Source organism: Chaetodon trifascialis, chromosome 22 (genome assembly GCF_039877785.1).
Source record: "Chaetodon trifascialis isolate fChaTrf1 chromosome 22, fChaTrf1.hap1, whole genome shotgun sequence".
NCBI lineage: Eukaryota > Metazoa > Chordata > Actinopteri > Chaetodontiformes > Chaetodontidae > Chaetodon > Chaetodon trifascialis.
Genome location: NC_092077.1, coordinates 1,436,562 through 1,724,919, shown reverse-complemented (window position 1 = coordinate 1,724,919; position 288,358 = coordinate 1,436,562). Strand labels below are relative to the sequence as shown.

Genomic DNA, 288,358 nt, shown 5'->3' with positions numbered 1-288,358 from the left:
ACTCTGACCTTACGATTGACACTTCACAATTAACATCTTCCATCTCATCTCTACAGCCAACAATAGCCAACGAGAGTCCACGTTGAAAAGAAGGGCCTCGGTCTCTTCTTTCGTATGAAGATCGAAGCACCAATCATCTGCACAATCGATTGCAACTGGCTCGTATAGCCAATGAAATTCCGAAAATAAGGTTATGTCGCTTCAGTGGGTAATTTACAACCAAGTCATAGAATTCAGTGCGATTCTGGATGATAGAAAGATATATAGCCTAAATATGAGTATATATATCCAAAATATAAATATGGATGCAATATTGATTGAATATTTATCTAGTCAAGTATAATAGGGTAGGTTTCATGCTGTGATCCCATTGTGTTTTCCAGCTAATAAGGCCCAGGTACAGTCATCTGCAGGCATTTTTTGTTAAAAAAAAATATTTATATATATTTTTTTAGGCAGAAATAAAAACCTTCTACTTCATTCTGTTCAAACTTCTATTAGATTCTGCCTGCTGGGGCCCATCAAAAGATACTAAAAACCATGCATGTACAAACAGTTAAAGAACATTTTATTTAGTTTACTTTGAATATGCCTTGAATAGGCATTTTAGGTTAATTTTATAGGAGTGGAAAAACACCAAGACACACAGAAATGGCCAATTGGCAAATTTAGCATGAGCTCAATACCATTTAGTCAGCACGTTACCACTCTGCAATATTATTTGAAATCAACATCAATTTACATAATTATGCAGATTATACACAACTGTATATCTCCCTGTAAACTCAAAATAATATTTTAATAATTTGATTGCATGCATCTCTGACTATGGATGACTCAGAACTTCTTAAATCTAAATCAAGACAAAACTGAGATCCTAGTTCTTTGAACAAAAGCTGAGAGAGAAAATCACTCAATGGCTTTGCCCTCTCTTATCTGTCTGACATGATGAAGACATACAGTATGCGCCTGTTACTTCCCACTGCTCTCGATTGTTTCTGAGGTCAGGCTTCAAAAACTCTTGTCTTTAGGACCAAGACTTGTTTGTTGACACTTTCAAAAGAAATCTTTTTTCTCATAAGTGTTTTTTACCTGATGGATGTTATCCTGCTCTTAAAATTCATTTTTACTCTATTTTATTTTCCTTGTTTTTGTTGGTTTATCATAAATGTTACGGTAATGCTTATTACATATGGTGCCTCGTAAAGATGCTGCTAAAGGTACAGTATGAGGAAGTAAGTGAAATTTCCTTTTGAGTAGGCAATTGGCATTCAGCCCATAGACTTTCATTATAGCATTATTTGAAAAAAAATATATATATATATCAAAAGTAATGAAAAGAGATAAAAACTTGAATAAAAGCACACCATTCATTATGAATTGAACAAAGCATCTGGACCAAATGATGGAATGCATCTGGTTTACTGGTCTGTATATTACAATAGAACTATCTGAGCATGACAATAATAGACCCTGATAACTGCTGTTACGGCTGTCTGTGATCCAGGTGATCCACTGGAATTCTCCAAAGAAACTGCGAGTTAAGAACAAGCATGTGGAGTTTTTCCGGAATCTCTATCTAACCTTTCTGGAGTACGATGGCAACCTGCTGCGGCGTGAACTATTTGGCTGTCCCAGCGAGGCCGACCACAACAGTGAGAACGTAAGTGGAACTGCATTTGTAATTCTGCCAGTGGTTTCTATTTAGTGCTAAAGATATGAAAAGTGGTAGTAAATTAGTGTTAAGTCAGCTGTAGTAGGTCAGAAAACCTTTCACTCAGTGGACATTTTAGCAATCCCAGAAGAATGACGCCCATCCCATCTCATTTCAGTGTGGTGGAGTTTTATTTTGTGTTTTTTTTAAGTAAGTTGTTTGTTAAGGCAATGGAATGATTTTGATTTGAGATTCTTTTCAGATTACTCTTAGATAGAGATGGAGCATACAAGAAACTTTATCTTTTGTTGTCATTTATTTTATTGTACATGTACTTGTGCAAAAAAATAAGTCAGTTCAAATGTACTCTGAGTACACTTTTATCATGTTACATTTGCATTCAGTGTCAATCCAACAATACTAGTGGAACAGCGTCACATCATGTCACCGAGCCCTGATGTCAACAGTTAGCTTAATGAGGAAGGATGAAGTCCCTTAGCTTTGTAGCAAATGTAGAAGTCACTGCTGGAGAATCCACCGTGAGCATTTTAGCATTTAGCGAAACCCAGCGTGCATCTAATAAAACATCTTCGGTGCATTTGATTGTCACGTAGCATGCTTGCCAGATGGTGCATTAAATTTTTTAACTATGCCTGGCATTTTGTCCTGAATTTTTTTTTTTTAGATAACATTGTTTATTAATTGTAGAATGGAATATATATACATGTGTGTGTGTGTGTGTGTGTGTGTGTGTGTGTGTGTGTGTGTGTGTGTGTGTGTATTTATATCTATCTAGATAGATAGATAGATAGATAGATAGATAGATAGATAGATAGATAGATAGATAGATAGATAGATAGATAGACCTACCTTCTCCTGTTGCCTTTTCATTTGTTGACTGGGATGGGACTTCTTCCTGCCGTGACCCAGTCCAATGATGAACGGTAAAACTGACTTCCATCCTGCAGGAATCCCAAATGAATCCTGTAATCCACGGGATGTATTTGAAATTTCTTTAATAATTAGATTCCCCTTTTTTTCAATAAACACTTTATAAATAGCTCATAATTTCTTGAATACACTTAAAGGAAACTTCTAAATGGTTTCTGTTTACCTTCTGCTGATCATGCCAGCCTCACAGTTGAAGCCTCACACCTCTTCACCTTCTAACCTGCTGAAGGTCACCATGGTCAGGATTTCTTTTTATAGGACCAGTCACTATGGGGCTGTAGAATTATTTAAGTGTCAGCTGTGTGGTCAGTTAATCACATTAGAATTTTCCATCATGGTGTGCCAGAGCCTTTTTTGCCAGCACTCAATTCTAATGTGTCCTTAACTCAGGAAATTGTTTGCTTACTCAGTTTTTTTCGTGTTTGAAGAGCAATTTAAATGCCATTAAAATGATGATTAGTCTAATGAAGTAACTGAGGGATTGGCTCCAGCAGCACATGGCAGACCAGGCCCTGGTAGGGCCACAGGGCATCAGTGACACTGCAGCCCAGTCACTCAATGGAACTCCATTAATAGTGTTGTTCAAAGAAGAACAACACCACACTAAGTCCTGTGGTAACAAATAACTGTGTGGACATATACCTGAAGTTAGAATACTGATATTCATTCATACTGGTTGATATTCTCTATAAAGACATCAATTTTACAGTATGTACACATTGTACAGAAGTCTCCAGCTTTGTTCTCAGCAAATCCTGTTTTACTGTTTGTTTGTCATGTCTCATCAGAATGTTGACAAAAGCTAATCAGGGAGAATTAATTGGAAAACTGTATTTTATTTGTCTTAAGTTAAAACAGCTTGGTGCAAAGTTGGCAAATGTAAGATTGCTTCTTTTTCTTTAAACCATAACTACAAAGGGTCCTTTACCCCTAATTGTCACCAGGTTAAATAAGGTTGGGCACATGTATGACAGAGCTGATCCTGCCATTCTAGTCAATGTGTTCATTTCCACTGGGTGCATAGCGTTTCCATTTCAGAAGCGTCCCAGATCTACGCTCAATCTGCGGAGAATGCACACAGAGGCAGATTGAGCCAGACAGGAAGTCAGACACAGGAACAATGTAGAGAATCCGGTAAATTTTCAAAATAAAACACCTTTTGCAGACTCCTGATCATACATTAACAATAAACATAATTAAAGCAGACAAAAAAGAAACAAGGCCTAGTTACCCATGGTAGAAGCACAAAAATCAAGGGAAAATGACCAAACAAATCCGCAACCGATACAAATCATGGGCAAACTTAATTCAATTCAATTTTTTCAATTCAATTCTATTTGTATAGCGCCAAATCACAACAAAAGTTGTCTCAGGACACTTTCCATATAGAGCTGGTACAGGCCAAGCTCTTTTATCTACAGAGACCCAACAGTTCCCTCATGAGCAAGTACTTGTCGACAGTGGCGAGGAAAAACTTCCTTTTAACAAGCAGAAACCTCGGGCAGAACCAGGCTCTGGGCGGGCAGCCATCTGCCTCGACCGGTTGTGTCAGAGGGAGAGCAAGAGAGAGAGAGTGAGACAGACAGAGAGAGACAGACAGAAATGCAGTCAGAGAGACAGACAGACAGACAGACAGACAGACAGACAGACAGACAGACAGACAGACAGACAGACAGAAATGCAGTCAGAGAGAGAGTGAGGGAGTGAGAGAGACAGAGAGAGAGAGAGAGAGAGAGACAGACAGACAGACAGACAGACAGACAGACAGACAGACAGAGTAACAATGACAGTGGATCTAATAACAGTAGTAGCAGTTGCAGTGGATGTCAGGCAGGGCCATGGCAGGAGACGTAGCTGTAATCCACAATCCAGATTCAGCCACTGTCTGTGGGAACCTGCGAGACGACAAAGCACAGAGACTCCGGGGAAGGAGCTAAGTTAGTAACACGCCGTGGTAGGACATGAAAGCGTGCAGATGGAGAGGGAGCGAAAGACAGAGGAGCTTGGTGTATCTTTGGAGGTCCCCTGACAGTCTAATCCTATAGCAGCGTAACTAGGGGCTGGTCCAGGACAAGCCTGAGCCAGCCCTAACTATAAGCTTTATCAAAACGGTAGCTTCTAACCCAAACCACAATTGTTTCCTAACCTTTCCAAGTAGTTACTTTAATGTCTTTAAATGTAATTTCATCTCATACACAAACTTTTCTTCCTCTGTGGCAGCTTCTGCAGTGAACAGATTGAAGGCTTAAAACACTCACAATGTAACAAACAACCAGTGAATGCAGCTTCATATAGACAAATATAATAAGCACCTTCCCTGGAAGGAAGGTTCTGCAGGTAGAGTTGGTCATCCATTAAACGCATGGTCTGTGGTCCAATACCTGTCCCCTCCTGACCACATGTGAGCAAGACACTGAACTTGCATGGTAGCTTGCTCTCGGCTGTGTTTGAGTCTGTATGTGAATCGGTAAATGAGACGCAGTTTGTAAAATGGTTTGTATGAAAGCACTGTGTAAATGCAGTTTTCTTTATGTGAAATGATTCACAATCTGTTCGTCTTAGCCCTATTTTGATCATGGTGCAGAAGCATATTTTGCTGACAGAAAGTCACTGGAGCTCCACAGACTCTGAAGCAGCAAACAAAGCTGACAGCATCAAATTCAGTGGTTATCTTTCTAGTCCATAAAATACCTCACTGTTGGTGTCCTTCTACTGTCCACCTGCAGCTCCAGAAGACTCTATCAGAGTTGGATGAAGATGATCCTTGCTATGAGTTTCGTCGAGAGCGATTCACTGTCCACCGAACACACCTCTACTTTCTCCACTATGAGTATGAACCCAACTCTGACAACACTGACGTCACTCTAGTCGCCCAGCTGTCTATGGACAGGTACTGTTCTTCAACCACAGTAAAAAAAAATTCAGCCAAAAAGGTTATCTGTTGTAAAAGTGTATCAGTACTCACCTGCATGTAATTGGGAAGCTGTCTGAAAAACCTTTGTTTTGCACCTGTTACACAGGTGTAGTTAAGTGTGAAAGTGGGCAGGGCTTCAGGTGCTTTGTACATTCTGTACAGTAGTAAAGTGGAAAGGGTTATTTAGAGCTAACCCAAGGTTCCAAAAGAAAACTTCCACACACTTTCTACACAGATAATTTTACATGAAAGAAACTTAGAGCACATCCAAAGCTTATATGAACATGAAACTTAGGCAGAGAGCTCGCTTTTGGAAAGAAACATCAAATCACAGAGCTTAAAACTATGCTGTTTTATCTGCCAACAAACACTACTCTGTTTTGTGTTGTTACTTTCATCGTGTACAAGAGGTTTCATGTAATATGGCAACCCTACATTACACAGGATGTGCATTCAAAAGGCTTTTTACTATTGGACTGTTTATGCGCAGATGTTGGTTAGGGCTTGGTGTTCATTACCTTTATAATGCAGACCACAGTGTGCCTGTAGTATAGTGTATCTAAAATTGTCAGGTAACTAAAATTGGCATGGAATATAAGTTATTATCACATTCCCACAATCATTATCTTGTTTGCACAAGTTAATATCCTTTGTTCATATTACATGTGGATAGGCTGGGGTGTATGGTTTGTCATGTCTTGTTGAGACAAGTTAATATGTAGTAGTTATCTTGGTCAGACAAGTAGTTATCTTTTGCATGCCTCTTCTGGCTCTCAACGAAGGCAGACGCTTTTTCTCTTTCTCCCTCCCTGCCCTTATCTGCCCTGCTGCTGCTCTTTGTCTTGTGCTGTCTGTGTCTGATCTATTGGAGCCTCTCTCTGCATTCTCTCCGAAAACCCAAAATCATGGATTTGATTAGCTGGTCTCTCAATGCAATCGACCAAATTTTCTTAACAAAGAGACTGGGTCAAGGTGAGCCCTCCTGCCCTGATGGAACGTTTGCAGCCGGATACACGATGGACTCCTGGGAGAGGTGGAGGATCGTGTGCCTGTCGATCCTTTGCATTGAGGATGTTGAAGATGTCTACACATTTGGATTTATGATAACAGGCTTTCTGCTGTCTGGAGTTAGCAGCTTCCTGATTTATCGCAAAGTTCGGAAGTTGATGGCAGGACACTTGGCTACCGAGAGGCTGCCCATCATGGTTGAGGGAATGTGCTGGGCTGTCAACACTCAGACTCAAGCAATAAGTGAGATCGGTCGCAAACTGGATGCGATTCTTGATCAAAATTGCAAGCTGGATGCGAATTCTGAACTCCTTCACAGGGTGGATTCCAACTTGGAGAAGTTGTTAGCTCGGCTTGGATCAAATTGACCACCGAGTTTGGATATATTTGAATTACAGCCACCGGGAGACTCAGAAAGACTCAAGGCAGACGAATATTGCAGTGTTGGCCTAACCTAAACAAATTGTTATCTTCATTGGCTCCCCAAGATAACCGGCCTTCTCAAGGTCGGTATCTCTCCACTCTCCTGGATGTTATGCAGAGAGGATGCTCTGGCCCTATCTCCTCCCCCAAACATCCTCTACTCCCGTGAACTTTGTTTCTGGATCAGAACTCTCCGAGGTCGTCTCCATGGCTACGGCTGTGTCTTCGTCATCAGTCATCAGACGGAAGAGACAATGGGTTGGCACTGAGCAGAGATGATGTACATGGGCTTACACATACACACACACAAAGACACATATAACACACACACACCCCTCAAACTCAACGCCTTCGTGGCTCCCTCCCCCCTCCTTTCCTTGTCGTAGTATAGCACGGAGGGTTGCTGCGAGGCGTCGTAATGTGGCTGAATGCATGCCCCCTCTGTGTCTGTGCTGCGAAACCTACCCCCCCCAAAAACCCTCACCCGCTCCCGCATGTGCAAGTCTTTGAGTTTGGTTGTAATGTCTTATTATGTTGCTTGTGTGCTTGCTTGTGTGGGATTTGCTTTTTTTGCCTCTTCCTCCCTCTTGTTCTCCTTTTTCTTATCTAAGTAAACGGGGCGTCGATCGCTGGATTGTGCAGACCCACAGTTCTCCTGTTCCTGTACTCCCCATGTTATGTGTCATTGCTCTTTTCATGTTTCTTGGACGGGATGTAACTGAAATGAAATTTCCCCTCCAGGGGACTAATAAAGGCTTTCGTGATTTCACCACCCCTGTGTCCTGCCCTCTGCAGGCTCCAGATGTTGGAGGCCATCTGTAAGCACTGGGAAGGTCCCATCAGCCTAGCCTTGTACCTCTCTGATGCTGAGGCCCAGCAGTTCCTGCGCTACGCTCAGGGCTCAGAGGTGCTGATGAGCCGTGGGAATGTTGGTTACCACATCGTCTACAAAGAGGGACAGTTCTACCCAGTCAACCTGCTGCGGAATGTGGCCATGCGGCAGGTCAACACACCCTACATGTTCCTATCAGACATTGACTTCCTGCCCATGTATGGCCTCTATGAGTACCTCAGGTAATAGGAGAAAGAGAAATCATATGGAAACCTGCTAAGTTGGCAGTGTTACTGACACCTCTGCATTTTAAATGAGCTATCACATATATATTGTAGTAACATACGTTATGTTATTCAATCTAATTTGTGTGTTTTGTAGGAAGTCAGTTGTGCAGCTGGACATGGCCAACAGCAAGAAAGCTCTGGTGGTTCCAGCTTTTGAGACACTGCGATATCGTCTGTCTTACCCAAAGTCCAAGGCTGAGCTGCTCTCTCAGCTGGACATGGGCACACTCTTCACTTTCAGGTTATTCACTGTTTCTATAGGCAGTAATGCTTAAGAGTCTTAAGGTTTTCATTCAACAAAACACGACAGCAGCTCTTTTCAGTTTCCTGTCTGTGGTTGAGTTTGTGTACACCGATAATATTGATCCATCTGGGTTTTTTTTTTGTTTTTTGTTTTTTTTTCCCATTCATTAACTCAGATCTTTGCTTAATCCTCTGGAGCACACTGAAGAGAGGCGCCTGTATTAAGCAGACAATAGATCAAACACAAAAATCAAAGAAAATAGAGAAAAGATAAGAAGCAGTTAAAATGATGGACAGCTACATTGGAATATACCGTAAAATCGTTGACTTTTTTTTTTTTTTACAAAACAGATTTTACAAATATAGATAACATAGCGCTTAATGATATAGCACTTTCTTATCACATACCTTTTAAGTCATTATCAATCAACAACAGCCCTTAGGTCCTCTGATGCTGATATTTGCTGTTCCTAAAATAAAGGAGCACAAAATGAATCCTGTTCACGAGTGAAGGAAGGATGGAGCGTGAGATTGACATGCGGATTGGTGCAGCGGCTACAGTAATGCGGTCCCTGTACTGGTCTGTCATGGTGAAGAAGGAGCTGAGCCGAAAGGCAAAGCTCTCGATTTACCGGTCAATCTACGTTCCTACCCTCACCTATGGTCATGAACTTTGGGTCATGACAGAAAGAACGAGGTCCCGGATACAAGCAGCTGAAATGAGTTTCCTCCGCAGGGTGGCGGGGCGCTCCCTTAGAGATAGGGTGAGGAGCTCTGTCACCCGGGAGGAGCTCAGAGTAGAGTCGCTGCTCCTCCACATTGAGAGGAGTCAGCTGAGGTGGCTCAGGCATCTCTATTGGATGCCCCCTGGACGCCTCCCTAGGGAGGTGCTCCAGGCATGTCCCACCGGGAGGAGGCCCTGAGGAAGACCCAGGACACGTTGGAGTGACTATGTCACTCGGCTGGCCTGGGAATGCCTCGGGATCCCCCCGGAAGAGCTAGGGGAAGTGGCTGGGGAGAGGGAAATTTGGGCATCCCTGTTCAGACTGCTCCCCCCGTGACCCAGCCCCGGATCATGCGGGAGAAAATGGGATGGGATGGGACAAAATGAATGGGGAAATTGCCTTTAGCTATTAGAGTGTTCCAAGAATGTGGAACACCCAGTTAGCATTAGATATGTAATCACCTGAAGATCTACTTATTAAGGCATTCATACCTGTCAGTTTCTCCATCCCACTGACATTCATCCTCTTTTTTCTTCTTCTTAATGGCTTCTTACTTCTTACCCTACTATTCAATATACTGCCACCTGCGCTACTAGAGGACCCACGGTTAGGCCTCCTGTCAATGTTACAGATAACCTGTTTTTTCTGTTTAGAAAGATTAAAAATACAGGATATTTAAGAGAAAATATTTAGATGAGAGGACAGTAGGAGAGAAGGGTGGAATACAGGAGAAGGGTTGACAGGTCTGAGTTAATGCAGTACGTTTTTATCTCTTTCTACAACCACTTTGACTACTGTTATTCCTCTGTCTTTTTACTGGATCTTTTATTATATTTTCATGAACTCATCTATTTTTTTGTATTTTTTCTATTGTGTTTTTGTTTTTAATGCCACGCTAAATAACACTTAAATGAATGGTGATGTAAAAATAAAAGTTATTATTATTATTAGTAGTAGTAGTAGTAGTAGTAGTGTTAGTAGTAGTAGTATCAAAAAATCACCATGGCACACATTATAAAGAGTAAACGACAAACTTAAGTGCTCCATCCCCTATTCCAGCCACATTGTGTTTACAATAATAACTAATAAATGATCTGTTTGTTTTCTAAACAGGTTACACATTCATGTAGGCACACAATGCACACATGCTGCCAACTATAATACACATCATTTATCAATTTGCGTAACACTTATGAGACTTACACTTGGTGTTCAAGTGACAGCTCTGAGCAAAAAGACCACACGGAGAAGGGAGAGGAACTGTGTCTGTGCTTTGCTCCAACTTTTTCATTTCATCAGTTATACACAGCTAGGATCAGGATTTAATACAAAAATTTGCATCCATAATTAACAGTAAAGATTCTGGTTTTTCTGAAAACATTCCAAGCTTCAACTCTGAAAGGTCGCCTATTTTTGGTTTCTTTTTCTTTTTTCCCCTTTAATATCAATTTTACTGTAGTGTGTTTTTTTATTGCCATTATTATCACAATAACAGTGAACACAGACAGACCCTCTCACACCACGTGCTGTGGAAAGGCAGCAACATGACAGGAAGATTTCTGTGTTTGTTGGAGAATAGGGGTGTTTATTTTTTCTCCTGTGTGCAGCCCTTAGAGGAGGTCACACCTCCTTCAGTCAAGCTCACTGGGCTTCACCCATCTGGAATTTGCAGTCGGTAAATACCTCTGTTATCTTGGCCATTGACAGCACAACTTTTTCCATCAAAAATGATTCGGTCTACAGTGTGAGTTATACAAACACATAAAAAGAAAGTCTAGACTTTTAAGACCTTCTACGATACAGACAGACAGAGGTTTCTAATCAAAATGCCAATATTTTTGACACTATTAATCTTACTTCCACTCAGGAAGACTAGATGTAGGAGCATAGTTCACACTCTGAGAAACCCTTTTCTTTCTTTTACTGCCAGGTACCATGTGTGGACTAAAGGCCACGCACCAACTAACTTTGCCAAATGGCGGACAGCCACTACACCCTATAGGGTGCAGTGGGAAGCCGACTTTGAACCCTATGTCATGGTGAGGAGGGACAGTCCTGAGTATGACCGTCGCTTTGTGGGGTTTGGCTGGAACAAGGTGGCTCACATCATGGAATTGGATGCACAGGTAACTTATCTCCATTTCCTCTAGTTGTATACCACCAAACTATCAGCATACTTCTTTTCCATACTTTATGGTGTCTGTAGTTCATGAGAAAAGCATCCTTGAATACCACTATAATCTATAGTGTTTTTAAGTTATGAAATCAATTCTGTGCAATGCACATTCATTACTGTTGTACAGCTGTACAGCAAATACCCATATAGACACACCACCATGCATCTAATCATGATTTCACTCTATTATCAATACTTAATTAAGTTGTCTTAGGTCAGGTTTGGTTGAAGTACTCAGTATATGTCTTTGCACTGACCTATTCAGTGAAATGTGTGATTGCTTGAAGTATTGGTTCCCAATTTCTGCAGGTTACACAATTAAGTTAACTTATAATAATAAATCAGCTGTAATCTTATCACTAAAGCTGCACCAAATAATATTTTATTATCTTAACAAAGGATCCCATTTGTATAATATTGTTATATGAAAGGTGGCATTCATAGAGATGAACCCCACAGAAAACATTGTTTTGGTTTTCTATCCACAAACTTGCAGCAGCAGGCTAATATTTCCTGTGAAAATCTCATATAAGCACACTGTACACTACCTGCCCAGAGCCATGATGCTGCAATGTGTAAAATCAGGTTTTGCCATATAAGTTAGTTACAATGTAGAATTAAGATATAACTTTAAATTCATTCATTCAACGATTTATTACAAACTGTTGTCATGGTAGAATGCAGACAAACTAGAGATATAGCCAGATATAGCGAGGCTCCACATGGTCTCTGACAGAAGACATGGACACAATGATGACTCCTAATGAATGATAATGTTGCTCTGTATTTGCTGGATGGGCAGATAATATATCAGATGTTGAGTTCACGGGTTGAAGTGATGTAATAAAGACGTGAGGTTGCAGTCCTAAGCCGTCCAGACTGAAAGTTCTTCCTGTCCTCTCTCTACAGGAGTACGAGTTTGTGGTTCTGCCCAATGCCTACATGATCCACATGCCTCATGCACCCAGCTTCGACATCACCAAGTTTCGCTCCAACAAGCAGTACCGTGTCTGCCTCAAGACCCTGAAGGAGGAGTTCCAGCAGAACATGTCACGACGCTATGGCTTTGCCGCCCTAAAATACATGACAGCTGAGAATAACAGCTAGCCACCACTGCAGACCCTCACACCCCCTGTCCTGTACTATTGACACACTCCGTTGGCTGGGGAGGAGGGGGCACAGGAAATGGACAGCCCATGTAGGGCCATCAGGATACTTTTAGACTTGAGTCCTTAAGATTTTGAACGTTAAACCCTCAGTGTGGGACTGCAAGAGTCTTTATATCCATTCTCTGTCCTCTGCTGTGGATGGAAGGGATAATCCAGTTGGAGATCTCTTTTGCCAAGATGTCAAAGTTCGTCTTTTACAGCATGAGTGACTGCTACGTCTTGGTCCTGGCTGTGTGGGCCCTGAAATCTGATGGACAGCAGGCAAAGGAAAGCAGACATTCAATGCCTTGCCATATTTGTAAGACCAGTGACAGAACTGTTGGCTGTAACATAGTTACATAGTTAGTGTGTGTATGCGTGCGTGCGTGCGTGTCTGTCTGTCTGTCTGTCTGTCTGTCTGTCTGTCTGTCTGTCTGTCTGTCTGTGTGTACATGCAGGTAGATGAAAAGGGGGACTGCGTGTGCTCCTCCAGGACAGTGCTTAACAAAAGGCTTAAGGAGAGCAGAAGATGTGAAACATTGTGGGCTTAAATTCTGTTTGCACACCTTCCAAGTGCCAACTAAGAGCAGCGGCAGTTTGACTGACAGCCCACCCCAACTCAAATGCAAATTGTCACCAGGCCGAAAGAAATGACAGAGCAGTAAACATGTCCACACAGATTTTGAAAATCTCATTGTGACGACTAACACACTCAGATATTGAGGTGAGCAGCCAGCCAGCAGCCATCCGACCATCTGCTGCTGCTTAATTTGTTTAATAAGTGATACAGACCAGAATAAATCCTGCTCCTCATATGACAAGGGAAGTTGAGTGCAAGGACGGCTGGAGGTCGTCTATGCAGTTGATATTCAGGGTATCTCCACATCAGCCTAAATGTGCTGCTAGAGAATGTTTCCAGTGTTTTCTTACAACCACAGTATAGTACCAGCAGCTGGTTCAGTGTGCTTTTTTGTTCATTTTAAATTTATGCGAGTGTGGTCTACACACACACCTGTCGAAGTCCAGACGGTTTGTGAAGCTGCCAACCCATCACATTAAGCAGCACATTGAGGTGAAGCACCACTTACTGAGCTTACCGTTTACCTTTCCTTCCAACAACCACTTTTATTTATCCGTGTGTTTATTGTCCAGACAGGGGAAGCAGGGAGAGCTGGTGTCTCCCCCACACACCGTCAGGAGGGCCTGAAGAGGACTGGAAAGAGAAACTCTGTAAAAATCAACCACTTGCCGTCAGCAGTGTCACAGACACTGTTTCTTCCTCTCACTTTTTCTGTCTTTCTTTCTTACTCTGGCCTCTAGTTTGACAACTTTACAGTGGCATTCAGCAACACTGCTGTAGCGTGTGTCCTCCTGTTTGTATTACCACAAATGTGTGTGTGTGTGTGTGTGTGTGTGTGTGTGTGTGTGTGTGTGTGTGTGTGTGTGTGTGTGTGTGAGTATTCTGCCTAGTTTGTTTAGCTGCCTTTCTATGCCCACTTATCAAGTTTAGACAGGACACACAGACTGATAGTCACTATATTATACTGAAGCCATATGATAAAAAAAACATCCAAATCTCGCTGTTGAGTATCTGCATGACATCAAATTAAAACTAAAGTTGGATCAAAATCATTAATGGAAAATGGACAAAAACAGCAGAAGAACTTCGACATGTTAGTGGTTCAGTTACAACAGTAAATTTTAGTTAGCTAACAACAATTCTTAATCAATATAAACTCATTGATGAATTGCATTTATGGACAAGCAAAAAAAAAGTTTTATAATTTTTATGGGCTGTCTCACTCATGCCACATCATCCACATATCAGGGATCAGGTAACCATTACAGCAACACAACAGCTGACGCCACCATTTTTATGATCATTTGTGTTGAAATTGCTGGAGTTGCTTTCTTCCTGTTACTTTAATGGGCTGGAAGGAAATATAGAAAGTTGAGTGTTTCTTCAGCTGCTGTTATCCCAGGTGAGAGACCCTGGAGAGTGCACTTCCACAGATTGCTTGCTGAGTTAGTTGGGGGGGAAAAGAAAGAGAGAGAGAGACAGGTGCATTTGCACCTTTTCAAAATATGACTAGAATGCATCTAATAAAGTGTTTTGAACAATCAGATTTCAGTTCACTTCAGTCACACAACTCTTGACACTTGGCATGAAGTTCAAGACACATAATCAATAAACTAGAGACCATCTAGCAAAGGGATCACACTGGCTACAGCACCTGTCAACACGTTGGCGTTCTAACCAATGAGTACTCAGTGCTCATTACAACGTTATTATATGAGTACTCAGTAGTCAGACCTCATCTATCTTCGAACGCTGCCTTCATCTTTGATCTCAACTGCTCGCCTGTAAAGTTTCTTGACTGCGTCTTGCACAGTTGTGACAGTATTGCGTTGACAAAATCTGCAACGACATATATTCATGTTATTGCCAGACAACTGACAATTTATCTCTTCGCAATAATGATGCATTCTGCATTCATGACTGACCATGTTTAATGTTATGCATTCCTTGACTTAAAAAAGAATATTTCGGCAACATTTTACTGAATGTCTTAGAATGGACGGGAATTAAACTGACACACAGTGATCTATTACTGAAAAGAATGTTGTGGCTGGTGAAAAAAAAACAGTTTAGGAATTTTTGAGTACACCAGTTGAGAACTAATTTCAAAGTATAGGGGGCATTTTTATTATTTTTAAGTTTCTCCTCAGATTTCTGTCCAGGCCCAAAGATACAGTAGATACAGTTTGTGTGGAGGCTGGTCATCTCAGTAAAGGTCTGTTAAACTGTGATGAGGTTCATGATAGCTGAAATTTCATTCTGGTTGTATCTCTCTCTGTTGCGCTCTCTCTGTCTTTCTCTCTGTCTCTCTCTCTCTGCAGTCATGCTTGTGATTGTGTGTGCACATGTGTGTGTGCATACACTGTGTGTCTGATTGTACATGTATGTTCAGTATGCTGAAGTGTGTGTGGATGCCTTTTTGTCCCCTATTGGGGACCTTTTACAGCATAAACACTGACCTTGTTGGGACCAGTAGTCCTCATGAGGAAAGCACAGTCCAAATGAGGCAAAAGGTCATTTCTACGTACCTTGTTAAGGTTATCAGTAAGGTGTCACTTGAGGTTAGGTTAATGGTAGACTAGGGTTAGGGTTTGGGTTTGGCTGTCTGCAATGAATGGAAGTAAATGCAATGTCCTAATGAGGATAGCTGTGCAGAAGAACACCTGTGTGTGTGTGTGTGTGTGTGTGTGTGTGTGTGTGTGTGTGTGTGTGTGTGTGTGTGTGTGTGTGTGTGTGTGTGTGTGCGCGCGCGCGCATATGTGTGCATGCGCATGTTTCTATGCGTGCGTATGCATTTATGTTGTGCGCGCACGTTTACGTGTATGACTGCATGCGTGTGTTCATATGTGTGAAATTTGAATCTGTTCTGAGTGTGTGTGGCTTTGCAGAGTTGGGAGGCGTTGCAGTGAGTAAGTAGGACAGTGCTGAGTGATGCTGCTACCTGAATAAAAGCAAAGAGTCAAACACTGCTGTCACTTTGTTTTTTCGTTGCTGTTTTCATGAATATCAGTTTAGCCTTGTGAACCCAAAGTTAAAAGAGAGCACTCACTGTTACACCGCACACATACATAGGACAGTATTTCACCTTTGTGTATTCCCAAGAGTTTAAAGTTTATTCATCAAAGAGAGTACTACTCAGGAAATAAAAAGCAGTTGTTTCGCTGGCTGTCTGAGAAATTAACCCTGATTATGTCATGATATAGTCAGTGATATAGTCATTATCTAGCACTGGCTCCAGAAACAGAAACCCTGTGTTTCAAACTGGGGGAGTAGACTTTGAAAGAGAAGAAAGTCCTTAAAATTTAGAATACATTATATGAAGGACTCCTTTGAAAAAGCAGGACAAAAGCATTTCAATCAGGAGAAACAAGTGACTGAAGTTAAGATAATTGTTTATTATGACAGATGACATGATTTAGTCTCTCTTCGGAGATAAGAGTGTCTTATTAGACACTCTTATCTCTGAAGACTGGACGGTAATGGGGAGGGAAGAACTAAGACAGAGAGGTAATCATATTTTTAACAGCAGCGAGATGATAGGCTCACAATGAAGATGTGTCACTGTGCTATGGGATAGATGTAACCACCTGATGAGAACAGCTGATATCTCAATTGACAGCCCCAGACAATGACGACAAAGAAATTATGAGTGAGTATGTGTGAGAGCACTGAATGCAGGATCATATGCAATATAAGCTACAAGCTTAAGCATGGAAAAGAATAGTTTTCCTGACTGAACTTTCAAAAAAGTGTCATCTGTCAAATGAATAAATGTAATTGGAGTAAAGTGATGCCAGGTAAGAGGAGAGGGACTTAAAAGAAAACTTAACTGTTTTAAATGTATTCTTCTCATGGTGGTCACTATAAGTGAACCTTTGTGCTACTTTTTGATGATTTTTTTTATTTACCATTTTACTTTCTCTGCCAAGTTTATACAGTATGATCTTTATCCTGTAGTCCTGCTGTTGGGATATTTGAGGCTGAAGAGGCTGTGGCTTGGCCCAACTGTAAATGAAATGAGGACAGAGAGAGCAGAACACCCAGTTTATCAGCTCCCTGGAGTCTGGCTGTCCCCGGTAGAGCCATCCCTTACCTCCCTTTAATGAAGGTCCCACAACACCATTTGTCTTATCAGATAGGCTATTAAAAGTTTTAGTGGAGCCGCTCATTAATTCAATTTAAAATTGAATACATGAATTTCAACTGATTTCAGATAATAAATTCAGAGGATTGGTGGATGTTAACCTTGCAGTGATGTACTGAGGCTTTTGATACCAAAAGGGCAGACTTTAAGGCTGCGCCTACAGCTCTGTTTGTTTGGTAAAACAACACATTGACAAGCTAACTGGAGCTTTAAAAGGAAACCTACATACTGGCAAGTTGTCATTCTGACAGTGGGAAACCTCTTGTGAAATGTGGCCTGCGAAGCAATTTATTGCCACAAAAAGAAATATAAAAAAAATATCTAGACAGCAATTACTTTTTTCCGCAATAAAAGAAAATAACATGGAATAGTCAACTGACATGTCCTTCTGGGTGGTCCCTGAATGTAACAAGCACACAGAGAGGTTACATATCATGGCATGCATCATGGCAACTGTCAAAAAAAGCACATGCAGAATGTCACACCTTCCATCATATTTATTTATTTATTTATTTTCTTTCTCAAGTAAAAGGCAAGTTAATCTGCCTGAGTTGTGGGGACATGCTGACAGTGATAAAAAGGGCCAACCTGGAGCATCATTACATAATTGATTTGCAAGGACAAATGCACTTGAATTAAGTCAATGCTCTTCAGCAGAATTTGGATGCCCAACAATCAACTTTCACCAGACTACATTCTGACAGAGACGGTAGCCATGTTTTTATTTATTGTCAAGCTAATTTTAAGTGCAATTTTGTAATTTTGCAAAGAAGGAAAAACAAGGAAAATGTGAATCATCATCGGTTTATGAAAATAAACTGGTTTGAGTGAATAATACTGAATAGTGAATAAACTAGGCTATTTAAAGTGTACTTTGCGATATGAGCTATGTTACGCATGGCTGTATTAAAGACAGAAGAGGACGACTGTTGAAAACCGAAAACAATACTAGTCACCTTAGCCACATCAGAGAAAAATGGAGAGAGTTCTGCAGGAATTTGTTTCATTTGGGCAAGTTGTATTTGTTCTTTCATGTCAGCTAGCATTGGCCATGTGTTCATGTACCTGTTGTTGGTAATGCCAGCCATGTTATGGAAATATATAGGAAGATGATGACAGAGGAAACAGCTTTTTCTTCTTTGGATTTTCTAGCAGAAACGGCTGATCAGTCATGCAAGTTATGTTCACTATGTCAGAACTTATTCAGCAAAGGTGTTTCCATCTCCCACATAGCACATTAACACCACCTCAAGCAAGCATAAAAGCTTTTTCTTTTTTCTTTTTTTTTTGCAAAATTAAGGAAGTTTTTCAGAATTTTGCTGTTTCATCAAGCTTTTCAAATGAGATATATAGAAGTGTGCATAGAAACACCTTGATGGAAACATGGCTAGTGTTATGCAAGTTTTGTGGTAAGTGAGTTTAGGTTCACAAGAGTAGTTTTGTTACTACAACTCAAGAATGACAGACCACAGACCAAAGGGGAAGTTGAACTACCAACTTATTTATGTAGAAATCCAGCAGTAGACAGATAAACATAAACTGGTAACACATTGCACACATCACAAACATGCAAAGGAGTTGTGTATTCAGTACCTTGAAATCCTTCAAGATAAAACCCAAATCTGAAAAAAAGCATAAGCATTCTCCCCTATTTTATCTCAACCTAGGTGTTCTGGGTTGACTCAATTCGGAGTTCTCTTATATAGACATTGGTCTTGGTTGGTCTTGCAGAAGCAGACGCCTATCTAACGTGACTTCTCCTCTGGGTGGCTCACCAAGTTTATTCTCCACTTTTTGTCTATGCAAACAAGTGAAAGACCTGTAAAACCTGGCCTGGTGTACAACAGTGGACCGGACCCCCAAAATACAAGTAAATTGTTGGTTTAATCTGAACCATACCTGATAATGGTGACACCATCCACCTCGCTTTGCTAACAAGGTTAAACTTTTCTCAATTTGCTTTACACAAAAAAACCACAAAGCATATCATAACATAAAGCTTATTCACACTGTCTGAGCTTAGCTACTTGCTATTTAAGCTGCACATTCATCTTGAAAAACAAAGAAATTGCATGCTAATTGACACAAAAATGTAAAAGATAGTTGTCAATCACCAAATCCTTTTTCGAAACAAAACAAAATCCAACAACGTAATCAAAAGGTGATCACAAAATCCTTTTTTCTTCGTTTTCTTCATCTTTACCTGTTAAAGGTCATTAACATCCATAAAGCACTATAAATTTGTGTATATATGTTTGAGCCTACATTTTCAAAAGAATTTCTGGCAAACTGAGTGAAGCATAAGCTAGCTGCTGCAGGAGTTGTTATGGCTCCACTGTAGAGTCCATCATCGTTGCTATTTAAGCAAGTCACTGTTACTTACTCTTTTAATAAAACAGTTACCAATAATGGCAATATGAAAGAGGAATACAAAAAATAGTCGCACCTCTCCATAAGTTAGCTCTGCATGTCATCTATTCCTCACCTTTTTTTCAGGAGAAAGTCACTGCTCAATCAACTCTACCATTGTTAATCCTATCTGGAGGTGAAAGTTAACCTTAAACATGTGGATTCAACTAATTTAGTCTATTTGTTAACGTTGTCAAAACACCGCAGCAACTTTTTGCTACCTGCTGTTTGGATACATTGTTGCTTCTCTGACAATTAGCCCTGTAACATAAACATGCGAGGCCCCCCCCGCAGTTAACTATGAGTGAGTGGTCCAGAAGAATCCACTCAAAACCTCAATGAATGAGAGTTTTTTTAATAGTTTTAGCTTTGAGTGATCACTGACTTTATTAAGCCGATTATATGTGACATCGCGGCAGGCACCTGGAGACGCAGCAGCGGCATCTGAATATCATGACTTTAAAAGCACCAAATACTTGCCTTAACAAATTTCGTTAGTAAATAATGTGAAGAATTCTAAAATGTCATTTCCATGAGTTCGTTCAGACAGTGACAGATCACCCTATAGAGCCCTAAGTGTCATAGTCGCTGTCAAGGTGCTGATCCTGTGACTTTTAATCTTAAATTTTAAACTGGCTACTTTTTGCTGCGTACTGTAACAGTTGGTTGTCATGGAAACATTGTTGCTTCCCTAAAGCGGAGTGATATGCTGTGATAAGGCTTTTTAGAATAGTAGCTGTGGTATACGCTCATTATAGTTAACAGCCAATCAGATTGTCGGATTTCACCTTTCCGTTTTATAAATTGCTATATTTGTGCTGTAAGGTCGAAATGCTTATTTTATAACTGTAAATTGAAAAGAGTATCTCATAATTGAGATTCCACATGATAACTACAGACGAAAGAAGGTGAGAGCTGTGTGTTGTTTTCATCATCCTTTTGTCATCCAAGAATTCCTGCAGTTAAAGGGCACAACACTTACACCCCTACTTATAAACAAAATGCTCCTGTAAAACAGCACAAATCAGGTAGAATTACACTTAAATCATGAGGAAAGATAAAAAAAAACTAAAGGGATGTGACATATTTGATATGGTGGTCTCACTGGTGGCAGCAGGTCCCTCAGCAGATGCTCAGCTTGCTTCAGCCTCAGGCCAGCTGTAGTCTGAAGGACGACTGCATCAGGGACACACACAGCTCTCGAGAGCCGACAAACTACTGTGGCTTTACGAAGCAGCTGATCAACAGCAGGATGTTTCTCACCCAAACACTCTCAGGAGGGACCAAATCTCATCAACATTTATTCACAGGACTCAAACACAGAAAGCAATTCATTCAAGACAAAACATTCAATTTTGATCATTTTACCAACTCAATAAAGGAAGGAAGCACTGGAAGTCAATGTTTGCTTTCCTGCTTTCTTCCAACACACTGTAAGCTTTACGGTCTACAGACAAGAACAAAGTCATTGTATACTCGAAAGTGTTCGAAAGTCATATACCCCAAATAGTTTGATTGATATTATGCTTTACATGCTGCAATTAATGTTATTCCAATCTTGAATGTGAAAATGGCAGTCTGTCTTTATGTTTTCTGGTTGTTTGGTCTCGTGTCGAATCATGATTTCATGCTGACAACTAGTGGTTATCTTTTGGGCCTCTTCTTTCAGCATATGAATTTACTGTGTGAACCATAGTTCTGATGCATTGCTGATGACATTTTAAAAATACAAATAAAATCCAAAAACTTTGCAAAACAGCAAAAACTTGCTGTGCTCAAAACTTTTCATACAAAGTCAACCAAAGCACATCATGTCTAAAAGGAAAATGCTGCATCAAAAAATTGAACTCCCTAAAGTATCATCAATGAGCAAAAGTTTGCCCAGATTCACATCAGAGACCAAAGACCATCACTGAACAGACATCATTTCAAATCATATATGACCATCCAGTCTCATTGTATGAAAATTGTATACTGAGATCGTGTGATGACAACTGTCCACTGACAAATGTGAGGCCTTCTGTGGTAAGGCGCACAAAAGTCTCAGGGTTGGACAACGCAGAGGCCTCAGACAGAGACACATTGACATAACATTTGGAGGCCATTCTAGCAGACAGTAGATAGGAAGTCTCTCCTCGTGAGGTAGCCAAGGTCTTACAGATAAACTGTATAGACTGATATCGGACCAATTCAAGGAGGAATGTTGGAAGAGACATTTTAGGGGGATGGATGTCAGGGCATACGTAAGTATGGTATGAGCTATTGTTTGGGCTTTGACTATCCAATAGAGTACCAGAAATGTGGAAGGGGGGTACAGAATATCCATAATAGGGAAATAGTTCAAGGAGTAGAAGGGAAAACATGTGACATTGGGGGTATTAATACACCGCATTAGAACTGACATCTTCAGAATTTGGTGTGGCACTACCTTGGTTCACTTGTGGACATTATGTTGCTCATCAACTTCTCCTTGATGCATCAAGCCTGCAATAAATACCTCTGCATAACACATCTGAAGTCTCCTGGTGAATTCTCTCCTTCAGCTCACAATAAAGACTGTGAGATATTGTCCAAGGTTCCAAAGTTAGTAAGTGGACCTTACATAAAGGTTGTGTGACAAAAATTATTCTAACAGAGCTTTCACATAATAGCTTTTTCCTGACCTTTCAACCACATCTGAAGGTCTCCCGCAGATGATATAATTGTCATGGAGATTATGTTACATACTTAGCTGACCTGGTGCTTTTTTGTCAAACTGTTTACAAAAATAAAAAGTTACGTTATGATTATTTTGTAGAAGACCTAAGTTATAATACAAAATTTATCTTGAAGCATTGGGGCATATCTTGAAACTAGTATGAGATACAGATTCTATATGAGGATCTAGATCATAACTACAAGACACAGACATAGTAATTATGAGAAAACATGTCAGTTTTTAGTGAAGCAGTGTTCTTCCTAGTCTGGTAAGACTATGGCAATAAAATCAGTTTGAGGAAAGGGGGACATTAGCATGTTAAAGTAAAATTAAATTTAGATTCTGTTTCTAGAGTTTCCTGTAGAGAAAGAAAGATCTACTGAAGAAAGACAGCAGACAACCAGCAGCACTGCAGCTGAGCTTTCAGCCCGACCGGGCGTCACCACCATCCTCCCTGCCTCTTACTTGGTGAATGTTTAGAGATGGTCTTGATAGAGGTAGGTAGAGCGACAGCGGCATTACGCTGGGTGCTGTCTCCCAAGTGAGGGCCAAGTCTCCTCACATAGAATCATAGTGGAGATTGTCTGGAGTGGATCAATTAAGGCAATCAATCACCTCCTGCAGGTCTTCCCTCATGGACAGCACAGCTAACAGCAACATGCACACAGTTTATTACCGAAGACAAACTACTCCTCCTACAACACATCCCATAGGAGTACAGGTTCACCACTTCCTCCTAATTCACTGATTTGTAATAACTGAGACAGTGTAATTTTAATCCCATATGGGTTTTTAAAATTGGTAAAGTTACTCCCACAGACCAAACACATGCTCATTAGGTTGATTGGTGACTCTAAATTGCCCCTAGGTGTGAGTGTGAGTGTGAATGGTTGTGTGTATGTGCCCTGCGATCGGCTGGCGACTGGTTGACAGCCGAGATAGGCTCCGGCCCCCCCGCGACCCCGAAAGGGATAAGCGTCATAGAAAATGGATGGATGGATGGATGGATGGATAGTATCTGAGAGATTGCTTTGACATTTTATGACATTTATTGTATGCATGAATACATTTCAGTATACAGTATATACAGCCTGCTTAAGTTTGGTAGCTTACAAAGACGATTTACAAGTTTTCCAAAAATAGTGTTTATTTAAACTATAACACATAGAAATGCAGGATTGGACCCAAATATAGACAATGCAGGCAGAGCGGCAGAGTTCAGTGATTTGTTGTCAAAACCAGGAAGGCAGTTAGACAAGTATAGGCAAACAGGTAGCCAGATGCAGTTACAGGTAAAGGGGCAGATTAAGGTTTTGGTTCTAGTTCAGGGAGCTCAAAAGCAAAAAGCACATGGCAACTTTGACAATCAAGCAAGCAGCGAGTAGAAAGCAGAAGTTTGTACTGTGGAAAGTAACTGTGTTTGTTTGTTTGTTTGTTTGTTTGTTTTTGTTTTTTTCCATACAGTGCTCACACCTGCCAGAGGGGAGAAATCCTGACTCCTGATATAGAAGTCCCAAATGGAAAGAGTGGCATGATTGATTTTCTCTGCAATCCTGACTCCATTGTAGTCCATTCCTGTCCAGTTTGGTGTAAGATCCACCAGTGCTGGATGTGCAGAGACCAGACTGGATGATTGCAGTGTAGAACTGGATCAGCAGCTGCTAAGGCAGGCTGAACTTCCTGAGCTGGTGTAGGAAGTATATTTTCTGCTGGGCCTTTTTGATGATTGTGTATGTTGGCTGCCCACTTTAGGTCTTGGGAGATTGTGGATCTCAGAAACCTGAAGCCACTCCCTTCTACTTCCCTCCAGTCCAAGTCATCTGACCTTCCACAACCACCTGCCCATCTGTGTCTATTTTCCCTTGCTATTCACTCTTTCCCCGGCCTTATCTGCTAGCTCTTGACTGTCAGGAAAGATTATGATCCACTTTTGAAGGCTGTCCCTGTGAGCTGGATGAGCATAGAGCACATGTCTCATGGGGAGCAGAGGTGTTGCAGAATGTAGTGCAGTTCCATGTTGACTCATTACCTGGTGGGGAAACTGCATGGGGCCTGTGATGTCCTTCAGATGGGTTGACACCAGTATCTTGAAGGATTTCACGATCACAGACATCAGGGCAACAGATCTATGGTGACTGATTCCTGTATTGGGGACTGGGAGGTTTGTGTAGCATTTGAAGCAGAAGGAGACTTCCCACAGCTGAGTAATTTGTTAAGATAAGATGAGATAAGATATACCTTTATTAGTTCCACAGTGGAGAAATTTCAGGTATTACAGCAGCAAAGTGGATAGCAAGAATATAGGGCATCAGTTAAAAAAAAAAAAGACAATAAATATCAAACAAGCAATATAAACAATATAAACAAGGAATATAAAAATATGAACAACAGGTACTGATTGGATGATAGTACTCCTGACTGGAGTATTGATATTACATATAGGAGTAATAATGCACCTGATTGAATTGAATTGCTATTCAATGATTGAAAGATTGACATATTGCACCTTAAGTTGAGATTCACCTGAGCAAATAAAATAATTTCACAGTTTAAGTGAACACAGTTGATGTGTATTATAGTGCAGTCAAATTGAAAGTCTTGGTGAGTGTGTGGTCTACTGGGAGCACTGCTGGTTGTAAATTCTGACTGCTGCAGGAAGGAAGGACCTGCGATAGCGTTCCTTCACACACTTTGGGTGAAGCAGTCTCTTGCCGAACGAGCTCTCCAGTCCTGTTAAAGTGTGCCGCAGGCGGTGGGAGTTCTCGATCATGGATGACAGCTTTGCCATCATCCTCCTCTCTCCTACCACCTCCACTGAGTCGAGGGGGCATCCCAGGACAGAGCTGGCCTTCTCTCAGCTTGTGTCTTCCTGTCAATTGTCGAGATGCTGCTCCCCCAGCAGACCACTCCATAGAAGATGGCTGATGCCACCACAGTGTCATAAAAAGTCTTCAGGAGTGCCCCCTGCATTCCAAACGACCTCAGTCTCCTGAGCAGATGAAGTCTGCTCTGGCCTTTCTTGTAAAATGCGGTTGTGTTGTGAGTCCAGTCCAGTTTGTTGTTCAGGTGAACACCCAGGTACTTATAAGATGTCACCATCTCAACGTCCGTTCCCTGGATGTTCACCGGTGTCAGGGGGCAGAGTGTTTGTCTGCGGAAATCCACCACCAGTTCTTTGGTTTTCCCTGCGTTGATCTGGAGACAGTTCCACTGGCATTACTCCACGAAGTCCTACATCAGTTCTCTGTACTCTGTGTCATCTCCATCTGTGATGAGGCCGATAATTGCAGAGTCATCAGAGAACTTCTGTAGGTGACAGGTGGGTGTGTTGTATGAGAGGTCTGCAGTGTAGAGGGTGAAGAGGAACGGAGCCAGGACCGTTCCCTGCAGGGCCCCCGTGCTGCAGACGACCGTGTCGGACACACAGTCCCGGGTCCTCACATACTGTGGACGGTTGGTGAGATAGTCCAGAATCCAGTGTGTGAGGTGATGGTTCACCCCGGTGTGCTTCAGCTTGTCCCTCAGAAGCACTGGAGCACTGGAGAAATCAAAAAACATGATTCTCACAGTACTCCCAGGTTTCTCCAGGTGAGAGAGAGCTTGGTGTTGGAGGAAGATGACGGCGTTGTCCACCCTGATGCTAGGCTGGTAGGCAAACTGAAGTGGAAAGGGGGGGGCTGCAGCATGGAGGACTGGGCCAGGGGAGGGGCAGATGACTGATCAAATCTATTGAAGAATAAGTTCAGGTCATTCACCCACTTTTGGTCCCCTGCAGCTTGACAGTCAGGTTCCTTGTGGCCAGAGATGGTTTTTAGGCCTCTCCAGACTCCACTGATATTTTTTTCCTGCAGCTGATCCTCCATCTTCCGCCTGTAGGGGTGCTTTTCATTACATAAATTGGTCTCCTCGTCTCCTCCACTCGCTTCCTCTCCTCGCGTCTTAGCTCCGCCCAGCGAGGACATGAAAGAGGGATGCGAGGAAGGGACGTGAGGACGGAGGAAACGAAACTCCGAAATGAAAAATCCTCGCTCCACAGCGTCAGTCCGAAGCGACATCAATTACTGATGACGTTTGCACAGCTGTAAAAGCTGTAAAACGTGATATTATGGTCAGATTTACAGTCAGACTGTTCTACTCCTGATTGCTATTGATGGGGTTTCAATTATATGCCGTTAGAGGCATAACAGAGGACGGGTGTGTGGTAGATTAAACCAACAGCCTTGTAGCCTTGCTTTAAAATAAATATATACCAAGAATTTTCATTAATTTATTGGTGACAGATACAATTGTTAAAAGGACACAGTTGAAACAAGAATCAAGATTACATTTGTGAAGACCCGCTCCCGCCATGATTCAAACGTGTGCCACATACGACACGCCCCTTAAATAATAAAAGACTTCCGCGTAGGCCAACACCGGTGTATCCTCACTCTGATCTCCTTCAGAAGCCTCCTCTCTCCTCGCTCCTCGTCTCCTTCAGGTGCATTTAAGCAATTGGAAGATCCTTCATCATGGCGGAGGGGAAACAACTTCCGGGTCGACGAAGGAGAGAGGAGACAAGGAGGCACAATTAAATGTAATGAAAAGCACCCTAGGTGTTTTTCCCCTCTCTGATCTTCCTTCTCAGCTTCCTCTGCACAGCCTTCAGCTCGTTCTTATTTCCTGACTTAAAGGCCCTCTTCTTCTCCTTAAGGAGAGGCTTTATGTTTGGATTTGTCTTTTCCCAGTGTTTTCTCCTTCCCCTTTTCCCTAGTGTTATTTGTCTGTTTGTCTGTCTCCCCTGTCTGTCTGAGACTGGGTGGTCCTTTCCCCGTACACCGTGGCTCTGCCTAATCACGTGCACACCTGAGGTATGTTAGAGCTGAGTGCTGGCAGTATTTAGGAGAGGTTCTCTGGACATGTGGTTGCCAGTTCATCCTGATCTCGACCGTGTGATCGTCCTGTCTCCTGTGTGAGTAATTCCTAGAAAGCCTTTGTCTGTTCAGCCCTTGTGAATTGTCCTGGAACTTTTTCCAGTGGATTTTTGGACTTATCTGGTCTGCCGTGGAGGAAGGACTGACCATGGATGGGTCAATAAGCGGGAAAGAATTTCACATATGCATGGCGTATACAGTTTCCTCCTCAATTCTGCACGTTGTGTGTAAAAAAATGTGACGAATAAAGCAATTCTTCTTATGCTTTTGTTCTACTCTTTCTTTCAGTGTTCTCAGTCCTGCTCAGTGTGCCTATCAGCCTCAGTCTCCAGCATAGTTTTTGGTTATTTCCACTCAGTTTGAGTGCGCCTTTTGTTCCTCCTTTTGTAAATAAATTGAGTTTGTGTTTTGTTTTTTGTTTTTTTTGACATTGTCTGTTTTTGTTCTGCACATTTGAGTCCTGAAAAATTAACCTTTTGAGGAAAACCTCAAGCGTCCAGGCTTAATGGGTTGCACAAAGACCAAGCCAGGATGCGCAGTGAAATTGTGTAAATGTAACTCCATCAGACTGTATAACTCCTTGTTATACCATGGTCTGGATGAATACTCGATTTTGATTGGCTGCAGGGTGTCCGTTAAAAACACCTAAAAAAAAAAAAAGTTCCGGTCAAATAGCCTGATTGTTCTAAATTATTGCGCTGGCTCAAACGCTAGTTGGTAACAGAAACTGTCTTGCTTACCTTACTTACTTACTTACTTACTCGCTCGATACAGAGTGAATGGAAAAACGATTTAGATAGACTTGATACACATTTAATGATCAGAGTGAATGGTGGATAATAATTCTTGCAATAAAAACGATTTAGGAAACTATCTGTGGACTTAGATTCTTTGAAACAAAATTTCGCATCATCCTCTGGACACACACAAGCAGTAAGAGGTGCACTTGCCCTCTGAAATGATACTTTGTATCACGTAACATAACGTTAAGCAATCATCTCACTTCCCTCCACTGATTAGGCCTAATATAACAGCTGCAGCCGACCGAGCTGTAGGTTCTGTGGCCAGAGCCGGTTACCTTGGCAACGCGTCACAACGAGAGACATTAAAAAGTCCACTTCTTGTGGAAGTTAAAACTTACGATTTTAACGGTAGAAAGCAACGTTAAGGTATTAATAATTGATTATTATTTTAATTATTGTAATAATATTTATTTATTATTTCTTTCATAAGTGGCATAAGCGGAGCTTCGCGTTGGACGGTTCATGCCTCTGCGTTGTCCATTCATTTCTGATAATGGACACCTTCGTCGGGCATTATCTCTTACATAATTTCCCTTTGGAATAAATAAAGTTGATCTGATCAAGTTAGATTGATTTGGCCTCTTATGTTTGTGCTGTACACAAGCTTGCAGGCTCCTGCATCCATTCATTTGTCTTTTGTTGTGTACGGATTTGTCCTGCATTTCGGTGTGCAGACGTGGGGTGTATATACAGATGTTGGATGTGTATTATGACAGTGAAATAAAGACAGTGGATCTAGTTGAATGTGATAACAATGTGTAGTGGTCAGTGGAATAACTATTGGTTTCCATTTGTGATGACTGCTGACTGAGATAAGGGATGAGATTAAATAGATCCTGGAATTTAGCCTGGTCTGGAGCAGGCTAGCTCCACAGAATAAATGTCCATGGTAACTTATCCCATAACGTGCACTTTCCGCTATCCTGCTTTTGTGCAACCGGATCACGGATAAGTTGAGCCAGGATCACCAACATATCCCGACTTAATCCCTTATCCTAGTTTTGTGCAACAGGCCCCTGGTGGGTATGGTGTTCCACACAGAAGTTAATATAGTGAGTTATGCAGTGTGTAAGACTCTCAATGCCCTCTCCATGAGAATCACAGAATTCCTCCCACACAGTTGTCTCGAAACCTCGTCCAGAGCCTCGTCGGACCTTCTCTTCACTGTGCGGGACACAGCTGGTTGCCTGTGCATAAGAGGTTTGTACACAGGCAGGAGATGAACCAGGTTGTGATCGGATCTTCCCAGGGGAGGGAGGGGTGATGAAGTGTATGCCTCCTTGGTGTTGGCATAATACAAGTCCAGTATCTTATTGTCTCTAGTGCAACATGTAACATACTGGGTGAAGGTGGTCAGAGTGGAGGATGGAGAGACATGATTAAAGTCCCCAGAGATAAGAGGGAGGGTCTGTGGGAGCTCTGTCTGCAGCCTGCTTGTGACAGAGTGGAGAACGTCACAGGCTGCATCAGCATTAGCAGAGGGGGGGATGTACGCAGCTATTGCGATAACATACGAGAATTGCCGCGGCAGGTAATATGGCCTCATGCTATTGGCTAGCAGTTCAATGTCCTTGCAGCAGAGTTGTTCTTTAATAGTGATGTATGGGGTGCCGAATGTAAAAATTCAGTCGCACTTTTCTAGCTGATATATTTTGAATATTTAACTCACTTTTCTCACATTTAGCTCACTTTTCTCACATTTAGCTCATTTTGAGGTAGAAATTAAATGGGGAATCAAAATAGTAAATCTAAATCTAAACGGTAAATCTAAATCTAAATCTAAATGCTAAATCTAAATGTTAAATCTAAATCTAAATGTTAAATCTAAATCTAAATGCTAAATCTAAATGTTAAATCTAAATCTAAATGCTAAATCTAAATGTTAAATCTAAATCTAAATGCTAAATCTAAATCTAAATCTGAATGTTAAATCTAAATGGTAAATCTAAATGTTAAATCCAAATCTAAATGCTAAATCTAAATCTAAATGTTAAATCTAAATCTAAATGCTAAATCTAAATCTAAATCTAAATGCTAAATCTAAATCTAAATCTAAATCTAAATCTAAATGTGTCGCCAAGTGTAAAGCTAAATATTTAGAAAATATGCAAATAGCCCACGCCTCTCAGCATGCACAGACCCACCCACACCTCTAACCACCCCTGCTGCGGAGGCGAAGTGAGGGGAAACACAACATGGCTGGTTCTCTCCAATTAGGAGAGATTGAGCGGGCGGTTATGGCACGTGCGCGTGCTGCACTCCAAGGTGCACTTCCACCGGTACCGTCCACACCATTAGCGGTAAGTTACTTAGTTAAAACTTAAACTTTTCACTGTGTTCGTTGGGGATCTACTGCTAGCTAACGGACCTGACACGCTAACGTTTGCCAGTGTGACTCGGCTGCCAGCTAAGGTTTTGTGATTCACTGAAAGGAGTTTCAGCAACTGTTATTCGGAAAGGTAATATAAATTACCCATAACTTAGCTAGTGATTACCGGTAAGAAAGCTGACCACGCTGCACAAAGCTTAAGCTGTGGTAGCTAGGTCATTTTCACACCTGACCAAGCGGACTCGGTTCGATTGGGGAGCTGAAAGTCGCAACATTGTTGCATTTATCACTTGTTTCGGTTCTGCTCTCACACTGTGATTTCTAAAGCGCACCGAACTTTCTGAGCAGTATCACGTAGTGCCTTGGTTTTATCAAGGCTTCAGCTAGAGTGGTTTGGAGGACGTGCTGAGGTAAGCATATCATCTCACTTCCTGTTTCTGGTTGCTGAGTTAGTGGTAGCGTGCGTTTATCGCTCTGTCTGCTCCGAGTGTAATTTGCTGTGTTTTGTTACAGCGGCCTATTATCCGCGCTCTAAAGTAACATCAGTTCTGCTCAAGCACCCATAAGTCTGTTTATTTAGCGACCGTTAATTTTATTTGTCTACGCGCTTGTCTGCTCTGCTAGCTACACCAGCTTAGCCTAGCAGCTAGCGATGGCTTCTCTCTGTTCCGTCTCCAGCTCTCTCCTGCTTGGTGTGTCACATGTTTAGCTACTCCTCTGCCTCCTTCACTGATAATGGTACGTGTAATAAATGTAGTTTATTTGGCGAGTTGGAGGCGAGGCTTAGTGAATTGGAAGCTCGGTTCCGCACCATGGAAACCAAACCATTAGCTGTAGTTAGCCAGGCCCCCGTAGCCGGTGCGGACCGACCAAATGCAGCTCCGGCTAGCCGTCCCTCGACAGCTCCCGAGCAGCCGGGAAATCAGGGAGGCTGGGTGACTGTTTGAAATAATTCAATTCAATTCAATTCAATTCAATTTTATTTGTGTAGCGCCAAATCACAACAGAAGTTGTCTCAGGACACTTTCCATATAGAGCTGGTACAGACCAAGCTCTTTTATCTACAAAGAAACCAACAGTTCCCCCATGAGCAAGCACTTGGCGACAGTGGCGAGGAAAAACTTCCTTTTAACAGGCAGAAACCTCGAGCAGAACCAGACTCTGGGTGGGCGGCCATCTGCCTCGACCGGTTGGGTGAGAGAGGAAGAGCAAGAGAGGGAGAGTGAGACAGACAGACAGACAGACAGACAGACAGACAGACAGACAGACAGACAGACAGACAGAAAAGCAGTCAGAGAGAGAGACAGAGACAGAGACAGAGACAGAGACAGAGAGACAGACACGCAGTCACAGTAACAGTGACAGTGGATGTAATAATAGTAGTAGCAGTTGCAGTGGATGTCAGGCAGGGCCAAGGCAGGAGATGCAGCTGAAATCCACAATCCAGATTCAGCCACTGTCCATGGGAACCTGCAAGACGACAAAGCACAGAGACTCCGGGGAAGGAGCTAAGTTAGTAACACGCCGTGGTAGGACATGAGAGCGTGCGGATGGACTTTCTGGGGAAGACCTGGTCTGATTAGGAGAGATGGCATCCATCCCACTTTGGAGGGAGCAGCTCTCATCTCTAGAAATCTGACCGATTTTATTTATGAACCTAACCCCTGACAACTCAGAGTTGAGACCAGGAGGCAGAGCTGCAGTCCTACACGCTTCTCTGCGCCTCCATTAGAGCAGTTACCCACCCAACACTCCATAGAGACTGTGTCTGCCCCCCGACCACGTAAACTAAGTAAACCAAAAGTACAGAGAAGAGGAGTTAAACATAAGAATCTAATTAAAATTAGAACAACCTCTGCAATAGTACAACAAGATAGGAGAATTAAATGTGGACTCCTTAACATCAGATCTTTGTCCTCTAAAGCTGTTCTAGTAAATGAGTTAATATCAGACCATAATGTTGATTTATTTTGTCTGACTGAAACCTGGCTGTGTCCTGAAGAGTATGTGAGCCTAAATGAAGCTACTCCTCCGAGCCATATTAATACTCACATTCCTCGAGGCAGCGGCAGAGGAGGTGGAGTTGCAGGCATTTTTGACTCAAGCCTTTTGATCAACCCTAAACCTAAACTCGACTACAACTCATTTGAAAGCCTTGTTCTCACTCTTTCTCATGAGAAATGGAAAACAGTGCAGCCACTTTTATTTGTTGTAGTATACCGCTCTCCTGGTCCTTACTCCGAATTTATAGCTGAGTTCTCGGAGTTTCTATCAAGCTTAGTTCTTGAAGCAGATAAAGTAATTATTGTAGGTGACTTTAATGTACATGTTGACGTTGACAATGACAGCCTTAGCACTGCGTTTATCTCAGTATTAGACTCAGTTGGCTTCCGCCAGAATGTACATGAACCGACTCACTGTTTTAACCACACCCTCTACCTTGTTCTGACATATGGCATTGAAATCGAAGACTTAATAGTCTCCTCACAGAATCCTCTTTTATCAGACCATCATTTAATAACTTTCGAATTCATATTACCAGACTACCAGCCAGTAGGCAAAAATTCTTATACCAGACTCCTGTCTGATAGTGCTGTAGCTAAATTTAAGGATATGATCCCATCAGTATTTAATTCAATGCCATGTCTCAATACAACAGAGGAGTCTTATGCTAACGTTAGTCCCTCCCAGATTGACTTCCTGGTTGATAGTGCTACAGGATCGTTGCGTATGACACTTGACTCTGTTTCTCCCCTAAAAAAGAAGAAAATTAAACATAGGAGGTTAGCTCCATGGTATACTCCTCAAACCCGCAAATTAAAGCAAACTTCACGGAAAATAGAAAGGAAATGGCGTTCTACCAAATTGGAAGAATTTCGGTCCGCCTGGCAAGACAGTCTTAAAATATACAGGAAAGCCCTCCGCAGTGCCAGGGCAGCCTATTACTCTGCACTAATAGAGGAAAATAAGAACAATCCCAGGTTTCTCTTCAGCACTGTAGCCAGGCTGACAGAGAGCCATAATTCTTGTGAACCATGTATTCCTTTAGCTCTGAACAGTAATGACTTCATGAGCTTCTTTAATGATAAAATTCTAACTATTAGAGACAGAATTCATCGACTCCTGCCGTTAACAGGTACTGTTTTGTCTTCAAACGCAGAAATCGTAGAAACTGTTACTCAGTCTGTCGCAGTTTTAGACTGTTTTACTCCTGTTGACCTTCACCAACTAATTTCAATAATTTCATCATCAAAATCATCTACCTGTATTTTAGATCCTATCCCGACTAAGCTGTTTAAAGAAGTATTACCTCTAATTGACTCTTCAGTTTTAGACATGATCAATCTCTCTTTATCAACAGGCTACGTACCACAGTCCTTTAAAGTAGCTGTGATAAAACCGCTACTGAAAAAGCCTACTCTTGATCCAGGGGTTTTAGCCAACTATAGACCGATATCCAACCTTCCCTTTCTCTCAAAAACTCTTGAGAAAGCAGTTGCCAATCAGCTGTGCGACTTTCTAAACAATAATAGTTTATTCGAGGATTTCCAGTCAGGATTTAGAGTGCATCATAGCACAGAGACAGCACTGGTTAAAGTTACAAATGACCTTCTAATTGCATCTGATAAAGGATTTGTCTCTGTACTAGTCTTACTGGATCTTAGTGCTGCATTTGACACCATTGACCATGGCATCCTATTGCAGACACTGGAACATTTCATTGGCATTAAGGGAACTGCGCTAAGCTGGTTTAAATCCTACTTGTCAGATCGCTCTCAGTTTGTACGCGTTAATGACGACTCCTCTGTGCTCACTAAAGTCAGCTATGGAGTTCCGCAGGGTTCTGTGCTTGGACCAATTCTATTCACCTTATATATATTTCCTTTAGGTAAGATTATCAGGAAGCACTCAATAAATTTTCATTGCTATGCAGATGATACCCAGCTATATTTATCAATGAAACCGGAAGAAACCAGTCAGTTAACTAGACTACAAGCATGTCTTCATGACATAAAGACCTGGATGACCTGCAATTTTCTGATGCTAAACTCGGACAAAACTGAAGTTATAGTAGTAGGCCCTAAACATCTTAGAAGGTCACTTTCTGATGACATAGCAGTTATGGATGGCATTGCGCTGGCCTCCAGCACCACTGTAAAGAATCTGGGAGTTATCTTTGACCAAGACATGTCCTTTCACTCCCATGTAAAACAAATTTCAAGGACTGCCTTTTTTCACCTACGTAATATCGCAAAAATCAGGCATATTTTGTCTCAAAATGATGCAGAAAAACTAGTCCATGCATTCGTAACTTCCAGGCTGGATTATTGCAATTCTTTACTATCAGGCTGCCCAAATTCGCTGCTGAATATTCTCCAGTTGCTCCAGAACGCTGCAGCACGTGTTCTGACAAAAACCAGGAAGCGAGATCATATTTCTCCAATACTCGCCACTTTGCACTGGCTCCCTGTAAAGTTTAGAATAGAGTTTAAAATTCTCCTCCTTACTTACAAAGCCATAAGTGGCCAGGCACCTTCTTATCTTAAAGAGCTCATAGTACCTTATTGCCCTACTCGAACACTGCGTTCCCAGAATGCAGGTCTACTTATGGTTCCTAAAGTCTCAAAAAGCAGAACAGGAGTCAGAGCATTTAGCTATCAAGCTCCTCTCCTGTGGAACCATCTTCCAGTCTTTGTCCGGGAGGCAGACACTGTCTCTACATTTAAGAGTAGGCTTAAAACTTTCCTTTTTGATAAAGCTTATAGTTAGGGCTGGCTCAGGCTTGTCCTGGACCAGCCCCTAGTTATGCTGCTATAGGATTAGACTGTTGGGGGACATCCAAAGATACACCGAGCTCCTCCGTCCTTCTGTCCCTCTCCATCCGCACGCTCTCATGTCCTACCACGGCGTGTTACTAACTTAGCTCCTTCCCCGGAGTCTCTGTGCTTTGTCGTCTTGCAGGTTCCCTTGGACAGTGGCTGAATCTGGATTGTGGATTTCAGCTGCGTCTCCTGCCTTGGCCCTGCCTGACATCCACTGCAACTGCTACTGCTGTTATTACATCCACTGTCACTGTTACTGTGACTGCATGTCTGTCTCTCTGTCTCTGTCTCTCTCTCTCTCTCTCTGACTGCTTTTCTTTCTGTCTGTCTGTCTGTCTGTCTGTCTGTCTGTCTGTCTCACTCTCTCTCTCTTGCTCTTCCTCTCTCACCCAACCGGTCGAGGCAGATGGCCGCCCACCCAGAGTCTGGTTCTGCTCGAGGTTTCTGCCTGTTAAAAGGAAGTTTTTCCTCGCCACTGTCGCCAAGTGCTTGCTCATGGGGGAATTGTTGGTTTCTTTGTAGATAAAAGAGCTTGGTCTGTACCAGCTCTATATGGAAAGTGTCCTGAGACAACTTCTGTTGTGATTTGGCGCTATACAAATAAAATTGAATTGAATTGAATTGAAAATTGAATGGAGAGGGACAGAAGGACGGAGGAGCTCGGTGTATCTTTGGATGTCCCCCAACAGTCTAATCCTATAGCAGCATAACTAGGGGCTGGTCCAGGACAAGCCTGAGCCAGCCCTAACTATAAGCTTTATCAAAAAGGAAAGTTTTAAGCCTACTCTTAAATGTAGAGACAGTGTCTGCCTCCCGGACAAAGACTGGAAGAAGCATAGTCCCAAGCTGAAGCCCACGGGTCACCACCAACCACTTCATGTTTCTAACAGGTTCTCCCCACTCAGTGACACACCCGCTGGAAACCAACTCTGATTAGTGGCAGCTCCATTTTGAGAAACGTGAAGTTAGCGACACCAGCGACCATAGTCAAATGCCTGCCGGGGGCCAGAGCGGGCGACGTCAAATCAAATTTGAAACTGCTGGCTAAGGATAAGCGTAAATACCGTAAGACTGTTATTCACGTCGGCGGTAATGACACCCGGTTACGCCAATCGGAGGTCACTAAAATTAATGTGGAATCGGTGTGTACATATGCTAAAACGATGTCGGACTCCGTAGTTTTCTCTGGACCCCTGCCAAATCTGACCAGTGATGACATGTTTAGCCGCATGTCATCATTCAATCGCTGGCTGTCGAGGTGGTGTCTGGCAAACGGTGTGGGCTTCATTGATAATTGGCAGACTTTCTGGGGAAGACCTGGACTGATTAGGAGAGACGGCATCCATCCCACTTTGGAGGGAGCAGCTCTCATCTCTAGAAATCTGACCAATTTTATTTATGAAGCTAACCCCTGACAACTCAGAGTTGAGACCAGGAGGCAGAGCTGCAGTCCTACACGCTTCTCTGCGCCTCCATTAGAGGAGTCACCCACCCAACACTCCATAGAGACTGTGTCTGCCCCCCGACCACATAAACTAAGTAAACCAAAAGTACAAAAGCTCTCACACAACCTCAAAAACTGAGTGGAAAGCTCCTTACACGTTACAAATGAACCAACAACCAATGCATACAACGATTAGCATACAACAATTAGCAGTCCCATTCATACCTAACGTCAGCAATAGCACTCATTAGCATACATACACATTACAATAGGGCTAACAATAGGGCAATTAAGCTAGCGAAAACAGGACTATCACTAACAACAACAATTCTGCATTTAGCATGTCACAAAGCTGCAGACACATTTCACACAGGTGATCAGACTCAGTTATTCACAGTTTTTATGCACGCACGACACGTTTGGAAACTTCCAACACTCTTGGTCTGTCTGACTGTATCTCCGTAAGCGAAAAGAGAGAGATGGCAGCGATGGTGGGCGGGGACAGCCAGCTAGAAGTGTGACGTGATTGGTTGACTGTGATAGCTGACTGACAGCTGAATTAACAAATAGGGAATTGCTAACCAGAAAGAAATAGAAAATAAATGAGGTAGATTGTAGTCCATCTTGATGTATCTCCTTCCATTATATACATCATGTTGTGGGTTGGCAATTCAGGATGTCTTGGCAATTTGAAGCAAGTCTGGATTTTCCTCATTAAAGAAACAATTATAGAACATTGGTCATAGTTTCTGTAAATTTTAATGTGAAATGCATTAACTTGGCTTGCATGTAACGATCACATCCTATGGCAAAATGATATGAGTGGCTCCACAACAAAAAATGTCACACTAGATGCTGGTATGCAGTTGTCTACCACTTCACTGTTTCACAGGCTCAATATCTGCTCCAATAAGAAAAATATCTCTGCCATCCATCCCATCCATCCATCGATGTAATGGGGCTCGATCAGGATACTTAAACCAAAGGCATGTCAAAACATACACAAAGGAAGTTGTATGTTTGCCTCTCTCACCAGAGGCATTGGTGTTCGTTATACCCAGAGGGGAAACCCGGACCAGGTTGGCTCAGGCTGGCCTTGTTGGAAAAATGTCATTTTCCACAGAGTGGTCTGAAGACCAACTGAGAGCTGAAATAGCAGCTATCTTCCGAGGAGCATTTGGGTTATCAGAGCACCAGCCATTCCCATTTCAGTTTTTGAGCACCATCAAGGGGTGTAAAAAACTGATGAAACCCAGGGTCACCTCCACCTTCCTCTGGGGTGGTAAAGAAGTTGCCTCGGTCTGTTCTAGCAGTTGTCTGTACATCATGGCAGGAATGGAAGTTCCAGCACAGGTGAGCATAGTATTGCAGTGGCTCGGGAAAGAGATTCAGCAGATTGTTGGCAGTAAACAGATGCCTTTTAACTGCATGTGATGTCCACTCAGTGCATTTTATTGACAATTTCAACTTTTTCTGGGACCGCAGACATTTTTTCAAAGGAGACGGACTTTCCCTAAACAAGTCAGGAGTAAAACTTTTTGCAGAGCAAAAAAGCAGATGCCTCATGTCCTCCACCAGAGGCCACTGCTCGTAAGGATTCACTGACTCCAACCACTAAAACTCCACCTAGGCCACCATCTCCAACTGATCAAACTCCATCCAACTCATCATCTTCAAAGGGTATCCCATCACCCTCCTCCCCGCTACTGGAGTTTACTGACCAAATGAACAAACTTGTCAGTGCTGGTATCAGGCTTACTCCTCGCCCATCTGGGATCCTGTCCCCCCAAATTCCACCCTGCCCCCTACAACCACCCTGTGCCCCTCCACCACCACAGCGCCGACGGGCACCACCTCCATCCCCTCCACCGCTTGATCTGAACCTACTCCAGTCCCCTAGTAAGAGCCCAACACAGTCACCTATTTGTGTTGGTAACTGATGTGTTCTGGGTCCAGCTTTTAAGGCAAATGTTATGCCTGACTTTCCCAAGGAAAAGCCATGGCCCATTGTGCTGGAAGCTTCATTGATTCATGTCTCAATAGGTAGGAGGAGAAGATCGGTCCATCTCTTCAGAAACATCACATCATCGAATTTAACATGTGTTCCATGTCAGCCACAGTATGTTCTAAAACATGGGGATGTTAGATTTTTTAGCACATTTAAGTTAGCTCTTTTAAATGTTAGGTCTTTGGCAGGCAAATCATTCTTAATCAATGACTTTATCATCAAGCACAAGCTTGATTTTATGTTTTTAACTGAAACTTGGTTCGGACAAGATAACAGCACAGCAGTTCTCAATGAGTCAGCCACTCCGAATTTCAGTTTCATAACGACGGATGTTGCTCTTTCTGATCACTACTGTGTGTCATTTAAAATGGCCACACCTGCTATTCGTAACAAAAGTGGAACAGAGGTTATCAAAAAGCGTTATATTAATGATAATACCTGTGCAGTCTTCACTCAGTCTTTTACACCATCACCGACACTGCCCTCAGCTTCAACTAATGACCTTCTAAATAACTTCAGTTCCAAAATTATGACTATTATTGACTCCATCGCCCCAATTAAGACCAAAGTTCTGTCAGGAAGGAAAAAGGCACCTTGGAGAAACACCACACTGGTCAAAGTCCAGAAAAGAGTCTGCAGATAGGCAGAGCGCAGGTGGCGAAAAACCAAACTCCAGGTTAACTATGAAATTTACAAAAACAGTCTCCACACCTATAACCATGAACTAAAGAAGGCAAGGCAAGCATTCTTCTTAGAGATTATCAACAGAAGCTGTAGTAATGCCCGCACTTTGTTTTCTGTTGTGGATAGGCTGACAAACCCCACAGCATCAGTCCCTCCTGAGCTGCTATCCAACAAGTCATGCAATGATTTTGCAGCCTTTTTTACAGATAAAATTTCAAGGATAAGACAAACAGTGTGCAGCTCCAACTCAGGCAAAATGATAAGTCCATCTGTGCCTTCTTGTTCTCCAGTTAATCTAGCACATTTTAACCTTCTAGATCATACAAGGCTGACAGAAACTGTATCACAGTTAAAATCCACAACATGCTGCCTTGATACTCTGCCAACAAAGTTTTTTAAAAATGTTTTTAACTGCATAGCTCCAGATGTGTTGCAGATAATAAATATTTCTCTTCAGTCTGGTCAGTTTCCCCAGGCCTTGAAAACTGCACTAATAAAACCTCTCCTAAAAAAGACTAATCTGGATGCTTCAGTAATTAGTAACTACAGGCCAATATCAAATCTTCCCTTTCTAGGAAAAATTATTGAAAGGGTTGTTTTTCAACAAACACATGCATTCATGATGCAGAACAATCTCTTTAATGGATTTCAGTCTGGATTTCGTCCACACCACAGCACTGAGACTGTACTCAAAGTTTTCAGATCAAAGTTTTAAATGACATACATCTGAATAATGATGCTTCCAAAACCTCAGTCTTAGTATTATTAGATCTTACTGCTGCCTTTGACACGCTTGATCATGACATACTTCTTGACAGACTGGAAAAGTGGGTGGGACTTACTGGCACTGTACTACACTGGTTCAAATCCTATTTACAAGATAGAGACTACTTTGTGTCAATTGGTGAGCATGTGTCTGAACGAAAAAAGATGATGTGTGGGGTGCCACAAGGGTCCATTCTCAGACCACTTCTTTTCAATATTTACATGTTGCCCCTAAATCAGATTATGGAGCATCATAATATTTCTTATCATACTTACGCAGATGATACACAACTTTATATTTCTGTGTCATCACATGACTACAGTCCCTTACTTTCACTGAGTGAGTGTATTCATCAAATCAATGAGTGGATGTGCCAGAATTTTCTTCAGCTTAATGCAGATAAGACAGAAGTGATTGTTTTTGGCCCCAAAAATGAAGGGTCAAAGATCAGAGCTCAACTTAACTCCATGTCATTGAGTTAATTATTGATTTGGACCTGAATTTTAACAAACATTTAAAGCTGATTACCAAATCAGCCTACTACCACCTGAAAAATATAACCAGAATCAAGGGATGTCTGTCCAAGGAAGACATGGAAAAACTGGTTCATGCATTCATTTTCAGTAGGTTGGACTATTGCAATGGAGTCTTTACTGGCCTAAACAAAAAATCAATTAGGCAACTACAGCTGATCCAAAATGCGGCTGCATGAGTCCTTACAAACACCAGAAAAATGGACCATATCACACCAGTCCTCAGATTGGCTTCCTGTGAGTCAAAGAATAGACTTTAAAATCTTACTGTTGGTCTACAAAGCATTAAATGGTCTAGGACCAAAATATATTCTAGATTTATTAACTCCATATGAGGTATCCAGACCCTTCAGGTCATCAGGGACAGGTCTATTGTGTGTTCCCAGAATGAGAACCAAAGGGAAGCAGCTTTCAGTTATTATGCTCCTCACCTGTGGAACATTCTCCCTGCACACCTCAGGTCTGCACCAAGTGTCAGCTCATTTAAATCAGGGTTGAAAACATTATTATTTGCCACAGCTTTTACTTAAAGTAAATGTATTTGCTCATTGGTTTTAATCATTCTAAATGCTAAATTATTGTCTTTTACTGGCTTCTGTTTTTAATTTTCCTTTAATTGTATTTTATTTTTATTTTTCTATTCTCTTCTACTCTCTTTCTTTCTTTGAAATGTATGATTTTAATGTATTTTTATGTTTCTGTAAAGTACTTTGAATTGCCTAGTGTATGAATTGTGCTATACAAATAAATTTGCCTTGTCTTGCCTTACTGTATAGTGGCACAGGAGGAATATTTGCACTGCTGGCTGCACTGGTTGTTTAATTTAGAATAGATATTGTTTTGGTCTGTGTTAGTTTAATATGTCAATATTGAAAAAAAAAAAAAAAAAAAAAAAGATTAAATATTAGCCATATATCCTAAATGTCTTTACATCCACCTCGAATCCATGTGTTGCACACTCAGACAGGAAGAGGCTCCAAGCGTGCATGGGTTTCAACAAGTTTCTTTAATGTGTCTCCTTCCTTCAGATACAGGTGCAGATCAACACAGACACGTCGTATGCCGTATCACCGACGTATGCGCGCCTGTACATCGTAACCCCAAAAGGACCCCCTTTAGCTGTCGTCCGTGCCTGTCTGAACTTCTCTATATTTATAGCATTAACCATCACAGTCGAGAAGTAAAGCTGTAGCTTCTTGCTGCAATATACTGAAGTGATTTCTGCATAAGAACATATATGTCAACGTTAAAGTACACAGAATGATAATTATATAAAAAAAATAATATTAAATGAAAATAGGGGGGGGGTGTCCATCATTCTGCACAACATTACTGCTGGTCCCACACTCTCCCCCTCCAAAAGGAATGTCGTCTCAACATTATGCAGTCCCAAGAGTCCTCATGTTTGCAACTGAGTTATAACAGCAGGTTACACAGGAGACAGTCTTCAGAGATACTTTCTGGACAACAACAGTCTTTCCTATGACATATATCTCCTCTTTCATGTCATATGTCAGCAACAGATTTCACTGGCCAGGTGATATCTTGTATGCTACTCCGCTACATCTGCGGGTTATGTATCTCAGACTGAAAGGTTTTGTAGCAGAATTGGCCTCTAACTGACCTTCTCTTACCCTGTCTGCAATACTCCAGAGAAATGGAGTTGTAAACCAGTCTAACTGGTTGAGTTATAGACCACCTGGTTTGCTTACAAGGAAGGTGTTAATTTCAGAGACAAGATGCCTGGCCAAGAGGAATCTCCTCCATGTTTTCTTTTCGGGGAAGTCAGAGACACAGACACCTCAACATCAAAGGTTGCCTTCTCCTCACCTTCTCCTTACTATGTTTCTCATGGCAACGCTAATTCTCTCCTGATAGCCCCATGAGAGATCGGGACAATAAAACTGTCTGAATGAATGGTGCCAGGCTCCAGAGGAACCTCCAAAAATCAGATAATGCTGATGGGTTGTAAATTGGAGATTCCTGAAGCAACTTGTGGTGTATGCTTGTGTGCTTTTTCCTAATACTCCAGGATAACCAAACTTCTATGTTGAACTTTTGATGTTTTCACCTTACAGGACTCCCAATATGTATAATATTGATGTTTTTCCAGTTTCTCTAATTGAATGACATGTTGAAGAATGACAAAGTTATGATTTTAACTGTTTTATAAAGTTTGTCTGAATTTTTATCATGGAACCATACTGCCATCTAGAGGTTCGTAACGGTCAGGTTGAATACGTTTGACGTGATGCGTTTAATAAGTAACCATAATAGTGCTAATCATTTTGGGCAAATATAGTCTGCCTTTCTTTATTTCTTTATTTTGTGTTAGTTATACCTTGAGTCATCATTCATATTAGGATGAGTATTATAAATTGTTACCATGATTATCGTTTAATGTTGTCATCCAATCATAGGAATTGCCTAACGCATGTTGTGAACAATGTTGAAATGTCATTGAAAATCGTCCATTCAAAATATAGGTGATTGACCATAGTGAGAAGCAGATGAGCCCCTCGTATGAATCATTAATTAATTCCAGCTCCATGAGGCAAGATTACATCGTGCGCCACAAACCGTCCTATGTGAGTGACGGCCTACCCATTAGACACGCCCTGGAGCGAGATTTAAATGTCTGCAGCCGCAGCATGAATTCGGTGTGCATTACTCAGTCTTGTCTTAAGTTATGTTACGTTATGTTTTAGTTTTGTTTGTTACTTCTTAGTTGTCTTAGTCTTGTACAGTCGTTTTGCTCTTTAAGTTTTTCCTGTCTTCGAGCTACTCAAAAGCCATACCAAGTAGCGTGATTTATTTTTCAGAAGACGTGTTTCCACAGTTTTGCCGTAAACTTTCATTTTTCTAAGTCACACGTTTTTGTTTTAGTATCTGTAAATTTTAGTCAAATAATAATAATTTTGTAGACCCTTTTTGACCGGCCATCGAGGAGACTATCAATTTTGTTACTATTAGTCTAAAATAATCCTTCACGGACTCAACCGAACCAAAACCCTGCAGCCAGCTGTCGATCCTTGGTCTGGGTTAACAACCATCCAGAGTCGTCCCTTATCTGTAACCGACACCGTAGAACCCAGTTCGAGACATCACCGTCCACCATCAGCTCTTCACCTTGGTGTGCCTGGGCCTTCCACCGGACCACCGAGCAGATCGAGCCACGGACGAGCACCTGGGCATCTTCGAATTAGTTCAGAGGAGAATTTACCGGGACGTCATCAACCAAGTAGGCATGCTAAGCGGGTTTGAATAAGAGTTGGTCCGTGAAGTTAAGATACTGCTAATTTATCCAAATTCTCTCAACTGCTCGTTTTCGTCCCTTAACTCTACGTTCGCGTCCCTATTATCCCCTTTACAACTACTTCTCACTATCGCCAAACTTGTTTGTCATTGCGTTGCCATAAGTTTCTTTTGTGTTATGTCACATCACCTCATATCTTCTGTCGTACTATTCATGATACATTATTCATTATCCACAATTCTGCTTAATAAATGAGATTTTGATTTAAGTCCTGGTTAAACGGTGTCCTTTTGAGCTGAATATATACGATCCCTGTATCCAGAGTTTACACTTCAGGTTATCAGACTGGTTTACTGTTAGTTCATTCGTTAGTATTTTATCAGCGTTATAGCAGTTAATTTCTGCAGTCCTTCTTAGCTGAGGAAGGTGGTGCCCCGTCATTTTATCAACGAACGCAACATCAAATTAAGGTAGTTCCCCTACAGTTTTTATCCCAATGTCTACTCCATAACCCAGCGCACAGACCAAGATGTACTACTGTATGCCTCACATATATTCCAGTGTCTTATGTATCAATGGTCTGGCCTCTGGTGCTCCATCTATGAACTCAAATTACTTCAGATAAACTTAAATGCTGTACTGCATGGATTATCAACTTTTAACCACATTTACAATACATTTTCAGGAACTTGTCTATCAAATAAGCTAGTATCTCATTAAACTCAACATGTGGCTATGAACTTGTCTCTCATTTTATTCAGTTTTGAACCTTACATATGTCTATGTGAGACTGATGGCTGACCTAACGTGTCATATGTGAGTGTCTTAGGTGGATTTCTCTGTCGAAAAGGATACTTTCTTGAAGAAGAAGACTGCAGCACTGGGACACCCTCGTCTGCTTCATCAGATGAGGTGTCATGTTCTGCCCCTGCTGACTGTTCCTCCTCCGCCTCAGCCTCCATCCTCAATTCATCACCACCACCTGCACATGGCTCGTTCTCACCACCTTGGGTCACTCCTCCTTCAGCTGCTTGTGGCCGAAATTCTTCTGCTTCTGCCCTCAGTTGGCTCTTGACCTTGTCAACTGGCTTTGTTTGTCGTGTGGTGATGAACCTCTAGTTACTTTCATCCTCTGAACTACTGTCAGTGTCCCTCTCCCAGCCTTTGGTCTGATGTTTCCTCCTCTTGTCTGTGTTTAACTTTCTCCTTTTTGCTTTCTTATCCTCAAGATGCTCTCCATCCACAGGTATGAAGTCGCAGGGCAGTAACAAGTTCCAGTGGAGAACAGGCCGTACAGTGTAGACAGGGCTGTCTGTATGTTTTCTCTCAATCACCACGTGGACTTCCTCTTCCCAATAAGACCTGAGTTTTCCGGGTCCTCCTCTGTCCCTGAAGTTTTTCACCAACACTCTACACCCTGGCTGTAGTTCAACACCGTACAGTACGTCTTGCAGTCATAATGTTTTTTTGCCCGATATTGCTCCTTCTGAGCAGTCTTGGATGCCAAACTGTATGCCTCCTGCATTCTCCTTCTCCACTTGCTGGCATAGTCACTGTGAGTAGAAGCTTGAATGCAAGAGCCTTTCTTCTCTGTTCCCTGGTCATGTAGCACCAGTTTCAAAACTATTTGCATCTTTGTATTGCAGAGACAGCTCAGTTTTATGACAAGCCCATCTTTCCAGCAGTAGAATGCACCTTCAATTATTAGTGTTTTAACTCTATTGATTTCTAACAAACGTCTCAGTAGTGTTAAAGTAAAAAGTGTTAGCAAAGTTTGTATGCTCTCTCAGATTTATGACTCTTCAGGCCTAGTAGTTCAGAAGACTATGATTATTAGTTTGTTTCTATTCCAAAAAAATTCTGTTAATGGTATTCAGACTGTAACTAAGGTATCTTGAATGATAATTTTTTTTTTACCATGATGGCAAAATGTCCTGGAGACACCTACTGTATGGGAACTACAGGTGTGTAGATGAGATCAAAATAAAGTGAGTTTGAAAATGAGTGTGGTGTCAGTGCTCAGTAGTCATGGGTCAGAAAGTCAACATGTTGGTTGTTGCAGCTGGTGTGACTCCCATCATAAGAGGGTCTCTAGTTTTCTTTTGTTTGTTTGTTTTGTCCTTTTCTCCTAGAGTCCAAATGGCTTCATTCCAAGAATGAACATTTCTCATGTGCAGAATGGAGTGTACCGCAGTATTGGACAGATGATATCTACCATCATAGTCCAGGGTGGAGAATCTCCAGCCCTCCTGTCTTCTCTTGTAGTGGACTACCTTATGACAGAACACACCTCTCAGGTGAACGTCGCTCTGAATGACGTAGCTGACACAGAACTGTGAAGGGTCCTCAAGAAGGTATGATATGGATGTGATTTTTAAAAAACAAATGGCTTCAACCCCAGTTTTGGAGGCATCCTCATCCTTATGTTTTCATTATGCATTCTGAGGTTGATCAAGCAGCAACCAAGGATGAGCTGGAGCAAGCAGTGGAATGCTGTGACTCATGGAGATACCAAATTGAAGGTCTTCCAAACCCAGTCAGCATGGAGAACAAAGTTGCATTTGTGGAGAATTCAATACTTTCCCATGTCATCATTCAATGACAGAGCTGCTATGATCAGTTAGTTGAGGATTTGAAGCACTACGAGGTAAGTTTAGACTTAGGCTTACTTGTAATTGCAATCTAATGTATAACAAATAGTGAATTGCTTGTGCATGATTTTATAACATATTGGAAGATTGTTGAGGTTGCATTGAATGAACTGAATTATCTACAGATTGCACTTAAGGAGTTTTTGGAGTGTAATAGAGGCCAGAAGGTTTGTAAATTCTGCAAATGTGAAAAGCCAGCTATGCCTAAGAAAATCCCACACCTTTAATCCCTTAATTCAGGGGGTCTTCAACATTTTTCAGGCCCCTTGGCTGATAGAGAGCTATACACAGGATTTACATTTTTGAAAAAATAATAATTTGTTGGACCCCCTATTGAAGACCTAGGCTTTAATTCACACCTCACCCTGCTTCTTCTTTCTTTCTTCTTCAGACCCCTGGTGTTACTCAGACTTATTTGTTTTTAATAAATTTACAAATTCAAAATGTGAAAATTATTTTTAAATATTTTAATGTTTTTTGTTTTTGTTTTTTTTTAATCCAAAGGTCTTATAACCCCATGTTAGTAGAGACATTTTTAAGAGAAAAGGTCTAGCTGCCAGAAGTTTGCCATCCTGAGGAAGATGTGGGGAAAAACATGCATGGTGGGAATTGATGACAGGATGTTGAGTCCTACCTGTGTGGCCTTGAGCAAGACACTTAACCCCAAACTGATCTCCCCTGCAAATAAAAGATTTCTTTTATTTCAATTTGTGGCTCAATCTGTGTTAGATACTGAGACCCTAGGTATGTAGGAAAGAAGCCCATGCATTTAAGGGTTTAAGCTTTTGATGGCATTGTTGTTGATGTCCTCACAGGTTCTGCCACTCCTGAAAGAACATCCTTGCCTTAGCGTCCTTCTTGAGAAGCCTGAAGAACCCAGTGATATTACAGCAGCTGTTGTGGCTGCTCTCCTGAAACCCAACTACTCTGTTCTGGGAAGCAACAGAAGACCAAGAGAGGAGTTAATGGTGGTTAAGTTGAGAGAGTTTCTCCAGTGTGTACAAGGTAAATGGAAATGTTTATGAAGTTTGGCTGAAAAATATGTTTTTCCTTGATAAGCTTGCTTAAAAAAAAAAAACAAAAAAAAAACAAACTTCACACTGCTACATATTACAGTTTTTCTCCATTGGTTTGGGTCATTTCTTGAAACAGAAATTACATTCTCAAAACTCTAAGATCATTTGGCAAAACAGTCTTACAGTTTAGCACAGCACCATAGCTCACTTGCAAAAGCTCATATCTCATATGCTTCAAAACTAAATTCCTTTCCCATATAAATAATCAGTGCCACCAAAATGCAAAGATCCTTCTTAATTGCTTTGGCTCATTTCTTGAAACAGACCGGACATTCTCAATACTCTTGGTGCTTTTGCCAGAATAACTTGTATGGTTCAGCACAACACCATGGTTCACCTGCAAAAGCTCATATCTCTCCCAAAACAGTTAATTCATGTCAAAACTAAATTCCTTTCAAATATAAATAGTCAGTGCCCCCAAAATGCATCGTCCCTTTGGCATTGTGTAAGCACTGCAAATCAAAATATTTAAATGTTTTGTCACTATGGCAGAGGACCATTGAAATATCCCTCATGTCCACCTCTCATTCTTAGCCCAGTCCGTCATTGATAATGGTTACCGTACTAGTTTTTTTGTCTTGCTAACAGAATACAATTGTGTATTAAACTGGAAAAAATAGGATTTTACTGTAAGAGTAGCCTCCTAGGTTTGACATCACACATTGCACTCATACTGCCATGGATATTGTAACCATTATTATTCACACACATCAAGTAACTTCTATACATCAGAGTAAAAAGAAAATGTGTTGTGAATTCCCTGCTGTGAGGAGCCCACGTCACAACAAGCTGCCCCATGCAGAGACTATGGACTGTTCTGCGCACGCGCAGTGTGTGTTCGATAACTTTCTGTGTCGTTCACTCGTGAGTAACTCCTCGCCGATTGGCAGCACTCTCCTTCATTCCCTTTGTACAGTACGACAGTGTGCGTCGGTAATGATGTAAGTTATATGACGAGCGGATGTTGTTTATATTTCGTATGTAACGAGAGTCGTTAATGTTACCACGTTAATAAGTTCCATGTATAGCGTACCATGTAGCATGTTTACAGAGCCTCGTGAAACGTGAACGGCCCGGCATGTAACATAGCTAATTACCGTGCATTTATTTGTTTCTGTCATTGTTTGTAGCTGTTGTTCATTGAGGCTGCTATTATACTGTATGCTAGTGTAATAGATTGACCGGATCGGTAATTAGCGGGGCTGTCTCAGTTTAGTTTGGTCACGTGACCTGACTGCTGCGCCAGGCTTTTGTGTTATTCATGATCCTACACTGCCACCTACTGGTGATTTTCAGTATGACACGTTACATCTGTCAATTGAAATTCAGGTTATTCTAACACTACTGTCACTGAAGTTGTTGTTGTCTTTGCAGACATCACAAACCACACCCACACACAAATTCACAAGTGCTACAGTGTCCTGTTTATTTGGAAACAAGTCAATAAAGCCATCAAAAGGAGAGAAGTTGCTGCGTCTTCCCTGACCGGAGGATTAGGCCAGCTTAGGCACAGCCAGCGTATCATCACTGAAGCTGTCTCTTACAAAATGTATACAGCATAATATACTGTTATATAAACACAAAAACAAAAACAAGGAAAATTATATGTAGCCTACAGTGCTGTAAATAAAGGTGGAGTTTCACAACTAACACTCCATCACTGGTCACTGTCCTCATCCTTCCTCTCCTGGCCACTGTCCTCGCCCCCCTGGCCGTCCTCCTCACCTTCCTGGCCATGCTGCTGTCTGTCTGGCCACAGATTCTCAGCCACATCACAGCATATATTCTCCCTTGCAATGCAACGAGGGAAGAAACGGTGTGCATGTCGCAACCATCCCCTACACTGATTGAAGGGGATTGTACTGGTCCTGGTCAAGCTCTATATATACATGTTTGGCAGCATTCACAACCATGGACAGCACCTGTCAGGTAACTAAATATACTGTTTGATTGGTCATCTGAGATGTGTGAAACTTCATTAGTCAAGTTCTAGTTTCACCTGACTGTCAAGTCCTGTAATCAATTCACCAAATGTTCCAAGAGATTCATATATGGTATTCATGTTCTTGACTAATTTTGACAATTGAACAGACTATTTTGCATGTCATGACTTATACAATGAAATGATTCTGACATGTTTTGGAGAGAACAACCATTAGACTGAGAATCAACAATCAGTTTAGATCAACAAGATCTCTTCATTTGGAAATTGTACTAAATGTAGGCTAACTGAGCTAACTGTAGGCACCTGTACTCAATCATTTGCAAAGATATACTGAGACATTGAGACATGTACTACGACATTTGCAATTTGATGAAATGAATGAGAAGTTCAATTCTGTTGTGAACAATTGCCAAGTAGTTTGGACGTTTGTCCATGTTATTTTGAGAATGTAATTTCTGTTTCAAGAAATGAGCCAAACCAATGGAGAAAAACTAATAAGCTGGGCCGGCATGTAAAATGTTTTTAGAATTTTCTTACTCAGTGGAACAAGTCAGCATATTGTGGTTTGGACACTGCCCATTTCTTAGCGACACAATCAGTCCAGCTTTTTTTATTTATTTATTTAGCTCCACCTAGTCCATACAGTTTCAAAAGCACACTGTAAAATCACACACTTCAAATGTTTTGACATGGAATAAACACACACAAAGGATTTCCTGATTCACAGCCTTCATGAATCCAGAAATCACTCCATATTACTGTCCTGTAACGCTGTGTACAGGGCAGATGCTACATTCAAGTAGAGGATATTGCTGTCTATGTCAGTGTAAAACTTGTGCACTACCCTACTACAGTTATAAGTGCTACAAAATGCATGTTTTGTTAAGTGTTTGTTACGCCTTTTTTTTTTACATTTTCCTACCTATGCTGAAGACATTTACAATCATTTCACATTTTTCTTTACAATTAACACTTGAAATGACAAAGGCACTTGAAAATAACAAGGTAGTACAAAATCTAAACCATACCTTGGTGTTTCATTTTTACATTTTTATAATCTGTGACAGATATACTTTGAAGATATGGAGAGATAATTTGGTTTTGTAAATATATTTGTAATGTCTATATTTGCTGTGTTTTGTATCTTTTTCACCCTTATAGAGAAAGAAGCTGGTGAACGTCTTCATGCCAGGACCCTCACTGAGGAAGAGCAGGCATTTATCCTGACACTGACACATCCTAGCCTTTGCAACAGGAAGCAGAAGAGTTCCTGCAATTGGATTTCATCCGAGTCCAAAACTAACATTCGTTCATGATGACACAAAACACATTCCAGTTGCTCACACATGCTCAAATGAGCTCCAGATCTTTGTTAACAGAAAGAATCTGGCAGATGATGATGAATTTGATTATCATTTTCTGGTGGCTCTCATGAATGGCGCCATTTTCAGTGCAGTGTAGCCAGTGTATTCTGATAGTATTTACAGTACAGCATTTGTTAAATCTACGCCACTACTGATTGACATGTTAATGTTACATTCTTTCGTTCAGTGCCTTCATTAGTATGGGCTCAAGAGTTACAGTTAGACATTTACAATTTTGTGGTATACGAATTCCTGTACTCTGCGATATAATGTTTTTCGCTTGTTACCATCATTTTCAAAAGGGTTTATTGCAACAGTCAATTCTTGCAACTCCTGCTGGTTAAGTGGGCAAAATGAATAAAGTGCATGAGGTGTTGAGACTGAGTCCACTGTTCTTTCCTTAGTTGCAGCTTCAGGATAGTTTAGTAACAGAAGATATCTGTCTAGTGTGAATAGCTGAAGTGGGGTTCTGTTTCCTCCAGAGGAAATTGAATGATTGTTAAATGCAGCTTTAAACTCGCCTAATTGATTGATCTTTCGGAATGTACACAAAATGAAGACAAAATAAATCTGATTCATTGTCAACATCCAAGGTCTCCATTGACTCTTGCTCATAGAAAACAGGTGCAAACACATCACGACAGTTTCTGTTCAAGTCCCGATGGAATCGTTCGATTCTCTGATTATGTACAGAACTTCCAGTCAACACAGAATTTTCACCTCTGCGCGCTCTCATGTCCTCCCAAATCTGGACATTTTCCCCTCCATGATCAGTTCTGATAGGATCTGAATCGGCCGGCCAAGTTCACTGATGGCCGTACTAAAGAGATCCATGACAGTCTCAGCCCTGTTGTTGCTGGCACACTGGAATGTCAGCATTCTGCTGTAACCATCCATTGCACTATGTACAACTAATTTCCATCTAATCAGTTTGTGATTGCCATCAATGTGCCATAGTTAGGACAAGGCACAGTGTATACTCGTCTTTTTATTGTTGTTGTACTCCTGGACATGACACCAGCACCATCAACCCTTTTTACAGAGTCTCTGGAACGATGTCTCTGCACCACAATGTTTCTGGCACGCAAATGTCAATTAAGCATAACTTCCCCTAAATGAGGATGTTCTGCTTTTATCTCTCTTATGGTTGCATCCAATTCCTCATCAGAAATGGTACAGAATTTTGTGCGTTGTATTCCCGCATCAGCTTGTATAATGTGGGTCTGGAGATCTTCAGGACTGAAGCCGCTTCAGAAAGCATTGTTCCTAGCAGCAGCAAACTGCGGTATGGTCATCCTACCAAACAGGAAAAAACAGACATCCTGAATTGAACTGAACTAATTAACCTGTTTTCATTTCCAACTTATGTCCTATGTTGACTGTACTGTCAAACCCCTTGCCGTCACTATACACAGGGCTGAGTAGTAAATAATTACATGTAATTTGGATTACATAATCAGATTACAAAAAATAAGTACCTATAATCAGCCCAGATTGCATTTGAAAATGTGTAATTAGATTATAGTTACATTGTCAAGGATTACTTGTTACATTTTTGTTTTCTCCATTACTTGATTATTATCTTAAAAAGTCATCATTTGCATATTTGGTTTTGAGGTAATACAAAAGCAAAGCAATGAAGTTACATTACTTTAATACTGTGATGCTTAGATTAGGTTACTGACTACATATTTTAACAGGCAATTAGTAATTGTATCGGAATACATTTTAACCCTTCCAACCCTGACTATTCATTACATTACAGAGACATTAAGAGCCAACATGGGACAACCTGGGAATGACAAGGGAGGTCTAATATAGTCACACAACTAACCCACAACATGATGTATATGATGGAAGGAGATACATCAAGATGGACAACAGCAGAACAATAACTTAAGCTCTAAAATATGCCTTCTGAATTAGCTAAAAAACTGGATGGGTTTTCTTTTGAGAGCTAATGTTTCTCAGTTAACTTAAGGTAACAAAATCATTGTAATGCCATATCACAACTTCACTTACTGATCTCAGTGATGTGACAGTGGTAGCAAAGGTGGCAGTGCCTGAGGACACAGCTGGAGGTGCCTGTGGGTTAAGCTGTGGTGTGGAGACCTGAAACAAGAGCCAACATTTTAACCTGTTAAAAATTCACGTTTAAGTGTAAAATGACCATAGAATCTGATGTCAACCACTATTAACTGAGAAACATACTAACAGGACACATCGTTGGAAAGCTTGGATTCTTGTGATTGGATTGATCGTGCTCAAAAACTGAAATGGGAATGGCTGGTGCTCTGATACCCCAAATGCTCCTCTGAAGATAGCTGCTATTTCAGCTCTCAGTTGGTCTTCAGACCACTCTGTGGAAAATGACATTTTTCCAACAAGGCCAGCCTGAGCCAACCTGGTCCGAGTTTCTCCTCTGGGTATAACGAACACCAATGCCTCTGGTGAGAGAGGCAAACATACAACTTCCTTTGTGTATGTTTTGACATGCCTTTGGTTTAAGTATCCTGATCGAGCCCCATTACGTTGATGGATGAATGGGATGGATGGCAGAGGAGCCTACAGAAAACAAGCAGGCTGAGATATTTTTCTTATTGGAGCAAATATTGAGCCTGTGAAACAGTGAAGTGGTAGACAACTGCATACCGGCATCTAGTGTGACATTTTTTGTTGTGGAGCCACTCATATCATTTTGCCATAGGATGTGATCGTTACATGCAAGCCAAGTTAATGCATTTCACATTATAATTTACAGAAACTATGACCAATGTTCTATAATTGTTTCTTTAATGAGGAAAATCCAGACTTGCTTCAAATTGCCAAGACATCCTGAATTGCCAACCCACAACAAGATGTGTATAATGGAAGGAGATACATCAAGATGGACTACAGCAGAACAATAACTTTAGCTCTAAAATATGCCTTCTGAATTAGCTGAAAAACTGGATGGGTTTTCTTTTGTGAGCTAATGTTTCTCAGTTAACTTAAGGTAACAAAATCATTGTAATGCCATATCACAACTTCACTTACTGATCTCAGTGATGTGACAGTGGTAGCAAAGGTGGCAGTGCCTGAGGACACAGCTGGAGGTGCCTGGGGGTTAAGCTGTGGTGTGGAGACCTGAAACAAGAGCCAACATTTTAACATTTTAAAATCCACGTTTAAGTGTAAAATGACCATAGAATCTGATGTCCACCACTATTAACTGAGAAACATACTAACAGGACACATCGTTGGAAAGCTTGGATTCGTGTGATTGGATTGATGCAAACGAAATGTAACGCCTGAGCCGACTGCAGCCCATTCTTAGGGATGACTGACACATGTATAGCCAATGAAGATAGGATTACATGGTATGGCTTGAAATAACTGAATGGCCTAAACTTGATACAGTTCACATAATTGTGAGCATTAATGTGTACAAAATATGACTCTCTCTCTCTCTCTCTCTCTCTCTCTCTCTCTCTCTCTCTCTCTCTCTCTATATATATATATATATATATATATATATATATATATATATATATATATATACACACACACACACATACATATATACATATGTGTGTGTGTGTGTGTGTGTGTGTGTGTGTGTGTGTGTGTGTGTGTGTATATATATATATATATCAACTGTCACCTACATAAGTAATTGGCCTTTTTTTTTTTTTTTGAAATGATGTGTTGAAATTGGACTGTGTTTTCCAGCTAAGTCCGAGATATTAGTCTGATATTAGTCTGCAGCTCAAAAGAGACCAACACATGCCTCTACTGGAAATGGTTTAAAGACAGCTTTCAATGTATGCCACATGTAGGGAGAGATCGTGCTAACATTAGCTATCTGGGAAAGTTAGCCTCATAGCGTAACTTAGCTACCACAGCTTAAGCTTCATGCAGCGCGGTCAGCTTTCTTACCGGTAATCACTCGCTAAGTTATGGGTAATTTATATTTCCTTTCTGAATGACAGTCGCTGAAACTCCTTTCAGTGAATCACAAAACACAGGGAAAAGTTTGAGTTTTAACTAGGTAACTTACCGCTAACTGTGTGGACGGTGACGGTGGAAGTGCACCTTGGAGTGCAGCACGCACACGTGCCATAACCGCCCGCTCAATCGCTCCTAATTGGAGAGAACCGGCCATGTTGTGTTTCCCCTCACTTCGCCTGCGCATCCAGAGCAGAGGTGTGGGCGGGTCTGTGCACGCTGAGAGGCGTGGGCTATTTGCATATTTTCTAAATACACTTTACACTTGGCGACACATTTAGATTTAGATTTAGCATTTAGATTTAACATTTAGATTTAGCATTTAGATTTAGATTTAACATTTAGATTTAGCATCTAGATTTAGGTTAAGGGCTGCATGGTGGTGCAGCAGGTAGTGTGCATGCCTCACAGCAAGAAGGTCACTGGTTTGATTCTCAGGTTGGGAGGCCTCTAAAAATTAAAACTTAATTTTTTCTACTTTGAAACATAGCTAAAGTACAACCATTTTTAAACACAAAAGATGCTGAAAAACTGATTTATGCCTTTTCTCAGCCCAACTTGATTACATTAACGCATTATTTACTGGCCTTCCCATTCATGTTCTTAAATATCATTTCAACTTTCAACTGTTCACTTGCAAACTGCTAAAATCATTTATCTTTCTAAGGAGAAACAATCTCTGCAAGGCATACTGGCAACACAGTCAGTATGCTGTGAAGAGAAAGTAGTTGTTTCTGCATCATTATGCAGACAGATATGCAATAACATATTTCATACTAATTTCTGTGTGAACTCACAGCAGAGAGTGGTAAGATGCCCATAGATCTGTTTTGCATAAGAGAAAAATATTTAAAAATTAGGATTCATCCTCTGGAGACCGTGAATATCAACAATCAATTTCATTATATGTCTTTGTTTTTGTTTTGGACCAGTGTTAAACTGACAGATGTCACCATCCACAAAATCAGGTTCAATGATGGAAATATCACTGCAGACCTTTTTTTTCCAGACATAAAATGAATTCATGGCATGAATTATTCATTTATCAGTACTTTCATAATTACCCTATTCTATTACCAAGGCGCAAGACCACTCAACAATAAGGCAAACCGAGCTACACGCTGAATGCATCAAGTCCATCTTCCAGTTTGCAGGGGGTTTTTTGTTTGTCTGTTTTTTTCTTTTTTGTGTCCCAAGTGAAAAAAGAATGTAAGTAAGCATATTTTAAGTATATTCAAATATTGCAAACTATGTTTCCAGTAGGCGGCACGGTGGAGCAGCAGGTAGTGCGCGTGCCTCACAGCAAGAAGGTCGGCGGTTCGATCAGGCAGGGCATCCCGTGCATGTGTGGGATCTCTCTAGGCACTCTGGCTTCCTCCCACAGACCAAAAACATGCTCATTAGGTTAATTGGTGACTCTAAAATTGTCCTTAGGTGTGAGTGTGAACGTGAATGGTTGTTCGTCTGTATATGTTGCCCTGCGATCGGCTGGTTCAGGGTGTACCCCGCCCCTTGCCTGTTGACAGCTGGGATAGGCTCCAGCTCCCCCCGCAACCCCAGAAAGTGGATAGTCGGGTATAGACAATGGATGGATGGATGGATGGATGGATGGATGTTTCCCGTATATTTATATTTTTAGTAAAATGTAAGTTCAATATTTAAAAGTGCACTTTTGAGGTAATTGCTGTCAAGTATTTTGAAGTACATTTGTGTGTGTGTTTTTACTCTGTATATATCCATTTGCCATTCAGCGTTACATATACAGATACACCAAAGCATGTCCACACAAGGCCAATCATTCCAGACTTCTAGCCTACAATAAAAATCAGATGCAGACCTTTGAGTACGTAGTATGCAAACCCCTGGTTGAAGAGAACAAACACCAAGGACAGAGAGTAGCATTGCATCACTGATTGCTTCACACATTCTCACACACACAGACTCCGAGTCTGTGTGTTGCTGAGTTTGTGTGATTATTATGAACACAATGAGTGATTTACTGCAGCATTGTCAAGCATGACAATTACATGGCATAGTTGTAAATTGTTGTTTACAAAGTAAAAATGGTACCATACTTGCACAAGGGGCTAATGGTATACCCCAGTGCGTAAAGGTTTTTCATTTTTGTTTTTTGTTTTTTAATTTTTAATAACGGTTTGTAAGAAGAGAAAACAAAATGAACACATAACAACAGTAAACTTCCCTTTCCCCTTGAATGGAGTAACAGTTTACAACAAACCCCACTTAAGTAGACAGAATCTAAGGTTGTCCTTAGATTGGCATTTACCCAACTAGGCTAACTCACATACGATGCTTTTTTAAAGTAAATAGACCTGACACACCTTTTAACCTCTATGTATCAAAATACCTTTTAAGTTTTTTAATCACTATCAATCAGCAGATTGTAATAATTTCTCCCTTTTTGTGCTCTTGTCAGTGCAGTGAATAGAATGCAGTCTATAAAATGTGTCCTTCAGTGTGTTGGCAGAAATCAGTCCTCCCTTACAAAAATAAGTTTATTTAAGTATACAATTAGTATACTTCTTTTAAACTAAAAATAAGAGAGTATACTTTCAGTTTACTTTTGATGTACTTATCAGAGATATACCAAGTTATACTTAAGTATACTTGGCTTATACTAAAAAGTATACAGAAAAGTGTAAGTATATTTGGCTTATACTTGTACTTGAACTTTTGATCGAGATATACTTGGGAAAAGTATAATAATGTTCAAGTATATTTGGATTGCAGTTGCTTGCTTATTGCTTATTCTTTTGATAGTAGCCTATTAAAATATTCTTCCCATACATATTGGCTTCTTTGAAGTACACTGCAGCATGCTGCTATAGTAGTCTAGCAGTACATTTTTAAGTGTGAAAATAATATAGAAATAGTAAACAGTGTCAATAATAGTAAGTATGATTTTAAATTCTCTTAAAGAAAACTTTACTTGCAGTGTAAAAACTATTAAACTATTAGTATACTGAAATTTTACTCAAGCTCAAATACACAGTGGGCCAAGATAAAAAAAAAAAAATGTTCCAAGTCGAGGGCCAGGCTGGTTCAATGTTTATTGAAAACTGATTAAAATGACCTTATCGTACATATTGAACCTGGAACTAACAAAGCCTATAAGTTACTGCCCATAAAACAACATTAATCATTAAATAAATGAAAAATCAGTTGTATTCATTTTTAATGGCTTTATCTGCAGCTTTCCATAGTAATTTCAAATGAAAATATTTTCCCACAGGCCAACAACAGCCAAAAAAGAAAAACCAGACATTCCCAAAGAGAGTCAACATATATTAATCCTGAGTTTGCAGCTCTCTGATACACACTAGTCTAAGCCAGATACTTGAACCGGGAACTAACACAGTTTATAAGAGCTATAAACAAATACAAGAAAAATCAGTTGCATTCATTGTATATATACGCGGCTTTTCCAAAGTCATTTACCTGTCATGGTGTTTCATTTCATAGTGTCTTCTTACGTTATATTCTTTCATTACATTCTTTCATTACAGCCACATTGTCTCCACACAGAAGACAAACAGTTTTGCCCTTCACATCCGCAAACATTTTTCAGGGAGAGGGTAGTTGAAAGTTGACCACAGGTAACTAGCTCCATCAGGCTGCTGATGACTGAGTGGGGCAGGGACTCACTCGTTCATGGGCCTTTGATTGATGTGCAAACGCACTGGCAGTGCATTGTGGGACTTGTAGTACAAGTGGTGCGTGCAATATACCCGCGGGCCAGCTCTAATAATAATTAGATATTATCATCCGGGCCAAAGATAATTCCATTGTGGACCAGATTTGGCCTGCGGGCCTTGAATTTGACATATATGAATTAGTTGCTCAAACCAGTAATCTACTTTTGCTCTTTAATTTTCACTACCACTGTGCTTGCAAAATACTACAAGTGGGGTGTTACTTTACGTTGCACTGATATGTATACATCAAAAAAGTCTGCTTTTTCATTGATTACATTGATGATCTGACCCTCCTCTCCTTTATGCATTAAATGAACACCATTTTGCTGAACTGATTCATGCACCGATCCCAGGACAAGACAGAAAGTTAAGATGGTTGATGTTAGCTCAAACCTTTTTCCACAGGATGAAGAAATCCTTCACAAGTTAAATACTCAGTCATGCTACAGCATGGTGTGAGACTTTGGTTTAGGCATGCAAAGAGGACATCATAAACCAGATCCAGAAACAATGTCACCTTCTCTGGTCTCTGGAGGGTTAGGGTCTTTTTTAAAATCAAGGACAACATTTCCTCCCGGCTTAAGAGAAGAGGGACCATTCATCTTATTATCAATGCACAGTTCAAAAACCAGCATCTGTGATGGTATGGGGTTGCATTAGTACACATGGCATGTCTAACCTGCACATTTGTGAAGGCCCCATTAATGCTGAGCAATATATAGAGGTTTTGAAGCAACGTATGCTGCCAAACTGTTGAATAACTCAACACATGACTATAAATGGTTCTGCTGTGGAGAGGGTGAGTGGCACCAAATTTCTGGGGGTGCACATCACTGAGGACCTCTCCTGCACAATAAATACTAATTCACAGGCCAAGAAAGCCCAGCAGTGCCTCTACGTCCTCTGCAAATTAAAGCCAGCAGCCACTACACCCATCATGTGCTCTTTCTACCATTGGCACTGCCTACAACCACAAGACTGTGCAGTACATAGTGAATACCACTGGAAAAATCATTGGTGCCTCACTCCCCTCCCTCCTGAACATCTACAACACCCACCTTATGCCGAGATCAGACTGCACAAATCTATATGTCTACAGCCATGTGATGCAACATGCTAAATGACCTGTAATGCATGGCTATCATGCCAGAATTTTTTTGTTTTGACATGCGTAGTGTGACATCTCCCACAACATGTTCCTGAACAGCTCCCATACCAATCAGGTGCTCACTCTAGAGCTCTGTCAGGTAACCATGGTGAAGAGGAGAAGGAGGGATGTTCAAATTGCTGCTATAAGGTGGGACAACAAAAGTTTGTTGAGCTGTGTCAACAGTACCCCTGCCTATTCACTGTTTCCTGGTAGGAATACAATGACTGGGTCAAAAAATACAAATGTTGGTGAGAAATAGTGGAATCACTTCATCAGCCAGGCGAGTAGCTGGCTATGTGTTCATAACATTATCCCCAGCCCTAATGCAGGAATATGCTTATCTTCATTCCAATAGATATGGTTAGCTAGGTTCTAATTCCACATCTATAGGCCTAAGTTTACATTGCCTCTTGCATTTGCTTTACTGTACACAAGCCATCATCACACACAGCGTGTCTGTCAGTTTCATTGACAATTGCTTCACCCACCTCACTGATGACAGAATTCATGCGTGATCATGAAGAAAGACATGCTATGATTGGTCAGGGTCATACATGTTGTCTTGCCACTCACACGACCAAGACACATTGAGAGTGAGATTGTTAGATATGAGATGGTGACCATCGTCAAAAACAAAAAAAATCATGCAGTCTGATCTCTCTCCCACTTCTCTCCTCTGTACCCAAATAGACTGGACTGTAATACAGTGCATTCAGAAAGTATTCACACCCCTTCACTTTCCCAATATTTTGTTAAGTTAAAGCATTTTTCCAAATTAAATTGGATTAAATTACTTTTTTGCCTCTTCAGTCTACACACAATACCTCATAATTACAAAGTGAAAAGGTTCTTTTTAGAAATTTTTGCAAATTTATTAGAAATAAAAATTGAGCTCAGGCAGAACTGGGAGACTAGTCAAGACAGAGGGAAAGATGAATGGAGCAAAGTACAGAGAGCTCCTCTATGAAAATCTGCTCCAGAGTGCTCAGGACCTCAGACTGGAGCAAAGGTTTACCTTCCAACAGGACAATGACCCTAAGCACACAGCCAAGACAACGAAAGAGTGGCTTCAGGACAACTCTGTGAATGTCCTTGGGTGGCCCAGCCAGAGCCCAGACTTGAACCTGATTGAACATCTCTGGAAAGACCTGAGAACAGCTGTGCAGTAATGCTCCCCATTTAACCTGGCAGAGCTTGATAGGATCTACAGAGAAGAATGGGAGAAACACCCCAAATATAGGTGTGCCAAGCTTGTATCCCCATACCCAAGAAGACTAGAGGCTGTAATCACTGCCAAGGGTGCCTTAACAAAGTACTGAGTAAATGGTGTGAATGCCATATTTTAGTTTTTTATTTTTAATAAATTTGCAAAAATTTCTAAAAACCTTTTTCACTTTGTCATTATGAGGTATTGTGTGTACAGTGATCCTGATACAAGAATTTAATTCGTTTTGGAAAAAGGCTGTTAAATAACTAAATGTGGGGAAAGTAAAGGGGTGTGAATACTTTCCAAATGCACTGTATATAACACACTAACGCTGATGTTTTTTTTTTTATTTTATTTTAAATCTATGGATAAAACAGGTGAAAAAGAAAAAGGAATCTCCAGTAACAGTTTATTTCTGATTCGAAAGGCAAGCTTTTAGGGGGCAGATGTCTGAAACAAACTTACTGCAACAATATTGCTTACAATAATGCTCATACAGTAAAGAACAGTAACATCCTGATGCTACAGCACAGTCTAAGAAATCACAGAAATAAGAAATTTTTTTTGTGAAGGGTTGCAGTATTCAGGCTCCATCTGTAGCAACAGAGACAAAGTGGTACACCTAACGCAGGAAAACTTGCAAGATGTGACATGTTCATATTTCAGTATTGCACAGGATGATAAAGTCATGAAGTGAGTAAATCTCCTTTTTATGTCTGTTCTCGTCAGAAATCCACTCATCATCATCATTATGCCACCTTAATTTAATGATACAATCACTCGTCGTTTTCAAATGATATGCCTTATTTTTCGTCCCCAGATTCCAGCTCATACAGAGTTGGGTCCTGTTGGCTTAAGCTTTTGGTATTTGAGTGAGTGCTGCAAGTGACTCAGCATTTGTGGACTGATAACAAAGTCCTATTTCCCTGTGAAAGAGCACAGAGGAGCCTGACTGTTTCCATGCTGTGTGAAGTTACCTCCAAGCACTGCCAACTAAACAAAGGGGAAATATTGTACATTGATGTAGGCCTGCTGTCAGCTTTTTGCAGCTATTGATATGAGCATCAGTCACACATAACTTGTTATTGGAATGCATTGCTTCAGTTTGTGCTTATCCTATATTGGGTTTGTCATGTGTAGGAACAATGCATGTAGAGCAGATAAAATATGAAAAAAGCAGTGCAATGATTTACACAAGGATGGAAAAACAAACAATAATGTTTCAAACTGCAAAAGCTAAAATCTATACAGCTGCACATGCTTTATGAAATATAGACAATGGTTAACATACTTGTATGGTGCCATACTGTTGTTGTGATATGCTGAAATACACATATTCTGACTCTTCAACCAAATATTTATGCATACACACACAATAGCCACTGTGGATGACACAAAAAGAGAATTTGATTAATTAGATTTTGATGATTCAAAACATCCAATTTGAATGGATGAAGAGGTACTGCAGTTCTGGCAATGGCTGTGTTACTAGGGTCATGTGGCTCTGCTGGCAGTAGCAAGTGTCACAGTAGAATTTTTGCTTCTTCAAAGCAATGTAAGTGTGAGCCAGGCACTCACTGTAGAGGCATTGTGGGCCTATTTTCCAGTGGTTGAGTTCCTGTGGACAAAATGTTGGGTGAGTCTTCTGGGTCAACAATGCCAGAGGGCAGGAGTTGTGTTCCACAGGGATGGAGGACCCAGAGGGCACTGAGTAACCCAGACGGGAGGCACTCATGGTGAGCTGTTGAGCGATCCAAGAGGGTTGACACACTGTTGTTGAGAACAAGACAGGAAGGAGCACAGATCATGGTTGAGCTACAATGTGAAACATGTGTCCATTAGTGTTGTATAAACCATATGTACAATTATAAGCAGACATCATGTTCCTTTGAAGTAATTACCTTAGAGGCCCACAAACTCTTTCAATACAGCTATATACCATGGGTACAATGTTCATGTAATGTGCTGTGCATAGTAAAGTTACACCCACTTGTCACCCATGTTTGCCTAATCATTAGCTTGCTTATTTGTAGCAGGCATTGAGGATGGTTGCATACAGAATAACGGGTGAGCAACACTAATAGTCTACAGTCATGCTAACAGTTCTTTCAGGCTGTACTTAGTCACAGCTGAGCTTTGAGCTATGTGCTAACATCAGCATGCTAACACACTAACAAATGATGTTAATGATAAGGAGGTCTGTTTAACATGTTCAACATCTTTGTTTAGCGCATCAGCATGAGTACATTTACTGTTGGGAATTTACAGCAGGGAAAATAAGTATTGAATGCGTCAACATTTTGGGCTGTAAATATATTTCTAATAATCCACAAATACAAACAAATCAAAACAATAAGTCCATTAATTATGTAATGTGAAATAAATGAAATGACGAAGGCAAGGAATATTGAACACATGAAGAAGAGGAGGTACAAAAAGGCATGGAAAGCCAAGAAACCAGCTGAATTCTGTCAGTATTTAGAATGCAATCCCGCCCCCTATCAGTGCAAATGAATATCAGCAGTTTCAGTCCTAATTGACGGCCTGTAAAAAGGTTTGTCATTACCAAGGTGTCACACAAGAAACATCTCATGATGGGTAAAAGCAAAGAGCTCTCACAAGATCTTTGCAACCTCTTTGTTGCAAAACATAGTGATGGCATTGGTTACAGATGAATTTCTAAACTTCTGAACGTTCCAATGAGCACTGTTGGAACCATTATCCAGAAGTGGAAGGAACATTATTTCACCTTAAACCCACCACAACCAGGTGCTCCTCATAAGAGGAGTCAAAAGAATAATCCAAAGAGTTGTCAAAAAGCCAAGGACCACTCATGGAGAGCTTCAGAAAAACCTGGAATCAGCAGATATACTTGTTTCAAAGACCACAATAAGTAATGCACTCAAATGCCATGGCCTCTATGCACACTCACCACGCAAGACTCCACTAATGAAGAAAAAACATGTTGAAGCTTGTTTGAAGTTTGCTGCACAACATTTGGACAAGCCAATGAAATACTGGGAGAATATAGTCTGGTCAGATGAGACCATAATTGAACATTTTGGATGTCACAGCACACACCATGTTTGGAGAAGAAATGACACTACAAATCACCCCAAAAACACCATACCAACAGTGAAGTTTGGAGATGGGAACATCATGGTGTGGGGTTGTTTTCCAGCACATGGTACTGGCAGACTTCATATAATTGAAGGAAGAACAGAGAAATGTACAGAGACATTCTTGATAATAATCTGCTACCATCCACTCGATGCTGAAGCTGAAGCTAAAGTGTACATTTCAGAAAGACAACGATCCCAAACAAACAGCCAAGGAAACTCTCAACTGGTTTCAGAGAAAGAAAATAAAGCTGCTAGAGCGGCCCAGTCAATCACCCGACTTAAATCCAATTTAAAATCTATGGAACGAACTGAAGATCAGAGTTCATAGAAGAGACCACCGGAACCTTCAAGATTTGATGAGAGTTTGTGTGGAAGAATGTGCCAAAATTACTCCTGAGCAATGCATGTGACTAGTTTCTTCATACAGGAGGCGTCTTGACGCTGTCATTACCAACAAAGGCTTTCCTACCAAGTATTAAATCATTTTCAGGTAGTGTGTTCAATTCTTTTTGCTTGTGTCATTCCACTTTATTTCACATTACTTAATTTATGGACTTATTTGTTTTGAGTTCTTTGTATTTGTGGATTACTTGGGTTGTTACTGACATATGGACTTAATCTTGCAAGTGACGAGCAGCCAGCTCCTGTATAGGATTTGGTTGCATTTGTGTAAGTATATGGAGATCTTATTTATGTTATTTATGTCACGTTGTTGGTCCTCCTAAATTTGTGAATTTGCTCAGCTAAGTTACACTAAAATCAAATATTTAGGTCTAAAATATTAAACACTCATTGTCTACTGTTTTGTTATGATAGAAACAAACACAGGAGTATGTCATTTAGCCTACTTGATTTTCTTGTCAACTGCATCGCTTACTTCTCCAATTTTCTCCATGTACTGTCTGTTTCCATCTTCTATCTATGTATTTCTTTCATGTGTGTGTCCACAGGAAATTGTAGGTGCCAGTTCACTTGTGCATCAGCCTGTACGCTACTTGAGGGCCACCCCCCAGAAGACCTGCCTTGGGCCAACATCCAAGTGAACAAACAGACTTTATCTGCAAAGTTGAATAAGCAATAAAAACAAATTTCTTTTTGAAAGTCAGTATCATGTCCTAGTATTTAAATACATCACTTAATGATCTGCTGTTACCCACCGCCTAATTTACCTGACAACAGTCGAATAAGGGGAGTACTGGCACTTATTTTTTTCCACTTAAAGCACTGAATAGCCCCTTTAGAAATATCTTTACTGACAAAAATGTTGAAGCATTTAATACTTATTTTCCCCACTGTTCATGTCTCTGGTGATAAAACAAGTACTAGACTAATTGAAATTTTCTTCTACTGATGACACTAGATTAAATGTTTGAAGATCACAAACGGTATTTCAGTTCTTCCTGAGAGGATCTTCAGTGTCTGTACCAAATTTCACAGAAATAGATTCAATAGTTGTTGAGGCATTTCAATCAAAACAACCACTGTGAATGTCATGGTGGTGCCATGGTCAGTGGGACGCATCCTCTGGGGAACTTGAATGTCTCCACAAAATTTCATTGCAAGCCATCCCATAGCTGTTAAGGCATTTCTGTCTAAAGTGGTAGTGTGGTAGAGTGACAGACAGACAGACAGACAGACAGACAGACAGACAGACAGACAGACAGACAGTATATAGCAGCAAGCTGTTGTCTAATATCACAGTAATATAATATGAAATGATATCATATATAATATGATTCCTTCCTCATTATTCCATTTTCCATTAAAAAAGGAAATTGTCCTTGCAAGAAATATGAGATTTGGATTTTTGTATTTTAAAGGAGCATTCAACTGGTCTTCAGACTGACAAGACAGTGTTTTCAAATCTGGGTGAATGTGTTCCACAATCGGAGAAAAATGGGACAACTTGTGGTGTAAGAGGGGAGATGTGGCAGTGAAAATGTGTCCCTAGAGTCTACTGGTAGTGTGATTGTGATGTTGCTTTTACCCATGAAAGGAGCTGAGGAGGCCAAAACTCTCAGCTGTGGGGAGGGTACGAGGAACGGCACTGTGGCAAGAGGCTACTGACGATCTGCAAGAGACTGACACTGTTAGACACAGCACAGATATACACTGTAAATATTTCAGTAAACATGAAAGACAATAAAGCCTTCCCCAAAAGAAAGAAAGCAAGCACTCAACACTTACCTATGCATCAGTAAGCTTAAGGTTGGGTTGGATGTTTTTTTATTGTGATGGAAAGTTTGACCTCTTTTTTCAGTTTTGTTGTGTTGAAGGGCTATATTGCTAGGTATACTGTACAAACTTAAACTTATGTCTACATAAGAGATATTATGGAAATAAACATTCCTAGTGTGGAATAATGGAAGAGAATAATGATCAACCAACCATTCATGAAATATGACACACAAGGTAGAAATTCATGGATATTTAGCGTATATATTAACATAACACTGTACAGTTAAAGCTTTAAAATACTTGGTATGTACACGTGCATTTAAAGTGGTAAGACAGCAAAGAGGCATCAGACACATTTAGTGGTATGACATTTAACAGTCTGGATGCTTGCACAGCAGGGCATTAGCTCAAAGGTGCTGCTTACAGTATAGGACAGAACTCCCAACGAGAAAGGTTTGATCACATTACAACAAACCATGATTCTATAGTATTGTGTGATATGGTCAGGATTGTAAGGAGATAATGTTAGAAAAGACTGGAGTTTTAGCTTGACAGACATTTCATTTTTTTTTTTTTTTTTTTTAAATCCAGTAGGTATAGCCACAAAGCCATTTTGTCTGGCAAAGCAAGATTAGACTGAAGACCAAGAAGGATGCAAGGAAAAAAAGGAAGAAAAATACAGTACATGCAATGTTAGCCCTACAGAAAAACCCAAATTCATTTACTTTCCAGAGGTAGGTGGGGCTCCTTACCATTGGTCCATTATGGTCCAACAGTCATGTCATTATGGATGTATTTCACAATTCCAGTCCAAACAAGGCAATTTGTTCCAATCAAAGCTAAAGTGGAACCCATCTTTGAATTGTGATAGTTTACAGTTGGTGTTATGCTAACCCTGTTCCTGTTGCTCACTAATGCTGGTAATTTGCAAAAGAGCTTAAGTCCTGATGTCATCTAATTCACATTGTAACACAATACAATCTTTTGCTAACTGTATGCTAACTATATGCCAGGATATGCCATCCTGTTAGGCTTTCCCTTATCCATGATACCAACCCAAACTCTATCCTTTTTGACCAATCTTGGTATTTACTTATTTTCTTCCTTTCTTTTCACTCCATTGTATTTACAAGTTGGATTCAGCAATATGTGGCACTTTTTGAGCAATGACAGCTTCAGTTTCTTCCATTCCAGAGGACCCAAATAGATAAAGTATTTGGTTCCTTCTATGGCTACTACAATCTTGACAAAGCTTTGTTGGTTATCAAGTTAGTGAGCCTAAAGCTCTTCCAAGATATTTAACTGCCACAGTCACAAAATAAGGAAAAGGAATTTGCTATATGTTTTCATTAGACCTGAACTTATAGCGTTGACTTTCACCACTTGCTTTCGTTCTGAAAAAGTTGAGCTTTGATTTGATCCATTACAGTCAAACCCAATAATAAAATAATTTCTGACACGACCAGTTGTTTTGATTTCATGGAATGTCTGTATGGGAAAACTCCTTACATTTGAACATGACAAAGTCAGTGTCTTCAAGAACACCCAATAAATGGGCTGTTTGCTTCAAAAGCAAAAATGGAACATTTTTGGAAAAACAATCATATAAGCTGTGGATGGTGGATGAAATGAATACTAGGGATAGTACTTCAATATCAAACTGAACAAATTCCTTTAACTCTAATATTTCCAACCCTACTTGATTATATTTATTTGCCATATCATTCACCCCAAGGATTACTGCCAATACCAGAACACCATTAAGCACATGAAACTGCACATCTAGTATTTCTGTAGGTATACCATGGGGCAGAAAACAACATTTGACAGACCTCAGGTTTCTCTTCATTGGTAAAATTGGCTCCTAATCAAAATTTAGGATAAGTTGATATGTTGGCAGAGAACATGGAAATGTGTGTGAGTTGTATATATCTGTTTGGACAGAGCAAGGGTATCACAGAGAGGAGATCACACTGGTTTCCTTCTTTTACCTTAGCCAAAATACATGTTACACTCACGCAATATGTTCCTATTCCTTCTATTTAAGTTCAAACAGTATAGTCACTAGTCAGTTATAATCCTGTAGTATTGCTGACTAGCAGAGACAATGACAGCAGACACTAAGATTTACCAAAAGCATTTCAACCAGATCGAGAACCATCTCAAAATTTACATCATATGCATCAGATCTTTGTTTTTTTGGGGGGGTTTTTTGTTTTTTTAAAGCTCATCACCATTTCTGCTGACAAATTTCAAAATCTCACAATTCCTTTTTTTTTTTTGCTACTGAGTTTAAATCAACTTGGAGTTATTTGCATCATCACCCAGCCACAATGCAACTGACAAGAAATAAATGCTGTTATTCCACATCACTAGCTGCTGGAACATGATCATTTCTGCCACTAAGAAGCTTATAGTGTTTGTAACTGGAGGTATAAAAATATAAACTCACCACATGGCATTCTATGGCCTATACAGCAGGAAAAAAAACTATGCCATGGGAGTGCAAACTCATAAAAAAAAAAAAACTCGATTTACTGACAAACATGATACTATATATACAGTATATATCAAATCTTCCCTTTCTTGGAAAAATTATTGAAAGTTGTTTTTCAACAAACGCATGCTTTCATGATGCAGAACAATCGTTTTAATGCATTTCAGTCTGGATTTCGTCCACACCACAGCACTGAGACTGTACTAATCAAAGATTTAAATGACATACATCTGAATAATGATGCTTCCAAAACCTCAGTCTTAGTATTATTAGATCTCAGTGCTGCCTTTGATACGGTTGATCATGACATACTTCTTGACAGACTGGAAAAGTGGGTGGGACTTACTGGCACTGCACTACACTGGCTCAAATCCTATTTACAAGATAGAGACTACTTTGTGTCAATTGGTGAGCATGTGTCTGAACGAAAAAAGATAATGATTGGGGTGCCACAAGGGTCCATTCTCAGACCACTTCTTTTCAATATCTACATGTTGCCCCTAGCTCAGATTATGGAGCATCATAATATTGCTTATCATACTTACGCAGATGATACACAACTTTATATTTCTGTGTCATCACATGACTACAGTCCCTTACTTTCACTGAGTGAGTGTATTCATCAAATCAATGAGTGGATGTGCCAGAATTTTCTTCAGCTTAATGCAGATAAGACAGAAGTGATTGTTTTTGGCCCCAAAAATGAAAGGTCAAAGATCAGTGCTCAACTTAACTCCATGTCACTGACAACAACAGATAAAGCCAGAAATCTTGGTGTAATTATTGATTCGGACCTGAATTTTAACAAACATTTAAAGCTGATTACCAAATCAGCCTACTACCACCTGAAAAATATAACCAGAATCAAGGGTTGTCTGTCCAAAGAAGACATGGAAAAACTTGTTCATGCATTCATTTTCAGTAGGTTGGACTATTGCAATGGAGTCTTTACTGGCCTAAACAAAAAATCAATTAGGCAACTACAACTGATCCAAAATGCGGCTGCATGAGTCCTTACAAACACCAGAAAAATGGACCATATCACACCAGTCCTCAGATCACTACATTGGCCTCCTGTGAGTCAAAGAATAGACTTTAAAATCTTACTGTTGGTCTATAAAGCATTAAATGGTCTAGGACCAAAATATATTCTAGATTTATTGACTCCATATGAAGTATCCAGACCTCTCAAGTCATCAGGGACAGGTCTATTGTGTGTTCCCAGAATCAGAACCAAACGAAGTGAAGCAGCTTTCAGTTATTATGCTCCTCACCTGTGGAACATTCTCCCTGCACACCTGAGGTCTGCACCAAGTGTCAGCTCATTTAAATCCGGGTTGAAAACATTATTATTTGCTACAGCTTTTACTTAAAGTAAATGTATTTGCTCAATGGTTTTAATCATTTTTAATTGCTAAATTATTGTCTTTTACTGGTGTCTGTTTTTAATTTTCCTTTAATTGTATTTTATTTTTATTTTTTTGTTCTCTTCTAATCAAAATGTATGATTTTTATGCTTCTGTAAAGCACTTTAAATTGCCTAGTGTATGATTTGTGCTATACAAATAAATTTGCCTTGCCTTGCCTTGCCTATACAGTAGGGAGAGGACAAAATATTGATGCAGGAATATATTGTATAACTTCCTCTTGCAATACATTATCAATGGTGCCAAATATCGATATTTGTATTAAAATGCAGCAGCAGGAATGGATTCCCCTGCCAATTACACCAGAGCTGGATGTGGAAAAGTTGCAATCAGTGTGTATGTGTGTGTATGTGTTAAAGGGGCACTGAACTAAGATGGTGGGGCAGTAAGCCAGTCAGTGCTGTGCTTTGCGTAGATCACATGATGAATTACAGGAATGATGCTGTCTCCTTCGCCTCTGAGGTAAGAATTTGAATGGCAGAAGCAGAAAAACGCATGATTACAAGTTCTGAAATGTAATGGACAGAAATACCCTCCATCTGTTTTCTCTCCATTTTGTGATCGATTAATGTTGCCACTTGCCAGATCCCTGATGAAGTGATTTTAAAGCTAACGCTTGGTAAAGCTAATGCCCCTGATAAAGCTATTGTAAAGGTAATGCTTGATAAAGCTAAGACCCCTGATAAAGCTTGAGACAACTGTTGAATGATGTTAAATGAACCTGTAATGTGCGTTTGTCAGTCAAAATGGACACAAACCTGACGAAGATGTCATATGTAGTATGGCAGTTCAAGATTTCTATATCTGCACAATGATTTTAAGCATTCTAAACGCTAAATTATTGTCTTACTGGCTTCTGTTTTTAATTTTCCTTTAAATGTATTTTATTTTACTTTTATTTTTCTATTCTAACTTTTTTCTTTCTTTCTCTCTTTCTTTGAAATGTATGATTTTAATGTATTTTTATGCTTCTGTAAAGCACTTTGAATTGCCTGGTGTATGAATTGTGCTATACAAATAAATTTGCCTTGCCTTGCCTAGATCAGGACCTGCAAGTTTCAAGAAACTGCTTGTTTTGTTTTTTATTTTTTTAGGACTTTTTAGCCTTAATGATAGAAACAGCTGACAGTACGACAGGAAAAGGGGCAGAGAGAGAGGGGACGACATGCAGCAAATGAGCTGCAAGTGGGAGTCGAACCTGCAGCCACTGCAGAGGACTGACAGCCTTAATACATGGGGTGCACACCCTATCACCTGAACTATGGGGGTGCCCCAAGTAACTGCTTGTTAATTTTAATGAAGTGCAAAATAGAAATCAGTAGTTGAGAGGAAGGAAAAATACACAAATCTGAAACTATAGAGCATTTTTTAGAAAATGTGCATAATTTGGATTAAATTGTGCAAACAAAGACTACCTGTGTCGTCACATAAGGGAAGTTTATGTACATTTCCAACTAACTAGGCTATCTGATTCAAATTACACATCAAGGTGAGGCTTCAAAGAAATTGATCATTCGAGTGTGAGTGCAGTTAAGATCGGTCCCCCCCTGTCTTGGGGACCACAACTGCCCCTGTAGAGTGAGCCATTCATTTTTCTGAAACATTTTGTGATCATACTTTCTTTCAAACTTTTTTTCTAATTCCACAATGGTACCATAGCCCACGGGACGTCACCTCCATGTTCACGACTACTATATTTAAGTTTGTGCTCATGCCATACATGATTGGAAAGCTAAGATTTTTGTGATTCGATTGATGCAAACCATTTAAAGATACAATCACAACAGCAGGTACAATCAATGCCAACAACACACAATCAATTATAAAATTGCAGCAACTCACCAATGTCTCACAGTAACCCACTGATTGATAACACACAACAAAAAGTTTTGTTGCATTGGCAAAGGTAAAGATAATCCAATCCAGTAAAATATTTAGCCCAAAACAAGATGATAATCCATGAAAAGCTGTTTTATCATGTCAAATTTGCTGGCAGATGTGCTAAACCTCCACGTTGTCTCTGTTTTAACTTCAGTAAGTGTGTAAACAAAGATGATATGTTGGTTTCAAATGTACACTTCACTTTGACCTTTTTACAGATACCTCACTGAAACAATTAGGATCTGTTCCTCATTATCTGTTTTCATGTAAAGACTAGCTAATTGCAAATGAAGATGACTGCCGCTTATACAGCTCATGAAATTGGTAAAAAATATATGTAAAATGTCAATCTTCTGTATCATCTATATTGATAGCAATTTTCATTGAACTTGGACTAGGGTAAGGTTACTGTACTGTGGTCCCATTGTGTTTTCCAGCTAATAAGGCCCAGATCATCTGCAGGCATCAATGAGCAAAACAAAATTCAGACAGAAATAAAAACCTTATACTGCAGTTACGTCTCTTACTCAATGCCAGTAGCATCTTCTGACTGCTGGGGATAAAACTTTAGCATGTGACATTTCAGAAATGACCAAATCATACATGTACTCCAAATGGTTCAAGAACAGCTTTCAATTTACTTTGGGTTTGCCTTGGTAGGTGTTTTAGGCTAATTTTACAGGAATTTATCAGAATGGAAAGTGGTTCGAAATCACTGATCAAGCCGTAGCATACACAAAATATGAAGAAGACTCCTCATCAAATGCCATATGCCCCTAAAAATCAGATTGCAGACACAGAGCTTCAATGATTTACAGTAAAAAATAAAAAAAAAATAAAAAAAAAAAGGAGCCAAGCAGAAATCTGGAAAAGAAAAATACTGTCAAATGAGTTTTTGCCCCACGTTGCATATTGAAAAACCTGTGTGGTGTAGTCAAAATGGTGCAGTCATTTACAGTGTTAGACAAAAGTCAATAGTCAACAGACAACAGTAATAGATACAGAAATAAAGACAAAATGTGGTGATTAAAGGTTCCAGTGATACCATTGGGGAGAAAAGGAATGTGGACATTGGAGAAAAGTTGAAGGGGACATGGGCAAGTATTTGCCAAGTCTGTATTCTGGACAGCACCCAGACAAAGAAATATCGACAGTTACAAGTAGTTTTTGACTTTGCTGAGTCATTCTCCACCCCACTGGAAGCAATCAGTAGGGTGTAAGCCAAAAAAACAAGTACAAAGAAAACCAGCATTTTTAGATTGAGGTGCAGGTGCGGAAATAAAAAATAAAGTAAGCACATTAAAAAAAGGATTTCTTTCCAGACAGGCATTTGCTCTTAGGCTACACTGTGTATGTAATGTATAATAGGCTTTGTAAGGCATACACATACACAGGGAATACGGTATCATGTGTGCTGAACTCAGATATAATGTTAGCTAACAGTTAAAAGTCCACCCCAAAGCATTTTAAGAAATGCGACTGCTGTCAACTCAGGTCAAATGAGAAGATCAGCATCAATTGTATATTTCTCATCAAGTATATTTCTTCACATTTCAGAATTCCTTTAACTTGACTAGAATTTAATTCTAATTCTCAAACCTAATTTGAGAGATCTGTACTTCCAGTCAAAATGTTACCATATCTTATAGTCATTCTAGTTTGATTGTTGACTAATTCAAGGTTGGATGAGGTGTACCACGTTCCCTGAGTTTCGTGCAGTGCCGCAAACAAGCCTTCATATAACTTAATACATCCCCTCTGTGTTACCAGACAAACCTCTGCTGATGACCTCAGATGCAGAAGAGGGTGCTACATTTTGAGTTTAGAGTCTAAAGTCAGCCATGATGGTGAGTCAGAATAGTCTTGAATCACTTCCTCTTCCTGTCAGTGTGTGGATTTATAGATCCAAAATCACGTGGTTACACTTTCTTGAATCACCTGTTTGTTGAGTTAATTCCCTAATTTCATGGTGGGGTGGGGTGTGGGGGGGTGGGCTGAAAGTTGATGTACTTAAAAGAAGTTCAATTAAGAAATGAGGAGTAAGCTACTTCAGACTGCTGAGACAAATTGCAGAGCTAACTCCAAGTCATATTATATATTTGTACATTGACTAGACTGAGATTGAGGGACACACTAGTCATATGCCATGTTTGAATGCCCTCCACCTACCTTCCTCTTGCCACAGCCTTCCAGTCCGCACCTCTAACAAATCAATTTTTCATATGGAAGGAGAATGTAGTATTAGAGCATCCAAACATGGACATGCATAACTGTGTGCATGGCTATATAAGAACAAAGCACTAGATGGTGCTAGAGATGAAATTACAGAAATTGCAAAAGGGTGAGCTGATGGAGGCAACAACCCTGGACAAGAAGTTAAGGTGCCCCATCCTCATCTACAGCTGTCTCATCAGCATGTGTGTGAAATCAAAGCTGAAACACTAAAGGAGTCAGTATACTTCAAACAAAGTTGTTGTTGGAAGGCCAATCAGCCTCTCACAACCCTCACCTAAAACCCTAGCAACAGTGGAATTTGGGGGGCTGCATCCAGCATTTTTTGTAACTTTTCAAAACTGACAAACCAACAAGCATGCCAACTTGGCATGACTGCAGCGATTAGCCAGGTGTGCATAGCTCATTTTTTGTAATCCTTCACACAACTACCACCACAGATTACAATGCCACGAATTCTTTCGAGGTGAGACTATCATGTCTCACCCTTCTCTACAACAGATATCTCACCCCACCTTTGTGTGTGGCCACCCCAAACAGCTATAAACACTTTTGCTTTAAGACATGTTTGGACAACACTTTGTAGATCCTAATTTGTTTGAAGCATCTGAACCCCAAAGCATCCAAGTGCCTCATCAACGAAGGAGAATGCTTGCACTAAAAGACATGTGGTACAGTGTTTGTGTATACAGTATATGAGACTCACTACATTTCAAACAGAGTGGATTTTACATTGAATATAGAGGACAGTATTTAATGTGTCATGGCCCTCATTTGAACCAATGAAAGTATCCAAGTATTCAGTCAATATCTGAATGTCTCTGTGTTTGAATCAATTCATGCATATGTGGTCTCAACCTGAAGAATCTAAACGCTAAAAACTCTCATTAAAAAGCTTCTATTAATGTCCTTCTGTAGACCAATCAGCAGCCTCAGAATAAAAGGAAGGTGGGACTGCTTGTGCTCCATTTGTCAAATCCCTGAGCAAAGTCACTGAACATTCAGAACCCATTGGCCAAAGCTTAGGCACAGGAAAACAGGAACTGGGAAACAGGAAATCACTCTGTCCTCCTCTCTGTGAGCCCACACTCTCAGGTGATAAAAAGAGAAGGATGATGAGAGTTGTAGTTTTAGCGTCAATAAGGAGCCTGGTGGAAAAGCCTTCAAAAAGGCTTACAGTAAAGGACTTACAGTAGAGCGTCAGTACCGGGGCTGGTAAGAGCTGTAGTATCTGGGGTAGAGGGGTATGTAGTGGTTGGAATGGTTGTACGAGGTGGAGGTACCTGAGGTGAGGTAGGAATTGGAGGGGGTAAAAGCAGGAGAGGAACTGTAGTAGGCATGGGAATAGCTGTGGGAGGAAGAAGGGGAGTGGGGGGAGGAGTACTGGGGCGATGAGGAAGGAGTGTGGAGGACAGAAGAGCGTGTCAGGCTGGACAAGGGTCGAGTTCGGGGTGAGGGACTCCACAGGGAGCGCCTGAGCCCCAGTATTGGGGACCGGTAGGGAGAGGCAGGAGCAGATCCTGGTTGGGTGAGCCTGGTGTTGGTGGTGGATGGAGGAGAGGTATGAGATTCTGGGGTGTAGTGCCTGGAAGGGCCAGAGCTACGGGGTAGAGTGGGGGATAGGTTGACACTGAAACTGTGGGAGTCAACCACAAATGTCCGCACCCCCAGGGTCCACTGTGAGTGAGACAGCCTCAGAGGGGTTGAGGGCGGGGTATGTGCTGACGGAGAGGAGGGGGCCTCCAGAGATGGGGGACTCTCTGTCACTGAAGGGCCAGCCAATGAGGCAACCACTGGTGATGATGGACTGCGAGGGGGTATGTGTGACGTAGGCGAGGCCAGAGCTGAGGCCAGAGCTGCAGCAGCTGCACTGACCACAGATGTGCTAAGGGGCACAGTGGAATCATCGGGAAGAACTGATGTAGGACTAGTAAGGCCTGAAGAGGGGAGACTGACTGGGGCCAAAGTTGAAGTGGAGCCTTGGGCTAGGCTGGAGGCCGAAGCAGAGGCTGGAGGACTTACTTTGGGGGTGCTGGTCTTTCTGCGGGTCAGCCTGCTCCCACGGGTACGATGGGTCTGCTCTTGATCGAAGGCCAAATCCTCCAGGCGCTGGGTGAGGGCCAGTTTCTGCTGGATGGCCATCCGCAGGAGGGAGTTCAGAGTCTTCTTCTCATCCTCTGCTGCAGCCAACTGCCTCTGCATCTCATCCAGCTGGGTCACATACTCATCACACCTGAAAAGAGCAAGGTTTCAACAGTTTGACAGAGAAACAAAATGAAAGAGGGGTAAAAAAAAAAAGAGCAGGTACAAATGTGGAAATGACCACAAGAAAGGTAAAAACAGGCCATCAATTTTAAGTCAAGTAATTTAACATTATTGACTTATTTGCTGTATAGTTGGATTAGAAGATTGATATTATTTTCTTGAACAACCGCTGTAATGTCCTGAGGACCTCTTTAAAACATTTCATTTTTTATATATTAGAACAGACAGAGGCAGTCTAGTCTTCGTGCTAAGCTTAACTAGGCAGTTTCAGGCAAAAGCTTGTCTTCCCACCAAACTCTCTGCTACAAAAGCAAACAAGCTGATGTCCCAAAATGTCAACCCTAAACTTTAAGATTGAAAGTTTCTTGATTTTTGGGATTGAGAGAAAATGTTCACATACTGATACACTGATAAATGATATGAGCAGTACTGTACAACTGTGTTTTCCTGATTATAACAGTAGATGCCTTGTTATTACAAATTTAAAGGTACAATGTGTAATAATTGGCCACTTGTCAAAGGTTGCTCGAAACAAATAGAGGACAGTATATCACCAGAGTAACCTTTAAGTATTGCTCACTATACTCTTTGCTGTAGACTTCTTTGGCTGTAGCTAGAACCTGCTACTAGCTAAGAGGTTTAGTTAGTGCAGCTAGTCACCCTATTAGCTGATTGGAGCTACGTAAAAAGCCCACTCTTGATCCAGGGGTTTTAACCAACTATAGACCAATATCTAACCTCTCCTTTCTCTTAAAAATTCTTGAGAAAGCAGTTGCTAATCAGCTGTGTGACTTTCTACACAACAATAGGTTATTTGAGATTTCGATTTAGAGAGCATCATAGCATAAGTTGATACTGAAACGTGTCAGTAGATGCTGATATTATGCCACTGTGGATACCCTAGGCACAGTTGTATAACTGCTCTGCTCATGCACAGCTCAGAATTAAATGAGCAAGGCTGGAGCAAGACGCAAACTCGTCCTCTCTCTCATTAATCCACAGGTATGTTTAAACTTGCTTTTCCAAGATAAGCTCTGTTTGATAACTAATGTAAGGTTATTACAAGTAGTTTTATGTCATTTAGAAATGATGTTAAGAGCGAATAGTGTGTGAGTGCATAGTGAACGGGCAGCACCGAGACCCGCCATTTTGAGCATTTACTTGCGATAGTACTCTACTCTGGACATCTCATTTATACTCATTACAACACTTTACATTTCTGTAAATTTACACTTGCTTTCTGTTGCATTGCACATTTTTACTTTTGTTTCCTTCCTGTTTAAGGAATGTTACAGAGTTCAAGTCAGTCAATTAAAAGTAAATATTATAGAGAGAAACAGCATATTCAAACTAGTTCAGTTGTTTGTGAAGCATACTTGCGCCATAAATGCCAGACAGTTATGTGCAAAGCTAAAGCAGTGTTATGGTCAATGTTGTAGGGATTATGTGTATGTTATGTGAGTGTAGGAGTAGAAGTGTGTAAGCATGTATATGTGTTAGAAAATGAGTGAATGTAGATGTAAAAATGAGGATGTGATTTAGGGAGTATAATTTTTGTAAGGCAATCTCAGTGTATGTGGAATAGAATTTAAGTTATTGTCGATTTGCTTGTATTTATTTTTGGTAAAACAGATTTTATATTGTTTATTTTGGTTTTGTAGATTTATTTATTTGTGTTATATATGTTTTGGTGTGAATGTTGAATGTGAATAATGACTGTCATATGAAGTAAGGATGATTTAATTGAAAATGGAATAGATCTATGAAGTTATTCAGAATTAAATGAGCAACGGCTGGAGCAAGATGCAAACTTGTGTCCTTTCTCTCATTAATCCACAGTGCACCCTCGCCTGTGGACCTAGCGTTGCCAGGCAAGTTTGACTTCACCAATACAAAAGAATGGCAGAAATGGATGCTGAAGATATCCTGAACGTATTGCCACTGACGGAGGTGTAGAAACAGTCATACCAAGCATTAACGGGGGCTTTCACTGCACACTGTCTAAGTAAGAGTAACGTCATCTTTGAAAGAGCATGCTTCAACAGGAGGAACCAAGAGCCCAGTGAGAGTGTTGAATCTTTCATAACTGCTGTGCACACACTGGCTGAACATTGTGAATTTGGAGCCCTGAGAGAGCAGCTCATAAGGGACAGATTTGTGGTCGGCATACAAGATGCTAAATTGTCAGAAAGCTTACAGTTGGACGCAGATCTGACATTAGAAAAAGCTATGACAAGAGTGAGACAGAGTGCAGCAGTGAAAAAACAACAGCCAGTGCTACGTACATGGGACAGAACAGACTGCAGGACATGTTGAGACAATACACAAAAAGACCACTAAGGAGCAAAAGACAGTGAAAGAGAAAACAAACACACACAGTCATCCGGATGCAGCAGGTGTGGACAGGTGAGGAGACATTAGTGGAAGGACTGCCCAGCTCATGAGGCTGAGTGCAGAAAGTGCCATAAAAAGGGACACTTCACAAAGAAATGCAGGTCTACAGGTGGGGTCCATGACATTTCCATGGCACAAAAAGAGAGTCAAGAGGAGGAGGACTTTGCTTTTTTGGGAGAAATGTCCTCAGAGGAAAGTGATGTGTGGGAAGAAAAGCTGCAGTTGAATGGAGAAGAGACTGTTTTCAAACTGGACTGCGGCGCAACTGTTACAGCAATCCCAAGCAGCATGTTCTCCATTAAAAAACATGGGATTTTGCAGCTACCAGACTAAGTGCTGTATGGACCAGGAAATCACAGACTGGAGGTAAAAGGGTGATTTAAAAGGTAGCTGAGCTTTGAAAAGAGAGCAACTGAGCAACACATTTATGTTGTTGAGGAACTGTGCAAGGCACTGCTAGGTCTCCCTGCATTAAAAGCTCTCTCTCTCATTCTGCAGGTCTATGCAATGCAAGCCCAGCAGGAGGACTTTAAAGCTCAGTACCCCACAGTATTTTCCAGCTTAGGGAAATTAAAGGAGCCCTACAAATCGAGTTGGAACCCGGAGCCATTCCATATGCCCTGTCATCCCCGCGGCGAGTGCCCCTGCCAATGCGGGAAAAAGTCTGAGCGGAGCTGAAACGCATGGAGGACATGGGGGTGATTTCCAAAGTGACCCAACCCACACCTTGGTGCGCTGGCTTGGTCGTGGCACCCAAGGCACAGCCAGAGAAGATTTGGCTGTGTGTGGACTTAACACATCTAAACAAGTGGGTGCGGAGAGAGAGACAAATCCTCCCAGCAGTAGAACACACCCTGGGGCTAAAGTGTGCCACCTCCGGCTTCTGGCAAATCCCGTTGTCAGAGGAGAGCTCACTTCTCACAACTTTCATTAGCCCATTCGGACGATATGCATTCAATCGTCCACAGTCAGGATTTCCTCAGCTCCAGAGCATTTCCAGCGTCGCATGTCCCAGATGCAGGAGGGCTGTGAGGGGGTCGTGTGTGCTGATGACATAGTCGTGTATGGAGAGGACATGCAGCAACACGAGAGACTGCATCGGGTCCTGAACAGGCTGAGAGAAGAGGAGCTGACGCTGAATGAGAAATGTAAGTTTGCCAAAGACATCTTCATGTTTGTGGGGCACCGGGTCACAGCAGACGGTGTGACACCGGATCCAGGCAAGGTCAAAGCGGTCATGGAAATGCCTGAACCAACTGGAGTTGAAGGGGTGAGGAGAGTGATCGGAATGGCCGACTACTTGGGGAAGTTTTTACCCCACTTTGCTTCATACACCCGCCCGATAAAAGTGCTGGGAAGCACCACAGAAAGAGGCATTTCAGAGACTGAAAGCTGAACTGAACTCACCAAGAGTGCTGGCCCCATACTCACCAACAGCTGAGACATGCGTATCGGCTGATGCCTCATCTTGTGGCCTAGGAGGAGTCATGAGTCAACAACAGACAGATGGAAAATGGAGGCCGATAGTGTTCATCTCCAGAGGTATGTCAGAGGCGGAAAAACATTATACACAGATTGAGAAAGAGGCGTTGGCTGCTACGTGGGCTTGTGAACGCCTGCCACCATATTTGCTGGGACTGAAGTTCAAGTTAGAGACTGATCACAAGCCTCTGGTGCCACTGCTGAGCACGAAAGCACTGGATGAGATCCCTCTGAGTACTAAGGTTCCGGTTAAGGCTGATGAAGATCACATTCGACATTGTGCATGTGCCCGGGAAACAACTGATAACGGCGGACACATTGTCAAGAGCCCCTGTGAAACACACGTTTACACAGGAGGAAAGAGGCAATGAGGCAGAGGTCAAAGTGTTTGTGGATGCAGTCATTCAAAGCCTCCCTGCCACGGAAGCGAGATCGAAAGTGATTCAAGAAAAGCAAAAAGCCAACCCTGTCTGTGCAAAGCTCATGAAATACTGCCAGCCTCAGCGGCCGGAGAGACATGCACTGCCTCCAGACCTGGCCCCCATACTGGCCAGAAAGAGAAACCCTGACTGTGGCAGGTAGGCTGCTTCTCAGAGGCCAGAGAATCGTGATTCCCCACTGCATGAGACAAGAAATCCTACACAACCTCCACAATGGGCACCAGGGTATTGTTAAATGCAGAGCAAGGGCACACCAGTCTGTACAGCTGTGAACTCTTCAAAGACTTTGCCACAGAGTATGGGTTCACACATATGACCAGCAGCCCAAGATACCCGCAGGCGAACAGAGAAGCCGAGCGTGCAGTGGCTACAGTAAAAGGACTGTGGAAAGGGGGTGGTGAGAAACTTAAGGCTCTCATGACATATCGAGCCACACCACTGAAAAATTTTTTCAGTTTCTCCCCTGCACTCCTCATGGGGAGACAGCTGTGGACAACCATACACAGCTCCCAACAACCTTTATTCCCCAATGGCTGAATATCAGAAGATTCAGGAAGTCTAAAAAGAGGGCTAAAGAGAACCAACAACAGAAATACAACCTGAGACACAGAGCCCGCCCCTTACCACCACTGCAGCCCGGTCAAAATGTGTGGCTGCCAAGAGAGGAGAAACAAGGGACTGTCATTCAGCAGGCCACAACACACAGGTCCTACCTTATACACACTGATGAAGGACAATTAAGGAGAAACCGCACACACATGCGCACACTACACCAGCCACAACCTCAGACAAATCCAGAGGTACCTGTAGCAACCTCAGAACCAGGTCACATTGAAACACATACTCACATCACCAGAGAGACAAATGCCCAAAAACATGCTGACACAAGCAGCACGCCATATGTGACCACATCAGGCAGAGTGTCACACCCTCCACAGCATCTGAATTTGTAAAATTGTACTATTCGGAGAAGAATAGAAAACTAACTAACTAATCTAATCTAATCTAATCTAGAGAGGGGATCTGCTCTCTGGTGTCATCACTGCAAGCAACATGATTCACATTGTCATTGTTAATCTGAAAAAATATTTAGTTGACTTTAATGTCTCATGTTTCATCTCTGACCTGGTGGCAAACATGGCCCGCAGAGAGGAGAAAGTGGCGGCATCCTCCTTAAGGGCCTTCAGCTCGTTCCTCAGCTTCATCATGGTGTCAGTTACCATGGACTTCTCTGCCTCATACTTACTCTTCAGGTTGGCCAGGGCACCCTCTGCCGTCTGAATAAAACACACACACACACAAATCATAAATTCCTCACTTCAGTTTCTGTTTCCCACCATCCCATTTAATCATATTCAGGCTATGAAGGCACATATCTGCTACTACAAAAACCAATGCTTACAGTGAAGCTGGTACTTACAACCGCTCTTCAAGTGAGTATTTAGTACTCTGTACAGGAAGTGACTCACAAGTCCTGTGCAGGCTGACTGATTGTGGCAGTATAATTGTCCTTTCCAAGACTATACTTTGCACTAAGTGTAAATCCAAATCAGAGTTCCATTTCATGAAATGACTCAGTCGATGATGTTAGCTTTAGTCTCTGCTTTGGGAAAGCTTTGGGACTGCTGAGTAAGTCCTTCAATCAATGTAATGGTGTGTTTCAGGGAATAAGGATGTGAGATGTGCTGTTCATGGCAGTGCTGACGTGCTGAGGTAAGCGTATCGTCTCACATATCGTCTCACTTCCTGTTTCTGGTTGCTGCCTTAGGAGTAGCGTGCGTTTGTCGCTCTTGTTCCTCTGAGTGTAATTTGCTCTGTGTTTTGTTACAGCGGCCTTTTATCCGCACTCTAAAGTAACATTAGTTCTGCTCAAGCACCCATAAGTCTGTTTATTTAGCGACCGTCAATTTTATTTGTCTATGCGCTTGTCTGCTCTGCTAGCTACACCAGCTTAGCCTAGCAGCTAGCAATGGCTTCTCTCTGTCCCTCTCCAGCTCTTTCCTGCTTGGTGTGTCACATGTTTAGCTACTCCTCTGCCTCCTTTAGTGATACTGGTACATGTAATAAATGTAGTTTATTTGGTGAGTTGGAGGCGAGGCTTAGTGAATTGGAAGCTCGGCTCCGCACCATGGAAACCAAACCATTAGTTGTAGTTAGCCAGGCCCCCGTAGCCGGTGCGGACCAACCAAGTGCAGCTCCGGCTAGCTGTCCCTTGACAGCTCCCGAGCAGCTGGGAAATCAGGGAGGCTGGGTGACTGTTCGAAGGAAGCATAGTCCCAAGCTGAAGCCCACGGGTCACCACCAACCGCTTCATGTTTCTAACAGGTTCTCCCCACTCGACGACACACCCGCTGAGAAACCAACTCTGATTAGTGGCAGCTCCATTTTGAGAAACGTGAAGTTAGCGACACCAGCGACCATAGTCAAATGCCTGCCGGGGGCCAGAGCGGGCGACGGCGAATCAAATTTGAAACTGCTGGCTAAGGATAAGCGTAAATACAGTAAGATTGTTATTCACGTCGGCGGTAATGACACCCGGTTACGCCAGTCGGCAGTCACTAAAATTTATGTGGAATCGGTGTGTACATATGCTAAAACGATGTCGGACTCAGTTTTCTCTGGACCCCTGCCAAATCTGACCAGCGATGACATGTTTAGCCGCATGTCATCATTCAATCGCTGACTGTCGAGGTGGTGTCCAGCAAACAGTGTGGGCTTCATTGATAATTGGCAGACTTTCTGGGGAAGACCTGGTCCCATTAGGAGAGACGGCATCCATCCCACTTTGGAGGGAGCAGCTCTCATCTCTAGAAATCTGACCGATTTTATTTATGAACCTAACCCTTGACAACTCAGAGTTGAGACCAGGAGGCAGAGCTGCAGTCCTACATGCTTCTCTGCGCCTCCATTAGAGCAGTTACCCACCCAACACTCCATAGAGACTGTGTCTGCCCCCCGACCACATAAACTAAGTAAACCAAAAGTACAGAGAAGAGGAGTTAAACATAAAAACTTAATTAAAATTAAAACAACCACTGCAATAGTACAACAAGATAGGAAAATTAAATGTGGACTCCTTAACATCAGATCTCTGTCCTCTAAAGCTGTTCTAGTAAATGAGTTAATATCAGACCATAATATTGATTTATTTTGTCTGACTGAAACCTGGCTGTGTCCTGAAGAGTATGTGAACCTAAATGTGGCATAAAAAGGGTCACTTTTTATGGCACTTAAAAAGTGTCCCTACTCCTCCAAGCCATATTAATACTCACATTTCTCAAGGCAGCGGCAGAGGAGGTGGAGTTGCAGCCATTTCTGACTCAAGCCTTTTGATCAACTCTAAACCTAAACTCGACTATAACTCATTTGAAAGCCTTGTTCTCACTCTTTCTCATGAAAAATGGAAAACAGTGCAGCCAGTTTTATATTTTATAGTATACTGCTCTCCTGGTCCTTACTCTGAATTTATAGCTGAGTTTTCAGAGTTTCTATCAGGTTTAGTCCTTAAAGCAGATAAAGTAATTATTGTAGGTGACTTTAATGCACATGTCGACGTTGATAATGACAGCCTTAGCACTGCATTTATCTCAGTATTAGACTCAGTTGGCTTCCATCAGAATGTACATGAACCAACTCACTGTTTTAACCACACCCTCGACCTTGTTCTGACATATGGCATTGAAATTGAAGACTTAATAGTCTCCTCACAGAATCCTCTTTTATCGGACCATCATTTAATAACTTTTGAATTCACATTACCAGACTACCAGCCAGTAGGCAAAAATTCTTATACCAGACTCCTGTCTGATAGTGCTGTAGCTAAATTTAAGGATATGATCCCATCAGTATTTAATTCAATGCTATGTCTCAATACAACAAAGGATTCCTATGCTAACGTTAGTCCCTCCCAGATTGACTACCTGGTCGATCGTGCTACAGGTTCATTGCGTATGACACTTGACTCTGTTGCTCCCCTAAAAAAGAAGAAAATTAGGTTGGATGTTAGCTCCATGGTATACTCCTCAAACCTGCAAATGAAAGCAAACTTCACGGAAAATAGAAAGGAAATGGCGTTATACAAATTTGGAAGAATTTTGGTTCGCATGGCAAGACAGTCTTAAAATATACAGGAAAGCCCTCCGCAGTGCCTATTACTCTGCACTAATAGAGGAAAATAAGAACAATCCCAGGTTTCTCTTCAGCACTGTAGCCAGGCTGACAGAGAGCCATAATTCTGTTGAACCATGCATTCCTTTAGCTCTGAACAGTAATGACTTCATGAGCTTCTTTAATGATAAAATTCTAACTATTAGAGACAGAATTCATCGGCTCCTGCCGTCAACAGGTACTGTTTTGTCTTCAAACACAGAAACCGTAGAAACTGTTACTCAGTCTGTCGCAGTTTTAGACTGTTTTACTCCTGTCGACCTTCACCAACTAATTTCAATAATTTCATCATCAAAATCATCAACCTGTATTTTAGATCCTATCCCGACTAAGCTGTTTAAAGAAGTATTACCTCTAATTGACTCTTCAGTATTAGACATGATCAATCTGCCTTTATCAACAGGCTACGTACCACAGTCCTTTAAAGTAGCTGTGATAAAACCGCTACTTAAAAAGCCTACTCTTGATCCAGGGGTTCTAGCCAACTATAGACCGATATCCAACCTTCCCTTTCTCTCAAAAACTCTTGAGAAAGCAGTTGCCAATCAGCTGTGCGACTTTCTAAACAATAATAGTTGATTTGAGGATTTCCAGTCAGGATTTAGAGTACATCATAGCACAGAGACAGCACTAGTTAAAGTTACAAATGACCTTATAATTGCATCTGATAAAGGATTTGTCTCTGTACTAGTCTTATTGGATCTTAGTGCTGCATTTGACACCAATGACCATGCCATCCTATTGCAGAGACTGAAACACTTCATTGGCATTAAGGGAACTGCGCTAAGCTGGCTTAAATCCTACTTGTCAGATCACTCTCAGTTTGTACGCGTTAATGACGACTCCTCTGTGCTCACTAAAGTCAGCTATGGAGTTCCGCAAGGTCCTGTGCTTGGACCAATTCTATTCACCTTATATATGCTTCCTTTAGGTAAGATTATCAGGAAGCACTCAATAAATTTTCATTGCTATGCAGATGATACCCAGCTATATTTATCAATGAAGCCAGGAGAAACCAGTCAGTTAACTAGACTACAGGCATGTCTTCATGACATAAAGACCTGGATGACCTGCAATTTTCTGATGCTAAAGTCGGACAAAACTGAAGTTATAGTAGTAGGCCCTAAACATCTTAGAAAGTCACTTTCTGATAACATAGCAGTTATGGATGGCATTGCGCTGGCCTCCAGCACCACTGTAAAGAATCTGGGAGTCATCTTTGACCAAGACATGTCTTTTCACTCCCATGTAAAACAAATTTCAAGGACTGCCTTTTTTCACCTACGTAATATCGCAAAAATCAGGCATATTTTGTCTCAAAATGATGCAGAAAAACTAGTCCATGCATTCGTAACTTCCAGACTGGATTATTGCAATTCCTTACTATCAGGCTGCCCAAATTCGTTGCTGAATATTCTCCAGTTGCTCCAGAACGCTGCAGCACGTGTTCTGACAAAAACCAGGAAGAGAGATCATATTTCTCCAATACTAGCCACTTTGCACTGGCTCCCTGTAAAGTTTAGAATAGAATTTAAAATTCTCCCCCTTACTTACAAAGCCATAAATGGCCAGACACCTTCTTATCTTAAAGAGCTCATAGTACCTTATTGCCCCACTCGAACACTGTGTTCCCAGAATGCAGGTCTACTTATGGTTCCTAAAGTCTCAAAAAGCAGAACAGGAGTCAGAGCATTTAGCTATCAAGCTCCTCTCCTGTGGAACCATCTTCCAGTCTTTGTCCGGGAGGCAGACACTGTCTCTACATTTAAGAGTAGGCTTAAAACTTTCCTTTTTGATAAAGCTTATAGTTAGGGCTGGCTCAGGCTTGTCCTGGACCAGCCCCTAGTTATGCTGCTATAGGATTAGACTGTCGGGGGACCTCCAAAGATACACCGAGTTCCTCTGTCCTTCTGTCCCTCTCCATCTGCACGCTGTGTTCATGTCCTACCACGGCATGTTAATAACTTAGCTCCTTCCCCGGAGTCTCTGTGCTTGGTCGTCTTGCACGTTCCACAGTGGCTGAATCTGGATTGTGGATTGCAGCGGCTTCTCCTGCCTTGGCCCTGCCTGACATCCACTGCAACTGCTACTACTGTTATTACATCCACTGTCACTGTTACTGTGACTGCATGTCTGTCTCTCTCTGTCTCTCTCTCTCTCTGACTGCATTTCTGTCTGTCTGTCTGTCTGTCTGTCTGTCTGTCTGTCTGTCTGTCTGTCTGTCTGTCTGTCTCCTCTCTTGCTCTCCCTCTCTCACCCAACTGGTCGAGGCAGATGGCCGCCCACCCAGAGCCTGGTTCTGCCCGAGGTTTCTGCCTGTTAAAAGGAAGTTTTTCCTCGCCACTGTCACCAAGTGCTTGCTCATGGGGGAATTGTTTTTTCTCTGTAGACAAAAGAGCTTGGTCTGTACCAGCTTTATATGGAAAGTGTCCTGAGACAACTTCTGTTGTGATTTGGCGCTGTACAAATAAAATTGAATTGAATTGAATTGAATTGAATTGAATTGAATTGAATTGAATTGAATTGAATTGAATTGAATTGAGATAGCTTTTTAAATCATAAAAATATCAATGATTTGTCTTTTTGCCATATTGATTACAAATATAACCATGACCATTAATCATTTTCTTTCTTTGCAATTTACCATACCCACAATGTGTTCCAGGAACAAAGGTAAGGGTGTGCCTGAACACTTCCTGTATTTATACACTGAGTGACATCTCAGTGATGTCACTGGGATAGACCAATTATTCCAGGGGGAGTAAATTAGGTTAAGTATGTGTTATTTATGTTGATTGTAATCTATGTATGTATGGTTGCAATTGTTTGGTAAAGGGTAAACTACATCAAGCCGTTTGATGTCAGTGAGAATGAATAACTTCATCACTGTAGTCACCTGCATCATGCATGGCTCCTAATGATGGAAGGGGCTATTTAAGTACTTGCATTATGGCTGTTGGGGGGGGGGGGGTTGGATGTCAGAGTGTAGCTGTGGACAAAAGACGTTAAATTAAGTTGCAATTGTATCAACCTGCCTCTGTTAAAATGTTGGACAAGCAACCATACCCAAAACATTGGCACATTATTCACCTGACACGGTCCAAAAACATGGAACACTTGTTACTATCGTTCAGCTACACTCACAAAATGAACACCTCACATATCTCACCTGCTTGTTAGCCTTCAGCACCAGTCTGAGGGTTGCTATCTGCTCTCTCTTGGTGCTGAGCAGAGACTTGAGCTTCAGGATCTCCTCCACACAACTTTCCTTGTCCTTGTCGAGAAGAGGGCCCACCTCCCTGGCTGCAACTCTCTGTCTTGACAACTGCAGAGACCTGTCTACTGCACGCTGGAGGTGCTTAACCTGGGGGCGGAGACAAGAGAGACAGAGGAGTGAGGACAAGAGTGGATAAGAGGATGGAAGACATCCACTTCATTTTGCTGGTCTTCAAAAGGAAATGTGAGAGGTGAAAAGAAGTTCTTAAGGGATTGAGAGTGGAAAAGAGAAATTATGAGAAGGCTAAAAGGATGTATTTCATCTGAGGGGGAAGACAGGAGAGGAGAGATCAACAGAAAGAAGGGAGGGGAATTATAATACACAGCTTTAGAAAAAATAAAGCACACCATAGTTTCCTAATGTGCCATCTCTTAGGCAAGGACTCAAGAGAGGTGAGAGTGGAGAGGAAGGAAAGGGAGAAAATATAAGAGAAAGGAAAGGAAAGGAAAGGAAAGGAAAGGAAAGGAAAGGAAAGGAAAGGAAAGGAAAGGAAAGGAGGGTAGGTTGACAGACAAGTTTAAGAAATGCAAGGAAAGAAAGGAGAAAGGGAATTCCATCGACACTAAACAGAGAATTGTGTTCTACCTGGTCTCTGATGATTGCGTTGAGGTTGTAGACGTTCATAGGCTCCCTGCGCAGCTCACCAGCTGGTTCCAGGGCAGGTGATGATGATGATGATGATGATGATGAAGAGGCACTGATGCTGGGTGAGCATGTAGGAGGTGTGCAGGGTGGCAGGCTTTGTTCAGATGGCACCTGGAGGCCCTCCCTGTCCCCCTCCTTTTCCTTTCTCCCACCCTCCCTAGATAAGGGATCCTTGGATGGAGACTCTGAGGGGCTCCGCGACTCCCCAGGAGTTGAGGCTGTTGAAGCAACAGTGGCCAGACGCCTGGCAAGGCGTGGTGTGAGAAGAACTTTGCTGTTGTCTGAAGACAGGGCTTTCAGATTAGCACTGAGGCCCCTGAGCCCTCTGCCTTGTCTAGAAGAAAAACAAAGTGAATTAGGTTTCTTAACCAGTAGAACCATTAACATGTTGGTGGATATCTGCAGCAGATATTCACTGACTCTGGACATTGAGCCTACCTCTTCCTGTTGAAAGACAGACTCTGTACTCATTCCACCACCCTTTTGCCAGTTTCATGAGTTGCTTTACTTTGGAGTTATCAAAATGAGGTCTGTCAGCCAGTAGTATATTTGAATCAATAAAGCACTGTGCCTTTAAAATATTTTCCTTCCCTGTACCTCCTAGGCAAATTGGTCTCAAAGAAGTGGCCATCCAGGTCACAAAGTAGTATCCTTTAGTGCATTAGAAATATAATTTAAGTATAGATAAGTCATTACAAGTACATTTTTGCTTTTTGTGCTTAATTTAAAAGTTTGACACTTTACATACATAAAAGTGTACTTTTAAATAGATGTTATAACTTCTACTTAAATGTATTAAAAGTGATATTTCAAAGTACTTCTACTTTGTTGTAACTGTAGTATAAATTATACTTAAATGTGATTTTAAAGGTGTACTAAATTCCAAATGCTTTTAATAGTAATAATGTATACTCATGAAAAATATTTATTTTCAAGTCCTTTGTTATACACTATTAGCACGCAAAATTAAAGTGTCCTTTAATACTTGAAGGCAACAAAAAGTAGCACAAATTGTGTTTAGTATGTTCTTCAAAAAGCAGAATATTTTTTCACCTGGGCAGACTAAGGCCAGTTTCACACCAAACAACAGCAATGCACTTAACAACGGTCTCTTCATTAAGTCCATTGTTTAGTAGCATTATTAATGGTACCAGAGAGGACCGAAGTTGATCCCAGATCTATGAATCAGCTTCAAAGGAAAAAAGTGGCCATAAGTGGTTTCAAGGCCCTACAAGAACAGTTTCAGGAGCTTACTAGGTGCCTGACTTACCAACATGAAACTTCTACCATATGGAGACACAGTGCATAAGGACAAGTGTTGGCATTCAGTGCATAACCAGATAGGAACCAGGTGAAGGTGGTGCCTTGGCAGATAGACCACTGGTTTTAGGAACTGTTTGAGACATGAAATGTCTGATCTCTGGTGGGGAAGAAGTTACCAGACAAACCTGAGTTAACCCAAAAATGTGCAGTTCCTTGTCTGTAAGATCTTCAAGTCCCACCACTGTGGTAGGTTTGGGACATGGAATTCAACTAGGTGTTGCTTAGAGCTGTGGCAAGAAGGTTGCTAGTGCCCACAATTTTCTGGTGGACACAATTACTGGACACCAATCACGGGAACTTTGAAAAATCTTGTTCCACCTTTAGATGTTGCATGAGTCCGACTAATAAATAGTCAAACCTGTAGTAGTCTAGCATGACGAGGTTAGGCATCTCATTGTTGCACAGACAGACATGGTGGTACAGCTGGGCAAGCTCCTCGCTCAGAGTCACCAACTCATCCTGAGCTGCGTTCAATGCCCCATGGCTCTCATTGGCTGCTGACTTTGCTACCTGTAACTCCAACTCCAGACTGGAAACCTGAGATAGGAAAAGAGGGCATTCTTTATCTCTGTAACTGTCTCTGAATCTATTCAGACACAGTCTGTATGATGTGCTTACCTTCTCCCGTCCCTCCCGGCAGTTCTTCTCCAGTGATGAGACCTGCATTTCCAGCTTCTGGAGCTGACCGTTTCCCCTTGGCTTCTCCTCTGCTGCTCCCTCCACAAACTGAGCCAGTCTGTCCTGGAGAGACTTCACTTCTGCCTTGAGTTCAACCACCTCCGTCACAGCCACACGGTACTTGCACTGCAGAATCTCCAGACCTGGTGTCTGGTATGAAAATACTTGACTTTTGTTCAGTGTTTCACTTTTATCTTCCCCAGCTCTTTCTTCTTCTTCTTCAGACTCCTCATCATCCCTGTCCAGCTCCATTAGGGCCTCATGGCTGAGCTGAGAGGCTTCCTGGTTGAGGTGGGCCCTTCGATGCAGGCGGCGGAGGGCAATGACTTTCTGACTGAGGCGGAGGGCCTTCTCATGCTGCTTGGTTAGGGCCCCCTGAGTGTGTTGGAGCTGAATCTGGGAGTCTTGGAGGCTGGTCATCAGTGCTGCTTTCTCATATTCAACCTACAGGGGGCACCAGCAAGATTCAAATAGATCAAATTTAGACTTGGGGCTCTATTTTCGACTCCGCCGCTGGCACGGCGCAGGCGCAGCGCAAGGTCAGGTCCGCTTCACTGATGGGGCGTGGCAGCGCACACTTTAGTATTTTCGTGCACTGCACCGCCGGTGCATCTCCTCCCCCTTCTCATCTCAGTCCCACCCAGTGGCGCAACTCAGAAGGAGGGAGGGGAGAAGGCGTGGAGTGGGTTTGACACAGCCGAGGCAAATCTTCACCAATCACACCAGCTCCTCGCCTCACCTTTAACAACGCTGCTGGTGAGGCGCATGGCAAGTTTCGAGGATGACTGAGCCAGAAAGTGTCCGACACCCAAACTTCTCCCAGGAGGAGACTGACGTCACTCATGTCTAAATATGAGGTCCTTAAATGGTAAATCCTTGGCCTCCTCCTCATCCTCCTCATCCTCCTCAAAACAATGATGTACTCTATCTTTGTAGATAACGTTAAGCATTACAATGATAACATTTGTATTTCGAATGAAATGACGATCATCACTTACATTTTTTCCACCTGTCTGTCTATCTCTGTCTCTTGAGTGCTCTGAGATAGATGCAGTATATGTGCTCTGTAGGATGCCACGGCTGTTTCTGGTTGGCATAGCGGCGTTAATTGATTAGTTCGCATCCCTGTTTCACCTGTGTATATTCGGTCAGGGTGAGTGACCATTACGCGTGCCGAACGCGCTTGCGAAGTGGTCAGATGACATACTGATCAAAAATAGGTCTGACTGTATGTGCTGACTCAGACAGTTGCATTGAATCGTGGCTGTTGCTAATTATTGATCACAGTGTGTGTTCGATGACTGACCAAGCACTGCTGAAAACACCGTTAAAACCACGCTGCCATCTTGTTGAAGGTTTGATATATGGCATCATCAACCACGTTTTCAGTGGATAGCCGTTATTACCTAGCAGCCACCCATCCAGAGGGGTGTCCACCTGAAAGACTGTAGGGATGCTAGAATTCGCCAGGATGAATGAGTCATGTGCTGACCCGGGGAAAGTGGCATACACGTTTGTCACCAGGCAATTTGAGTCACAGATCACCAGACATCCCTGTTTCACCTGTGTACATTCGGTCAGGTTGAGTGACCATTACATGTGCCAAATGCGCTTGCGATGTGGTCAGATGAGATACTGATCAAAATGACTGTATATGCTGACTCAGATTGTTGCATTGAATCGTGGCTGTTGCTAATTATTGATCGCAGTGAAATGCCAGACACTGTGGAAACCTGCCTGTGAGGTATTGGTGACGTGAGCGAACGACTCCAGTTTCCGAAAAACCACTTGCCTGGCGAGTTGACAAGGTCTGGGGTGGCGAGCTTTCAGCGCACTTTTGCGCCGCGTGCGCAGACCGAAATGGATGAAAATCCAAATGCGCCGGCTCATTATGCCGACACCTCCCTCTACTGCACCGCAACGCCCATCCTGGCGCACCTCTGTACGCCTTGGTTTACCAAAATACAAAGTGCGCCATGCGCCTGCCTGCGCTGCACGAAAATACTACTGCACCGGGTGCGCAGCCTGCGCCGCGCCGGGGGCGGAGTCAAAAATAGAGCCCTTGGTCTTAAATTGGCATCCCTCATTGAACGGCCAAAAATTGGGGGACCAAGTCAAATTCTGCAGCTTCATCTTCATCAGATTCAATGACTATTTTTACAAAGACAAGTTTGCACTCACTTCCCAACTGACTGTCCCTGATTCACCTATCAAAATAATCAAGGAGAAAATGTGGAGAAATCTGGTCCTGGTCCTGGGACTGGGTCCGTATCAATTATCCTCTGATGTGAGCTACACACAAATCAACTTGGGCCCTCCTAACCTGCCGCAAGAGTCACCAGGTGTGCCTAAATCACTTTTGAAACCTTTTATTTTTGACAATAACTGAGTGAGCCTGCAACAGGCAGTAAGAGGAGACCAGAATTGACCAGGAGAATGAAAGGACAAGACCATGGACCATGGTGACCACAAAAATGATCAGTCCTACATGTCTGTTAAACAGCTGAGGCTGACAAGTCTCACGATATGTCATAATATACCAGCAAAGAGAGGTGATCAGATCAGGTCAGAGAAATTGGAGGGGAACAGTTGCATTCACATCAAAGAGTGGACATGTCAATCAAATATGATGTTCCTCAATTTCATGGCACACCTCTGATAAATAGTTAACAGCATTAATGTGGCAAGAGATGTGATAAAAAATAGCAGGAAAAGATTACTAGCTGTGGAATAAATGGATGTAAACTAGGACGGTTTTAAATAATTAAAATAAAATTGGCTTTTGCTAATGTTTTATGAGGAAAGAAGCGGAGTTAGCATGTCTGGTAGGCCTCATGGATACACACATTTTTTTGGTGACGTAAAAACAAATGTGTTTGTATACAAGAAAACTCCACAGGGTGCCTTTAATAATAATGTACAAAGCTTAAAGTGGTTTGTGGTGGTGTGGTGTGATTATTTTCATATTGGAGTAGTTGTAGTAGAAGTATGTGTCCGTACCTTAAGACCTACATTAGCGTTATGTCCAAAAAAATAGTTTCTTCATTTCACAGAACCCCTTTGCAGGAATCCAAATGTGCAGGGCTCCAGCAAAGAGTCCAAGTTTGTCTGGAACATGAGTTAACCCACCCCATGTCTCTCATCAGCCTGTACTATTGTCCATAAAGACTAAAATGTCAAAAACGTGATGTTAAAAAAAAAGACGAGAGAAAGACAACGCCCAGCGTGATATGTTTGATTGTTATCACTGGTGTAGAAACATCCAAACATGTCAGAGACACACTCTTAACAAAAACTCAACACAAAAACATATCTTTTTCAACCTTCAGAAACAGAGCACAACCACAACCAGGCCTGAAATTAAAACAATTTAAACCCATATAAAACAGAAGATATCCTCAAAAAACTAGCCCATACACAGTAGCTGTGATGGGACTTTTTCTCATTAAAGTACAAATGTGAATACTTCCAATGGGTGTAAAGAAACAATGCTGTAGCACAAAACTGGATAATTTAACATTAAAAACAGCAGCCTGGGCAGCAATGAAACGCACCTAGAGAGTGGTCGATAGGGGAATGTGTCAGCTAAGATATAAATAACCTCTTTCTGCAGCCTGGCAGAGAGACTACAGGGAGCAGGAAGGGATGGGATTAGACCTAGCTGATGCACACACACATGCATGTATGTATACACACAATATAAGCTTTGTGGTGATCTAAGCATGATCTGATCCACTAAGTAATTGGTTGTAAGGTTTGACTACTGTGTGTGAGAGGAAGAGACAAAGGCAGAAAATGAGAGACAGGGTGCTTTATGCAATGGGGATACTATATGACAGCATGGTTTTACAATAAATTATTCAAAAGGCTTGGCTTTTGAAAAGGATTCTGCTACTGGATAATGCAGGCACTGAAAATAAATAATAAAACTGTAACATTTTCCATAATTTGTCACAAATTATTATTATTGTTTTTGTTGTTGTTGTTGTTGTTGTCGTCGTTATTATCATTAGTAGTAGTAGTATTGTTATTATTATTATAACTTTTCGCACTTTTCAGGGCAATAAAAGCAGAAACAATGAACAAAAGTAAGTATTAACATTTTAAAATCAGTTCAGACCTTAGATGTAGAGGAACCCAGAGCAATGTTGACATCTATAATGTGCTCACTTCTGTTAATGTCCATTAAAACCCTGGCAGTACAATTCTTAACCAGTTGTGAAAGATGTTTCTCGCTGAGGCAGGGATACGAACAGTTGCAATAGTCAAGTCTATAAAAAATAAAAGCATGTACCTTCTCTATATCATACAAGGACACGAACACTTATATTTTGGAGGAAACAAAACAATGTAGGAAACAAACAATGCTTCCTCTAACTGTAAATGGGAAATGGACTGTATTTGTATAGCGCTCTTCTAGTCTGACGACCACTCAAAGCGCTTTTACAAGTGAAGTCTGCATTCACCCGTTCACACACACATTCATACAGTAGCTAAGCCACCTACTCATTAGCATTATCCATTCACACAAGTAACCTTACACAATTGGACCCAGAGTGTTAAGTTAGGTCATATGAGTCACTGGTGCTTACTTAAGTGGAGCAAAAAATGTCAATTGAGTTTCCTCCATGGTCCCAAAAGAATCAAGTATAAGCATATTATCTTTTCCCATCTTAATTTCCTTCTTTAGATTCCCACAATAGCCTGGTCGTAGCATCTGTCACCTCAGCCAATCATTTCTGAAGGTATGTTTATTTTGATCCATTGTGAGTTTACTTCTTATCACCATCTTTGTCAGTTACTGGGGCGTGAAAACCCTTTTTTGGATAAAACAGAAAAAATAATGTGCATGGTGAGATTAACCTGCCAGGGGGCCCCAACGCAAAAATCAAGCCCTTCTTCCTCTCATTGTCTGTGGATCTCAAAAAAATCATACATGCTTTAATATCATTGGACTATTGCAGTTCACTATATTTTGAGTTAAGCTATAAAACAATGTCATGCCTTGAGGCTCAGCTTTCAACAAATTGAGACAAGATCATATCATACCATAACAGGCCCTAAGTCTCTAGCTAGACTCCTTTCTTCTGTAGTTCCCCAGTGTTGGAACGAGTTACCAAACTCCATTCAATCCCTGAGAGTCCCTCTCAATCTTTAGAAAAAGACTAAAGACCAAGCTCTTTGCTGAACACCTTCTTTCTTAAAATAAAAATCCATCCATCCATTCATTTTCTATGCCGCTTATCCCTTTCGGGGTCGCGGGGGGGCCGGAGCCTATCTCGGCTATCAACGGGCGAGAGGCGGGGTACACCCTGGACCGGTCGCCAGCCGATCGCAGGGCACATACACACAACCATTCACACTCACACTCACACCTAGGGGCAATTTAGAGTCACCAATCAACCTAATGAGCATGTTTTTGGTCTGTGGGAGGAAGCCGGAGTGCCCGGAGAGAACCCATGCATGCACGGAAAGAACATGCAAACTTCACACAGAAAGGCCCGACCCGGGAATTGAACCTGCGACCTTCTTGCTGTGAGGCACACGCACTACCTGCTGCGCCACTGTGCAGCTTAAAATAAAAATAAAAACAAAAATTAAAAAAACCCTCTCCATTCACTCTATGCATTCTATGCATTACTTCATTGCACTGCCTCGTAGCACCTATACTAGCGGTCAAAAGTTTCAGAACATCCCAATTTTTCCAGTTAATTTATTGAAAATTATTCAGTTTAATGTCTCATTGCACAATGAACACATAGTACAAATAAGCAATTGGATTAAAAAAGAAATCATGGAATCAAAATCAAAATGTATTCTAAACTTTTGATTCATCAAAGTAGCCACCTTTGGCAGATATAACAGCTGAACACACGTGGCATTCTTTCTATAAAAGAAATCAAATATTCTTCAGAAAGTGGTTATGATGGTGTTATGATGTTATGATGCTCTGTCTCTCTTCCATTGTTAATTACCTTTTTCTTGCTATTTTTGTAGCAACACACTACTTTCTGCAGTTAAATACTGTTCAACTGATGCTCAGAAGGGTATGGTGTCACAATGTGTTCCAACACTGCTTTTATGCAGATGGAGAACACCTGTAGGAATTAGTAGCACCAGCTTTCAAGGCTTGATCAACCTTCATTGCTGCAGAAAAGTTTCCAATTGTTAACCCATTTCGAGTTTCCCGAAAAAGGCCTCTTGTAAAATTCTGAAATGTGCATTATTTTTCAGTTTTGGGTAACCTAACTTTTTTTTTTTTTTTAACTCTGGCAGTTCAGCACTTACCTTTGTACCATTTCAAGCTATTCATTGGACTTCTACAACTTGAATTGTAATAAATAACTGGTAAATTGGGGTGTTCTAAAACTTTTGACTGGTAGTGTATGTCCAATTGGACCAGATTTGTGTTAGGGCACTTGCTCTTGTTCTCTCCTGTCCAGAACCTTGCTTGTGATGTATGAAAATCTCATATGTACGTCGCTTTGGATAAAAGCATCTGCCAAATGACAAATTGTAATTGTAATTGCAATACCTGCTCTGGTCTCTATTCACTGGTCAGTTTTAGAGGGGATTTTAAGATTTTACCAATTACCTTTAAAAGAACTTCATGTTTTGGCTCCCGTATTGCTCAATTGCTGCTTCCCTGTGAGCCAGAGCTTCAGACAGGGCCATTCTGGCTCAAAGATCTGGCTCAAAACTGAAATGACCAGGCTTTTGCAGTCAGGGCCCCATACCTTTGGGACTTGCATTGTACTGTTTTTATCCTATTCCATTATATTCCAAGTATTCTGTTTCATTTACTTTATTTTATTTGCTAGATTATACTTAATCATGTTGTGGATTTGCTTTTGTTAAGCTCTTTGTCACGTTGTTATCCTGACCCTGTACTTCACACAAAGACATAAGATTGAACCTTAACCCCAACCAAATCTTAACCATAGAGGTAACAGATAACATAATAATGGCATGAATTGTATTTTGTAACTGTCATACAAAGCAGTCTTGAAAGGCACTGACCAGTAATGTTGTTGTGATGACAGATATCAGATCAGAAAATGTTCATGTGAATTATGTGGAAGGCAATGAGAAACTTTTTTTTTTTTTTTTTTTCCATTTGAGGGCCTACCTCCCAGAGGAACACTGCATGTCCATGTCCCTAATGCTGGCTAATTCCTTCTTCAAATAAATTATGTGTACATGGTCGATCACAGAGCAGACTCACTGTCATCAGCTGCTGTTTGACCTTCTGGATCTCTGTCAGGTTCATCTCACTGAGCAGATCTGTTGTCACCATCCCCTCAGCTTTCCGACCTGATGCTTGGTACTCTCCATTAGCCCGAGGTACCAACCCTGGAGCTGTGCCTGCTCCAGACCCTCCCTGGAGCTGGCCGTTACACCTAACAGATCAGAGTACAGTACAGCAGCTTTAAAATCTAGGATATCCACTTTGCTTCCCACATGGCAAGTATAGCAAATTAGAGACTAGCACAATAAACAGAGTAAAAGAGTGCAGAACAATTATTACACAAACTACCACAAGACCATAACCAAAGAATATGGCTTCAGATCAGTTCCATAGTCAGCTGGCCTTGTCAATCACCATTCAAAATTGGACTGCAAATCCGCTTTTTACAATATATGGGGTTTCTCTCCCCCCAAAATTCACTCTATGTAGTCATTGTTTTTCTATTCTTGGATACTCTCTGTCATCTAATGTGTAAAGAAAGCAATTACACATTTTCAGATACAAAAGGAAACACGATTTCAAGCCTCATAAAAATGGCTTTCAACGGCAACTGAAGCAAATATGTTTTGCAGGAAATGTAATGCATGTAATATTAACTGCCAAGACAAAATATTCATACAGAACACATCTGCGAAATGTAAACTGTCAGCTGATAATAACTACGGTGACTACTAGTCCTCCAAAGCATGTTTGGCAAAGTAGATCAGTGGCATATAAAGTCTTCGAAGGAGACACGGTTAACTATTTTCAAGTAAAGCTCTTGTGATCACTAACAATGTAAACTACATTTTCATTCCACATTGGTTTCATGTGTGCAATATCCACCTCAATGGCTCTTCTGCATTTGGGGAGAGCAGAGTTGTTGGGGTGGCATTGCCACTGGGTGGAGCGGAGGTGAATGTCAGGTGGGCACTGCCAGTGTAGGCCACATCACACATGCTGAGATGATGGACCAGCTCCCTACGCAGGTGGTTCTTCTGCTCACGCTCACTCTTCACAGACTCCAGAGCTTCCTCCAGCTGGGTATCTGAGATGTCCTTCAAACGCAGTGCATCCTTTAACTGGCTGTTGAGGAGCTCTGTTTCCTCCTCCAGCACCTTGATCTCATGTTTCAGCCCTTCATACTCCACCTAAACCAGTAGTGGAGCAAAAGATAGCTTTACAACAAATCAAAGGAATAGAGACCATAACTAAAAGTTAGCATACAGTTGTCACACATTGTAAAATTCTACATACACTGTACATACATCCTGGCTATGTCCCCAAAGTTTCCCTGTTGTTTAATGACGAGTAGATGACAGGAGAGCATTACTGTGCGGAGAAACTTGAAAAGCTCTAAAGGTTGAATTTTTCAGAAATATGTCACTTTGCTGAGTAACTTCATTCCAAATATGTCATTCATTCATATTGTCAATTAGTTCTCTCTTCAGAAAGAATTTCTAGTTTCTGCTTTTCATTATTAAGGAAAGAAAAAAATAAATCTTAAATAAGTCTACTGCAAATGCTCGTTTACTCACTGAACCTCTTAGTGGGCTAGCCATTGTACATGTTTTACTTGACAACTGTGCCAGCATGGGAACTGAGACATGTAGACAAGCCAAGCAGCAACCTCCAGGGTTGAAAAATGTAGCCAGTGCGGAAATACTAAAAACTGCAGCTCCTTGAATGTCCACTTGAGGCTCAAATCCACATTCAAATGGCTAACTTTAAAGCATATAATAAGAAAAACATATTTACAGCCAAAAAATGGTTTTGCTCTCTATAGCTAATTTCCCCGCTCATGACAACTGTATGGCAGGTGAATTTTTACATGACTCACTCACTTAAATTATACAAAGGCTTAAAGTTATGCATAATTAAAGGAATAGTCATTTTGAGTGACAGCTGGCTGCTAGGTTTCAGCAACCAGGCTTCATTCGGCATGCCTAAGTTCCATCCATGCTCTACCTCTTTGCCCATTTTTGAATTAGCTGGGAGTTTGGGGAGTCAGGCATTGCCAAGATGGCAAAAGCCAGAACCACTGTCACTGAGTTTCACAGTGACTATGAGTGACATCACAGAGACTATATCCATGTTTTTATACATTATATGAGGCAAACTTGCCCCTGTAACTGCATCTTATAAGCCACAGAGTGACAGTGTTCCTTTAACAGTGGTACTGAGGAGTCAGGACCACATACTTTATATCTGAACTGACCACATGTTGATATATGCTGGTAATATTTTTAACTGTTTGATGTGCTGCAGCCTAGCAGCTAATTATCTAGTCTGTGAACTTTTTAGCAGTACACTTGTACCCGGGGAATGTTTGTTTGGAGCCTCGTTCAACAAGCTAAGATGCAGGGCAAGACTTGTGTTCATGTTTGCAAGTTAGATAAGAAGGAAGCTTTTGTGGAAAGCTAATGTGGGTTGTTGTTCAAAGTGTGTGGCTCTTGTGTTGCATAGTGTAGCAGGCTGCTGTCTGACTCAGTGTGACCATCTGCTTTGCCGATAATAGAATGCTGATGTTACTTTAAGTAAATAAGTATAAATTGAAATTATATTATTGGCTGTACACAAAGAATTTCTTTGCTGCCTAGATACATTTGGGGGCACCATCATGAGACCAAAAAATATTGTGTAATAATATAATTTCTACCTTTTGGGTTCTGATTTTTTCTCAACAGTGAACATACAAAGGACATAGTATGTGTGGCAGAAACAAAAACATGCAACTTAAATTCAGTTGGACTTGTATGAATATGTATCTTACATACAGTAAGTAGAATAATGTGCTTGTGACCAAAGCAAATAAAGGATGATTGTAAAATTTGACTCATTCTCTATTGTGAGTCTGTCATATGGATGTGTGTGAATCATTTGTACCTGATTCTGTTTGAGTGTTGACACCAGTTTCTGCAGAGAGATGTTCTCCTCTTCAAGCTCAGTATAGTCCTGGAGCAGCCGTGACTCTCGAAACTTGTACTCCCTGATCTCCTCCCGCATTCGGCTGCGCTGCAACTCCAACATCTCATTACTCTGCTGAGACAGTTCAGGGAAACAGAGCTGGAGGTGCATATGGTTTAAAATGTAGATAAGCCAAGAAAATAACTCTGTTTTTTACATGGATTTCATAGTTGAGAGTGAAGATGGAAAGACTTGTAACAATGTATTTCCACAGGAAACCATGTGGTCAGCCAAAGCATCTTTCCTATTAAATATGACAAAATCATCTTTCAAGAAATGTTGTCTTGTTCTCTTGAAATTCAAATTGTCAGGCCTGCTGTACATGAAGATACCCTGCCTTATAAGAGCACCAAGCTGGCACTGAAATGCTATGATATGATATGATATGATATGATATGATATGATATGATATGATATGATATGATATGATATGATATGATATGATATGATATGATATGATATGATATGATGATACGATAGCCCTAACCACTGTACTGTACCTCCCTTAGCTCCTGCAGCAGTGTGCTCAGGTGTTCCTTGTCAATCTGAGCATTGGAAGCGGTGGCTCGGCTGTGCTTCAGCTCTGATTGGAGCTCCAGAAGGCGGCCCATGTAGTAGGCTTCCTTGGTGGCAGACTCCTGCAGCAGCGTCTCTTCATTGGTCTCCCCATCTACGGCTACCTTACGCTGGGTGGAGTACACCTGGCCAAATGCCTGGAACAGGGCAGAAAAGGAAGGAGAAAGTCATCAGGACATGATGAGGACATGAGTTGTCTAATATTTCTGTTAAAATAAATAGTCTCTATTAGAAGGGAATCATCCAAAAAAAGTTACATATCTTTGTTGTAAAGAATATACTCTATTTAATCCATGAGTTAAATTCTTTAAAAATAAACAAATGTCCACCTTTTAACACAACATAAACAGACCTGTAAGTAAAGGTTAAACGTTGTAAAGCTTAATAGAACTATCAACCCATGAGCAACTGTGACAAGAACTAAAGTTCCATTCACCTTCTGTGAATGGGTATGTGCCTAATTTTGGAATTTTCCATTTAAAAGTTTTCTGTCGTGTTGTTTGATGTTGATCACCCACGACACTCAGAATTCTGGATCCTCCTTAAAGGTATTTGTTTTAACATATATAGGATTAAAACAAATAAACACAAGCACTCATTTTTTCCAACAGCTAGCTTGTTAAATAGACAGGCATTCACATTGCTACAGTAATTCTTCACTGTCAAGCACTTTACCTTTCCCTTGAACACAACCTACTATGTGTTTGACTATTTCTTTTTACCTTTTGTATAGTCCTTTGTGCTGTCTACTGCTGTGCTGCTCTTTGCCCACAAAGTAATTACCATGAATTTCAACAAACATGTTGTAGCTTAGGATTTAAAAATGATTCTTAATGTCACTCGTCAGATACACAGATAAAATGTAGAGAGGTTCTTAAAGTAAGTGTAAAGGAGCAATGCTATTATTGGCATTGGTTTCAAAGCATCTTTACCATGGTACAAAAGACCAGAATTATTGTCCAAACTGTACTTGAAAATACTTCAAAATGTGCAAAGTTCATTATTAGTGACAGCCAAAGATGTAGCTCCATAACAATGACAAGTAACACTGAGGTCCAACATATAAAGAGAGGTGAGTCAGCTTCAGTGGCCTCATGATCACTGAGCTGTTCCACACAAGCAGTTCACCCCCTGCTCCACTGAACACTGAGGAGAGAAATACATTGAACTAAAAATCAATGAGATGGCTCATGCTAGGCAAGAGAGCAAGGGATAGAATGTGTGGGAAACTCTTCTTTAAATCCTTCACTCTTATGTGTTATCTCTGAGAAAAGTCCAGTCAATGTGCGATTTTGCTTATTGGCATGACTGTGCATGGGCTAAACTGTACACTGGGCATTTTCCCACAGGAGCAGAGTGGAAGTAAGTACAGTTTAACATAGTCAGCTGGGACCCACACACCCAAGGCTGTTCTCTGCCCTTCTGCTCACCGAACCAATCTTGTGTTTAAGACTGCACGCATGATTAATGAGACTCCACTGAAAATAAAACTAACAACACTGTGTGGTTTTTACACATACAAACATACTGTAGTCTCCTACATTATTACATTTTGTTCATATGCAACCAGGATTTTTTTGGGTTAAAGTTCAGAAAGAAGGTTGATGGTCTGGAGGTGAATGGGTGTGTAACCCCAAAAGTTGTCTTGAATGAAAAAATGACTGAAAAACCCTACCAGTGAACATTCTGATGGTACTGTGGGGGGATGTAAAGTCAACTCAATATTTTTTCCATTAACCATATTTCCAAAGTTGCTATTCATATGAACTTATGAAATGCAAGATGGCGCTGTGTTAGGTGACAGCCTGTTGCAGTAGCTCCTTCGTTTTCGTTCATCTGTTTTTCATTTAGTGTGTTTTTCTACGTTTCCTTTAATTTCTATTTTCTTACCACATTTTTGTTAACTGTGTCGCGATGTTTGTGCACAGTTTTACAACCCACGCTGCTGCCCGGAGAGAGGATTGTAGTCCCGGACGAGCTGAAAAGATGACGTCAGGGCTTCAGAGCCGGAGCCAAACAGAGATACTTTTCAAGAAGTGGTATAATTCTGGACATGTAACCGTTAAGGAACGTTTCTCTAGCCTGGACATTGAGCTGCAAGCCGTGGGGATGTGGCTGATGCGCATGCGCCGACCGTGCATGCACCCTGTTGCAGTTGCTCCCGTTTCTTTTCTTGGTTTTACAAATTCTTTTGCGCTATTCTTTATTATTACCACCTGCAATTTTATGATCATCTTGAAACTGTGCCCTCTCCAATCATGTTGGCTGAGAGGGTTCTGGTTTGTTTTCTCACTTTGGAATTGTTACTCTCGCTGGGACACAGCACCGACGTGCAGTGCATTGTTTACTCCAGAAATCAACTGTCGTGCTGAGGCTGGCTGGTTTGTCGGCCAAAATATCAGAGATCCCCGCTGAAATCTGGAGGAAAACACACAGAGGATGCAGGGGAGGACAGAAACAGCAGAGGAAAAGAGCTGGGTCGAGACAATAGAGACTTATTGAGAAGAGGAGATATAAGCCGTGTCTCCCCTCTCTCATCCTGGGCAACGTGAGGTCGCTGGCAAATAAGGCGGATGAGCTAACAGCACTCGCCACTGGGACTGGGAGTGCAGTCTGATTTGTTTTTCTGAGACATGGTTCCATCAGGATATACCCGACGACAATGTCTCCATCAGTGGCTTTCACACTGTTCAGGCCGACCGAGATTGCACTGAGAACGGTAAGCATAAAGGAGGGGGGCTCACCGTTCTAGTCAACAACCGATGGTGTATTCCTGGTCACATTACCATCAAGGAACGTATCTGTTGCCCGGACATTGAACTGTTGGCTGTTGGGCTCAGGCATTATTTGCCCAGGGAGTTTTCACATGTAGTAGCTGTTTACATCCCCCCCTCTGCCAACCTGACGTTGGCATGTGATGTCATTCACTCCGCCATGGCCCATCTGCAAACTCAACACCCGAGTGCATTCATCGCTATCTCAAGTGACTTCAACCATGTCACCATGGCAACAACACTGCCCAATTTCACTCAGTATGTGAGCTGTCCTACAAGAGAGGAGAGAACCCTGGACTTGCTGTATGCTAACGCCAAGGATGCATACAGCTGCTCCCCCCTCCTCCATCTGGGCAGGTCAGACCACAACCTTGTGCACCTTACTCCCTGTTATGTGCCTCTGGTGAAGAACCAGCCTACGACCACAAGGACAGTGAGGAGATGGTCAGAGGAGACATATGAGACACTGCAGGGCTGTTTTGAGGTGACAGACTGGCAGGCACTCTATGAGCCGCATGGGGACAACATTGATGGGCTCACAGAGTGGATCACAGACTATATCACTTTCTGTGTGGACTCCACTGTCCCAGCCAGGACTGTCCATTGTTATCCAAATAACAAGCCGTGGGTGACAAAGGACATCGAAGTCATCCTCAATGAGAAGAAGAGGGCTTTCAGAGCTGGTAACAGGGAGGAGGTGAAAACAATACAGAGGGAACTGAAGGTGAAAATCAAGGAGGCTACGGAGAAATACAGGAGGAACCTGGAGTGTAAACTCCAGCAGAACAACTTGAGAGAGGTCTAGAGTGGTATGAGGACCATCACTGGCTTCAGGACAAACAGCAGAGGAGTTGAAGGCAGCGTTGACAGGGCCAATGAACTGGATCTGTTTTGTAATAGATTTGACACTTGAGGCCTGGCTCATTCCCCCTCTGACTCCTGCTGTCTGTCCTGGACGACCACTATCAACCACTCCCCACTCCCCCCCTCCTTCTCCTTCTTCTCCTTTTTACACCCCCAATCCTCCTGTGTGAGCCCTCTTCAGACCTCCTCAGACTGCCAGACTGACTTTACTCTCCACCCCTCCCCCACCTGTCACCTGCACAGTGTGCTTCACTGCTGACCAGGTGAGAAGACAGCTGATGAGACTCCACTCAAACAAGGCTCCAGGCCCTGATGGTGTCAGCCCCAGGGTGCTCAAAGCCTGTGCCCCCCAAGGGAGTTATTCACCATGTCTTCAATATGAGCCTGTCTCCAGAGGTTCCCCATGCTGTGGAAGACGTCGTGCCTCATTCCTGTGCCAAAGATATCACGGCCCAGAGCCTCAAAGGACTACAGACCTGTGGTACTGACCTGCCACATTATGAAGACCCTGGAGAGACTCATCCTGGAGCAGCTCCGGCCCATGGTCAAGCCACTCTTGGATCCCCTTCAGTTCGCCTATCAGCCCTGACTTGGAGTTGAGGACGCCATCATCTACCTGCTCAACCGTGTCTACGCCAATGTGGACAAGCCAGCAAGCACTGTGAGGGTTATGTTTTTTGACATCTGTAGTGCATTTCACTCCATTCGTCCAGCTCTACTGGGTGACAAATTGACAGCTATGCAGGTGGACACCCCCCTAGTGTCCTGGATTGTGGACTACCTGACTGGCAGACCACAGTATGTGCGCCTGCAACACTGTGAGTCAGACAGAGTGGTGAGCAACACCGGAGCCTCACAGGGGACTGTCCTCTCTCCCTTCCTCTTCACCCTCTATACCACGGACTTCAACTATTGCACAGAGACCTGCCACCTTCAGAAGTTTTCTGATGACTCTGCGATGGTTGCATGTATCAGTAAGGCTGATGAGGATGAGTACAGGGCTGCTGTGGACAACTTTCTCACTTGGTGTGAGCAGAACCATCTGCAACTAAATGTGGCAAAGACTAAGGAACTGGTAGTGGACCTGAGGAGAACCAAGGCACCGGTGACCCCTGTTTTCATTCAGGGGGTCAGTGTGGACACTGTGGAGGATTACAAGTACCTGGGGCTACATATTGACAATAAACTGGACTGGGCAAAGAACACTGATGCTCTCTACAGGAAGGGCCAGAGTCGTCTCTATTTTCTGAGGCGACTGAGGTCCTTCAACATCTGCCGGACTATGCTCAGGATTTTCTATGAGTCTGTGGTGGCTAGTGCTATTCCCTACGCTGTTGCATGCTGGGGCAGCAGGCTGAGGATGGCGGACGCCAACAGACTCAACAAACTGATCCATAAGGCCAGTGATGTTGTGGGGATGAAGTGTGACCCTCTGACGGTGGTGTCAGAGAGGAGGATCTGACTAAGTTACGGACTATCTTGGACAACGTCTCACACCCACTTCATGATGTGCTGGTCAGGCACAAGAGTACTTTCAGTGAGAGACTCAACCCACCAAAATGCAAGACTGAATGCCACAGGAAATCATTCCTGCCGGTGCCAATCAAACTGTATAATTCCTCCCTCTGAATGGCACTTGGACTTTTTCCACTGCCTGTTAGATCACACATATTTATACTGATATTGTACTGATACATATTTGACCAAATTCAATGTACAAAGCACATCCTTCTGTATATACTGTTTATTTTTTCTCAGTATATATATTTTGTTGTATATTTTGTTTTGTGTGTGTGTGTGTGTGTGTGTGTGTGTGTGTGTGTGTGTGTGTGTGTGTGTGTGTGTGTGTGTGTGCGCGCGTGTGCGTGTGTGTGTGTGCGCGTGTGCGTGTGCGTGTGTATGTGTGTGTATACACACACCTTCTCATTCAATGTGTTTTCTTTACTTTCATGACTATTTACATTGTAGATTCTCACTGAAGGCATCAAAACTATGAATGAACACATGTGGAGTTATATACTTAACAAAAAAAAAGGTGAAATAACTGAAAACATGTTTTATATTCTAGTTTCTTCAAAATAGCCACCCTTTGTTCTGATTACTGCTTTGCATACTCTTGGCATTCTCTCGATGAGCTTCAAGAGGTAGTCACCTGAAATGGTTTTCCAACAGTCTTGAAGGAGTTCCCAGAGGTGTTTAGCACTTGTTGGCCCCTTTGCCTCCACTCTGCGGTCCAGCTCACCCCAAACCATCTCGATTGGGTTCAGGTCCGTTGACTGTGGAGGCCAGGTCATCTGCCGCAGCACTCCATCACTCTCCTTCTTGGTCAAATAGCCCTTACACAGCCTGGAGGTGTGTTTGGGGTCATTGTCCTGTTGAAAAATAAATGATCGTCCAACTAAATGCAAACTGGATGGAAAGGCATGTCGCTGCAGGATGCTGTGGTAGCCATGCTGGTTCAGTGTGCCTCCAATTTTGAATAAATCCTCAACAGTGTCACCAGCAAAACACCCCCACACCATCACACCTCCTCCTCCATGCTTCACAGTGGAAACCTGGCATGTGGAATCCATCTGTTCACCTTTTCTGCATCTCACAAAGACACGGCGGTTGGAACCAAAGATCTCAAATTTGGACTCATCAGACCAAAGCACAGATTTCCACTGGTCTCTGATCTGAGCTGCTGTTAACTTGCGATTTCTGAGGCTGGTGACTCGGATGAACTTATCCTCAGAAGCAGAGGTGACTCTTGGTCTTCCTTTCCTGGGTCGGTCCTCATGTGTGCCAGTTTCATTGTGGCGCTTGATGGTTTTTGCAACTCCACTTGGGGACACATTTAAAGTTTTTGCAATTTTCTGGACTGACTGACCTTCATTTCTTGAAGTAATGATGGCCACTCATTTTTCTTTAGTTAGCTGATTGGTTCTTGCCATAATATGAATTTTAACAGTTGTCCAATAGGGCTGTCGGCTGTGTATTAACCTTACTTCTGCATAACACAACTGATGGTCCCAACCCCATTGATAAAGCAAGAAATTCCACTAATTAACCCTGATAAGGCACACCTGTGAAGTGAAAACCATTTCAGGTGACTACCTCTTTAAGCTCATCGAGAGGATGCCAAGAGTGTGCAAAGCAGTAATCAGAGCAAAGGGTGGTTATTTTGAAGAAACTAGAATATAAAACATGTTTTCAGTTATTTCACCTTTTTTTGTTAAGTACATAACTCCACATGTGTTCATTCATAGTTTTGATGCCTTCAGTGAGAATCTACAATGTAAATAGTCATGAAAGTAAAGAAAACACATTGAATGAGAAGGTGTGTGTATGCACACACATACACACGCACACGCGCGCACACACACACACACGCACACGCGCGCACACACACACACACACACACACACAAACACAATAAAATATAATAAATATAATAATATTATATAAAATAATAGAATAATAAAATATTATAATAATTTTTTTTTTTTTCATATTTAGTTTTTTTTTTTCTTTTCTTTTCTTTTCTAATTTTATTCTAATTCTATTCTTGCAAGGAGCACCTGCAACAAAAACAATTTCCCCTCGGGGATCAATAAAGGAATTCTGATTCTGATTCTGATTATTATTTGGCTCAGGAGTTCATATCCACCATTGTGATCACTGTTTACATCTCTCCGAAGGTGGACGGGGAAGCGTTGCATGACGTCATCCACTCCACCGTAGCAGAGCTACAAACGCAGCAACCAAATGCGTTTGTCGTCATTACTGGAGACTTTAACCACAATACTTTGGACAAAACTCTGCCAATTTTCAACCAGTTTATCAACAGACAACGCCAAACTGGACTTACTGTATGCTAATACAAATGATGCATACAGTGCCACTTTTACCAGTCTGTTGTTGACTCGTTGACTGGAGCTGACATGGAGCTAGCAGGCCGGTGACCCTACTGACTCATGGGCGGGAACTGGCAGGGAGCTAGCAGGCCGGTGGCTAGGCCACCCAGAGGCTGGAACTGGCAGAGAGCTAGCTGATTGGTGGCTAGCCCACTCAGAGACTAGAACTGTCAGGCTGCTAACAGGCCGGTGGTTAGCCGACCCGTGGGCGGGAACCAGAAGGGAACTAACTGGCCTGTGGCTAGCCGACTCATGAACTGGGGCTGACAGGGAGCTAGCAGGCTGGTGACTAGCTGACTCATGGACGGGAACTGGCAGGGAGCTAGCAGGCCGGAGACTAGCTGATTCATGGATGGGAACTGGCAGGGAGCTAGCAGGCCGATGGCTAGCCGACTCAGGAATGGGAGTGAGTGGGAGGCTAGCAGGCTGGGGGTCTGATGGCTTTGGAGCCGAGACTGCTGACTTGCAGACTAACTCTTCCAGCATGTATTTAAGGGAGTCTATCCCGTGCCACAGCCTCGGCATGGCAGGATGACTCAACATCTCAAAGGAGATTAGAGCAACCAACGCATCCTGTGGGTCCAAGGAGTCATCCCAAACATAAAGGACCAAAAATTCAAAAACAGACTCCACATCTCTTGTCTCCTCCAAACGAGGAAAAAAGTCTGCTGGGTACAGTTCTGGTGGGATCATTCTGTTAAGATTTGGTGGTCGTCGAGCAAGGAAAACAAGAGTGTGAACCCAAAAGTGCAGACTGACAAAAGAAGAGGTTGAGCAAAAACAGTCCAAGAGATTTATAAAACAATAGGTAAGGCCAACAAAATCAACTCTGGACAGAAATTCAAAAAACACAGATGGTAAGGCCAGAAAAACCAACAATCCATAAACAAAACTAGGAAAACAAGGGCTAGGCCAAGATACTCACTTTAGAATGGGGAACAGGAACCACATGCAATGGAATGATCCCCCACAAACAAAGGAAAGACACAGACTTAAATAGACCAGGGGAACTAAGCAGACACAGGTGGACACAATCAAGATCACAAAGGAGGGAAACATACGGGAAGTAAAGAAAACTAAGAAACACAAGAGAATGTTACCAAAATAAAACAGGAACTAAGGATACCAACATAAAACAGGATCCATTTAGTTTTACTGTTAAATATTTATTTTTATTTTTATTCCTGTTTATATTTTTTGTTACTTTTTTTAAATAATTGTATATACATCCTTATAATTTCCCAAATTGGGATCAATATAGAAACCGTCTAAGTCTAAGTCTAACTTAAGACCAGACATTCCCAATAACTCAATAAAACTATACAGAAAGATATTGTAACATTCTAATCCATAAAAAAAGTTACATGCAATAAGGTTAAATGACACAGGAAAAAGCACTGAATACACTAACTGAAAATTATTTTAATACTTGGCCAAGAACCCTTTATTTGCAATGACTGTTATGATCCGCCACCTATCTTGTCCTAGTGTTTTCTTTTCCCCTTTTGCCTATTGTTATCTGGTTGTCTGTCTGTTCCCCTGTCTGTAAAAGCTGGGTGTTTCCCTACACTCAGCTCTGCCTTGTCAGCAGCGCATCTAATTAATTAGAGCACAGGATAAAAGGGAGACTCCCCCTGCTACCTTTTGCCAGATTGTCCTGATCTCTCCGGCGTTCTTCCATGTGTTCCCCGGTTGTCTGCCAGTGCCATCTGCGCTTTGTGTTTGCCTGCCCATTCCTCTGTGCCCATTTGTTTTGAGTGTGCCTCTTGTTTCTCTTGATTGTTTAAATAAATCATTATTGTTAATTTATCTCGGTCTCTGGTCTGCATATTTGAGTCCTAAAAATTTTCCAAGCACAAAGCTTAACAATGACAGCTTCAGGGTGCTTCATGGATGTAGAAACTAGTCTCCCACAGTCTTCAGGTGGGATTTAGGCTCATTCTTCAACAACAACAAATCTTTTCGGGGAACCCGCTGGTGAATAATTATCCTCAACCTTCCACAAATGATCTGTTGGGTTTAAGTGTGGTTATTGACAAGGCCATTCCAGCACCTCTTATTTTCTTCTTCAGTTAACAGCCTCATTTGCAGTATGTATTGGATCCCTGTTCTGCTATAAGGTGTCTGATCCTTATTGTCCTGTTAAATGGCTCCATTCATCTTCCCTTAGGTTATCTGGATTCTACCAGCACAATGAGAAGAGGTTTCAGAGGTTTTTAACCCTTTTCAAAGAGTGGAACTAGTAACTAGATGATCAGTGGTCTTACCAGTAATTTTAATAAACTGGGTAGTTTATTAAAATTACTGATAAGACCTCTGATCATCAGTTGGTTTAGTGCTTTTTTGTGTTGTGTTCAATGCATTTTTCCTGTTCCACTTCATTTCACATGATTTTTTTATTGATTGGAATGCAAAGTTTTATTTATCTCTGTCGTTTCATTGAGTCAATACCAATGTCTGGTCTCAGTTTCATGTGAATAGCTGTATTGGAAATATGTTTAAAGGAATTAAATGATGACATGTTGAAGACTGATTTCCCTAATTATATGTACAATATTAATATTAGGTTTGAAACATAATTCAGGTGACATTACTTTTCCCTCATATAGGATTGCACTAATTCATAATTGTTAGATAGGGATGTCATGTGTATGACACAAGGATAAAATTGTAAGCGTTTCTTTTCTAACATTAGAGATGGTTCTAAATGGAACTCCAAAATTGTAAGAAAGCCATCCATGTGGTATGATCAAAGTAGAACACAAGTCAGATGGACTTCATGATGCCATGATGACACTACTCAATATCAGCTAGTCTGGTACGACAAATGGGGAGTGTTGGGAATGCCAGGAACAACAATTGCTAGTTTTGTTCATGTAGTGCATCAGAGTGGAAAACAGCGAAAAAACTGAGACACATCATCACATAGACTGTATGAATATTCTTGCCCATTGCCAGACATCTATGCACAAATATGGCAAAGGATGTGGCAAAGTGAAAGGAGAACAGTGGAATGCTGTTGGTGCTGCCATGAAAGACAGCAAATCTGATTGGTCATACCCAAACATGAACACACTCAGCCAAGTCATGGCTGTATGACTCTGTGATCACCTAATCTGACACAGTGACTATCTCAAAAGATAAAAATATTGGGGCACACACACCACGTGCTATCAATATATCCCGGCCATCCAGGGCATGCGAAAAAAAAAACACACGGGCCATAAAAGGTGATGCAATCCTGAGAACCACTACTCACTCAGAAAAACCTCAGCCACTCCCTCTGCTTTTTCCTTTGTTCTATGGAATAGCCAGTCTGCTGTAAACAAAATGGAATTTATCCAAGCACTTGTAAAGCTACATCAAATTCAGGTACTAACCCTAGCCGAAACTTGGATCCGTCCAGAAAACACAGTCACACCAGCTGGGCTTTCAGCTGACTCTACTTTCTCCCGCACACCTCGTCCTGAAGGACGTGGAGGTGGCACAGATTTCCGAAAACTGGAAAGTCACCAAGTTTACTCCTCTAAGCCAGTGGTTCCCAACTGGGGGGCACCAGAGATCATAGGGGGTGCGCACAATTTTATCTGTGCTGAGGTTGGGAGGTTACCAAAAATTATATTTGTGCATATTAAATTGCTAAAATCCCAATAACACACCCAATTGGATAAGAACAAAAACAAAAATAAACCACAGTTGTAGCTGTTTATTTTTGCAAATAAAGTTTGTAATTAATCACTTTATTTTTTTAGTGCGTGTATGCAAGAAGGAATTGGGGTTGGGGGCTTGGCTTGTTTTGGACACAGGCAAGGGGGGCTTTGAGGAAAAAAGGTTGGGAACCACTGCTCTAAGCAACAATTCCTCCTTTAAATATCATGCAATCATGGTTACTGCTTCCACCAAGCTGTATATATTGGTCGTATATGGCCCGCCTGGGCTACTGGAGAAAATCTTTGTATAGACTTATAGTTGAACTGGACATGCTAATCTCATCCATTCTTGAAGATGGCACCCCACTGATTGTCATGGGTGACATGAAAATTTATCTTAAACGCCATGCGGTCAACTTCCTTTCATTGCTGTCCTCCTTTGACCTCAAACAGGTCTCCACCGCTCCCACACACAAAGCGGGCAATACTCCCGATTTAATTGCAATTCGATACTGCTGCACGGCCAAGCTGACTGTTACCCCCTTACATGTATCAGACCACTTCTTTGTTCAGTTCTCCATATCCTTACCAGAGCATCCTCAAGCTCCACCACAAATGGTCTCCTTCAGACAAAAACTCTGGTCCCTCACACCGGCTCAACACTCCGACACTCCTTTTCTCTGTGCTCCCTGTGAATGAGGCAACAGACACACTCTGCTTCTTGCTTCCGCCTCTCTCAGCAATCTATGCCCACTCTCATCCAAACTTGCTATTAAAACCCCCACCAGCCCATGGCTCATCTGTGTCATCACAGAGCAACAGCCAATGCTCAGAGCAGCCAAGAGAAAATGGAGCAAAAACCAGAGATCCCTCTGACCTCAGAGATCAGACTCTCCTGTCTGCATTCAATTCAATTCAATTCAATTCAATTCAATTCAATTCAATTCAATTCAATTCAATTCAATTCAATTCAGTTCAATTCAATTTTATTTGTATCGCGCCAAATCACAACAAACGTTGTCTCAGGACATTTTCCATACAGAGCTGGATCAGCATTCTCCTCCCATCTGAAAAGAGCCAAGTCCACTTATTATCAGGAGAAAATCAGCCAAAGATGCTTGGAAACTATTGTCTGCTTTTAACTCACTACTCAACCCCCCACCACCTCCACCCTCAACTTTGCTCACAGCCGATCACTTTGCTTCCTTCTTCAATGATAAGGTTTGGACCACCGGCAACCAGTTCTCTGAGCCTAACTAACTCAGTAGGATACCACAAGCTAACAGAGCCTCACTCTTCATTTTCTAATGTAACAGAGGAGCAAGTCTCCAACCTTCTGCTCAATTCTCGCCACACTACCTGTCCACTGGACCCCATACCCTCCAACCTCCTGCAGGCCATCTCACCCACACTTATCCCTGCTTTCCCCCACATGATCAACTCCTCACTTACAACGGGTGTGTTACCCACTGCTTTTAAACAAGCCTGAGTTACCCCACCTACACTCAAGAAACCTACACTCGGCCCAGCTCAGGTTGAAACTTACAGGCCAGTTTCACTCCTCACTTTCCTTTCCAAGACTCTTGAGTGCATGGTCTTTAATCAGGTCTCTAAATTCCTTTCTGATAACAACCTGCATGATCCCAGCCAATTGGTTTCAAACGCAGACACTCTACAGAGACTATGCTCCAATCTGTTGTGAAAACACTACAATCAGCTAGGGATACTGGCCAGTCCTCTGTTCTACTATTACTCGACCGATCAACTAAGACTGAACTCCTTGTCATATCGGCTGGTCCTTCTAACAGATCAGTATCCAACTTGACTCAGGTCTGCTCACTCAAAATCTGCCTGAAACTAACTTTCAAAGAGCATGTGGCCTATGTTGCTCGGTCATGCCGATTTGTCCAGTACAACATCAAGAAGATCAGACCCTATCTGTCTGAGCATGCAACACAACCCCTAGTACAAGCGCTGGTACTATCACGCCTCGACTATTATAATTCCTGACTGGCAGGGCTCCCAGCATGCTCATTAAAACCACTGCAGATGATCCAGAATGCGGTGGCTCGCCTGGTCTTCAACCAGCCCAAACAAGCGCATGGCACTCCGCTGTTCATATCCCTCCACTGGCTCCCAGTTGCTGCCCATATCAAGTATAATGCTTGACGGTGGCCTAGGAAATTGCCACCAATACTGCTCCAACCTACCTGAACTCCCTCATTCAGGTTTATGCTCCCTCCTGCTCACTATGCTGTGCCCAGAAATGGCACCTGGTGTTGCCAACTCAAAAAGGCCATAAGTCTCTGGCTAGACTCTTTTCTTCTCTGTTTCCCTAGTGGTGGAGGGAGTTACTGAACTCCATTCATTCTGCAGAAGTCCCTCTCGAAAAAAAAAAGAAAAAAAAAACTCTCTGTTCACTCTTTGCCTTCTATGCATTACTTTGTAGCACTGCCTTGTAGCACCTATGTCAAGCTGGACCAGAAAGTTGTGTCTCTCTGGTCTAAAATCTTGCTTGTGATGTATGAAAATCTCATATGTACGTCACGTTGGATAAAAGCATCTGCCAAATGACAAATTGTAAATTGTAACTGCAATTGCACCCTGGTAGCTCACCTGCTAGCGTGTATACAATGTCATAAGGCTGAGTCCTTACTGCAGCAGCCTGCATTTGAATCCAGCCTGAGGCCCTTCACTGCATGTTATTACTTCTCTCTATTTATAGCTGTCACTATCCCAACTAAAGCGAATAATGCAAAAAATTGTCTTTAAAAAACATAAAAAATGGTAAATGATTATTTGTTTTCTTTGTCGTTGCAATGCTGAGAAACAGCAGAAGTGTAAGGTGACAAAGACTCCACACCTACTGTACTGTACTGTTCTGTGAAGCATCTTTTATTAGCTGTTTTCAGTGAAAAAGCTCTGATAAACTAATCGCACACAACCTGCTCAGCACCAAACCGCAGAGAGATAAAAGAGACTAGCTAGTGCTAAGAAGTAAATATTGGACTGACATTCATCATGAGGCATAAACACAACTCCCAATGAATGATCATGTTGCTGACTGCTGGATGTGTAAATAGATTACTGTTGGCTATGTTCACCATACTGTTATATAGAATATCTTATTCAACACTCAGGCGAAAACATCTTGTCACCCTGACTCTTAGCCTAGAGTCATGAATACCAGGTCCCCAAAGACAATCAGGGCTGATACCAAGATGCTTATGGAGCCTCTCCTCCTTATTTATGCATGCCTGAAGACAACACAGACACATATCACCTGTTTAGAATAAGGATAGGTAATGCTCAGTACTTGGAAATGTTTATCTGATTAATGTAAGGGGTTGGTCAAAACCAACTTTATAAGTATGAACTATTGTCTGACAATTGTGCTCACTCTGGCTGAGATCCTGAGGGAACTCTGACACTATGAGTCCGGCGCTGCATTGCTTTACCTGTGACCTCCAATAAATACTTTGACTGTGAACTGAAGATTTCTCCGGACTGTTCTTGAGCTTCCAATAAAGAACTGAGCTTCAAAGCTAACAATATCAACGTTAAAAGGTAACAATATGTCAATTTCTACAGCTTGTGCTGCCCACAAGGGACAAAAAAGAACAATTCATGCAGGTTCAAGGTCCCTATGACAGGCAGTTTCAACGATTCAGACTTTGCTGACCTCATTGGTAGTACCAAAAAAGACACTGTGACAAACAGTTATACACACTAATTACTCATTTTAACAACTATTGTCTACCTGTCCTAAAAAACAAAACCTTCAGAATCATTAGTAATATGTTGTAACTACATAAAGTATACACATAGTGGCTTTAAATACGTGGAATATGGATGCTCTTAGTTGCACAAGCACAAAGCTTTTTGTGTTTAAAAAATGTGTGTCAAATGTGATGCAATTACAAGCTGCAGATTCAAAAATTACAACAAGGAGCACAGTAACTTTGTAGGCAATAATTGAATGAAGCTGTTTCATTTCTTTCTGTCTTGCTGTCCTTCAAGCTGTCATGGCCAAGGCTCTGCCATAATGACATCTATTCAATAGGCTAGGCAGTAACTCCAGGTTGGAAAATGACACAATGCATGAAAAGTAGCATTTTCGTCAATTATCATCACTGTATATTGCCGTGGAAGTTCTCTCACAGCCCCTGTGACTGTGAGGTGTTAAAATGCAAATGTAAATGCTGCAAGCTACACAAATGCAAATTAGAATTTTGTGTGTGTGTGTGTGTGTGTGTGTGTGTGTGTGTGTGTGTGTGTGTGTGTTTTCTGTGTCTACAGAATACAAAGATTTTTTTTTTTTCATGATGATTTAAAAGTGTATTTAAATAATTTTATTGGTTACATACAGGATAAGTGTCCTGACTCTCAAAAGCCTTTAATTTTTCACTTAAATCCACTAAATCAAATTGTGAAAATTAAAGCATCTACAGTTTCGCATTTTGCCACCACACCACCAGATGAAAAATGGTTGTGTGATTAGCTTGCAAAATTCCAGCAGGGTAAGTCCACTGATGATTCTGAACACACCAAAGTAACTTTTTCAATGTTCCATGATGTCAGTTTTAAGAAGTTACATGTTTTATAAAAAATGCAGGTACAAAACTAGAAAATCAAAATACCTAGCAAAATCACAGCATGTTTTTCTTTCTACACAACAAAAATTGTCTCGCAAGAAATTCCGAGAGCGTGACCTCGCATATGATTGGACGCCTCCTCTGACGCAATGACGTAGGCAGAAAACGACCTCGGCGCGTCTGTGAACGTGATTGGAGTTTGGATCAGAAAAGTTACGTTTCGGGTCCTGCTAAACTGTAACTCTGTTCATACAATGGCCAGACGTCGTCTTCAGTTCACCCAGAAAGCACTCCTCTGCGACGAGTGGACGGCCTGGCTGCGGAGCGACAATATCCAGAAAGTCCAAACAATTTAGAGAAGAAACTGCTGAGCACCTTCAGTGGATTGACTCGGCTGGTAACGCAGCTGATCGCGCAGTTGGCGAGGAGAATGGCGAGATAAAAGCCAGACTGCTAGCTCTGGAGGAGCAGCCCCGACCGAACTGCAGCTGTGGAAATGAAGAGACAGGTGCATAAGTTGCAGTAAGTAACATTAGCATTTAATACTACATTGTGCAGTTTTTGGGCTGCCAAACCTTTATTTTTCTTATTGCGCTACGTTCCAAACGTTTGGTAACTGTTCACGTTACATTTAACATTACAATGTATTTTGTATTTTAAAGGAAAAGGTGTGGCGTCTGCACAATAGTAATGGAAACGACAGGCGATATGAACCTGAGCAGGGGTAAGTTAATAAAATACACAGAAATACACAGGAAATATTCTGCAGAATGTAAGTAAATGTAAACGTTGCATGACCTTGTTAGTACTTTGTGTTTTACAGATTGAATTCGTCCCACAATGAAGCGGTAACGTCACACTTGGCTTGTAAGTTTTTTGGGTTTTTTTTTAAATCCCTTTCTGTTGTTTCTTGTTGTTGTTGTTTTTACTGAAGCCTGTCTTAATTATTTCAAACGAATATATATTTTCTTCCAGCGGCCTGTAAGACATATTACGAGACGATGCAGAGGAGCTTCAGGTATGCCCAGCCAGCTCTTTCAGTTCAGGCAGCAGCTGTGAAGATTTCAGCTCACAGCAGACAGAGAAGGAAGCGGGTAAGAGTTACATGAATGCCGCTTTATTTTCACAACAATGTAAAAATGGGCTGAATTTTATTTATTAGCTGCATTGTTTTTGACAAACATGGTCACATATGTTATCACGTGTTATTGTTTCTTAGCAGTACTAATATTATTTTAATACCTGTATTTACAGCTGCTGGAGGCAAGAAGGAGTGTCCTAGTGTAGCTGAGTCAATATGTTATTTTTATATTTTCTTATTTTTGTGAACATTCTCAAAACCTGTGTATAATATCCTCTGCCATAAAAAAGATCAGTCAAAGTATGTATTGTAACCTAATTTTTAATTTTGTATTACCTTCACGTTGAATTAATAGTTTAAATGTTTTTATAGTTCCGTGTTACCTGTTGTAGCGGGGGGGCTTTAATTAGCGACGCACAACACAGTCTTTGGCAGTGTAGCGGCAAATTCCAGGCAAAGCAATGGATAACTTTTGCAGTGGTAAGATGTGTTGCGATCCTCTCCCTCATTTGTTTAAGCTAGCATGTTTAAAAGCAAATTTATCGGCTTAAACTGCATGAAAATGTCATGATAAGTCATTGTTAATATGTTCCTGGGTTTCTTTCATTGGTTTTGTAAGATAAAAAAACGTGTTTTACTTCTGTTAATTCCGTCTGAGTTTTTTTCTCATTTGCATATTGTCTGACTCGCTGCAGAGGACTGAGAGAGAGCCTGCCACTGTGTGTGTATTGACTGTGCCCCATGCTGCTCTTTATAGGTGCGTGACGATGTTAAAGAGTTGGTTGTAATGTTCTTTTGTGTAGTTTAAGGAAGGACTGCATTAGATGAGTAGCCTAACAACATGAAAATGATCTAATTATCTCATGTATATTTTTATTTTATTTTTATTTTTTTTCCTTGAGAGATACCAATTTGAAGTATATTTGTAACCCCTGTAAGGGCATGCATTTTTCACTGTGGACATATGTATATTGTAAAAAAAAGCAATGGATAACTTTTGCAGTGAGGACTGAGGGAGAGTCTGCCACTGTGTGTGTACTGACTGTGCCCCATGCTGCTCTTTATAGTGAATAAATGTGCAGATCCTGATCCCTGGTGTGAGAGCTGTCCTTCCATTCATGAGCAACCATTCTGCAGCTGCTACACTAGCTCTCCAAACTCTGCCAGACACTGCAAGAGCGGCTGGAGAGTGACCCAAAGTATGTGGCGACACACCGCAAGAGGCTGCACATCGAGTCCCCTTCAAAGTGACAGGCCCAACCCAGAGACTCTTATCAGTGAACCCCTCTGCACATTTCCTTGTTTTTTTCCCCCCCAGTAGTCACTGATCTTATTTGGTTGATCCTTTTTTTTTTTTTTTTGTGGTGCACAGGTGACCAATAACGGCAGAGTTGCCATCCAATAGCATGATCATGGTTTCCTTTTAAAATGCCTGTGGAATCATCCAATGGTTGTTTGTGAAACCAGCAGGCCAGCCTGAGTAGATCAACGTCAGTAGCATTTATGTGCTAATTAGAGCTGTTCGCACCTTCGCGGAGGCGCGAATAACCACGCCCCCTGCCAACAGAGGGTCCGTTTCCGACGATATTTGGAGCAGGCGAACTTCCCTGTAAACTGGCCGTAAATTGCCGATAATCAATGAACTTCGCGGGGGTTTACTGGTCGTAAATGTGATTTCTCATGCAGTCACATATTCAACTGCCATACATCAGTGTGGAATTTTATCCTGGTATCACAGCAGCATTTTCCTCAACTTTATTGAGGAAAAAATAAAGTAAATGAAAAAAATAATACAAAATATTACGGGCCCTGGTGTTAGTGACAGCTCCTCAGTCATTTTCCCCGCATGGAGAGAAGAAGAAGTGGAAGAAGAAGAAACGTACTTTATTAATCACTTCACACAGTGTTAGTTGCACACTACACGCCATGCTTTTCGTGAAATTCTTTTTTTTTTTCTCTGCATTTATCCCATCCACGGTCTGTCAGTGGGCTGCCAGCTGCCAGCCGACGCCAGCGCCCACAGCTGTGAGCTGTGAGCTCTAGCTGTGAGGCGACAGTGTTACCACTTGTGCCACCATGCTATGCAAAAGAAGAGAGAGAAGAAACAGAGAAAGCCGTTCTCCTCACGCCACTGGAGACAGAGTAGAAACAGGTACGGTGGTACAGTGGCAACACTGTCACCTCACAGTTAGAAGGTCCGGGTTTGGTTCCCGTCTGGGGCGCTGGGGGCATGTCTTCCACCATGCCTTCGGTGCCTGCTGCCCTGTATCACGAGGAAAAAGGGCCTTTCTGTGTGGAGTTTGCATGTTCTCCCCTTGTTCACCTAAGGTATCCTCCATAAAAACCCACTGAAAACATGCAAGAAGATCACCACCTGACCAATGGTGACAAAAAGAATTGGGTCCCCGGGCACTGCTGTCGGCTGGCAGCCCACCGCTCCTGGTCCACCACGGAGGAAGGACTGACCAAGGATGGGTCAAATAGAGAAATAATTTCACAAGAAGCATGGCGTGTGCATGTAGTGTGCACTGTGATGTGATGTGATGTGATGTGATGTGATGTGATGTGATGTGATGTGATAAATAAAGTACATCTCTTCTTCTTCTATACACAGGTTACACACACACACACACACACACACACACACACACACACACACACACACACACACACACACACACACACACACACTCACACACACGTGTTTTTATCACTTGTGGGAACATTACATAGACTTACATTCATTTCCTGGCGCCTTACCCTAAACCTAACCATACCTTACCTTACCTAACCCGTAAACCTATCCTCAGTCTTCACCCTAAAATTTAATGCATTTTGTCCCCATAAGGCAGGTGAGTCCCCACAATGTGACTGTGTAAACAGATTTTTTCCCCACAATGTGATAAATACCTGGTCTCACACACACACACACACACACACACACACACCACCACCACCACCACCACCACCACACCACAGATCACACCAACACATACACATACAGAACATAAAATTACCCTTTACTATGTAACTCAAACTCATTTGCTCAGTAAAGAATGTTCTCCTTTAGCTTTAGATTAACAATGAAAACAAGTAAATACCATGTAGACTTAGTGACCAAAACAGAATAAGAATCTAAATTCATAAGCACATATCCCTACAAATCTTTTTTTACATCATTCTATTCAAATATCCTGAGTATGATCCTGCTCAGACAGAGCCTCAGAGAAAATCACTGAACGTTTGATTAAAGAATTCACACAAAATATAATTTCCTCCTACAGATAAAGGCAGCACTTCATTGGCTTGAGTGAGTCAGCACTATTTTTGGAAAGAAGAATTTCAGAATTACAGATGAGCCACAAAACTGTCCACAGTCTAATTTCAATGTGAGGTCTCTCAGCATATTAGACTCTGCAAGGCATCCAATGAGCAGAGGAATATCACTCAGTTCAGTCTTTCAGGTGGATTCAAAGTCTCTTGAAATGTTTGGTGAAGCAAACGCCAAACAATCACAGGTAGACAAAGAACCAGGAAATGCAGGATAAAACTTAGTTAGAGACAGAAGGCTGATGTATTGGGAACAGGATTACAGATGTAGTCAAAGGAAAGCAGGCTGGACAACAAGAGATCAGGCCAATGTTGAAAGCTGGAGAGTCTTGCATAGAAACAAAGAACAATCTGACAATGACTGAGTGTGGCAGAGCAGCTGAAATACTGGGCTGATTGGGAATGAGTGGTCAGGTGGGCGTGGCTGGCAAGGAGAGTGTGAATAGAAAAGTACTGGCTAAGCAGGTGAACGGATGAATGGAAATGGCAGCAGGTGAGAGGCTGAAAGCACTGTGACACATTTTAGCGCCAATTGGATGGACAATCATGGAACTTAGTTCTGAGAATGACGCTGAGAATGTGCTTACATGGTACATATTTTAAAATAATGTCTTTAAAATACCAAAAATGAACTGACACCATATAACCTATAGCACAGCTGTTTTCCAACACAACAGCACTAGCTGGTTTATTGGGGGCTGTAAGAAAGGGACATATTTGCCCCAGGACCCCCAAGTAGTTAACACTGGATCTGCATCTAGGAGTGAGATAAGCATATTTATCTCAGTTGTTAAAAAGTTGGAGGTGATTTCTAAGAGGTTTGAACATCCCAGTAGGGATATGTATGTGATGTGCAGCTTGCTTCAACTGCTGCTTTGAGACCAGTGTCCTACTTAGCTGACACAGTGCCTTACTGCCAACTCTGACTTCATCCTGTCTCAGTCTGAAAGACAGGATAGAGAGGAAGAATGGTGTCCTACTAGCCCACTGTGAAAGGACACACTGGCCTCATAGGAGAAAAATGAGCAATGACAGTAATAAAAGGGATTTATCTTATTCATTCATTCATTCATTCATTCATTCATTCATTCATTGGAACTGTGTGAGAGCACCCACCAAGACACAATTAATTTTTTGGTCACCCAAACCTTTGTCTATTTCTCCTTCCTCTTTCACTCCATCTATAATTCTCCTTTCTCTGTCTGCCTGCCCTGTGTCTTCAGTTGGCTGCTCTGTCAGCATACTAATGCACCCAGACTGAAGATTTTTTTTCCATAAAACTGTAGACATCAGAGCGGGTCTATGGTCCTCCACAACTGGGTGTTTACGTTTTAAAATGTAATGTTCACCATGTCTGAAATGGTCTGTGTTTTTACTTTAGTTTTCTGGTTATGTTGTTATTGTTTTTCTTATGGCTCTCTCTCTCTCCTTGCCTGCAGTGGAGGTGTGGCCTGGCGGTGCTGCCACTCATTGTTGCACTGGAGGCTGATCTCCAATGATTGCCTGACCATCTTAAGCAGCGTGGCAGCATGGGCACGGATTGTCAAAGCTTTCATGCCACGACTTTCCAGCCATTCCTTGCTCTTGTTTTCGTACCACAGTCTTGTTCTGCGTAGTCTTGTTTCCTTGTTTCCTAGTATTGTCTTGCATTGTATTTTTGTATTCAGGTTCTAGTTTTGTCTTCACTAGTTCTGGTTTAGTCTTTCTACCCACTCACCATGATGTAGTGATTCTTTTGTTTCATAGGGCTGATTTTGTGTTTGTGCTTCCCCGAGGGTTTTTGGTAGTGACAGTCTTAGTTTGTCTTTGTTTATTTCTTAGTCTATGGTTATTGCTTCCTACCCGCTCGCCACGGTGTAGTGATCTTTTGTTTTATTGGGCTGATTTTGTGTTCCTGTAATTTTTGGGTCAGTAATAAACCGTTGTTTTGTTTAACGGCTCCTTGTCCCCCGCTGATTGTCCACACCTCCTGCCAAGCAATCGCTTTAATTCTCCGGAATCATAACACCTGCAATTTATTTGATTTTGCTAAATCTGTTTAAGTATTTAGATTCCATACTCATTCATCTATCTATTTAGACATAATACAATGCTTAGGAAGAAGAACATGAAATCATTCCTTGATGATGTTGTTTTATATGTTTAGTTCACATAAATTTCATTCACCCAAACATTTGACATAGTGTGACCAAGTAGCAGACCGTCCTGTGAATTTAATCTGTGCAACATGCGTCAGCACTGACACAGTCTGACCGAGTCAGACAAAGTTCATGTCATATTCTCATCCAGAGTTACTTTAAATGAGTAAGCAGAAAATTGTGACTGCAAATGGACAGTGAACCAGTCTTGGTGAGTCGTAACTTTGTGAGGTATGACGAAAATAGCTATATAGGGACTGACTTTTGTTGATTTCCCACATATGCACATCTGAAAAAGTGTACAAAATTAGCTCCCAAAATCTGTTTAAAGATTGAAAGACTTGGCTTTAGGGTGGATTTTTGCTTTTGACAAATACACTTCTTGTGCATGATGTGCAAAAATATGGAAGTGAAAATTCCTTGATGTATCCCGCATTGTGGCAACTGTTGAGAAATGACAAAACTGAAGCCTGTGTGATGTGATTTCTCTGTGAGCCCCAGACAGAAATAAGCAGAACTACTGCCTTAATTTGTAGGATAGGATCTTTCTCTTACTCTGCCTCCACATTACTTATTATGTATGTCAACAGCTTGAAAATGCATCAATATAAACCTTGCAGCCATGGGAGAACAGTGTCCTCTTTATTGTTGGACCAAGAGGTGAAGGCAGCAACAGCAGCGAATTAAAAAAGCCGGGGAGGGGACGACGACGACGACGACGAAGAAGAAGAAGAGAATGATGGCGAAGATGAAAAAGACAACAACGAAGAAGAGGATGAAAACGAATGAACATGAAGTAATGAATGTGAATATGAGGATGGAGTGCCAAAAACGTATGTCCAAGTAACAGGAGGTTTATGTCAGTCAAAGTCATGCCTTCTAAAATATGTTACACTGATTTCTGTTTATCACATGGAGGGAAAATTGATGTGAGCCAGAATGACAAATCTGCCAGGCTTAAGCTAGCACATAAACATGCTCTACCAATGACTGTATTTATACTATCTCTGCCATCCATTTTCTTAATCACCCTCTCTTACCAATTGTCTCTCAAAATGACAATGGAAGCATAATGTGTAGCTGATGTGTACATATCCTTCAAGAAATACATATGTAAAGTGCTGAATTTCTATGCCTTTTTGTGTTTACAAATCTATGCCAATGACATTTTGTCATTTTGTAGTCCAATGAAAAAGCAACTTTCTCACTACGCTGAGAAAACAAGACAGCGGTCAAATGCCAGATGGCATGAGCACCGGGGTTAATTTTTGAGTTAACAGTCATTTTTCCATTTCTGACATCCATATCTTACTCTAAAACCCTGTGCTACTTCAACAGCCTCCACTCTTCTGGTTTCAGGCTGTCCATCTCTGCTGGGATTTGCTCTCTTTCAGCCAAGAGCATTAGGGTGGTCGAACACTGATTTTGGCTGATACATTCTGGCTCTCATTGTTCCACATGATCCAAAAGGTGTTAGATGTGCACTATTGCCTATCATATCATAAGGTTTCATATTATTTACATGATTGTGATTTCACTTAACTGGAACCAAGGGACCAAGGTCATGAGTGGGTCTCATTTCAGCCTGGGAGTAGTGTTTCCCACCTCAATCAAGAAAAGGTCATCTCCTGCCGTCTAGATTATTGTAATCTTCAGGGCATTCAATCGATCGCAACTGGACTTTGTCAGTTTGTCTTGGAAGACGTTTCACCTCTCATCCAAGCAGGCTTCATCAGTTCATGAAACAACAAAGCCATTCACACATGGCTCAAGGAGCCTCCCAATGACAAGAATGGGACACTAACGAGGCAGACGACTGTCGTTGACACCCAAGGGTCGCACCCTACCCCGCCTTAATGGGGGATCGTTTGCCTCACAATAGAGTGATACTATCCTTGGTTTTGGGGGTTGGCCTCACTCAGAGGATAAATACTTGAACCTAACACCATTTCATTGGACTAGAGCTGTCCTATCTAGTCCGGTGCGCATGAACTGATGAAGCCTGCTCGGATGAGAGGCGAAACGTCTTCCAAGACAAACTGGCAAAGTCCAGTTGCGATCGATTGAATGCCCTGAAGCTTACAATGACCTGGATGAATGAGAATATTCACAGGCATTATTGTAATGCCCTGCTCTCTGGTCTTCCCAAAAAGACTATCTATAACTTACAATTACACCAGAACTCAGCCGCACGTGTGCTGACGAGGACCAGAGGGCGGGAGAACATTACACCGGTTTTAGAATCACTGCATTGGCTCCCTGTGTGCTTCAGGATCGATTTTAAGGTGCTTTTATTAGTTTTTAAGTGTCTTAACGGTCTTGGGCCATCTTATTTATCTGACCTGTTCTTATCATATCAGCCCTTGCAGATCCTGAGGTCCTCTGGCACGGGCCTTTTGATTGTTCCAAGGGTTCGGACCAAAGCCCACAGGGAGGCGGCATTCAGCCATTATGGTCCGAAGCTTTGGAACAGCCTGCCAGAGTGCATCAGGACCGCAGAGACCGTTGATGTTTTTTAAAGGAGACTCAAGACTTTCTTATACTCTTTTAATTCAGACATGTTTTACCCTAGCCCATTGTCTTTTATTTTTTAGGTCCTTTTATTTTATTCAATTTTAGGTTTTAGGTCTTTTATTCTATTGTCTTTTAGGTTTTAGCTACAGTGTTTCCTCATGGGGGGCCTCCACGCTGGGAGGGGTGTCTGGTCTGCCCGCCGGGGCGTCGTCCTGGGGACCCTTCGGACCCTTCGGACTGGGGGGCTCTGCCCTGCGTGTGGAGTCCACCCCGGTCTGCCCAGGTTGGGGGACCGGGGGGCTCTGCACTATGTATGGGGTCTACCCCGGTTTTTCTGGGTCGGGGGTCTCTGTTGCTGCGGCACTCCCTGTGGCCATGGGCTGTGGTCCTTCGCAGCGTTCATGAGCTCCCCATAGGTGGTTTTCTTTTTTCTCTCATGATTCCTCAGTGCCCTTCCATGTTATTACACTGACAGTTTCGTTGGGGTGGGCGTGTGTGTGTGGGTGTGTGCGTGCGTGTGCATGATGTAGGTCTGCGGGTGTGATGGGAGGGTTTGCTATGTTATTGCTATTTTATGTTTTTATCTTTTGTCAAGCATCTTGTGTTGCATTTTTATGTATGAACGGTGCTATGCAAATAAAGATTGATTGATTGATTGATTGATTGATTGATATGCTCCACTCCAAGATTACACCAAACAGTAACCTTGTAGTCATAAAAACTGTATCTTTAGTCATGTCTCTTCTAAAATATCTTGTTATGTCTTGAGGTTGTATTTTCAGCAGCACAGGTGCTACAGAATGATCATCGTAATATTACAGGAATATTATAGGAATACTACAGGCAGTATTGCTATAATCTTTTTATCATACATATCTACATCTCTATATGATCCTCTTGCTCTTCTGCAACTACACATTGCTACTTGTCACTTTGATCATGAAGGTGACGCTGTGGACTACAGTATAGTACAGAATTGAGTATTTATAATATATAATTTTGAGACTATTATAACAAGCAGACCGGACTGAAATAAAAGGCACAATTACAAATCTGTCTGTTACTTCTGTTACTCCATGGCTACTGATATTTCAGAGCCATGGTAGCAAATTTTTTGCAAGGCGTGATAATATGCAGTCAATGCAAAGATGTGTATTCACATTACTTGATTCTTACTGGCATCAGGCAACAAGAATATGTGAAATTTGCATCATTCATGTAGTCATGGAAGTTGAAAATATTCAACTTGAGTCAAAAATCTTGTGTTGTGTGGAGAGCACTGGGCTGAGGACAGGGGCAGATAGCTGCTGCACAAGGTAGTTCTGGAGGAGGGAGCTGTGGGCAGAGCGAGAGCTTCGGGAGGACTAAACACCTTGACTCAGACCAAATTCTGCTCCGATCTGGAGCCATGTACCGGCAGGAGGAGAGCTTTGACTTTATTTTTTGAACTTTTGTGGTCACAAAGTGTAGTTATTTTCACCCTTGCTTCTCCATCTTTCTGCAGAGGCAAGCCACAGAGTGCATATGCTTGAATGTAGAGAAAGCCTGAAAGTGTGAGTGCACCTGTCTGTGCACCCAGTCCTCCCTCTTTTTTTGCACCTTGTAGCGATGGAAGTGGCTGAGGCAGTTCAACCCACTAATTAGAAGTGGCATCCATAATTTTTTTATATCTCTGGAGTACTTGTATGTATGAAAGCCAGAAATGGCACTTTTTTCATTCAATTTTCATTTTTCCTCCACTACTTCATCTTACTTAATCAGATAGATGAACCTAGTGGTCTGAAGGGGCTTTTTTGGAGAACAGAAAAAGATGTAGATGATATGAAAATGTCAAAAAGCTTAGGTACATATGAAGAATGAAGAAGTAAAAGCTTGCAGCTAAACAATCTGTCTTTGGTAAATGTGCCGTATAGTGCAGATTCTGTGACATGAAAACCATCAGCACACTTCATAACAATTTCCATAAATCAGAAATTCACAACAATAATCTGTACAGTTGAGGGGGGCGCTATGGAGCACTGAGATGAGTAGACGTGTCCCCTGACTGCTCCGAGAGAATGTGGCCTTAAAATAGATTTTACACTGTACAAGCTGCACCTTACTAGTCCGAGACAATTCATAATGAACTTTGAAAACTGTCTGACTCAATTAGTCAGCTTTTGACTGAGCACGATGTCAAACACTCATCCCAAACAAGAGTCTGTGAGAGGAGGCCGCAAAGCACTGCCTCTCCCTGAGTCGGCTACACTAACAACAGGGGAGGCTAATGCTACTAGCGCTCCTGATGCTACAATGCTGCAGTCTATGATGGACTTGTTGAAAAGTGATATATTCAGGAAGACTGATGCCCTGTCCACGTGCCTGTGCTCTGAAATAACCTCCGTGAGACTGAAGAGCTGAAAAACTCCATTGAACCACTTCAACAAACAGTGGAAGCTCATGGGGTGACGGTACAGAAACTTGAGCACACGGCCACTGATCAAAGTTCCCGTATAAATGAGTTGGAAACTACTGTTAGCATGCTAACTACACAAGTGAAGCACTTGGATGACAGATGTGAGGACCTGGAAGGCAGGAGGAATAACATACGCGTGTTGGGTGTACCAAAGGGACTGGTGGGACCATGTGCCACTGATTTTATTGCCAAACTACTTCAGGATCTGCTTGGACTGAATGAGAAGCCCCTTCTCGAGAAGAAGAAGGGGAAGAAGAGAAGAAGAGAAACCTAAGGATGGGGACCCACCTTGGCCATTCATCGCAAGGGTACACTTCTTCCATGTCTGGATCCAGATCTTACAGCAGGTGGGGGTGGTGCCTTCTTTACAAAGGCAAGAGGATCTCTATATTCCCTGACTATACGTCCTCCGTGGCCGAGAAGCGAGCCGCGTTTGGTACAATCAAGCGCAACCTCTGCTCCTACCCAGACATAAAGTTTGTTCTCCTCTACCCGCTACACTCAAAATCACTATGCCAGATGAGATATCTCACAGGTTTGAAGATCCTGCTAAGGCCACTGACTTTGTGAACAAGAATTGTAAGTAGATTGTCCCTCTTACAATGTAAGATGAGTGCACAAGAACTTGTTTCAACCAGACTGTTTACATTAATGTTGACTACATTTCCCAGGTGCCTTGCTCAGTCCACATGATCGTGGAACTCTTCCAACCCCAAAAATGGAAACTACCAATTCAGTTTGATTTACTTATTTTTTTGTTTTCGCCTATTTTCATTTATTTATTTGACATTTTAACATTTATTTTTATTTTCAATAGTTTTTTTATTCATTTATTTATTTTTATTTTTTCTCTTTTCTTTTTTATCTCAACTCTGATAAATTGTGCTGGTCACTGTTTCAATTATACTGTTCCAACTATGCTGCTTCAATTATAGGCCTTAGTTGTTTGTATTATGTATGCTTGTTTATTTTCAACAAGTCACAATTCATCTCAGGTAGCAATACTGAGTTTCTGTTGATATACCATGGAGCGTTTTGGATTGCTTGTGTTCAAGGAGTTCGTGGCACGCATCTCAGTTGGGGAGATGCTAGTGCTTGGGTGGGCAAGCGGGGTGGGCTTTGTGTGTCTTTTATTTTTTTCCACATATTTTCAAACTTTTCGTTGGTTGTAATGTCAGTCACTGCAACTTCTCAATCAATTGCAAGGTCAGTCTATCTGCTAAATGCTAAATTATTGTCTTTTACTGACTTCTGTTTTTAATTTTCCTTTAATTGTATTTTATTTTTGTTTTTCTATTCTCTTCTAATCTCTCTTTCTTTCTTTCTTTGAAATGTATGATTTTAATGTATTTTTATGCTTCTGTAAAGCATTTTGAATTGCCAAGTGAATGAATTGTGCTATACAAATAAATTTGCCTTGCCTTGCCTAATGTCACTGTTGTCTTTCTCATTCCTTATTGGTTCCAAATGGTCCGGCCCAACTTATTAGCTGGAACTGCAAGGGACTGAATTCCACAGTAAAGCGCAATAGGTTATGCACCATCTTCGGCACTTGGGGGCTCAGGTAATTTATCTACAGGAAACACACTTGAAACCATCTGTTCATTCAAGAATTAAAAGTGGGTGGATTGGCCACGCCTATTACTCTTCATGCCACACCAAGTCTAGAGGGGTTGCAATTTTGTTGCACAAATCAATCCCTTTTACATGTTCTAATGTGGTATCTGATCCAAATGGCAGATACTTGAGTATTACTGGCAGGATATATGATACCCCGGTTTTATTAGTGAATGTTTATGCCCCCAATTGGGATAATGCAGACGTTTTTAAGCGGCTCTTTTCTAAGTTTCCAGACATGTCCTCACACTTTCTCATTTTAGGAAGTGACTTGAATTGTTGGCTCAGTCTAGAGCGGGATCGCTCTTCCACAAAGATCACCTCATCCTCAAAATCTGCTAGGACAATTAAAGCCTTCATGAAGGAGTTTTCTATCTCAGACCCTTGGCTTTTTTTTAACCCTACCGGTAAAATGTACTCCTTCTCACATGTACACCATACATTTACTCGAATAGACTACTTCTTGGTAGATAACAGAATCCTCCCTTCTGTTAGCTCATCCTCATGTGGAGCTACAGTAATTTCTGACCACTTTGAGTATTCGATTTAGAGGTTCCGTCCAACCACGAACCCCATGGCGTTTGTTAGCAGATGAAAAATTTGTAGATATGATTTCCAACCAAATTGATTTGTTTTTAAGTATAAATAAGACCCCTGAAATATCTGCATCTGTATTGTGGGAAACTTTAAAAGCTTAAATTAGAGGGCATATAATCTCATTTGCCATGAGAAAAAACAAAAACAGGAAAAATTATCTGAACTAACAAACCGTATTGCTCAACTGGATAGCCTGTACGCGACGTCACCAACCCCAGATGTGTATAAAGAACGCCTTTCCCTACAATCACGGTTCAATACATTGACTGCAGATCATGCTGCTGAATTGATCCTTAAGTCTAGGAGTAATTACTATGAACAAGGAGACAAGGCTGGTAGATTGCTTGCTCATCAACTATGTCAGGCTGCTTCTTCCCATCAGATCTCCCAAATCCGAACGTCCTCAGATATCACAATTGACCCTGAAATAATTAATGAAGAATTTAAAAAGTATTACGCTTCACAAAGACACAGAGGACTTTGACAGCTTTTTTGCCACACTTGAAATCTCTCAGGTACAACCTGACATGATGTTACTGAACTTTCTACTGCTATTACATCTATGCAAGGTGGCAAATGCCCAGGGCCAGATGGCTATCCAGTAGAGTTTTTTAAGAAATTTCATCATAAATTGGTCCCTCTTTTAATAGATATGTACAATGAATGAATGAATGAATGAATGCCAAAATGAACACCCTCCCGAAATTTTTATATTTATTCCAGTGTGTACCCATTTTCCTTCCCCAGATCTTTTTTCACAGAAACAACACCATTATCTCAGAATTCATATGGAGTAAAAAAAAAATCACAAGGATACGCAAAGCAATTCCTTCAGAGACCAAAGGCATTAGGCGGAATGGCTCTGCTAAACTTGAGATTTTACTACGGGGCTGCCCATCTTAGAATAATACAATCCTGGCTACAATCTGACTCACACCACTCTATGCCTGTCCGGCTCAAATTGGAAGCTGTCTGTTGTCATCCAGTGTCCCTAGTAGCATTAGTTCACTCTCCCATGGAATCCCATGGATGGGTCGAGAAGCGGGAAAGAATTGTGCAGTTTCCCCCTCAACTCTGCATGTTGTGTGTAAAAGAATTGTGACGAATAAAGGAATTCTTCTTCTTCTTCATTTTCTTCTTCTTCTTCTTCTTCTTCTATTTACGAATAAATCATCTATCTGTGCAAAACATGGACTGATCCAGTGTAAAGTTGTGCATCGCACCCACCTTACAAAGGTTAGGCTCTCTCAAATTGGGAGAAAATCTTCAGATCTATGTCCAAGGTTGCTGGGAAACTGATTAAACCTAATGCAATTTTTTTTCCTTCATGTACGTTTAGGTGCTGGAGGTTTTGTTGTGTTAGTTTGTTGTTTTAGTTTGGGTTGGAGACTACTGGTAGTTCAGTTATTCATCTTTTGGTTTAGGTTCTGTTGGCTTCTTGTGTTTTTTTGTAGGTAGTTTAGGGGGAGACGCTGGGGGCGACGGCCCATTGCGGGGCTGGTCGTGCATCTCTCCTTCTTTTGTTCATTTTGGCCAGGGTTTCCAGCCCCTTTAGTTTTTTTTCCTTTTGTTTGAGTTTTTGTTTCCCTTTATTAGTGTTTCTCATTGTTATCATTATCACCACTGGTTCATCCACATCTTTCTTTGCCAGAGTGTCATCCATTTTTGGTTATATGTTGCGGCCTCATGCCCTGAGCCTTGGTACCTACATGGTGAAGCTGTAACATATTTGGGGGCTCGTCCGGGATCCTTCTCAGTGATTCCCGATGTGATGTGATTTGTTTTTGCAGGCTGCATATGGTTGAAAGCTAATAGCTTTCGGTTTGTAATTGTCGCAGACACCATTGTGGTAAGTCTGTGATTTGTTAAGCGTGGCTGTAGCATTGTGCCAACACCTGTATCATTGTAACTTTTTTTTTCTCTCCTCCCTCCTTTTTTTTTTCGTGTTAATTGATGCGTAGCTTGACACGAAAAGGGGGAGGAGTGGTGGTGTTACTTTGATATTTTGTATCACGCTGTTGGTTTGTAATGCCTATATCTTTGTGTGCTGTTTATGGGTTTTGTGCACACTTTTTCGGATGACACTTAGTGTGTGGCTGCCAGTGCGATTTTTGTGTGTCATGTAAATTATTGTACTTCTTGGTTCTGATTAAATGGTGGTCAGTTTTGGTGTGCTTAGCCCTTGCGATGGAGTTTATTCTGGATGATTTTGTGGCTGAGCCAAGCATAGAAAGATTGCACCTTTGTACAAAAGAGCAGTCGTTCAGTATTGCCGATCATTTTGGAATCGCTATGTCTTGGCAGGCTAAAAAGCAGGTGCTAATCTCTGAGCTGTCCACTGCCCTGTCGGAAAAGGGGGTTTTGTCTTCTGACCCAAGTGTTTCGGCCAAGCTTTTGACTACTGGTCAGCAAGGCTCGGCGGAACAGCTCCGGTTGAAGGAGCTGGAAGTTGAGATGCGCCGCTTAGCTTTAAGGGAAAAGGAGCTTGAAAAGGAGGTGGAGTTGCATAGGATGGAAGTTGAGAGACAGCTGCGCTTGAAGGAGCTTGAGTTGAAGCATACTTCCCCTTGTGAGTCTCACTTTCAATCAGGAGAGTTTGACGTTAGTAAATGCATTCGTCTGATCCCTCTGTTTGATGAGAAGGAGGTCGATAAATACTTAATATTGTTTGAGTGTGTTGCACCCTGAAGTGGCCCAGGGATGTGTGGCCCCTGCTTTTACAGTGCGTGTTTATCCGTAAAGCCCAAGAGGCGAAAGAGAAAGAAGTATTGTTCGACTGTTGGTGTCCATCTCAACATGTTGATGGGTTTGAGAAACTACGCGATCTGGTGTTACTAGAAGAATTTAAGAATTGTCTACCAGACAAAATTGCTACTCACATTAACGAGCGGAAGGTCTCCACGGTGTCGGATGCAGCGGTTTTGGCGGACGAATATGTCCTAACACACAAAGACTCCTTTGATAAATATCGCTTGCCCACTGAGTGTGGTGCTTCTATAGCCAAGCCTGTTGTTCCTCTAGTAAAAGCAAATTTCTCTGGTGAGATGAAGTCCGTTGGCAGGGAATGCGTAGACGTGAAGGAAAAGCCAGTTTGTTTTTACTGCAGGAAGCGTGGTCACACCATAAATAACTGTTTGGCTTTAAATAAACGAAATCAAACCCCAAAAGCTATAAACCTATTAAAGGCTGATCCTCTGCCCAATCAACAGTCTCTCTCTGGGCCGACTGCTCTGGTTAAGCCACCCCCTGATGTGTATGCTCTGTTTATCATGAAGGGTTTTGTGTCCTTGTGTGAGGGGGAACCAAAAATCCCTCTAACTATCCTGAGGGACAGCGCCGCTTCACAGTCGGTCATCCTGGAAGGGGTGCTGCCGCTGTCAGAGAAAACCTCTATTAATGCTGACGCTTTGGTCCGGGGGTTTGGTATGCAGTTTGTGGGGGTCCTGTTGCATGTTATTCACCTTGACAGTGAATTAGTCAAGGGGCGTGTGGTTGTGGGTGTTAGTCCACAGTTTCCAATAGAGGGAGTTTCTTTTATTTTGGGAAATGATCTGGCTGGGGGCAAGGTGCTACTGAATCCTGAGGTAACTGCTGTTCCCCTGTCTGAACATCCAGATGATCTGGAGTTGAAGTACCTAGAGGTTTTTTCAGTTTGCGCAATGACCCATTCCATGTCAAAGCGGCAGGTGTCGCCTGATGAGGTGAGCGTGGTTGAGTTGGCTGATACTTTCATGGCTACTCCTGACTGTCAGGTCTCCCTGCCAGCAGGACCCCCCCCCCATGCTCAGCTTTACCCATCTGGGGACAATCCCACTGCTTCAGCTGTGGTTCCTTCCCTTGTGGAGGGCCCTGGGTCTAAAGTCTGCACGTCCCGAGATCAGTTTTTGGTTGCGCAAAAGCAGGATGTGTCGCTGACTCCTTGCTTTGATGAGGTTTTTCCATTAGATGAAGTTGAGAATATGGCCACTGGGTTTTTTTTTTGAAGGACGGAGTGCTCGTGTGCAAATGGACGCCACCGCAGCTGTCTGCGCAGGATGACTGGGGTGTGGTGACACAAATCGTTGTCCCAAAAACATATCAGCACGAAATCCTTAAGTTAGCCCACAATAATCCGCTTGCTGGTCACTTAGGCGTTATTAAAACTTACAACAGAATTTTGCGAATTTTTCTGGCTGGGTTTAAAACAGAATGTGCAGGACTACTGTAAAACCTGTCACGTATGTCAAGTTTCCAGAAAGCCAAATCAGACACCCCCACCCTCTTTATCCGATCCCTATGGTTGCTGAGCCATTTGAGCGTGTCATTGTTGATTGTGTTGGCTGCGTACAAACACCGGTAACAAATTCCTTTTGACCATCATGTGCCCAGCAACCCATTTTCCTGAAGCTATCCCCCTGCGTAAAATCATGGCGCCTGCTGTTGTGAAAGCTTTAGTGAAATTTTTTTCACTAGTTGGGCAGCCAAAGGTGGTACAAACAGATCAGGGGACTAATTTCATGTCGAAAGTCTTTGCACAAGTGGTTAAACAGCTTGACATCACCCATTGTTACTCCAGAGAGTCAAGGGGCCATAGAGCGTTTTCATCAGACCTTGAAGTCTATGCTCCGCTCTTACTGCCTGGAGTTCAGCAAAGACTGGGATGAGGGGGTTCATCTCCTTCTTTTTGCTGCTCGTGAGGTAGTACAGGAGTCCCTGGGTTTTAGTCCGGTATGTTTGCGCATACGGTGCACAGTCCTCTTAAGCTTTTGCAGGAGAAATGGCTGGGGGATGGTGAACCGAAAAATTTATTAGATTAGGTCAGTAATTTTCATTTTAAGCTTCATCGCGCCTGTGAACTAGCAAGGCAAAACATGTCGGCTGTTCAAACAAAGATGAAAAAATGGTTTGATAAAAATGCAGAAACTAGATCTTTTGGCCAAGGTGATAAGGTGCTGGTGCTGTTGCCCATTCCCGGCTCAGCTTTGCAAGAAAGGTATAGCGGTCCCTATGTGGTCCAGGAGAAAGTGAGTGATAGGGACTACGTAGTTGCTACTCCGGACCACCGCCGACGTAGTCGGTTGTGCCATGTTAATATGCTGAAGCCGTATTGGAGCAGGGAGTCTGTTTCTTCATTTTCAGGGGGTGGAGATGGCAAGACTGTTTTGGCGCTGTCCGGTGCTGAAGGGGGTAACGAAACTCAGGTGGCTGTGGCGCTGTCCAGTGCTGAACTGACCAGAACACTGGTGACCTCAGCTCTGGCTGGGACTGAGGATGTTGACAGTCCCTCCAGTGCCGTTGTCCAAGGGCGGTTACAGAATTCCGAGATATTAATCAAGCTGGACGAGTGTTTTCCACATTTAACTCAGCCTCAGCATGAAGATGTGGTTGGCTTAATAAAGTCTCACAGTTCTCTGTTTTCAGACGTGCCAACTTGGACACAAGTGCTGCAGCATGACATCGACGTGGGGGATTCCCCGCCGATCAACAGCACGCGTACAGTGAGTGACTGATCAGGTAGCTTACCTGCAGTATTTGCGAAATAATGAGCAGCAGACTGACCAACTATAAGATTGTCTTATTATTATTTATTTATTTTACTATTATTTATCTTTTTTTAATCAATTTTATTTATTTCATTATTATCATTTTAGTATTGCTTAGTTCTTGACCTGTCTTGGATTTGCGTGGTTTTATTTTGGTCTTTACCTGCACTTTTGCTTTTTAATGACTTTCTTTATTGGAAGCAATTTCACAGGTAGCAACATGACAGTACAATGTGACGGAGAAGACTTCCATTCAATAATTTTTTTCCCAGTCTTTTTATCCCTCCCACAATCCCACCCCACCAAACGGAGAACATTTCTGTAAATCCAGCATCGAATGTAAACGCTACAGAATACAAACAACAAATATAGAAATAAAGCAACATAATAAAGTAAATAAGTAAATGAAGTTAAGGGGGGGGGGGGGGGGGGGGGGGCTCAGTCGTCACAATCTGACAGAGATGTCAAAGATTCAATATAATTTAAGAGAGGTCTCCAAGTCTCTTCAAATGAGTTGAGAGAGCCATTGAGGGAAAATCTAAGCCTTTCAAGTTTAATGGTACGTAACACCTCTTTCACCCACCTGTTGTGTTGCTGTGCTAAGAGTTTCAAAGATTTCAGACCAGAATGTGGCAAGCTTGGGACAGAACCAAAACATATGGGAATGGTCTGCTGGGGATTGTTTGCACCTATTACATGCGTCAGTTACATTGGGATATATCCGAGACAGCCTCAAATTGGTGTAATGAACTTTGTGTACAACTTTACACTGTAGAGGAGGCCATGCCTCGCACAGATTGAGGAGGAGTGAACCAACCGTAAAAGTTGTTGCCAATAATCATCAGGCAGTGTGGCTACAAGCTCTTGCTCCCAGGAGTCCTTGGGACCTGACGCTGGCGTGTCGATAGTAGAATTGATAAGGCTATAGATGCTAGAAATTAGCTGCTTTTGTTCAGGATCCAGAGCCAACAATGAGTCAACCAAGGTCTCCGGGAGGCAACTAGGGAATTTGGGGTTCTGTTTCTGAATAAAATGCCTTGTCTGAAAAAAAAAGAAAGAGGAGGGATTTAGGCAGGTCAAATTTCGTTGAAAGTTCAGAAAAGGACATAAAAGTCCCTTGGTTATAAAGGTCTTTAAATTTAGTTATCCCTTTGTCAAACCAAGTCCGAAAGGTCAAATCTGTGCAAGAGGGCAGAAATACGTGGTTTTTTACAATGGGGGAGAGGTCAGCGGCCCTATGGAGGCCTAGGCTTTTCCTTATTTGAATCCGGATTCTAATAGAATTAGTTTCCGCTGGGTTTGAGGTAAAGTTGGAGGCAGTCAAAGGAAGTTGGGAGCAAACCAGGGAGTGAAGAGAGAGTTTAGAGGATGCTAGTTCCATAACCACCCATGCAGGGCGCTCTTCGTTTGCTACTAGGGATAGTGGGAGACCAGACGATCTGTCAAAGTCTAATTTACACCTCTCAAGGAGAGTAGAGAAATTTTTGGAGAAAAACTGATTAATTTAATTTGTAATATGCACCCCCAAATATTTAAATCCGTCTATAACATATTTGAAAGGAAAAAAAGATGAGGGTATATTATTGGCAGATAGTTGATTGGAAGGAGTTCACTCTTATGGAGGTTAAGTTTACAGCCTGAATAGGACCCAAATTTGTCAAAGATACTTAGAACTACGGGGAGAGAGGCAGCTGGATAAGACGTGTATAAAAGGAGGTCATCAGCACATAACGAAAATTTATTAACTTTACCATCCCTGGTGATGCCCTCCAACCCACCATCCTGACACAGCCAGATGGCTAGAGGTTCAATCGCTATGGCAAATAGGAGGGGGGAAAGAGGGCAGCCCTGTGTGGTTCCACGATAAAGGGGAAATGGAACAGACTGAAGTCAATTTGTGTGGACTGAGGCAACTGGGCTGGTATAAAGCAATTTGATCCAAGATATAAATTCTGGATTGAAACCGACTTTCTGTAAAACAAAAAAAGGAAGCTCCATTCCACCCTGTTGAAGGCCTTCTCTGCATCTAGTGAGATGATCACTTCTGGAATATATGAACTGGGAGCACTGTTCTGCATGCACGTCCTCTGGAGTCTCAAAAGTGAATGTTTCATCCTCGTATCAAACTTGCAGGCGAGCAGGGAAGAAATACCTAAACTTCACTCCTTTTTGGTAGAGCGCTTGCTTGATTTTGTTGAAAGCGGCTCGTTTCTTTGCAGTAATGACGCTGACGTCTGGGTACACTCGCAGCATTGTTTCGCGGTGCTTAAGCTCCGCCCAACAAAGCATCTCCCTCTCCTGAAAACGATGAAAGCATATCACAAAAGGCCTGGGTCTACCCCCCGGTCCAGGTTTAGGGGCTAGGGAGCGATATGCTCTCTCTAGCTTCGGAAGCTTAGAGAGGATGTCAGGACCAAGGTTTTCCATCAACAGATCAGATATAAACTCGGTTGAGTCCTGTCCCTTCTCACTGCCCTCAGGAATTATTCAGAGGTTGACTCTGCGTGACCTGTTCTAAAGATCTTCGAGGCGGTCTTGAAGAGACTTGTTCTGGGTTTTCAGCACCTCCACTGTCTTTTCCGTGCTTGTTATGCGCTCGAAGTTGTCCCCGGCCAGGGTCTCTGCAGCAGCAAGGCGTCCATTAAAGTGATTCACCGTTTCACGGAGTGCGCCCACCGAGGACTGTAATGGTTTAACAGACTCCTGAATTAACGCTGACAGCAGCAAGGCTCGTTGCCTCTCGCTTTAGTTTTAGTCATTTCACGACCGAGTTAAAGTTGAAACTGTAATCCCTCACTTTCCCGAATCAATTGTGGTGTTTACAGGGATAAATTAACAGTTCAATCGGGAGGCCTCTCTTCCAAGCGACTTTCTCCTACATCATCACCACCGGAAGTCACATGCACTTTTGCTTTATCACTATTATACTGTCCAACGGCTACTGTATCGTTTTCTGTATTGTTGTCATTTATTTGTTTAACTCTGAAAATATTAATAAACATATTGTGAAAAAACATAAAATAATAATCTGTACAGTTCAGTTTATACTGAACAAACAGAACATAATGAACATTTGGATACATGTCCAGTGCCATGTAGTGGAGAAGAAAGGAAATATACTATTCCTCACTGGCTTCCTTCAATTCACTCTGCACCTTTGTTCTCAAGTCGACACAGAGATGAGGTGTGTGTGTGTGTGTGTGTGTGTGTGTGTGTGTGCGTGTGTCTGAGTTCAGGAATCATCATGAAATCATTGTGACCTCATAGCTAATGAATAATTCACTGTGTCCTCTTTGCTCTGTATATGTGTGTGTGTGTGTGTGTGTGTGTGTGTGTGTGTGTGTGTGTGTGTGTGTGTGTGTGTGTGCAGACATGCAACTTTTAGGCATCCAGCCTGCTCTTAAGTGCTTCTATGAATGTGGCTATGTCAACTAACAGACAGTGGAGAGCGGAGACCAGAGAACAGACTACAGGAAACAGACAAAACATCTGGACAACTTAGACAACACAATCCAACACAACACAACTAAAAACTAAAGCATCCCTCAACCCCGCTGTGGCACAATATCAACTATCTTCTTAATCACAACTAAACTTCTACTTGACACTGAATTCCTTTCCAGTGTCCTGTTTTTGCTGTCATTTTTTTTTCTTCCCCAGTATCTGCAGCAGGATCCATGAACCCACTACATCAATGAGGAATGTAGAAAGCTGACTGGGAGTCTGTCTGGTCACAACAGTGTGCTGTGTGACATCACAAAAGTAACTGAATGTCCCCACGCCCCTTCTGTTTTTAGCCTCAATGGCAGCTGATGCACTCACTGCATTTTTCATCACCGCTCCACTCATCACATCCACAAATGCATTCTCAAAGCTCTTTGCACAGTTTCTTCATATCTTGTGATTTGGTACACTATAATGGGTAGTAGTGCTGGGCAGTATGACCAAAAATGCATATCATGGTATTTTTCAGAAGTATAACAGTTTTACAGTATATGACGGTTTTGTTTTGTTTTGTTTTTTTTCATCTGGAAGACAGATGTTTTAACACAGGTATGTCCAGGCACTCATTTGGGCAGAGTACCATTACCTCGACCAAGCATACAGAGAAACTCCTCTGTTGAAAACACTTTTTCATCCTTTTTTTCTGCTTGTTATTGTTCTTATCTCTCATAAAAGGACACAATGCAAATAAAACAGTAAAATAACACGTCAGGCTGGTCAGCAGTGTCCTCTGTTGGCGCTCTGCTCATTCACGTGTATGTGAGACGGAGCGGTGCAACTCACTGTGCAGTCGACCAGTCAATAGCTCAGCAACCAATTTGTCAATTTTGATGATCGACATCTCTATTGACCAGTCAGAATCAAGAGATTCAAGGGGCACTGTCCAAATTCACCATAGTAACACCAATGACAATCCAAAAGGAAGTAAGCCCAGAGATTATCACATGAAGAGCACTCCCTCCACTATAGAAACCCCCTCCTCTTTATGTAAACAACCAGGACCTTCATGATTGATCTCAAACTAACACAGAGTCATGGGAGGGGACATTTTTTCAAGCTGGACTATAACTTTTGACCCCAAAACAGCAAAGGTAAGACATACTGTATTATTTAGCAAAGTTTTTTTTTTGCTACTTTTTGGCTGCTAGCTCACAGAGTTTTCATCGCACAGTGAGGAGGCAAATATCTTTGTAATCATCAGACGGCTCTCTGCTTTCATATGATAGGCTTGTGTGGTTTGCATGAAGTAGTGAAATCAGCAGACGATCTAGAGTGGACATATGCTATTTTAGTCTTTTTGTTACATGCACATGTAATTTATTTCTGTATGAATTATGTTTCGTTTTGGGTGGCAATGCTTGGTAGAGGCTTTTAGCTGAGATTCTCCCCGTCATTCTGATATGCTACACGTTAGGATTGGTGCTTCCTAGCGTGAGCATTGACCATCTGAACTGGAGCAAATTCTTGTGTGTCATCGTGTTCTACTAGTTCTGCACCTTCGATTTCGGAACCTCAATGTCTGTCCCATCCATCTTCACCGTAACGTAACACCAGAGCACTACAGTTTTCCCTCACCACGCCCCGCACCATGATTGTTTAGACATTGAAAACGGCCCCGTCTGAAAATGTCGCGCAGCACAGCATTCCGGACGTTGTGTAATCTCATTCACCGGTGTGGTGGTATATTAAAAATTTATATCACAAGAAAAATATACACTGGTATTCGGTGTGACCGGTATACCGCCCAGCCCTAATGGGTACCCATGTCTTCATTCATGATTCACACCATCATTTGTACATCGCACTTCCATTTCTTTACTACTTTCAACCTTATTTTGTCCTATTGTATTTCAATATATCAACATATTGTTTTATATTTACAATGAAACAAAAATATAAACACAACACTTTTGTTTTTGCTCACATTTTTCACAACAGATTGTTGCAGCAGCTGTCCAGGTGGCTGGTCTCAGATGATCTTGGAGGTGAACATGGTGGATGTGGAGGTCCTGGGCTGGTGTGGTTACACGTGGTCTGCGGTTGTGAGGCCAGTTGGATGTACTACCAAATTTTCTGAAACGCCTTTAGAGATGGCTTATGATAGAGAAATGAACATTCAATTCACAGGCAACAGCTCTAGTGGACATTCCTGCAGTCAGCATGCCAATTGCACGCTCCCTCAAAACTTGCGATATCTGTGGTATTGTGCTATGTGATAAAACTGAACATTTCAGAGTGGCTTTTTATTGTGGTCAGCCTAAGGCACACCCGTGTAGTAGTCATGCTGTCTAATCAGCATCCTGATATGCCACACCTGTGAGGTGGGATGGATTAGCTCGGCAACGGAGAAGTGCTCACTAACGCAGATTTAGACAGATTTGGGAACAATATTTGAGAGAAATGGATCTTTTGTGTATATAGAAAATGTTTTAGATCTTTGAGTTCAGCTCATGAAAAATGGGAGCACAAACAGAAGTTTTGCATTTATATTTTTGTTCAGTGTATGCATTTATTTAACAAGGCATACTGAATATCCATCCATCCATTTTCTATACCGCCTATCCCTTTCGGGGTTGCGGGGGGGCTGGAGCCTATCCCACCTGTCAACAGGCGAGAGGCGGGGTACAGCCTGGACCGGTCGCCAGTCGATCACAGGGCAACATATACAGACAAACAACCATTCACACTCCCACTCACACCTATGGGCAATTTTAGTCACCAATTAACATAATGAGCATGTTTTTGGTCTGTGGGAGGAAGCTGGAGTACCCGGAGAGAACCCACGCATGCACGGGAAGAACATGCAAACCCGGAGATCAACGCGCACTACCTGCTGCGCCACCGTGCTGCCCCATACTGAATATCTTGTGTGTATATATTTGTGAAGAATAGAGCTTTATCTAATGTAATTCTCTGCTGTTCAGCTCAAGAACAGACTGGTTTAAATTTAATTATATATAATATTATATATATAACATACTTAATACAACTGTGCTGGAGCACTATATATACACCACGTGAATTCTTTTTAGGGGTGGACCTTTTTGAAGCCCAACCCCAGCTCCAAAAATGAATAAATAAATACATAAGAAATCTCCCAAATCCATAAATCCATTGTAAAGCTTGACTGAACCATTAAACTATCTCTTTAAAGAAATGATGACTAGCAGGTTTTAGGGATAACTAAGATAACATGGGATAATGCAGGGGCGCACACGCATGCAGCGACCAGCAGCAGTGGGAAGCGTGTCCGTTTTGTTTGTTTGAGTTTGTTGGAGTTTGTAAGTCTTAAGTTTGTTAATTAGCTAGTTTTGTTCAGTTTAATTTAGTTTTGTATCAATCTCAACTCCACGCCTACTTGTGAAACGTGTTTTGGTCCAGTGACAATGGATTTTGCCGTGATTTATTTCCTAGCGGTGTTGGCGTCTGCATGGCGCCTGCTGCTCACGGCACCTGCACCTAACAAGATAACCCAATTCTCCAGAAATTACCTGCTCAACTTCAACAACCACGCGAACAGCGGTCCACCAGCTGACCTGGTTTTCCCTGACTTGGAGGAAATTTTCACTGCCACCGGAAAGGTGACTACTACAGAGCTCCGCTGCGTAAACCGAGGAAGCGCGGCAGGAGAGGCGGGGTGCGGGAGCGCATGAGACGGCAACACCTGTCTTGCATCCCCCTGCCTTCAATTATCCTGTCTAATGCCCGGTCCCTCCGCAATAAGACAAAGGAACTTCAAGCTCTTGCGCTACCACCATGAGTTCAAAGAAGCTTGTATCCTGGCCTTTACAGAGACTTGGTTCGGGGAGAAGGACGCTGATGGTGACTTGGCTATTGATGGGTTCGGGGTCCCGTTTCGCACCGACAGAGCATCTGTGATAACAGGGAAGTCATGCGGAGGAGGGGTTTGTCTGTACATAAACGAAACTATGTACAATGGATGTTGAGCTGCTTTCTTTGTCCATGCGCCCTGTGTATCTCCCACGTGAATTTCCACAGATTTTTGTGACTGTTGTTTACATACATCCAAAGGCTAATGAGACAAACGCCACTGATCTCATTTTTCAAACAGTGCAAAAACTACACTCCATTTCCCCAGATGCTCCTAATTTTATTTTGGGTGATTTTAACCATTGTTCATTGGATAATACTCTCAGGAACTTTTATCAGTACGTTCTTTGTCCCACCAGGAAAGACAGGATCCTAGACAAGTGTTATGGGTCCATTAAAAAGGCCTATAAATCAATACCACTCCCTCCGCTGGGTTCAGCTGACCACAACTGTGTGCACCTTATTCCATCTTACCGCACATGTCTTCAGAGAGGGAAAGTAACAACCAAAAAGATCAAAGTGTGGTCAGAAGAGGCCAAAATGACTCTTCAGGGCTGTCTGGACAGTACAGCTTGGGAGGACTTCATTGAATCCTCCAGTGACATTAACGAACTCACCGATGTGGTCAGCTCCTGAATAACCTACTGCGAGGACACTGTTATTCCTGTAAAGACTGTTAAATCCTACCCAAATAGCAAACCATGGGTGAGCAGACATCTTAAAGTGTTGTTAAATAAAAAGAAACAGGCTTTTAAACTGGGGGACCTTTCTGAACTTATTTCTGTTCAAAAAGAAATTAAACAGGAAATTAGGAGAGCTAAATTGTGTTACAAACAAAAAGTTGAAGACAAGCTGAGCAATAACAACTTGGGCTCTGTCAAGACTTTAGTTATTTGATCTTGATTTGTGAACCTATCTAATTTATTTTAAGAGTTTGCACTCCCGCTTTTATTTTGAAAGGCTTCGTATGATTTCCGGTGTGACGGCAGTTGTGTCGGTTATTTGACAGAAGTACACGGCCCATTGGTTTATGACCTGTGTTGCCTGTGACAACTATGTCGCCTGAGGTCCCTTTGTTATAATGTTATAAAATAAAAGAAGACAAAGGATAACACGAGTTATGCCCACTGTGTGCTTCCTGTCAAGCCTTTTCGGAGGGCTAAGAAGTTAAAAGTCCGAACAGTCATAAACCACGGCTCCAGCTCTACAGAAAATATAGGCTAAAAAACCTTGAAGCCACAACCAAGCTCAAAGACTGTCTAACCACTCTGTAAGCTAACAGCCCATCATCCATAACACTGTCTGCTCATGTGCTAATGTGTGAGCCAAGGAATAAGAAGCTGAATCCAGAGGAAGGGGGAGCGTCTTAAGTCCAGCAGAGTCAAAGACTATTAAACCCAGGTGGCATTAAAAGCTTCAACTTTGGTCAAGACAAGAAAGCAACATGGCAACATCAAAGGAGGAGCTTGAGAGGCTTAAGCAGAGGCGTTCAGCAGCTCAGACCGCTTTCACCAAAAGAGCCAACCATCTCACCTCTAGAGCCAACGCATTGGAAGAAAGTGAAATGATTGGCGAGTGGAGGAGCCTTAAATCAGAGCACTCAAGAGTCAATGATGCTGGGTTTGAATATGCGACAGCTCTAAGAGAAGCAGATGATGAACATGCTGAAGAGATGGCACTGCAAGTTGAAGCGAAAACAGCTGAGTGTGACCGTAAGTTTGATGAAACTGAACAGATCGTCCAAAAGAGCTTCTGGACCAGGTTAGCTGAGGAGGCCATCACTACCCTTGCCACTGAAGCTGAATCAGCCATGGACCAGGCTGAGGGAACCAATTACCAACAGATGACCATAAGACAGCGTGACCTAATGAATAAAAACCTGGAACAGGAAATTTCCGAACTTGAAAGAGAGGTAAATGATTGGATAAGTATGATTCCTAGACCCAACGTAACAGAGTCAAAAGAATGTATAAGAAAGCTAAAGAAACGTCGCAAGAAACTATGGGATGAGTGGACATGGCAAGACTATAATCAAGGCTGGGCCCTGTCTGGAGCCGAAGAGGAGGAACCAGTTAAAGCGGTAAAGCCAAACCAAGATGGTCACAGGAGCAGGCCCAAGGAGGAGGCAGCGCCTCTTGGTGCTCAACCCAAGCCAGACCTGTTCGACCCTGGGAACACTCAACTTCTTGTTGGAGGCATCCAGCCTCGCTTGCCCAACCAACCCCCACATCTCAGCAACAGCGTATTTCCAGACGCAGCAAGCACGCCACACAGACCCTTCAATGCACAGCAAAGTGGTTTTGGCATGAACTCCGGGACCTACGATGTCAAGCCCCTGATAAGTTGGGAGCGAGCACGGCTACCTGTATTTTCCGGTGACATGCAAGATTACTACCGTTGGAAAGCTGAGTGGGAAGACTTGCAGCGGCTGGGGAACCCACACGGATTGGAGAATGTGAAGAAATTCCATCTTCTAGGAAATCTAGACGATAGAGTCAAGAGAGACCTTGTGTTATCCAGCTGTGGATCTGCTGACGACGTGTTCAGGATTCTGGACAATAAGTATGGAAACAAGCCAAAAATAGTGCTACTAATCTCGAAAGAAGTTCAAGAACTTCGCCCCATAAAGGGAAACCAACCCAGAAAGACTATCAAATTGATTCAGGCCGTGGAGAGAGCACTTCACGATCTCCAAGTCCCTGGGGAGGAAGATGCTGTAAAGAATCAAGTAGTAGCACAGTCAATTGAAAGTAAGTTACCTGACTCCCTAAAGGAAAAGTGGCTAACTCACAAGAACGATCCTGCGAGTGGCTTTTCATCACGCAACCACTTTGACTGTTTACTGCAGTACCTGAAAAAGCAGGAAGACATTCTGGAGGTGTTAGATCAACTGCAAATACAACCCAGCCCAGTGAATAAACTTGAGGGGTCAAGGGAAAAGAAAGCATTCACTAAGGCTACATCAGGGAACACTCAAAACTCTCCATCAACTTCATGCATTGTGTGTGGAGACGAGGTGCATGCAGGCAAGCTGTTTGCCTGTAAAGTCTTCAAAAAGCTCAATCTGCCTAGTAAAAAGACTCATCTAAAGAAAGCAGGAGCATGCTTCAAATGCTTGCGCCACCATGGCGTAGATGGCGGTTGCAGCCTTAAGTATCTCTGCACAAAGGATGACTGTCAAAAAGGAGGGTCCTCGGATCACAACTACCCTCTCTGTCCAAAGCCACCGACAAAAAAGAGGGATAAGACGAACGGAGTGCAAAGTGATTCAAAAGCAGAGAAAAGAGGACTTGGACTGACTGACAAACAGGAGGAGCTCCTTGCCAAGCTCTCTCCAGAACTGAAGGCAGAGTTCAAGGAAGCTTTCTCAAACAAGGTCACAACAACAGTATGTGCCACCAATAGCAGTAAGCTGAAAGAGTACCCAGTCATAATGATGCTACTGGAAGTGACTACAAACTCCGGCCAGCTTATCGGCACCTTGATTGATCTTGCATCGGACACAAATTACATTTCGACTGAGGCCGCGGAACGTCTCAAGTTGAATGGTGAAAGCATCAAGATGATTGTCCAAGGAGTTGGAGGAATGGAAAAGACAGTTACTACCAGAAGGTACACCTTGAGGCTAAGAATAAAAAACCCCAAGGGTACCATAACTGAACACAAACTCAGCTGCTACAGCTTGGAGAGCATCGCAAAGGTGAACCAAGCAGTCACACCAGAGCAACTACAAAGGTTCTTCCCTGACGTCGCAACCAACGACTTAATCCGCCCCGAGAAGATTGACCTCCTAATAAGCCGCAGGGAAGGTCGCTTGGTCCCTAAGCCAATCAAAGTAGAGGGAGACCTCGTCCTCGGGGACGGGCCTCTGGGTAAAACTGTCGGTGGAACTCACCCTGAACTTTTTGAAGAAGTAGACCTCGCAGTCCATAGGTCTGACACGCACTATGCAAGATCAATGAGGACTGCGTCGAAGGCATACAGAGAGGTCCTTGTGGACCTGGCTAGACCTTGCAAAGCCCAAGTGGAAAATGGAGAGACAATCTCAAGGAGTACTGCAACGACCAACAAAGAGATCTTAGAGTGGTTCAAATGGGACAGCATTGGCGCGGTTTGTGATCCTCAATGTGGTAGCTGCAAATGTGGTAGGTGTCCCCCTGGAGGCAAAGAAATGACCCTAGGAGAGGAGAGGGACCTGGAGAAAATCAAAGAGTCCCTCACCTACGTGCAAGCGGACAAGCATTGTGGAACCCCTCACTGGGACGCAGCTTACCCATGGAAAGGAGACCTTGCAACGCTCCCTGATAACCGACGTGCAGTTGAGGCAACCTTCTTAAATGCAGAAAAGCGTCTCGAGAAGGAGCCTGAATGGAAGGTGGCGTACAGAGAACAAATCCACGAAATGATCTCAAGAGGAGCTGCTACTAAACTCAGTAAAGATGAAATCGACAGTTGGAAGGGGCCTAAGTGGTACATCAGTCATCTGGTCGCGCCTAATCCTCATTCAATTACTACTCCTGTAAGGATTGTTTGGAACAGTAGCCAAGAGTTCTATGGAGTAAGTTTGAAAAATCTCCTGCACAAAGGACCGGACGTCCTGAATCAAATCAGAGGTGTCCTTCTGAGGTTCAGGAGTGGATTGTATGCGGCCTTGGGCGACGTGCGAAAGATGTACAACTCCGTTTGGCTAAAGGATAAAGAAGTACACCTCCACCGCTTCCTCTGGAGGGACAACCCAGATGATGACATTGAGGTCTTCGCCATCGTCAGGGTTAACATTGGTGACAAGCCTGCGGGCTGCATAGCTCAAGTTGCTCTGAGAGAAACAGCAAGCCTGCCCAGTTCGCTGCTATGGTTGAAGAGCGCCGGGTTCTGGTCAAAGACACCTACGTAGACGACATTTTGACATCACACAATAGCACCAAGGCACTGGAAAAGATCACCAAAGGAGTGGAAGAGATCTTAAAAGCTGGTGGCTTATCCCTCAAACCGTGGATCTTCTCAGGTCAAAGTGGGAGGTCAGGAGCTACAGCCAACTCCAGTAACGGTGAAAGTGTCATATCTCCTCCCAAAACTTTGGTGTTGCCCAACCAAATGCAAGATGAAGAAAGCAAAGCTCTGGGAGTCGGCTACAAACCGGAGACAGACAAACTTCGTTCGCAATTTCTCAAAGAAACGAGGTAAAATGAGGATGGGACTCGACTTACCTGAAAATGAAATCCGAGGTAACACACCAAATCCCTTATCGCGTCGAGTGCTGTTAAGTCAGATTGCTGCATTCTATGACCCCATTGGCCTAGCAACACCCGCCAAGCAGAAAGGGGTGATGCTTGTAAGGGAATCCTACCAAGAAGCAGGAAGGGACAACCCAATCAAGGATACTTGGGACGATCCTCTTTCGCCAAAACTCCGGGAGGCGTCCATAAGACTCTTTGAGGAGTACGTGAGGCTGGGTCATGTCAGGTTCGAGAGAAGCCTCACGCCACCAGGAGCCATAGGCCGCCCAGTGGGACTCACGTTTTCGGATGGAAGTGAGGCCTCCTACGGAGCTGTGCTCTCCCTTCGGTGGGAAACACAGAACGGAGTCATCGTAAGATTGGTTGAGTCAAAAGCCAAACTTACTCCCCTCAACCAAAAGGGGGATGTGATTAAGGCAGAGTTATGTGGCGCTGTCTTTGCAACCCGTCTTAAAAGGTACTTTAAAAAGCACTGCCGCATTGAGGTCGCACATTGGATCCACTTCGTCGACAGCCAGACAATTCTAGGAGCGATCCAAAGGGACAGTTATGGGTTTCAGACTTTCTTTGCGAATCGCATCGGGGAAATCCAGAAAGCTGGGCCAGTTGAAGATTGGAGATGGGTTGAAGGAAACCTCAACATTGCGGACATCATTACAAGGGGAGCATCTCCTGAGGAGCTCGATGAAGAGTTGGAGTGGCAAAGGGGACCTAAGTTCCTGAAGTGGCCAGAAGCTGAGTGGCCAGTGAAAACGGCCAGTGAGATAGTGGCTACTGTTGCTGACGACGTTAAGAGACTCAAGAGAAAAGCCTTCTCAGCAGCGGTCACCAGGGCTCAGTCACAGAAAATATCTGACCCCAGTAAAGGCGACTCACAGGGTAAAGATGAACACCTCATGCTGCAGGCATCAAAGGGCCGAGGTCCAACTCTAAAAGCTGAGAGGCCGAAGAGGAAATTCAGCAGTGTAGATCTTGTGCGCCTTGTTGAGCCCAAGCGGTTTAGTACCTTGTCAAAGTTGTGCGGGACCATTGCCTGGACTCGACGAGCTGTAGAATCCTGGTGGAACAAAGAACGGCAAGCCTCGGATCCAGCAAAGTGGGAGGCAAGAGATTCCAGGCTATCTGCAGCAGAGAGAACAACTGCGTTCCAAGACCTGGTCCTTGCGGCTCAGGATGGCGTGGAGTTTCACGACACGACTCTAAACCACCTGGTTGTGTTCAAGGATGAAAATACAGGACTGTTGCTGTGTGGTGGTAGAGTCCAGTCTTGGAAGGAAGACGGAACAGCTGTACCATTAATCCCCTTGTGGCCTCTTTGGATCTTTGATCAGTCGGCCAAGTGGGAGGTGTCAAGACTTTAGTTATTTGATCTTGATTTGTGAACCTATCTAATTTATTTTAAGAGTTTGCACTCCCGCTTTTATTTTGAAAGGGTTCGTATGATTTTCGGTGTTACAGCAGTTGTGTCGGTTATTTGACAGAAGTACATGGCCCATTGGTTTATGACCTGTGTTGCCTGTGACAACTATGTCACCTGAGGTCCCTTTGTTATAAAAATAAAAGAAGACAAAGGATAACACAAGTTATGCCCACTGTGTGCTTCCTGTCAAGCCTTTTCGGAGGGCTAAGAAGTTAAAAGTCCGAACAGGCTCAGCGTGGGACAGTATTAAGACCATGGTTGGGCTGAATGATAATGTGAAGAAAAAGGTCTCTTTAGATGGGTTCACCTCTGATCTGGTTCTGGCACAGGAGCTAAACAAATTTTATTCAAGATTTGATGTGGATGATTTTAGCAATGAAATAACTACATTGAAAAACACTGTTATGGAACCCAATCAACTGGCTGCTTTTCCTTTTGATGTGCATAGGGTTGTTAAAACCTTCAAACACTGTAAAACCAGAACAAGTGCTGGCCCTGATAACATTAGTGGTAGAATGCTCTCAATCTGTGCTGAACAACTAGGACCGATTTTCAATTATATTTTCAATCTGTCATTCTCTCAGCAGAAGGTTCCTATCTTGTGGAAACAGGTCACTATAGTTCCTGCTGCCAAAATTAAACATCCTACATCCTTAAATGATTTCAGGCCCATAGCCCTGACCTCCCTAGTTATGAAATCATTTGAAAAATTGGTTAAAGCTGAACTTTTGACTAGGACTGAACACTTGCTTGATCCACTGCAGTTTGCCTATAGGACCGGGAGGGGGGTTCAGGATGCCACCTTAACTCTGCTAGATTATATTTACAAGCACCTGGAGAGCCCTAACAATCATGCTAGATTGCTGTTTGTTGACTTTTCCTCCGCCTTTAATAAAATACAGCCTCATCTGCTAATCCAGAGATTAATTGACAGTTTTAGTCTGGACGGTAGTATTGTCGGCTGGATTCTGGATTTTTTGACATGCAGAACACAGAGAGTGAGAGTAAATGAATAATTTTCCGATCTATCTGTAACATCTACTGGCTCACCTCAAGGTTGTGTCCTCTCTCCTCTGTTGTACATACTGTACACTAACAACTGCTGTAGTACATTTGAAAACCATCATATACTGAAATTTGCGGATGATACGGCCATTTTGAGCCTGCTGAACAGTACTGCAACCTCTCATGATCCTGTGGTTGATAATTTTTTAAAGTGGTGCCAGGATTCGTTTTTATCTCTGAATGTATTGAAGACAAAGGACATGTGCATTGATTTTAGACGCTCGCATCCCTCTCCCGACAGCACAGTCATTGATGGACAGGATGTAGAAGTTGTAGAGTCCTACAAGTACTTAGGGACCATAATAGACAATAAACTGACATTTGAGAGTAACACTAACACGATCTACAAGAAAAGTCAGCAGCGTCTATTTTGTCTCAGGAAACTCTCAAAATTCCAGGTTGATTCATCCCTGATGACCATGTTTTACCGCTCTTTTATTGAGTCTGTGATTACCTTTTCTTTCACTTGTTGGTTTTCATCACTTAGGGTAAAGCAGAAAAATGTTCTTAATAAGGTGGTCAAAGTCTGTAGTAAGATTACCAGCATTGCTCAAGAAACTCTGCATGATCTGTACAACAAACAGCTGCATAAGAAAGCAGAATCTATCTTGTCTGATTGTTCACATCCTTTACATCATCAGTTCCAGTTTCTTCCATCTGGTTCACTGCTCAGACTTCCACTAGCCAAAACAAACAGATATAAACATTCCTTTGTTCCTTCTGCCATCTCCCTCCTCAACTCCAGGAGGAAAAGGTAGCTTGCCTGTAGTGTTAGGATTGATTTTATTTATTTATTTATTTTGAAATGTATTCTACTTATTGTTTTAACTTCTCTCTCTCTCTCTCTCTATATATATATATATATTATTGCTTTTATAGGATTATTTGCTAGTGTACATGTATTTTATGTTTGCTCCCTGTGCTGTACAACCAGTTGCCCCACTGGGGACAAATAAAGCGATTGATTGATTGATTGATTGATTGATTGATTGATTGATTGATTGATTGATTGATTGATTGAGCTTATTTTATTTTTGGAATTTGTGATCTTGGAACTGGAATTATTTTAAAGAACCTTTACCTTTCTGCAGAACAAAGGATCAAATTGATAATGTGTGCAAGTTTTACCAATGACTGTATTTCTACATTAAATAATTCTATTCTTAACTAGTTTTACAAGCCCACGTCAGTCTGCCTGAGGTGGGGTGTAACATCGTACATTTACTCACGTCCTGTAGTTAAGTGTCCTTCACTTGAGTTTATCCATTTTATTCAACTTTATACTTCTACTCTGCTACATCTACAAAAGGCAAAAATTGTACCTTCTACTCCACTATATTTGTCTGACACATTACAGTTACAGTTACAATTAAAATTCCAATTTGTCATTTGGTAGATGCTTTTTCAAAGCGACATACATTTTCATACATCAAAAGCAAGGTTCTGGACAGGCGAGAACAACAAGAGTAAGCACCATAACCTAATTTCAGGTCCAATCGGACATAGGTGCGATTGACGAGGTCATGCATAAAATGCATAGAGTGAATACAGGGCTTTTTTTAAAGGAAGAAGGTGTTCAGTAAAGAGCTTGGTCTTCAGCCTTTTCCTAAAGATCGAGAGGGACTGTGCAGAACAAATGGAGTTTGGTAAATTGCTCCACCACCAGGAAAGCACAGAAGAAAAGAGTCTAGTTAGAGGTTGAGGGCCTTTTTGAATTGACAACACCAGGTGCTGGTCCTGGGCAGAGCGTAGTGAGCAGGAAGGAGCATAAACCTGAATGAGGGAGTTGATCTGTTGTTGTATAGAGATGACAAGGAGCTCAGTCTTTGACAGGTTAAGCTGAAGGTGGCATTCCTTCATCCATGCGGAGATAACGGCAAGGCATGCCGATATCCATGCCGAGACTGTGGGTCATCTGGAGGAGCTGGGTGTCGTCCACATATGAATGGTATGAGAAGCCATGTGAGCGGATGACTGCACCAAGTGCGGTGGTACATATTAAAAAGAGAAGGGGTCCAAGCACTGACCCTTGAGGTACCCCTTTGGACAAGCAGTGGGATTTAGCAAGTCCCTGCAAGTCACTGAGAGGTGGCGGAGAGCAGATTCTGAGAAGCCAAGCTCAGCGAGTGTGGAGAGGAAGATTTGGTGGTTAACTGTGTCAAAGGCAGTTGATAGGTCGAGCAATAGTAGAACAGAGGACTGGCCAGTAGCTCTAGTTGATCATAGTGTTTCCACGACAGGTAAGAGTGCAGCCTCCGTAGAGTGTCTGTGTTTGAAACCGGATTGGCTGGGATCATGCAGGTTGTTCTGAGAAAAGAATTTAGAGACCTGATTAAAGACCATGCACTCAAGAAATCTTGGAAACGAAAGCGAGGAGTGAAACCCGTCTGTAATTTTCAACCTGGAGGAATGTTGTTCATTCCTCTCAAAACATAATAAATTAACCAATCTCAGTTTCCTATATCGTACCTATTTAACACCAAAGCAACACTTCATGATTAAGTTATCGTCTTTTCCAAATTGTAATCTATGTGACTTAAATCAAATAGGGACTTTTTGCATATCATGTGGGAGTGTCCATCTGCTCAAAATTTCTGGCAACAAATAGTAAACCTTCGCTCTGATGTGCTCAGCTTCGAGATTGACCGCTCTCCAAAATGTATGCTTTTAAATGATGATTCCGGGCAAAACTTTAACCATATGTAAAGGTTTCTGTGGCTATCTTCATGTACAGTAGCTAAAAAGATGTTGGCGGTCAGGTGGCAACCACCACATTGTTGCTAAGATAAATGGAGCAGGCCAGTGTGTGCTCAAAGCAAGGAAGGAGGCACTTGATGTAGCTCAAGCTATGATTTAACTCTTATTATTTTTTTTTTATTTTTATGTAAAATTTGCAATATCCAGCATGTTGTGAAATTTAGAGAAAGATCTGTGGGATGGGGTTGGTTAGGGTTAGGGGACTATAAAACTTGCAGGTGTTCTGTGTTACTTTTCTTTTGTCTTTGGTTGTTTTAGTCATGACTCATGTCTGCCAATTGTACACAGTAATGAGGGGAATTTGTCATGTTTGTATTTCTTGTCTGCAGTGACAGACATGTTGATCTGCACCTGCTTCCCTATTGATTAATAAAATAATTATATATATATATAAATATAAATATAAATATAAATATAAATATATATATAAAGAGGACATCAGTGAAAGGAAGTCAACTGCATGGGGTTTGTTAGGATAGACATTCATGTCCCCCATGACAATCAGTGGGTTGCTATCTTCAGGAATGGCTGAGAGTAGCATGCCCAGTTCAGCTATAAAGTTCCCCAGTAGCCCAGGTGGGTGATATAAGAAAAATGTATACAGCTTAGTGGGAGCAGTGATAGCATCATATTCAAAGGAAGAGTTATTGATTAGAGGAGTATTGGTGAATGTCCAGTCTTCGGAAATGAGTGCGCCCAGGCCACCTCCATGTCAAATGCCACAGCTGTGCCCCATCACAGCTCGTTACCAGGGCTGAAACTGCCCCTTTCAGATTTCCACCGGAAAGCAACAAATAGAGGGCGTGACCTGTGTCAGCTGACCCACCTACCGAAACTTAGAGAGTGAGAATGAGAAGTGCTCAGTGGCAACAAAAGCTTGTAATAGCCTACTTCCAAAATTAAGCCAGAAATAAAGGATGAAAACACTTACTGACCGATTGCCAACTCCTATTTTCCACAGCCAAGCTTGCTCTGTCTAGTAGCTAAGCTTAGTCTCTCTTAGAGTTTAGTGAAAATCCCCTCCCTTTCAGATTTCCACAGCAAAGAAACAGATAAAAGGCGTGACTTGCGTCAGCTGACCCACCTATCAAAACTCAGAGAGGGGGAATGAGAACTAGCAAATTAAGCAACTAGTTACATTTAAGACCAAAAAAAATCATATTCTTCCTGTCCACCGAAATCAATTTATCTCCACCTTTGGTGATTTTGAGAGTAAATATTTGCTAGAAACTGAAGGATTAAGTGTTCCTATAGGGGTTGAGAAAATACTCCTATTTCTTCAGCTAAATAATAACAATTACAATTAATCATTTGGCAGACGCTTTTATCCAATGTGACGTACATATGAATTCACACACCAATGGCACAGCATTGGGGGAAGTTTTTTGGGGTTCAGTATCTTGCCCAAGGATACTTCAGCTTGTGGACTGCCGAGGCCAGGGATCGAACCACCAACCTCCTGATTGGTGCTTTTGGGTTAGTTGGAAATGCAATGACTCAAAGCTGAAAATAGGTCTGTTTTTCAGAGCTCATGACAAGTTGGCTTTTTAGAGATAAATGGTTCTCATGGGACAGCAATGCTACAAATGATCTTGTACAATTGCATTTATGAAATTACTCAACATTGTGTTAATTAGTTAAAATTAAATGCATCTTAAGCAGTTAATGCAAAATACATAAAAATGATTTGTGTACTGACATCATGATCATCATGTCATGATCTTTGTTTGACAAAAGTGACTGTCTGTTAGTAAAGGTTTACTCTGTAAAAGGTATTTTGTTGTGTAAAGTGAGCTTCACTTACAAATAGTGTAGATGAATGGATATGTATTGGCCATTTATTATATTATCATACTGTTCTGTACAGATGAGCTGTGTGTGTGTGTGTGTGTGTGTGTGTGTGTGTGTGTGTGTGTGTGTGTGTGTGTGTGTGTGTGTGTGTGTGTGTGTGTGTGTGTGTTTCAAGTCAGGGGGTTGAGAAGTCAACCCCTCCTAGTGCTGTCTTAGTGGTACAACTGTAGTTAAAAGAGCCTTACCAAGGACGCACCAATAATCCAGTTTGAGCCTCCTCCCAACAATTTTTGTGCCACCTTACTCAAAAAGGGGTTTCACAGAAATTTCCTGATGTCATGTCTGTCAAGTTTCTGTATTATTTTGCACATTTCATGTCTTTCCTGTTTTATTTTGAAATCACTAACCGGTTGTCTCTGTTTTAGGTTCACTTCCTGCACGCCCTTCCCCCGTCTCCTCACACCTGCTCCCTGATTGCTCTTCTCACCTGCTTCCCATCTCCCCTCATTACCTCTTGTATTTTACCTTGTGTGTCTCACAGTCTCGTTGCCAGTACATTGTACTTCACGGTCCTCATCCCAGCATTCTCTTAGTCATGTCATAGTCTGTTTTGTGTACAACCTCGTTTTCTGCCTTCGACCTTACCTTTTGCCTCTCGTCTCTGGGATACCTTTGCTTGTTTGACTGATCACCTGTGTACTGAATCCTGCCTGGTCATAAACCTGTCTTATTGCTCTAACCAGATCTGTGTTGTGCAATTGCGTCCGCCTGTTCTGTGTTCTGGGGAGTTCGTGACACATAAGCCCTCTTTAATGCGGTGGAAACAATATTATGCCAGTCAAACAAGGATCTGAAACTCCAGGCCTGTTACCTTGATGTCCATGTCTCCTGTTGAGATCTAGTAAGAGTAGGTTTGGTTATTAGCAGATATTAAAGATGTTCAGTAAGTACACACTCACACTATACACAACCTATTTACCTATTTTCTATTTACTCAACAAATGAGAACTGGTACAAGACAGGACTGCGGCCTCTCTCCGAGCCTGTTCATTCTTTCCCTCAAACGGTTTACACAGCACCTTAAGCAAAATTTCGTCATGTCCCCTATCCGAATCAGACAGACATTAGCAACACTCAATAATGCTTCAATTAATAAATATCTACTATATATACATATGTGTGTGTGTGTGTGTGTGTGTGTGTGTGTGTGTGTGTGTGTGTGTGTGTGTGTGTGTTAGTGCTGTCAAAAATATTGCGTTATTAACGCGTCAAATCAATTTTAACGGCATCATTTTTTTTATTGTGAGATTAACACTCTTTGTGACCTAGTGAACTTGTGGTTTTTTATAAGCTGTGGCCACTGCTAGTAACATAAGAAAAACTACAGGATCCGGTTGTAAACCGGAAACAAAACAATAGGCATGCCCCACACATGTGTTTGGACTTGTCTGCTCACTAGCTGCAAAGGAGTAGGCTACCAGTTTGTGTGGCTGTCAAGTGCAAAACGCAGAATTGGACGCGAACAAGATTCTGAATGAAAAGTTCAGTTTCAAAACATTGCCAGATGGGTCGACTGACAAGACCAAAGTTACTGTGTGTATTGTTTAATTATCACCATAGCACATCCAGTCTGAAATACCACTTGATGGCCAAACACACAGTGAATGCGAATTCTCCGCCGCCTCCTTGTCAAAACCAGGTGACAATGGATGCCTTTCAACAGAGGAATATGGATGCTATTATGTTCAAAGGAAACTTAAGAAAGGAAAGTTTAAGCCATGCACTATAGCCCGAGTCCTAGAGTCCCTAGTCCAATGATGTGCACTTTGTAACTTTATTTTGGATCACCCTGTTTTGATCCCTTAGATACGGTTGTTGAGGGGCTTTTTCGTAACCAAGTATTTGTTGTTTATTGACAGTGTTAAGTTGTGTGAGATTTAATTCATTCAAATGTGAATGACTGCTCAGAGTGAGAATGTTAGAGTCAGGGAGATGGAAAGTCACTCAAAAGTGAAGCAGAGGGGATCCTAATTGGCATGGAAAGCCAAAGTAACTCAGCGAACTCAGCTCGGAGTTCATCAGCTGTGGCACTAGACTTTTAGCTGATAATGATATCGGTAAGCATCATAACACTAACATGAATCACACAATCAATATAATGTGATACACACACAGAAACAAGCAACAAGCACAATGATTAAGGTATCTCAAACAGCAACAACGGGACATCATCGGGACAGACATCGGGTCTGTTAATTTCACAGCAATGCGGAAAAGCTTATACAACAATGAAATTTATTGTAATACACATTAACCGTTCTCTTTCCAAACAAAAGCCTTTTACTTGAGATTGTTTCAGGAGTGATTAACATGTTTCAGTTCGTCCAGTGCATCGGCCATTTCATTGAGCTGACAGTGACGAGTGTGTGTTTTATTGCTTGCGGTCTAACAGCAGGCTGGTCCTCGTAGGCAGCAGAGGAAACAGTGAAGAGTAAGCTTAATCCAAGAAACAGAAAAGTCTGAAACTTCCTTCTTTAGGCAAAGTGAGATTGCTGGCATCACAAAGCTTTGTTTGTGATTGTTTGGGTATCCAAACATGTTTGAACAACTTCAAGGACTTCAAGATCTGGGCATAGGTTTACTAATCTCTGCCTATCCCTCTTCCCCAAAACACCTATGTGTGCTATGTCCTCAAGACCAAAAACATTGAACCCCTGGCTCTGGGTTCACCCAGAAATGGCCAGTTGATGAAGTTTCAGATTCAAATACTGGCACTTTACCAACGATCTTGTGGTTCCCAAAAGAATATCTGGCACAAAAAGAGAGTTTAGCGAGTTGAAGACTCCAAAACCTGCAGATGAATACTATACACAGGTAGTTCACATCATCAGACTCAGGAGTACCCACATTGGTGGTGTCGTATTGGCATTTTGTGCCAACAAAAATGCCAATAGCCAAGAGCTGTCCATAAAAACATCCGCTCTGAACTGAAAAACATGAAATCATGACAACCAATTCATGGAGCCTGCCAGGTAACCAATGAACATCACATGTTGGTACCTGCCAACAACACAAGAATGTGCCAATACATATGAACATGCAACACCTTAATCATTCACAGGTACTCCACTTTTCTTTGACCTAGGCCTTTCCATGGAACCTATTTCCCTAATGGAGAAGCGCTCTCAGTTTATCCACGTAGTTGTGCAGAACAATACTGTAGAGGACATACTGATTCCCAAGTCGACAACATTGGGTTGGTTTATCAATTCATCCTTTTGAGATAGGGATCCAGTAGTAGGATGCATTCCTCCTCCATTACTCTCAAACCACCCAAATACACAGGCAGTCAACACTAAACCAACCAAGGCCATTGCTATCTCACTGACAACAACCAAATGGTCTTTCAGGTAGTCAATGTCCTGTCACCTCCACACCAGTTTCAACTTCCATACCATCTAAGCAGGACAGCAAAGGCAAAGCAAAAGACAGCGCTTGAACCAAGGACTAAGCTATACCCAGACTTTGCAGCCCATACAAGATTCCTCTGGGGTCTTATGAACTGATAAAGGAAATCATAGACAAACTGTTGGAAAGGGGAAACATCCAACCCCGTAACAGTACATACTCAGCACTAGTCCAGTACTGAAGCCAAATGGCAAATGGCGGCTGACCATTGACTACTGCAGGCTGAAGCAGTAGTCAATGGTGGCCTTTACCCAAACTCAAACAAGAGCTCCCTAAAATCAGGGATGCCAAATACATTTCTACCCTTGATGTAGCATCAGGGTTCTGGACAATCCCCATACACAGGGCAGACCAGCATAAATTACCATTCATCTTCAAACTATTGGTACATCTTCACCAGGTGCTATGCTCACTCACCTGCTGAATTCAACATCTTCCGATTGGGGCACCCCTATCAATGACATCCTGATATGAAGTCCCACTCTGGACTCATGTCTGTAAGAAACAAATAATGGGCTGAGCCAACAGCTGCCGGAACAAAGATCTGACTTCTGAAAATGCCAATGGTGAACTTGGTAAGAACAAGGATAACTATGTGGCCCTCCTTGTGGGTGCAGTGCAGGTAAAACCACAAGTAAGTCATGCCCAGGGTGTTATCAACAAAAAAGTACCAACAAAGAACTCTGCAGCTTCTTGGAAGTATGCAACTATCATCAATTCATTGAGAATTTCACTGATTCGAACAAACCACTGGCAAGCCTACTCCAAAGGGACATGCCCTGTCTTTGGGACAAACCATCGGTGCAAGCTATGGAAGCTCTGAAACACAAGCTTTTCATGGCTCTATGCTTGGCATATCTGGATGGCAACAGATTCTCGGATCATCGCTTGAGCGCAGGTCTATACCAAATGTTTAACCTGGACAGGCTGTGGTTTATGCCTGCAAAACACTGTCACACACTGAACCTAAACATACTGACAGTATATATACTGATAGGACACTATTGGCCACAATATGGGCAGTCAAACACTTCTATGTTAGTGGTCAGAAGATGATCGCTGAAACTCATCACCAACCAGTGACCATCTTCAACATTCAGTGCATCAGGGGAGGCATGGTTACTCATTCTTGAAAATGGTAAATGGACCGTATTTATATCGTACTTATGAGCATTTTTATAACATGAGCCATCATTCACCCATTCACACACACATTCATACGCTGGCGCTACCTGCTCATCATGAACTATAGCCATTCACATGCACAATCACACACCAATGGCATATAATCAGGAGCAGCTTGTGTGGCCTCTTGGTTAATGATCCTGCAAAGTTTTGATATGGAAGTGTGTGTTATGTTAAGGACTGGAAAACTGGCAGGACTGACAGCCTGTCAGTGATGTTCTGAGGATATTCCTGCCACAACCAATCAAGCCTGTGACCGGCTATGAATTAAACCTTTATGCCACCACTAGTGTGACCAGAGCATCTGCAAAGACATGGTCACTGCATATGTGGACAGCTGCTCCTTCACCATGGCACCCATGTCTGTGCGTGTGTCAGTGTAGTGTGGCTCCACGACACACCATACAAACCACAAATGCTGTCAATATAGCTCATCAAATATATCACTACAAGTGGAGACTCCTGGAATCTAAGAACAAACAGAAAAGCAGTGGGCTCAGTTACAGAACATAGGACAATACAGACCTTTATTGTTAATCTACTAACAGTGACTAATAGAGGAAAGTAAGAATAACCCCAGGTTTCTCTTCAGCACTGTAGCCAGGCTGACAGAGAGCCATAATTCTGTTGAACCATGTATTCCTTTAGCTCTGAACAGTAATTACTTCATGAGCTTCTTTAATGATAAAATCCTAACTATTAGAGATAGAATTCATCGGCTCCCGCCGTCAACAGGTACTGTTTTGTCTTCAAACACAGAAACCGTAGAAACTGTTACTCAGCCTGTCGCAGTTTTAGACTGCTTTACTCGTCGACCTTCGACAACTAATTTCAATAATTTCATCATCAAAATCATCAACCTGTATTTTAGATCCCATCCCGACTAAGCTGTTTAAAGACGTATTACCTTTAATTGACTCTTCAGTATTAGACATGATCAATCTGTCTTTATCAACAGGCTGCATACCACAGTCCTTAAAAGTAGCTGTGATAAAACCGCTACTTAAAAAGCCTACTCTTGATCCAGGGTTTTTAGCCAACTATAGACCGATATCCAACTTTCCCTTTCTCTCAAAAACTCTTGAGAAAGCAGTTGCCAATCAGCTGTGCGACTTTCTAAACAATAATAGTTTATTTGAGGATTTCCAGTCAGGATTTAGAGTGAATCATAGCAGACAGCACTGATTAAAGTTACAAATGACCTTCTAATTGCATCTGATAAAGGATTTGTCTCTGTACTAGTCTTATTGGATCTTAGTGCTGCATTTGACACCATTGACCATGGTATCCTATTGCAGAGACTGAAACACTTCATTGGCATTAAGGGAACTGCGTTAAGCTGGTTTAAATCCTACTTGTCAGATCGCTCTCAGCTTGTACACGTTAATGACGACTCCTCTGTGCTCGCTAAAAGTCAGCTTTGGAGTTCCACAGGGTTCTGTGCTTGGACCAATTCTATTCACCTTATATATGCTTCCTTTAGGTAAGATTACCAGGAAGCACTCAATAAATTTTCATTGCTATGCAGATGATACCCAGCTATATTTATCAATGAAGCCAGAAGAAACCAGTCAGTTAACTAGACTACAAGCATGTCTTCAGGACATAAAGATCTGGATGACCTGCAATTTTCTGTTGCTAAACTCAGACAAAACTGAAGTTATAGTAGTAGACCCTAAACATCTTACAAAGTCACTTTCTGATGACATAGCAGTTATGGATGGCATTGCGCTGGCCTCCAGCACCACTGTAAAGAATCTGGGAGTTATCTTTGACTAGGACATGTCCTTTCAATCCCATGTGAAACAAATTTCAAGGACTGCCTTTTTTCACCTACGTAATATTGCAAAAATCAGGCATATTTTGTCTCAAAATGATGCAGAAAAACTAGTCCATGCATTCGTAACTTCCAGTTGCTCCAGAACACTGCAGCACGTGTTCTGACAAAAACCAGGAAGAGAGATCATATTTCTCTAATACTCGCCACTCTGCACTGGCTCAGGCTTGTCCTGGACCAGCCCCTAGTTATGCTGCTATAGGATTAGACTGTCGGGGGACCTCCAAAGATACACCGAGCTCCTCTGTCTTTCTCTCCCTCTCCATCTGCACGCTTTCATGTCCTACCACGGCGCGTTACTAACTTAGCTCCTTCCCCGGAGTCTCTGTGCTTTGTCGTCTCGCAGGTTCCCATGGACAGTGGCTTAATCTGGATTGCGGATTGCAGCTGCGTCTCCTGCCATGGCCCTGCGTGACATCCACTGCAACTGCTACTACTGTTATTACATCCACTGTCACTGTTACTGTGACTGCATGTCTGTCTGTCTGTCTGTCTGTCTGTCTCTCTCTCTCTCTCTCTCTCTCTCTGTCTCTCTCTCTCTCTCTCTCTCTGACTGCATTTCTGTCTATCTCTTTCTGTCTGTTTCACTCTCTCTCTCTTGCTCTCCCTCTCTAACCCAACCAGTCGAGGCAGATGGCCGCCCACCCAGAGCCTGATTCTGCCTGAGGTTTCTGCCTGTTAAAAGGAAGTTTTTCCTCGCCACTTTCGCCAAGTGCTTGCTCATGAGGGAATTGTTGGGTCTCTGTAAATAAAAGAGCTTGGTCTGTACCAGCTCTGTATGGAAAGCGTCCTGAGACAACTTTTGTTGTGATTTGGCGCTATACAAATTGAATTGAATTGAAGTGAATTGAATTGAATTGAATTGAATTGAATTGAATTGAATTGAATTGAATTGAATTGAATTGAATTGAACCCCAAAAACATCTAGAGATTGAAAGAAGTGGTTTTGGGTCTTGGCAGGGTGAGACACACGTTAGTGCACACACGGATGTATCTCTTTCCAGCTGGGGAGCAATGTGCAATTCTCTGATTGTCAGAAGAAAATGAGAGAATCCCCCATTCCTTACACAAACTATCCAGCTGTCAAGAAGAGATCTTCAGTAGTGTAATTGCTAAAGCATTTTGCATTGCTACTGACAGTCCCTTCCACAATGATGGACCTGATTCTGCACCTCTTAACACCTCACATTCAGGAAGAGAATCTAGTGGTCATTTTGGTGGCATGAGCACATCTTGATTCCCAACCATGGTGCAACTGCTAGCAGAGAAACAGTGGTTTCCTCCTCCTCCCTGTGATAGGGAAATGGCTGTGGACCTGGAAATATTGGAACCGCTCCCTGCAGTGGTGCGCACTATACAGGAAATGAGAACCCCTTCTACTTAAGCATGTTACACAGGCAGATGGTACACTTCTCAGCACTGTTGTGTGAAGAGAAGCTAAGATCCAATGCCGTGTCCTCTGCCACTCATGTTAACCTACCTCCAGACATTGCTACATAACGATTTAGCTCTGTCTACAATTAACTCATATTCTATGAGTACAGGTGCTGGTCATAAAATTAGAATATCATGAAAAAGTTGATTTTTTTCAGTAATTCCATTCAAAAAGTGAAACTTGTATAATGTATACATTCATTTCACACAGACCGACATATTTCAAGTATTTACTTCTTTTAATATTGATGATTATACCTGACAACTAATGAAAACCCCCAATTGAGTATCTCAGAAAATTAGAATATTGTGGAAAAGGTCAATATTGAAGATATCTGGTGCCACACTCTAATCAGCTAATTAACTCAAAACACCTGCAAAGGCCTTTAAATGGTCTCTGAGTCTAGTTCTGTAAGCTACACAATCATGGGGAAGACTGCTGACCTGACAGTTGTCCAAAAGACGATCATTGACACCTTGAACAAGGAGGGCAAGTCCCAAAAGGTCATTGCTAAAGAGGCTGGATGTTCACAGAGCTCTGTGTCCAAGCACATTAGTAGAAAGGCAAAGGAAAGGAAAAGATGTGGTAGAAAAAAGTGTACAAGCAATAGGGATAACCGCACCCTGGAGAGGATAGTGAGACAAAACCCATTCAAAACTGCGGGGGAGATTCACAAAGAGTGGACTGCAGCTGGAGTCAGTGCTTCAAGAACCACCACTCACAGACGTATGCAAGACATGGGTTTCAGCTGTCGCATTCCTTGTGTCAAGCCACTCTTGAACAAGAGACAACGTCAGAAGCGTCTCACCTGGGCTAAAGACAAAAAGGACTGGACTGCTGCTGAGTGGTCCAAAGTCATGTTCTCAGATGAAAGTAAATTTTGCATGTCCTTTGGTAATCAAGGTCCCAGAGTCTGGAGGAAGAGAGGAGAGGCACAGAATCCACATTGCCTGAGGTCGAGTGTCAAGTTTCCACAGTCAGTGATGGTTTGGGGTGCCATGTCATCTGCTGGTGTTGGTCCGCTGTGTTTCCTTAGATCCAAGGTCAATGCAGCTGTCTATCAGGAAGTTTTGGAGCACTTCATGCTTCCTGCTGCTGACCAACTTTATGGAGATGCAGATTTCATTTTTCAACAGGACTTGGCACCTGCTCACAGTGCCAAAGCTACCAATACCTGGTTTAAGGACCATGGTATCCCTGTTCTTGATTGGCCAGCAAACTCCCCTGACCTTAACCCCATAGAAAATCTATGGGGTATTATGAAGAGGAAGATGCGAGATGCCAGACTCAACAACGCAGAAGAGCTGAAGGCCACCATCAAAGCAACCTGGGCTCTCATAACACCTGAGCAGTGCCACAGCCTGATCGACTCCATGCCACGCCGCTTTGCTGCAGTAATTCAGGCAAAAGGAGCCCCAACTAAGTATTGAGTGCTGTATATGCTCTTACTTTTCGAGTTTATACTTTTCAGTTGGACAACATTTTTAGAAATCCTTTTTTTGTATCAGTCTTAAGTGATATTCTAGTTTTCTGAGATACTGAAATTTGGATTTTCATTAGTTGTTAGTTTAAAATCATCAAAATTAAAGAACTAAACATTTGAAATATATCAGTCTGTGTGTAATGAATGAATATAATATACAAGTTTAACTTTTTGAATGGAATTACTGAAATAAATCAACTTTTCCATGATATTCTAATTTTATGACCAGCACCTGTATAGGCATATCTTTTCAAGACCTAGACTCCCTGCCTAACCGGCATTAGCCAAAGGAAATACTGGAGTTTTTGGGAGCAAGTCCTGACAGTGTTATGTACTGTAGACAAAGACCTGAAAGAGGCAGCTGTACAGTGTGCAGTGGGGAGAAAGGGTGCTCTTGCGTGCAGGGATAAACCCAATACCCACAGCTCGTACCTTTGTTGATCCCTTGACTTTTCCTCAAGCACAATCGTGAGGTTGACAGTTAGTATTAGCCAGCATCTCCCCTTTAACTACTGACTGGACAACATTTTATTTCTGTTGAACTGCATTTTCACTAACTAAGTTGAGTTAGCTAGCTTAGTCAATCACATTTAAAGTTCATTTGCAATCTAATCAAATGTCTGAGGTAAGATGTGATCCTCCATTCAGGACAGCTGTAAGATCTACATAAGGGACTAGGCTCTATTTTACCGTTTGTTGTTGAGCTATTTCAAGTTTCGTATTGTGTCAAGTTGCTGTTCTCCCCATCTGGGGTAGGGAAACTTGTAATCAATTTTTGTCTCTCATAACAATATAATAGTTTATAAATGATTTAAATAATGATGAAACACAGAAGCCATTATCAATCAATCAATCTTATCAATCTTAACTGATCATACCAAATATATGCTTTCTCTGCTATTACACATTCAGGCGCTTTATTGGTATCCCCAAAATAGGAACAAAGGCCAGTGAGGGGATGGTGGTGTCCAAGAGGCAAGTGATGATCTACATGTTATTACCCTTTATGCAGTTCCAGGCTTGTTCTTTCATTTGCTTCTTAATGCACATGATCATAATTCATGAAAGATGGATACTAAAGCCAAGCTGCATTAAGGATATGTAAGTTGTATACAAATTGTTGATAACCTGTTTGACATGGTTAATTGTGTTTTACAATAATTTTATTATTTGAAGTACATTAGCTACTGAACGTGTTTGATGCAGAGGATTTAATAAATGTAATGTTACATATGCATCTCATGTCATTGTTCAAGAAAAAAAGAAACTGAAATCAGGGTACATGGCTTAGGACAAGACTAGGAATGGTGTTTTTATGGGTCATGTTACAAGTATTCTACAAAAATGAAATTATTTTAAATTTGTCAGTTACTGAATGTGTTGGATACTGCTTTGTTGCAATTGTTCACATTTTGCAAGCCAAACTATAAACCGATTTATCCAAAAAACAATAAATAGATTGATCACTACCAAAAATATTATTTGTAGCCATAAACAAGCCAACTGCTCAGCCAGATTATCTAAAACACTTTATTTAGAGCTGTCCTATTGATAGGGGTGTTGTCCTCCTGGAAGAGATCACTCCCATCAGGATAGAAATGTTCCATCATAGGATAACAGTGATCACTCATAATTTTGCAGTTTTACAAAGACCCTTCCCTCTAAGAGTGGCAATTGGACCCAAACCATCCCAGCAAAATGTCCCCCACAGCATAACAAAGCTACCAAATCTCCTCACTGTAGGGGTCAAGCATTCAGGCCTGTACTGTTCTTTTGGTGTATGCCACACATGCACTCACCCACTTGTCAAGAATATGGAAAGATGATCATCTGACCATGTCATTTTCTTCCAAATCTTTGTGGAATCATATTCATTTTCAACATTGAACTCTGTCTCCATTCGTCTTTGTAATGAGGACAGGGCCATATATGTGCCCACAAAGACAGTAAAATGAATAGCTGTGGATGTAAGGAGGGGCCAACAGAGAAACCCTATATACAGTGTCCAGATTTTGTGCTACACTCCTAATGATGTGTTTATTCGTTGCAACTAATAATAATATCCCTCTCTTTGTAACAGTCTACAGACTGAGACAGTGTGATCATTGACATTCTCAGTCACCTGAGGAAGAGTTTTTCTTGTTTTTTCCTTATATATTGCACTAATATATGCCACTAGGGTGGCACAATGGAACAAGTGGTAACACTGCACACCCTACCTACAAGGGGGCCTTTCTGTGTGGAGTTTGCATGTTCTCCCCGTGTTCACCCGGGGTATCCTCCTTAAATAACCCCCACTAAAAACATGCGAGAAGATCACCACCTGACCACTGGTGACGAACAGAGTTGGGTCCCTGGGCGCTGCTGTCGGCTGGCAGCCCACTGCTCCTGGTCTGACGCGGAGGTAGGACGAACCAAGGATGGGTTAAAGGCAGAGAAAATAATTTCACAGAAGCATGGTGTGTGTGCATGTAGTGTACTATGTGTGTGATGAAGTACATTTCTTCTTCTTCTTCTTCTTCTTCTTCTTCTTCTTCTTCTTCTAATGTACAAGCTGTCCACCACAGTTTTCCCATAGATCTAAATACAGATGTCACTTTGCTCGCTGTACCTATTTGTTACTCAAGATCCAGAAACCTCTTTCAAAGTCACTTACATCTTTTCCTCTTGCCATCCTGATACTAAACCAATCACAAATCAACTGGGCCTGCTCAGCATCTCTATATGTGCCATGCAGTGTGAAAAAATCTGCATTCTTATGTTTCTCCACTCTTTTATTGAGATTTTTCCTTTCATATGTCACCCTTCTGTATACGTATTAATATTAACACATTCACATCAATCATTTAACGTTAACTTATTTGTGAAGTGGTAACATCTCCTGCCCTGGAACAGTAAATGTAACGGCAGACTATAATTAGTAGCGAACAGTTACTCCAAGCGCGTCAGTACTAACATTAGGCCACCTTTTAACTAACATTGCTTTACTTTTCGAGTTACAAGCAATACCCCTACTGAGCCCACCTCCTGCAGCTGCTCCAGCTCCAGCCTCAGCGCCTCCTGCTCGGCCTCCAGGTCGGCGTACTGCTGCTTCAGGGTCTGATTCTCCTCCAGAATCACCAGTCCGCACTCCGCCGCCCGGATCTTCTCGCGGTTCGCCTCCGCGAGCTCCCGACTCAAGCGCTCCACCTCCACACGACACTGCTCCACCGTTTCCCCGCATCCTGATCCACCAGCAGCCATCGTCCTCTCTCCCTTCCTCTGCCCTTTCCTCCCAGCGGATGAGCAGAGAGCCCCGCCGGAGGGAGAAACAGCTGAGGTAGACAACAAAACTCCACCGCCTCCCTCCAAGGTGTCACACCGCAGCTTCAAATCTCATGTAAAATATATAATAAAAGAAATAGAAATACAGTAATCATCCATAAAAATTGACAAAGGTATTTCATCATCGCCAGAGAAAGTCATCTTCTGCCATGTGATGCTCTAAATGATGCAGCTTCTCATCTTCCGCTGCCCGCATCACTTTCCCCTCCCTCCACTCTGTTTTTCTGCTTATTCACCGGCATTAGGACGCCATCTCTGCCTGCAGCCGTGAAGCAAGGCACACTCCCCGCTCTCTGTCATGTTGCTGTCTGCGTTCACTGTTTGGGTGGTCAGTGAGAGGAACACACCTCTGCTTCGCAGCATGAACCAGAGAATATCGAGAGCTACATGCGCCCTCTACAGATCAGACTGAACATTATAGACAAGTCTGAGAATAATACCACATTTCAAGAGTTGACTTAAGTAAAGTTTGGTGATACATTTGTAAAGGGGAAATGTGCATGAAATGACGTCCTTTTCGGTGTCTGGCAGGAAGAAGTGAAGAATATCCACAACACTAATTACTGAAGCACTACATTCAATTTTAAGAAATCAATTAAATATATCCACGCAATATATTAAATTCAGGCCTATATAGTTACATACGTACATAGAATTTCTAGGCTATAGTTTATGGGTTACTCTTTTTGTTATAAGGAAAAATAATTGTACACTGTATGTGAAGTTCTCTTACATTAAAAATGTTAGAATTTAATAAAAACACAATGAGTATTTGCATGATGATTAATTGCAACTTCAAACGAGTTAGTGGTCCAACTAGTACAAAGGAGAAGTGTTTATTCTTGATAATGTAATTATGATTCCTGAAAATGGTGTCCATTGAGTGCATTCGTTTTAATGTCAATTATATCTTCTATCAGTGGTAGGTTAGACATTTGAATTTGTACATTGAGATGCATTTTGTGAAATTTGTGGTACCCTTCAAAACATTTTTTTATAACAGGATTACTGTAGCCTGTAATCTGTCCTTACAAAAAAGTATCTGAAGAATATGTTGAAAGAAATGTTGGATATGATATGCGATAAATTAGTGTATGCAAATAACTGTGCTGTTTAGATGAAATACAGGAGCAGAAGACAAATGTAGCTTAAGATGAATACTGTTATTGTGTTGGTGTGATTTATGTGAGAGGAACGATACTTCCTGCAGGGAAACTGTTTGCACGAGGTCTTAACATGTATCATTGCTGCTCACACAGTCACAACTGCACAGCTCTAAGTACAGATGCAAATGCACCCAAGGTGGGTTGAGGATTGAGATCCAATTGCTCAGATCACATTTGTGGGTGGTTTCTTTATGTAGCAACATTTGTCTAGCAATGTGTATGTGAATGTGTCCTGGAACTAAGTGTATACCTACTGTGACATTATCCTTTGGTTCATGGACTACCATTTTGAAACCTCAAGTCTGGCATAATGGCTGTCACCATGTGATCATATTTGACAAGATGGTGGAGCTGAGGAGGATACACATTGCTACACCTCTATCCTGATTGGATCTCACTGAGAATATGTGGACATGCTGTGGTTGCGATTTGTCAATCATGAGATAGCCATGCCCTAAAGCATACCCTGCTTTCTCAGCTATTTTACTCTGAATGGGTTGACAGGGATGGGATGATTTACAAAAATGGACATTATGCTACATTGAAGAAGACTTGAAATGAAAGATTGAGATCATATACTAGTTTGGAAACTGCTCACTTTAGTAATAAATCAAGTGAAGAGCTAAGGTCATTTTTTCATAAGCTTACTTACAATCTGACTCCTTGACAGCATTAGAAAGGAAGAAGAAGGTATGTCATTGGCTTCACTTTTCTTTTTATTCTGGTTCCTGTGCACAGCAATGGTTGGCAGCGATGGTATTGTGACTGAGGAGTGAGGCTGTGGATCAAACCCAAGTGCGTTGACAGCAGCAGATGAATCTTTGGATGAAGGGCCGTGAGACCTCCATTTTCAGTGCAGTACAGAGTGGGGGCTGAAATCTGTAGGCACAGTGGAAGGGAGACAGGCTGGTTAGGGTGTTGTGTCCGTACTCAACTCATAAGATCTGTTGTGACCAGTAGGAGGGGTTTTGTGATGCCATGCAGCTCCATCTGTCCATTGGACTGGACTGAGGGTGGAATCTGGATGATAAGATGGCAGTGGCAGTATCAGTTTTTGACAATCATGTCATTCAAACCCCAATGGTCAATACATGGCCTCAGAATCCCATCTTTCTTTCCCAAGAAGAACACTGCCCCTGCTGGTGAGGATGATGGCCAGATGATGCCTGCCACCAGAGAGTCTTTGATGCAGCTCTCTCGCCATTGACTCCTTTTCCAGTGTGGATAACAAGCACAGACATCCCTTGGGTGGAGACGTGCTGGGCTGCAGGTCTATGGCACAGTTGTACGGATGGTGGGAGTCGGGGGGGCAGGGACATGGCTTTGGCCTTGCTTAACACTTCCTGATAGTCATGATACTCGCATAGACAGATCGGGGCAGAGCTGGGTGCGGAACACTGTGGGACGGTTACCTGTCTAAGGCAGGCCTGGTGGCAGGAGGTGCTCCCCCCCAGGATGGCTCTGGTGGTCCAATTGTTGTGAGGGTTATGTCATCAGAGCCAGGGGTAACCCAGGATGAGAGGAATGTGATGTGATTTTAGGACATGGAAGAGTGGGTGTTTAGGAAGAGTGGAGGATTGAGTGGAGCTGTTGCTCACCAATATCTCCCTGACTACTGGTGAGCTATGTGTTTGCTGGGCAGTGGGAGACAAAATGGCCAGGCTGGCCACAGTACAGATTGGAAACAGAACAACATTAAAAACCCATCCCTCCCACCCTTCGTATGTACTAACACACACCCCGAACTACACACACACACACACACACACACACACACACACACACACACACACACACACACACACACACACACACACACACTCTCCTACAAACAGTAGTAAGAGTAACGAGACATGGCAGGACACAGGATTAAGGATAATGGCCATCCCAGCCTGACAATGCCCAATCTCAGAAGCTAAGTGTCGTGGAATTTGAAGGCCGGGTGTGCAATCCACAACAGTCCAGAAATAGTCAAATTCAGCTGTCTGAGAAAAAGTGCTCAAAAGGATCTGCAGGAGTCAGGGTCCGAGATGCAAACACTTTATTGCCGCGGCAGCAAAGGGAGAGAAATCCAGAAACACACAGGGTGTACATCTGAAGAAGTCTCTGACCTGCAATGGTCAGTGCTCTATCTTTTATACAGTTCTGCTGAAGGTATTCCCCGCCCTTGGGGCATCTTTTCTTTTTTTCTAGGCTCTTCTATTTTTTTACACCATTAGGTACTTTTTGGCTGCTATCTCCTCTTTTCTCCTCTCTATTCCTCTAATTATACACCATTAGTTTTTGATTGTCATGGGCTCTGTTTTTTTAAAAATAACATCAAATTACATTTTATTATCATGTTTGCATGTAAGCATAAGGACACATCACATAGAAAATGCTTTAAAAATTAAATCATCCCAAACCATTATTCGTTAACACACAGTAAATCATAGTTGTGATTATAAGACCATTTAATTCTTTCATGATTATAACAAATGTTAAACATGGATTAAATACAGTAAGGTTATGTAAGGACACGCAGGGTTATATTAGGTCACAATCATCCTGGTCTGAAACTGGTCAGAACCGGCTAAAACACCTGCAAGGCCATGGAAAGCACCAAAGATTTATGGTCCAGGTGTCCTACCCTCACAATGTTGGCTGCATGGTGTCATTGCAGCTCATTATCATCACTGCACAGCAACCTCCCTTCTTATCTTTGCACTGGCATCTTGACCTTTCATGTGCTCTTCCTTCACTTAAGCAAACAGCAATTAATTTCTACTATCATATCAGGCTTGCACAGAGCTACTCTTATCATATCAAACTTCATAGAGCTGCTACTATTGTTTACCATTAGCTTACAGTGTTACACTTGATTCTTCACATATCGATTCTTCACATATTAATTCTTCACGTATCAAATAGAAAAATTATACTACATAAGCAGGGACAGGCTTGGTTAGTATTTGGCTGGGAGACTGTCTGGGAATACCAGGTGCTGTAAGCCTTTTTGGGTAGCACGGTGGCACAAGTGTTAACACTGTTGCCTCACAGCTAGAAGGTCCCCGGTTCGAATGTGTGCGCTACATAGCACTGTGGGCGCTGTGTGGCGTGCCCTCCACCATGCCTTTGGTGCCTCCTGCTCGAGGAAAGGGGCCTTTCTGTGTGGAGTTTGCATGTTCTCCCAGGGTTTCCTCCTCAAATAACCCCCACTAAAAACATGCAAGAAGATGGTGACGTCAATGGTGACAAAAAAAAAGCATGGGTCCCCAGGCGCCTCTGTTGGTTGGCATCAGGCAGGCCACGGAGGATCGACCGGCCCGAGGATGGGAATTAATTTCACAAAAGCATGGCATGTGCATGTTATGTGTGTGGTGCATGTATATGTAATGCTGTGATAATAAAAAGTATGTTCATCTTCTTCTAGACTTTGTGGACCTCTGCTGCAAACTCTGCTGCACCTGCAGGCAGGTGTGGCTCTCTCCCATTCAGCTGTCCCACACAGGCAAGCCTTTCCCCACAGGTGGTTGATGGCGAAGGCTAGCTTGGCTTGTTCAGAGGCGAATGTGTGTGGTTGTAGGGCGAATGGGATGGAGCAGTTTGTCAGGAGGGGCATTGTCTCTGGGTCTCCATTATAATGTGTGCCCATCCAGGGTTCACTGATGGGAGGAGGTGGAATGACGAATGTTGACAGGACATGTAGCGGACCTAGAAACTCTGGCTGGAGACAGCTGTTGGCCATCTGCTGGATCTGGTTGGCTAGCACCACTAGTCCCTGTTGCTGAGCAGCTGCAGCTTGATGGACTGTTGCTACTCTGGCCACCATTATGGCATTGTTCTGCTGAAGGACCTCCTTGATTCTTTTGAAGCATTTCTGTGAGGAAGGGGAGCACCCCTGGGTCTGTGACTGGCCAGATTGTATTGTAACAGGCTAGTTTAGGACCCAAGAGCAGCACTATCTGAATCCGGAAATCTCTGAGAGTCAACTAAGGCACACTTGGTGCTCTGCTGATCCAAGAAATGTTTGGCGAACCAAACAGCAAATAGTTCTACTGAATCTTGTTCATTTTGTGCTAGTGACCATTGACTATTCTTTCTTGGCTTATATTGAGTGGTTGCTGGCATTTATTAGTATTCACTTGCTGTGCATGCTTATGTGAATGTCTTAACATTAGGATGTGAGTAGTTATGATTATAGAAGCATTCGAAAAATATTACTGCATACATACTGTAAAATCAGTGGTGGAAGAAGTACTCCGACCTTTCACTTAATAAAAGTAACAAAGTGTAGAAATACTCTATTACAAGTAAAAGTCCAGCATTGAAACTTTTTTTTACGTTTACTTAAGTAAAAGTTCAAACGTATTTGCATCAAAATATACTTAGAGTACAAAATGTAAAAACACTCAATATGTAGAAATGGTCCATTTCTGAATAATATAGAGGCAGAGAAATTTATAAGTACACACAGCTGGGTGGCCTGTGAATTTCACTCTGGGTATAATCTTATCAATAATACTGCATCATAATTTATTTGTTAATTCTCTTTTGAAATTAATCTGAATCTGCAGAGTAACTTAAATTATAAATGTAGTGGATGTAGCAGAACCGGCCTTTAACTGACCCCTTCTTTCCCTCCTTTTCTGGTGATACTCAAGGGAAATGGAGGTGTAAACCCGCCATCTGATTTCGAAGAGAGACAAGATGTCTGGACAAGAGACATCTCCTCCATGTTTTCTTTTCAGAGAAGCCAGAGACACAGACACCTCAACATCAAAGGTGGCCTTCTCCTCATCTTCTCCTCACTATGTTTCTCATGGCAATGCTAATTCTCTCCTGATAGCCCCAAGAGAGATCAAGACAATAAAACCGTCTGGAGAGACAAATGCCAGGCTCCAGAGGAACATCCACAAACATCAGCAAATGCTGATGGGTCGTAAACCGGACATCCATTGAGGCAACTTGTGTATGCTTGTGTGATTTTCCTCAACACTCCAAGATAACCAGACTTTTATGTTAAACTTAACTTTTCATGTTTTCAACTTGCAGGACTCGGGGTACGCATAATATTGATGTTTTTCCCGTATCTCTGACCTGAAGTATGACCAAGTTTTGATTTTAACGGTTTTATAAAAGTTTGTATGAATTGTCACCACAAAACCATACTGCCATCTAGAGTTTCCTAACCGTCAGATTGAATATGCTTGACTTGGCACATTTATCGATAAGTAACCATAATCGTGATAATCATTTTGACAAATATAATCTGCCTCTCTTTATTCCTACCTTTATTTTTGTATTAGTTATTCATTGAGTTATTATACCTGTTGGGATAAAACTGTACCATGATTATCATTTAATGTTTTCAACCAACCATAGAAAGTGTCTAATGCATGCTGTGAACAATGTTGAAATGCCATTGAAAATTGGTCATTGAAATTATATGTGATTGACCATAGTGAGAAGCAGATGAGCCCCTCGTATGAATCATTGATTAGTTCAGCTCCGTGAGGCGATCGCGCGTCACAGACCGTCTCACGTGATTCGATGGCCTGCCCTTTCGACACGCCCCGGAGCGACCTTTAAAAACAGCGTGTAGTGCGCGTTACTGAGTCCCGTCTAAGTTTGTGTTAGTTAGTTAGTTAGTTAGTTTTGTTTTGTAGTTCTTTTGTTTTCTTTTTCACGTCTAGTTACCCTCAGCTGAGTTCTTTTCTTTACTTTTGTCTTAAGTTTTGCACAGTCGTTTGCTCCTTAAGTTTTCGTCTTCGAGCTACTCCAAGCCATTCCGAGTAGCGTAAATTATCTTCAGAAGACGTATTCTTATAATTTGCCGTAAGCTTTAAAGTTAACTCTCTCTTTAGCCAAACGTTTTGTTTTTAACATCAGTAAATTTAGGCAAGTAATACTAATTTTGTAGCCTTCTTCGACCGGCCATCGAAGAGACTCTTAATTTGTACTATCAGTCTAAAATAATCCGTCACGGACTCAACCGAACCAAACCCTGCGGCCAGCTGTTGATCCTTGGTCCGGTTCACAACCATCCGGAGCCGTCCCGCATCTGTAACCGACACTGCAGAACTAGTTCCAGAGACGCCCCGTTTAGCACCAGCTCGTCATCTTGGTACCTGGGCCTTCCACCAGAACGCCAAGCAGATCGAGCCACGGACGAACATCTGGAACGTCTTCGAGTCAGTTCGGAGCAGAGCACAACGGGACGCCAGCAACCAAGTAGGCACGCTAAGCGGGTTTGAATAAGAGTTGGTCCGTGAGGTTAAGAGTAGGTCAATTTGTCCAAATTCTCTCCATTAATCGTTCTTTCCCTTAACTCTGCTTTCGCGTCCCCATTATTCCCTTTCGACTGCCTCTCACTATCGCCAAATTATTTACCATTGTTTTGCCATAGGTTTCTTGTGTGTTCTGTCATATCACCTCCCATCTTCTGTCTTATTATTCATGGTACATTATCCATTATCCACAATTCTGCTTAATAAATGATATTTTGATTTAAGTCCTGGTTAGACGGTGTCCTTTTGAACTGAATATCTACGATCCCTGTATCCAGAATTTACACTTCAGGTTATCAGACTGGTTTACTGTTAGTTCATTCGTTAGTATTTATCAGCGTTATAGCAGTTAATTTCTGCAGTCCTTCTTAGCTAAGGAAGGTGGTGCCCCGACATTTTATCAACGAATGCAACATCAAATTAAGGTAGTACACACTACATGGAATAAAAATGACAATATTTGCCTATGTAGTGGAGTAGAAGTAGAAAGTAGCAGAAAGTAGAAATAGTCAAGTAAAGTACATGTAACTCGAGAATGTACTTACCCAGCCAGCACACTCATGTGGGGCCCAGATGGATTCCACCAGGGCTGATAAGTGGGGCCCAGATTGGCTGCCCAACTGGGGCCCAGCTAATTTTGTCCTCAGTTTCCATGGAGGCCCCACATGTGTTAACCCTAATGGGTTGATGATGGGCCTCTGTTGGGCTTCATACAAGTCCGACATGGGCAGAGCAGGTTTTCCCCACTAGGGGCCCACAGAAGTTCAACCAGGTCCCAAATCAGCAAAACCAGCATCTCCCATGTGGGGCCTATGGAGTTCATGGGTTGATGATGAAACCCAACTAGGTAGTGCTCCTGTGGGCCACAGCAGATGCATATGGGCTAAATTAAATTACATTATACCTAATTAAATACATTTAGCTCACTAAAGAAGGGCGTATAAAAATAAACTAAAATGTAATTTATGTATTTAATGAACAGAGAGTGTTGACACTTCCTTCAATATAGCAGCACTGGTATTGAATATGATACATCACAAAATCTAACTGAAGAGTAAAAGAATGAGATTAGAAGAATATGAAGCTAAACATGTAGAATTTATTTTCATCCACAGACTGAGTCATGATTACACCATCAAATTTGTTTTAAAGTTTCAGGCGAGAAGCTAACCAGTTTCAAGTGAGAAGCCAAAATCAATCGCCAACCTTCATGCAACTCGATACGTAAAAGTCACATTGAAATTTAGGTCTGAACATTTCACAAACACACAACCATTACAAACTCAAAGTTTCTCCAAAAAAGATAATGGTTATTGAACAAAGATTGACTATTGAAACATGGAATATTACATCAATATATGAGACTTGTGTTTACTTTTTAAAGTTGAAATAGAGTCTCTAGATTAATGTATGCCAGAGCAAATGTTATAATGGCACACTGATCACGGTGAGGACACACGTTTTGATATATTCAGTAATTCCACCAAGTCCTCTCAAGCTATAGGAGTAACGAATCGAAATTTGGGTGGAAAAATGAACAATAGAAACACACAGCATAACAATAGTGCCACGGGGCAACGCCACAAGGCATTTTCCTCAACAGCTACTAATAATAAAGATGCTGTTTTGAACCAGCAAAACAAACATTTCACAGCTCTTGAAATAAAAAGTATTTAAAGTGCAGTGTCCATAGTCAGATCATCCTATCGTCATCCAGTGACATCACCAATGCCCGATGCTATTGTCCGGGGGTGGGGATGGAGGGGGGGATCTGAGTGTGGTCAATAGAGAGCAGCTGTCCTATGTTCTATTTATTAGTGATTTGAGATTGCTGATTATTGATTGATACCTCAAGCGCTCTCCAAATTAAATGTAAGACTTTTATAGACCTGTTAATACCGCTTTCAATGAAATGTACTGCCAAGATATACTGTCAAAAATATTAAGATGTATTGTAAATCAGTATAAATTTTAAGCCTCAGAAAACAATTATTTCCTAAATATTATTACTCATTCATATTGCCTGGGATAATCTTAACTCAAACTCTGAGACTGAAATCTGAAATTAAAAAACAACAGCAACAACGCCCCAGCTAAATTCAAGCCATATGAATCAATCACAGCTAAATTGTCATGAAATTAAAATCCAAAATGGCAACAATTAAGTGCAAAAACAACGTACTTTTCAAAATTAGGCTATTAAAAAATTTCATAAATTAGGTGCGCCCACTGTAGCTCACCCGGTGGCACATGCTGTGCATGGCGCTGGGGCGGAGTCCTTACTGCAATGGCCAGGGCCCTCTGCTGCATGTCACCTCCCCTCTCTCCGCCCTGCCTATCCTGTTTGTCTCCACTGCGACTATCAGAAATTAAGCGAAATTAATATGATTCTCATCTTTCGGATATCATTCTTTTAACAAACATCATTTCTAATCAGAAATATAAAAATTCCTTATTTGTTAATATATTTTTAACCCTTTAAATGCCAGGTATTTGTCTTAATGCCAAAATTCATGCCATGATCATAAACACAGCAAAAACTATCAAAAAATAAAAAGTGAAGAGTGCAGAAAAAGCACCTAACCATGCTAATGTTGTGGCTGAATAGTGTCTAAACATTTTGTAAATTGTACTGTCATGTAAGACAGTATGCATATCTTCAGACTTACGTTTGCTCTCCACCACATGCTCTCATGGCACGGTTTCCCCCCCTGTCCCTGGCACCAATGAACCATTTGGACGCAGCCTTTTCAGTATCCTTCCTTGTGATTTCCTTAGTGAGGGAATTTTTTAAACTGCCTGTAAGTAACATCTAGAAAGAGCATAAGAGTGAGATACAATTCCTTTTATTCAAAGAAGTTGCAGTATCTCCATTTAAACATTTTTTCAGAAAATAGATTTCATTTAAGAGGTTCATAAAACAAACAAGTAGTGACAAACATATAATGACACAAAAATAGAGCCCTAAGACACTGATGAATATCATCGCTCTCCAGTCTCACATTACACAAGCATGATCCTATTGCATTGGTGGTTCAGGACATAACATAAAAATGACATGACATTGAACACTGCATACATCATCTGTTGACAATGACAAAAACTGTTGGTTGCAGCCCTAATCCCACGGAAAGTAAACATACCGTACACAACTTCAAACAATTGAAGCTTTCGGAATTCTAGTTTCCTGTGGCGGCCAATAAAGTTGCATTTTCTGTCTAAGGCATTCTCTATCAGGAAGCCCATCATTCTCCTCATTGCCTCATCAACAGTTCTGCAAAATAAACTCTTAACAGACAATGAGAGCAGGCTGTCAAAGAGTCTCTGTTGAAAACAAGCATTGAGACCCAGGGAGACGTGAGAGCAGCTGCTCGCTAACAGAGCAGAGAACAGGAGACAGACGCTGGTCATTTCTATTGAATTAATAAATACATTTTATTAATTAATTTTATTAATTTCATTCATTAACTCTTTTGTGGTAAAATACGAATAAGATGTAAAAAATGGAATTCCAAAAAATTAAAATGGAATTTGGGAAAAAATTGAACAGAACAACTGCTTCGGTTACTACTGAAACCTAACCAGATACATTCATTATTATTGGACTACAATGCACTGTAATTCACAGCTCCATCACAGCCCAGTCAGATGAGAGAGGAGCAGGTGAGAGGGAGGAGCAGGTGAGAGGGAGGAGCAGGTGAGACGGTGGAGCAGGTGACCAACAGGGCAGCTGATTCCAGGCCAGCTGACAGTCTTGTCTGGGCCCGGGACAAGATAATGTTAGATGGGTCCTCCCCTCCACCACCGCCGGGTTTTTTTGTCACTAAACATCACCAGTTATGTTTGATATACTGTGATAATGCAATAAATAAGGTATTTTATACAAGGGGAAAATCTTAGCTCTCCATGGCAGCTGAGATTTTTGTTAAATATGACATTTATATACTTGTCACAAAGGACCTGCTAATATTATTGAGAGTTATGCATACACATTTTCTAATTCTTATACATGCAGGAAAAATAGACCAGGGAAGAATAAATTAGGCATTTTAGTTTGAAGAATTTTCTCTTTGTCAACTGATAATACAGTAAATATGCATGTATATCAAACTTTAAATGAAAACTTTATCAGTTCAACATCATGCTAGAATTGTCAGTTCTGTAACTTCAAAACCAAATGAACATCTCATAACTGACATTAGTTCCTCTCTTCTCCTGTCTTCCTCTCCTGTCTTCATCTCCTCACCTCTGCTCCTTCTCACCTCTCTCTCTTATCTTCCTCTCTTCTCATCTGCTCTTCCTCTCCTGTCTTCATCTCCTCACCTCTGCTGTCTTCCTCTCTTCTCTTCTCATCTGCTCTTCCTCTCCTCTCCTCTCTTCTCTTCTCATCTGCTCTTCCTCTCCTCTCCTCTCCTCTCCTCTCCTCTCCTAATAATCGGGGATCAGAAATAATCATTTTCTGATCCCTGCTCAGCGGACAGCTCCCGCTCTCTCTCTCTGTCTTCTCTGTCACCTGCAGCCTGACTCTGCTCCTCCGCTCCACCGTGACACTAACACACCCCCCCTCTCTCTTCTCCGTCACCGGCAGCCTCATTCTGCCCCTCGGCTCCACCGTGACACAACCCCCCTCTCTCTTCTCCGCCACCCGTAGCCTGACTCCTGACTGCTGCTCGCGCTCCCTCCTCTCTGTTTCTGTCAAAGATAACGTGTTTTGTCAGGCTTTGTACAAGCTAGGCTAATGGCCGTTAACATTAGAGCTAGTCAGTTAGGCTGCGTTACAAGGTTGGCTGCACTACTTACCTTGCTCTATTCCACTCGTCCCAGCTTCACTGTCGGGACATTTTTTTAAATATTTGTTTAGAACATTTCTCAACCCTTTGTTGTCCTCTTCTCTTTTTCTCTTTTCTTTCCTTTTCTGGGCACCGGACTTGTGCTTACCAGACATTTTGATCATAGACCCGCGCGCCTTCTCAACTTCAAATTAATAACAACATCAAAGTTTGATCTAGCCCAAACCATTTTTGTGTTTGGGGTGGGAGGGTTCATGATCACTATTTCTCAAGGACAACTAGGAGAATACAAATAAAAAACTGTAATGTGATTGAAATAATTGTTTTCCACACATAGGACTATTCTGACATTTTTTTAATTCCACAATTTAATGAGGGCCCAGTTGTGGGCCCCCCTCTCCCTGGGCCTGGGACAGCAGACCCATTTGTCCCCCCCTATCGGCGGGCCTGGCTGATTCTCAATGAGCAGGTGTGATCAAGGTTAATAGTTTCTGGTTTAGGAAGAATATACTGTATTATTTGGACATTTCTCATCTAATAGAGAATATATGGCATTGCTTAATACATCTTTAAATATATACCCCCAAAATTTAGCGCACACCCCAGACATCACTACCAAAGCCCCTTTCTGAGCCAGGAAAAAAACCCTGTATGTTAGCTCATACTTAACACTTCTTTGTGGAAGGTGGGGTCTGCCAATTTCTGCTCCATTTCTTGAACATCTGAGACAGTCCTCAGTGGGAATACTGTACCCTCTGGTAGAACTGAAACAGCGGACGCATCACCTTGTGAAAGGAGTGTTTGTATCATCCTTCCATGGACCCTCTGCGTGTCCTTGATTTCCTCCAGGAGGGTTAGAATGCGTGCGAACATACCATCTCGAAATGCAGAGTTGTCAACTTGCACTCTACGGAGAATGTGTGGTGTAGTAGCTACTGCTGAATGTGTTGAGAGCAAAGGTGGCTGGACAAAGGGACAGGTGTTGACTGGAGTTTTTGATTGCGTGTTCCCTGGAACAGGAGAAGGTGAAGACCCATTGGATGATGGTTGATCTTGCGTAGCACTGCCGGATTCATCCTCAGAACTTGATGCAAGTCTTTGCCTTGAAATAGACAAAATGTAGTAGATTATTGTCGTTGTTTTTAATTGCACCGCACATAATGGTTTTGTCTGTATAACTGTCTATCTGTTGTATCTGTCTCGGTAGTATTGTATTGATTGTCCCTCTTTTAGTGTCATATTGATATGGTGTATTCTTACTTCAAATTTTATTTCTCCTATGTCCCTGTTTTTTTATGTATTATGACCCTTGCATGTCTTAATGGCTTTTAACACCATGCCAGAGGACTACGGTTGGAAACTAGCCTTTGGCTAACACTGGCACATTCACAGAAATGTGTGATTAATGTGCACTAATTAAATAAATAAAAAAAATATATATGTGTTAACATCTTTGATTTACTGATTAATGGTGTAAACCTGTGTTTCTAACTGAAACAAATGCAACATTTACTCATACATTAAAAACATTATTAAAAAAAAAAAATCCTCTGTACTATGCATGTGACATTCAAAGTGTCCGTAAGCACTAACTTTCAAATTTGACATGAAAATATATCATTTACACCATTTTTTTTAGCCTAAATCAGGGCCAAACATTGGGCATGGGATTATGGGAATAGCACACTGGTTTTCCAAACATGTCTGACACCACATTCACTGTCTCACTTACCACCTTTTACGCTTTCCTTTTCCCATTCCAGGATCTGACTCGCTTTGCAAGTCCGAGTTCACCTCTGATTTCAAAAGCTTCTCCCTTGCATGGGCATAGTTTGCTGCAATACACATACACAAAAACAGTAACTACTCTTTCAGAAACATGCCTTATGTATAATTTGTTGGTACATATATCATCACTATTGCCACTCAAAAAAGTCACATAACCTGCTTTTCCCAAAATTCACACTCTGAACTGCGGCCAGTCTGTGTTTGGAACAAGCTGATCCTTCACTGCTTTGGTGATGTTGAGTCATCCTGGTGGCCAGCAACAACAGTCTTCCTCTGGTCCAGTAAACCACTTGCAGGGTACAATAGCTACACCTCCACCATCCAAATGGTAGCATGCTGGAAAATCCAAAACAAGCGGGCTAGTGAAGCTGTGGAAATGCCACATATCCAGATTTGAATGGCAAGAGGACCATTTCTCTCTGTAATTCCTCAATGGATACAACATGCAAATCTCCAGATAACTTTGAGACAAAGTGAATTCCAAGGCATGCTGAGTCCATTGGGTCAAAAAGTCATAGTTTTCAAAGAAGTGACAAAGTACTTTGACATTTTCATAACGAGGAAGAATAATATTTCTCACAATGAGAATTCTTCCCCCTATGGTAAAACAGTTATTACCCTTAGAGCAAGAAATGAATGTCTGTGCATCATTGTACTGCCTATACTGCTGGCATGTTGCAAAGTCAACTGGTCCAGAGAGATAAGGCTGTTTAAGGGGAGAGGAAACAGATACTTTCCTCTGTTTTCCTACTCTCTGCTTCTCATGGATGCGCCGGACAATTTGCTGCACAGGGTTTTGGGGCCTCCTTACCATCTTTTTAAGTTTACCTAAAAACGTTTCAAATGGGAAACAGGAAATGCTGTCCAAAGGACCAAATTTCCGAGCATCTTGGGCAAGGTGTAGCGAAGAATGTACATTATATCCAACAAATTCCATCCCATAAATCAAACCAAAATCTTTCACAAAAAGCTTCAAAATATCTTTAGCATCACAATTTTCAATACACAAATAAGGGCTAAGAAGAATTCTTACAGATACAGACAGAAGCATAAAATGTCTATACATCTTGTTAGAAATATTATTAACCAATACAACAGGGCCAGTATAAAACAAAAACTGCCTCAACTCAGTTGCTTGCCACATGCTAATTTCTAGGAGAGACCTTGGTTTCCTTACAAAATCCCTGGGCAAATGTTCCCTGACAGAGACCATAAATGCTGAAATCACAGTCAGAATTCGAATAGACTGCCTGCATCTTAGAGGGCCCTTCAACCAAAGATAAATCAGCTTGCGCATCACCCTCAAGCACACAAGGTGCATATAGTCGAGCACAAAGCTTGAAACTAACCCCACACCTAACTTATTTAGGGGTGAAACACTTGTTTGGTGCTCTTTGTAGGCCACATCCCTAAATGCCTCATCAGTCCTTTGTTCAGCAGACAACTCAGGAAAAGTCATCCTTCCATTTAAATATTTACCTTTTTGAGTGTAGGGTTCACATGAATAATACCCTGTGTCACCCTTGACACATTTGAGGAAAGCATGTGCAGGTGCATCACAAATGAATGCATCTGGTGTTATGTGAGTACACACACCGAGACCAGAAGAAGGTGAACTCTCAGGGATGGCTTGAGAGAATACAAAACTAAGGCAGGTAAATTCAACAGAAGGTTTATTAACAAAAAGTGTCCACAAAAACAGGTAAACGAAAAGCAAGAGCACAAAAACACTCTGCAACGTCCAACTAAAGGTGTCCTCCAAAATGGGAAAAACTAAAGGCGAGAGCAAACAAACACTCTGCACAGAGCAACTAAAGGTGTCCACAAAAACGGGAAAAAACTAAAGGCGAGAGCAAACAAACACTCTGCTGGAGGCTCCAACTCCTCTCACGACCGAGGCTAGGCTGGGCTGAGGGCTTATCCACAGGGCAAAAGGCTCCTGGAAGAGGGCAGACAAAAACACAGGTCAGAATGGACCGGACGCACACAGAAGAAAAAGTCTACTGACAGAGGAACGACAGACTACCACGGAGGTAAGCAGACGATCTGACGAGTACTGGAGGAAAAAGCCTGGGTTAAATGCAGCTGCTGATGAGCTGATGATCTGCAGGTGTGAGAGGAGGCAGGCAGGTGGAGCTTGACTGGCAGGTGCAGCCTTACTGCACGGTCCTGGACAGACAGGGGGAGACAAACAGACAAAACACACTGGGGAAAACAGGGGAAAATAAAACAAAAGGGAGAGACACACTGCCAGGTCCTAACATCTGGAGCTTCAACTCTGAAATACACACCATTATACTGAATACCCTCCTGTGAAACAGATTTCATATCTTGTATAAATTCATTCAAATAGTCTTGCAGATTAGTAGGTTTTGTCACACCTGAGTACAAACCAATCACAAACAAATTTGAATTTGGGATCGCCTTAATCTTACCCAGAATGGGCCACAAACTCACACCTGTGCTCCGGAATAGAGGCAGGCCATCAACATTGACTCTAAGTGTAAGCACATCTGTCAAATCTTGCAGATCAAAATTTAAACATGCCAACTCTGCCACAACTGAATTTGTAATGCCAAAATGATAGTATGTTCCCCCTGCCACATTTTTAACATCACAGGTGCGGTCTGTGGACATCAGGGTTCTAGCGTCTGATGGCACGTTCAGTCCTTTTTGTCTAAGAATTTTCAGCAGGGAAGAAAGCGCAGTCTGTGAGATATTGTGTTGCGCAGCCCACTCTCCGAGTCCACTAACGTCTGTTGTCTCTGAATCTGCATCTGAATCTGAACATCCAAGATGCAGGTCATCAAAGTCATCTGATTCAAAAAAAATTCATCTGGCATCCCAGTTTCTGAATCATCAAATATATCAGTGTCTAAAGCATCGTAAAAAATGTCTGTTTCCTCCACTGCATCATGTGCCACACTCTCAACTAGGGATCGACCAATTATTGGCCTGGCCGATAATATTAGCCGATATTCTGCATTTTTTCAATGATCGGCATTGGCCGTTTTTTCCGCCGATAACCGATAAAATTAATTAATGTATTAATGTATAAATGCGCTGCTTTGGCTCTGATGCAGCCGTCTCTCCGCTCGAAGTCACCACTCTTGGCTGTGTAACAATGTCATGCCGACAGCCCTCACTGATTGGCTACATGGTACAAGTGAGTCAGTGACAGCCAATCGACACTGAAGCCTCTACATGCAGCGCCACAGACAAGGAGAAGCAGACAGCTGCTCCAGTTATCCAGCAGAGATAAGGCGACAGAGTCAGTCGAAGTTGCAATAACAACCCTCTAAGATGAAGTTTTAAAAACACCACAACCTTATGATTAATTTCAGTGATAACATGCAAGCCCAGAGTTGAAATTTCACCGACCTATTTGTCTAATCACATCAAGCATACGACTTTGCAAGATAAATAGTGTCACGCACAAAAAAAACAAAAAGAAAAAAGACGTAATCAAGTGAACATGACCTGAAGCTCCTTACTTAACAATAATAAAAAAAGGACATAACGACATACCGGTAGGTAGACTAAAGCAAGTATAACGGAGGAAAACCTGCTTAATTCCACTGTTTGTCTCTGGAGATGAAACTGTTCACAACTTCAACAAGGTGTATTTCATGATGACCCACCGCTACGTTATAACTGTCGCAACCGCTTTATAGCTGTGGCCAGATGCACAATAATAATGTAGCGATGGGAGGACATGCTGGTGTTGGTTAGCTAGCTTGCGCACTAGTTAGTGCAAGGACTCATGGGAGTGGTTATGTTCAGAGTTCATTGACTGACATTGTTAAATGTTCATGTGTTATAAATGTTGTTTTCTGGTTACTGTTTCCATGTTATGTGTTGGATTGCCCATGTATATTCTTCTGGGATGCCCATGTGGGGCCCAACACCAACCCAATTAAAAGCCCACTCTAAGACCATTCCCAGTTTAAGCCCATGTAACCCAAGAAAATCCCATGTGGGCCCTACTTGGGCGTGTTGGCTGGGTAGGTATAGAGCTTGATTAGTTACTTCCCACCATTGTAGTTACAGGAAAAGCACCCTTTCCCTCCGAAATTTAAACAGAAAAGCGGATTAATGCTATCTCTCTGCCACTATCCAGAAAAAAAATTTAACTTATTAAAAATGTATTGAATTAAAGTGTATTCAACAAGATCTACAAATTAATGCATATTATGCTTTAATGTTGTACTTACAACAAATATACTCCCTGCCGCTATCTGGTCCGCTTGAAACGACCCAAGCAGCATGGTAGCACGGATTTGTTCGGAACTACTGAGAGCTGTGATGGTGAGATCAGAGAGTGTCGCAACTCTCTTTTTTAACATCTCTGCACTAAGCTTACTGTGCCAAGACCATTCAAGCCTGGTATTGATGTGCAATCACACTCTTCACAGTGAGTAATAACCCTTCCTTCTTTCATACTTTCCTTGCTGCAGGGATCAGGAATAAAGTTGACATGCCTTTAGCCTACTGTAAAGTACATGAGGAAGTTGTCCAGGCTTCAAAATAAAAGCTAAAATGGTTTAGAAATATTTGAAACAGATAGATAGATAGATAGATAGATAGATAGATAGATAGATAGATAGATAGATAGATAGATAGATAGATAGATAGATAGATAGATAGATAGATACTTTATTCATGAGGGGGAATTCGGGTGTCCAGTAGCACATGAACAGATAAAAACAGATGAAAACACACATTACCAGTAAAATAGTAAATAAGATCATAAGTTAATGAATTTATGATGAGCACAGTTCAACAGTTTAACAGGAGGAGTTATACAGTCTTATGGCAACAGGAATGAATGATCTCCTGAACCTCTCAGTTCGACAGTGCAGGGAGAGGAGCCTGCCCTGCTAGAAAAACCAGCATAGACCAGCAGTGCTAGCCACCAGCAAAACCAGCATATGTTGTGTTTTGATGCTGGTGACCAGCATTCCATGCTGGTTATGCTGGTCCAGCATCCCGTGCTGGTTATGCTGGTCACCAGCATCCCGTACTGGTTATGCTGGTCCAGCATCCCGTGCTGGTTATGTTGGTTCACCAGCATCAGCAACAACATGCTGGTCCACCAGCGTTATTAGCAACACCATGCTGGTGTACCAACATAGCTATGTTGACTCACCAGCTAAAGCAGCATCAATCCAGGATAAACCAGCATAGACCAGCATGGAAATGATGCTGGTCTGGTTTTTCTAGCAGGGTGTTACTGCAGCTGCTTCTCTGAGCTTCCAGAGTCTCATGAAGAGGATGACTGTTGTTGTTGATGATGGTGTGCACCATGCTTCTCATCCTCTTTTCCACCATGGACCCCACTGATTCCACCCTCCCACCCATCACAGTGGCACACCTACTGATCAGCTTATCCAGCCTGTTAATGTCTCTAACAGTCATACTGTTCCCCCCAACAGACAGCACCACAGAGGACAACACTAGCAACCACAGACTGGTAAAAAAAAAAAAAAGTGTAGCATTTCATTACATACATCAAACGACTTTAGTTTCTTTAGAAAGAAAAATCTGTTTTGATCTTTTTTGTACAGCGTACACAAGTGTATGGACCAGTCCAGTTTGCTGTCAAGGTACAGTGCATTGAATTTTCACAGTTAAACCATGTGTATTCATATGATTATTTTTCTCATAATGTTGTATTTATACATTTCATATTGAACTCTTGAACACGCCACAGTTAATCAGTAGAAACCTCAGGGCTGAAAAATAAAGCCAGCGAGGCAAATGCCAAAAACTGCAGTTCCTCCAATGGCCACTTGAGGCTGGCTCCAAAAGCGAGTCAATTGCATAGATATGCATATTAAAATGTCCAACTTTACAAGAAATGTTTACAGCGGGCCGGGGTCAGAAAACGATTTTGCTCTTTATAGCTAATTTCTTCGTCCATGATAACTGTATGCTGGGACAAGACAAAAGTCTGTGGTCAGTAGTCAGTTTGGAGAGGTGATGCCTTTATTGTGAAAAAATATGATACCGGAAGTATTATCTTTGTAATGGCTACCGGGCCACCGGCCATATTATTTTTGCGGTTGTTACGCCGCGTTGCACGTTGCTAGTTAGTTGCAATGTTGTAGCTATTAGCACGATAGCCATTCCTTCGCTGGGGTGGGGGGAGACCCACCGTTAGTTTGACAAATCTACGCAGTTTACTGTCTTATTTCAGCTGTCCAACAGGCTAAAAGACATTATTCAACACTACACTAGCTAGTTTGTTGTCGTGTCTTTCTTTTACCCCGCAAGCCTATCTAGCCAGTTAGCTAGCCGCTACCGTTCTAGTGTCTCTTCCCACAGTCGATCCGTCTCTTGCCCGGCTGGAGGACCATGGCGATGAGACAGACTCCGCTCACCTGCTCCGGTCACACCCGGCCTGTTGTGGACCTGGCCTTTAGTGGAATCACTCCTTATGGCTATTTCCTCATCAGCGCCTGCAAGGGTGAGCCAGTCAATAAGGCGTATGAGGTCTTAACGTTTAATGCTAGTTAGACGATAGAGGTGGTTCGAAAACGTCACGTTAAATCCTGTTTTTTTTTTGTTTTTTTTTTACTGTATGTCGCTCTGCATCCTGTCTGTTTAATTTCCTTTTGCCTGTAGGGTTATGTTCACTACTGCAGGCTTAGGTTGACCACAGTTGTCAATATTTGCGATCTTAAACTCTTAATCAAAATTTGGTCTCAGAAGAATTTGGCTTCCTGAAAGCTTCTGCAACTGCTTCCGGGTGGGGGGCAGTTCCATCTCCAAGTGGGTCCATCCCCAGAAACTACAAGACAATACTACACTTTGAAATATGTATTTAGAAATTACTTTGAAAAAGCAAGTGATCAGCAATGTAAGGTTAAGATGTGGCTTCCACCTTCTCCAACACTTATGCTCAACAGATTGTCCATGTGTGCATGGCTATCTGATATCATCCTGCAATTTGTGGAAGAAGCCAATACCATAGGGAGAAGTGGTGTGTGACTTTTTGAGTGTGATCTATAACATAAGTAGTAGAATACATTGTGCCCTTCATATAAAATGAGTAGAATTACAAAAATCAATAGTAATGAAATGTTGTATAAAATAAGAATATTTAAAGAAACTCCATATATCCAAAAATCTGGTGAGGCACACCCCCCCAGCTCAAATGTGCTCGGCACATCTGTGTGAGACACCTGTTGAGTGTCAACAGGTTTTGTCACACCTGTTATCTGCTGATGCACTTCCAGAAGCTGTAACCTTTGTATCCTCCCTGCATTTCTTCTGTCAGATGGCAAGCCCATGTTGCGCCAGGGTGACACAGGGGACTGGATAGGAACGTTTCTGGGTCACAAAGGCGCTGTCTGGGGAGCCACTTTGAATACGGATGCTACCAAGGCAGCCACGGCTGCTGCGGACTTCACAGCGTGAGTGCAGAATCCAGTTCTGTCTACAGCTAACAGACTCCTGCATCCAGTTTCTGGAAACAAATCTAAAATAATCCAGTGATGCGGGATACTTCTCTCAGTTGTGACTTTTTTACATGAATTCTAAAACTGAGCACTGTGAGCTGACAGGTTAAGCTGAGTGCTTTAACTGAACCCCACTTCAGTCACCCTGAAACCTGAGTGTACCTATAATGTGATCAGTAATCATAATCCTATCATAATGAATTAATTTCATTGTTGGGCTTATGATGCACAAGTTAGTAACGTTGTCTATTTTATTCTATGCCTTCTGCTTTCTTGTCATATTCCGGCCACCTACATTACCCTCAAATGTAACCTGACTGCTGACAGTTCAGTCACAGATTTGGACATGCTATGCTTATATTATTACTAATGCAGCCGGGACCCTCTAGTCTTGTGCTCAGATGAGCAGTGAGCTACAGAGGTCTGGGAGAGTCACTTCTTTCTCATTCCATAACCCCATATACTTTTTATTTATTTTTCAAGCTTGTAGTAGTTATCCACAACCAACACTTATCACCTGAGGACTTTTATCACACAGCTCCCTCCAGAGTCACAAAAGTCTTCATACAACTTTTTTTAACATTTGCAGTTTGTACTCTCAAACACCTGGAAACAGACCTCATGCATGAGATTGGCCAGATACCCTTTAACTTAGGTTTTTCACCAGCTACTCCAAATGCAAAAACTTCAGTTTCAAAACACACAAACAGCCCTTCTACCTACCAATCTGCTCAAAGTGGAGCAGTCATTTCTATAAGATACTGACCTGGCAAAAGTACAGAGTTTAGAATGAAATGACAAGAGAAAGAGGCATTTTTACAGATCAATAGAGACACTTTACCATCCATAATTGTGATGTCAGACTGAAGAAACTGTTTTCCACTCATAGCCCTTAAAATAGCACTAACACACAGAGGGAATATAACTAATATAACTATTGCCTTGTGACTCAGCTTTGTCTCCACCGCAACGGTCTGGTATAACACCCGCATTATTGCTGATCCCACAATCCACCTGTCCATGTCGGCTCCATTTTACTGTCACTTGTGAAGGAGATCCCAAGGTACTTAAACTCCTTTTGCTTGGTACAGCAACTCACTCCCAACTGGGAGGGAGCAATTCACCATTTACAGGCAGAGAACCATGGCTTCAGACTTCGAGATGTCGACATCCCAGCTGCTTCACAGTGCATGCTGAAGGTCACAGTTTGATGAAACCAGCAGAATCTGCAAAAAGAGAGATGCACTTCTATGCACTTCTTCCTAAACATATGGTAGAAATAATAATATGGTAGAAAAGCTAAACCAAATAAACTTCTAATACAATCAGAAACAGAATAGGACACTACCCTATGTCAGACACCCAATTACAGCCACACCCTTTGCACCTCCTGATGGTCCACCAGTACTGGTGTTATGTTACCTTTTTCCTGTTAAGAAATCAACACTAACAAGGAATTTGTCATGAAAACAAATGTTGTCTGTGTTGCCACAGACGGAAATAACTCTGAGCCATAGAATTCAACTTTGATTAATTAATAGTTTGAATAAAGTGTATTTTATGATAATAAAATTCTTGTTTCTGTAAATGAAGTTTGGTGGCTTTGGCAAGAGCAATTGTTAAACAAAAAGAATCTTACTCTTTAGCAAAAAGTTATGTCTCTATAGGGATCTTCTCAGAAATGTTGAAATAATCTAAGCCTGTCAGTTCCAAAAACAAACACTTTAAGTGGATGTACATTGCAGCCTGTGTGGCAGTTGCCAACTGCAGCCCTCTCACTCAGTACTGAACCAGTTTCAAAAATGATGTCCTTATTAGTCACTTACACTTCATGACCTCCTCACCCATCAACACCTATTGAGCCATCAACACCATGACTCGTATGACCCTAATGACTCACATGGTACTGGATGGAGGTATGATCCAGTCAGTTACAACTGAAGAAGCCTTTTGGATGAGAGGTGAAATGTCTTCTAGAACCACAAGCAGGTTCAGTTGCCTTTGGAAGCACTTCGAAGCATATTCATGTGTTTTGTGGAAGTGGCTTTGGAAAGAGGCTTGAAGGGAGAGGATTTTTCGCTTTTATGCTTTAGAAATCTTGCTTGCTGTTATTGCTTTCTCCAACGTTACCAACCCCAACTTTAAAAGATGACCTCTGTGCTTTTCAGAAAGGTGTGGGATGCAGTGAGTGGGGACGAGGTCCTCACACTGGCACATAAACACATTGTCAAGACTGTAAACTTTACACAGGTCAGTGCAGTGTCTTGATTTGGTGTTCAAATAACATGCTTATGAATCTGACCATTTTTGTACACATCCTGTATGTATTTATATGGATTTGATCAGTTGGGATATTTCTCACAGTGTTTCCTTTAGGATTTCTTTCAGCAGCGGGGGCAGGCTCTGTGGGTGGTGTAAACAAATGACACTTGACTACAGATTTTACTTTTACAACCTATATATTGAATGGCCAGTTGAAAATTGCTTTGCACACACACTGAATGTGTGTGTGCGCGTGCGTGCTGTGTCTGTAACCCCCGCTCCTCCTCCTCCCGCTCAGTGCGTACACACTGAAGCCACCACACATCATGTAGTTGACCAATCATGTGCGGCTTGAACGGAAAAAAAGTTGTGGAAAAAAAACAACAACAACAAAAAAAAAAACCTCAAAGTAGTTCTCGCTCCGGCTCAAAGGCAGGGGATGGCTCCAATCGTTCACTTCAAAGAGCGCCTCTAAGAGCTGTTTCGTTCACGACTGACACATCACTACTGACTAGTGTCATCTTCATCAGCTGTCTTTCTCTTCTTAGAGAAATATCTGAACAAGCTCATCTAAAAATGCTGTCAGCAGTTGCGTCATGGCGTGTAGATATTAGCTTTATGCTATCAAGCGGCCTGTCACTTCTAAATGAGTGTAAAGGAAACACTGTCTCAAACTGATCTAAACCTCAGTATACTTGTGCCCTTCTTCTCAGGACAGCAGCTGTCTGCTGACCGGCGGAAATGACAAGCTGCTGCGCATCTATGATCTCAGCAACCCTGATGCACGTAAGTGAATGTGTCAAAGAGCAAACTTGCTCATGCAAAGATAACAGTGGATACATGTGGAGATTCACTTCTGGTGGGGTTTTAAACTTGCTTCCCCTAAGGGTTTCTTAATCATATCCTGTACATTTTACACTGGCCGCTACTAGTGACAGATCTAATTTAAAATCAGGTGCAAGTGAAAGTCTAAAGGTCGGTAAATTCTGAAAAAAAGGATGGCCGTAAAGTTATCCCAGTCAAACCCTTACATTTGTTTAGTATCTTTTATGTCTTCTTATGTAATCAACGGTAGCATTTTTGTGTCCTTAAGCACCCCAGGAGATTGCAGGTCACACCTCAGCCATAAAAAAAGCCTTGTGGTACAACAATGACAAGCAGATCCTCTCTGCTGCTGAGGACAAAACCATACGGTAAGTGAGGTGGCTTCTTCTGCTTTTCGTTTGTGTCATTGCCCAGAAAAAAAATGTAACTCATCATCCTGACTGTCAACCTGCTCTATGCTGTCACAGAGACAAACTTTAGCTGACGAACCACTAACTTCTCTGACAGCAAACACATTAGAGATCTTTTGGAATTTATAGTATGTGTGTTTGTGTCCAGGCTTTGGGACAGAAACTCCATGGAAGAGGTGAAGACACTGACATTCGACACTTCAGTGAGCAGCATGGAGTATGTAGCTGATGGAGAGATTCTTGTGATTACGTATGGAAAGACCATTGCTTTCTACAACGCTCTTAGGTACACTGCACTCTCATCATATACATCCTGGAAACGAACATGTCCATGCTCATGAATAAAATGAAATTCTTTCCAGACAATGTTTTTGGGATCTATTTCCGAACAATTAAATCTCTATTTCTTCTTTTGGGTGGTTGAAAAATACAACATACATGTCTTCTAATATTGCTGATTTTGGAAACATTCAGCCGAGTCTGTTATGGTTGACAATCACACAGTAAACTTGTTTTTCCCAGCTGCATTACATGAGACTGTTGATTTCAAATTGATCCGCTCTGAAGACCTTTTCTTCAAAAGCTTTATTATGAACATCTGTGTAAAAAGCCACATTGGAGAGGATGAAAGGGCAAAAGTGAGACATTTGATTTTTCAAATGTGTATGGAGTTGCCAACACATCCTCATACCTAAACAACTGCATAGGCTTGTTGCGAATGACTTCCAAACTGACATATACAATCATTAGAAAGTACAAACAAAAGGTGTACTGGACCTGCGTCATCACGTGGTTAATGTTGTGAAATGGTCGCCAGTTCCACAGGTTTATGCTAAGTCTAAGACTATACTAAGACTACTCAGCTAGGTTGAGAAACAGAAACATCATGTTTTGGTAAAAAAATTTTACTGTTCAGTTCAATTCAGTTCAATTCAATATGCCTTTATTCGTCCCGCGAGGGTAAATTCCAATTCACAGCAGCATCAAAAATGGATAGAATGTTAAAAGACAACAAGTGCATGTAAGTTAACACAGCAAATATATACAAAAGGGTGGGATAGAAAGAGAAACGTCATCCTAAAAAAATTGTAAATAGTATTTACAGACTGTTATGTACCGACAGACTTTTATGTACCGAAATATTGCAGAGATTATTGCACAGGTTATTGCACAGATTGTTTCACATGTTTAGTTCAGTTATTGCACAGATTATTATACATATTATTGTACCGATTACTTGGAGCAGTTTCTGTTGTGCAGGCTGCTGGAAGGAATGACCTGCGATACCGCTCCTTCACACACGTAACATCCTATCACTGATGGACCTCCTCAGTGCAGAGAATGTGTGTGAGTGTGTGTGAGAGTGTGTTGCTTACATTATATAACTTTTCAGTCCCTGGCCCCCCACAGTCTTCATGTCAAAGTGTCTTTGGACAAGATAATGAACCCCAGATTACTCCCAATGCTGGTGTGAGTGTGCATGAATGCTTATTGCTCCTGATGAGCTGGTGGCACCTTGCATGGTAGCCTCTGTGACCATTGTAAGAATGTGTGTATGAATGGGTGAATGCTGATTTTTTTTTTTTGCTTAAGAGTGGTTCAGGTGGTTGGAAAGACTAGAAAAGCACTATTTACTTGCAGTCCATTTACCATTTTTACGTTTGACTCATCCATCCACCCCACCTCCTCCCTATGCAGACTTTCTTGCTCTTTGTCACCCGACTTCACCTGGTCTCCTTTACTCTTGTCATAATTATGACGGCCACTAGAAGTCACACCCTAACATAAATGTGGGTCAAAATAATCAACTTGCACAGATGATGTATGGGAATGGGTTGGTAGTTACCTTGAGCTTCTCCACAGTAACATAAATTAACTAATTTTGTTAATATTCCAGCCTTGACTTGATCAAGATGGTGGAGGCTCCGGCTCCTATCAACTCAGCCTCCCTCCACCCAGAGAAGGACTTCTTTGTTGCCGGTGGAGACGACTTCAAGCTCTACAAATTTGACTATAGCACCAAAGAAGAGCTAGGTGAGCAGCAGAAGGAAACTTTCCTTGATGTTTTAGTCCTGTTAGAGTGTGAGCTTTTAAGGTAGTGACTGTGGTTTTAGGAAGAGAATGGGCTGCTTTCAGTGTGTTAGGTTGAAGATAGTTAATGTAAAACTAAAAATTAAAAAAGATACATAGTGTATAAAAGGCAAATTTAAAAAAAAAAATCACACAATTACAAAAGCTTTACTGTTGATTCTGTGACTGATCATGTAAAACAAAAAAGTATAGAACATGATGTCTAAATGTCAAGTGGTTTCCTGTCACAGTAGCCAGGGGAAACTACAGCAACAAACAAAAGAAATCACATTTGTACCACTCCTATCTAAGACTGTTGCTGTCTTTCCTTTCTGCAGAGTCTTATAAGGGTCACTTTGGTCCAGTGCACTGTGTCCGCTTCAGTCCGGATGGTGAGCTGTATGCCAGCGGCTCTGAGGATGGCACGCTTCGACTGTGGCAGACAGCTGTAGGGAAAACCTATGGCTTGTGGAAGTGTGTCCTACCTGGTAACAGTCTTTGGACATTCATTTGTGTAGTCACTGTTCTGTGATCTGGAACAAGCTGCTTGAACATAAATTAAAATCTTATCTTTTCAGTAAACAGCTCCCACCAATGCTAATTGCTGAAGCCAGTGTGTGAAAATGGCTGTAAATCCAGATTTTCTAATTGCATGGACATCAGTGAGAAAACTTCAGACATCCTTTTCTCTGGGAATGCAAAGTCAAGTGTTTAATACAAAAAATTAAGATCTTGGTATCCGATTACACTTCTTCTGTCTGTCATGAGGGCAGGTTTTAATATTGAAAGTGGTGTTAAAGCTAAAGCAGGGGGTTCTTAAGATTCTTACTCAAAGGTCTGCATTTGATTTTTTTTTTTGTTTTTGTTTTTTTCTTTCAAGGTCGTGCATCCGGAATGATTGGGAACAACAAAATAACATTTATTTGGTTAATTGACATAACGTCTTTTGTGATTGGGCTGTCATCCGAGGCATGCAAGCTCAGACATTTAGTCCATGTTTATTTCTGACTCAGGCTTATTCTTACAACTACATCTATGCTAGTTGTAGAAATTCTGTACTAGAGGAAAGGAAACGTGTGTGTGTGTGTGTGTGTGTGTGTGTGTGTGTGTGTGTGTGTGTGTGTGTGTGTGTGTGTGTGTGTGTGTGTGTGTGTGTGTGTGTGTGTGTGTGTGTGTGTGTGTGTGTGTGTGTGTGATTTAGGAGCTAATAGTAAATTCTCTGGTGTAATGTAGGCAGTAGCAACATACACCATCCTCTCCAGCAGTTAATGTCACCAGTGATGTCAACGACAGGAAAATAACCCAGAGGGACAGGTCTGCTGTGATTATTGATTGATGGAAAATGTGTTTCAAAACAGGTAATGTTACACTTCACAATGTATTGTAGCCTATTCATAACACAAGGTGGCAGGAGTCCTCCGCATTTCTGCAAAGGTCAGAATTTTTCCAAGCAGACACTGTGGGGGCAAGACTTAAAAAAAGTAATAACTAATAATAACTAATTAGCCTATTATTGTGTAACCTTTTCTGAGTCTTTATCAGTGTGAACAGACTCATAAAAAATATGGAAAATCTATAACTTGATACTTAACTAGAAAATATTCTCAGACTGCCACCAAGGATTGAGCAGTCAGTGCTCAATACAAAACCCACAGATCCTCGACCAGTGAGTGAGGAGGCAAACAAAAATACTCAGTTTAAGAATAAGTAAAAGAGTTGGCTGATGAAAATAAACCCAAGTAATGCCGCTTGTGTCTTACAGGCAAGGGCAAGGTAAGTGATTTTTTTTTTTTTTTGACAACTCTGGAGTTACCTCCTGTATGTGGTCAGTCAGCCTTGGAGCTGTGTGGTTTCATAGTGGGTCCACAGAGAAGTTGGAAAATAATCAGTTTCTGTAGAGTAGGTCAACTATGAGTTATTGACTCTGGTTGCCAGGGGTTTGCAAACTAATCAATGATCACTCTCAGAATGGAGTGGGCCTCTTCCACCGGTGAGTAACATTAGATGTGTGCATTTTCTGACTTCATTAATATGTGTGGGAGGGATGGGGCCTGAAGGCCGGCACTTAGTAATCACTGAGTGATTGGCCGGAACAAGACTGAATTGCCTTTGGGTTCAGATGCAGACCGAGGTCCTGACTTTGAGAACCCCAGCTTTAGACTTAGTATTGCGCTTCCCATTATTTCTTCTTGGATTTGGCCAACTTGCCAGAGGCAGATTTTTTAAAAAAGTTGTCCAAATTGTTGGAACCTCCGTGAATGCTAAACACCCATGGCTTTCAAACTCTGTTGTGGTGAAATCGTGAGCAGTGAACAGAAGTCCAGGCTTTGAGATATCTTTAATGTGTTATGTGTGATACCAATTTTGTGGCATATCCAAGTGTCAGTATGATTTTTCTAATTCTTGCTGGGGGTTTTTGTGTGTGTCGTGCATTACTCTTCAGAGGACCTGGGGGCAGAGAACTCTGAACAGCTGTACACCTCGACCGCTGAGATCAAAGCCTGAGGAGAAAGCAGTGCTGTTTGGGAACAAAATGAGAAAAGAAAAGGAAGAAGGAAAGGAGACGAGCGGAGGGGGTGCTCCAGCATTCTATCAAACCCCAGCAAGGAGCAGAGTCCAGAGCATCTCCATCCATCAGGAACTAATGTGGATATTATGACTGCATTGTCTGTCATAGACCAACCCATCACACAAGCACACACGCGCACACACGCGCACACACACACACACGCACGCACGCACGCACGCACGCACGCACGCACGCACGCACACACACACACACACACACACACACACACACACACACACACACACACACACACACACACACACAGTGATTTTATGCAGTCATATGGACAGAATGGTCTGCAGAGTAAAACAGTAGAGCTGTGAGTGTTGGCTCATCGCTGCCTGCTTTCTCTCTGATCAGTCCAGTTCTGTCTGCTTCAACTTATTTTAGCTTCTCTAAAGCCCCGAATCCCAAACCATAAGATGCTAAGATTGGATTTGCTTTCAAAATGAAGGTATTTAATGAGCTGGACCAAGACTTTTGTTTTCAGTTCAAAGTTACAAGAATATAGAGGTTGTTGCACAGTTTGTGCGAAGGTTAAGGCGCTTTTATTTCTTCAAACTATTGCTTTGAGTAACTGCTGCTGTTGTACTGATTGAGTATATAAATGTCCAAATAAAAGAAAATATTGTTTTGTGGAAAGGGAAGAAACGTCACTTTTTTCCATTTTGGTTTTTGTCTTCATTTGTGTCCAGTGATGAAATAAACAGATGCATTACTGTTTTATTTGTAAGTAATGCACCAAAAACAAACTGAGTTTGGTGTTGTATTTTCTTTTTTGCATCTGTGCCAAATAGTGGGGATAGTGGGGTCACATGGTTAACAAGTAAGGGATAATGCCCGATGAGGTGTGTACTATCAGAAATGAATGGATGACGTTTCATTCATTTCTGATAATGGACACCTCGAAGGGCATTATCCCGCTTATACCATGGTCACTTACGAAAGAAATACATATTAAATCATTTTTTAATACGTTAATGTTGTTTTTGACCGTTAAAATCGTAAGTTTTTCCACCAGAAGCGGCTGAGTGGACTATGTAATCTCTCGTTGTGACGCGTTGCCAAGGTAACCGGCTCTGGCCACAGAACCTGCAGCTCGGTCGGGCGCAGCTGTTATATCAGGCCTAATCAGTGGAGGGAAGTGAGAGAGAAGTTTCTGTTGCCACGGTTACCAACGAGCGTTTGAGCCAGCGCAGTAATTTAGAACAATCAGGCTATTTGTCAGAATCGAGTATTCACCCAGACCATGGTATAAACACAGATAATTTGTAATGTTCAAATATAAACATGTCTTTCACTTCCACACTAAGCAACATTGTATAACGGTGGAGGACTGTGTAAATGCCGTCTCCTGCGGTTTCATCTCTCTTCGGCTATCACTGCTGAGTGATTGAACAGCGTCACAAACTCGTGACGTATAGTTCATTTTCAATAGTTGCATGTTTGTTCCGCCAATGACGAAGACCGTTCTCACTGCATCTGACCAATAGGAACCGGTCTCGACAGGCAGTCACTTCCGGCCTCTGTCATCCACGAATATCAGCACCCTCGTGTAGATTCTGCTCTAGGCGCTCAACAAGACTTAGGACAGTGCCCAGGGTGGAGAAAGACACAAGAGGACCGACTGAAAGTGAGAGACATTCTCTATTTGTGTTCCTTCTTTTTCACTTTGGGACACATTTTACACCCCCCCCCCCCCCCCCCCCCCCAGCCATTATTTGTGTTACGAATTAAATCCAGTAAGAGGCGCTAGTTAGCCGTTCCGCTCAGACCAAACCTCCCCTCCGTTTATTCCATTTTGCCCTCGTTATTAGCTAGCTGACTTACTTCGGAGACCCTAACTACCCCTCCATCCGCACGCTGACATGCCGGAGTTCCTGGACGACCCGTCTGTGCTCACCAAGGACAAGCTGAAGAGTGAGTTGCTAGCCCACAACGTGGAGCTTCCGAGCGGCAACCCGACCAAAGACGTGTATGTGCAGCTTTATCTGAAGAACCTGACCGCTCAGAACAACAAACATGTCAGGGCCACGACTCTGGACGCGTTCTCCAGCGACGAGGAGCTGCCGCCGCCTGTGGTCTCCAGCAGAAGTCGCTCCTCCGGCAGAGTGAGTTTGATCGTTTATATCGAAATGAACCGAATTCCAGCCTTATTAGAAGCGTAACGTAACACAAGAGTTGAAGAGAGGATGGTCCAAGTTTCGTTAACTAAAATCTAGTAACTTCGCACCACAGTTCTGTGATTTTTTGTGTTCAGGTACCCAGATATAACGTTAAAAATACAACAGTCACGACTGAAACTAAGCATTATCCACGGATTACTTTGTAATCTGTGTACAAAATAACAACAAATTCATTTTAGAAGTTTGCGGTTGCATCCATCTTCTTAAAAACTTTGACCAACATGCAGCAAACCTTAACCAATCAGTGAATCAGCTTATTCTTTTCAGTAGACTATACAGCTGTTTGACCACAGGCTTCCTTCACCCACAAGAGTTTTTGCCCATCGTCCCCGCCCAAAACAGTCCCATTGCTTTGTGTCTCAGCCGAGGAGAGCAACGTGCAGTGTGGCTTCACTTAAAACTGGACTGCCAATCATTTTCCCTTGGCACCCACTCTATTTTCTTTAAAACCCTCAGATGATCCCTGTTTGGAAATTCATAGCTTTAAACAGAAGTGTGGAGAATCAGTGTGGCCATGGCCTTATCAACCCCAGGCCCACTACATTCACACGTTTCAGCTTTCACTTCCCTCCAAAACGCTTCCCACTTGACTTCAGCTTGAAGTTGTCGGAGTGTCTTTGCTGTTTTTGGTTACAGCAAAATTGTAGCAACTACAAATCTCCACTGGGTGAAGCACATTGTTGTCAGTTATTTTATCTGAATTCCAGACAGGTGGGGTTTCTCCCCCTCAGTCAGTCTTTCATTTGCTCTTTGAGGTGATAATTTAATCAGTTTGTGTCTTTGTGAGCCTTTTGAGTGGACACAAAGAGTTGTTGCTTTACCTATTGTTTCGTGAAGTGAAATCACACCTAGTCAAAGTGTTAAAGCACAGATATAGAAGCTGATGGGTGAGTGAATGAATGCAGTTTCTGTTGGACAAGAATGCTGAGATTGTTTAGCTCTCAACTTCAAGCTTTTGTGATGGGTGTGGGGGTGTTTTTTCAGCTCTTCACCTCCTTTGTTTTAATGATAATAATCCTCCTTCAGACAGCAGCTGCATGCATGCTTCAGAACCCTCAAACAGGAGCAGGTCTTGCTCTGGAGACATCCTTCATATTTTTCTTATTGTTTGCTCTGTACATGGGTCACCAGGGACTCCATTGCTTACTTCATGTTAATGAATTTGTTTGACTAACAGAAGCAGATAAAAGTTTAAAAAAAAAGTCCTCACATTTTTACATTTATGCACTTATAACACAATTACATTTTTATTTTTACTCGGTATTGAATGGCTTAAATAATTCTGTCTTACTATTTGAGAGGATAAAGAGAGCCAACTTGAGCAAATGAAGAATACAGTTATTTTCCACACTGTATTAAATCACCAAATTGACCAGCTTTGCAAATTCAGAAGTTTTGTAAGTTTGTAGATTGTCAGTATTATTTCTTTTAAATTATTTATTTATTGTTTATTTGTTTGATGCATAATTGTTCCAATTCCAGTTGTAGTTTTTATTTTGCTTCTACTCTGTTTTTGATTGAGTGGTGGTGCACTATGCCTTTGGGCTTGTGTGTGACTTTCTTCATTACAGATGTTGAATATGGTGGGCGGCTGTGGCTCAGGAGGTAGAGCGGTCGTCAATCCCTGGCCTCGGCAGTCCACATGCCAAAGTATTCTTGGGCAAAAACTGCCCCTGATGCTGCGCCATCGATGTGTCAATCGCTTTGCACTACACTGTAGCGATTATTGTAAAATGTGTGGTACCTTCTCTGTGTGCGTTTTTGGACTCAAACAGGTGTGCACGCGGATGTGTCTGGTCTGGACTCCTTTGGGGGAGTCTGTACATAATTACTGAAAGAAGGGTGTTAGCAAAACATAGGTGTTGAGTAACAAATGGCATGTGTAACATGTGGGAGGTGACAGTGTTCATGTTTGTCTCCATTCACTGCTGCTTGTGGTGTGCCAGGTGTTATGCTGCATATTTCCTACATCTGTCAAGATTTACATTCACGTCACTTCTTCTGTAAACTCACTGTAGTCGTGAATTTATTTGGAGTCAAGGTCATCTGACTGTTTGGAGCAGCGGCTCTGCAGCAAGGTGTGGACAGTGACGATTATTGATCTTTCATGAGTTTTCAGATGATGAATTGTTGCTCATGGGGAGAGGGGATATTGTTTATCTTTGGCATCACAAACCAGACGTGTCTCATGCAGTGACGTGTGTAGTTTCGTAAGGGAAATCTCTATATTATAAAGTATGTGATTTGACACAGATAATGTAATGATGTACTAGCAGGAATGCAGGGAGGTGGTGGGCTTACCCTGATAGTGGTAAAACATACATTTCAGTCAGGTTATGGCATAGAAATTATAATGTATCCTCAGTTAATGAAACTGATCACATGTGAAATCATTTTTTTTTATGTTATACATTGACTGGACCCTTATAAAGCTGAATTACAGTTAACTTAATAAAGGGAAATACCGATGTGTCACTTTCTCAGTTTAGGCTTGGAGTTGGTCTGCAACTAATGTTTAATGTCAGTGTCTTTCGGTTGTTTTGTTTAGTTGTTTAATTCATAGAAGATATTGCAATGCTGAATGCATTTTCCCAAAGCATGAGGTGACGTTTTAATCGATTATTACTTGGATAAAAAGAAAAATGTCATTTTTTTTCCAGAATGTTATTTAAAAAAATATATATGAATATATATTCACCATCCTCTTGTACAAAATCACAATAAAAGAATGAAATTAAATAGATGTACTGAGAATAAAAGGGAAGTGTGACTATATATATTTGATCAGATTTCTGTTGTGAAGAGAGAAAGGGTTCACTTTAGCCTGTCTTGGACTCATCCGTTTTGATGGACAAACGCACATTTACAGATTCATTAAAAACAGTGTAACAGACAGAAATACCTTCCATCTGTTTTCACTGTTTTTTGATGGATCAAGGTTTACCTGGGGCATTGGCTAATCAAACGTTAGCTTTGAAATAGCTTTATTAGGGGTCTGACTACATTGATCCATCACAAAATGACAAAGACGAGGTGTGTCTGTCTGTTGCATTTGCTTTAAAATTCAAACCTGTAATCCCGCATTTGTCCACTGCATCGTTAGTCTCTGTCTAACGAAGCTGCCGCCCTTTCCTTTAACTTCTCACATGAGCTACACAAGGTGCAACACTGGCAGCTTACTGTCCCATCTCAGGAGACTTTATCACAAGGTGTGCCGTGCATCATAACATAGACCCAACTAACCGATGATGCAATTTGTTGCCAACTGTTTTGATAATTGATTTATTTGATTAGTTTTTACAGCCCCAGTCTGAAGTTAGGGTGATGAAATTCTTAGTTTCAGCTCAAGTTTGTGATTTTTGATAGACCAGGGAAAAGTTTTGGAGCAGCTGGTGTCACTATCTTAATGCTTTTGCTTCTTTCTTGAGAAAATACTTTTCTTGGGTACAGAAATTTTGTGTGTCTGCATCTGTGGTTAAAAGTCTGTGGCTGTGGAATGAGATTGCGTGTGTAATTAGTTTTTCCTTTGTTTCTGAGGTAGTGCAGCCTGAAACCTGATGCTCATGTATGTGAGAGATGATTGGCTGCAGGTGGAGGATGCCGTGCAGCTCAAACATTCATTCCTTACATTTTTTAAGTGGTTAACTGAAGTCAGAGAGGCTTTTTGAAGTGAACCTTAAAGGCGTGCATACTTTGTCTTTCATGCTTGAAGTTTCCTGGTATTGGTGAGATTTAGAACTAGCTCTAAAGTAAGAAGAATGTAGGACACCATGCAAATGGTTACGGTTAATCTCAGCAGAGTAAGTTATGGCTAACCACACATACTCCATTGTTACTCAGCCAAGTAGTAAGTTACATCATGCAGCAGCAGGTCCTGGCATGTTGTGCCCTCAAGCTACTTCATGCATGCTTTAGTGCAGAGTTGGATAGGAAAGTCTGGCAGTGTTTGTAGTGAGTTTGCTCCACAGAGCTCAGGCCAAGCTGAGCTGTGAGCTCAGAGTTCAGCTATGCCTTTAAAGGCCAGGGTGTGGTCTGCAGAGGCAGGATCACAGACCCTTCTTCCCTCCTCTTCTCCTGCTCTCTCCAGCTCTCTGCTATTATTATGAAACCGCCTGGCTCACATCCAGACCAAACCCACTGAGAGCCAGATGCAGAGTAAGACCATCTCTCTGTGTCTCTATCATGTATTACATACTGTAAACCATGGTAGCACCTCATGCCTGACAAATGAAGCCAACACAGAGAGCCAAAACTGGTTCCAAAAGCCAGTCAATCCCAATAGACCTCTATATTAAAATGGAAAGTTTTACAGAAGAAATAATCATGTTTACAGTCTGGTGTAAAAAATGGTTTTGCCTCTATAGCTTATGTCCCCATTCATGACAAGTGTACAGGGAGGGATTTTTTTTATATAACTCACTAGTTTAGATTGTGTTAAGGGATAAAGCTATGCATAATTACAGGCACGGGCACATTGAGTTTGAGCTAGCTGCTGGGTTTCAACAACCAGGCTTCATTGTGCTCACCTCAGCTCCACCCCTTTGCCCATTTTTGGGTTAGCCAGGAATTAATCGGAGTCTGATGGCCGGAGTCACTGTCACTGAGCTTCACAAGCTCTTTAGAAACCTTGATGTCACAGAGACGGCAAGCTGGATGAGTGGCAAAGAAAATATTCTCTCAGTGCTTGCTTGTTACAGCTACATCTGTCTGTGTATCATAAGAAGGGATGCACATTTTAAATAGTCCCATGAATCAGAGATGCTTTAATATAGATTTCATTGTAGTGCAGTTTTTGGTCAAATCCTTTATTTAGGCATCTCTTCAATCTAATGCCAGTCTGATCTGATCTGGTCTGATCTGACCATCCTTAAAACTATTCACATTTTGACATATGATTCATTTGTGTAGAGCAAATGATATTGTTTGTGTGCTTTTCATAAGAGAAATAGAGACTTATTGTGGCTACATAAGTGTTTTGTAACCTCAGCTCATCTACTGCATGAGCAAAAACACACATAGTACAGTGATAGCCTGAATATATTGTCCATGTGGACCTTGGTACAGGGAAATTGAATTGAAATGTCAACGTGAGGTCACATTGTGTAGGAAATGAAGCAATAACATCCCATTCTTAAGTCTGCGCACGATATGGAAAACTATACTGGTTTAAGTGTCTGGGATCCTGACATCTTCAACTTGTGGGTACAAAGCATGTAGATTAATAAGTAAAAAAAGATGCACAGATTCTAGTAGTCAAAGTTACAGCCTTCCATCAGAGAGACTGGACTGTGGCTTTTACTGTGAAGCAGCTACACGAAGCATTTTGCTGTGCTGACTGGTGGCACTGCACGCTGTTCTTTTTCCACTTTTTAGAAGCACAGTTCAGTATTTTGAAAATAGGATGACATGGTAGCGTGTGTAATTGGTATGCATCATATTTGAGCAAAATATTTTCTGCACACACACTTCATTTATTCAGCGGCAGAGCTCCCTTTGGCTGTGAGTTGAAGAGGAGGGCTTCATTTCAGAGGCAGCTGGCTTCAAACACAAAGTAATTTCCTGTGGACTGGTGTATGAGGGCCAGCTTCAGCCCAGCACATTCTTTACTATGAAGAAATGCCTGCAGCATCTCCTCATGAAGTGGCCCTTTTTCACTATTCATCAGGAAATTGAAGGAAACTCCTGAGGTTTAAACCTCTTCATGCACACAGGCACACATGATTTGGAAGATAAGCTTCAACCCAAGGACTTTCCCACATGTATGTTTATCGATTATGCATGAAATGAAGTAGGTTGCTGGATTTGTTTTCAAAAATGGCCTTAAAACAGGCATTCAGTTATGTCAATTCAAAGCACTGTTGTGTATAATTAGCAACCTGGTAAACAGGTTTCTGTAACCCTGAAATCTTGACAAACACAGCTTTCTTCTGAGAGACCATGAACTTAGCCAGCAAAAGGCAGTTCACAGGAAGAGTTTGGAGTTTGAACATGTGGATGGGGTGAGACAGAGTCCATTCAGGCTTTAGGGTGTGAACTGAGCAGCCATTATCACAGCACTTGAAAATAGAATCATCCCATCATTTCATCACCCGAGAGATGACAATGTGCTGTAAATAGACAGAAATCTTTGGACTTCTTAGCATAAGAGAAAACATTATTTCTTTATTTATTTGTGAATCTTTGTGCTTTAACCAAGAGAATGTCACATGTTAACACTCTATTATCTTAGCAGGCAGTGTACAGCCCACACCCAGAAACAACAGAAACTGTTGTCTGACTATTCTAATTTTTTTAAGAGTAGAGTGTATCATTGTATCACCATCTAGCCTGCCCTTCCCTCCTCTCACAGAAAGCCACCAGGAAAACAGACAAGGTTTGGCCTGATGAGCTGGATGTGACTCTCCTGACCGACCAGGGCCTAAAGGATGAGCTGCTCAAGCACGGAGTGGACGTGGGGCCGATTGTGGGTGAGTGCTCACATTACAGAAACAGCAACAGGGTCATATGAAGTTAAAGACTGAGTTGACATCTGCCCTCTGCCCTCCATACACAGATGTATGACTGCACTTCATACACTCAGAGATTGTGTGTTACTGTCACACACTGCACACAGGTGACAGAATTCGCAAGTGCATTTGACATGTTGCCTAATAACCATTCTGGAAGTGATTGCTCTGCAATGTGTTGGTCAGTAAGTTTATGATATGTGTCTTGCTATGTTAAATTCACAAGCTGCTTTTCTAATATCAGATCACAGTCATCACAAACAAATCAAAAGCTTCTCGCTAATTCCGTTCTCTGTATTTGTTACACACAGCCCAAATGCTTCTACTCTGCTGTTTTTCTGCCAATCTTAAGATACAGTCAATGTAGTTCAACACTTCCTGCAGATTTTTCACATTAATAGCCCACCATTCATAGGATGGAGGGTGATTTTAATGTGAACTATCTATAGCATGGTTGGGGAAACTCTGACCTCCGGGCCATATGAGATCTGGCCTGCAAGGCAAATTCATAAAGCATGAAAGAAAATAACATCAAATAGTAGGAATACAAAACTAATGAGTTGCGTAGTACTACCAAAGCATTGATAATGGTAAATAGTCATACTGAAGATTGAAGAAAAATGAAGAAAACACAATAGTCTCTCTTCCATACTTTGCAGTTCAGCGTGTAAATACTGAAATTTTATCATACATCAATGTAGTGATAACTTCCATGTCACCAGAAAATACACACAGTCTTAACTACATATATTATATCTGTTCAGTCCGGACAGACATGCATAAACATGACTGGTTGGCGGACACGTACAGATGACTGTGTTATTTGGCTTTCATAGTGGACATTAGCCGAGAAGCTCTCAGAGCTGAGCCTCTAGCTCCAGCCAGCTTCTAACAAGCAGTTCCAGCCATTGCAGTGGTTAGTGTGATATGTGTTTCAGTAATTTAGTATGGTGCTTGAAGGGTGTGGAAATGGAAATGGCCTTTGATTAGGGCTGGGCGATATGGATCAAAAGTCATATCCCGATATATTTAGGCTGAATATCGATATACGATATATATCCCAATATTTTTTCTGCAAAGTGAGAGCAAATGTTCAGTCAAAGTCAAAGCCAAAGATGAGATGTCACAAGTAGTTTTACTGAAACTGGCTATTTCAATGAACAGTTGCAAAATCAAATGAATAAGTAATCAACAGGTTTCTTCACCTGGTTCATAAATAAAATGCTCAGCTGTTCAAATAACAATAAAATGTAAACATCTTATCTTATCTTATCAATGTTTTTTTTAGTTTGACAAATGCCTTATTTCTTCTTTTTAACAAATCCACAGATGCAAATAACGAACATTACAAAAGAACAAAATATGACAAACCCTAGTAAGGGCAGCATTTATATATAAAGAAAGAACAAAATAAAGTGCTCAGTTTAAGAAATTTCTTATCTGAACAGTCTCTCAACCAGTCGCACAAGAAACAGACTAACAACTCAATAAACATTTTCCCCATCTTTTTTTTTACTTTGATAAACAGTAGTGCTGTCTTGAGGTAGACATTAGAAGACAGACAAGCGTAGGGCTGGGTGATATGGCTGAAAACTCGATCACGATATAAGTGTTTTATATCGGTCGATATCGATGATTATTGATATTAATACATTCAATTTAAACATTTTTATTTTAAATTTAACCTTCCTCTGATTTATAATGCTTTGTGCCTTTTAGATGATTTGTCATAAGGCACTGAAGCAGAGTACTTCTGCATGGTGGTCTGCTGCTTGTGCGGTGGTGCTGCGGTTGCAGATGTTGTTGGCCGTTGGTGAATATGGCTGCGCTCCAAAGGGTGAGCGCGGCTAAGCTGGTTAAACAAGTTTGTCATATTACCGGTCTTGGTGGGGACGACAGTCTTGCATAAGTTACAGACCACATTGGTCTGATTACTCTCCGACTTATAAAATCCAAAAAACTGCCATACTGGCGAGCTGACTTTCCCTGTTTTATTGGCAATTTCTTCGCTCGATACAGCGCTCACTTTCTATTTCTCATCCCACTCCTCGCGGAGCATCAAACAGGAGACAACGTGATGGTGCAACCGAACTTGATACGGTTACATGATTGGCGTGTTAGCGTGTCTCTCTCACTGATCAGCGATTACTCCCTATGTTGCTTAGTTACCTGAGAGCGAGTGCCTTTGTTCATGCAACCAACCTCGCTTCGCAACTTCAGGATTCTTCCGATGAAGAAATTATTGAATTGATCTTGATTACGTGTCTATCGCGAGACATATTGCTATTGTTTTATCGCCCAGCCCTAGACAAGCGTGTCCTCCTTCATTTAAAGATTTTGTGCGAGAAACACCAGCCTGTCAATGGCATCCGGCTTCAGAGATGCTCTGTGGCAGGTCACAACATTGCCACTGCAGCTGAAAACCCTTTCAGAGGGTGAACTGGTAGCTGGTACCAAGAGATACTTTTTAGCCAGGTGGCTTAGAGCTGGAAAGACAACCTTATGATCTTTCCACCACTTGAGCGGATCACTGTCACTCTCCACACTTGCTGACTGCAAGTAACTTGACAGTTCATTTTCAATAGCCCCCCTCTTGGTTGGTGCAGTGGTGGTGGCTGTTCGCTGCTTGCCAGTGTCTTCTTAGCTTTTGGTGCTACTGCTGCTTCTCCATGTGGAGGCTCAGGCAAAGTGGGCACACGTAGGTAAGGCAGCTGACAGCTGTTCTGATCATCCAGTAGCGTCTCCACCTCCAAGACAGCTCCGTGCTTCAATGCATCGACTTATTCACTTGGGATGTAGGGGCCCTGAACCGTGGATCCACAAATGAAGCCATCTCCAACAGGTCAGTAGTGGCTGGGTCAGAATACTTTCTGTTGAGGTACTCAACAATGCTGGTCTTGATTGATTTGATTTGATTTGATTTGATTCGACTTTCGTTAAAAAGATGCAGCACAGGTTTCACATATGATAGAGTGATGTACTCCTCACCTGACAAAGCATCAGGAAAGTCCTGGAGAGGTTTCAGGACATTTTTGACTGCTTCTAGGACTTCTAAGTCCTGCCAGGTAGGGACAAGGTGCTTGGTCTTTTGGTCACTAGACAGGACTTTGGCCAGTGCTCCTTCCTGCTCCAGGACTCTCTGTATCATCTGCTGCCTTGATCCCCAGCGTGTGGCAGACTCAGTTATGAGTTGGTGACTTGGCAGACCCAGCTGAATCTGGACTTCAGCAAGATGTCTCCTTTTCTTCCAGCTGTAACAGCTTACAATTCTCTTGCATGGAGAAATGGCCCGGGTGACGCACTGCCATGTCCTGTCAGTATCATAAAAAACTATTAATCAAATGGGCTTATGTGAGAAATTTGACTCTGGTTTCACTTGAACACACATTTTTGCTATTTTTTAATGCTACTTCATATTTCTACTCCACTAAACTCCACAATGTTTAGGCCTACATGTCAACATTATTTCTTTGCAGTTTGCTCTTTCAATCCAGAGAAAAAACTATTGTCTATCATAATAGCTAAATGTATGTTACCTTGATGATATCAACAGGCTAACCAGCTTTTTAAAGTCATAATTACCTCACCTTTACCAGCTGTAACATCAAAGTGGTAAACACATCAGTGCAATCCAATAATCTAATAAATATGGTTCTGAAATTTGCCATTCTGGATTGTAAGTGATTTTACTTTTAGCACTTTAAGTTTTGTGTTGTATTAATTTATTTAACCTCTATCAATTTTTCAACAGAGACCTGGCCAAGACAGCAGCATAAAACACAAAGTTGCAGACAGACACACAAAGGAAAATAAGGAAAAACTAATGTTTTTGTTAAAAGTAAAATATCTGAAGACTCCTTACAACATTGCACTCACCAATAGCCAAGGTTAGTCTGGGACCGAAGCACTGCATCCTCAGCCACTTGTTCAGCTCAACCGCTTTGATGATGTTGCTCCCGTTGTTGGTTGTTATAGCAGCCAGATGCTTTTCTTGGAGTTTCTAGCTTGCAATTGCGTCTTGCAGAGCCTGAGCTATATGCTCACTGGTGTGATCCTGGGGGAAATAACTTGTTTGGAGACACGCTGTTTTCATCTCTCAGTCTTGAATTAAGTGAACTGTCATGCTCATATAAGGCTCACACGTCCTGCTTGACCACATATCGCTGGTCAATGCAAAATGGGTCACGTTAGCAAACCGGTCAGCAAGGCTCTGCCTGACTTCAGTGTCATTTGTGGCAGTGCTTCTCGTGCAAAGTAGTTGCGACTGGGAAGCTCATATCTCGGGTCCATAGTTTTCAGTAGCTTTTTGAATCCGACTTGCTCCACAGTTGCAACAGGGACCATATCTTTAGCAATGTGGTAGGACACTGCTTTAGTTATAGTACACCACTTGTCGCTTAAGGCACATAAGGCACACTGCAGGAAAATGAAGCTTGCCGTGAGCTTTGTTTCGGGGCTGGAGCTTTTTTGGGTTGTGGACAGCTTGTGGCTGGGGCTTCTGCAGCACGCAGTTTCACACACTCTTTGTACTGCAGCTCGTGCCACTGTTTTAGGTGGTGAAAAAGATTTATAGTGCTTCCATCCCTGGCTGTAACTTGTTTTTGACAATCCCTACATATAATGTGTTGTTGTTGCTCATTGTATAGTTTGAATTCAAACCATCTCCAAATTACTGAGCCTACTACTTTTTCTTTGACTAACCAATTCCTCCTCCGCACACTCCGCAGACGTTGGTACTTCCTCCGTGTTTATTGAAGACTGCCGGTCGGAGTGACTGTTCCTGCCCCTCCCCCCTCTGTGCATGTAAGAGGAGGGGCTGGGGCCTGGGGGAGCAGACAGTGCAGAGAGCTCTGGGTCAGCACAACAGGTTATGGAGCAAGGATCACAGCGCAAATTTGAATTATATCGATATGCGATATGGTCTAATTCCATATCACATTTAAAAATATATCAATATCTTTTTTATATCGATATATTGCCCAGCCCTACCTTTGATATAAAAACAGTTCCCCACTACTGGATTAGCCACTGTTGGAGGAAGTAGTTAAATCTTTCACTGAAGTAGAAGTTACAATACCACAGTATAAAAATACTCAATTACAAATAAAAGTTCTGCATTCAGAATCTCTCTGATGTACGTACAAAAGTATTAGCATCATAATATACTTTAAGTACTAAAATTGAGTACAGAATGCCCCATTTCAGAATGATATAAATTATATTCCTGGATTATAATTTTTTGATTCATTAATGTGTCTATCACTATAATGTTGCAGCCGGTTAAGACGGTGCCCATGTTCATTATATTAGACTACTGGGCATCTTAATCTCTAATAATAAATCAGAATGTAACAGTTGATTTTATTTTATATTAGCAATAATGATCTTAATCTGCAAAGTAATAGTGTAACTTGAATAAATTTACTTAATTACATTCAAGCACCAGGATTAACACAGGCCTTGGCTGCAGTTCCATTATGTCTAAAGTAAATAAAGTAAAATTTTATCTCTAAAGTCTCTGACAACAATATCCAGCACGTGTCTACAAGAAATAGCTGATAGCTTCCAACGCACTTCAGACATGTTACTGCTAACAGTTAGTCAAGGGTTTATGACTGGCCCAGGTAAGTGACGTAAAAGAAATAACTAGTGCTGTCAAAAATATCGCGTTATTAACGCATTAATGCAAATCAATTTTAACGGCGTCATTTTCTTTAATTGCGAGATTAACGCTCTTTTTGACCTAGTTTACTTGTAGTTTTTTATAAGCTGTGGCCACTTCTAGTAACGTAAGAAAAACTACAGGATCCGGTTGTAATGCGGAAACAAAACAATAGGCATGCCCCACGCATGTGTTTGGTCTTGCCTGCTCACTAGCTGCAAAGGAGTAGGCTACTGGTTTGTGTGGATGTCACGTGCGAAACGCTGAATTGGATGTGAACAAGATTCTGAATGGAAAGTTTAGTTTCAAAAAGTTGCCAGATGGGTCGACTGACAAGACCAACGTTATCTGTGTGTATTGTCGGTGTGAACTGAGTTATCACCGTAGCACATCCAGTCTGAAATACCACTTGATGGCCAAACACACGGCGAATGCAAATTCTCCGCCAAAACCAGGTGACAATGGATGGCTTTCGACAGAGGCACATGGATGCTAATATGTTCAAAGGAAACTTAAACGAAAGTTTAAGCCATCGTTTAACTGCACGATAGCCTGAGTCCTAGTTTACAGTGATGTGCACTTTGTGACTTTATTTTGGATCACCCTGTGTTGATCCCTTAGAAAGGGTTGTTGAAGGGGCTTTTTTGTAACCAAGTATTTATTTTTTGTCATGTGTTTATTGGCAGTGTTAAATTGTGTGAGCTTGAATTCATTCAAATGTGAATGACTGCTCAAAGTGAGAATGTTAGTGTGAAATATAACACTACACGTTGTTGTTTTGAATTAAAAAACATTTGCACAAAGCAAGCCTATCCACTTTTCCATGTTGATAATAGTATTAAAATGATCATTCAAGGGACATTTAGAATAGATAAAAATATGTGATTAATTTGCGATTAATTGCGAGTTAACTATGACATTCATGAGATGGGAAGAAAAAGTAACCGATCCTTTACAAAATGCTCTGTTTGACTTGAGGGTGACAATTTGCAGCTGTTGGCCAGTGGTGCTGAAAGTCAGTCACAGCACAGGATGCTGAGACAAGGTCAGTCTGTATTGAGACTAGGGTTGGGTGTTAATCTGGTAATAAGGTATCCCGCGGTATCTAAAAATAGCGACGGTATCAGTTTCATTACCGTCATTAAAAAAATGCTGCGCATATAGGTCTATAGGGGTCTAACATAATTGTAGCATCGTCATAACAAAAATGAAGTCCACTCCATTCAATTTATCTGGTTGAATTTTCACTCGAGAAAAAGGTGACTGTGCAAAAGTACATGCTAAAAAATGAACCTGAGCAGTTTTACAGGTTTTAACACAGGTATGTCCAGGCGCTCATATGGGTAGAGTACCGTTATCTCGTCCAAGCACACGGAGAAACTCCTCTGTTGAAAACACTTTTTCAGCCTTTTTTCTGCTTGCTATTGTTCTTAGCTCTCATAAAAGGACAAAATGCAAATAAAACTGTAAAATAACACTTCGGTCTGCTCAGCAGAGTCCTCTGTGAGCGCTCTGCTCTTTCATGAGACAGAGCGCTGAAACTAACTGCGTGGTTACGCCGATCAATAGCTCAGCGACCCGCCCACATTCACTATAGAAACACCAATGACGATCCAGAAGGAAGTAAGCCCAGAGATAGGTTATTGCATGAAGAGCGCTCCCTCCAATCTGGAAACCCCCTCCTCTTTATGAATACAAGCAGGACCTTTGTGATTGATCTCAAACTAAGGCAGAGTCATAGGAGGAGACATTAGCAGCTTTTTTTCGGGCTGGAATATAACTTTTGACCACAAAACAGCAAAGGTAAGACATACTGTATGATTTAGCGAATTTTTTTTTTCTGCTACTCTTTGGCTGCCAGCTCGCCGAGTTTTCGTCGCACAGTGAGGAGGCAGACATCTTCGTGATCATCAGACTCTCTGCTTTCATATGATACCGGGCTTTGGTGGTTTGCGTGAAGTGGTGAAATCAGCAGATGCAGTGCCTTTGATGTGCGCTGTTTTCGTGTTTGTTGTTAAATGCGCATGTAATTTTGTGGGGTATGAATTATGTTTTGTTTGGGTGGCAATGCTTGGTGGAGGCTTTTAACTGAGTTTCTCCCCGTCATTCTGGTATGCTACAAGTTAGGAGCATTGACCGTCTGAACTGCGCGCATGTCACGCTGCACTGCAAGTGATTTTAAATTAGTCACGGTAATACCGTATACCCCGGGAAAATGTGGGGAAAGTTTGACGGTATCAAAATTTGGATACCGCCCAACTGTAATTGAGACATCATACAAAATCTGCGATAGTCATGGTTTTTTGTATTAAATTAAATGGGCAGGAAAACTTATCTTATAGGTCTAACATTTTACAACAATATGCGAATATTTGACACTATAGCAGACAGCAAACGTGAACACCAGAATACTGTATGTCAAAGCAGCCAGAGCAACTGCACATGCATAAGAACTACAAAGAGATGAAAAGGAGTAAAAGTCAAATGTATCTGTAAGAGCTCCCCAAAGTGAGCACTGTTGGCCCCCCTGCTTTTATAAAGAGGCAAAGAGAGTGACTTCCCTCAAAGAACTGAATAAACAACTTGACCAAGTGGTGCTAAGGGTGTCCCAAACCAGAATAGCGAGCAAGCTAATAATTTAGAACACTCGACCGATCAAAGAAATACTGTAGCTCCTTACCAGGCTGAATACGTTACTAATGTTATTCCAACCATCAAAATAATAGTCAAAATATACATGTTCTTGCTTGCCTGGTGTACTTACCTCGTCACTTGACATTCTTCACAAAAGGGTAACTTTGTTAATCTCAGTGTGTATTCTGGGGTTGTTGTTTTTGTGTTTCACAATACCTTGCTGAGTAGAGAAGGGAGTGGGAAGGTGTGGCAGATGAGCTCATTTGTTTTCCTCTGGTGTGACATCTAGTGGCTGAAAATCTCACATATCATTGAAGGTTCAACTATAGCAGGAACAGTGGTTTCAAATGTGTGTTGGATGTTGTATGGGAAGCCACGGTCAAAACAATAAATGGATACCCAACTGTATGTTATGTGATATTGATGCTGATTGACTAGGCCAGTTTGGGGTTTCTTGTATTTTGACCAATTTACTGAGTAGCTAGAATGTTCTAAGAAAGATTTTATCTTTTTACCTCAAGGACCTGAAAGCGACATAACATCTTCTTACAGAATAATGTTGTGCCATGTAATGGATGATAGTCTGAATCCCTTTAAGGTTGCCATTCTGCCGATTGCTGCAGAGAGGTCTGATCCCATTCATGAAATCAACCCACTGGTAGTGACAGAGGCCATTGGCGATGTGTTTAGTACCCATCTCATAAGATTTAGAAATGACTCTCTGAACCATAATTTTATTAGGTTGGCATTAGTTCAGATGCTTTGTGAGTGTTAATAGATAACTATCTTCCTTTAAAAAAAGCAGTTTGATTGGAATGTATGAGAAATGGACTCTATTTATATAGCACTTTTCTAGTTTGACAACCACTCAAAATGCTCACACAATTATTGCCTGACCTCTTTATTAAACTGACTGTTCGTTTTGCTGCTCCGTGAATTCTCAGACCTGTAGTATTAAAGTGCACTTGCTGTTACTGCCAGTAACCACATGTGTTGGCAAATCAACCAAGACTAAAATATTAAGGATTACAACTTTGTGGTTAAACTGATTTGGACATTTGGGTTCACACATACTGTAATGTCTGGAAAAGTTCTGGGTAGCAGTGAATACGGCAAGCGACAGAAATCAATTGTCAATCAGGCATGTACAAAACTCTTTAATGAGATTTGGTAGATTTTTGTAGAGGTAGAGATTGTACACGTGAGTACTGACAACTGTAAACCACAGCATCTCTATAAGAATTTTGGAGAAATGATAATAGTGAATCACTAACCAGCCCTAATTAAGTTTAGTACAAAAACACCACCAAAACCACCAACAAGTTAGTACTCCATCTAGAAGAAGCTTGGCTCGTCTTCAGTCAGGCTAGTGATGATTCATTTCTAGTTATTGAGGAGTTTCCCCCTCATTGCCATTTAGACACTGACATGTTACATCATCGTATGCAGGTTTCATTAAATTTCTCCTCTCTGATCATCCTCCCAGCATCCACCCGTAAATTGTATGAGAAAAAACTGCAGAAGCTGCTGGATGATGGTCCTGCACAGCCGCCGCTGCCACAGCTGATTATCACAGAGATTATCACAGAAGTCAACCACAACGGCAACTCTGAATCAGACATGTACAGTGACAAGGAGGATGGTAAGAACAGCATTCATATTGATTGTATGCATGACAACAGTAGATTTAAGGTTTATGTGCCAAAGTGTAAAGTTAATTTACAATGTAAGTGCAGTATGTATTCACTTTTTTTACTTTCCTTTGAAGTGCTGTAAAAAGTTTTTGCAAGGGACAAAGGTGATATTATGTATTGCCCCAATGGCGTATTGTATAAGAATGTTATTTAGGCAACATGGTAGGCAGATTGCAAGGTGTTGCCAGCCATTAAACATTTGCATTTAAATTGGCACGTACTTTCCAAAGTGAAGTGCAAATTTTCAGTTTCATGCCCTAACTCTTCAGCAGTCACTCGTTGGAGTTCGCTATGAAAGCCAACTTGCAGAGACTTGAAACTTGCATAGTTCGTTCACTATAATTAATAATGCTTTGCCTTTATTTTTTTGACCTAACAGTGTTGCGACTAAGAGCAGAATGCAGTTGTACAGTGAGTCATATTACACATGAAAAGTCTTACTTCAAGTTAGCTTCCAAAAAGTTCTTGCATTATGAGCTGTGTTGTCAAAAGCTCAAACTAAAGCACTGACTATGAACAAACATGGAGGCCTTGAAACTACTTTAGTGAAAAGAAATGCATTGCCAAGGCAGTGTGTGAGACCCTACCTGCATTGCAGCCTGTCTTTGGTAACAAAGATGTAGGTGACTTATTTGTACTGAAATGAACGTGTCCGTTCTTTTCAGTACAAATCATTGACGATGATAATAACATCATGGCTGTCTGAAGGGTAAGAAACCAACTCATTTTCATAAGCTAATCAGGCTGTTCTGTATTTTGTCAGAAGTGACAGCACCACCGGAGCCAGAGCCTGTGGCAGAACCTGAACCAGCTCCAGTGGTGGAGAGACCACTGAGGAGCCGAGGGAAGACGTCTGTCACCACCCGCAGCAGTCAGAATCACATGGTAAGAAACAGCTTTTCAACAAGTCAGCTTTAGGGTAATTCTTCAACTTAAATTACTCACAGCTATAAAAAAAATTAATACATCAGTTAATACACCTTTACATGGACTGTCCACAACCATTGGACCTTTTGAATAGAGGCCATTTTGGACCATTCACCAGTATGCTATCATAGAGATCATAATATTAGTTTATGCCAAATGTGTTATTCTGCTGCTGTTGTACTTCCTGAGCTCATGAACTGTGTTGATAAAGATCTGTCTGAGTGGTCAACTAATTCAAATTCACTAATATCTATGGTAGCAGTAATTTGGATGTTGAGTCATTTGCATACTTGAGAAACTATAAACCTGAATGATACAGGGGTTGTATATTTCCTGGTAATTACCGGTTGAAGAAGCCTATAATTGAAAGCAAACTGTAATGTTTCCATTCTGAAACGCCTGCAGTTTGCCACCTTTGACAATTCTGCACTACAGTAAGCGGTACTGACATTCACTGCATATGTATTTCACGCCAAATATCCGTGAAAGGCCAGTGTTACTTGATGATATCTGACAGCAAACACACTGCCGTCCCCGTTCCTTACCCATGTTTAGTATGACGTCCTCACGAGGAACAGCTACATATACAATAAGGTATGTTCAATGAACTCTCATGTGTTTTCCTTTTTGGTTTGGGTAGTTTGGGCTGATGTGAAAGCAATCACTCAAATGCTGGTGCACATAAAACAACCAGACCAAGGCCGCCTCAAAAGATGGGTCTCGGACTTCCGGTTAAGCCATGCTCGAGACAGACGCAGAGTAATTTGCTCCGTTCCAGTCGTTATTAAAAATACCCCCCAACTCGAAAACTTTAACATGAATACTCTGAAGGGCAAGATATGAGTGGGGGGAAACAAAAAAGGGACGATACGAACCGGAGAGGGAGGGCAACTGAACATTTCAAGCCTAACAAAAACCAAATGGAGGCGACTGACGAAGAAAATAGCGACCTGCTAGCTAGCAGTGATGGTGGCGAATCTAAAGACGAGCCGCTTCGGGAACTGTGCGCTATTTCGAATAACATTCGCGACTTCAAAAATGATGTTCACTCAGCTTTTTCTGACCTCAAGGAAGATTTAAAAAAAGACTTCAAGGACGAGTTAGCAACACTGAGACACGAGCTAAACCAGAAGCTAACTGAAGTCGGGACCAGACTTCAAGGTCACGACCAGGTGATCAGCGAGGCAGAGGAGCGCATTTCGGATATGTAAACAAGCTACGATGCAACGAAAGAGGCTCTGCTGAGTCTGCTGAAAGAGCAATGCAGGCTGCAAGAAAAAGTCACTGATTTGGAAAGTAGGTGCAGAAGAAACGGCATCCGGGTTTATGGTGTATTGGAGGGCGACTCAATGATAAAGGTTATGGAAAACCTGCTGACCATGGAGCTGGCTCTCCCCGACGGTATGTCCCTGCAGTTTCAGCAGGCTCATAGAGCTTTGACCCAGAAGCCAGGACCTGACGCTACACCTCGGTCAATTGTGATAAACTTCCAGCAGCATGATACCAAAGAAACGGTATTGAAGATGGCTTGGAAAAAGAGAGTTCATCTTAACAACAAACCGATTTTCTTTGACCATGATTATGCATACGAGGTGATGGGAAAACGCAGAGCTTATGGGGGAATTAAAAAAGCGCTGAAAGAAAAAGGCATTCACTTCCAAACCCCATACACGAGGATTGGGATCCACTGGAGCACCAGCCCACAAACCTACGAGGACGCACATCCAGCTGCACAGGAACTACGGGCACAGGGGATGGAGGTGCCGCTGTCCGAGAGGATCCGGCCTCCAATTTAGAGGAGAAGATAGAGAAGGCGTTCCCATGGCAACAAGCGGCCGACGAAGGAAAACAAATGGGGAGGCAAGTGAAGGAAAAGCTCCAAGAGTTTAGAAGATCATCCCAATGTTAAAAGTACTGGATAATAAGGGAGGTGAACTATTCCTTTTTACTCTCTCTCTTTACTTTATTACTTTAAAACTTAATATGTTGAAATTACTGTAAATCACCGACTGAAAGGAATAGTAATGTTGGACTCATTAGTGGACATGGAGTGAACCAGTAGGTCAGCCACTACACCACTAAGGAGGGCCTAGGGCTGGGCGATATGGCTGAAAACTCTATTGCGATATAAGTGTTTTATATTGGTCGATATCGATAATTATTGATATTTTTTATGACCTATTTAAAATAAGGATCAGGGGAAAATACATTCAATTTAAATATTTTTATTTTAAATTTAACCTTCCTCTGATTATAATCCCCTCAGCTATCAAGGCAGAAAGGAAATGTCAACACAACCATGGAAAACACTCATAATAAATGTAAAAAAAAGTGTAAGAATGTAAACCGAGAGAAACCTGAGAACTTTTTTTTCTGCAGGTTTAGTGCAGAAAGTTCAGAAGCTGATTCACCCTCTGGTGAATAAAATGTTTTCAAATATGTGCAGTGTTTTGGAAACATAGCAGAAACTTGACATCTGTAACATACATACAAACAAACAAACAAACTTGATAGCACAGTAAGACTGACTGAACTATAAAACCAGCCTTGACATATGAACAACTTTAGTCACTCTTCTTACTCTAAACATACATGAACTATTCAATTATATTTTTATTGCAAGTGTGTTTAAGAAAAAAAAAAAGCACGTGTAAGAGATGTTTGTAACCTGGCTTCTCCACAGTGCTCAGTGAAGCATGTCTTTAGCTATATGATATGCTGCTGCCTCCGTTATGTCTTCGTGCCTTTTAGATGATTTGTCATCAGGCACTGAAGCAGATACCTCTGCATGGTGGTCTGCTGCTTGTGCGGTGGTGCTGCGGTTGCAGATGTTGTTGGACGTTGGCGAATACGGCTGCGCTCCAAAGAGTGAGCACGGCTAAGGTGGTTAAATAAGTTTGTGGTATTACCGGTCTTAGTGGGGACGAAAGTCTTGCATAAGTTACAGACCACATTGGTCTGACTACGGTCCGACTTATAAAATCCAAAAAACTCCATACTGGCGAGCTGACTTTCCCTTTTTTATCGACAATTTCTTCGCTCGCTGCAGTGCTCACTTTCTATTTCCCATCTCACTCCTCACGGAGCATCAAACACGTGACGAGATGGCGCAACCGAACTTGATAATGTTACATGATTGGCGTGTTAGCGTGTCTCTCTCACTTATTAACGATTACTCCCTACGTTGCTCAGTTACCTGAGAGCGAGTGCCTTTGTTCATGCAACCAACCTCACTTCGCAACTTCAGGTTTCTTCCAACGAAGAAAAAAAAATTATTGAATGCTTTATCGAACGTATTTTATATTGATATTGATGTGTCTATCGCGAGACACATTGCTATCGTTCTATCGGCCCAGCCCTAGGAGGGCCCCAACCATCCAAGAGGGGTTTTTCCCTCCACCCACCAACAGGGACCTTAGAGGGACAATGGTTCCTCGGTTACAGGAAGTTCTTGCTTTTGTTATAGTTGTTATTTTTGTTATGACAAGTGGAAATGCTTGCTCTTGTTCTACGTTCAAAACAGGGGAGGAAATCTTTTTTGTCTACAAGGGAAATCTACTTTTGTTGAGGTCACAGCATCATACAACTCTAGATGTAGCTTGTTATATACAGGGACCAGATAATGAAAGTAGTGTCTCTAATTGTGAATGGACTTCGTAGCCCAGTCAAACAGAACAAAATCCTTCTTAAACTAAAAAGAGAAAACATACATATTGCATTTTTGCAAGAAACCCACCTGATGGAAGCTGAGCATGAAAAACTTGAAAGACAGGGGTTTAAATATGTCTTCTCCTCAAATAGATCTAAACACAATAGGGGAGTAGTAATACTAATTTCAGGAAAGGTGACATATGAACATATGTCTACTATTAAAGACAAGGAAGGTAGATTTATAATGATCTGTGGGAAGGTTGATGGAAATTTGTTTACCATATACAATGTGTATATCCCTCCTGGTTCAGAACCAAATTTTTATACCCAAGTAATAGCGAGGATCATAACTGATGCACAGGGGACTTTAATATGTGCTGGTGACTTTAATACTACACTTAACCCAAACCTTGACTCAACTGGAATAAGAATACCTCGCTCCAAAAAATAAAAACAAACAAAAAAAAAAAACGGAGAAAATTGATTTACTACTATCAGAAATAGTGCTATGCGATATGGACAAAAATTTATATTCCGATATAGGTAATTTTATATCCCGATACCAATATATATCCCTATATAGTATTTTTACTTAAAGTTATTCCTCTGATCTTTTCTCCTTTTATTTATATAACACATATTTTATATATAAAGGGACAAGACAATTAAAAGACAATAAAAAGTCTTTTTAGTATCAGAGTCCCTCTTTTTGTTACTACTTTCTGTTCTGTTACTAGACAATTAAAAAACAATTAAAAATAAAATAAATAAAACACAAATATCAAATGGACAAATACCATTCAAAAATATCTGGTACTGCAATCAGGTTCATCACTTCATAGTTTGTCGCATTTTAACGCTGTCTCTGTACTGTTCTTCATGCCGTGTCTTTAAGTGATAGAAAAGACTAGACGTGTTCAACTTGTTGGTGGCATGTTTTGCAGATTACCGTTTCTTGGTGTCTGCCTTTTTAAATCCAGACCAGTGCCAAACAATGGAGTTTTTATTCCCTGTTCTCGGCACCAATTCCTCTTTGGGTTCTGTTGGTTCAGCGTCCATTGTGCTCTCCATCTCTGCTACGTTGTTTACGCCCATGCTCCCGCTGGCTCTCGCACGCATTGTTGAAAACGTTACCAGTGCCGTAACGGAGCTCTTGCAGGTGATGTAAACTCCTACCGCAAAGCAGTAGCGTTGCTACAGTTACATTAGCCGAGCTAACCACTAACCCTAACCCTGGTCCAGGACAAAGCCTGAGCCAGCCCTAAATATAAGCTTTATCAAAAAGGAAAGTTTTAAGCCTACTCTTAAATGTAGAGACAGTGTCTGCCTCCCGGACAAAGACTGGAAGATGGTTCCACAGGAGAGGAGCTTGATAGCTAAATGCTCTGACTCCTGTTCTGCTTTTTGAGACTTTAGGAACCATAAGTAGACCTGCATTCTGGGAACACAGTGTTCGAGTGGGGTGATAAGGTACTATGAGCTCTTTAAGATAAGAAGGTGCCTGGCCATTTATGGCTTTGTAAGTAAGGAGGAGAATTTTAAATTCTATTCTAAACTTTACAGGGAGCCAGTGCAGAGAATTGATTATTTTTTAATATTTGGAACAGACAGTAGCAAAGTACAAGACTGCCATATTGGAGGAATGGACCTTTCAGATCACTGCCCACTCCTTAAAAATGACCTGTAGAAGGAAGCTTATACACTGGAAACTAAACCCTAGTGTACTCAACAACAACAGGACAGAACAGTTTGCAAGAGAAATTCAAGAATACTTGGAGTTTAGCGATAATGGAGAGGTTTCTCCACCCATACTCTGGGATGCCTGCAAGGCAGTAATGAGAGGGAGGGTGATTGCAGTAACGTCTTTTCTTAAGAAACAAAGAGAGGTAGATATTAAGACCCTCCAGACTGAACTCAAAAACCTAGAATCTGAACATAAAGACTCAACAGACCCAAAAGTTAAAATAGAAATAAAAAAGAAAAGAAATCAGATTGAAGAGTTATACTCTCAAGAGATTCAAAAGAAGTTGCTATACACAAAACAAAAATACTACGAAGTGTGCAGTAAATATTCAAAACTATTAGCATACAAGCTAGGAAAACAACAGGCAGACAATGCAATATACAAGATAAGGGACCCAAAAACCGACATAATTTACCACCAAATTCAGGAAATTCAGGAAACCTCAAGTCAATACCGACCAGAAAATGGAGACACTATTCAAATCCTTAAATCTACCAAAACTCACAGAAGGCGAAAAAATAAAATACTAGCTTCACAAATTTCAAAAGAAGAAATTTACTGAGCTAAAGCTCAAGACTAAAAGCTAATAAATCCCTAGGTGCGAATGGATTCAGTTCAGCATGGTATAAGAAACTGAAGGAGGTTTTGACACCTATTTTATTAAAAACATTCAACTGGGTCCTGACTAAAGGGGAAACCCCCACGTCATGGAAAGAAACAGTTATATCTGTTATACCTAAGGTAAGTAAGGACAAATTAGACTGCGCAAATTACAGACCATTTTGTGTGCTTAATTTGGACCATAAATTATTTACTTCAATAATTACAAAACGACTTGAGAAAATTTTACCCCATATAATCAATATGGATCAAAGAGGTTTTGTTGTAGCATGTCAGACACACGATAATATTAGAAGATCTCTACAAATTATCAGACATCCATCCATCCATTTTCTATGCCGCTTATCCCTTTCAGGGTCGCGGGTGGGCCGGAGCCTATCTCGGCTGTCAACGGGCGGGAGGCGGGGTACACCCTGGACCGGTCGCCAGCCGATCGTAGGGCACATACACACAACCATTCACGCTCAAACCTAGGGACAATTTAGAGTCACCAATCAACCTAATGAGCATGTTATTGGTCTGTGGGAGGAAGCTGGAGTGCCCGGAGAGAACCCACGCATGCACGGGAAGAACATGCAAACTTCACACAGAAAGGCCCGACCCGGGAATCGAACCTGCAACCTTCTTGCTGTGAGGCACGCGCACTATGTGCTGCTCCACCGTGCAGCCCAATTATCAGTCATATAAATCAAAATAAAATACTGGCCATGTTGGTTAGTTTAGATGCCGAAAAGGCTTTCGACTCAGTCAGATGTAAATTCTTATTCGATACTATGGAGAAATTTGGTTTCAATCATGTAATTATTAATACATTAAAAGCTCTTTATGATAAACCATCAGCTAAGCTAAAAATCACAGACTAATTTTTACTGGAGAGATCAACAAGACAGGGCTGTCCCCTAAGTCCGATCCTATTTGCAATTTTTATTGAGCCATTGGCACAATGGATTAGACAGAACAACAAGATCACAGGTATAAACATGGCAGCAGGTGAACAAAAGCAGGCCCTGTTCACGGATGATGTGCTTGTTAGCCTTTCAGACCCAACAGAATCTCTGCCAGCGTTGATGTCTATTTTAGATGAGTATGGGTCATACTCAGGATATAGATTAAACAAGAAAAAACCTCAGGTCCTTAGTTTTCACTTTGATCCCCCTCAGTGTCTCCGCTCCAGGTGCCATCTAGACTGGGTCAAAAGCTCTATAAAATATTTTGGAATTTTCCTTCCATTAGACATCAAAACTAGAAGAGATAAACTATGGCCCCCTCAAAAAAGAAATTCCAGCAGACATCCATAGATGGAACTTGATCCCTTATCTAAATATCAGTTCTCATATAGATACGGTTAAAATGAACATTTTACCAAGACTTTCATATCTGTTTCACTCTATACCAATAGAGAAACCAGAATTGTACTTTAGAGAGTTCTAGATTCTCCTCCAGCCTACAGAATTCTTTCCAGATTTATATGGGCAGGGAAGAAACCAAGAATAAAATATAAAACTTTACAATTACCAAAAGAGAAAGGTGGATTAGCTCTCCCCTGTTGAGAAATCATTACAGAGCAGCTCAAATCTGACCATTAGTGGGATGGTGTACCCCAAATTATAGATCAAAATGGAAAGAAATAGAAATGGCAATGGGAAAGGGACTACCAGTTAGTAATTTAGTTGTAGATCCTTCATTAATTAATCACCTCTCGGACCCCAACAAACCATTGATAATTGGCTCTTTGACAACATGGGGTGAAATAATTAAAAAATATCAACTGAAGAGAAGAACCAAACTGCTTAAATGGTTTCCAAATGATCCAGATTTTATGCCGAATAATTATGACACAAGGTTCAGAAATTGGACAGAAAATGGACTTAAAGCATACTGTACACTCTTAGATCAGGACAAGGTTTTGAGTTTCTAAAAGAAAAATTTGGTCTACAAAATCAAGATCACTTTAGATATTTACAAATCAGGGATTTTATGAGTAAGAAATTCCCAAGGGATACTGCTTCAGGGAGGGATGAAATTCTTAACATTTTTCAAGGAGCCTACAAGAATGTCACCCTCCAAAAGATAATATCCAAACTGTACTCCGCTCTCCAAAATCTTGGGGGTGATCATACTTTGGATATTAAGGAAAGATTGGAAGCAGAGGGAGGTTTCACAGTTTCACTAGAGGAATGGGACAGGACTTGCAAACAGCAGTGGTCAGTGACAAGCCCCCCCTCCTGGAGGGAATTCAGCTGGAAAAACGTGACTCGATTCTTTCACTCCCCAGCACATAAGTCCAACTATTCAAATCAGACTGCATGTTGGAGGTCCTGTGGGAATACTTCAGCAAATCACTTTCAGATTTTTTGGAGCTGTCCCTTTGTGACTCCATTTTGGAGAGAGATTCTGGGTATCCTGGAGGCTGTCTTTAAAAGGAAAATGTCTCTAAACTTCAAAGTCATCATATCTATTCATCGGAATCATATCTATTACTACATTATAATTATCGATGCATTGATGTGTTCATCACTCTTATCACTTTTAATGCGAACTGTAATAAGAAGTATAATATTTGCAGTCAATATGTTGTGGAGGAGAAAGTGAAGTATCAGAAAATGGAAATACTCAAATACTAGTAACTCAAAATTGTACTTAACTACAGGACTTGAGTAAATACTACTAGTACTTAGTTAACATTCCACCACTGACTCAATCTTGACTAAAACAAGAAAAGGACTGAAATATAATTTTAAACCAACTACAATGTTCAGTAAGTGTGGGTAATGTGTACTGAAGAAGGTGGGATGGGACACGCTACAGCTGGGGCTGATTATACAGTTTCCTCTAACCCTGGCAAAGGAAGCGGTTTTTCATTTTATGGGAGTACAGTCACACCCAGCTCAGTGTGAGCCTCTAGGTTCAGTGTATCAGTGCTGCATGTCAGACTCAAAGCACATGATGTGGATTAGCTGCTGCCATGCACATGCTGGATGCTTTGGACTCCTTCAGACTTTTCTTCAGTGCTTCAGTCCTTGGGTGCTTTTCATTCCATAAATTGGTCTCCTCGTCTCCTCCACTCGCTTCCTCTCCTCGCGTCTTAGCTCCGCCCAGCGAGGACATGAAAGAGGGATGCGAGGAAGGGACGTGAGGACGGAGGAAACGAAACTCCGAAATGAAAAATCCTCGCTCCACAGCGTCAGTCCGAAGCGATGTCAATTACTGATGACGTTTGCACAGCTGTAAAAGCTGTAAAACGTGATATTATGGTCAGATCTGCAGTCAGACTGTTCTACTTCTGATTGCTATTGATGAGGTTTCAATTATATGCCGTTAGAGGCATAACAGAGGACGGGTGTGTGGTAGATTAAACCAACAGCCTTGTAGCCTTGCTTTAAAAAACCGTAATATACCAAGAATTTTCATTAATTTCTTGGTGACAGATACAATTGTTAAAAGGACACAGTTGAAACAAGAATCAAGATTACATTTGTGAAGACCTGCTCCCGCCATGATTCAAACCTGTGCCACATACGACACGCCCCTTAAATAATAAAAGACTTCCGCGTAGGCTACACCGGTGTATCCTCACTCTGATCTTCTTCAGAAGCCTCCTCTCTCCTCGCTCCTTGTCTCCTTCAGGTGCATTTAAGCAATTGGAAGATCCTTCATCATGGCGGAGGGGAAACAACTTCCGGGTCGACGAAGGAGAGAGGAGACGAGGAGGCACAATTCAACGTAATGAAAAGCACCCCTTGTGTCTGTTCCTTGCCCCCCATCTGTTCTCTCTTCCTTTTCTTGGTGACCACCTTTCAATACAGTTGTCATTGTTATCATTAAACCCTCCACCCTGGCGTTACATTTTGTAATGCCACGGTGCTAGATATTCACAATAGTCCAAAGTTTTATCAGAGTCTGTGTTTGAATGGCCACTTTTGGGGAAAAAAGCAACAAGAACTCATCTCCCTCGTGTAAGTTGTGTAATCTAGCAGTGTGTTGCTGGTTGCTGGTGATTGTGAGCAGCACCTCCTGCTGTTCAGACTGTGGCTGTGCACCTGTTGAGGCTTTGAGGACCAAGACACAAGTGAAAACTGGGGGGCTGCCAAAAATGATCTAATGTGAGGTGTGTGTGTGTGTGTGTGTGTGTGTGTGTGTGTGTGTGTGTGTGTGTGTGTGTGTGTGTGTGTGTGTGTGTGTGTGTGTGTGTGTGTGTGTGTGTGTGTGTGTGTGTGTGTGTGTGTGTGTTCAGGTGTTTTCCCCCAGCTTTCTAGTTGTGAACTTTCCATTAAAAGCACTGGTGGTATTCAACATTTTTTTAGGTGTGTGACACATGTTCCCATTGATGTAATCACATAAAGTGAAATGTTGAGTGGATTTTAATGTTATTCTATTTCGTTTGACTTAATTTGACTCTTTCTTGCTCTTATTGTGTGCATGCTGCAAATATTGTTGGGTACATTAATCTGGACTGGTTGGTAGAAGGTTTTGGTGCATTTGTCGTTTTCCTCTGAAGTTAATTTTATTTAATTTTATTTTCTATATAGCTGTAAACCTAGCAGAAACGCTGTATTATCTTGACTTGTCTTGCAATCGTTGATTGTATATTTCAGGTCTTAATTTGTAATACATTGTAATGTTGCTGCATTTTGATTGTTGATTGTATACTGCATTTCTGTTTTTTTTTTTTACATTGTACTATTAATCCTCATCAATCAACATATTTGTGAGGGATGGGAAATTAGCAGTCATAGTGCAAACATACAGTTGGTTAACAAAATGTACCATTGGAGTTTAATCCACTACAGCAGTGACTGACAACTCGTGGCCCATGAGCCACATTCAGCCTGCCAAAGATTCTCATCCAGCCTACAGAATATTGATGAAATTAGAAAATGTGCATATCTAACTTTATTTACCAGTGGAAGAGGCCCAGTCTGTCCTGATAGCAATCGTTGATTAGCTTGCCAAGCATGGCAATGAGCAAAAAGTCCATTATTCATAGTTAACTCGCTCTACAGAATCAGATTATTTGCCAGGTCCATCCCTTCTCTTCCATGGACCCACCATCAAACAGCTCAGCTGGCCATTCAGTGGAGCTGACAGCAGTGAACGGAGGTAACCCTGGAGTTGTCAGAGAATCACTTAGCTTGTTCATTAGAGATGTCACTTGAATTTATTTTTGTTGGCCAACTGTTGTATTGTATATGAGTCTCAATCTGAGTATTTTTGTTTGCTTTCTGGAATCCCAAAGAGAAGTTTTTTGATCAGAGAAGGACTCATGCAATTGTAGTTGATCTTTGGATTTTGTATTGAGTACTGACTGCCTCCTTGGTGGAGGTCTGAGTGTATTTTCTAGTATAGTTATCATTAATAACTATTAAATGTATTAAATATAAATTAGTGCTGTCAATTGATTAAAATATTTAATTACGATTAATCTCATGTCATAGTTAACTCACGATTAATCGCAAATTAATCACATTTTTATCTATTCTAAATGTCCCTTGAATTATCATTTTAATACTGTTATCAACATGGAAAATGGATAGGCTTGCTTTGTGCAAATGTTTTTTATTGAAAACAACGTGTAGTGTTATATTTCAATTCAATTTTATTTGTATAGCGCCAAATCACAACAGAAGTTGTCTCAGGACACTTTCCATATAGAGCTGGTACAGACCAAGCTCTTTTATCTACAAAGAAACCAACAATAGATTTCACACTAACATTCTCACTTTGAGCAGTCATTCACATTTGAATGAATCCAATCTCACACAATTTAACACTGTCAATAAACAAATGACAGATGATGGTTGATGGATGAGGAAGAGGATGATGAAGTGCCTGTCCTGCAAGTAAAGCGCAGATCCAGGAGGTTATCCCATAGAACAGTGAATACTGTCCCTCCTAGAGTTGGGCGGTATCCAAATTTTGATACTGTCAAACTTTCCCCACATTTTCCCGGGGTATACCGTATTACCGTGACTAATTAAAAGTCACTTTGCAGGGCAGCGTGACATGCGCGCAGTTCAGACAGTCAGTGCTCACGCTAAGAAGCACCAGTCCTAACTTGTAGTATACCAGAATGACGGGGAGAAACTCAGTTAAAAGCCTCTACCAAACATTGCCACCCAAACAAAACATAATTCATACCCCATGAAATTATATGTGCATGTAATGAAAACACAAAAATAGAGCAAGTCAGAGGTACCGCATCTGCTGATTTCACCACTTCACGCAAACTACAAAAGCCCAGTATCATATGAAAGCAGAGTCTGATGATCACAAAGATGTGTGCCTCCTCACTGTGTAATGAAAACTCAGTGAGCTAGCAGCCAAAGAGTAGCAGAAAAAAAAATTCGCTAAATCATAAAGTATGTTGTGGTCAAAAGTTATATTCCAGCCCAAAAACACGCTGCTAATGTTTCCTCCTATGACTCTGTGTTAGTTTGAGATAAATCACGAAGGTTCTGGTTGTTTAAGAGGAGGGAGTTTCTAGAATGGAGGGAGCGCTCTTCATGCAATAACCTATCTCTGGGGTTACTTCCTTCTGGATCGTCATTGGTGTTTCTATGGTGAATTTGGTCGGGTCGCTGAGCTATTGACCGGCGTAACCACGCAGTTAGTTTCAGCGCTCCGTCTCATGTATGAGCAGAGCGCTCACAGAAGACTCTGCTGAGCAGCCCGAAGTGTTATTTTACTGTTTTATTTGCATTTCGTCCTTTTATGAGAGCTAAGAACAATGGCAAGCAGAAAAAAGGCTGAAAAAGTGTTTTCAACAGAGGAGTTTCTCCATATGCTTGGACGAGATAACAGTACTCTGCCCAGATGCGCCTTAATGAGCGCCTGGACATACCTGTGTTAAAACATCTGTATGACTGCTCGGGTTCATTGTTAGCATGTACTTTTGTCACCTTTTCCTCGAGTAAAAATTCAACCTGAATGGAGTGGACTTCATTTTTGTTATGACGATGCTACAATTATGTTAGACCCCTATAGACCTACAGTCGTCCTCAAAATAATTCATACCCTTGCTAATTCTTGTGATTTTTTAATTTAGTGATGAAATATTACATTTTTTTTTAAGTTTGTGTATCAGTTATATGTGAACAACAATTGAACGAATGACAACAATATAAAATTTATGAAAATATTCATTTCAGGGGTATTTTATTGATGGATTCCCAAAAAATGCCATGTTCAAAATTATTCATACCCCTGACAATATTTCAACAAAAATGTACCAAATGTGGTAATCTTTGTCCAGTAGTTACTTTAAGGTGTCACAATGGAATAAAACCCTTTAACATTGTTGACCAAATGTTAAACACTGATTTAAAAACAAAAAAACCCCATCCTTCCAGAAGAGTATAAATAGGGGAAAAGTGCTCAGGTCATTCCCAATTTCTGGTCATCATGGTCAAGAAGAAGGAGCTCAGCGAGGACCTACGTCACCGTCTTGTATGTTATATATAAGGGTTATAAGGCCATTTCTAAGGCCATTTCCAAGCAGTATGATGTCCCTGTGTCAACCGTCCAGAGCATCATCAACAAGCACAAGAGGTTCAACACTGTTAAAAACCTCAGTGGGTGTGGCAGAAAGCTTAAGGTGTCCTCTAAACTTGCCAGGAAAATCTGCCGAGAGGTCAACAACAACCCACAGACCACAACCAAGGCCCTAATTGAAATGCTTGACCGGGCAGGGACACAGGTGTCATGGTCCACCATCGAGCGAGTTTTGCACAGAGGAAGTCTCCATGGACGTACACCTCGGAAGACGCCGTTGCTCAGGAAGAAACATCTGGAAGCTCGCCTGGCCTTTTCTAGATGTCATCTGAAGCAAGATCCCAGCTTTTGGTCAACCATCCTGTGGTCTGACGAGACAAAGTTGGAGTTATTTGGCCATATGGATATTCAGTATGTCTGGAGAAAGAAAGGAGAAGCCTACAGACCGAAGAACACTGTGCCCACTGTCAAGTATGGTGGTGGGAATATAATGCTATGGGGATGTTTCTCCTCCAGTGGCACAGGGAATCTCGTCAAGGTCCAAGGAACCATGAAAAAGGAGGATTACATCAGGATCCTTGATGAAAATGTGAAGGAATCTGCTGAGAAACTCCAGCTTGGCCACAACTGGACGTTCCAGCAAGACAATGATCCTAAACACACTGCCAATCTGACCCAGCTTGAGGCTTTCGCCAAGGAAGAGTGGGCCAACATCCCACAGGAGACATGCAGGAAGCTTGTGGACACGTACAAGAATCGTCTAGAAGCAGTCATAAAGAACAAAGGCTATGCGATTGACTATTAAAGAGGCAAAGGACGAGGGTATGAATAAATTTGAACATGGCATTTTTTGGGAATCCATCAATAAAATACCTCTGAAATAAAGATTTGTTTGAATTTTGTATTGTTGTCATTCTTTCAATTGTTGGTCACTTATAACTGGTACACAAACTTGAAAAATTGCATTCATTTCATCACTACATTAAAAAATCACAAGAATTAGCAAGGGTATGAATAATTTTGAGGACGACTGTATATGCGCAGCATTTTTTTTAAAGATGGTAATGAAACTGATTCCGTTGCTATTTTTAGATACCGCGGGATACCTAATTACCAGATTACCGCCCAACCCTAGTCCCTCCACAACCCTTCCTCTGCATATCCACACTGGGTTAGGTTTAGAAAAGGACGCAGTGCTCTTGGGGGAGCACTCCGAGGGGCACGGGCTCTCGGGGGCTCAAAGGATCTTTGATCCTTGGGAATACTTAAAAGACTGGCCCAGTGTGATGTTAAATAAAATGTGCTTGGTGGATTGGGCCACGGTGCAGGCCGGCCACGGGAACTATCAAAGTCCCCCGTCTCTTCCCAGGGTCTCTGCTGTAACATTCAAGGCTGTCATTACTTAAAAAAGAACAAGCTTTGTACAATATAATAAAAGAATAAATAATAATAAGTGCTAAGATGTAAATGCAAGGAGTCAGACATAAAACAAGAGGGATTAGTAAAACTAAGTAAAGTGCTAAAAAAACATAAAATAAGTGCGTTCAAAGAAGTGCTGTTAAAAATCACAAAATATATACAAGTGCTAAAAAACAAACGTTAAATAAGAGAAAAGCAAACGCATATATATACAAGGTTAAAAATAAAATCATGCATAATACTATTGTTCTTTGTCTAAAACCTTACATTTGAAAAAAAAAACAAATTCTAAAAGAAGCTTGCTCTTCGCTAAAAGGTGTTTGTAATGATAACAATAATAATGACACCAAATTTCCCAAGGTTTTGTAAAACACATTTTATTAATAGCAGAGATGAATTAGGGCTCAGGCTGCGGCGAGAAGCCTCTTTGTGAGGAAGTGATCCTTTTATAAATTTTAATAAGAACTAATAAGAATAATATATATATATATATATATATATATATATATATATATATATATATATATATATATATATATATATATATATATATATATATATATATATATAAGAGGAAAATTAAAACTATGCTTAAGAATGAGTACCCATGTAAATGAACATGCACACCCACCCACATATACATACATATACACCCACCCATATATATATACACACACACACATATGTATACACATACATATATACACATCTCAACACACCTACATATACATATCTGCACACATTCACACATCTAATCTAAACAAGGGTTTAGGGTTAGGGTTAGACAGTCTGACCTCTACTCTGGTCAGGGATCAGTACATTGAGCGCAATGGTTTAAACTGGAGTCAAATTCCTTGTACGTTCACACATAAACGGCCAATAAAGCCAGAGTCTGTAAACCTGCTTCACACTAAGGCTAGTTGGGGTACAAAACTCAGCACAGCAGGCATATCAGCAATAGAGAACAGCGACAGTGACAGTTTTTGGTGACTTGGTTGTAACTGCAGTCAGTCGTGATTCAGTATGACACCGCAAATGACAAAAAGGACAGATATTTTTCCTACCTATGAATCTGGTTCAAGTGGACTAAAATCATTTCCATGTGGGTTTTCCATTCAGACGTAATAGATCCAGTACAATGATAAGGTGCCAAAAAGTAAACCTGAAATCTCCAGCTCATCCTTCATTCTGTCTTATTCTTTGCCTTAATAATATAATTATCCTCCTATAATTATCACTTCCTTCTGTCCTTATCTCCTGGTTTTCTTGTCCCAACACTTAGTGCCTGAAGATCTAGTTCTACATTGTCAGACCAGGTCCAGTTGCACTCAAATGGGAAGGTTCATTACAGGCAGGACAGTCCAGCTTGGGCTGAACCTTACTCCACCTCACCACGCCACTGGGAGACACTGTTCACTCACTGATAACTGCATGGGCTCACTAGTCTTTTGATTCCAATGTCTGCTGATGTGTTGAAGGGATGAGTGCTTCCCCTTCTAGGATACACGGCTTCCTCTCATCTCAAACTGGGTGGTTGGCAAGTATGTGTGTTATCAATGAGGCTAACTGTCACAAAGGGGTTACATTTCATCTGTTTCTTTGTCACAATCAAAGACTACAAACCATAAGACACTGAAACAAGAGCAGAGTCTCATGTGGGGTTGAAAGCCAAAGAATAAAAGTGGGTTTTAAGACAAGTTTTAAAAATGGACAGTGACGGGGCTTGTCTAATGTTTGATGATAGCTCGTTCCATAATTTTGGAGCCGCCACAGAGAAAGCTCTGTCCCTTCTGAGCTTCCATTTTAATCTCGGTACCTCCAGGTACAGCAGATCAGCTGACCTGAGGCACCGAGCAGGAGTGTAGAGTTGAAGGAGCTCAGAGAGGTAAGCCGGGGCGAGACAATTTAAGGAGCGAGGGAGGACTGGCTGACACCAAAATAAAGTGCATTACAGTAATCCAGCTGAGATGTGATAAGGAAAGGTTTCACCTTTGCCAGCTGCCTAATGTGGAAGAAGCTGGACTTCACTACAGCACTAATTTGCCAATCCAATTCAAAATCGCTGTCCATCTTATAACCCAAGTTTGAGACTGTTGGCTTTACATAGTCTGCCAAAGGGCCCAAGTCAACAGGAGGGGATTTACAAGGGTCACTGGGGCCAAACACCATCACTTCCGTTTTTTTCTCATTGAAATTTAAAAAGTTCAAGGCCATCCAGGATTTGATGTGTTCAAGAACCCATACAGTAGTGGAGCAGAGCTGGACTCCAAATTTCCAAGGCATTCTCCTGTCGGCCAGATAAGACTTGAACCACTCCAGTGCAGTACCACAGATGCCCACTAGGTGATGTAACCGAGCCACTAGGGTGTTGTGGTCCACAGTGTCAAAGGTTGCAGTTAGGTCCAACAGAACCAGGATTACATGGTCACCAGAGTCAGTAGCCAGGAGGATATCATTAAAAACTCTTAAAGTAGACTGCTATGCAGAGTTTTAAAAGAAGAAGAAGAAGAAGAAGAAATGTACTTTATTAATCACTTCACACATCACACGCCATGCTTTCCATGAAATTCTTTTCCTCTGCATTTATCCCATCCTCGTTCTGTCGATCTTCTGCGGCAGACCAGGAGCGGTGGGCTGCCAGCCGACTCCAACGCCAGCACCCGGGGACCATGATTTCTTCGTCACCATTGGTCAGGTGGTGATCTTTTTGCATGTTTTTAGTGGGGGTGATTAAGGAGGAAACCCCGGGTGAACACGGGGAGAACATGCAAACTCCACACAGAAAGGCCCCCTTTTTTCCTCAAGCAGCACGCACAGAAGGCATGGTGGAGGACACGCCACAGCGGGACTGAAGGACCTCCGGGACACCATGCTTATCCAGGAAAGACTTCAACTGAGCATGCACAACTTTCTCCAAGATTTTAGAAATAAAAGGCAACTTGGAGATGGGCCTAAAGTTAGTAAACTTATGGGAACAACTCCAGAAGACAGACTGCTGTTAATGATAGCTAAAACTGACTGCCCTATACTAGGGAAAACCTCTTTAAAAAGACGAGGAGAAACAGCGTCACAAGGAAAACTTGACAGTTTAATATGGCCAAACAGATCTTCTAAAAACGACAGAGACACAGGCTCAAACTTGTCTTGAGCGACAGAAAATGGGACAGGGTCAGAGGAATCAGATGTAGGAGCTGAGATGAGAGCCCTAGCAGTAGCAACCTTATCAATGAAAAAGTGCAGGAAGCTATTGCACATTTCAGGAGATGCCTCCAAGCTGACAGGTTGTGGGGTATTAAGAACAGTGTCAATGGTTTTAAATAACACACGTGGGTTGTGATGATTGTACTCAATGATGTTTGACAGGTATTTTCTTTTGGACTCCTTAACAGTGCTCTCGTAGCAGCGCCAACAGTCCTTTAGGATTTGGAAGGAAACCTGCAGCTTGTCTGTCTTCCACTTGCGCTCAGCTTTGCGGCACTCCCATGTAGCTGCACGAGTTCTTTCATTAAAGAAAGATACTTTAATGAATAAATGAATAAATTAATTTAATGAATAAAGATACTTCTTACAGCAGCTAAGAAAGCCATAACGAAAAGCTGTGGTTTGATGTCATACAGGAATTATGGACAATGGAAAGACTGACTCATGTTTTACGTTTGAAGGAAGATCTGTTCACGAAGAGATGGCACAATTGGACACTTTACCTGGAGAAAATATAAGGACATTGGCTCACATTTTGTGTAGACATTTTTAATGTAATTCATCTACTGGAAATGCACTCCCTTCTACAACCATCAGGACCTCCCACAAGTTTTTGCTGTATTGTCTCCTTTTCCTTTTTTTTTCTTTTCAATTTTGTTTTGTAGCATTTGTATTCTGATTTGTGACTGTACATTTGCTATTTTCTGAAAATCCAATAAAAATTAAAGTTAAAAAAAAAAAAAAAAACCTCCTTCAACAATGGCTTATCAGGACAACACATGTGAATATTAAAATCCCAGAGAAGGAGAACACGGTCATACTTGGGCATAATTTCAGCCAGAGGACCAGAGAAGTCGTTCACAAAGTCACTGTTATATTTGGGGGGGTCGATAGATGATGGCGCACAGCACCGGGTCAACCCACCTCAAATAAAGTCACCTCAAAGCTGGAAAAGAGGATGAGGTGGTCCCCTGCTTACATTTAAGTTGTTTTTGTAAACCATCGCCGTTCCTCCTCCATGACCCGACGTCCACGGGGAGTTAAAGTAGGAACAGCCGTTAGGGAGAAGTTCCACCAGAGCGCTGCACTCACCGGCACTGATCCAAGTCTCTGTCACACAGAGGAAGTCCAGGCCACGGGAGCTGAAGAAATCCTTCATGATGAACATTTTGTTCGCCAGGGATCTAGCATTCACCAAGCCAACCCTGGTGGGAGCTGGGGCCTGTGGTCCAGTGGTTCGGGGAGCCCGGGGCAGCGTCCTCAGGAGCCGGCGGTTTACCCCGCGCTGAGAGAGCCGAAGAGGGCAGAGGCAGCGGGGCCAGAATCCCTCGGATGAGCCGGTGACAGGTACCAGACAGGCATCGATGGGATCCAGGAAACGCGGGGCACAGCGAAAGGAGGGAATAACCCAAGTCCTCTCCGGGAAATGGATGAAGGGCATGCCAGCCAGGGTTTCAGCCTCACCAACCGACTGCCGCGTCTGGCACAGCACCAGAGAAGCTTCCGCCAAGAAGGTAGGGCCGAGGCCCAGGATAGGTGAGGCGGAATCCCCGCCAGGAGCAGGGGCAAAGTATTCTGTCCACCGTGATTAAAAGCACCTAGATCTCTGACATTCTGCCGGAGAAACAAAAGGGACTGGCGATCATACACCAACAGAGACTCAATTTGTTTAGTGACGATGGTTAAAAACAATAAAAACACCAAATATTGCAGGAGCAGCAGAAGGCCAGCCATACACACAGGTGCCATCATGTTTTCCATACTGACTGTACATACATGGCATGTATTGCTGAACTTGAGCGTGTAGAAACTCTGTCCTGTAATGTGGGCCACAAACTGAGGCCTGATCCAGTGGTCAGGAAGACCACCGCCTTCCTGGTCCCTCTGTCTGTCCCACTTCCAGACTGTCTCTTCTTGAAGACATTGATTGTGATGCACTTATTGTATACACAAAAAGTGAGAGAAGGTTAAACCCTCCCTACTTTAGCACCTGCACACACCTGACCAATCACTGTGTAATGGGATGACACAAACAGGCACTTTGTTTAAAGCATACTGGCACAGCAATGACGTGTGTATCAACACTCAGTGTGTTTATGCTTGAAACCTGTAGCTCCAAGAGGAAGAACTGGGACTATGTCTTCCCAAACCCAGTGAGGATCCAATCACTCTGCTCAACACTGCTCTGCTCGAGGTTAACCTTTTGTCTTTGTCATTTGTCTTAGCAAATGTATTTTATACAGAATCGCATTCAGTGTATCCACAGTGTAGCTCCTGAGTGAGTTGAATGTGCAACCAAATGCAAGCACACTCACTATGACTGAGTATGTTCACTCACATAACACGATTACACCAGCACAGTCACCTCACTGGTGATGAACTGGGGGAAAGGTCTAATGTTAGGTGGTGAACAAGACTGTGTGAAAATGTGTTTTCTATTCAGCTTACCAGCCCTCACACAATACACGGCTTTGTTTTTTTAACCTGAGGCATCTAATCACAGTTGGTGGGGTGCTTCATTGTTACATTCCTTTATCTTCCCATATTTTCAGTATATTGCCCATGTATTAAAGCCATCAGTCACAGCTTCTGTCCTCTGTTCGTGTCATACTGGATGTGTTCTGTTCATTGATGCCATGCACTCAGAAGCACTTTGATAGAGTCTCCAGCACAGAGCTAAAGTTTCAAACCTAAGTCCAAAGAACATAAAGTTGATCCAAAAAAATTAGCTGTTCCAATCCAACAGATTGGTTTCAGCATCAAAACAGACAATACAAAGAGGATCAGGCCAGGCAATAGCACGGCGTGACAATCCATGTGAAATACACTATTCTCTGCTCTATTCAACTGAAGCTACAAGCTCATTTGGATGTGTTTAGCAACTGACACCCATCACTTTCTGCACAAATGCGTTCTTAATATGGAGGAAGTTGTTCTTAAGTGTTGTTACTGACACTGGAAGTTTGCCAGAGAAACTCGAGATGGGTAACTTTCAACACTTTTTGTTAGAAATTGTTTGGTAGGTGAATTGAATTTTCATGTTTAATGTTAAACCAAAAACTGGACTGCACTGGTAATATCGAATTTTACCAATAGGTGGTGTGACTCAGCCACTGCCAACTGAACTTGTTGCTATGGTCAAAGTAAAACAACAAAATAATAATAAAAGCACAAACCTCAAAAGAATAATGGTGTGCGGAGTTGTACAGCAAATTTTTAGATATCAGAATCTGTCAGGAGGGAGCTTTTTCACCAGTGTAGACAGATGCAGTGAATGAAGTGCAGTGTATTGTATGCACATGACATGAAAGAAAAATGTGGCAGAAGTGTGGCTGGTATAGATGGGGTGAAGTATTTCAGCTTACATAGAGATGTATTCTCTTTCAGCTTGTATTGGAGTGTCAGGAAAAGGAGCCAAGCACTGGACCTGTAAGACCAGCAGCTATAGTGCATAGAATGACATTTGTATTACACTGGAATATATGACTGAATCCATTTATATCAAGTGGATTTAGTAATAGCAAGTTCTTCCTTTTTTACCTCATGGGGGAAGCCATGTGATGAAGCTCTCTATTCGTCCCCTGTACTCTGTTAAAACAGCCTCTAAGTGAGGAAGTAATTTCTCACTGGAAATAATTCACTGGACTCATACGTGTCAATATAGTGATAACTGCCATTAAATTCATTCAGAGTGTTCACTACATATACTATGAGTCTGGACCAAGTGATTCTAGTTTAAGTGGTCACATGTTGAGAGGTGTCCAATATCAGGCAGGAGGCCCTCTGCTGGTTCAAATATGTAATGCATATTTGATTGCAATGAAGTAGTGTGGTGAATTTTCCCTTTGCACTGGAATCTGTTGAGAATACACTAGGACAAAAAAGCCTTGCTGAAATTCACTGGTGAGATGTATTCATGCATCGTTGTTGTTTGTTCCTTAAATACTGCTCCTCATGGTTGGTTTGTGTTTAGGTGGAGAAGATCACAGCCAGCAGTGAAACTCTAAAGGTGGAGAAGAATGACATTCTGAAGGAGCTGATGCCCAATGACCTCAACAGTCCAACAGGAATCACGTAAGTAACCAATGTCACCACTATCTGCTTTTTTATTGTCTATAAAATGGTCATACATAAGGGCAAGGACCCATTACAAGTTACTAGAGCCTAATGTGAATTTTTCAACGAGCAGTCAAATATCCAAGGTATTGATTTATGGTACTCCAGCAACTATGGCAACAAGTGAAGCTGTAACCAGCTTTCTTTAAATTAATTTTGAACCTGAAACTGTAGAGGACACACACTCAAATTAGTTTCTCCAATTTAATTTGCATGCAGATGCATTTAAAAGTTAATATTTTAGACAGATACACTGGAGAAAATAAATAAAATACGTGATTGCTGGCAATTTAATATTGCACTCCACTCCCCAAGTTGTAACCCACCCAAGACAGAGCTGAATAATCCTGATGACATCCTTGTTCCTTGTGTTGCTAACATCATTGATAACTTGTGACTGAAAAAATGTAACTAGTTGGAGATACACCAAATATTAAAATCTCATCGACAAAGAAACTGTATTTCATCCGCCTCAGTCATGTGATGGCTGGTACCACCAATATCCACTTAATAAAGTCCATGTTGGTTGATTGTAAAATCCTTGTCTCTTGTAGTGCCACCTGTCGACGACCCATTAGAGGAGCGGCTGATCGCCCAGTGAAGTCCAGTGGCTTGTGGGATGACGAAAACTCCCTCCTCTCTCCAAAAACCACCAAGACGACCTCATCCTACACAGAGAGCCGTACTGTCAACAGAGTCGCCAGCTTGCCTCCCTCTGCCTCCTTCAATTCCTCTACCTCCTCTTTCTCCACCTCCTCCTCCAGGCATCTGTCTGCAGCTCCCCCTGCATGTCAGACCAAAGCAGCAACCCGCAACATGTCTCTGTGGATAAAGCTGTTTCTGCTGGCCGTTGTGGCTGCTTTTCTATTCTTGGTTTACCAAGCCATGGAGACCAACACCATCAACCCATTTAATGCCCCAGACACAGAGGTGGCAAGTGGCAGCACAGCATAGAAGCGCAGGAAGTGTCTGAGATGGAAAGAGAAGCCTGCCTACCTGCCTGCCTGCTTGTGTGTGTCTGTGTCTGTGTCTCTCTGTGTCTGTGTCTCTCTGTGTGTGTGTGTGTGTGTGTGTGTGTGTGTGTGTGTGTGTGTGTGTGTGTGTGTGTGTGTGTGTGTGTGTGTGTGTGTGTGTGTGTGTGTGTGTGTGTGTGTGTGTGTGTGTGTGTGTGTGAGAGCACACGTGGGCGTGTGAATTTTCATTGGAGCCATTCTGTTCATGGGCGGTGTGAAATTACCTCTGACATCCTTTCTTCCTCAGTATTTGATTGTTTCTCTTTTTCCTACCTACTTTTGCTTTTAAAATTAGTTTTGATCGAATCACTTTAAAGAAATGAGGTAGCCATTTCAGTGATACTTCAAGGATCTCCATGACACATTGTGAAAGGACAGTAGCGCCTCTGCTGCTGTTTTGGTCCATTCTTGATCTTTGACTGTGAGGTTATGACAAAGGTAGCCACTACTCAACTCTGAGAAACAGTAGTTTTCATAGATATTGGTGGACTCACTCTTTATTACTGCGTTCTTATGTCATACTTTCATGGTGCGTGTATGTGTGTGTTTGCATTGAGTGTGTGGTTGAGATTTTTTTTTGACACCTTGCCTTATTGTCTGTCTCAGTCATTAACAGCCTTGAAGATGGAATTTGAAACTGTAATTTTGTACTTTAAAAAGAGACAGGGAGGCTTGTTATTAAAATCCAATAGCTTTTAAATCTTCTTAGACCCTACACCAATATTTTCTTAAGGTTCTCTTCTAATAAAAGACGATTTCCCTGTTTATTCTATTAATTATATATTCATTGTCACAAATATTGAATATCAACTCAATAAACTATTGTGTTATTACTGTGCCTGTAAGAGCATTTTATTGATGAGGATGTAACGTGTGTAACTTTTTCTGCTATGAACAATGCCTCCTGGTTTGTGGTAATTTTACAACTTTGTTTCAATATATGCATTACTAAAACACACATTTGTGTATCCATGGGGTATCAAAGAGTTTCATATCCAATGATAGTTTGTTCTGGCAGTTATATAAAACAGGAAGGACAACTGAAACTTGGATTTTTTTATTAAATTTTTTTTTTAATTTTGTATACATTCAACAATTAGATATTTGTCTTTGTATCATAAACAAGGAGCGCCGCTCCACTCGTGCTTCACGTGAAACTGATTGCGCAAGACTTTCACGTAATTCCAACCACCAAAGCTGCCTTAATGCACGGGCTTCGCTGGGCTGAAGCACAGGGGGCCACGGAGTTTAGGGGCCTATCATTTTTGGGACAAATTAGCATAAAAAGTCAAATTAGGTTAGTTAGACGGCGCTTTTAGTAGTGACTTTGACCGGCCCAAAGTACGTGCTTACTGGGCAAAAATGGGACCAACGGCTTGTCAAAATAAAAGCGTGTGTGTGTGTGTGTGTGTGTGTTGGGGGGCGGACTCGGTAAATTTGGAGGACGGGACAGGGCCTACAAAACTTCTCAGCCCAGGGGCGTAACAGTAGGTTAAGGCGGCCCTGCCAACCACACCTTGCAGAGCCATCGCATGGACTGTGCGAAATGTGCAACCGCATAGGGCCTGGCGCCTGCAATCCTGCTTTTTTTTTTCTTTTCTTTTTTTTTTTTTAATAAATAAATACATTAGTTATATATGATTTTGTCTGTCTCTGCCAAGGTCACATTAAAAGCAAACAAATAAATGAAAAACAAATCCAACAAATTGAGCAGGTTTTTCATTGTCGCTATGTCATTAGGCCCCACTGAAGCACGGATACTTCGATAGATAACCCCAAAGGGAACAACTACAGCACTTAAAACACTTTGATACCTCAAAGGGATTGAAGGAACTTTCCCTAACTGTGAGATTGCGCTCAGGATCCTATTGACTTTTTCAGTAACGATGGCATCGGGCGAGCGAAGCTATTTGTGCACCTCCATGTCACAGGACAGATTGTATGGGTTTGCCCTGCTATCAGTTGAAAAGGACATTGCATCCAAACTGGATTATAAAGATCTCATTGCTGAGTTTGCGGCCAAGAGGGCAAGGAAAGTGACTCTGACATGATCAGTTTCTACGCAATTTTTTTGCATGGTGAGTCCGTCTTATTTGTTTGAGTTACAGTGCAGTAAATATGTTGTGTATAGTTGTAATGAAAATGGACGTATTTTATGAATGAAAAGTGTCCTAACCTACTTCTTTAAAATGTCAAGATGCCAAGAATAAAGTGACTGAGCTGACTTGATGTGAAGCCACTCATTGCACAGTTGACCCCCCTTGGAATAAATTGCAAGAGTCATAGCTGAGACTATGAGTATGATTATGCTGTATTATTCTACTTGATAAAAACATTGCATTCCAGGTTTGCAAAGGGCCTCGCACCCACCCCACCCCCCTAACACCTTGGGTGTGTCCAGGTATAGGGTAACGTCCCTAAGTGATCATCTCTAGAGGGGGCTTCGCTCAACCACATTACTGGAGACAGGAATAGACTCGGCGGTTAGCAGGTAATCCACTTAATGTTCCTCTCACAGTTTGCCTTAAGACCCGTTCTCACACGCTGGTTCTCTATATGACTGCTATACACATAGTTATTCTTTTATCTGAAACATTAAACACTTTGTTAGGAAGAATTCCTACAAGCACCGCCTTCATTTTACCACAGACAATTCTGTGATTGGACCAGAAGTGGTGATTGGCAGCTTTGAGGCGCTTTCTTACAGGACGGACCCGCCCAGGCTTCTCGGTGACGTCACGAAAGGACAAATCGATTTACCGCGAGGTCATTCGGCCTCTCTGAGCAGCCGGTTTCATTCCAGCGGAGGCGCCATCTTAAGATACTTACAGAGTGAGTGTAATAATTCATCTAATGATATGTGTATATGAAGTATTACATCGACAGTCCTTATGAAGAACGTATTTTTACAGATCTGTGATCTCTTCTATGCGAATGTTCAAGCGACCTCTACCATTTGTGACCTTCCACCTTGGAGCGGTCAAATTAGCTTAGCATGTAGTTTAGTTAGCATAGCATTTTAGCTAGAAAATACTGGGAAGGCAGCTTTGGAAACCTGGAGTGCGCGTTACAGATGAAGAACAGCGGTGTCCTGTAACTTGTGTGGATATTACATAAATATTTATATAGCCATCCTAGTAGTAGTCATGTGTTTATTCAGCAATGTGAATGTTAAGCTAAGCGTTTCCTGTTCACGGTCATACAGACACCTCACTAAGCTAACCAGCACGTGACATGGCATCCATCTGTGTGAGTGTGTGTGAGTGAGAGTCGGTGGGGGTGGACTGCGTTACCAGTCACCGCTGCCAGGTAGCTCGAGCTAACATAATTTCTTGGTCATTGCACCGCAGCCCCGCCAGCAGGCAGGACACCACCATGTACCCGACCGCTTTGACGCAGCTAGCCCGGGCTAACCCGTTCAGCGCTCCCTTGTTCACCCTCCAGAAAGTGGAAGAACCCCAACAGAGCTTTCATGGACAGAGGACCCGCAGACTAGCAGCAGCTGCCACCGCAGACGGTAACCCCGGCGCAGAGTCCGCGGGCTGGCTAAAAGGCCAGCGTTAGCTGCATTAGCCTAGCCGACCAGATTCGCCAAGTTGTGTCTAACTTCACTGCCTTGTTCAGCATAGATGCATTTAGTGTGACGTACAGTGATCTTGATGCGTGTTGCACGTTACCACTAGATTAATTTAAATGTTATTAACGGTAAAAGATGAGATAGTTCAGACAGTTAGCTGCTAGGCCTTTGCTGCATATGAGCTAACGTTACCTGTGGAGGACAAGGAAGGACACTGTGCCATTGCCTGTCTTACTTTAGTTAAAATAACGGTAGTAGATTCAAGATGAATGGAACTTTTTGGTAGAAATCTGTAGTTTTTTGACATAATGGAACACAGGTCCCGAAATCCATTTGATCCCATTTTCAGGGGTCGTGGAGAACACGTTGTACTGGCATGACATTTTTATGACGGCGTGTAATAACAGTAGCCAAAATTGGTTTGACATCAAACCGTAATGCTGCTGACTGTCTAGTGAGAAATATTCAATTCTCTTCTTGAGATTTGTAAAATTTCCATCAAGTCCTCAGTGCCCAGCAAGTTTTAAGTTTAAGTCTTGAACTTCTTCACCCCGACTTATCTGTTTAATTTTTTTTCCACATGCTAAAACCACATTTGTGTAAATTCTTCTTAATTTTGTGTTTTACAGTTTTGGGTATATTGTAAAGTGAAAGTATCGAATGTGGTGGAAGAAATGTTCATGTGGCTTAGGCGATGTGAAATGAACAGTTAAAATGAAATGGAAAACCCTTATTCTTATTTTTTAAATAAATTGCATCCACGTTTCGGATTTTGTAATATTCCACGTTTTACAGCCAATTCTGTTCTGAATATCCTTCTGTGATTCTGTCCATGTTTTGTGCATTGCTGACATCATGGGACCGTACATTGTCTCCTTACTGCAGCTTTTGGTTTGCAAGAAGTCTAGCTTAAAGTGAAGGCACAGATGACACATTTCTTTATCCAGCTGGATTGTTCGAACTCTTAGACAGTTAGACATTCAAAGACACTCTCACCTGTGTTTCTTCAGAGGGAGACAGTTGTGAGTTCGGCTCTCAGAAGTATTTCGTCCTGTGCGGCTTTGGTGGAATTCTGAGCTGTGGCACCACACATACAGCTGTTGTTCCTCTTGATCTGGTCAAATGCAGAATGCAGGTCTGTCTCTGTGGCTCGGTGCCTTGTTTTTTAACATCTCGCCTCATCCACACATAACCGTGCTGTTTTTGTTTGTCCATTTGAAAATCCACCAATTTGCATGGGAGGCATGGCGTCAACTCAGTTCTGAAGTTGTTTGTCGTTACGTATTGATTCCCATGATTGTGACTTGTTGGAGTGATCTTAATTTGGCTGCATGATTTATGCACCAGTGTTCCTATGTGTTAGATGATTTCTGTTTGCCTCACCACCCTTGGACGACCCCCCCCCCCAAATCAATCCACAGTAGAGGGCTCATGTAGGTGGAGGGTCAGGACAGGTGGATGTCCTGAATGTTGACTGTGCTATGACACAATCAGGTGTTTGTCTGTCAGGACGATCTGAATGCATAGAGGACATGAGATATGCAACACATGTTACTGTCAGTCATAGTCATACATTTGATAAGGTACAGTGTTATGAATAAGAAAAACATGTGGTACGAGTGTATAATGCAATAATATACCTTCAGTGGTGCTAATCCATTACCTCAACCTTACATTTTTGCATAAATGATTTTATTCACAACTTTGTAGGACCACTGTGATGTTTTGAACCACCAGGGGTTGCATGTAAGGTGGGAGACAAAAATGTGGTGGTATGCTTTAGATAAGGGTGAGCAGTTTCAAGTTTCACTTTTTTGTAGTGACTGACCTAACTGCCAATACACCACTGTGGTCCTTCAAAGTTCATACTTAAATCACTTGTGTACAATAATTTTACCAACCTTGGGTTTGTTCTCTGAATAAATGGTGGCATGTTAGTGGCAGAGTCATCTATAATGGAAGAGTTGTGACACAAAATTCAAACTGTTCACATATGGCACATAAGCAAACTATCCTCAGGAAAGGTTTGGTAGTTTTGCCTCTGCTGTAACAACTCTTCGATTTATGTGGCTCTGTTTTGGTGTTGATTTTTGTTCCGTGTGGCATGTGATTATGCATGTTGCATGCTGTGTCCCCTCCCTTCTACCACAGAGGATGTCAGCTGCGAGTTTGGCTCCTCAAAGTACTATGCTCTGTGTGGCTTTGGGGGTATCCTGAGCTGCGGACTCACACACACAGCAGTGGTGCCCCTCGACCTTGTCAAGTGCCGTTTGCAGGTTTGTATGGAAGCTCAACCTCACCGCAGCGACAAGGAGCCTGTAATTCCTCCAACCTCTCAGCCATGGTCCTCATGTGTGATCTTAAGTACTGTAGTTGCACACAAAATTGAAATCACTCCAAAATGAGCAGGCTGCTTTCAAAGGGCTGTTTAAGACAAACTCTATTCACTATTTTGTGAGTTGTATATGTATACAACCTGCACATTAAGTGTTTCTGTAGCCTTTGCTAAATTTCATTTTTGGTGCTTTCAGGGAGTGTTAAGTTCTAGTATTTGGGGAAAATGCAATTCTCTCAAAACACGTAAACATTTAAGGAAATACTAGATTTCAAGTTCTATACCGGCTCTTACTAAAGGCGACTCACACCATGAATATCTGAATTGCTTAGGACACCAGATCCCAGAGCTGCCAGTAAGTTTTTATATGCTTCCTCACACTGTTAATTTCACCTCCGTAGGTGAACCCAGGTAAATACAAGAGCATTGGCAACGGCTTTGCAGTGACTGTGAGGGAAGATGGTGTTAGGGGCCTGGCAAAGGGCTGGGCGCCCACCTTCATTGGCTACTCCATGCAGGGACTGTGCAAGTTTGGCTTCTATGAGGTGTTCAAAATCTTCTACAGTGACCTGCTGGGAGAGGTGAGTTGTGAAACACCTTTTGGCAAGTAGCTATGTATACATCCAGTTTTTACATGAGTACAAGTGCTCATCATAAATCTTGGGGTACATTTTAAGACCAAACCTTAACTGAAAATGGCAAATGTCTGTGTTGTAGTTTGTATTTGTCATTTACCAGCTGAACTTTGATCAAATTAATTTTTCAATAGACTGCAGTTAGATATGGTTATTTTTATGCTGAAGGCTTTATGTTTTGAGGCTGTCTGTACATACTTTCGTTCACCTGTCCTTCCATCCCATTCTCAGGAACATGATATTTCAGGAAAGCCTTGATGGCATTTCTTCAGATTTGGCACAAACATTCACTTGGACTCAAGGGTAAACTGGTTAGATTTTGGTGGTTAAAGGTCAATGTAATGTCACAATACATGTTTTTGGCAATAACTCAAAATTTATACTTTAATCAGGACAACCAGGACATTTTATATCTGAAAGGTCAAAGGTCATCTTTACTGCTGCATGATAATTTTCTGCAAAAACATTTTTGTGGCCATTTTTCAATACCGTACCTCAGCAAAAGAAAGGAGATTGTGACCATATTTCCAGTTTGGTGCAACACTGAATTGGTGACACTAATCTTGTGCCCATCTTGAACTAGATTTGCTGCTTGGTTGAAGATGTGCATGTGAAGTATCCTTGTTTTACAATTTGTAGCTTCTTTTCATGCGATGCATGTCTGTCACCTAATTTGTCTGACCATTTGTTGTGTGCTTTCCCCCAACAGGAGAACACCTACTTGTGGAGGACGTCATTGTACCTGGCTGCCTCAGCCAGTGCAGAGTTCTTTGCTGACGTTGCTCTGGCTCCCATGGAGGCTGTCAAGGTTCGTATCCAGACCCAGCCAGGCTACGCCAACACCCTCAGACAGTGTGTCCCCAAGATGTTTGCAGAGGAGGGGCTCTGGGCGTAAGTGTGCTACCTTCTCACAATTTCTCAGCATTTAGTTGTCATCAGTCACTCTCACTAAGTGACAATAAGTAACTAACTATGAATGATGTCGTTGGACTAATACATAGAAAATTGTTTTCTGATGATGGCATCCTCTGCAGGCAGGGAGCTCCTAGTACTGGCCAGTACGTGTCAAATGATCATATATTAGCAGTTTACTATATCGGGATATGAGTCTTTTAATAACCAGTGCTGGTATTCAGAGAGCAGAGCTGCTGATTTCCACTATGTAATACTGGCATCATGTTGTTACGCATCTTATAAAACACAATTTAATCATAAGGAATGAGACACAGTTGCTGAACTTACATGACCGTTTATTTAAGCTGCATTGTCTGTTAAGTCAATCTGCACTTTAATGAAAAATACAGTAGATGGCAGCATCTCCTTGTGTCTGAGAGTGAACAAAATTTGTAAACTTGCATAAATGCGTTTATTAAAACAGTGTTAGTTCACACAGTAGCACCTGGCAATATCAGTTTTTTGGTCACAATGAACAATTATTCAACACTAATATATTAACATGTATTGTCTCCGACGTGTCTGCAGACAGTTTTTGATTGACTGGCTTTGTGAGTGCAGTTATTGGCTGATGGCAGTTAGTTTAAAATGCCAGATATTGGCCCACTTAATCAGCCGACCGGTTAATAGGTCTACCACTAGTTCATACACTTATGTGATGGAAAAAATGTGAATGTTGTTGGCTGCAAGGGGAAGAAAAATGTCCATGAATAGTCCTATTGGGCCTCTGTGTTTTCCCATGCACTTCCTACATCTGTACAACAATGTACTTGATGTGTAGCTATCTTCAACACTTCATGCCTTCTTGTGAACTCGCACATCCACTCCTCCTTCGTTCCACTCCAGTTTCTATAAGGGTGTGGTGCCCCTGTGGATGAGGCAGATCCCCTACACCATGATGAAGTTTGCCTGCTTCGAGCGCACTGTGGAGATGCTCTACAAGTTTGTTGTACCCAAGCCCCGCAGTGAGTGCAGCAAATCTGAGCAGCTGGTGGTCACCTTTGTGGCTGGTTACATTGGTGAGTAATAACATCTCAACAGGACAATACCCACACCTGATGGTTGACAAGTTGCCAGTATTCTTTTGTGGAACTTCTCTCAACGTGTGTTGGTGTAGTACTCTTAATTTGTTTTATTTGCTCCCTGTCTGCAGCTGGTGTGTTCTGTGCCATTGTGTCCCACCCTGCTGACTCTGTGGTGTCTGTGCTGAACAAGGAGTCAGGCAGCACTGCTGTCCAGGTTCTCAAGAGGCTGGGTCCCAAAGGTCTGTATCAACACTACACAATAATCCATCCATCCATCCATTTTCTATACCACCTATCCCTTTTGGGGTTGCGGGGGGGCTGGAGCCTATCCCAGCTGTCAACGGGCAAGAGGCGGGGTACACCCTGGACCGGTCGCCAGTTGATCGCAGGGCACTACACAATAATGTCAACAGTAACATATTTTGTATTATGAGGCTCTGATCAACACGCTCCTTAGATCCACCTCTGGAGGATGCTTTGCTCCGAGTAGAGCTCCTCAGCAGCTTTCTGGCTGTACAGTTGGAGGTGCTTGAGTCATTGGTGTGTGAGAACAGTCTACCTGTCCCCCAGCCCACATGCAGTACTGGCAACCCTGTCCTCTGTGTACAGGGAGCTCCCAGTTCTGCTATCCTGGGGGGCGGACATGCTGCTGATATAAGACCAACTGACTGATAATCTTTGTTGATGTCATCCTAAAGAATAAACTGTAGCATCTTGTTGCTGTAACAGGTTATAGCCACAATCCAACACATTACAACTGAAGTCACAACTCATGCTGTAAAAATGCTAAATATAAGCCCTTTTTTTAAATGGCAAGATAGACATCTTAATTTTTTTAATGTAACTTCAGCATGCACCCCATACCTGTTATGTATTTATTATTTTTCCATGTGAATGAGGTGAACAAAATATTAGAAACACCTTTGGTATGAATCGCAACACCACCAGGTAGTATCAAAATTGTTGTTTCTTTGTGCACTAAAAGACTATAAAGGACTATTTGACAAACTACATGAGTAAGTGCTCCTAGCCCGGAGTAAGGTGTGAACCTCCGAGTTCACTGGGGATCAGGAATTTGCCTGAATGATGTTCTTTGTTTCCTATTCAGGTGTCTGGAAGGGTCTGATTGCCCGCATCATCATGATTGGTACTCTGACTGCCCTGCAGTGGTTCATTTATGACTCTGTCAAGGTGTACTTCCGCCTGCCCCGCCCTCCTCCCCCTGAGATGCCAGAGTCATTGAAGAAGAAGCTTGGCCTCACAGAGTAAAGTACCCACCCATTCCAATCTCCCTCCCTCCACTGAGCTCCCTTGACCCCCAAACTTCCACAGTGCACACAGCAGTTTTCTATATTTAAGTCCTCAGCTCCTGCTGCTCTACACAGAACACAGGGCTGCTGCTACTCCTGTATATTTAAAAACAGAAAAAAAAACAAGCAAGGAGAGAAGATGGAAGTGTCACTCTTGGCTTATTAAGAGTTGGACAGAAAGTATATCTCTGTAGAAACACCTGTCTGGTTTTATGATTTCCTGTTATTAGAAAGTTGTTGAAATTCTAATAAAAGAATTATGGCCCTTAAACATTGGCTGTCAGTTGATATCTTTTTTTTTTTTTCTTTTTAACATTCATTTTCATCAAATCAGTTCAATAGATTATAGGTCGGATGAATTATCCAAGTAATGCAACCTTTGTCTGTTAAATCATGATTCGGCACTGAAGGAAGACTCAGATTTTGTACTTCACTTCAGCACCATTACAATTAAAAAACATACTAAACTTTGTCTTGAGTAAACTTGTCAAGTACGGTAATGAAAGGGTGCTTTATTATCTGCACTGTGGATTCAGTTTTCAATTGAAAGTAATCCCTTAGAGATTTTCACATTGATTACCAAATCTGTGGGCCTTGTTATGCCTCATTTGTGTGAACAGCTGTGTTTAGAGGCATTGTGCTATCATGTCTGTACAGCCCTTTCTGTGAATGCAATGTCTCAGGATGCCATGACTCAGGAACAGAGTCAATAGGACAGATAGACCATGTTTCACATTTGGTCAAATGCTGAATTGGTGACCCTTGGGAGTCCTCCTTGAATCTGCTGATTGAATAGATCTTCTGTGCTGCTGGATTGAAGATGTGAGTGAAGCATCCACGTTTTACAGTTTGTGGCTTCTTTGCTCCAGCATCTGTATTTGAAGTATAAGTATTGTAGGTGGACAACAATACTTCTGCTTCACAAGCTCAATGGTTTTGCTGCTACACGTAATACCTCTTATTAAATTCATTAAATGAGTCTGTACAGACAGAGTAACTCCAGTTTGACTGGTTGGAGGAATCATGCAACCGGAGGCACTCATTCTAATCTACTAATGTAATTCATAAGCAAGTGACTCAACTATGCACGAAAACAAAGGAACTGCGGTGCAGAAAAATGGTGGCAGGTGCTCTGGACTGATGAGTCAAATTTTAAATATTTGGCTGTAGCAGAGGACATTTTGTTCATTGAAGGGCTGGAGAGCGGTACAATAATGGTGTCCTCAATTCTGAGAAATACAGGCAGATACTTATCCATCATGCAATGCCATCAGGGAGGTTATGATTGGCCCCAAATTTATTCTGCAGCAGGACAACGACCCCAAACATACAGCCAATGTAATTAAGAACTATCTTCAGTGTAAAGAAGAACAGGAAATCCTGGAAGTGATGGCATGGCCCCTACAGAGCTCTGATCTAAACGTCATCAACTCATCAATTGTCTGGGATTACATGAAGACACAGAAGGATTTGAAGAAGCCTACATCCACAGAAGATCTGTGGTTCTCCAAGATGTTTGGAACAACCTACCAGCCGAGTTCCTTCAAAAACTGTTTGCAAGTGTACCTTGAAGAATTGATGCTGTTTTGAAGGCAAAGGGTGGTCACATCGAATATTAATTTGATTTAGATTTCTCTTCTGTTCATTCACTGCATTTTGGTAATTGATGAAAATAAACTATTAACACTTACATCTTTGAAAGCATTCTTAGTTTACAGCATTTTTTCACACCTGCCTAAAACTTTGCACAGTACTGTACATACATACATTGTATAGACATGAGTCTCTGGGTGCAAATATTTAGCACTCAGTATATAATGTCTTAATTTGTATAGTACTTTTCATACAAACACATAGTACTTCACACAAAGTATAGGAGGGCTGTGTGTGAGATTGTGTGTTACATTAAAAACAGAACGACATCCGGACATTCTTGTCACACAATGCCAGGCTGTGAATTTAAATTGAATGTATCCCAAGTTGGAATATGGAAAATGGGATGTCTCACCGCTTAATCATCTTGCTGTGTTAAATTGGTTTCCACTTGTCTCCTGTCCTTGCGAGTTTTTGTTCTCCACCACTAGAGGGAGTAGTTATTCCACAGCTTTGTGTGTGGTGGCCGAAAAACTTCTGTTGAGTGAGGAAGGAATATTCTGATCCTTTAGTGAAAAACATATTACAATAATGGAATATATTACAAATCCAACATTTAGTATCTTACCAATAACTTATTTTCTGTCATTAGGCTACAGTAAGAATTTTTCAATGTGTTTGCTGAAGGATTTTGTAGAAATTAGTTTATCTTTAAAGAGATGAGAGGTTGGTACCAGAGTTTGAAAAAAGAAACCAAATGATGGACTAATCTCCATTCTGGATTTCTGGATTTTCAAGCATCCACCAATCCTGCCAGTGTTGTAGCATGCCACCACTTCATTAAGATGCAAGTCGTAACTGAACTGTTTTACCGTCAAGTTTCAGGGGAGGAGAGAGGCATCATCAAAGTCACATGCCTCATTTCAAATTAGGTTAGAAGCAACTACTGTGTGTGAATAGTAATGTATCACATAGAAAGAGGAAGGTGAGCAAATTTACCTTGCCTGGGTCTGCTGTTGTTAGAATCCATTTGTTGACTCATAAAATAAGTTGTTTATACACTGGCAACCATTGTGCTGTCTTCTGTTCAAAAAAGGATGCATCTCAGTGCATGTGTTTGTGCCTAACAGGGCTTGCTGACAGGATAAGGTTGTAAGGGGTGATGGGAAATGGATTCCATTTATGTTTTCTCTGTTTCTGAGATCATAATGTCATTGCTATCTCACTGAATAATACATCAACATTATGAGAGCTAAAAAGGTTTCTCAGAGATATAATTTGTACATCTCCTGTTTTTCAGTCGCATCAGTAATTTCCACATGTAACCTGTAAATTTGTTCCATATTGGCAATCTGCACGCCTGGTGGCCTGTCTGTCCCCCCGTAAGCATCACTTTTACCGCTGACTCTCATACAGCTTGAATACAATCTGTGGTCTATTTTCGGGCTCCATCTCCAACACGTCTGACTGCTGATGCAAACAGTTGCGGGCTTTATCAGGGACAGTTAGGCTTCAGCCTTTATCATCAGGTCCAATACAAACTATGTTTCCATTCCACTGTGCAAATCCAGACAAGGAATATCTCAATATTACACCCCATCAACCTCTACCCGTAACAGCTATCTCTATTGTGCCAGGTATTACAGTCATTATTATTAGTTTTGATTGACCAAGGGAACATTTGTTGCACTCATGATTTTCAGCTATGTACATATACATTCCTCTCAGTGTTAGTGATGGACTATATGCTTTGTTTTTCATATTAACTATCAGGAGAGGTGAATGAGAGGTTATTATTATTATTATTATTATTATTAACAATAATAAAAATACATTATACTTATAGTACTTTTCAGGACACTCAAAGACACTTAGGTTATTGAATTTTTTTCTTTTTGTTAAAAACAGGATAGTCTGACTTTTTTGGGAGACTTAAGACGGTCTTTTTTTCCTCATACAATATTTAGATTTTATTTCATTCTACAATTATGAGATTTATTGCAAAATAATGATGATAAAAATCAAATTATTTGGAAAAAGATGCAGAGAACACCAGTCCTGTCTCTATATCAGGAATTTGAAAGATACCTGTATTTTACATTATATTTCAGTAGTTAATAGGACCAGTATGTCAGTTTGGAATAACTTCCACTTTCCATTTTTCAACAGCCTGCAGCAGCTCCAACCGTCATTTTCTGCATCGTAACCAAAAGCAGAACTACAGTAAAGTTATATGTAGCGTAAATGGTTAGCTTATAATACAAGTTCAGCGTCATATGTCGTTAACTTTTTCTGGTGTGACATGTAAATCTCCCCAAAATTAATAAATCAATTAGGCCGCTAATGATACCTATTTACACCTTTTTGTTGATTTTCATTTTATTTTATTCTTTTGATTAATTATTTAGTCTCTAAACTGTCACCTTTTTCATCCCCCTTGAGGTTGCAGGCCTGACTTAAATGATAGAAATTCCCAGACAAATTGATCAAATGACCAAATCCAACTGCCATGCTTGGGCCTTTTGGGGCCCCTGGGATTCTGGGGCCCAGGGACAGTAGTCCTCTCTTCCCTGTTGCCTTGTCAAAGAGGACAGAAGAGTGCAGATTTTGATATTCTTGTGATTCTTCCGCTGTAGTTTATACTTTTACTGATCTCACCATCTTTACTTGACAAGTTCACAGGTGAAGAGGGAAAGAGTCAACAGCATGCCACTGCTCCACAGAGAGATGCAGCAGGGATGGAGGGAACAGCATTGACACATGTGCAAAAATATTAGTCCGTGCATTCATGCATCTGGCCATTGTTCTTCCAGCCCCGTGGTGAGGAGGTCACTCAGAAATAGCAGTGTTCCTGGTCACATGAACAGAGGGGCCCGGCTTGGCTTGCTGTGAGGAATTTACAGTGGGAAGAATCCACTCTATAGCAGGCTTGGGACGTAACAAGGAAGGGGCTGGAAAAGTCAGCTGGACTATAGACTGAACAGGCTCACTGTAAGGACAGGCAAAAAAACCAGACTGTGTTTCTGAAAAAACACCAACTTCACCAAAGCATAGTCCTCGTATGTGTAAAATCATACGTGGCAATAAAGGCTTTTCTGATTCTGATTCTGAAGCTTGTACTGAGTCCATGGTACACTTGTCACTGCATACAGCTGGCCATCTGTAGTTGCAGAGCAAAGATGGAAGCTTTTGCAACCAGTGCTTTTTATTTGCATTCAATGCTATGGTACCAAATGATGTCAGGAAATGATAAAGCAAGAGCTGAATGTACCAAGTGCAATCAGAGTTACAGTGTCAGGGTTTCACTGTGGCCTCATTATCAGCCAAAAACTACCTGACACACCCTAACCCTAACGTTTCCTTTAAACACACAGAAATCTCCACCATTTGGGTTTAGTCAACTGTTTTGTTACACAAGACTCATTTTACTGAATGTTAGACGTTGATAAAGGTTACTGACTTTATTTTTAGTAAATACAAATCTTTCAATTATCAAATTATTACTGGTACTACAAACTACTACAGTGGGGTGTCTTCCCAAAAATACTGTTACAGAGCTGCAGCTTATTCAGAATGTCACTATGGGGTTCCATCCAGGGCCTAGAGAACAGAGCACGCCACTCTAGTTCTAAGATCTTTACACTGGCTTCCCCTTACAAAATAGATTTTAAAGTGCTGTTTGTAGTCCATAAGTCACTGAATGGTTTCTATCAGATTCATGGACTCAGGTCAGCTAGTACAGCCCAGAGTCTGGACTAAACATAGTGTAACAGCATTTAGCTGTTATGCTGCATGCAACTTGAACAGACTGCTAGAAGATCTCAGATGTCCCTGAGCTGTAGCAATTTTTAAATCCAGGTTGAAAAGATTTCGCTTTTTTCATTAACCGTGTTCTAATTTTGCTCTGTGGTTCTCTATTCAATGTTCAAAGGAGACAAACCCACAGTTAAGGCTACTCACACTATGTTTTTATTCTATTCTCTGTGCTTTGTGTTATCTTTTTACATAATCTTTTCAAGTTCTTTTAAATTACTATTTTATATACTTTTTACTTTCTTTTAACCATATTTTATATATGGTTGTTTCTCCTGACTACCAGTAGTTCAAATTTGTTCTCTGTGGAGGACATTTGTAAACCTGAATATCTCCCGCTCACTGTATACTACCGAATTAACTCCTTGTGCTATCTACAGAGAACATTTAGGGCTTTTCAATAATACCAAATGTGAAGGGGCTTTGGTACCTTTCTCTTTCTCATTAAGGAAAATGGCATCCATCAGTGCAAGTGCATTTTATGGGAAGAGGAAAAGTAGGTGTATAATACTTTTTATTGAGCAAATTTTTTTTTTGAAAATCTTTATTTTGTTTTTCATTTTTCATAAACAGTAAAACAAACACATAATACACAAAAAGATTCCCCTGAAAAAAGAGTGAAATTATTTTGAATCATCTTGAATATAAACTAAATTGTAGCGCCATTGGTTTTAACTCCATGAAAACTGAAATAATTCAATTTTGTTAGATTATAACAAAAGAAATAAAATAGATAAAGAATAAACAAATATGTGAATTAACTAATTGATTATGGGAGAAAAAAAAGAAAGGAAAGAAAAAAAAGGGGGAGAAAGAGGGGGGATAATATAGGGGCCACCTTTTTAAGGTGGCTTAAGGAAGCCACCTTAAAAACCAGGAAGCGAGATCATATTTCTCCAATACTCGCCACTTTGCACTGGCTCCCTGTAAAGTTTAGAATAGAGTTTAAAATTCTCCTCCTTACTTACAAAGCCATAAATGGCCAGGCACCTTCTTATCTTAAAGAGCTCATAGTACCTTATTGCCCTACTCGAACACTGCGTTCCCAGAATGCAGGTCTACTTATGGTTCCTAAAGTCTCAAAAAGCAGAACAGGAGTCAGAGCATTTAGCTATCAAGCTCCTCTCCTGTGGAACCATCTTCCAGTCTTTGTCCGGGAGGCAGACACTGTCTCTACATTTAAGAGTAGGCTTAAAACTTTCCTTTTTGATAAAGCTTATAGTTAGGGCTGGCTCAGGCTTGTCCTGGACCAGCCCCTAGTTATGCTGCTATAGGATTAGACTGTCGGGGGACATCCAAAGATACACCGAGCTCCTCCGTCCTTCTGTCCCTCTCCATCCGCACGCTCTCATGTCCTACCACGGCGTGTTACTAACTTAGCTCCTTCCCCGGAGTCTCTGTGCTTTGTCATCTTGCAGGTTCCCATGGACAGTGGCTGAATCTGGATTGTGGATTTCAGCTGCATCTCCTGCCTTGGCCCTGCCTGACATCCACTGCAACTGCTACTGCTGTTATTACATCCACTGTCACTGTTACTGTGACTGCATGTCTGTCTCTCTGTCTCTGTCTCTCTCTGTCTCTGTCTCTCTCTGTCTCTCTCTCTCTCTCTCTGACTGCTTTTCTGTCTGTCTGTCTGTCTGTCTCACTCTCCCTCTCTTGCTCTTCCTCTCTCACCCAACCGGTCGAGGCAGATGGCCGCCCACCCAGAGTCTGGTTCTGCTCGAGGTTTCTGCCTGTTAAAAGGAAGTTTTTCCTCGCCACTGTCGCCAAGTGCTTGCTCATGGGGGAATTGTTGGTTTCTTTGTAGATAAAAGAGCTTGGTCTGTACCAGCTCTATATGGAAAGTGTCCTGAGACAACTTCTGTTGTGATTTGGCGCTATACAAATAAAATTGAATTTTAGTTGTTGCCCAGATTATTGCACATGTTATTCACAGATGATTTACAGATGAATTGTCAGATTACTTTGAGCAGTTCTTATTGTACAGTCTGACGGCTGCAGGAAGGAATGACCTGCGATACCGCTCCTTCACACATTTTGGATGTATCATCCTGTCACTGATGGAGCTCCTCAGTGCAGTGAGTGTGTGTTGGAGGGGGTGGGAGTCATTGTCTGTCATGGAGGACAGCTTGGCTGTCATCCTCCTCTCCCCCACCTCCTCCACCTGTTCCAGAGGACATCCCAGGACAGACTGGCCTTCCTGATGAGTTTGTCCAGCCTCTTCCTGTCAGCTGCTGTGATGCTGCTCCCCCAGCAGACTAGTCCATAGAACAAGGCAGAGGCCACAACAGAGTCATAGAAGGTCTTCAGGAGTGCCCCCTGCACCCCAAAAGACCTCAGCCTCCTGAGCAGATAGAGTCTGCTCTGTCCTTTTTTGTAAAGTGCAGTGGTGTTATGAGTCCAGTCCAGTTTGTTGTTCAGATGAACACCCAGGTACTTATAAGATGTCATCATCTCAATGTCCCTTCCCTGGATGTTCACTGGTGATGGGGGAGAATGTGGACGCCGACGGAAGTCCACAACCAACTCTGTGGTTCTGCTGACACCAGTTCACAAAGTCCTAATAATCCTAAATCCTAAATATCCTAGTAATATTGCCACTATTAGAGGAGAGCGACACCCTGCCCTACAAATTGAAGACCCTGATGATGACCCCATCCACCTGCCAGCTATGCAGGACCGCAGAGCAGTCAGAGACACCATATGCCATAGTCAGAGTTCAGATAGTTCAGAGATTGAGTCACCATCATCACCATCACCATCACCACAGCAGTCAAATAAAGACACAATACACACTTCATTCGGTCTTCTTTATTTCCTACAAATAAAAGAGCTAGATTAGTTAATGTTCCAATAGTTAACATAATTCACCTGTGACCATGCACCCACCTCTAATTTGTGTTCCAGTATTTCAATTTCTAAATCTGCCTTCCTAATCTGGCGGTCCAAGTATTGCATTTCTTTGTTGGTTTTTTGGATTTTTTTCAGCAGGTGAATTTTATAAATCTCTTTTACCGGTAACTGGGAATACATAAGGAGGACATTAAATTATACAGTTGCACATGAATTCCACGGAATGAACCTCTGGTGTTTACTGAACATCCATCTTACTGTGTCAATCTGTGGAGTGGAAGTTGAGGGACTCTCCTGCTGCTGCCCAGCCATGCCCTGTTAAAAAGGATGAGAATATGTTAATGCTTCAGTGTAGGATAAATGTCACACTCTATATTCCACCAGAATGTTAAAAAATGTAAATAGAAGAGAACCATCAGTAACATATCAAGATGTTACTTCTATAGGCCTTTCTGGATCCCCCTCTGTAAAGGCAGCAGACACGGTTCCCTCGTGCTCTCCATCCTAGATGAGTGATATGTTTCAGTATACTTAAACTACCATTTGGCAAAATCTTTGGAGTATTGCCTACTTACAGTCACAAGGTCTGTTGTGGCATTAGATGGCTCCACCAGGCAGATAGCACCATCAGAATCTGTTGGGACAAAAAAAAAAAAAGACATGAAAGGGAAATAAATATTTTTATGAATAGGCTTATAAGAGATATATTGGCCTAGGCATATTACATTTTATAAAGGCACTTGTGTCTTGGAGGGTAAGCTCTGAAGATGAGCTCCCTCCAGGAATTCCCTCAGCCACTGGCCTTCCTAAATTCTGGCTTAGGGCCAGCTCCTCTGCCTCCGTTAGAGGTGGCGGTGTTACAAACTCGAATCACACAGAGGCCAGGACCCAGAATGCAGAGACAGTAACTCTGATTTTATTGTCCGAACATAAAGTAACAAACAATACAACAAAAATCTCCACAAGGGGAAAAAACTCCTAGACTAAAGCAAGAGGCGACTGAACAGAAATCTCCACTTGGGGAAAAAGGCACTAAACAAAGTTACAACGAAAAATCACCTTGAAAGGGAGAAAAACCTCAGCCAGAGTAAGTTAAATCAAATATTACCAGCAAACAGGGACAACACCTGAGAAGTCAGCGATAATGAAAACTCGAGATTCATACAACTGTGCAGTGAGACGCAAAGGGCCGCTCGCTGATGAGCGCTGTTGCGGCTCAGGTGCGTCTCAGCAGCGCAGCCTGAGAACACTCGGCCCAGCTCCCGCCTCACTCTAACTGCTGAGAGGAGAAGTGAGAGAGGAAACACAAGCAAAAAAACACAAAAACAAACAGACCAAAAAGCACAGCCATGACAGGCGGTGCTGGGCCACCACCCGTTTTGCGGGCATCTGCCTTCTTTCTGTTGGCTGAGCAGAAGTCTGTGTTAGTTTAAATAGGCTTAATTATTTAACAGAATATGATATAGATGAGAAGACATTTATGTGTGTGAAATCAGCATTATGTTGGGGATAAAACAACAGCCACTTAATATTTACTTTACATTGTAAAACATGATCAAAATGAGGTACCCCTATTAAATTATGCCGGGGTCTTACCTGTTTGAACAATGTTTTTATATTTCATCTTAAGCTGCTGCAAAATGTGCTTCTCCCCCGCGGGATTGCACCTACATGAAATAAATTAATGAGCTACCATTCAAGCAGTTTTCCCCTGTAATATTATTGTGATTGCAAAGGACTGCATTTAAACTTATGCACTGACCCGAGCAGCAATGTTCTCCCACGCCATCTGTCTCTCTTTTGCGGCTGCAGCGTGTTGCACTTTTTTCAAAAAACGTGTTCAAACTCGCCGTATGAGCGCATTAAGATTTCTAGCTCTAGTGCGGTAAAAAAAAACAACAACAACACAGCCCTCCTCTTCCCCGTTGCCATGGTGACTCGTCGAATCAGGGCTCCATTGATGTTGGCTTTTTGTAGTCGTGGTGCACGCGCTTAACTCTGAGTTAACTTACTCTGAGTTGATTGAACTAACCCAAATCACCTGTTCTGAAACCGGAAACTCTGAGTTTCCTATCTCAGGCTAGATCAACTCGAGGTTCAGGATTAGACTCGAAGTTTGTTGAACCTCCTTTGTGAAACGGGCCCCAAGTCTTTATGTCATGAAGACATGCTTGTAGTCTAGTTAACTGACTGGTTTCTTCCGGCTTCATTAATAAATATAGCTGGGTATCATCTGCATGAATGAATGAATGAATGCTTTATTTCATTTAAAAACAAAAAATAAAATCATGTTTTTACAAAAGAATTTATCAGATAGCAACCGAAAAATGAGTAGGCTGAAGCCCCAAGGCTTCTTTTTGCCTATCCTATACCATCAGAGGATTAACTGAATAATTCACAATAAAACATCAGTACTAGTACATCATTACAAAACACATGATAACTTAAACAGAAAAAATGAATTCAAATCATCAAAATGAATTCAAATCATCAAATTTCATTGTAACTTTTGATAATATTAGATTTTAAAGTCTTCTTGAAGACTAACATAGAATTACACATTTTTATTTCATCGTTCAGTCCATTCCATAATTTTACACCCAAAACTGACACACTTCTGTACTTTAGATTAGTTCTGACTTTGTGAGTTTCAAACATTAGCAACCCCTTTAAGTTATAAACCACCTGCCTTAGCTTAAACATTTTTTGAATACAAACGGGAATTGTCTTAATTACCACTCGAAACATAATTTCTAATGTTTTTGAATATACAATGTCCAAAAATTTTAATGTGTGTGATCTTGTAAAAAGCTGATTTGTAGAATCACGGTATCCAACTCCATTTATAATCCTAATAGCCCTTTTCTGCAGTTTAATTATTGGATCTAGGTTCGTTTTGTATGTATTTCCCCAAATTTCAGCCATAAGGCATCACAAGTGAAAAGTACAGCAAATGAAGGCAGCTCTTATTCAGTAAATCTCTTGTTTTGTAAAGAATAGAAATAGACTTGAATAATTTCTGTTTTACATGTTTTATGTGAGGCTTCCAACAAACTTTATTATCTATTATTACTCCCCCTAGTTTCATATACTCTTTCAATTTCAACATTGTTTAAATTCAGTTTTACCTCAATGTAGTCCCTTTACCACCGAACAACATAAATTTAGTTTTACTTTCATTTAGCGATAGTTTATTTAAAGCAAACCATTTGTTTAACTTCATCAATTCTATTTCTACAGTTTTTAACAACTCCTTTATGTTCCCTCCAGAACAAAATAAATTAGTATCATCTGCAAACACAACATATTTTAATGTATCACTTACTGTACAAATATCATTTATATAAAGTATAAATAACTTTGGTCCCAACACTGAGCCTTGTGGAACTCCACAGGTTACATGTTTAAGATGAGATTTAATATCATCAATGCTCACATATTGAAACCTATTATTTAAGTAACTTCGTAACCAAAGTTGTGCTATACCTCTTATGCCATACCGTTCACATTTCTGTAGAAGTAAAGAGTGATCGATTGTATCAAATGCTTTACGCAAATCAGTAAACACACCTACTCCAAACTGCTTATTATCTACAACTGTTGCAATGTTTTCTACAAATTCCATCACTGCTAATAATGTTGAGCGATTGCTCCTAAACCCATACTGATGGTCATTCAATAAATCATATTTCTCAATATAGGAATCTAATCTCTTTACAAACAATTTTTCGAGAATTTTACAAAATTGAGGGAGTAAAGAAACTGGTCTGTAATTTGACACAAATTGCTTATCTCCATTTTTATAGATTGGGATCACTTTGGCTATTTTCATCTTATCTGGAAAAATACCAGTTTGGAAAGATTTGTTACAGATGTATGTTAATGGCTCAAGGACACAAAAAATAACCTCTTTTATAAGTGACATATTTAGGTCATTACAGTCAGTGGATTTTTTGCTCTTAAATCCTTTTACTACTTCTAAAATGTCACTTTCACAAACTCCCCCAAGAAACATGGTGTCACATTTATTGAGAGTTAAATTAAAGGCTTCATCTTTTCCACCTATAAGGGGAATCTCTTTTGCTAAGTTAGGACCTACATTAACAAAGTAATCGTTGAACTCATTAACCATGCTCTCAATATCCTCAGTCACTGAATTGTCACTCTTAACAATGTTTGTTAGAAAACACCTGTCATTACGATTTTTGATCACCTTATTCAATACACTCCAGGTAGCCTTAATATTCCTTTTATATTTTTGAAACAATTGTTCATAATACATCTTCTTTTGACATCGCATAATAGATGTCAGTCTGTTTCTATATTTTTTATAATTATCCTCCTTTTCCTTTGTTCGATGCTTTAAAAATTCCATATATAGCTTGTTTTTCTTTTTACAAGCCTTCTCCAGTCCCTTTGTTAACCATGAGTTTCTCCTACTTTTAGAATTCTGTGTAAACTTTTTCACTGGACAATATCTGTCATAAAGTGTCATAAATGTATCCAAAAATGCATTGTAAGCATCATTGATATCGTCCACATAAAATTCATGCCAGTCATGATTTGCCAATCCCTTTTTAAGAGCTGCAATTGCTTCTGGTGTTTTCACTCTACCTGAATAATGAATCTGAATTTTCTCTGGAAAATTAAACTTATTGTTCCTTTCAAGAACTGCAAAAACAGGCAAATGATCACTTACATCTGTAACCAACAGTCCACTATTTATATTCCCATCAGTTATATTTACAAAAATATTATTGTTCTGCCCTCGTCAAAAGAGTCCCCTTCCTCAACTAGGCAGACAGATGACTCCTTCCACACACTGTAGCGTTTAACGATGAATTTATTTTGTACAGCATATGGATCGGGTAAAACTAAAATAAAAAGAAATATAAAACGAACAATTATTGTAATAAACCCCACTAATCAACGTATTTCAATGTAATCCTGAAAAATATATAGCACGCAAGGCTACAAACATGCGTAGCTAACCAACGGCTGCAATACAGCTAATAAAGATAACAGAGAGCTACGACCTAGCTAAATCAACTGACAATCACAAGTCAGCTACAAGTAACAAACAAGCATGGAAATGAAATACAGGCTCACATCAATATAAAATATAACATCAGTGCAATATGTGCATCTTAAAACTGTACTTACAGACAATGCTTCCATTAACTGATTCCCCCGAAAAAGATGGATGTGATCCCCTGCCTGCTCATTCTTACAATGGCTCACAATGAATAAAAAACAAGATGGCTGCCTACACGGCTCAAAAACAAACCATGTGGCTCACAATTGAAACTACTGCCCCCTACTGGCCAAATGTTTAACTGAAATATCTGTGGTTCTGGTCAGAACAATTATCAATCAAAGTAGCACTATCCTTAGTTATCCTGCTGGGCTTTAAGATCAATGGATAGAAACCAAAACTAAACATAGTATCAATAAATTCAGCAGTTTTCTTATGATCATTTGACTTTAGTAAATCAATGTTAAAGTCACCACAAACAAAAGTCACCTTCTCTTTATGTTTTTCAAGTATTTCCAAAATCTTTGTGTTAAAATGATCAATGCAGGATCCTGGTGTGTGATAAATGCAGCTAATTGATATGTTTTTGGCTCTTTCCACCTTAATTTCAATGGTCAAACATTCCATCAGATCATCAATTACAGCTGTCATGTTGCTGATAACTTTACATTTGAAACCCAAAACTACAAATATAGCAACACCCCCTCCCCTTCTATTCACTCTGTTTTGCCAAAACATTTCATATCCCTCTAGTCCATCCTCCAGCTCTTTATCATTACTCAACCATGTTTCTGAAATTGCTACAACAGTAAACTTTTCTTGGAACTGTTTAAGATAGTCTTTAATTTTAGCAAAATTACTGAAAAGACTCCTGCTGTTAAAATGGATCAATGAAAAACCCTTCATTTTAGTATTTAACTCTTCCTCAGAATAATATTCACAGGTCATATTAACATTCTGATAGAAATGGATGTCTGGATCAATGCCATTTTCTAACTCATAAAACCTGTGATCTTGAAAATCAAAAGATTTTAACTTTGTGTGTTCACACATTATCATGCCCAAGTATTATTTCCCACATGTATCACACTGATCACATCACACACACACACACACACACACACACACACACACACACACACACACACACACACACACACACACACACACAAAAGACATTTCTCCACTAATTCATCATTTTTCACTTATATCTCTCAAGATCCTTGATATCTCTGACAGCAATGACTTTGGCCTGTTCTGGTGTACCATTGAGTCTTATGAATACCTTACAATTCCTTGTCCAGGTGTCTTGAATGTGCTTTTCCTTCTTCAGGAGTCTTGCCTGCCGTGCAATTTCAGCATTTCTCTTTGTGAGATGCTCGTTTACATATACTCCTGTTCCCTTCAGTTTCTTTGCAAGCTTTAGCAGCTCAATTTTATGTTTTCTGTTCACAAATTTGATTATGATGGTTGGCCTCTTGTTTTGTTTTTGTGGGATAGTGTGGCATGCAGATATATTATTACTATCCAAGGGGATGTCTTTATCATTGAAAAATTTAATGACTTGCTGCTCAAGTAAGAGTTTTTCACCTCTTGGTGCATCCTCTCCCTCCTTGTCACCTGCTGTGATCCTTGCGTAGGAGTAGTGGTTTGTCTCCAGCCCAGATATCACCAGGTCTTCCATTCTTGTATACTGTTCCAGATCGTCTACTTTTCTCTCCAGCTCTTCAATCTTCCTGTCTTTTTCTTTTATCACAGCCTTCAGTTGTCTGACTTCATCAATTAACTTCAGTAGGCCCACCTGTTGTTTTACCACCTTGCTCAGCTCCTCTGACATGAAGTTAAGGGACTTTTTTAACTTCTTCCATATCTTCTGATAACTTCTTAGTAGCCATGTTTCTTTTCATCAATAGAAGCTCTTAGAAAAGTTCAGTTCATTAGAAACAAAAGACTTTGGGGTTCCAGGTAATCCAGTGATGTTGAGTGCAGAGCACATGTCATCAAAAATGCCCAAAACTTCAAAAATAGCAAAAAATAACCCTGCAAACTGGAACAAAACTACTTTTTGAAGTTTAGAAACTCAACTAATCTCTCGGATGTTGAGTTATTTCCATGATATTCAATAGATTGTTAGAGCTGATCAGCACAGAGCTTCCAACCAGCAGCCATAGTGAAGGAAAGCATAGCAATGAAAATTTATTGAGTGCTTCCTGATAATCTTACCTAAAGGAAGCATATATAAGGTGAATAGAATTGGTCCAAGCACAGAACACTGCGGAACTCCATAGCTGACTTTAGTGAGCACAGAGGAGTCGTCATTAACGCGTACAAACTGAGAGCGACTGACAGGTAGGATTTAAACCAGCTTAGCGCAGTTCCCTTAATGCCAATGAAATGTTCCAGTGTCTGCAATAGAATGCCATGGTCAATGGTGTCAAATGCAGCACTAAGATCCAATAAGACTAGTACAGAGACAAATCCTTTATCAGATGCAATTGGAAGGTCATTTGTAACTTTAACCAGTGCTGTCTCTGTGCTATGATGTACTCTAGATCCTGACTAGAAATCCTCAAATAAACCATTAGATTCTCCATTTCAAATATGTCCTCTATGATTGTCAGCCATTGTTTGTAATCCTGGTGCTTCAGTCTTTAGCCAGTTCTCAGTGATAGCCTTCTTCCCGACTGCAAGAAGAATTTTGACCAGATATTGGTCTCCTGTGTGCACGGTTCCTTCCAAATGTCCAAGGTACAAAACAAGACATGATCTAGGAATTACTTAGCCCAGTATTTGACAGAGAGCCGAATGAATAGTCTTCCAGAAAGGCTTTATTTTCTCACATTTCCAAAAAATGTGTGTGGTTTGGTTCCATATACTTACACTGTCTCCAGCATGACTGTTGATTATTTGTCTGTTTACTTTTAATTTGGGGTGTGATAAAATAATGAATTTGATTCTTCCAACTGAATTCTCTCCATCTCATTGAATGTGATGTATATATGTTCCACATATCATACCACATCCCCTCTGGGATTTCTTCATTCAGCTCTCTTTCCCATTTAGCATTAACATATAATGTTGACTCCTTTCTTTATTCTGTCAAGCAACAATATAAAATTAACACAGCTCTTGGAATAATGCTGCTATAGGCTTTTACCAGTACTTTATTATAGTAATCCCTCATTTGTAGATATCTAAATAAATCCTGATTTGTTAAATCATGTGTATTTTTAAGTTCCTGAAAGCATTTCATTTCACCCTTTTTAATAATTGTGCATATAGCTGTAATTCCTTTTCCTACCCAATTTTTAAATCTGGAATCATAATTACCTGGTTGGAATTTATCATCAAAAGCAATCCATTTTAAAAGCCCAAGTTCCTTTCCCAGTTTTAGTTGTTTCACAGTAGAATACCATATGTCTAAGGTAAGTAATGTCATTGGATTAAAGCCTACCAATACTGGCTTGGATTGGGTATTTGAGTGCGGACATTTCAATATCTTTCCATCAAGCTACATATTCATTATTGCACCAGTAGATAAGTTGACGTAATTGTGCAGCTTTAAAATATTCTTTCAGATTTGGAACTGCCATTCCCCCTTTGTCTTTAGGCAACTGTAGTGTGGTGTAACGTATTCTAGGCCATTTACCTTCATATATAAATCTTGATATGAGCTTATCCCATTTAAGAAATTAAGCTAATGAAACATTTATAGGCAGAGACAGAAACAAATATAACATACATGGCAGAATGTTCATTTTTATCACTGTTAGGTTGTGTCTTTTCCCAGTGTGTCTTCCCTTCCCTTTTCCCTAGTGTTATTTGTCTGTTGGTCTGTTTCCCCTGTCTGTCTGAGAATGGGCGGTCCTTTCCCCTTGCACCATGGTGACCTAATTACCTGCACACCAGAGCTGATGTGTTGGAGCTGATTGCCGGCTGCATTTAAGGGAGGCTCTCTGGTCTTGTGGTTGCCAGTGCATCCTGATCTCAACCGTGTGTATGTCCTGTCTCAGTGTGAGTAACTTCTAAGTAAAGCCCTTTTGTCGGTTCTGCCCTGGTGTTTTGTCCTTGAACTTTCTGGACTTATGCTTTGTTCTGCTCTTTTCTTTCAGTGTGCTCAGTCCCACTCGGTGTGCCCATCAGCCTCAGTTCCACCGTGGTGTTTTTGGTTATTTCCACTCAGTTTGAGTGCGCCTTTTGTTCCTTCCTTAGTCTCCAGCGTGGTGTTTAGTTTGTTGTTACTTCCACTCAGTTTGAGTGTGCTTTTTGTTCCTCCTTTTGTAAATAAATCTAGTTTGTGTTTTGTGACATTGTCTCAGTTTTTGTTCTGCACCTTGAGTCCTGAAATATTATTACAGAGGAAAATCCTCACAGAACGAACTGGCCAGATTATGGACTCAGCAGATCAAATACGGGGCGCAATGTCTAGTCAGGAGGTTCGACTAGGACAACATGAGCAATTGCTTCAGGCTCTGTGTGAGTCAAGCCGCCACATGGCGACTCAAGTCGCGGAATTACTGCATCATCTGTCTCACACCAAACTGCCACTGCAGAGATTTGCACATTTAGGGAGATTCCTGTCAGTGATCCCGAACCGTTTGATGGTACTTTAGAGAAGTGTCGTGGGTTTCTACTTCAATGCAACACTGTATTTAGACAGCGTTCCCAGTCATTCATTTCAGAATTATCCAAAATACATTACGTGATTGGACTGTTGCGTGGTAAGGCACTAAAGTGGGTTGAGGCATTCAATACGGAATTCGATACAGAATTTCGGAATTTCTCGGAATTCGAGGAGCAGCTGAAGCTGACTTTTGATCATCCCAGTCATGCGGGCAATGCTTTCAGCCATCTGTTAAATATCCGACAGGGCTCTCGCACCGTGGCAGACTATGCAGTGGACTTTCGGACCCTGGCAGCTGATGCCGGGTGGAATGAAACGGCGCTGCAAGGAGTTTTCATCCAGGGTCTCAGCGAGCAAGTTAAGGATGAGTTGGCTTCCCGTGACGATCCTCCTGGTCTGGACCCGCTGATCAACCTTGCCATCCACCTGGATAATCGGCTCTGGAAGAGAAGGGCTGAGAGAACCGCTCGTTTTCCCACACATCCTCGCCTTCCTCCTCATGCAGTTCATCGCCTCCCCAAGTCCCTGTTACGACCTGAGCCATTAGCGCCACCTCCCGCCCGACCTGCAGAGGAGGAGCCCATGCTCCTGGGGAGAGCTCACCTGACTCGGCCAAAAGACACGGCTTGTCAGTAAACGTGGGGGTACTGACGAGCCCAAATTCTGCAGTCTGTAACATCCCATCTCAAAGAAAGTGTGAGATTCAGGCTTCCCTGCTCGTTGATGGTCAATGGCTTCCTCGCCCTGCTCTCATTAACTCTGGCGCTGAGGACAGGTTCTTAGATGAGCAGGTAGCAGCGCAAGCGGGTTATGATTTGGAGGCTTTGGAGGAGCCCATCAGGGTCTATGCCTTAAATGGGAAGATTCTTGCAGAGGTTAAACACCGCACCACTCCCATCAAAATGGTCATCTCTGGAAATCATCATGAGATGATTATTTTCCACATTTTTCAATCTCCTCACTGACCTTTGGTTCTTGGTCACCCCTGGTTAAGACTGCATAACCCTCACATTGACTGGGTAGGATTTTAGGCTGGAGTCCTCACTGTCACGCTCTCTGCTTCCACTCTGCTCTGCCACCAGATGGGGGGAGCCCTGATTCATCTAACATGTCTTTTTAGACTTATGTTTTGTTCTGCTCTTTTCTTTCAGTGTGCTCAGTCCCGCTCAGTGTGCCTATCAGCCTCAGTTCCACCGTGGTGTTTTTGGTTATTTCCACTCAGTTTGAGTGCGCCTTTTGTTCCTGCCTTAGTCTCCAGCGTGGTGTTTAGTTTGTTGTTACTTCCACTCAGTTTGAGTGCGCTTTTTGTTCCTCCTTTTGTAAATAAATCTAGTTTGTGTTTTGTGACATTGTCTCAGTTTTTGTTTTGCACCTTGAGTCCTGAAATATTATTACCAAGGAAAATTCTCACAATCACGTTTATCCTGTCATTTAATCACAGTGGATAAGTGGACCATCTGTCTATATCCCTCCTTATGTTATTATCTATAACTTCATAATTGCTTTGAAATTTTGAAATAATTTCAATAGGTCTTTAGTTATGTTTATTGCCAAATATTTGAGTGATTTTGCTTCCCAATTTATTTTCCATTCCTTAAGTTTTTGAAGGTTTTATATTAAAGAACTGAGGTTGTCCAGTCAAGTGGTCCTGGAGGTCCCCAGATCCAGACTCAGGACTAAAGGTGACCGAGCCTTTTCAGTGGCAGCCTCTAAACTCTGGAACAGCCTGCCGCTGGACATTAGGCAATTGACCTTGACCTTGACCTTGACCTGAGCTGAAGCTCTTGCAGCTGTCCTTGTGTCGGTCTGCTGGTCTTGCTGGTGCGGTCTCTCCCGGCGTGTTTCCATGCGCAATTCCTGTCGACTGGAGCCTTTCAGTGAGCGTAGTTTCTCCGGTGTTAGCCCCCATCTTGTTGAGAGGTGTCTGGAAGTGGATGCCTTCTCTCTCTCTTCAGTACCAGGCTTATTTTGTCTGTCTTCTCCCAAATGACCTACCCAAAATAAATAGCGTATATCTTCACAACTACAAGGGCTGTATGAATAATCTTGGTCTCAAAGAAAGCTAAGACCTGTGAGATTACTACAGAAGTGTCAGAATCAAAATATATGTTACTATGTCAGAGTAAATTAATCTTGAAGACAGTAGAAATTATTAATTAAAAAAACAAAACATTATTTTGAGTAAAATCCTTTAAATCATGTGATGAAGGCCAAATTCTTCTACGAATTAGTAAAGTCATATCTGATGAGTAATTGTGCAAAAGTACATGCCAAAATAATGAACCTGAGCAGTTTTATGGAAGTTTTCCCACAGGCGCTTGTCTGAGCGGAGTACTGTTATTTCTTTGAAGGCTCTCTACCAGTCTTCTCTGTAGCGCCGGTCTCTTTTTTCTGTTGTTTTTACCCTCATGAAAAGACGAAATACAAATAAAACAGTAAAATAACACCTCGGCCTGCTTAGTAGGGTCGTCTGTGAGCCTCTGTAAGCGCTCTGCCTATTCACTTGTGAATGACACGAAGAAGTGAAACTAACTGCGTACTTACAGTAGTCAGTAGCCCCCCCACCCGCCATTTGGTCATTCGGGGGGCAGGACCCAAGTTCACCATAGAAACACCAATGACGATACAGAAGGTATCGTAGAAGTAAGCCCAAAGATAGGGTATTTGATGTGTGCACTCCCCCCACTCTTGAAACCCTCTCCTCTTTATGGAAACAACCAGGACCCTCGCGGTGGATCGTAAACTAACACAGAGTCATAGGAGCAGATTGTAGCAGCGTTTTTTCGAGCTGGAATATAACTTTTGACCATAAAACAGCAAAGGTAAGACATACTGTATGCTTTTGAGAAATATTTTTCTGCTACTCTTTGGCTGCTTGCTCGCGAGTTTTGGTCGCACAGTGAGGAGGCAGACATTGTCGTGATCGTCAGACTCTCTGCTTTCATATGATATCAGGCTTTTGTGGTTTGTATAAAGTGGTGAACACAGCAGACGCTCTAAACTGGACGTATGCTGTTTTCGTGTTTTCCTTATATGCCCATATAATTTATTGCAGTATGAATTAGGTTTCGTTTTGGTGACAATGCTTGGTAGAGGCTTTTAGCTGAGTTTCTGCCCTTATTCTGGTATGCTACAAGTTAGGATTGGTGCTCGCGAGTGTGACCTTCGATCATCGACGGGGCACGCATCCCAGGTTGCCCCCTGTACAGGGGGCACCGTACTGAAGAGGTTACAATCTTCTCGATGCCCATATATGCTTTATGTTGTTGCAGCATTCTCAATGAGTAGTCATGGTCGACCCTGTTGCCTCTGAGTGTAATTGTTTTTTTTCTCCCAGGTGTTATGCCCCAGGCGAGGGGAACCAGGACACAACACAAAAGGGCTCCCCTCTTCCTCCCAGCTCCCAAGAAAGGCCGGTCACAACTTTCTGCACTCTAACAAGGTTTATTTATTAACTCAGGTAGCAATGGCGTTGGGGAGGGCATGGCCAACATAACAAACAAAAGACTTCCATTTTTGTTGAATCTTACCTGTCCAAAATAAATAAAATAAATTACAAAACTCCAATCCTCTCTAACCAAAACAGGAGCAAACAATTGACGAACACACACAAGCTCAGCCACCGACCACAGCGGTAGCAATACCATCTGACATGGCCCTCTCTTGGAAGCAGAAGGTGAAGCAGGAGAGGGAGACGGTCCACCGACCTCCCCCTCAAATAGCAGCACCGGCCAATCACGCCTCCCCACCTGTAATAAGGGCAGAGAGAGCAGAGCATACACACACACACACACACACACACACACACACACACACACACACACACACACACACACATACACATACACACACCCTCTTGTGCCCAGGATGACACACAGCATCCAGGATACACTAAACAAATGCAGTAAATCATAACAATCATAACACCCCCTATCTAAGATCAAACATTTCTCCCCTACAGAAATGTTTGATCCCAGTCACACCACAAAACCTAAATTCCAACTCATGATAAAGCATTAAAGTCCTGCAGCAACAACGACCACCACACGAGGCGGCTGTTGTGGTTGCGCACGCGTGACAAGAACACGAGGGGATTGTTGGTGGTGCTATAATGCACCTGGTGCTTATCAAACTTTTTAGAAAAAAAACACACAGGGTGATCAACACCGTTCTCATCCTCCTGCACTAGGACGGCACCGGCACCAAGGGCGCTGGCGTCAACCTCAACCTTAAAGGGCCAAGCAAAGTCAGGTGCAGCTAGGACTGGGGCGCTACAGAGCAACGCCTTTGCTGCATCGAATGATTCCTGACACGCATCAGTCCACACAAAATGATGAGATGGACTTGTCATAGTAGTAAGCGGTACAACTACACTTGCAAAGTTTTTGCAAAAACCCCGGTAGTAGCCACACATCCCCAGAAAACGGTGGAGCTGCCGCTGAGTCTCTGGCACGGGAAAGTCAAGAATGGCCTGCACTTTAGCCGCCAGGGGGCGCACCTGTCCCTGTCCCACGTGCTTCCCCAGATATGTGACCACAGCCTTACCAAATTCACATTTTGCCAGATTTACTGTGAGTGAAGCCTGCCTCAAGCGACCAAAGACTTCCCGCAAAGAGCACAGATGCTCGGCCCAGGTGGATGAATACACCACGATGTCGTCTAAGTACGCCTTGCAACTCTTAACACCAGAGAGCACCGTGTTTACCAGTCTTTGAAAAGTGGCAGGAGCGTTTTTAAGACCAAATGGCATAACGGTATATTGGAGGAAGTGATCTGGTGTAACAAAGGCGGATATTTCGGATGCGCGAGGCGTAAGAGGCACCTGCCAGTACCCTTTTAAGAGGTCCAGCTTAGTCACAAATTTAGCAGAACCAACACGATCAACACAATCATCCATCCTGGGCAGTGGAAATGAGTCTGATTTAGTAATGGCATTCACTTTGCAGTAGTCTTTACAAAACCGAGGAGTTTGGTCAGCCTTCGGCACCGGAAGAGAGGGAGAGCTCCACGGGCTAGAACTCGGCACAGCAAAGCCATTCTGAAGGAGATAGTTCACCTCCTTGGCCATCACAGCTCGCTTGGTGGGATTAACGCGATACGCATGCTGTTTGATGGGTTGGTGGCCGCCGACGTCCACATCATGCTGTAAGACAGTAGTCTGGGTGGGCTTATCACCAAACAGCTGTACATGTTCATGGATCAAACAACATACGTCACTTCGAGCCGGTTCACACAGGGGCGACAAATGATTCTCCAGCCCCGCCAGAATCTTGGAGTTCTCCAGTCACGCCGTCGGCACCATTCCCAACTGGTCACGCAAATCATCTGGTTTATCTGCGAGCCACCCCTCACGCAGCAAGCGCAACGGACCCCGCACCGTATGACCGAAAACCAGTTCGGCCGGACTGAATCCCAGAGATTCCTGCACAACTTCCCGATAGGCAAACAGGAGCAGTGGCAACCCCTCATCCCACTCCTTATTTGACTCCACACAATATTTCTTAAGCATAGACTTTAATGTCTGGTGAAACCACTCCAGTGCGCCCTGGCTTTCTGGGTGATACGCACTGGAGACTCGATGCTTCACGGACGACTCCGGCATAACCTGGGAAAACACAGTCGACATAAAATTTGATCCCTGATCAGACTGAATGCGCCTGGGCAGTCCGAAAATGGAGAAAAACTTGATCAAAGCTTTTACAACTCCTTTGGCACACAGCGTGCGTAACGGAACGACCTCGCACATCATAGTGAGTATGTATTGGTTGCCACCGATTACTGGGATTGGCTGTAAAGGAGCAGGTGGAATTACCTGGTTTGGTTTTCCCGTCATCTGGCAGACAGGGCAGGAACGGCAGAAGTTGGCAACATCAGTTTTTAACCCAGGCCAGAAAAAATAGCGGAGTACTCTGTTATAAGTTTTTCTGATGCCTAAGTGACCGGACAGGGTGTGATCATGGGCCAAGCTCAAGACCTGCGAACGAAATTCAGTGGGAACAACCACTTGGCGCACCGCGTCACACACCGTCCCAGCCACTGGGACCCACTTACGCAGCAAAACACCATTATCGTACAGGTAAGACACATTTTGTGATGAACCTTCCTCACTCTGAGCAGCAGAGACACACTTGGCTAAAGAACCATCTGATTGTTGAGCTGCTGCAAGCTGGTCTTTATTCACTGACAGACACATGCTCTTCTCATCAGGCAAGATCACAAAAACATTCACCTCTTTAGCTTCTGAAGTGGGGCTGCCCGAGCTGTCCGGCGCGCACAAAAAAGAGTCAGACAGGTCGATTAAATCTCCCATCTTACGAGCGCGGGCACGGGTGACGACGCATGCGGGAAAAACAGGAGGCGAATCGGGTGGAGCAGAGATGGTTACATTCGCGGTCGGATTTTCTGTCACCTCGGGAACCATGGGAAACACTTTTTTCCCGGCCAGATCGTTCCCTAGAATAAGGTCCACTCCCGCTATCGGCAGTTCGGCGCGCACCCCGACACGTACCGGGCCAGTCACTAAAGCAGAAGAGAGGTGGACGGAGTGAACTGGCACTCGTAAAACACTCAAACCAATCCCCCATACCAAGAAATCTGTCCCGCAGTAGGTTTGGTCGGAGAATGGCAGAACCCCACAACGAGCTATTGAGTTTTTGGCACATGTATTGCGCAGAATTGTTATTGGCACACTGTCCGCCTCATTTCCAGGCACAGACAAACACCCGTAGGAAATAAATGGTTTAAAATCCTCGTCGATGTCTGTAGCCTCCGCCGCCAGCTGAGTGTCATGCTCTTCTGGAGCGGACCCATGCTGAATCAGCATGACAGCCGACGGTTCTTTATTTTTGGCTTGATCTTTCTTTTTCAGGGCTGGACAGACCGAAATGAGGTGGCCAGGTTCACGGCAATAAAAACAAGCACGATTTTCGCCCGCGGCAGATATGTTACGCCGGGAGGTTTTTGGTGAACAAGGTTTCTTACTTTCAAATCCGGGAGTCTCTCGGCGCACCGGAGACACGAAAACACTCTTATGAGTTAACGCAAACTCGTCCGCCAGCACTGCAGCCTCAGCAAGTGACATAACCTTCTGTTCATTTAAATAAATGACAATACGCTCTGGAAGACACTTTTTAAACTCTTCCAGGAACACAAGTTCTCGCAGCTATGCGAATTCTGTCACTTTGCTGGCTTGGCACCACTTATCAAAAAGTACTCCCTTCCCACGCGGAAACTCCACATATGTTTGGTTGACATTTCTCTCACAGTTTCTGAATTTCTGTCTATATGCTTCCGGCACTAGCTCGTAAGCCCGTAAGACAGTAGCTTTTACCACGTCATAATTTAGGCTCTGTTCCACTGACAGAGCAGCGCACACTTCCTGGGCTTTCCCAGTCAGTTTGCACTGTAACAACAGAGACCAGACATCTTTTGGCCAATGGGCCAATGTGCCAGCTCACATCGAAACTGTCACGGGGAGAATGGGCAGACTCTGGCAGATTAGGGTACTGTGGAGACATCCTAGGCTGACGCTCCAGCTCTAGGATTTTAACTTGGAGATGCATGGACTCGACCTCCAACTCCCGGTTCCTCACCTCCATTTCCTTTATGCGAAAAGTCAGCCAAAGCTCTTCCGCAGTCATCCCAGTCACAGTGGGCGGATCAGTGGGAATGGATGTATGGTAGGGAGCCGCTGGTGGTAGCGTGGTGGTTGGCAAAAACTCCTTAGGACGAGTGCCTGGCGACAGCTCCTCACGCTCCCCAACCCCTGTTGTCCCAATCAAACCCTTCTGCTGCAGAGCTTTAATGATCAGCTCCCTCAAGTCCGGCGTTCTCACAGCCGACGGCACATCAACACCCAGCCATGCCGCTATTAACATCAAATCGACCACCCAACAGGCATCTAACTGAGCTAAAGTGGGATTAACCTTAAATTCCTCCATGTTAAACTCCATAGTCTTGTGAGAGCAAAAATTATCAACCAGACATAGGGGATAAGAAATTACAAAAATACCTACCAAAAAACTCACCCGATCAAGCGATCGGCGATCCCGGACGAGCCCCCAATTTATGTTATGCCCCAGGCTAGGGGAACCAGGACACAACACAAAAGGGCTCCCCTCTTCCTCCCAGCTCCCAAGAAAGGCCGGTCACAATTTCCTGCACTCTAACAAGGTTTATTTATTAACTCAGGTAGCAATGGCGTCGGGGAGCGCATGGCCAACATAACAAACAAAAGACTTCCATTTTTGTTGAATCTTACCTGTCCGAAATAAAATAAAATGTATTAAAAAAACTCTAATCCTCCCGAACCAAAACAGGAGAAAAATCAAGTAAACATAAACGGCTTCCCTACCCTACAGCTACTATCCATCTCACCTCGTTAGGATAATAATAAAAATAGAATATTAATAGTATTTACAATAATAGCAAGAATAATTAACAAACACACACAAGCTCAGCCACCGACCACAGCGGTAGCAACACCATCTGACACGGCCCTCTCTTGGAAGCGGAAGGGGAAGCAGGAGAGGGAGACGGTCCACCGACCTCCCCCTTAAATAGCAGCACCGGCCAATCATGCCTCCCCACCTGTAATAAGGGCAGAGAGAGCAGAGCACACACACACACACACACACACACACACACACACACACACACACACACACACACACACACACACACACACACACATACACACACACCCTCTTGTGCCCAGGATGACACACAGCATCCAGGATACACTAAACAAATGCAGTAAATCATAACAATCATAATACAGGATTTCTTCAGTATTGTCTCCTTCACTGTGAGTTGCTGGAAATTGACAGCTATCGACCTGGAAGGTTGTCCAGCTTTGGGTTTGGGAGCTAAGGCTTGGTGTGCATGTTGAATCTGGAGGTCGCAGTTTATTGTGAAATCTTTTCTGAGCCATTTATCCATGAACTTGACAATCGAGTCGCTCCCCGATTCTGCCTCCTCTTGTACACCATAAATCCGTAGATTATTCCGTCTGGACCTCAGTTCCAAATCTTCTAATTTGTCCATCATTATTTTCTGCTCTTTCATTATTACCTGCAATGCACAGTTTGCTTCATGGCTCCATGACTCAATTTCTTCCGTATGTATTAAGGCAGCATCTATTTTCTTGTCTTGCTCTCCCATATCCGTTGTTGTTTTAGCAAACCTCTGGTCAATGTCTTCTTTAAGTACTGTCACATCATTTCTCATTTGTCCTTGAATGTTTTTAGGTCTGTTTTCAGTTCACTTTGCAGGGCTTGAATTTGTTTGCTAATGCCGTCCCAGCTGCTTTGAAATGATGCCATGCTAGCTTCAGGTGTCAGTGTGTTCGTGCTCTCCTTCTTCGAGCACTATATTTCTTTACCTTGAGTAGCCAGGTTTTTTTTGTTCTTTGTTTTTGTTGAACCTCCGCTCATTTTCCTAGTTTGCCGTCTCTTCTACGTTTTATCTTGAGTTTTAGTGGAGTTTGTTGAATTGGCATGCGGGAGCTCTTGACTTACGCATCCATGTTACTCTGCCGTCCCACCGGAAGTCCTTTATTGAGCAAATTTTGGCTTGAAATGTTGTAGGCATATTTTAGATAAGTCTCTTAACAACACATTAAAACATTGTATGAATTATTTTAACTGTATTTTAGCATAGTATTTAAGTGTTTAAAAATGTCCTAAATAAATAAATGTTTTCAGTATTCTAATTACCTTACAAAGATTGGGGAATTTAAAAACAAATTGTGATTAGGCAATATTTTTTTTTCCTGGTAGTCAGGAGGCACCTGACTTCCTTGCTGGTAGCCACAGAGTTTCAGCCATCCCAATTCTTTATGTATTTACATCATTTTGTCTGTGTATTTATACTTTTTTTTTTATATTTCTAACTTTTTTCTCCATAATTTTCTACAGCTCTGATCTGAATACACTCTTAAACATCAGGGAATTACTACCAGCCACTTCATCTCCAACTATTTTGAGTAGATTGCTGGAAATCTGTGACTGCAAGCCAGTGCCCTCCACAAGTGGAGGAAGGAATTGACTGTTTGCATCTGTCTGCATGCCAAACGTACGTACAAACCAACTAATCAGAGTTGACCGGGACACTGCAGCAGGTGGGAAATCAAAGAGACATGTTTTTACATCAGTCACAGTTGGTGCGGGGATGCACTAAAAACATATCAATATTGCTCCAGTATCCTCAAATCAATTTTTAACAAGACCATATTACTGTAAGAGAGAAATCTTGTCTGTCATCCTTGCAGGTGTTTATATTTCCCTGCAACCTGCCAGCAAAGAAGCTCAATGCTTTCTGGTTGAGCAAATTTCCTACATGGAAAATTCTTGGTCAAACTCAGTAATTGTCATGGGAGATTTCAACTCTGGGGTGGCACTGTGGCGCAGCAGGTAGTGCGCGTGCCTCACAGCAAGAAGGTTGCTGGTTCAATCCCCAGGCGGGGCCTTTCTGTGTGAAGTTTGCATGTTCTTCCCGTGCATGCGTGGGTTCTCTCCAGGTACTCCAGCTTCCTCCCACGGACCAAAAACATGCTCATTAGGTTAATTGGTGACTCTAAAATTGGTGTGAGTGTGAATGGTTGTCTGTCTTGTGTGTTGCCCTGCGATCGACTGGTGACCGGTCCAGGCTGTACCCCGCCTCTCGCTCGTTGACAGCTGGGATAGGCTCCAGCCCCCCCGCAACCCCAAAAGGGATAAGCGGTATAGAAAATGGATGGATGGATTTCAACTCTGTCACATCCAGCTCTTTTTCTGCTGCCCCTCTCTCTCTCTCACCTGCACACCTGTTCAGCCAGCGCACACCTCAGACCAATCTCCACCTGTGCCATACTTAAGTGGCTCCCTCACATTAACTCTTCGCTAGATTGTTCTTACCCCTTATGTGAGACTCTTTAGCGTATACTTTTGGACAGATTACCCAGTTTTGACCCAGCCTGCCTTTGACCTCGTCTGCTCTCCTGTTTCCCCATAAAGACCCCTGTTCTGTGACCCTGACTACGAGTTTTGTCTTGCCCCCTCTGGACAACAGTACCTGTGAGACTCGCGTGCTTCTCTGTTCAGTCGGCGCTGCATTTGGACACTGGTATCTCCATTACAAACTCGTGTCGTGTTTTACATGAACTGCCAAGCTACCAACAGCCGGCGACGTGCACCTAACATGATGATATGGCGTGAACCTGCCCAGGACTACAGTAAGGCAATGGACTCTAGAAGGAACTGACATGCTTCAGGACTGCATGGAGTGCACTGAATGGAGTATCTGAGAGGCCACTATGCACACCGACAGCTCTGTCTCATTTTCAGCCAGTCCACCTCTGAATGTTGTGTGCTGCCCTGGTTCAAAACATCCACCATCATCCCAGTTGTTCCAAAGAAGGATAGAATTATGTGCCTGAATGACTACAGACTGTGCTCTGACATCTGCTATCATGAAGTGCTTCCAAAAATTCATCCTGTCTTTCCTCAAACCAATCACAGACCCCCTTCTGGAACCTTTACAGTTCACCGACAGGGTCAACTGCAAACTGGACAATGCTGTCAACCTCAGCCTCCCCCCTTGGACCAACACCTGAACACACCCAGCACCTATGTCAGAGCTTTGTTCATAGACTCAAGTTCAGCCTTGAATACTATCCTCACAAATGTGTGCTCATCAAGCTCTTATCTGCAAGTGGATTCCAGACGTCCTAACTTGCCTACAGAAAGTTACAGGTGTGGCCTGGCAGCCACCTGTCTCACCCCCTCACCACCAATATCAGATATCATTATATATGTTCTCCCTTTACACCAATGGCTGCACCTCCAGCCATCCTTCCATCAAACTGATGGGTCCCATCAAGGACAATGATGATACTAAACAAACACACACACACCAAAAAAAAAAAAAAAAAAAAAAAAAAGAAGCAAGGACACATCAATACAAGGACAGGCTCGGAACATCAGACTATGCTTGGACAGTGTAACAATAACATTAATTAGAGTAAATAATAGTAAAAAAAGTAGATTAAAGGAAAGAGAAAGAAAGGTTATTGTAACAGACAGAGAAAACATTCACAGACATACAAGGCTCTAGAGATAAGTTTGGCACAAAAAGTTGTTAATCTTTTCTATTGAAGAAGTCCAGGAGGTGATAGCGGCTTGCTTTGCCTTGTGCATTCTGGCTACTGACAGCTCCATGTACAGGATATCTAACAAAGAAAGTAGCCAGTGAATCTGAGAAAGAGAATGAGGAGGTTGCCAGCAAAGTGCTAGCATCTTTTTGGCAGCTGTCAGGCTAGCAAATAAAGTAGGGTAATGGTAACTAGGTAAATTTAAAGCATAGGTGTCATTCAATAAAACAATTTGGGACAGTACGGGATTAATACATCAATCATCAAAGTTTAGTCAGTGTTAAAGATACCATTTCCCAAAAAGTTGTGACTTCTGGACAATGCCAGTACATATGCATAAAACATCCAACATCACAATTTGGGCAGAGATCACAGTTTGGGGAGGATACAAGTTTCATTAGATGGATTCTTTTAGGTGTAAGATACATCCTATGTAAAAACTTGAAGTGTATCAATTTATGATTGGGATTTTTGGAAACATGATCTAGATTATTCCAAATAGTTGTCCAACTGTTCTCAGAAATATCAAGATCTCTACTCCAAATACGGTTGATATTTAAAGATTTACAAACAGAATTTAAAAGAGCATACGTTTTGGATGTTAGACCTTTGGTTTTATGTCTGACATTTAATAAATAGTAAAGTGGATGGGTTGCACATAGCTAGTCTGAGTCTGAGATAAAAGAAAAAAGAACTCTTAGCGACATTGTACAGGGAACATATATCATCAAAAGATCTCATCCCATTTTCTTCCCAGATATCCATTAAAATATTGATTCCCTTAGTGGACTATTGTGGGAGCATAAAAGGGGCTCCTCCTGTAGTGAGGTCAAAAATGTTGAAAAGAGGGCTATGAGTGTGCCATTTTAAAGAAATCTGACATTGTTTCTCTATTGCTTGCCATGTTGACAATAAAAAAGACATAATAGGACCAAGTTGGTGTTGAGCACTCTTGGAAGGAAGAGCAGAGAAAACAAGGTCCTGTAGCCTATGTGGGTAAGCCAAGTTTTCTTCAATCGGTCTCCAAGAGACTACAATAGATGGATCAAACCAAACAGATATTGGGTGAATTATATAGGACCAAGAACATTTAAACCCCCATTCTTTTTGCTCCTTTGTAGTGTAGATAACTTGAGACGTGGTCGTATATCACCCCATATAAAGTTTGAAGTGATGTCCCAGTAATTTTTGGGAGGTGCAAGAGGAATCATATTAGAATAAAAATTTATTCTAGGGAGAGGATCCATTTTAATTATGGATATTCTTGCTGACATTGAAATGGGTAATTTAGTCCATCTTTCCATATCTTCCTCAACACGTTTAAATATGTGTTGAAAGTTTTTGATAGAGATAGCTGATAAGGTGGGATAAATATCAACACCTAGGTATTTGAAAGAATTAACCACTGGGATAAGAAATGGGAGTGAAGATAAATTAACAGATGGATTTAAAGACATTAGTTGAGACTTAGTCCAATTAATCTTGTAACCAGAGAGGGTACTAAACTGAGCAAAGTTTCCAAAACATGGGGAATGGAAATTAAAGCATTTTTAACATATAACAAGAAGTCATGAGCGAACAAAGATATGTGGTGGTGGTGTGTACTGCAAAAGGTAATATGTTCAATATATGGGTGTTGTCTAATACTCTGAGCCAGACGTTCCAGAGAAAGAGCAAAAAGGAGTGGGGGAAGAGGGCAGCCTTAGCGTGAACCTCTACAAATAGAAAAGGGAGTGGACAATATATTGTTAACTGTAACTACAACTGTAGGGTTAGAATATAGAACCTTAACCATTTCAACGAAACCCCGCCCAAAGCCAAATTTACTAAGGACCTCCCACAAGTACTGCTACTCGAGCCAATCAAAGGCTTTCTCAGCGTCGAGGGACAGCACTGCGCAGGGGTCCTCAATATCTTGGGAGAAATGTATCACATGTAATAACCTATGTATATTATCACCTGCTTGGCGGGATTTCACAAAACCGGTCTGGTCTTGGTGTACAAATTTGTGTACAAAAGTGAGATTCAAGTCTTGACACTAAAATTTTGGCAAATACCTTCACTTCGGTACAGAGGATACTCAAGGGTCTATAGTTATTACAAAATAAGAGATCTTTCTTCAGTAGAGCCAAATTTACATCATGAAGGAAAGAACCATTCTTAACTGAAGCTAATATCATATCAAACATATATTGTCCAAGTTCTTTCCAAAGCATAGCAGAGAATTCTGGGGGAATGCCATCCCATCCAGGGGATTTTCCTCTTTTCATACTGAGACAGGCATTTTTAAGTTCATCTAGGGTAATAGGGGACTTGAGATTTTTCATAAATTTACTGCATTTCGACATATTTAATGATAACTCTGAGCTATACAGGTTAGAATAAAACTTGCGAAATTCTGCATTTATTTCTTGTGGGTCCGTTAATATCCCCTCCGAGGAGCTAATAGCTGTTATATTTGAAAATTTTTCATTTTGTTTGATCCTTAAGGAGATTAGATGACTGGGTCTAGGTCCATTAAAATAGTAGTTTCTTCTAGCTCTTAACATTAAAAATTCTACCCTTTGCCTCAGCAGTGAGTTTAGCTCAGAGCATGTGGCATCCAGGCTCACTTTAATATCATCAGAAGGACAAGCTTGATGAGTGTTTACTAAATCAAATAATTTGGTCTCTAACTGATTAATTTTCTCTAATCTAGTTTTATTTTGATAGGCTGAAAATGATATTGTAGTGTTTCGTATAAATCCCTTTAAAGCACCCCCCCAAAAAAACACGGGTCATTAACCCTTAAAAGATACTGGGGACATTTCGTGCCATTTGTTTTTTTTACTTTCAAGCCATTTTGGCTGTGTTGAATGAATATAGCCATGAATATGCCAAAGGATATTCATTTTTAAAACATTCTAGAATTTTCATCTCAGTTTCTTAAATTAGCCTAAAATGGCTAAGCTACACAAAAACAGACACATTTTATACTAGGGACAAAAAATGAAATGTCCAATTGAAAACCATTAAAATGCCTTTTTTGATCCCACATTTATCTTAACATAAACTAATGCATTCCTATATGTTAAGATTTCATTTTGGACTTCTATCTTTAATTTTTAAATTTTTATATTTATTTATATTTTTATATTTATATACTTTTAACCCCTTCAAAGCATGCAGCAAAAGTTCACACTTGTTACTGTTTTCTGCGAGGGTGCTTTGCCACTGAAATGATAAGTGTGTGTCGCTTTGATGTTGGATAATGGTGTGTGTGAGTGTGTGCATGTGTGCGTGTGTGCGTGTGTGTGTGTGTGTGTGTGTGTGTGTGTGTGTGTGTGCGCAAAACTTCAAAGTCTTTTCCCTTAGAAGGCCACACTTTGCGTTCTAAACTAATTCAACAATAAAAACAATGACTAGCTTGTTTTGGTTCTCGCTCAGGTTGTTTATGCAGGAGCACTGCAGCCATGGTGGTTATAAGTATGAACAGTAGTGCGGGAGTAGTCATTTTGGAGATGGTAAGACATTACAGCACACAGGAGGCTCTGGAAGTGCGAGGATGGCTCCTCATCCACCTCTGAGGACACGGAGGCCTCAGAGGTAGAAACAGTACAGCTGGAGTCCAACTCCGACTCATCTGAAGAGAAGGCCTCAGAGGCAGAAACAGACCAGCTGGAGTCCAACTCCGACTCATCTGAAGCCTCATCTGAAGCCTCATCTGAGGATGAGAGCAGAGGGGAGATGGATGAAGCAGCAGCGGGATGGACTTCAAAAGATGGAAAAATGTTTTGGTCTCCCACAAACACTGAAATACTCTGCTACGTCCCAGCCGCCACAGGTTTGATCCTGGGACCTACAGTACACACTATACCGTCGCCCGAATCAGTGACCCTACGTCCAGCTTTGCACTGCTACTGATGGATGAAATCCTGCAGCATATTGTAGCCGTGACAAATCTGCATGGGAGACGCTCAATCGCAGACTGGTGAGATATGGACACAGAGAAACTGCAGGCTTATGTGGGGCTGCTCATTTTGGCCTGTGTTTAGAGTTCAAAAAATGAATCAACCCTCAGCCTCTGGAGTGAGAAATCAGGACGGAGCATTTTCTGGGCCACAATGTCCCACAAGAGGTTTCACCACATTTCACATTACAATGCCTATGTCCTGTGGACATCAATCGAGCCATCCTGGCAGCAGCAGCAGAAACCATACAGGAGGAGGCTCTTCATTGAAGAGGTGGGAGAAATGTTGGTGACCCCAGGGGCAGGGCTTGTGGACAGGCAAGCCAGGCAGTTGCTTGGAGCTCCCGGCCACTAGGGTGAACCCACACATCAAGAAGAGGGCGCCTTCCCCGCTTATCAGCTGCTGAAGGAATAGTCGTAAATCTGCAGGCTGCTGCTGCAGGCCTCTCTCTCATGAGCAAATATGAGGGCAGGAGGCAGTTCAACTTTTGCACAGACAGAAAGAGACGATTTGGCAGCACTTGCTGCAAATGTGGGAAGTTCACATGCAAGGACCATAGTCTGTCCATTTCCAGCCTCTGCTCCACCTGACCTGGACTCTCACACTCAGACACATACGCTCTCTCTTTCTCTTTCTGTCTCTTTCTCTCGCTCTCTCTTTCTTTCTGTCACTCTCTCTCGACCTCTCTCTCTCACCCTCTCTCTCTTTTGCCCTCTCCCCATCCCCAACAACACACCTAAATGTTCCACGTTTCTCTTTCAACATTCATCTTTCAGGGCTGCACGGTGGCGCAGCAGGTAGTGCATGTGCCTCACAGCAAGAAGGTCACAGGTTTGATTCCTGGGTCGGGCCTTTCTGTGTGCAGTTTGCATGTTCTTCCCGTGCATGCGTGGGTTCTCTCCGGGTATCTCTCAGGGCCTAAAACATGATAATAATCAAATACTCCTTGGAATGTGTTTTATGGAAATTATTTTTGTTTTTTTCGATAAAAAAAAACTGTGGAAATATGTAAACATACTGGCATTTAAAGGGTTAAGATCCCCAAAATATAATTAATATTTGACATTTATATTTCAGGCTGAAGTAGTTTTAAAAGATTGAATCGTTCAATTCAATTCAATTCAGTTTTATTTGCATAGCGCTAAATCACAACAAAAGTTGTCTCAGGACACTTTCCATATAGAGTTGGTACAGGCCAAGCTCTTTTATCTACAGAGACCCAACAATTCCCTTATGAGCAAGCACTTGGTGACAGTGGCGAGGAAAAACTTCCTTTTAACAGGCAGAAACCTCAGGCAGAACTTGTCTTGACACGCATCTGCTCTGCTAGCTACACCAGCTTAGCCTAGCAGCTAGCGATGGCTTCTCTCTGTCCCTCTCCAGCTCTCTCCTGCTTGGTGTGTCACATGTTTAGCTACTCCTCTGCCTCCTTTAGTGATAATGGTACATGTAATAAATGTAGTTTATTTGGTGAGTTGGAGGCAAGGCTTAGTGAATTGGAAGTTAGGTTCCGCACCATGGAAACCAAACCATTAGCTGTAGTTAGTCAGGCCCCCGTAGCCGGTGCGGACCGACCAAGTGCAGCTCCGGGTAGCCGTCCCTTGACAGCTCCCGAGCAGCCAGGAAACCAGTTAGGCTGGGTGACTGTTCGAAGGAAGCATGGTCCCAAGCTGAAGCCCATGGGTCACCACCAACTACTTCATGTTTCTAACAGGTTCTCCCCACTCAGCAACACACCCACTGAGAAACCAACTCTGATTATTAACAGCTCCATTTTGAGAAACGTGAAGTTAGCGACACCAGCGACCATAGTCAAATGCCTGCCGGGGGCCAGAGCGGGCAACGTCAAATCAAATTTGAAACTGCTGGCTAAGGATAAGCGTAAATACAGTAAGATTGTTATTCACGTCGGCGGTAATGACACCCGGTTACGCCAATCGGAGGTCACTAAAATTAATGTGGAATCAGTGTGTACATATGTTAAAACAATGTCGGACTCCGTAGTTTTCTCTGGACCCCTGCCAAATCTGACCAGTGATGACATGTTTAGCTGCATGTCATCATTCAATCGCTGGCTGTCGAGATGGTGTCCAGTTGAGACCAGGAGGCAGAGCTGCAGTCCTACACGCTTCTCTGCACCTCCATTAGAGCAGTTACCCACCCAACACTCCATAGAGACTGTGTCTGCCCCCCTACCACATAAACTAAGTAAACCAAAAGTACAGAGAAGAGGAGTTAAACATAAAAATCTAATTGAATTTAAAACAACCTCTGCAATAGTACAACAAGATAGGAGAATTAAATGTGGACTCCTTAACATCAGGTCTCTGTCCTCTAAAGCTGTTCTAGTAAATGAGTTAATATCAGACCATAATATTGATTTATTTTGTCCAACTGAAACCTGGCTGTGTCCTGAAGAGTATGTGAGCCTAAATGAAGCTACTCCTCCGAGCCATATTAATACTCACATTCCTCGAGGCAGCGGCAGAGGAGGTGGAGTTGCAGCCATTTTTGACCCAAGCCTTTTAATCAACCCTAAACCTAAACTCGACTATAACTCATTTGAAAGCCTTGTTCTCACTCTTTCTCATGAAAAATGGAAAACAGTGCAGCCAGTTTTATATTTTATAGTATACTGCTCTCCTGGTCCTTACTCCGAATTTCTAGCTGAGTTTTCGGAGTTTCTATCAGGTTTAGTCCTTAAAGCACATAAAGTAATTATTGTAGGTGACTTTAATGTTCATGTCGACGTTGACAATGACAGCCTTAGCACTGCGTTTATCTCAGTATTAGACTCAGTTGGCTTCCATCAGAATGTATATGAACCAACTCACTGTTTTAACCACACCCTCGACCTTGTTCTGACATATGGCATTGAAATCGAAGACTTAATAGTCTCCTCACAGAATCCTCTTTTGTTGGACCATCATTTAATAACTTTTGAATTCATATTACCAGACTACCAGCCAGTAGGCAAAAATTCTTATACCAGACTCCTGTCTGATAGTGCTGTAGCTAAATTTAAGGATATGATCCCATCAGTATTTAATT

The 288,358-nt window shown here is 41.8% G+C and overlaps 5 protein-coding genes, 1 long non-coding RNA gene and 1 other non-coding gene across 11 annotated transcripts in view; 5 read left to right on the top strand and 2 right to left on the bottom strand.

Moving 5' to 3' along the window:
* Nucleotides 1-15,905, top strand: part of large1 (LARGE xylosyl- and glucuronyltransferase 1) — a 203,605-nt gene extending 187,700 nt beyond the window's left edge. The window contains exons 10-15 of the mRNA XM_070992582.1: nucleotides 1,508-1,663; nucleotides 5,332-5,495; nucleotides 7,746-8,024; nucleotides 8,164-8,310; nucleotides 10,968-11,163; nucleotides 12,123-15,905. Of these exons, the coding sequence (XP_070848683.1) occupies nucleotides 1,508-1,663; nucleotides 5,332-5,495; nucleotides 7,746-8,024; nucleotides 8,164-8,310; nucleotides 10,968-11,163; nucleotides 12,123-12,320 (1,140 nt within the window). The 3' untranslated portion in view covers nucleotides 12,321-15,905. The remainder of the gene's footprint in view (nucleotides 1-1,507; nucleotides 1,664-5,331; nucleotides 5,496-7,745; nucleotides 8,025-8,163; nucleotides 8,311-10,967; nucleotides 11,164-12,122) is intronic.
* Nucleotides 15,906-61,240: 45,335 nt separating this feature from the next.
* LOC139350909 (protein bicaudal D homolog 1-like) lies at nucleotides 61,241-169,319 on the bottom strand. Of its 3 annotated transcripts, XM_070992580.1 has the most exons (13): nucleotides 168,697-169,319; nucleotides 101,551-101,763; nucleotides 100,970-101,125; nucleotides 98,930-99,234; nucleotides 98,081-98,255; nucleotides 90,796-91,299; nucleotides 90,536-90,714; nucleotides 88,795-89,188; nucleotides 88,102-88,296; nucleotides 81,891-82,042; nucleotides 76,207-76,417; nucleotides 65,957-66,040; nucleotides 61,241-62,617 (listed from the first exon to the last, which is right to left on the bottom strand). In XM_070992580.1, exons 1-12 carry the CDS (start codon nucleotides 168,913-168,915, stop codon nucleotides 65,987-65,989), a joined length of 2,757 nt encoding a protein of 918 aa, XP_070848681.1. In that variant the 5' UTR covers nucleotides 168,916-169,319; the 3' UTR covers nucleotides 61,241-62,617; nucleotides 65,957-65,986. The 3 variants fall into 3 exon arrangements, with proteins under 3 accessions (XP_070848681.1, XP_070848680.1, XP_070848678.1); XM_070992579.1 differs by lacking the exons at nucleotides 61,241-62,617; nucleotides 65,957-66,040 and having other exon boundaries at nucleotides 75,268-76,417; nucleotides 100,970-101,122; nucleotides 168,697-169,315; XM_070992577.1 differs by lacking the exons at nucleotides 61,241-62,617; nucleotides 65,957-66,040 and having other exon boundaries at nucleotides 75,268-76,417; nucleotides 168,697-169,046.
* Nucleotides 169,320-181,896: 12,577 nt separating this feature from the next.
* On the bottom strand, nucleotides 181,897-184,525 carry LOC139350783 (uncharacterized). Its single transcript, XR_011603542.1, has 3 exons — nucleotides 183,166-184,525; nucleotides 182,954-183,056; nucleotides 181,897-182,323 (listed from the first exon to the last, which is right to left on the bottom strand). It is a non-coding gene; the product is annotated as an uncharacterized lncRNA (long non-coding RNA).
* Nucleotides 184,526-189,026: 4,501 nt separating this feature from the next.
* Nucleotides 189,027-199,360, top strand: strap (serine/threonine kinase receptor associated protein). The gene is made up of 9 exons (XM_070992494.1): nucleotides 189,027-189,478; nucleotides 190,292-190,427; nucleotides 192,641-192,722; nucleotides 193,448-193,520; nucleotides 193,828-193,927; nucleotides 194,118-194,255; nucleotides 195,867-196,003; nucleotides 196,378-196,527; nucleotides 198,483-199,360. Exons 1-9 carry the CDS (start codon nucleotides 189,367-189,369, stop codon nucleotides 198,542-198,544), a joined length of 990 nt encoding a protein of 329 aa, XP_070848595.1. The 5' UTR covers nucleotides 189,027-189,366; the 3' UTR covers nucleotides 198,545-199,360.
* A 759-nt stretch (nucleotides 199,361-200,119) lies between these two features.
* Nucleotides 200,120-242,310, top strand: tmpoa (thymopoietin a). The gene is made up of 6 exons (XM_070992581.1): nucleotides 200,120-200,719; nucleotides 207,144-207,261; nucleotides 217,083-217,238; nucleotides 218,054-218,175; nucleotides 240,318-240,418; nucleotides 241,015-242,310. Exons 1-6 carry the CDS (start codon nucleotides 200,477-200,479, stop codon nucleotides 241,412-241,414), a joined length of 1,140 nt encoding a protein of 379 aa, XP_070848682.1. The 5' UTR covers nucleotides 200,120-200,476; the 3' UTR covers nucleotides 241,415-242,310.
* Nucleotides 242,311-244,219: 1,909 nt separating this feature from the next.
* slc25a3a (solute carrier family 25 member 3a) lies at nucleotides 244,220-251,580 on the top strand. Of its 3 annotated transcripts, none has more exons than XM_070991855.1 (8): nucleotides 244,220-244,305; nucleotides 244,824-244,990; nucleotides 247,202-247,326; nucleotides 247,787-247,966; nucleotides 248,730-248,911; nucleotides 249,821-249,993; nucleotides 250,128-250,238; nucleotides 251,108-251,580. In XM_070991855.1, exons 2-8 carry the CDS (start codon nucleotides 244,849-244,851, stop codon nucleotides 251,266-251,268), a joined length of 1,074 nt encoding a protein of 357 aa, XP_070847956.1. In that variant the 5' UTR covers nucleotides 244,220-244,305; nucleotides 244,824-244,848; the 3' UTR covers nucleotides 251,269-251,580. The 3 variants fall into 3 exon arrangements, with proteins under 3 accessions (XP_070847956.1, XP_070847957.1, XP_070847958.1); XM_070991856.1 differs by having other exon boundaries at nucleotides 244,239-244,305; nucleotides 246,061-247,326; XM_070991857.1 differs by lacking the exon at nucleotides 247,202-247,326 and adding an exon at nucleotides 246,061-246,185 and having other exon boundaries at nucleotides 244,240-244,305.
* LOC139350979 (small nucleolar RNA SNORA53) lies at nucleotides 250,443-250,645 on the top strand. Its single transcript, XR_011603557.1, has one exon. It is a non-coding gene; the product is annotated as a small nucleolar RNA SNORA53 (small nucleolar RNA).
* Nucleotides 251,581-288,358: the final 36,778 nt, after the last annotated feature.

What these genes read in the sequence shown, in the direction of transcription:
- LOC139350909 (XM_070992577.1), bottom strand. Translation starts at nt 168,915, where the DNA reads ATGGCTGCTGGTGGATCAGGATGCGGGGAAACGGTGGAGCAGTGTCGT. An exon ending in AGCTGGAGCAGCTGCAGGAG is followed by an intron (nt 101,764 to 168,696) that starts GTGGGCTCAGTA and finishes GCCCTGTTCCAG; the next exon opens with GCATTTGGCCAGGTGTACTC. An exon ending in TGCTGAAGGCTAACAAGCAG is followed by an intron (nt 82,043 to 88,101) that starts GTGAGATATGTG and finishes TGTTTTATTCAG; the next exon opens with ACGGCAGAGGGTGCCCTGGC.
- strap (XM_070992494.1), top strand. Translation starts at nt 189,367, where the DNA reads ATGGCGATGAGACAGACTCCGCTCACCTGCTCCGGTCACACCCGGCCT. An exon ending in CCTCATCAGCGCCTGCAAGG is followed by an intron (nt 189,479 to 190,291) that starts GTGAGCCAGTCA and finishes TTCTTCTGTCAG; the next exon opens with ATGGCAAGCCCATGTTGCGC. An exon ending in GCTGAGGACAAAACCATACG is followed by an intron (nt 193,928 to 194,117) that starts GTAAGTGAGGTG and finishes GTTTGTGTCCAG; the next exon opens with GCTTTGGGACAGAAACTCCA.
- tmpoa (XM_070992581.1), top strand. Translation starts at nt 200,477, where the DNA reads ATGCCGGAGTTCCTGGACGACCCGTCTGTGCTCACCAAGGACAAGCTG. An exon ending in GTACAGTGACAAGGAGGATG is followed by an intron (nt 217,239 to 218,053) that starts GTAAGAACAGCA and finishes GTATTTTGTCAG; the next exon opens with AAGTGACAGCACCACCGGAG. An exon ending in GCAGCAGTCAGAATCACATG is followed by an intron (nt 218,176 to 240,317) that starts GTAAGAAACAGC and finishes GTTTGTGTTTAG; the next exon opens with GTGGAGAAGATCACAGCCAG.
- slc25a3a (XM_070991855.1), top strand. Translation starts at nt 244,849, where the DNA reads ATGTACCCGACCGCTTTGACGCAGCTAGCCCGGGCTAACCCGTTCAGC. An exon ending in GCAGAGGAGGGGCTCTGGGC is followed by an intron (nt 248,912 to 249,820) that starts GTAAGTGTGCTA and finishes GTTCCACTCCAG; the next exon opens with TTTCTATAAGGGTGTGGTGC. An exon ending in CAAGAGGCTGGGTCCCAAAG is followed by an intron (nt 250,239 to 251,107) that starts GTCTGTATCAAC and finishes TTTCCTATTCAG; the next exon opens with GTGTCTGGAAGGGTCTGATT.